We start from the raw sequence: 288,358 nt of genomic DNA, 5'->3' as shown, positions 1-288,358 counted from the left end.
CCCCCTTCAGGCTATGTTCACGCAGCCAACCCCAGTCCTCTCCCTGGGATCTGACCTCCGAAGCCTGAGCCTCAGCTCCCAGCCCCCACCCGCCCTGGCGGGTGAGCAGACAAGCCTCTCAGGCTGGTGAGTGCTGGTCGGCACCGATCCTCTGTGTGGGAATCTCTCCGCTTTGCCCTCTGCACCCCTGTTGCTGCTCTCTCCTCCGTGGCTCTGAAGCTTCCCCCCCGCCCACCCCCTGTCTCCACCAGTGAAGGGGTTTCCTAGTGTGTGGAAACTTTTCCTCCTTCACAGCTCCCTCCCGAGGTGCAGGTCCTGTCCCTATCCTTTTGTCTCCGTTTTTTCTTTTTTCTTTTGCCCTACCCGGGTACATGGGTAGTTTCTTGCCTTTTGGGAAGTCTGAGGTCTTCTGCCAGCATTCAGCAGGTGTTCTGTATGAGTTGTTCCACATGTAGATGTATTTCTGATGTATTTCTGGGGAGGAAGGTGATCTCCACATCTTATTCCTCCGCCATCTTTAAGGTCCCCCCTCTCCAGGTACTTCTTGACACAAGAAAGATAGAAAGATCATTCTTGCCTTAGAACCCTAAACATTCATTTTTAGGATAGGCATCCATTCTGGTCAGTGTGTACCTTCTGAGTGGTCTGTGCTCATTCTGTATGGGTTGTTAAATTGTATATATCCTCTTCTTTTATTCATGTTACCACAGTGTGCTCTGTGTTTTCCATTTCATGATCATATATCTCTTGAAAGTTCCTCCTGCATAGTGGCCATTTAATATTAAATTTTCTATCCCAACTCCTAAATAAAGTGCTTAAAACATACGAAGTGTTTAATAAAAGTTTGATAGATTATTTTCTAAGTTATAAACACTGTGCAAGAAAGAAAAGCAGGTAATATGTTTTGCTTTCTCTGAATGACTTTCCATGTAAGGAACTAGAATGGTAAGGAGATATTAGATAGGATATTTAAAATTTATCTTCATATGCATATATAACTTTTTCCTTAAAGGTTACCTTTTCAATCACACTATATGGGCATTAACTGTGGTTCAGTTTCTATTATAGAAGGAAAAGAGCTGTGACAATGGGGTGACTCAATTTCTAGCTGGGAAACAACTTCTTGGATTAGAAATCTAACCTGCTCTTTCCATCTTCACCTGGATTTCCTCCTGGAGTCTGAAGCTCCGCTAACATGTACTCCAGCTTCTCCTTAATTGCCCATTGGCTTGCTAGACATGCTTCCTATTAAGGAAAAAATGATTTAGTGTCAACAAAGAATACTTTAAGCCCTTTAATGTGTACAGAGGTTTTTAGTATACACAGAATTTGTACTTTAAAAAATACAGATGGTCCCTGATTTAATGATGGTCTGACTTAACAGTTTTTTGACTTTTTGATGGTGTGAAAGTGATATGCATTCAGTAGAAACCATACTTCGAAACTTGAATAGTGACCTTTGACCCAAGCTAGTGATATGTGGTTCAATACTCTCTCTTGATTCTGGACCACAGCAATGAGCCCCAGCTCTCAATCAGCCACATGATCAACAGAGTAAACACCCCATACACTGACAGCCGTTCTGTACCCACACAACCATTCTTTTTTTCACTTTCAGTTCAGTATTCAACAAATTACGAGGTATTCAACACTTTATTATAAAGTAGGCTATGTGTTAGATGATTTTGCCCAGATCAGGCTAAGTGTTCTGAGCATGTTTGTTTGTTTGTTTGTTTGTTTTTTTGCGGTACGCGGGCCTCTCACTGTTGAGGCCTCTCCCGCTGTGGAGCACAGGCTCCGGACGCGCAGGCTCAGCGGCCATGGCTCACGGGCCCAGCCGTTCCGCGGCATGTGGGATCCTCCCGGACCAGGGCACGAACCCGTGTCCCCTGCATCGGCAGGCGGACTCTCAACCACTGCGCCACCAGAGAAGCCCCTGAGCATGTTTAAGGCAGGTGAAGCTAAGCTATGATGTTAGGTCGGTTAGTTGCTTTGAATGCATTTTCAGCTTACGCTATTTTCAACTTATGATGGGTTTATTAGGACGTAACCCTTTTGTGAGTCAAGGAAGATCTGTATAGCCAGGTTTAAAAAATAGTGTGATACATATTCACCTACTTACACCCCAGAAAGTATGATTGTTACCATTTTTTCAAATTTACTACAAACCTATATGTATGTATATGTGTGTGTACATGTCAACCATTCCAACAAAGTTAAAGTCCCCTTTATCTTCCATCTGCAGGTCTATATATCTTTCTCTGTTACTTCCCCCGTCACCTTGGGCTAAAAACATTCTGTATCACAAATTTAGATCCAATTAATTTTTATGTCACTTTCCATAGTACAGAGATGTATATTTCATAGACACATAATAATCATAAACATGATCATATCAGCTGCTACCATTTATTGAGGTTTATTTTTACATCCAGATTCTCTACCCTCATACAGTTCTGTAAAGTCAGTGATGGTATTGCCATGTTACAGACGAGGAAACAGAGCTTTGAATATTTGAAATAATTTGACCAAGACCATGCAGAGAGTAAGTAGAAAGACGATGACTGAAACACTGCATTTTGTACTCTAAAATCTCTGTTCTTTCCTCTGCACCTTGCTGCCTCTTCTAAAATGACTGAATAAAATATGTGGCAATGCTACTGAACTTGGAAATACATATATTTTAAATGTGTTCCAGACTCTATGAGGTGTCTTTAGGAGCAGGATAGATGTGAATAAGACCTGCCCCTTGCCCTTTAGTTGCATATAGTCTAGAGTTTGGAGAGGAAGTAGTGGAAGATACAGAAGCATAAACAAATATCTATAAGGATTTTCAGAGTGAGATTGTGGTATGAACTACTTAGGAGAATCTAGCAAAAAAAGAAACACTTTTGATTGGAGATATCTGAGGCAATGTCAGAAAAGAAGCAGCATTTGGACTATCTTGTGTGGTAAACATCTCAAGCGAAACGATCAAGGCATGACAATATAGGAAGCCAGTTAACAGGTGGTTTCATTAGCCTGGGGACCTGAATGGGAACCTGCAGACCTGCAGTGTCACATTTGTATATGACCAGGAAAAAGAGACCACTGCATCTTCTTTAGGGCTTTTTTTTTTTTTTCCTGAAAGGATTACAGAAGTTTAGAAAAAGTCTATTCTCTTGGTGCTTTACAGCTTAACCATTTAATAATTGCTAGTGGGGTTAGCCACCCTTTGGGACATTCAGAAAATTTCTCAGTTGCCTCGGGAATAACTTGCAGTTTTAACACTTTACAGGATATGGGGTGATGAGCAGGAACGCTCTAGTGCCTTGGGGTCAATGCCTTTTGGGGAGTTGTCCATGTAAGGAACGGCACCAAGAAACGGAGGAGAGCTTAAACAAGCTTTATTTGGGAACGCTCCCGGGCGAGGTTCACTGGTCCGAGAGAAAGGGGCCAGAGAAGTCGCGTCCGGGTGTGGGCGCGAACAAAATCTATAGGGGTGGACGCAGGAGAGGTGCTTGCTGTGTGAAGCAGCCCTTTTTTGGTAATCTCTCGGGTGTTGTGGCAATGTCAGGTGTCGGTTGCATCAGCCTCAGAGCCGTTGGTTCCGCCCCTCGGGGAGCGGGAAGACCGGGGCCGAGTGGTGTGGCAATGTCAGGTGTCGGTTGCATCAGCCACTTTGGCGGGCGTTCCGTCTGGCTCCCTGGGCTCTTCCCCGGACCTGCTGGCGTTACAGTCCAGTCTTGTGTGCTGAGGCTGGCTGATACAGGAATCATGTGATGTCCATAGAAACACCAGATACTACTGAGAAAATGACAAAATCATAGAGTACTGGCAATGGTGAGCTCATGAGGATACTGTTGCCCAGGTAATTCAAGTCAGTCTCCTAAGGGCTCACAGCCAGCCAGTGATAATCTGGAGTGACTTCCCAGGTGCTTCTCCACAGCCACAGCAAAACTCTTTCCATCACTCCACGGTAAAAACATTCCTAATTGCTTCTCTGATTTTCCTGTGCAAAGCATGCTGCAGTTTGACTTGAGCTAAGCAATAGTACACTAGCAAGATCCTGAGAGTGAAGATTACTTCCTAGGTTATTTGATGAGGGCAACCTGCCCTCACTGCTCAAGTCTTATGTGGTAAAGAGACAAGTCTGTTCTTCCCCAAACCTCCCTAGTGTTGGTAACCGCACCTGGGCCTCAGGGGAAAGGACCTCTCCCAGTTATCTGATGAAATTAGCTTGTGCCGCCACGCCCATATACTGCTGTTCCTAGAAGATTTTTATTGCAGAGAAGATGACACACAGGAAGGTGACCACTGTGGGCCCAATTGGAAAGACAGTCCCATCAGAGCTAGATAATACCTGCATTCTTCAAAGGCCTTTAAGTATTCATGCTGCTTCAGTGCAGCCAAAGTCTGCCTTGAAAAGAGACCCAGAAAGCTTTTCTGCAGCAAAGTTAATCCTGGTGAAAGCTTCTTCAACTAAAGCAAGCTCTAGGGGTTGAGAAATAGACAAGTGAATTAAGCCATAATGACTCAGCTCCTCTTTCCTCCCTGCCCTGGTCTACCAGCCAGGAATGTGGGGAGGAAATGAGTTAGGTCAAATTTAGGCTTGAGCTCTACGAAGCAAAGATCTATCCACGCCTAAGGTGATTTTGCTAAAAAGTGCTATTTCTTTACAGAAAGTCTTCCCTAGCCCCTGGCTCCAGTAAGCAGGAATTTCACATGTATGAGTCTGGGAAGAATGTGAATGGAGAGGAAGGCATGGGTGCCTATCAAAAGGCAATTGAGGTGTGGCTACAGTAGCGGCTTTTGCACTAAAAGAAGCTGGGTGATTCACTATGTTAGGTTAGACTCTCTACCATCAGACCCAGAAACAAAAATTCATAATGTACAAGTGATTTATTGACAAAGTGTTCCAACAGAAAATAGTAAGAGAGTCCAGGAAATAGGACAAGGATGAAGAGAATGCCAACCAGGCAAGGGTACCGTGTCAAGCAAAGTCCTGGACTGAGCAACTTCAGCTTGAACTTGAAGTTGAACTCTCGAATATCAAGTTGCCTCAAAGAGGTCCCAAACTGAGGCCAGAGAGCTTGAGTTTCATAATCCTGCACCTATCATCATTGGTAAAGGGCTCTCCAAGGAGTATATAAACTCCAGGCCTCCAGCTATCTGTGTTTTCCAATAAAGGGCTCTTGGAATGCAAGAGCAGTCCTCCAAACACAGCCACAATTTCAAGCTGTTGGAACTGAAATATACCAAAAGCCAGGACATATATTTAAGAAAAAAAAATTTTTTTAATCTGCAAACAAAGGAAAAAAAAAACACAACACATTAGCCTGAAGGTATCTATGCCTTAGCGCAATAGTATCCTACCAGCTACATTTCCCCGAAGTTTTCTTTTGACTTGGAGATCTGTGTTCAAGAGAGTTACCTTCATTTACTAATTTATAGGCACTGTGCTAATGGATTTTATGGTACCATGTTTGTTACCACATATATTATATAATATAGCAAGACCATTGGAGCTTAGCAGTTCCAGGTTTAAATCTTGATTTGTTCATTTATTAGCTGAGTAAATTTATGAAAGTTACTTTACCTCTGTGTGACTCAAGGAAGTGGTTGTGAAGAATAAATGAAATAACCAAGTACGCCTTTTTTTTTTTTTTTGCGGTACGCGGGCCTCTCACTGTTGTGGCCTCTCCCGTTGCGGAGCACAGGCTCCGGACGCGCAGGCTCAGCGGCCATGGCTCACGGGCCCAGCTGCTCCGCGGCATGTGGGATCTTCCCGGACCGGGGCACGAACCCGTGTCCCCTGCATCGGCAGGCGGACTCTCAACCACTGCGCCACCAGGAAAGCGCCCAAGTACGACTTTTAATAACCTGGTGATGGCACATGGGTAAAGTCTCAATGAATATTGGTTATTAACAAAAATGATAATAGCAATAATAATATTGTTCTTTATTTATTCATTTACACAACAAATATTTATCAAGCACCTATGAGGTATCAGAGTCACCTCTAGGCCAAGAATTACAAAGGTGTTAGACAAAGATTATGCCCTCACAGAGCTTACATTCTGGTAAGAGAAACAAATAATCACACAGATAAGTAACTAATGCAAGATCAGTTACTGATAAATGCAATAAAGAAAACTGCAGCAGGGCATAAAGTAAAGAAGAGTAGTGGAGTGGGAGATGGAGATTATCACTACATGTGATGGTCAAGGAACACCCTCTGGGAAGAACAGCTGAGCAGAGACCTGAATGTGTTAAAGGGGTGAGCCACGGAAAGGAGCAGTGTTCTGGGAAGAGATCATAGTAAGAGCACAGGAGGAGAATATACTTAGCGTGTTAAAGAAATAAGAAGAATCCAATGTGGCTGCAGTAGAATGAAGCAGGCCAAGAGCACTAGGAAATAAAGCCAGAGACAGTGGCAAGGACCAGACCAGATCACGTAGAGCCAAGTAACCCATGGTCAGGAGGGTGACTTTTATTTAATCTGACTGTGATAGGAAATCACAGGGTCACCGTGACATAGACGGTGACAAACCTGAATTATGTGTGTAAAAGACTTCTCTTTTCCCCATATGCCCCTGAAGGGCACAAGAGCGTCTATGCAAATCACTTCCTAGCAACAGCACTGGATCTCACACAATCCCCAAGCTCAGTGGGCAAACTAATCTCTAATAGCAAACACGAGCTACCCATTTATTCATGTCCCTATGTTGTCTTTTGGAAAATAATAGTAATGCTGTCCAACATTGACAAAGAAATGCTCCATAAGTAATCTCTAATATAAAGCTATGGCTGCCGATGCACCATCAGAATATCTTTAACATTTAGTTCCTCCTATTTTGCTTGTTTCCAGTTTGTATCTTTAGCTTTTCTGCCTTTTTGGAGTATAGTCTCTCACATCAAAATAACTCCTTTAGGTTGATCTTAGGGAACAAGCCTGCCTGACTTGCTAGAAACAAAATTATACACCGTTAGAAATTAATTTTTTGATATATTCTGTTTCACAGGACGTTATTCCATTCACATACCTCTGATGGCTCCTCACTGACTACGGATTGAAGTTCAGTCCTTAGCTGAGTGTTCCACTCCTTCTCTTCCTGAACCGGGCAGACTTCTCCAACGTGCCTCAGCTAACCACGTTCTTACACAAGGAATCACCTGCCATCATACAATTCTTCTCCACTGTCTCTCAAAGATAACATGCACAGTTTTACTGCCTCATCATTGTTTATTTCTTTTATTTGTCTAAGTATAAAGCTTCTCTCAATGCCAAATTTTAGTCCCACCTCTGTGTGGGTCTTCCATGACAATCCTTCACTGATCATTCCCTCATTCTGAACTACTTCTACAGTTGTTAAACTTTGCATATGATCCCTTGGATTATTACCGATCTTTTGAAGAACACATTTATCTCTACAGGCCATCTGTGAACTTATTCAAGGTTGGGATCACATCTCTGTACTCCAGGCACTCTGCCTATTACACCTGACTTTCCCATCAGACTCATCACTGTTAAATCCTGCTGAGTTCACACCTCTGTTTACCCCCAGCACACCTACTTTTGTACTTTTTTTTGTTTTTACTGAATTGTGCAAGAAATTGATCTATCTTTATTTTTATGAAACCTTAACCTAATCTCTATTCCAAGCTCCCCTTTTGCATTATGGAAGCAGTCTCAGTCTATTCAGGCTTTTTCCTTTCTTTGCCTGATGTTTAGTTTAAGTTGTGTTTGGGGAACCTCAAGTATATTCAGTCATCTGTCCCTTCAGATATCCACAAAGAATTACATGACATGACCCTATTTGGTCCTTAGATGTGGTGTCATTTCTGAAAGCTTGCTTTCTCCTATGCCAATGCCCATCCCAGGCCTGAGTTCTCTCCTTGCTAGTTTCAGAAGCATGGTAATTTCTCTGATGCTATTCAGGGCTCCACCTGCCTAGACTCACACGTAATGTCCATTCTGAAGTCTCGCTACTTTCTCAGGGACCCGTTCTTACAGCAGGAAACACAGCTCTTCTCTGCAGTGCCCACCAACACCTATCTTCTCATCATTAGATATGATGGTCAAGGAAAGCCTCTCAGGGAAGAACAATTGAACAGAGACTTGAATGAGTTGAAAGAGTGAACCATGAAAAGATCTGAGAAGTAATGTTCTGGGAAGAGGCCACAGTAAGAGCAAAGGCCCTGGATGAGAATACACTCTTCATCTCTGAGTGAGGAAATCTTTGGTCTGGAGGAAGCCAAGTCACATCTTCTTTCCAATATTTTGTCTCTTCCCCAATTCTCTAAGTTGCCTTTAGAGATGTATAACCAAAATCCAGGAAAACATTAGCAAATCACTTTCTAATTCTGCCTTGAAACTTCTCTATCTTAAGGCAATAAGGCTAGAACAACTTTTGTTTTGATTAGGCAGTTGTGTGGACATATAGATAAATTGCCAGGAAAAATAATGATCATGGGTATAAAATAATATCCTATCGTAATTATTTTAGTAACTAGCATAAACTTCTTCTTTTCCACCTGATTCATCAACTTGGGAGACAATTTAGACTCTTTCCTCTTACCCATCTCCATTGGTCTTACTGTACATGAAACCAAAGCCAAAGATAACTTTATGGCCTAAAATTAGGTCCAGTAATAACCAGGCCCAGAAGATTCTGCTTGAAAAAAATAGAATGCATAAACAAATGAAAAAATTCAAAGTAGATGGGGATAAACTATACACAAGGAAGAGATAATGTGTCCTTGATGTTCAGATAAAGAAGAAATCAATTCCACCTTATGGTCTCTTGTCTTCCCTAAGCTTCACCCAACTGACTACATATACTAGATAGATATCATGATAATGACAATGATCATAGTATCCATTTGAATATCAACTATAATTTTCTTTGTTTTCTTAAAACAGGAATTTGGGGCTTCCCTGGTGGCGCAGTGGTTGAGAGTCCGCCTGCCGATGTAGGAGACATGGGTTCGTGCCCTGGTCCGGGAAGATCCCACATGCCGCGGAGCGGCTGGGCCCGTGAGCCATGGCCGCTGAGCCTGCGAGTCCAGAGCCTGTGCTCCGCAACGGGAGAGGCCACAATGGTGAGAGGCCCGCATACCGCAAAAAAAAAAAAAAAAAAACCCAGGAGTTTGATGTTGTTTGGAATAAACAGAATTTCTTCTTTCCCAAAGCCCACTGCATGTAGTTATGCAGTGAACGTGGGCACAATTTCCAAAGTTGTGACCTTTACTCTAGATATCATATACTTGTATGTTTGTGACAACAACTGTAGCGAGCTGGGGAAAAAAAGTGTTTTGTTGTAACAAAACCAGCATATGATGACAATTTCCCAACAGAAAGAAGTAAAGTGTCTTGGGTAAAGGACAACATTTTATAATTTACACAGTTGCCATAAAGGCTAGGGGCTCTCTAATTTGCTCCTCAAAGTTTTGCTTTTAAAAACCACCTGAGCTCTTGATTTCATTCATATCAGTAGGCTTTAGGAATACACCAAGAGCCATCATTTAGTTGAAAGAAAAAAAAGGCAACAGACAGCCAAGACCCCTAGACCTTTTCTCTCCTTCCACAATCATACATTAATGTATGCAAAACATGATAGTAGGGACCCACCTAGAAGGAGCCAAAGTATGATTACAGAAGTGTTTTAGACTTAGCCATCAGCCTCAGAAAATTCACAATCGAATTTATGAAATAACACAAAGACCAATAGAGTACGATGTGATGAGAGACATAACTAGTACAAAGTGTTGAGGAAGCGCACCAAGAAGGAAATAACTAACTCTGCCTTAGGGGATAGGAGAGAGCTTCAGTAAGGAAGCCACATTTTACCTGAATACTACAGAATTAGTGGGGACTTCCCAGGCAGAAAAGGGAGGGAATACTTCCCAGAAAAAGAAAATTGCACATACCTATTTCAGGAAAGTGAATGACTCTGTTACAAAATATTAACTGAGGCTGGACCTTGGGGTGCAAGGGGTGTGGAGGAGAGTAATGAAAGACAAATCGGGCAAGGCTGGTTGAGGACTGGGAAAATCATGGAGGGCCCCGTCTGCTAGGACTTTGAATTTTATATGAACATGGAGCAGAGACTTGCAACCATGTAAAGGAGAAACTTCAGAAGCTGCTGAGAAGAGTGGGGCACTTTAGAAGCTGAGTTTTAGAAATTTCTGACAGCACTGTGGACATGGACTGGAGGGAATCAAAGGACTAGTGGAATTGCTAGTCCAGGTAGCAAAAAGACAAACCTAATTTCAGGAACCACTTAGGAACCTCTGGCCATGCAGGACATGATGGAAAAGCCCTAACTGTCTTAAGAACAAGAATCTGATTCTGACTCTTGTTCTGTCCATGGCACCAAACAGCTCATGCTACTAGTTCCCGGTATGCCACCTACTCCTAAAGCCCACCAAGAGCACAGGTATTCATTTACAATCCCTTTATGATTGGCTCTCATAGAATTTTGCTTCTTTTTTTCAGGGCATTTTTCTCATATTTGGAATTAGTCTTTCATATGTGTGATTATTTGACAACTGTTGGATGATCCTCACGAGACTCTAATCTCTGAATGATCAAGAATTGTGTCTGCATTTTGTTCATCACTATCTCTGGAGGCTAGTAGAGAAACTGACATAGAGTAGATGCTCAGTAAATGTTTGTTGAAAGAATGTTGACTGAAATATTGAGAAACAGTTGAGGTGATGGCATTATGCTTGGGAAATGTTTAGCTTTTCCTGCTTTTCAAAATGACAAACAAAATATTCAATCTGCGATTTAATTACTATATAATTAAATTTTTTGACCCTTTATATCAAATTTCCTCTCCAACACTACATGTGAACACTAATTCTGTAAGTTAAAGTCCAGATCTGAAATTCACTTGAAATGGGAACCAAATTTGATCACATTTTTTTATTTTATGGACTTTAAATTCCCAAAATAAAATAATACTGACTGCTTAGCCTGGATTTAATGATTAGTATTTCTCTTTCTTTCTCTTTCTTTCTTTCTTCTTTCTTTCTTTCTTTCTTTTTCTTTCTTTCTTTTTTTCCTTCCTTCCTTTCTCTCTTTTTTAAAAAATTTTCTTCTATAACTAAAGAGGACTTTTTTAACCTAAGGTAAACCAATTTTTCCGTCATGACTTTAAATTTGATGAGGTTCCATTAAGAAACTCCATGCATGTCCTACTTCTTACAGGCATACACATAAAGAGACAGTCAAAGCACTTCATCAAAAGCAGAAAGATTAAGGCAAAAGATTACACAACAAAACCACCCACATTCAGTTTTGCAAGTCTAACAGTCAGCCTGAATCATCACCCTAGAGCGCCTGCATTCCGTTCCAACCCAAGTCTTTAGCTTACCATTCAAGACCTGAGAAAACAAAATATTAGTATTGGTGACCAAAAAGGCAGGTGTGTTTCTCTTTCCTTGGTTACTCTTAGCCCTGGAGGCAGCAACTCTTTCTTGTTTTTTTACTTGGTAAACGCATCTCTTGTGAGATAATTAAAGAACCAGCAGAAATCTTAAGATCACCAAAGAATAACAACTAGTTCTAGCGACAGAATCTCTGGCTTAAGAATCTCAGAATATAGTTTTTGAATCAGTCTTACGCATCCGTGGCTCACTCCCATAGCAATATCCCTCATGTTATTCATCCCATCCTTTATCCCATTTTTCTCTTCTTACATTTTTATTTATTACTTAGCCTGAAGTAATGACCCTCTCCTGTTAATCCTAGTCCCACTTCAAGTGTGCACTCAAATGTCACCCTCATGTTCTCCCTTGTCATTTTAGGAAAACTATATTATTCTTCTGTCTGCATTCCTGCAGTACGTGGCTTATACATCTTTGCATACTATTTCTACTCTCTACTATACCAGTCACATGGTTGTCTGTTATTTTCCTGTTATTAGATTGCAAGCCCCTTTAAGTCAGTAAATGTGGAATTCATACCCATAGGCCTACTTAGAGCCCAATTTGTGCCCTAAGCAGTGTAGACAGGTGATAATAAATCATGAGTGAATGGATTATAAAAAGTATTTGAGAATCTTTACAATAATAGATATAGATACAATAAGACAATTAAGTTACAAATAAAATAAATATTTTTATGGGAACAAGAAATGAAAATATAAAGCAAGGTCAATAGAGTTATTGTAGTGGAGTATTAAAAGTAACATTAACTTCCTGGCAACTGATGAAAAAAGAGAGCTAAAGAACAAGATTACTCATATGAATTGGATAGGAGTAAGTGGAAACTGAAACTAGACCAGTTCTCACAAAGACTGAAATTGAGTCTCAAATTATCACAATCCCTTATAGAATTGAGATGATCAACCTTTTTTTCTGTGAGCTAAAAGAAAATAAAATACCCTTCGGAGGAAGAAAAAAATACAGAGATGCAATAACTTTTATATACAAGGCCAAGCATTCAATCAAAAATTACCAGTTAGGCCAAGAATAAGATAAAATGGTGAAGACAAAAACAAACAAAGAAAACATAGCCCAACAGGTGAAAAAACACACAGAAAAAAAAAAAAGAAGTATTTTTCCAAACTGACAAAGGGAATTAATCCACAGATTCAAAAAGTTCTATATAAAACCACCCTTAGACACATCAGGGAAAAAATACGAAAAAGAAAACAAAAGCAGAAAGAAAATTTTAAAAGCATCCAGAAAAAACAGACACGTTTCTTTCAAGGAAGTAAAAGAAGTTAAAGTAAGTTAACTCTTCAAAGGAAATTATGGGACATCTGAGAGCTGCTGCCAGCGCCACAGACGCAGATGCCACAAACAGCGTAGGGGAGGCTTGCACCAACATGAAGCATGAGTACAATTAGTTCTTCAATCACTTGTTTGCACAGGTTCTTCAAGGGGGATGGCTCTGGGGACCGGGGCACCTACCTCTTCAAGCGCTACCAGCAGTGTGTTCAGAAAGCAATAAAGGAGAAGGAGATTCCTATTGAAGGACTGGAGTTCATGGGCCATGGCAAAGAAAAGCCTGAAAGCTCTTCTTGACCTTGACAGTCACCTTGAAAATGGACTCCTCAAATCAGGAAGTTGAGAACTCTGTATCGTGTCAATTAAAGCTGTGAAGATAACATCGATTTGATGCATTTGGGTGGGTGGGGGGGTTACCTTTCTTCCTTCTTGATATTTTTGTCTCACTTGTAAAAGATGATGAACCATCACTCTTTGCTTTGAGATTTCTGGCTTTGGCATCTCAGCAGGAACGTAGTGTGCTAAATAATGGGATTATGGTTGCAATAGTTGGTCTGGGATCAATTTTAAATATATCTTGTGTGTAAATGCTGATAAGCTTGTCAGGACGACCACAGTTGCCTGAGTTATGCTTTGAAGGACATTATGTATACCATACTGGGGTTATTATTCATGGAAGCAACTGGTTAGGATCTCTGTTTTCTCTCAGGGAGCTAATGCTCTGGAAAGGATTCCCAGCACAACAGTTTTGATCAGTGCTTGAGAGCACAGTTTCATTTTTATATAGTAACTTAACTGTTAAGATTGCTGGTGGACTGGGTTAGCTAAGAGGAAGACAGCTTTTAACCGTTCCCTACCTTAACTAGAGGTGTCAGATCTCATATTAAGATATGAAAGCTTCAAGAACACTGCAGTGAACACCATTTCAGAACTCATGGTGTAGTTTAGGAATTAAGATCCTTGGAGTGGCTATGGAAGAAGATCTTAAATTTAAAAGATTTGCTCTTGCTAGCTTTCAACTTAAGTCAATGAATTAAGTCAACCTGTATATCATAGAAGTGCCAAAATGCTGCATCTGGTTAAGGGGTGGCAGGGAGGAAGAGTTTGCTTCATTTGCCTGTTTACCCACCCTGCCTGTAGTCATGAAGACTGAAAAAAATTGTAACATTTAGTTTCCATTATATGCCCCTGGAACTCAGTGCACTTTATGGAACAACTATCGCCCTGTAATCCCATACATCCCATATATACACTGGGGGAAGTTTTATATGTTTTATAATTTAAAAATGAAGATTTATCTAAGCTAGGTAGTATGGTATAACAAATGGAAACCTCACTGATTTCTAAACTTTCTACAGTAAGTTACACAAATATCTTCTTTTTTTTTAATGCCTTAGTTCAGACTCTTTCATTTCTCCCCTGGGCTATTACAATGCCTTTTCTTTTCTTTTCTTTTCTTTTTTTCCAAATCTATTTATTCATTTATTTTTATTCATCTATTTTTTTGGCTGCGTTGGGTCTTCACCATTGCACGCGGGCTTTCTCTAGCTGCGAGGAGCGGGCGCCACTCTTCGTTGTGGTGCGCAGGCTTCTCATTGCGGTGGTTTCTCGTTGCAGAGCACAGGCTCTAGGCGTGCGGGCCTCAGCAGTTGTGGCACGTGGGCTCAGCAGCTTTGGCTCATGGGCTCCAGAGCACAGGCTCAGTAGTTGTGGTGCACGGGCTTAGTTGCTCCACAGCATGTGGGATCCTCCCAGACCAGGGCTCGAACCCGTGTCCCCTGCAATGGCAGGAGGACTCCCAACCACCGCGCCACCAGGGAAATCCCGAAATATCTTCTTAAATTGTTTATATAATGGCACCCAAAAAATGTCAGGGTCAGGTGGGCCCTTACACACTTTAGAATGTCAGGTAGCCTCCATAATTGCATATCTTGAGTAATGTGGTTCAATTTTTTATGTGTCCATATAGTATGAAATTTGATTTACAGAAGGCCTAGATTCTATTACCTCTTCTCCACTTTACCAATTAGTAACTTCATATTTAACATGACCAGTCCTTACTGTCATTGCAATACATTTTGCATTTATATTTTGACAGGTTAAGGTCCATGATACAAAAGTTATTTGGAACCCAGCTGAGGGAGGCCAGGCAGCAAGCTGGTCAAAAAGCTTGCACCGTTTTGGATCTTACCACAAAACTGTTCGGTTGAGCTTTGAGAATAAAACAAATTTTATTGTAATTGCTACTGAGGGAATATTTTTTCTGAATGTTCCTCATGCTATTTTGACTTTATCCTGCCCATAAAATGATTCCAACTATCTCAGCTATTTCAAGGGCTTTACGTTTTGAAGAGGAAATCTTATCGCTCTTTAAGGGTGATTTTGTAAGTATTGCTGTTGTTTCTCCTAATTCTTATGGCTACAGGAAGGTTTTAATTCCAGAAACAAATAAAGCCAGCACTATATGCAAAAACAAACAAGAGAAATTATGAAAGCCATAAGAAAATAAAATGATACTGAAAAACAATGAAGAATAAAGCTTACAATCTAAAATTATATACCAAGGGAAAATATCTTTCAAAAGTAAACATAAAATAGAGACATTTTCAAATAAATAGTGAGAAGATTCACTGGCATCAGACAGGAACTAAATGATATACTAAAAGGTATCCTTTCAGTAGAAGGAAAATGACCCTAATTTTCAGAAATGCAAGAAGGAAATTATCTTACAGAAATGTAAATAAGAAAAAGTAATCACTGGAAAGTAAGTAAATAAAAATGGATATTGATGATATAAGCAATACTGGTAATATAATGTGGGGTTTAAAATATATGTATAATTAAAACACTCAACAATAATAACAAAAAGGGCTGAATGGGGAAAATAGAATTTAATTGTCCCTAATTCCTCACATTTTTCTGAGAGATGGACAAAGTGCTAGTATAGAGTAGGCGCTGATAATTCCAGGATTTATGCTATAACCCTTAAAACAAGAGAAAAATAATTTATAACTAATAAGCTAATAGGTGGGAAAATGGAATAATAAATTAAAAAATGATTAATAAAAAGAAGACAACAAAATAAAAAAGAGGAACAGATTGGGCAAACAAAAAACAAATAGAAAGATAGGTTTAAACTTAAAAATATCAGTGATAAATTATCTGCAAACAGACTACATATTTCAGATTTGATAAAAATAAAAATGCACATTCAATTTATGGGTCACACCATAAACATAAATCTGTAGAGAAGTTAAAAATAAAGGAGTTGAAAAAGATATTAACCAAAATTTACCAAGTGTTATTCTATTAACCTCAGGCAAATTAGGCATTAAGGCAAAAAGCATTATTAGAAATAATAAGAAATAAAAATTGTAACAATTATAATTCTGCCTGTACCTAATAACACAGTCTCAATATATAGAGTAAAATGTGATATAACTACAGTCAAGGTGAGAGATTTAAAACTTTCTCTAAATACCTGATAGGAAAAGCAGACAAAAGTCAGTACACAGAAGATTTGAACTATATAATTAACAAACTTGATCTTAATATTCCAAAGTATTAAAATAATAGAGTATGCTTACTAGAAAAATATAATATAGCATACTTACAAAAATAATGTAAAAATCTCAAATGTTTGCATATTAACCAGTATACTTTTAAAATAATCCATGGGTCAATGAATAAATTACAATGTAAACTACAAAATATTTTCAATGGCATACAGAAAAATGTGGCATATGAAAACTTGTATTATACAGCTAAAACTGAGGTAAAAGAAAAACTTTTGACTGTACAGGCATGTATTGATACTAGAAAAGAAAAGTTGTATATTATATACATTTGTATAAATATACAAATGAAAATTTAAATCATAATATGAAAATAAGATTATTGAATATAACATTAAAGTAAACCTGTGAAAATAACATTAAAGTAAACAGAAAGAGAACAGAAAGAAGATAAGTTCAGAGTACAAATTAACAAATAAAACCCAAAAGTACAATAGAGAATATTAAAAAGCTGAAAAAAATTAATAAAATGATAAACATTATAGCAAGATTGATCAAGAAAACAAAAAAGGACAAATGACCAGAATTAGGGAGAAAAATGAGACACCATTATTGATACAGATATTAGATAATAAGAGAGTGTTAAGAAAAAATTTTGACCAATAAATTTGCAAATTAAATAAAATGAACAAACTCATGAGATCATAATTTACCAAAACAAACACAGAAAGAAAGAAAAAATCTAAATAGTCCAATATCTGATTTTTAAAAAAGAGTTTGTAATTTTAAAACATCTCACAAAAAATACTTGTCAGGCACAGATGGCTTCAGAAGTAAAAGTTCTCAAACATTTGTAAAAGGAGGAACATCGCAGAAAGAACAAACGAAGGCAAAATAAAACATTTTTCTTTTTCTTAATTGATCTAAAAGATAACCATTTGCTGAACATATAAGAAAAACAATGTATTGGGTGGTTATAGCATATAGATAAGTGAAATGGATGACAACAATGCCATCAGAAATAGAAGGGAGGAACTAAGAATCTTCTGTTATAAAATATCTGCATTACATGTAAGTGGTATAGTGTTGTTTAGACAGTGGACTTTGATTAACTTGAAATGGATATTGCAAACAATAGGGTGATCATTAAATAATTTGGAATAAGTATAATAGATTTGCTCAGAGAGGAGATAAATGCCGTCATATATAATAATCAGGAAAAGTTTTAATTAAATTAAGTCAGAAAAGAGGGAAAAAAGAAACAAATATCAATCCAACTATGTCAATAATCACTTTAAATGTGAATGGTCTAAACACGTTGAAGAGAATAAAATGTCAGAGTGAATAAAAACAAACAGGACGCAAGAGTACATTGTTTTTACAAGAAACTCATTTTAAATATAATGACTCAAATAGGTTATTAAGTAAAGACATACCATGCTAACTATAATCAAAAGAAAGCTAGAGTAATTTTATTAACTTCAGACAAAGCAGACTTCAGAACAAGGAAGAAGAACAGAGTAGGAAGACTAAAATCAATAGAAGAGAATAGAGGCCAGAAATAGACCCATACAAATATAGTCAACTGACAAATGTACAAAACCAATTCCATAGTGAAAGGATAATTTTCAATAAATGGTACTGGATGTCCATATGCAAAAAAAATAAAAAAAATAAAAAACAGTAAGGAAAATAAAAATTAACCTAGATAGAACTTACACCTTTCACAAAAATTAAGTCAAAATGAATCATAGACCAAAATGTAAAATGCAGAACTATAAAACCTTTAGAAAAAGAACAGGAGAAAATCCATGTGATGGGTTTTTAGATACAACACCACATGTATAATCCATGAAATAAAATTTAAAAAATCATCAATTGGTCAATCCCAACCTCCCAATTCATCCCACCACCACCCCATCCCCCTTGGTATCCATACATTTGTTCTCTACATCTTTGTCTCCATTTCTGCTTTGTAAATAAGATTGACTATACCAATTTTTTCAGATTCCACATATATGCATTAATATACAATATTTGCTTTTCTCTTTCTGACTCACTTCACTCTGTGTGACACTCTCTAGTCCATCCACATCTCTACAAATGACCCAATTTCATTCCTTTTTATGGTTGAGTAATATTCCATTGTATATATGTACCACACCTTCTTTATCCATTCCTCTGTTGTTGGACATTTAGGTTGCTTCCATGTCCTGGCTATTGTAAATAGTACTTCAATGAACATTGGGGGTGCATGTGTCTTTTTGAATTATGGTTTTCTCTGGGTATATGCCAGATTGCTGGGTCATGTTGGGGTTGATATATATATACTATTGATACTACGTATAAAACACACAACTAATGAGAACCTACTGTCTAGCACATGGAACTCCACTCAATGCTCTGTGGTGACCTAAATGAGAAGGAAATCCAAAAAGGGGGGATATACATATAAGTATAGCTGATTCACTTTGCAGTGCAGTATAAACTAACACAATATTGTAAAGCAACTATACTTCAATAAAAAAATCATTTGGGCTTTATTAAAATTAAAAGCTTCTCTTTTGAAGATAATGTTAAGAGAATGAAATACAAGCCACAGATTTAGATAAAATTCTTGTAAAACACATAACTGATAAAGGGCTTATATCCAAAATGTACAGAGATCTCTTAAAAATCAACAATAAGAAAACAGACAAGCCAATAGAAATGAGCAAAGGATCTGAGCAGACACCTCATGGCAAATAATCATGAAAAGATGCTCAACATAATTTGTCATTAGAGACTTTCAAATTAAAACAATGAGATACTACTATGTATCTACTAGAATGGCTGAAAATTTAAAAACTGAAAACAAAACCTGACAATACTGATCACTGCTGCAAATGCAAAGAAATAGGGAGGCCTAGATTCTATTTAGTGCTGGTGGAAATGCAAAATAGTATTTAAAGGTTGGAAGACAGTTTGTTAGGTTCTTACAAGGCTAAACTTATTCTTATAACATGATCCAGCAATTGCACTCCTAGGTTAATACTCAATTCATATGAAGAGTTATACCTACTCCAAAATCTGCACAGAAACATTTATAGCAGCTTTATTCATTTTCACCCATCCTGGAAGCAGCCAAGATGTTCTTCAATAGGTGAGGGGATAAACAAATTGTGATACATCCATGCAATTGATACTATGCAATGATAAAAATAAGTAGCCTATTGAGTCATGAAAAAACATCTAAGAACCTTAATTGTTTGTTGCTATGTGAAAGAAGACAGTCTGAAAAGGCTACATAGTGTATCATTCCAATTATATGATATTCTGAAAAAGGCAAAACTATAGAAAGAATTAAAATATCAGTGGTTGTCAGGGGCTCAGGGAGAGGAGGAGATGGTTGAATAATTGACACATGGATGATTTTTAGGTCAGTGAAACTATCCTGTATGATATTGTGTATATACATAACAGCATGTGTTCATCAAAACCCATAGAACTTTATAGTGCATAACATAACCCTTAAGGTATGTCAATTTTAAGCAATCACTTAGGAAATCGGAGGATCCCAGGAAGGAGGGTAGACTGTGACGAGGAAATTTAACTGTATTACAAATATATAAAATAACCTCCCAGAAGGGCTTAAGGGAAAAGGTGTTGGATGAAATTTGGAAATTAGTTGAGTGCGTAAAACTAAAAGCAAAAGGAATTGCACATAAGCATTGTACTCTAGTTAATAACGTTGTTTCCAATGGGAGTAAGGGTATTAATTCCTAAACTGCTATATGTATACTTAAACTGAACAATTAAGTAAGTGAATGGTAGGAGCTGGATTTCTTACTGTTGGCATGAGGTTTACAGATAAGCAGATTAAGGAGACTAGAGTTATCAACGTTTTGGGTTTTTTTTTAATTGTTTAATTTAATTTTATTTATTTTTTTATACAGCAGGTTCTTATTAGTCATCAATTTTATACACATCAGTGTATACATGTCAATCCCAATCACCCAATTCATCACACCACCACCACCACCACCCTGCCACTTTCCCTGCTTTGTGTCCATACGTTTCTTCTCTACATCTGTGTCTCATTTTCTGCCCTGCAAATAGGTTCATCTGTACCATTTTTCTAGGTTCCACATATATGCGTTAATATATGATATTTGTTTTTCTCTTTATGACTTACTTCACTCTGTATGACAATCTCTAGATCCATCCATGACTCAACAAATGACCCACTTTCGTTCTTTTTTATGGCGGAGTAATATTCCATTGTGTACATGTACCACTTCTTCTTTACCCATTCATCTGTCAATGGGCATTTAGGTTGCTTCCATGACCTGGCTATTGTAAATAATGCTGCAATGAATATTGGGGTGAATGTGTCTTTTTGAATTATGGTTTTCTCTGGGTATATGCCCTGTAGTAGGATTGCTGGATCATATGGTAGGTCTATTTTTAGTTTTTTAAGTAACCTCCATACTGTTCTCCATAGTGACTGTATCAATTTGCATTCCCACCAACAGTGCAAGAGGGTTCCCTTTTCTCCACACTCTCTCCAGCATTTGTTGTTTGTAGATTTTCTGATGATGCCCATTCTAACTGGTGTGAGGTGATACCTCACTGTAGTTTTGATTTGCATTTCTCTAATAATTAGTGACGTTGAGCAGCTTTTCATGTGCTTCTTGGCCATCTGTATGTCTTTGGAGAAATGTCTATTTAGGTCTTCTGCCCGTTTTTGGGTTAGGTTGCTTGTTTTTCAATATTGAGCTGCATGAGCTGTTTATATATATTGGAGATTAATCCTTTGTCCACTGATTCATTTGCAAATATTTTCTCCCATTCTGAGGGTTGTCTTTTCATCTTGTTTATGGTTTCCTTTGCTGTGCAAAAGCTTTGAATTTTCATTAGGTCCCATTGTTTAGTTTTGTTTTTATTTCCATTACTCTAAGAAGTGGATCAAAAAAGATCTTGCTGTGATTTATGTCAAAGAGTGTTCCTCCTATGTTTTCCTCTAAGAGTTTTATAGTGGCCAGTCGTACATTTAGGTCTCAAATCCATTTTGAGTTTATTTTTCTGTATGGTGTTAGGGAGTGTTCTAATTTCATTCTTTTACATGTAGCTGCCCAGTTTTCCCAGCACCACTTATTGAAGAGATTGTTTTTTCTCCATTGTATATCCTTGCCTCCTTTGTCATAGATTAGTTGACCATATGTGTGTGGGTTTATCTCTGGGCTTTCTATCTTGTTCCATTGATCTATGTTTCTGTTTTTGTGCCAGTACCAGACTGTCCTGATTATTGTAGTTTTGTAGTATAGTCTGAAGTCAGGGAGTCTGATTCCTCCAGCTCTGTTTTTTTCCCTAAAGACTGCTTTGGCTATTCGGGGTCTTTGGTGTCTCCATACAAATTTTAAGGTTTTTTTGTTCTAGTTCTGTAAAAAATGGGTCATTTGATAGGGATTACATTGAATCTGTAGACTGTTTTGGGTAGTACAGTCATTTTCACAATATTGATTCTTCTAATCCAAGAACATGGTATATCTCTCCATCTGTTGGTACCATCTTTAATTTCTTTCATCAGTGTCTGATAGTTTTCTGCATACAGGTGTTTTTTTCTCCCGAGGTAGGTTTATTCCTAGGTATTTTATTCTTTTGGTTGCAATGGTAAATGGTAGTGTTTCCTTAATTTCTCTTTCAGATTTTTCATCATTAGCGTATAGGAATGCAAGAGATTTCTGTGCATTAATTTTGTATCTTGCAACTTTACCAAATTCATTGATGAGCTCTAGGAGTTTTCTGGTGGCATCTTTAGGATTCTCTATGTATAGTATCATGTCATCTGCAAACAGTGACAGATTTACTTCTTCTTTTCCAATTTGTATTCCTTTTAATTCTTTTTCTTCTCTGATTGCTGTGGCTAGGACTTCCAAAACTATGTTGAATAATAGTGGTGAGAGTGGACATCCTTGTCTTTTTCCTGATCTTCGAGGAAATGCTTTCAGTTTTTCACCATTGAGAATGATGTTTGCTGTGGGTTTGTCATATATGGCCTTTATTTTGTTGAGGTAGGTTCCCTTTATGCCCATTTTCTGGAGAGTTTTTATCATAAATGGGTGTTGAATTTTGTCAAAAGCTTTTTCTGCATCTATTGAGATGATCATATGGTTCTTATTCTTCAACTTGTTAATATAGTGTATCACATTGATTGATTTGCGTATATTGAAGAATCTTTGCATCCCTGGGATAAATCCCACTTGATCATGGTGTATCATCCTTTTAATGTGTTGTTGGCTTCTGTTTGCTAGTATTTTGTTGAGGATTTTTGCATCTATATTCATGAGTGGTATTGGTCTGTAATTCTTTTGTGTATAATATCTTTGTCTGGTTTTGGTATCAGGGTGATGGTGGCCTCATAGAATGAGTTTGGGAGTGTTCCTTCCTCTGCAATTTTTTGGAAGAGTTTGAGAAAGATGGGTGTTAGCTCTTCTCTAAATGTTTGATAGAATTCACCTGTGAAGCCATCTCACCCTGGACTTTTGTTTGTTGGAAAATTTTTGATCACAATTTCATTACTTGTGATTGGTCTGTTCATATTTTCTATTTCTTCCTGGTTCAGTCTTGGAAGGTTATGCTTTTCTAAGAATTTGTCCTTTTCTTCCAGGTTGTCCATTTTAATGGCATAGAGTTGCTTGTAGTAGTATCTTAGGATGCTTTGTATTTCTGCAGTGTCTGTTGTAACTTCTCCTTTTTCATTTCTAATTTTATTGATTTGAGTCCTCTCCCTCTTTTTCTTGATGAGTCTGGCTAATGGTTTATCAATTTTGTTTATCTTCTCAAAGAACCAGCTTTTAGTTTTATTGATCTTTGCTATTGTTTTTTGTTTGTTTGTTTCTATTTCATTTATTTCTGCTCTGATCTTTATGATTTCTTTCCTTCTGCTAACTTTAGGTTTTGTTTATTCTTTCTCTAGTTCCTTTAGGTGTAAGTTTAGATTGTTTATTTGAGATTTTTGTTGTTTCTTGAGGTAGACTTGTATAGCTATAAACTTCCTTCTTAGAACTGCTTTTGCTGCATCCCATAGGTTTTGGATCATCGTGTTTTCATTGTCATTTGTCTCTGCATATTTTTTGATTTCCTCTTTGATATCTTCAGTGATCTTTGGTTATTTAGTAACATACTGTTTAGCATCCATGTGTTTGTGTTTTTTACGTTTTTTTCCCTGTAATTAATTTCTAATGTCATAGTGTTGTGGTCAGAAAAGATGCTTGATATGATTTCAGTTTTCTTAAATTTACTGAGGCTTGATATGTGACCCAAGATGTGATCTATCCTGGAGAGTGCTCCATGTGCACTTGAGAATAAAATGTAATCTGCTGTTTTTGGATGGAATGTCGTATAAATATCAATTAAATCTATCTGGTCTATTGTGTCATTTAAAGCTTCTGGTTCCCTATTTATTTTCATTTTGGATGATCTGTCCATTGGTATAAGTGAGGTGTTAAATCCCCCACTATTACTGTGTTACTGTCAATTTCCTCTTTTATAGCTGTTAGCAGTTGCCCTATGTATTGAGATGCTCCTATGTTGGGTGAATATATATTTATAATTTTTATATCTTCTTCTTGGATTGATCCCTTGATCATTATGTAGTGTCCTTCCTTATCTCTTGTAACATTCTTTATTTTAATGTCTATTTTATTTGATACGAGTACTGCTACTACAGCTTTCTTTTGATTTCCATTTGCATGGAATATCTTTTTCCTTTCCCTCACTTTCAGTCTGTATGTGTCCCTGTTTCTGAAGTGGGACTCTGGTAGACAGCATATATATGGGTCTTGATTTTGTATCCATTCAGCAAGCCTGTGTATTTTGGTTGGAGCATTTAATCCATTCACATTTAAGGTAATTATCAATAGGTATGTTTCTATGACCATTTTATTAATTGTTTTGGGTTTGTTTTTGTAGGTCCTTTTCTTCTCTTGTATTTCCCACTTAGAGAAGTTCCTTTAGCATTTGTTGTAGAGCTGGTTTGGTGGTGCTGTATTCTCTTAGGTTTTGCTTGTCTGTAAAGCTCTTGATTTCTCCATCAAATCTGAATTAGATCCTTGCCGGGTAGAGTAATCTTGGTTGTAGGTTCTTCTCTTTCATCACTTTAAGTATATCATGCCACTCCCTTCTGACTTGTAGAGTTTCTGCTGAGAAATCAGCTGTTAACCTCATGGGAGTTCCCTTGCATGTTATTTGTCATTTTTCCCTTGCTGCTTTCAATAATTTTTCTTTGTCTTTAATTTTTGCCAATTTAATTACTATGTGTCACAGAGTGTTTCTCCTTGGGCATATCCTGTATGGGACTCGCTGCCGTTCCTGGACTTGAGTGGCTATTTCCTTTCCCATGTTAGGGAAGCTTTTGCCTATAATCTCTTCAAATTTTTTCTCGAGTCCTTTCTCTTTCTCTTCTCTTTCTGAGACCTCTATAATGCGAATGTTGTTGCCTTTAATGTTGTTCCAGAGGCCTCTTGGGCTGTCTTCATTTCTTTTCATTCCTTTTTCTTTATTCTGTTCTGCAGCAGTGAATTCCACCATTCTATCTTCCAGGTCACTTATCCATTCTTCTGCCTCAGTTATTCTGTTATTGATTCCTTCTAGTGTCATTTTCATTTCAGTTATTGTATTGTTCATCTCTGTTTGTTTGTTCTTTAATTCTTCTAGGACTTCGTTAAACATTTCTTGCATGTTCTTCATCTTTGCCTCTATTCTTTTTCCGAGGTCCTGGATCATCTTCACTATCATTATTATGAATTCTTTTACTGGAAGGTTGCCTATCTCCACTTCATTTAGTTGTTTTCCTGGGGTTTTATCTTGTTCCTTCATCTGGTTCATAGCCCTCTGCCTTTTCATCTTGTCTGTCTTTCTGTGAATGTGGTTTTTCTTCCACAGGCTGCAGGATTGTAGTTCTTGCTTCTGCTGTCTGCCTTCTGGTGGAGGAGGCTATCTAAGAGGCTTGTGCAATTTTCCTGATAGGAGGGACTGGTGGTGGGTAAAACTGACTGTTGCCCTGGTGGGCAGAGCTCAGTAAAACTTTAATCCGCTTGACTGCTGATGGGTGGGGCTGGGTTCCCTCCCTGTTGGTTGTTTAGCCTGAGGCAACCCAACACTGGAGGCTACCTGGGCTCTTTGGTGGGGCTAATGGCAGACTCTGGGGGTGCTCAAGATAAGGAGTACTTCCCAGAACTTCTGCCAGTGTCCTTGTCCCCACGGTGAGCCACAGCCACCCCCCGTCTCTTCAGGATACCCTCCAACACTAGCAGGTAGGTCTGGTTCAGTCTCCCATGGTGTCACTGCTCTTTCCCCTGGGTCCCGATGTGCACACTACTTTGTGTGTGCCCTCCAAGAGTGGAGTTTCTGTTTCCCCCAGTCCTGTCAAAGTCCTGCAATCAAATCCCACTAGACTTCAAAGTCTGATTCTCTAGGAATTCCTCCTCATGTTGCTGGACCCCCAGGTTAGGAGGCCTGACGTGGGGCTCAGAATCTTCACTCCAGTGGGTGGAATTCTGTGGTATCAGTGTTCTCCAGTCTGTGAGTCACCCACCCAGCAGTTATGGGATTTGATTTCACTGTGATTGCGCCCCTCCTACCATCTCATTGTGGCTTCTCCTTTGTCTTCGGATGCGGGGTATCTTTTTGGTGAGTTCCAGTGTCTTCCTGTTGATGATTGTCCAGCAGCTAGTTGTGATTCTTGTGTTCTCACAAGAAGGAGTGGAAGCACGTCCTTCTACTCCGCCATCTTGGTTCAGGGATCCTCATATGCTTTCTGTTATCTATGTTTTAACTGATTATATTTGGAGACATCAGTATGAACTCAAGTTTAGCTTAAATTATACATATAGTTGTTTACAAATAGAAATACTTATACATATTATATATTCACTGGTTAGTATATTCCCTTGTTCTGTCAGTTGATGACATGTACAACTTTTTAGAATAATACAAATTATTGAAACCAACACAAAAGAAAGAGAAAATATGAATAGCCTTATATCTATTAGAGAAATTGAAATAGTAATTTGAAAGTTTCATCCATGTAAAACCCTAGTCCTTATGGCTTCACTATTTTTAAAAGTCCTACACAAATTTTTTTCATAAAAAGGAGGAAATATTTGCCTACTCATTTTATGAAGTCAACATTACACTAATACCAAAACCAGACTAAAACACTATCAAAAAAAAAGGAAAAAAAAAAAGAAGAAGAATCTGGAAGACCAGTCTTCTTCAGAAATACAGATGCAAAAATTCTTAGCAAAATATTAGCAACTTGAACCAAGCAATATGTAAAAACTACATCAAATGGGGTTTTTCCCAGGGATGCAAAATTGAAGATTACACATTTAATCAATCAAATTCATAATATAAAAAGAATAAATGAGAAAATATTATCATTAAATAGATACAGATATAACATTGACAATACCCATTCATTATAAAAACTCTCCTCAAATTAGAAATAGAAGACACTTTCTTTAACTTGATGAAGGGCAATTTCCAATGGAAATAGAAAGTAATTTCATACTTAATGGTAAAAAGAGAAATTGACAAAACTGCACTGGTTGTAAAAAAGGGTTTGAAAAAAACAAGAAAACTTTTTTTTTTCTTTTTTTGATTCCTGCTTATGAATTGACACAGTTAACTTCTGTTACAGGTAAGGTCAAATGAGCACTTTATTCACTTCGATGGGAATATGAATTGGTGTAATCTTTTAGGAAAACAACTCCACAACATGTTCAAGGAGCTTTAAAATGATCATACCCTATGACCTAGAATTTTCAATTCCTAGAATCTTCTAGAGAATCTTATCAAATATACAGGTAAATATCTAAGTATAAGAAAGGTTACTGAATAATTTTTTTTTCATGGAACCATATATCGAACTTGAATTGAAAATTATGGTAATTAAGATTCCTTCGCTTTCCTTTTAGTGCACACACTTTACCTCCTAATCTATTTAGGAACTCAATTGTTTGCTCCTCCTACAACAAAGGGAGGACAAAAGAAAGGAAAGACATTCAACTATTCTGTGACCTGTCTTTAAACTGACAAAGAAAGGAGTTCCCTGTGGGTGACAAGACTGGTCTAGGGAGGCTTACAGCTCATAGGCAGCTGAACAGAAACAAACAAACAAACAAAAGCTATGCTCCTCAAAGAGTTTCAAGGAGGATAATCTATGAAACTGCCCCATTTTGGAGTAGTTTGGTCAAAGTTTTTATCCATTCAGTTCAGTAGAGCATTGATGTGACAAGTGCTAACAAGACACTAAGCTCTAGGTTTTACCAGGTGGACTTTCTCTGTTAGAGATTAGGGTTCTATTCTCTCTGTAGGTTCTTGAGATCATTCCACCCCTCTTCACATTTCACCCCTCTAGGCACAATCTCAACAGAGTGGCTTACGTTTTAAACTAATGCTCTTCTTTCCATCATCTCAGGCTGTTTATAGAGATGCTTACTCTATTAACTAAAAATAACTTTATAATTTTCGAATACCAAGCAATAGATCATATTTTTTTCACAGACACACTCATTTTGCAGCATTACTTATTGCTTATTGTGAGGTATAGGCTCAGAGGACCCAGAGAAGATCCTCTGGGGAGTGAGGATTTTTGTTGAGATCTCACCCTAAAGTAACAACAATAAACGCTAGCAATCAAAACAGCCGTTAAGGAGAGACTGGTCAAGGAAATTGTGGTATGACTATATAATATTTTTCATCCAAAAGTTATATTTATGAGCCAAGACTGAGAAAATTTCACCATTGTTTATAGTAAGTGCTCAAAAACACTTGTCGAATTAATTTGTTTTTCGTGTATCTTATAGTATGGACATAATATTATATATACAATTTACATGCTGCCTTTTTCCCATTTATCACCATGAACATGCCTATAAACATTCTTTGAAAACATGACTTTTAAGTGACTGTATAATATTTCATTATACATTAGTAAACAAATTGTGACTAACTATAATAAAATATATCAGGCTTGTCCCAGGATAAAAATATAAATGTTATTTTCCTCAGACTTATTTCATTGTACCATTATATCCTATGATAAATGTTATCAGAAGAATTTTCTCTCAAGATTTACACATGTATCTCTATCAAAAAAAGAAAGAAAAGAGAAAGTGGCTCGCTCAGAAGCAACTCTATAACTCTCCAAGGTCACCAAAGGAAACTCTGTTGGGTCTACTATGAAATGATTATATGCACATAGAATTAATTAGTTACAATAACCTTTCATACTGAGTATATCATTTGAAATTTATAATAACCTTGTAATGTTGACATGACATGCATTAATGCCATTTTAGACATGAAAATACTGAGATCAGAGAAGTGGCTTACCCAAAGTCACATGGATAATTAATGATGGAACAATGGCTCAGTTTCTCCCATAACATAAATTCAATCAGTGCTCTTTTCACTACATCTTGTAGTCTTTTATAATATTGCTCTGTAAAAAGTAGAAAGCACCAAGAGTGGTTTTACATAAGAAGTACAGGGTATCTCTTGACTATATATAACCAGTACCTGTATATAAATATAAAATCTTATGTTGTTTTTTGCCTCCATTTTAGTTTTTACCAGGCTTGCCTCTCTGATGCTCAGACGTACTGAAATTCTAGGAGGAATGTTTCTTCTAATGCCTCAACTACCAGATTTTGAGCAATATTCTAAGTTCTTGCTTTGCAACAGAATTTGTAGAAAGTTTAGCAGATTCCTAAATCTTATTCTAAAATCCCAGTGCAAGGAGATTGACAGTGGGGCAATGGGTATCACTGTTTGAAATTTACACTGTTTAATGGTTCTCTAATTTCAGTGGACATATGAATCACCTTAGAGAGGTTTAAAACATAGAATTCATATGATCTCTGACTGACCATATCAGATTCTCTTAGATTTGGGTTTAGAATCTGCATTTTAATAAGATATCTAGGTGGATTTAAGCAGATACTCATTAGAAATAATTCTCTATGGCTCTATAGATTTTTTTTTAGTAAGGAATGTTTGAAAAAGCAGTGAAAGGTCTTTGGAGTCCATGTGTTCCTCCACAAGGATTAACTTTCATATAATCATGTCTTTTTAAGCAAGAACACCTCTGCCTAACTTTTGTTCCTCATTTACCCTGAAGAGAGTATTAGCTATCAAATAGAAGAAGGTGTCAACTTAGAATCAGGTCATTGGTTGCTGACTAGCTGTGTGACCCTGAAACCTTCAATAAAGTAAAGAGAATAATCCACCTGGACAAATGCATACAGTGGTATGGCAATGAAATTGAGTGATAGAAGTGAGAAAACTTTGACAACCAATTCCCACAATAAAAGAGTATTTATTAGATTAGTTCTCCTACTCTGCTTCATAGTAGAACCTGAGGAATGTCTTAAAATTTCTGATGACCAGGCATTAGTAATTTTTTTAAAACTTCCCAGGGAATTTCAAAGTGCAGCCAAGTTCAAGAACAGTGGGATTAGACCAATCTTTGCATTTTTACCTTCCGGAATGGTTCAATCTCATTAGAAGTTAATAAGCATTGATAAATCACTGCTGTAAAGTCCATTCATTGGATTCTCTGGGATCAACACCACTCTCACCATAAATCAGCAATGTTTTATGATGGACAAGAGCACAGCTGCCAAGCCGGCCATTTTCATATTGTCCTTCAGTGTAGCCTTAGGTACTGATTGGCTTGGATTAAAGAAATTGGCAACCAAGTCAGAAGACTCTCAGGAAAACAGCTGCCATGCTGTACATTGCCACAGGCAAAAGATCAGCCCTTCATTTTTGGGAATGCTAGTCATGAACCACATGTCATCAGTCTTACCAACAGCTGAGCTCCATTTTCCTTCAGTTGAGGCCGAGTCACTTTTCTAGAATGATGACAGCAATAGAAGGGGGTAGAAATAAGAGATGTGTTACTAACACAAGGATAAAGATAGCTTATCTCACTTAATTTATTCAACGTACATGCCTCTGGGTACAATCGGTTCAGAAAATCATTAAATTATTCAGGCATCAGTCTAGATAAGGTCCTTTACCTCATAAAAGATTCATCTAGGCTTAAAGGAGGCAATGGTTTGTTTCCGACAGAGATCGACACGTAATCCCCAATTCTGTCTTGGAATTAAGAAGAAGCACCATGTGACTGAAGAAACGTGACCTGACAGGAGAATTTATTTATCACTCTCAGCCTTCTGATAGTTTCAAAGACACTTGGACCTATAGCATTGTTCCAAGTTCCTTCGTATATACCTGCATCAGAGCACCAATCTTACAATTCACTCCCTTCACCATGGGGGCAGCATGGAATCACCTCCAACACCCCTCTAGCACTTACATTAATCCTCATTGCGACATCACAAAATGGCAGCTTTCTTTTCCTACTCTCTTAAAATTTAATTCCATACCAGGAATGTGAAGAGCTGTATTTGAGTGTAGCCTTAATTTAACTAAATAACTGTTAGTAGTTCACATATTGTTTCTGAGTCTTAATTCTCTCACCTGTAAAATAGAGTTAGTAATTCTGATTCAGTAAGTTTTGGGGAGTTTTTAATTTTTTTAACATCTTTATTAGAGTATAATTGCTTCACAATGGTGTGTTAGTTTCTGCTTTATAACAAAGTGAATCAGCTACACATATGCATACATCCCCATATCCCTTCCCTCTTGCGTCTCCCTCCCACCCTCCCTATCCCACCCCTCTAAGTGGTCACAAAGCACCGAGCTGATCTCCCTGTGCTATGTGGCTACTTCCCACTAGCTATCTATTTTACATTTGATAGTGTATATATGTCCATGTCACTCTCTCACTTCATCCCAGCTTACCCATCCTCTTCCCCGTGTCTTCAAGGCCATTTGAAGACACTTTCTGAACTATAAAACTTTTACAAGTAAAATCATTATTACCATTATCTGGAAACCCAGGACGCCTAAAGAGTTTCTCTCTTCATTTAGAATATTATCTTCCAACCTTGCTATAATTTCCCATTAGTTCCAGGAGAGCTTTCGTTGTGTTATTGTTGATTCTTTGGGGTTTTCTACATAGACAATCATGTCATCATGAAAAAAGATAGTTTATTTCTTCCTTCCCAATATGTATACCTTTTATTTCCTTATCTTGTTTTATTAGCTAGCATTAGCTAGAATTTACAGTACAATGTTAAGAGTAGTACAAGCAGACATCGTTGTCTTATTCCTGATCTTAGCAGGAAAACACCTATTTTCTCACCATTAAGTGTAATGTTATTTCCAGGTTTCTGGTAGATGTTCTTTACAAAGTTGAGGAACTTCCCTTCTATCCTTAGTTTGCTGAGAGTTTTCATCATGAATGGATATTGGATTTTGTCTGATGTTTTTACTATATCTATTGATAAAATCATAAAATTTTTCTTCTTTAGCCTGTTGAGGTGATAGATTACGCTAATTAATGTTTTGAATGTTGAACCAGACTTGCATACCTAGAATAAATCCCACTTCATCATGGTGTATACTTTTCATTAAACATTGTTGGATTTAATTTGTTAATATTTTCTCGAGGATTTTGCATTTTTGTTCTTGAATGGTAACTATATTTTGATACATGAGTTGGAAAGTGCAGTTGTAACAATAGTGTGAAATTGTTTCAAGTAATTTGCAAATCGTTATGGATATATTTATCCACTAGCCTGTGAACAACTCAGGAGCACTAATTGTCACATTTATTTTTGTATTATCCTAGAATGCAGCAAAGCGTATTGCATAAAGTAATACATTAATAAATATTCATTCATTCAACTGATCAAGTGAATGATTAATGATGTTAAAGTTAAGTAGGAACATTTAGACCCCACTCTGTGCCTGGGACTGGGTTACGGGGACACAGAGGTGAATAAATCTCGACTCCGTCCTTATGAATATCACTGATGAGTCACAAAACTTAGAATTGTTATAAATATGATAACTACTCTAAATTTGGGTCACCATTCAATGTAAAAATGGACCAAACAGCAATATCCTGTATTTGAAAGTAAATTCTCTATAGCTAAAAGCAAATTTTCCAGTAGATTTTCAGGGTATTGAAATAGTGCAAATTATAAGTGAAATACTTATCTACTATGCAAAGAAAGGGGTTAGAAAATATAGTTTGTAGGGGCAGTGGATGTGGGATTTTCCCTTTTTCTTTATTACTTTAATCACTTGATTTAATTTAATTTTTTTCTTCCCAGTCACCCCACCACAACCACTAACACTTATCTGAACTCCAGAGTAAACAATGAAATGGATACTTAGAGTACACGTAAAGTACTGGTAAAAGTGTTTGCAGTAACAAAGGTAGGACACATGTCTGCTATTGGCTTTTCTATTCAAGGGCAACACTGAACTTTGTCACAGGAATCTGAAGCATAGAGGCAGAAAGAAAGTAGTTATTTAAGAATTAAATAGAATACTGTGTGGAGTTAGTTGTCTATAAAGATATTCTTTCATTCATGATGTAATTTACTGAACAAATATTTACCAAATTCTCATTACATGCTGGGCCCTATGCTGAGTACATCAGAGATGAATAAACTATGGTTTTCATGATTTCAAAGGAACACACAGTCAATGGAGAAAGATAAGGGATACACGTGGATAATTCTAGCTCAGTGTCTAACATAATGCAGGTGCTCTTTCAACAATTATTGAGATCCATCACTTCCCAGACACCATTCTCGGCCCTTGGGATACAGCGCTGAACCAAACAGACAAAAGTCCCTGCCTCCAGGTTACTTATAACAGGGTAAGAATTTAATGGTATTGAGAGAGAGAGAAACTCCAAGTACCCTAACAAGAAATACAGGTAAAAAGTTAGTAGCGTCCTGTGGAATTAGAGGGTGGTTACATTGGATTGGGGAGAGTCAAGGAAAGTGAGCCATAAATTATAGTCTCATCTTGTTTCATTTTCTTTTCTTTTTTTGAGATTCGAAAGAAATGCAACTGAAGCAGAAAAGAACAGGTGAGTCACAGTCTACAGTGAGGCAGGCAGGTGTGTGTGTACTGGATCCTCAAGCACTTTATTGTGGCTGGGTGGGTAGGATGTGTGGTTGGGATGCTAAGACATAAAGTTGGAGAGTTAGATGAGAGTCTAGGAACTTTAAGTGCATGGCTCTGTAGCATGGATTTTGTCTTTAAGGCAGAAGAGAGCTGGTGACAATTTTAAAGCAGAGGATGATGTTAGAGTGATGTCTTCAGAAAGGTGGATGTGTATCACTGAGGACTAGAGAAAGGAATTGGAAGCAAAGGCACATCTATGTTAACTATGTTAATTTAAAACAGTGAATAAATGTGCATGTGAACCAGTTCTAGTCTAAGAACAGAAGCTGAAGGTTGTCTCCATGAACTACGCATCAAAGTGTATGATCTCGGACAAGGGCATCAAGATACTGGAGAAGAATATTCTAGAAAGTCATAGCTGGTCTCTCAATGTCTACCCTGAGATTTATAAAGCTTTGGAGGAGATTCTACTTCATCTATGAGAAAAATAGCAGAGTCATTAAGGAGTATGATCTCAGTGTCCCCACCACCTGCTGAGTCGTGGGTGACAATGTCAACTCTACCTCTTTTTGCCCATATCCACCTCCAGGAAAAGGAAGGGCATTCGGATCTCCCTAATATCTAGGGCCTTTTTTGTCAAAGCAGTGTTCCCGTGCCTTACTTCTTATCACTTTAAGCTGAAAAAATAAAAAAGAAGCAGGGGGAATGAGAAGACACCACAGCTTTGCACATGACAGTTATTCAAAGGAAAGGGAGAGAAGTGAGGAACATCAATGGAATGGAGATGATACAGACAAGGCAGTGACAGGCACATAACTGTCTCCCAAAGATGCCAAACAGTAAAGTTTACATCTCCTTATACATGCAAGGCCATGGTATGTTGGGAAATAAGAAGACAAAACAAGGTAAAAGATAAAACATGAGGAAAGACAACATGAAAAAATACATATACACACTGATGGCTGGTGGATGGTTCCCATCTATTGTAGTATAAAACTATATCAAATAACTAAGTTAGCAAGTGGAATGTAAGATCACCCAGAGCCAGCCTTGCCTGGGCCTCTGAGTGCTTCTAAGACAAAGTGTCATGGAGCCTTGAGTGAAAGGACATGGGCTATTCTTTGAGTCTTAAATTTCTCAGCTCCTACTTTTCCCCTCTTTTCTCTCTCTCTCTTTCACTAAACTGTGGATTTTAGGTACACGGTGCAAATTTCATGGCAACTTTAGAGAATGACATGGCTATGGTGAGCTATGGAATATTTAGGAAATGAAATTAACATTCAAAAGCTGGATCATTTACTTTGTCTTAATTGTTCCTATTTACTTACTTAGGTCCATTTGTCCTTCTAACTGGCACGCTTCTCCGTGTGTGGCAAACTCCTAGTCACTTTTCAAGACCCAGCTCAGATTTAACTCCCATGTGAAGCTTTTACTTTCCCTCTCAGCCTAAAGCTACTCTGGACTTTTAATTCCATGTTTTTCTTTTTTCTTTTGTATACATTTCATTTATAGAAATTATAAGGCATCTAATATTTTATGATCTATCTTTCACTCCAACTAGACCTAGGCCAGGGCTATCTGATTCATCTGTTTTCCCCATAGCAAATAACACAGCCCTTGCTACATTAGGGGCAGACAATACACACTGATAAAATAAACAAATGAGTAAATGAGTCGGTTGGCCACTTCCTGTCTCTTCCTGACACTATAGGTGTAACTAGTACTTTTTCAAGTACTTTGAGGACCTGCCACTCCCATGCACCATCCTCTGGCTGGCCCAGTGGGAATGTGCCTAGACTTTGCCATGTAGTTCATCCCTTTTGGGGCTGGAGAGTCATCAGACTGGGTGTTAGAAATCAGCTCTACTACCACTGAGTCACGGTGCCTCTGGGCACCATGGTTCTACTCCATGTGAAAGGTCTCTCTGCAGCATTCTTGAAAGATGAGTTTTCTAATTAGTGTGCCCTTATAAGGTGCCAAGGGAATGGCTGGTCAGCATGGCGGCCCATGGATGGGGAAATTGTGGCCAAGAGACTTTGCCTAAGGCTTTTGGGTGGCTGAAACCTTCCAGTTAACATCTGGTGAGAACATAATGACTCAGTGCTCTACTCCTCTCTGCAGGTTCCCTCACCCATCAGCTATCTTCATTCTGCCAGACCTGGACCTCAAGTGCATGAAATGGTGATGTGATTCTATGACTGAGCTCTTGACTACATTCTGCACTGAAGCCAGACAGCACAGGCTTAAGGGACTTTGTCTTTAAATAGCTACAAAAGGACATGATGCTTCACTGAGTACCCTTTGAATCTAGGGCCTTCGATTGGGGCTACTCCCCAGGAAAAGGGTATTACAATGCCTAAGAATTTACAGAATGTCGAGAGACTGATAATACCTGAATAGCAATAACACTCGCATGTATTATGCCTTATGACTGCTTAAAAGATTTGTATACTGCTGTATATAGCCTTATGAAGTATGTTTTTTTCAAAATATGTCTTTTTAAGATAAATTAATAAACTGTTCTGTGTTAAAAATTTGAAAATATTGAAAAAACAAAACATAAGTTTTCTTATAATCCCACTATTGTTAGTTTTAGGTATTTCTCCTCTCTCTCTCTGTCTATATACATATTTTTTAACATGGTTCCTGACACTGTAAGAAAGGGATGATATGATCTTCATTTAATGGGTGAGGAACTGAGATTGTAAGTTAGCTGGAAGAGTTTTAGGAATGGAAAGATTGGCTACTCTCATCATTTACTATGCAATCTTGGCTACATCTTAAAATTTCTCCTGATCCTTACTTTTCTCTCCAAAGAAATTAAAGGAATTCAGAGCCAGTGTCACTACAAGCTCAGAGCCTTGAGATGAAAGATGATCTTTAAATTCCAAGTATTAATGTAATGGCAAGTTCATGTATCTGTAATGGGCAAAGACACCAGCTAAATTAACCTTTAACTTCAGACTTGCTGCCAGGATTCCCATGAATTAAAAGACTGTCTTATGAGTTAATTATTTACCTGACCTATATTCTTTTTCACTCTGTCCATTTTTTGGGTTGCTGAAGTCTAAAAGGGAAGGGGATGAGGTAACCCAAAAGATAATGAGACGAGGGGATCAGGTATTATTTTGATCCAGGAAATTACCAGCAAATGAACCATAACATTAGCCAGCCCTACACTAGTAATTAGCTGAAGTCTAAAAGACTGATTTCTGCATTCAAATGATCTCATGTCTTATGAGTTAAATGTATCTTTTTTGTGGGGTTCATACCCTCTCCTCTGATGCCCGGACATCATGACAAGGGAACTCTACCTAAAATAGGCAAAGATTAAAGGAAATGGGGAAGTACCCACCCTTGGTCAGAAGAACGGCAACCAGCTTCAATACATATATCTCCTGACCAGGAAAGCTGCTGGGGCAGGAAAGGAAAAGGATTCTGGGTTTTCATATTTGCATTGCTGGTCTGTGATCTCTTGAGACTTTTTTTTTTTTTTTTTTTTTTAACTATGTCTTTATTTTGATTAGAAGTTGCCTTCTATTTAGGAGGAAACTTTGATTCTAGGGGCAGAGAGACCAGGGTAGGATGTAGAAGAAAAAGGCCAGAGCTGGAAACATTGGCTTGGTCCTGAGCTCTGAAATCTGGGTTCAGGGAGAGAGAGGATCCTTCTATCTACTACTTGCTGTAACACCAAATTTGGGGTGGAAAACAAGAGGCGCTCAGAGCAGAAGATCCTTTTTTTTTTTTTTTTTTTTTGCGTTACGTGGGCCTCTCACTGTTGTGGCCTCTCCCGTCGTGGGGCACAGGCTCCGGACGCACAGGCTCAGCGACCATGGCTCACGGGCCCAGCCGCTCCGCGGCATGTGGGATCTTCCCGGACCGGGGCACGAACCCGTGTCCCCTGCATCGGCAGGCGGACTCTCAACCACTGCGCCACCAGGGAAGCCCAGAAGCTCCTTTTCAGAATAAAGACAAGGCATTAGCTGGAGCATTCCTCGTATTGTATCATATAGTGGATTGGCAGCAAAAGGCAGAGAACATCTCAGGTATATAATTTACAGAAATACCCAAACATTGTTATTTAAACTAAAGCGAGTAATGGCGATGACGATGATGGGGTTGATCATAATTACTGCTGTCGGGTATGTTCTGTGTGCCGCTTGACGTGCATGATTCTCTCTACAACCTTGTAAGTTAGGTATTTTTTATTCCATTGCACAGATGAGGAAGATAATGTTCAGAGAGAAAGTACACAACTCTTTCAAGATCACCCAGCTAGTTAGGAACCAGGCCAGAAAGTGGGGCTTTCACAGCCAGTGAATTACTTTCACTACCTGCCAGCCCCAGTTTTGTGCCAGAGCCTTGGGTTTGGTCCACTATCAGTGCTGCAGCCCCTCAGCAGAGAATGCAGGAAGCCGAGGCTGGGTTCTCTGGGGACTCCTGCACCTAAAGTGTCAGGGCTACTGATCTAAAAAGCCCTCACCAGCAGATCCAACTTCACTGGGTGGTAGGGTATGACGGCATTATGCAGCGAAGACTGCAGCCTGAAGGGGAAGACAATCCCTCATGAATTTCAAATTATTTCCTAAGGTAGGAAAAGAATTTTTTCCTAAAGGAAGGAAGACAGAGGGGTGGGGCCTGAAAATTATGGGGAGAAGAATTGCAGGAGGCTTAGGGTGATTTCCTGTATCTGTCAGAGAAGATCACACATTCACATCTTCCTTCAGACCCAAACAAGTACTTATTATTATTATTATTTTTTAATTTAGAGAAGAGATTATCTTCAGACAAAAGTGGTACCAATATCCTGCCACCCTGATTAAAAGCAGGAAGAAGATAAAATGATTTCTCTATCCTTCGTGGCCTGGGAAGACAACACCTCCGGGGGAAATGGCCCTTTCCCAGTGGCAGGCCCGCTGTTCACTTTTGAAGCTGCCCCTAAACCTGTTTGTTTGGGAGCTCCGGTAAGAACTGTGCTCTGCCCGCAGGCTGGCCCCGCACGGCTGCTCCTGCAGAGACCGTGGCTGGCTTCGCAGATGAACAACCACGACAGTCAATTACATCAAGCCAATTAGCAGCAGCGCCCACTTAGTGCCAGCAAGGCTCCCCTGTGGTCTTACCCACGTCTGGAAAAGGGCCCCGGGGCCTTGGGGGGAAGTTGGTGAGTTGAGAGGCTAAATGTTTAGCAGTGATCTCCTCTCAGAACCTCTTGTCTTAGAGATAAGTGAGGTAACCGAGAAAAGACCAATGTCTTACACCATTGTCTGCTGAACAGCCTGCAAAGAATATGGTTTTCAGCATCTTCCACTGGCTGGGAACACAGGCTTCCCTCAGCACCTAGCGAACGATCAGAGGTGGAGCTTTATCAGATATGGCCTTTGGTAATGAGGCTGTGTTTGCCCTGCCTCTCACAGAACCCGGACTAAGGATGGGCCCTTTCTGTGGAAGGAGGGCGGGAGGCCAGGGAATGGGACAAGCATTTTCCTAGGCTCCATGCTCTCTGTTCCCACCTTTACAGAGAATCAGAAGTCTGGGTTCAATGGCAAAGTCTAATCACCTATTAGGCCCTTACCTTGAACAAGTTGCTTAAATTCTCTGAGTTTTGGTTTTTTATTTACTAAAATATGATTGTACAGGATATAGGGATGCAGAAGAAACCAGGGATTTACAGGGAGCTGGGGTGGGGAGGGAATGACTACAAAGGGCAGCACGAGGGTGATGGGACAGTTCTGTGTCATGATTGTCATGACTTTACACATTGGTCAAAACTCATAGCCTGAAAAGGGTGTCTCAATCTAAAAATAAATAAAAATTTTAAGTGTGATTACAATAACTTTTCAAAGGTCAGTTATAAGGATAAAGATGATAAAAGGTTTGAAATGACCTAGCACAATGAATGGCCCATACAGGTCTTAAACATATACGAGGGTTCTTTTGTTTTTCTTTTCTTTTTGAGCTTGCTGTTTTCATCCATAAAATGGGTATGAAAATATTACTTCTTATAAAAAGTTTTATCTTCTTCCTAAGCACGGTGCAATGATAATATGAGATTGTAAATGTAAATACTTCTTTGGCAGTCAAGATGTAGCAATTCACACATCCATTCACATTTTTGAATGTTTTTGTTGTGTCTGGTCCTGTGTAGGCCCTGCTGGATACGTACAACAGAGCTGTGCCTTCCCTACTGTAGGGAAGCTAGGGAGGGAGACAGAGGTGGAAACACCAGAGTAGCGAATGTTGCATGTGTGAAGTTCCGGTGGCCAAAAGACGTTTCTAAAGGACATCTCAGGCAGCCTCTTATCTAAGTATTTTCTGAAGTGAGACCTGGAAGGCAAGTAGGAGATGGGCCCAAGATGCAGCAAGGAAAGAGGCAGGGTACTGCAGGCTGAGGAAGCTCTACGTAGAAAGATCTGGAAGTGGGGAAGACAGAGGCTCGTTTACGAGCAGAGGACCTTTCTGTCTGGTTGCTGTCAGGGATGGTCCATTTTGAAGATTCAAGCCTTTGACAGGGGGCTGGACTAAGTGAGCATCACGGAGTCTTGTAATCTCTTGAGTATATGATTCTACAGCTATCCTTGTCTCCCTCTTTGTACGCAATTGAAGGCAACTTTGACCTTGCTCCTTTTCTTCTCATTGAGCATCTGGAGTGGAACCTAGGGAAAAGCCTTTCCCTTAGGAATGTGACCTCTAGGTTTCCTTGCGTTTGCTTTTGAATAATCACTCAGCTCCCAACCTGAGGTTTTCACCACCAGATAGGAGGAGGCAGGAGTCGTAGAAAGGTTTCAGATCCTCTAAGGCTGCTCAGTGGTGTCAACCCAATTACCAGAAACAGTGCTGTCTGCCCGGCAATGCCCCTCAGGTATCTGCACTTGTGTGGCTCTGGGTGGAATTCTTTGATGTGACACTTGGCTGACAGATATCCTGCCCCTCTCTGCCTCTTTTTTTCTCCTCCTGAAAAGGAAGCAGAATCAGCAATGAGGCAAAGCCCCAGTTGCCTTAAAAGAGCTTCAGCAGTTACAAGGAAACCCTGCAACTTTGCGTATTCTGAGAAATAAATATTTAAAGGCCAGGCCTGATATTGCACTATGATGGAATGGCTCTACCAGTTATTAAATAATTCCAGACTTTTATAAATGGCGACTTCCCCCGGCCCAGCCCCTGGACCAGTCCAACCCCTGCTGCCCCCTCCTCTAAAACCCCTGGGACATCCTCACGATCCAGCAACTGACAGGGTAAACCCTGCATGGAGGGCTTCCCCTGGACTCTCCCCCGCCCCCCAGTGCTTTATTTGTTCTGATTGGTTAGAATATATTGGTTGTTATATATTGTAAATATCACCTCTCTGGAAGAAAGACAACTGACCAACTGACTTCCCTGAGCAAATCATTTCTTCTCCCTGGGTTTCTATCAGTCGATAAAAGCTAAAATTAGTATCATTTTATTAGATATGTGGGGTTTTGGGATTCGTTGATTTCTCAGGTCTCTTTCACCTTTAACATTCCATGATTCTATAAACTGTGAAGTTCAAATTCCTGTATCTGTGGTCTGGTTAGTTCGAGTACTTGTCCAGAGGAAGTATGCGTCTGATAGGAGTAGGAACTTCTCAAAATCATGGATTTAAAGTACGTTAGAGCTGGGAGTGGCTTAGAGTTCAGTTCACCCAGCAGGCTTTTTGGAATGTGTTCCACTGAGCTCTAGGGAGAGCACAGAGGATGACGAAGAGTGGAGACTGGACAGGGCTCCAAAGTCCTGGCTCCTGCTTCAGCCCAAGCAGCCACAACTTTTCCTGTTTTATACAGTGGGATTCTTCCCAAGATTTTATGTGTCTGGATGGCAAGATGCTAAAATCCTTCAATCCTGGCTTGCTTGGCAACTGGCTCTCACTAGGGCCATGAGTAAGTTACTTAACTCCTTTGGGCTTTGGTTTCCTTATCTGTAAAAACTGATGGCACTATTTCACAAGGTTTAGAGCACACCAAAGCGTTCAATACAACGTCTGGCAAGAACTAGGGGTTTGATATCTATTAGTTGGATCTAAATTCAATCCATGGTTACTTCCTTGCAGTGGAATCTAAGTTCCCAGAGCCACTTTGAAAAGATGGTAAACGCACACGCACACACACACACAAACACACACACGCACACACCCCAGGAACTGCCAAGAGGACATTTCAACAGCAACAATTACACTTGCAACACTTTCTATTGCTGTGTTACCAAACAAGGTGACAACAGCAAAATTCTATTCAACCACAACTGCAGAGGGAGATCGCCCTGATAATCCCGCAACACCAGGGATTTGGTTACTGTTGAGTAACTCACTGACCTTACTGGGCTTAAGTCCGTATCCATACAGTAGCTCTACAGGAGAAGTTGAATAACCGGTCTGGTCCCTCACAATCAGGGTGTGGCAGCTATAGCACTCGAAGCACCTTAAATTGACTAATCCATCCCCTTCCACCCTCTCTCCAAGAACCCTCTCTAAGACGGTGGCCAATAGGTTTCTCCCCTCAAGACAGGTGGGCAATAGACAGAGAGCTGTGTGCATCTTGAATTACTTCCTTTGCTGAAGGGAGGAGACTTTTCCAAATGGAACCATCTAGAGCAGCCTCTCTTCTGTTAAACTGTCCGTTCTCATATGACTAATTTGAGAATCCACCCACTCTGGGGGCCATGAGGCAGGTGTGCAGAAGGATTTCCAAGCAGTGTTCTAACCACAAATCGTATCAGTGCAGGGCTTTATAATCAGGTGGAGATTGGCCCACTTTTGGTGTCATTTTCCAGACTGCTAGGATAATTTATCCCCGGGCTGAGGTTCAATCTTAGCCCGATAATGAATTGGATGTGTTATCTTGGATCAGCCGTCTGTCTCCTTTGCATCTCCTCACATACGGAATTCCCAGGTCTCTTATACATCTATCTTTTTGTCTCGGTTGGAACTTCCACAGTGCTCCTCTTTCCCTTGTTAATGTTTTCTTCCTTCGGAGCCCTCTTTAATAACAAGATTGGATTCTGGCTCTTATGTATCATTGACTGCTAGACTTTGAGAATACCACTGCTTGGAGCACCCTTAAAGATCCCTGAGTCCAAGGCCTTCATTGTAAAGATGGAGAAAATAAGAACAAGAGGGAGAAAGGAATTTTCTCAATCTCACCCAAATCCTGTGTGGCTGAACTAAAACTCGTGACTCTCAGTTAATTGTCCCTTGATTGTGTGTCCACTCCTTCCTATAATCATGTATACATGAATTCAATCAATATTTCTGAATTTCTACTCTGTGCCATGTACTATTTTAAACCCTGGAAGTGTAGTAATGAATAAAATTCCTGCCCTAGAAACTATATTCTGCATGGTGGGAGACAGGCAGCAAACAGAATTTATTAGGTAAAATGTTAGATGGTGATAAGGGTATGAAAAATAAAGCAGAGAGGGGGAGTGGGAATGGCAGCTGCAAGAGTTCAAGTGTAGAAAGAAGTCATGGGCGATCCCCTAAGAAAGTATGCTTTGAGCTTGACTCCATGGGCATGAATGATGAGCCATGTGAACACCTGAGGGAAGAATGGTTCGGACATCAGCAACAGTAAATGCAAAGGCCCTGAGGCAGGAGCATGCTGGATGGGTTCTAGGAACAATAATGAGGGCAGTGCCACTGGAGCTAAGTAAGGAGGGAGTATATAGAGGGAAGAGCAGAGGGTAACTGGCTTAGCCAGTGAAATGGAAAATGAGCGAAAGATTTTGAGCAGAGGGGTAAACATGATCTGACTTATGTTTCAGAAGGATGACTCTAGCTTTTGTGTGGAGAATACACTCAAAGGAGACAAGGACGGAAAGCAGGACAGAAGTTAGGAGGCTTCTGCGATAATTCAGCAGAGAGACAACAGGTGCTTGAACCAGGATGTTGAGAGTGCAGGTACTACAAAGACATCTACTGTGGATAGCAGGGGAGATGGACCTCATCTCAGTAGTTAGGAGAGTGAGAAGGGTGGCAGCAGGATGGGGGTGGACTACGTACTCAGTGGGGAGATGGAAATTATAGCCTGGGGCAGTAGCGGGCCAGGAAAGGCTTCCAAGAGGAAGAAGAATGCAAGACAAAAGCTGACTCACGTGTAAGGTGACCAGCTGTCCAGGTTTGCCTGGGACTGTCCTGGTTTGAACACTCTTCAGTCCCAGAGAAACGGGGACGGTTGGCCATCCTCCTGTGAGAGTTTCCTGATGAAGCTGGAGAGGTTTGGAGAAGATGAGCGTGTTCTGGGGAGAGAAGACAGAATGTAAACATCTAAGAGGCAACAGCAGGCAGTGTAAGGTAGGGAGTCAAGGAGAGAAGAAGGTACACAGGGCTCCAATGTGCACAGTTCTGTCACCGTAAGAATAGTGACACTGGTTTTGATGTCAGTGGAAGGATGTTAAGCGATGAATGGTAACACTAATAGCTTGGCAGTTTTATCCCTCATTTCAGTTCCTTCTTGTAAAAGAGATATATGCAACCCCCATCATTTATAAGTATCAGATGAAAAGTGGAAAGCAAGAAATCAATAAACAGAATAGGAAATAACTTTGTACCAAAGCATTCCAGCTGAGGGTTGACTTGCCACTTGGAAGTCCTCCTGTCCTGTAAGGTCACGTTCCCTCTGAAACCAGTTTATTTTTTTCTTCACTTCCCTATTTGCATTATTGACATCATTATTTTCCTAGGCTCAAAATCTCAGAATCATGATTTTTATCTTCTCTCCTTGGTGATTCCATCAGCTACCAAGTCCTTATTTCTTTTTTCTTCAAAATAGCTTTTCTCACAGCCTGATTCAGGCTGTCTTTACGTTGTGCCTTGACAGTGGTAGACCAGAGGGTGTATGGGGCTAGGGTAGGAGGATGGTGGGATTTGACCCCCCTGGGTTGCGGCAATAAGGGAGTGTGTTTTCTGTAAGGAATTTAAAACCAGTCAATTTAAGGTCCATTTGCTTTGTAGCACTATTTACAATAGCCCAGACATGGAAGCAACTTTAATGTCCATCAACAGATGAATGGATAAAAAAGATGTGGTACATGTATACAATGGAATATTAATCAGCCATAAAAAAAGAATGAAATAACGCCATTTGTAGCAACATGGATGGACCTAGAGATTATCATACTAAGTGAAGTAAGTCAGAAAGAGAAAGACAAATACCATATGATATCACTTATATGTGGAATCTAAAATATGACATAAATGAACTATCCACGAAGCAGAAACAGACTCACAGACATAGGGAACAGACTTGTGGTTGTTAAGGGGGTGGGGGGGTGGGGAAGGAGAGGATTGGGAGTTTGGGGTTAGCATATGCAAACTATTATGTATAGGATGGATAAACAACAAGGTCCCTGCATAGCACAGGGAACTATATTCAGTATCCTGTGATAAAACATAATGTAAGAGAATAGGAAAAATAATATATATATATACACATATATATGTATATATAGTTAAATGAGTCACTTTGCTGTACAGCAGAAACTAACACAACATTGTAGATCAACAATATCAACAAATAAATTAAAAAAATTTTTGTTTTTGTTTTTGTTTTTTTGGTTGTGGCCTCTCCGGTTGCAGCGCACAGGCTCCGGACACGCAGGCTCAGCGGCCATGACTCACGGGCCCAGCCGCTCCGCGGCATGTGGGATCTTCCCGGACTGGGGCACGAACCTGTGTCCCCTGCATCGGCAGGCGGACTCTCAACCACTGCACCACCAGGGAAGCCCTAAAAATGTTTTTAAAGGTCAATCTTCTTTGTATTATTTCTATGTGTCAGCAGTTAATGGCAATCATAAAATCTCCTCCCATCTGGAGCAGACCGCTCCCACTTACTGCCACCACAGCCTCAAATCCTGTAATATTTTCTTTATTGGTATCCTGATTTCTCTCCTTTTCTTCCATTCCCTCGTGTGCCAGATTTGCTATGCAACTGCAGCAAAGAACCACCCATCACTAGTTTCCCTAAACCTCAGAAACCTTCCTGAGGTTTACGGGATCAAGCCCCAATACCGCAGTCTAACTCTTGGTCAAGCTCTTGGTAACCTGAAGCCAGCCTAACAGCTGAAGCTTATCCTATTACTCTGCATCCCAAACTCTCTTTGCTTTGAGAGTCTGCGTCACAAGAGCCATGGTTTCCTGCTGCATTAGCTGGGAGAAAAACTAGTTTGGGGATCCTAGCCCTAACAGAGACTGCTTGTGTGACCTTAAGCGCATCACTTTCCCTCTAAGGGTCTCAGCGTTCTTACTGGTCAAATTAGAATAATACCTGTAGAGCTGAAGTCGCAGGATTTCAGCAAGGGCCAAATGAGGTCACGGTTGTGAAAGCCTCCATCCACGTGAGCCGTGATGACTGTTATAAGACATAGAGGTAATACTTGTTGCAGTAGTGGTTGCCACGGTTACAGTGCCGATGTTGATGGCAACGCAAGACTCTTTGGTTTTGCTGTCTATTTTACCTTTTGCCTCATCTTTGCCATTCCATGTCCAGCTCATCATTTAACTCTAGACCAACTCCCTCAAAAACTCTTCCTGTGGGCTTCCCTGGTGGCGCAGTGGTTGAGAGTCCGCCTGCCAATGCAGGGGACACGGGTTCGTGCCCCGGTCTGGGAAGATCCCACATGCCGCGGAGCGGCTGGGCCCGTGAGCCATGGCCGCTGAGTCTGCGCGTCCGGGGCCTGTGCTCCGCAATGGGACAGGACACAACAGTGAGAGGCCAGGTACCGCAAAAAAAAAAAAAAAAAATTCTTCCTGAGCTATTTAAGCCTACTCTAAACTCTGCTCTCTTCAAAAATCTCCAAAACACACTTCCTTTGTGTTTGCATAGGTACCATGCTTATCTTTTATTGTGCAGCCTTCCCAACCTGGACTCTCAGTCCACCTCTTGTGTTACTTTAGCACCCCTCCTAATACCGAACACACAACAGATATTAAGCCACGACTTGTCAACATGAATGAATGAACGAATGAATGCGCAGAGGCATCTCTTTTTTTAACCCCTTAAGGCAAAATATGCCGACAGTGCCCTCTGCTGCTAAACAATGATTCTGTGTTTCCTACACAGTGGAAAAGCAAGTGAGAGAATGTTTAGTGAAAGGAATAGATGAAAATTGTTGTGCTTCTCAACATGCTGAGACAGGGAGGACCAGGAAAAGCCATTGAATTGTCCTGGTCTCGGGGAGGCTAGGAAGTCAGAAGGGCCAGATAAGGTGGCTGCAGGAAAGGCGGGCATCTCCTTTCTAGACTGATGATTGACAGTCAGTTTGGAATTGAAATACCCTCTCGATTTTGTACAACAAATTTCTCTTCTCCTGTGCCCCTGTCCCAGAAATAAGTGTGTTATTTGGGGCCAGAGATAAATCTTAAATCTAATAGTGTGAAAATTAACTTTGAAGATTCCAAAATGCTTCATGGGAAAATGCATTTAAAAAAAAATGTCATGAGAGCTGGAAAACATTGCTAGAGAGATCATAGTTCGTTTTCCTTCTGTTGAGGCATTCTGATATGGAAAAATTAACAATTGCCTTTTAATGATGGCCTGCTAAGTGCTTTGTGTTTTCTTTCTATTATCTCAATTAAATCTCATGACAACTCATCAGATAGCTATCACTAGCCCTTTACAGATGAAGACATTGAAAATGAGAGGATAAGAAATTTGGCCATTATCAGAGAGCTAGTACAATCAGCAAGGGTTTCCAAGTCTAGGAGGCATAAAATCTGAGCCTTCCCTGCTATTGTATAGTGACTCCAGGAATGGGGCTACCTGGGACTTAAGCTCAGATTCTACCAGTAACTTTCATAGTAAAATCAAGTGAATAACCTCTTCTCTGGGCCTCAGTTTCCCCAGCTCTAAAATAAGGGGTGTAAGACCAGATGCTCCCTAAGGCCCCTTCCAACTTGCAGTCTGTTATTTGCAGCGATCTTCATTTGCTGAACTATACATACGAAGCCTTATTGTGACCATGATTCTCCCTTGTGTTTCCACCACAGGCTTGATCTCCCCAGTCTAACCAGATTTGAACAGTTCAGCGTGGACTGAACACCACAAGCACTCTATGCTCAGCTTTGAGGACTGAGATATTTTTCTACTTAATTTGTAAATCCGTCTGCATGTAAACGATGCATTTCGTTTCCCCATAGAGTTCAAAGCATGATGGGTATTCTAGGCTGGTTCCGAAGGTAGAGCAGTTTGAAGTTGCAGCATGCCAATCTGTCACGTTTGACACATCTGACCCCCGGTCTTTAAGTGTTTTGGTGGGCAGTGTGTCCCGGGTTGGTGGGCACACCTCGGTAGAGCGGGGTCCCCAGGAACAGCATCTCCCTGTCCGAGTGGTGCTCAGCCTTTGAAGTGGATCAATGGTGCTTCAAAGCAAAGTTCATGGTACAGGGAGCAGCATCAGATGTACTTTTATTACCCTTAGAGACAAAAAAAACATTCCTCAGAAGCCAAACGACTGGGAGAAAAATCTGTACCCTGTGCTCAGCCCTGCAGCTTGGAAGTTCAGAGAAGATTCAGAGCGTTCCTCATGAGGAAACCGGAGTGTGCTGGAACAGAGCTGGAATCAGACCTGGTACCCTCAGAGCAGTGGGAGCAACCATCTTGCTGAAGACAGGAGCCTCCTTCTGGATTTCCAGAAGGTATGGAGGAGTGGGGAGACCTAGAATCAGATCAGCTCATGGTAATTCCTCCTGCCTCCTAGCTTTTCATAAAAAATGGTCAGAACTGCAAAACAACCTTAGAGAGTACAACCGCTTGTTTTTTTTATTTGGGAAACTGACATCTATCTATGTCAGTACTATGACTTTAAGTCAATTTATTGACTTAACAAGTCAATAAATTGACTTAAATAAGTCAATTTATCAATACTATGACTTTAAGTCAATTTATTCATCTACTCTGGGTTTCTTTTTCCCTCTGTGTGAATAACGGTCCCGTCTCCTGGGATGTTGTGAAACACTTAGTGACCACAATGCTAAACAGCGAAGGCAAATGGAACGTTCTCCAGGAATCTTGACTCTGTGTAGTCAGTGGAGGTCCCACGATGCCTTCGTGCCTGTTCTTTACTTGAAGTAGCTAAAGGTAGAATAAATTGCATATTAAGACTTCTCAGAATCCAACTGTGCTAAAAAAATGTTGTTATAACTTGGATACTGAATAGTATCCAAGTAAAAAAAGTAAAAATAAAAAGTATCCAAGTAAAAAAAACTGAATAGCATTTATTTAATTACCACTAATAACTCCAAATAAGTATAATTCTGATTCATATTATCTTGTGAGGAAAGAGTATTAATTATGCCCCATTAATGCCTGTTGGAGACGGTTTGCTTCCAAGGAACCCCAAAGCTTCTGAAACTCTGCTCCCTGTTTGACATTGAAAGAGATGTCCTTACTAAAACATTCCACAGTTCTCTGGTTTCACCATAAGCTTGACTGATTTACCAGATGCTTTAGGCTTTGCAGAAAGCATTCCTGAATATCATCAGATGGGCTGGAATATTGTCATTATTCCTCTTTCTAAGATGAAAGTGTAAGAATTTGAGAGAGTGGACTGGCCCCGGGGCATATGGGATAAAAGTTTTCTTGGACCCACGGGCAGAGGGCAGTGCCACTGCGTGAGCTCATCGCCCAGCACCTGAATGATAGGGTTCCCCTCAGCTTTTTCTGATGCCAGCTGGGGCTCTGCTTTTCAGCAGGAAACCTGGTCCTCAGCGGCCTCACTCCACCCACTTACAAAAACCTCCTCACAAGGGAATAAAATAAAACTTTTAAATTGGTATTCATGTGGATTTTCACAGCATTCATTAACATGCTTTCCCAGAAAAATTTGTAGTAAAGATCCTACCCCACCCCACCTTCAAAACAACAACTGTAAAATAACCTCTCCAACTTTTCTGAAAATTTAATATTTTAGAACCCAAGAAACTACTGAGTTCGAATTCAAACACTTTTTCAGCTGAGGACATTGTGGCTCATTTCTGCTTATTGGTGACAGACAGTCACTCAAGACCCAGCTTAACTGCCACCTTCTCTGCAAAGCCTTCCCTCTCTCCAGCCACTCCTTCTCTGAACTCACATGGTCTTTTTTTTTGTACCTGCCTCTATCGTAACCCTTCTGTCACCGCACTTACCTCATTTTATATTTTTCATCAGTTTACATCTACTTTTTCCACTGTACTTAGAATTTCTTAAAGGAAGGGATGAAATCATACTCGTTTTGGAACCCCTCTCTAAACCCACTACTAAGTAACAAACTGTCTAAGGAATGAATGTATGAATGACCAGAGCTTTCCTATACCTCCTTCGCTGTGCCTGTTCCTTTCTCTGCTTACAAAATGAAGATTGCACTGATGTGTCTCTTAAGATAATTATGTACTTACATATGACTGCCAAGTGCTTCAAGGTCATAAAAAAACTTTATGAATGCCAACCATGATTACAACCCTTTGAAACAATGGGATATATGATTTACAGACGGAAAAAGATGAGACATAACAGGTAATCCTTCTTGTCTGATCCCCACTTTTATCCCCACCCACCATCAGATAGTAATTCAGAGGTAACAATGTCAGCTTGGGAAGAAGGAGGAGGGTTTAACTGGGGTCTAGATAGGATTTCCAGGGCCTTTTTAGGTACCTCTGTCTTGAGGGAAGTTACCTGAATCTGACAAGACGGGCCAAGGGCAAGAGTTCCCAGAAAGATGGGTGACACCCAATTCCCAGTTTCAAGAGAGGACTCGGATAGAGAAGGCAGCTGGTTGGCCCTTGCAAAGCAGAAGATGGCTTAGAAAAGGACTATTAAGGTGGAAATGTTGTCAAACTCTGCTCTATCCTCAATCTCCGGTAACCTAACAGGGAAAGAAAGGGCAAGACTTACCATGTTCACCCTCTCTCCAGGTGTATCATAGCAAGTGACCAGAAAAGGTGGGTTGTATATTGAATTAACAGAGCATGCAGAATTTCCTCCCTAGCGATGTGTGTCAGGAGAAGAGGGGGCTGGAACATTTTGTTTGGCTATTTTTCTGGTGGGCTCTTCATAAGATCTTTCAAGAAACTATTGAGTTCAAATTCCATAGTTTCAGAGGTGAGTCACTCAAAAGCCAGCTTTTCACAGAGCTGATGCCATCCATTGTAGAGCGAGGCAGGATCAGTGATCAGATTGTTCCAGACTTGATGCTGTCTGGCCTCCGAGGTCAGAAGCAGGCACAGAAAACACCGTGATTTACCCGGGGATGTGGGAATGAGGAGACTCTGACAGCAAGAGCCTGCAGCTGCTACCCAGCAGTGAGCTCAAACGGTGGTGGACATTATGTGTCTCAGTGTGCCTGAGGAAATCGCCCAGGTCCAAAACGGAACGGGCCCTTGTGTCTCGTGTTGGAAACATCAAATTATCTGGGGATAGGGCTTCCCTGGTGGCGCAGTGGTTGGGAGTCCGCCTGCCGATGCAGGGGACACGGGTTCGTGCCCTGGCCCGGGAAGATCCCACATGCCGCGGAGTGGCTGGGCCCGTGAGCCATGGCCGCTGAGCCTGCGTGTCCGGAGCATGTGCTCCGCAACGGGAGAGGCCACAACAGTGAGAGGCCCGCGTACCGCCAAAAAAAAAAAAATTATCTGGGGGTAGAAGATTTGCGGGTGGGATGAGGGGCTGTGTGGGGAGGTCACTTCACATCACAGGCTTCTTGGCAGGATGTAGCCAGGGATCATAACCATGGACTCAATCAAACTTGCAGTTTGGGAGTTTCTGCAAGTGGCTCCTGTCTCCCGGAAGAGTTTTGGATGTGGGAACAGTTCAACTTTTTCTCACTTCTCAGCCATACCATTGTCAGTCACCTTGGGATGTTTCATTCTTTGGCAGCAAGAACTAGTGAGGTGGCCCTCATTACCTCCTTTCTTGACGTCAGTGAGCGAGTTGTTCCCCATGGCTGTCTTCTGTGAAATAATTCAGCATTTGTACTGCAATTAAAACTCGTAGGTATATGTTATTAAATGGTACTGACTCATTCCACGGTTTCTCCTCAGCTGAAGAAGTACCAGAAAATGCTATGCACAAAGCAGTGATGAAGACTGTGTGCCTCACACACCCAAAGAGATCACTCTGTCCTGTGTCGGGGTTTTCTCAAGAAGAAATTGAAGTTCCAGATTCTTTCTGCCTTGGAGGGAGAGGAAAATGGCCCCTGACTAGAACCTTCTTCCCTTCTTCCCTTTTGTGAATTTCATAAAAGCAGGGCCAGGCACCAGGTATTTGCTTCATTGAATTAGGCAACCACGATCAAAATCCCTCAGAGGAGATATACACAGGAGATACGCCTTCACACATCAGCAGGAAAATAGAGGAGGAGAAAAAGTTTAGGTTTTATAAAAACCTAACTCTGTTCTTTACATGAATGTGCGATTTTAGATTAAATATGCCTGGGGGCAAACAAGCTGGTACTTTATTTCTTCCCTCCTGTTCAAAAGACTGTGCTTCTGCCTCAGACATGGACACTCCAAGCCCAGGGACCACAGGCTCTGACTTCTCTTCACTGCTCTCCGTTTCCTCATCTATAAAATGGGCATCATAATCTGGGCCTGGAACAGTTCTTGGGGTTCCTAGTGTGAGAACCTGTTCTGCGTCATAAACATTCAATACAACAATACGGGTGAAAAAATAAACTCTGTAAAACCGCAGGCTTTGGGCTTCCCTGGTGGCACAGTGGTTGAGAATCTGCCTGCCAATTCAGGGGACACGGGTTCGAGCCCTGGTCTGGGAGGATCCCACATGCCGCAGAGCAACTGGGCCCGTGAGCCACAACTACTGAGCCTGCGCGTCTGGAGCCTGTGCTCCACAACAAGAGAGGCCGCGATAGTGAGAGGCCCGGGCACCGCGATGAAGAGTGGCCCCCCGCTCGCCGCAACTAGAGAAAGCCCTCGCACAGAAACGAAGACGCAACATAGCCATAAATAAATAAATAAATAGATAGATAAATAAATAAACTGCAGGCTTTTTACGCAAGGGATAGTCATCAAGACAAGTGGCTGTTCTCCAAGTGATATCGATGAAGAGTCCTAGACTTGGAGTCATAAAAAATTGGGCTTCTTAGCCTAGGCTGCCTCAAGCACATACAGTACTTTTAAGTGAATTAGAAAAAGGCACCCCTTCCTCTAGTGGACGCTGCCCTGTGCCTGGATTCTCGTGTAACTCAATTCAGCAGCCCTGGCTCTTCCTGCTGAAATTCTGGAAGCACACAATCATTTTTATTACCTCTGAGCCTCCCTTTCCTTCCAGACAGAAAGATAGAATTGAATTGTGATTTCTATGACCTCCTTGAGCTCTAAAAGCTACAGAAATTCTAATGAGCTTTCCCATCCTTCTACACAGGGGACTAGACATCACATAGATTGAAATTCCTCAGCTTGATCTTTTAAAAATCGTCTGATGACACTCCCTAATATTTGAATGAAATTGTGTATGGTTTGATGTGGGGCAGATTAAAACATAAATGCTTGAGAGTATACGTGATGTCCCAGGTAGAACCGGACATGGGTAGCCTGACAAACAAGAATAACGACTCTGCGCTGTCAGCAAGGAAACAAGATGGGGATCTACCCCAATGCCCATCTATTGAGGTCTCTGCTCACTGTCTGTGGGGCTGAATGGCAGTCAGTGCCGGAGTCCTAGCCTCTCCCAGAGCGCCCAGAGCATCCAGGAAGCGTGGGCTGCAAGGAGCCAAAGACTGTTTTCTTTGTTGACGCCTTGTTGCCAGAAAACAGAAATTAGATCCGTGGCCAGAACCTCCTATCAGCAAATCTGAGTGCCAGCAAATGCTTCTCAGTAAGAGAGCAGACAAATAGCGACCTCCCTTTCCAAAGCTCAGGGATTTTCAGCCCTAAAATTAGGTTTCAAGTTTTAAAATCACACATACACATAATGGACCCATTCACAATTCTGAAAAAGTTGGTAGAAGTAAATTTGGTTGTATTTGTGAATATTTCTAAAATCAGTTTTATGGTTTGTTTCATTTTAGCTTTGTTTTGTATTTAGAGCAAGAGGGAGGGCTTTTGGAAACAATTACAGCCAATGATGTCATTTTCAGAGAAGGAAACTGAAGCCCAGAAAGGGAAGGAGAGTAGCTCCAGGTCACACAGCAGAGCATATTTGATCAGGCTGGGATTATAATCTGATGCTCTTTTCACTCTCCCATGATGAAAATGCAACCAGAAGGTTGGGTGAAAAACGGATGGCACATAAATCATTGTGACTCAATTTTTCAGTCTCAAAGGATGAATGTTCTTACCACTACCCAAGATCATAAATGGCAGAAAGTAACTGTGATTTTAAGAAAATGCTTTTATCTGTTGGTTTTCTTAAGGGCTACAACCTCTACCACTGCCCATCACAGAGGCAGATGATCTCCCATGGGTTAGTGGAGCAGACTCCCTCAGCTAGAACAACCTCAGTCCCCACCCCCCAAAACATTGCCTCTGCAGTGTCTTCCTTAGAATTCACACCAAGGACCAGATGTTCTCTGGATTAACACCTGTTTGCTAACCATCTGTTTCTTCACAAGTAATGCTCCCACCTTCTTGCGGCCCCAAAGCACCTGCCAGCAAAGCTAGCCATGGCCCAGTGTTGCCCCGGGTGGTCCCCAAAGCTCCTGGGGGATCACAAAACCATTACCTGGAGACAAACGAAACATTTGGGGGAAGAAAAATAAATGCCAAATATTAAAAGAAGGCTCCCTTTATTTAAAAAATCAGATACAAGAACTAAAATCCGTGAGCTGGAGAGCACCAAAGAGAAGGGGCCCCCAAAATATATGCAGGTGGAGAGTGGAATCAATCAGAAATCCATTTTATTCTTCCTGAAGAACAAAACACACCTTCTCAACAGTGGAGCCCACTCTCAGGCAACGTGGCCATGGTGCCCTGATGCAGGTGGGATTAAAGATTTCCTTCCAAAGTCACTGGGATGAAGAGCCATGCCACTTCAACCCCTGTACAACCTTTTTAAAGACACAACTCCTCGGGCAGTCCTTTCTGGCACCCGGTTGCAGGGCGAATTGAAGTTTCCAGTGTAAGGGTGCTCTCTGCTGAAAACACCAGAGTCACAAACTCCACCCAGGCCCTGGGAAGGCTGAGCTCGCCCGTCTCACGCCGTCCTCATCAGAGTTGTTCCTTTGCAGAGCTTGGGGGCCCTCAAGCCAGCAATACCTGAAGCAGATCTGACCTCACCAGAGACTCCTCAGACTCAAACTCATGGCCATCAGCCCTGGGAGAGATGGTGGCTGAAAGGCACAGAGCCAGGAAGGCCTTCTGAGTTCAAATCACATGCTGACTTTAGACGTGGGCATGTCTGGGAGCTGTTGTCTCGCCAAGAATGGACTTACTCTTTCTGCTTGAGTTTTAGGATCTACAGCAAATGAATTGTGTGTGTGTGTGTGTGTGTGTGCGTGTGCGTGTGTGGTGGGGAGGGCGTGACTGGGCTTTGAGAGATGACCTGCTGAAAAACCAAGACACAAAGACGGAGAGGGGCAAAGCAAAGCAAGCACCCTTAGGCACAGAAGGGAGATCTGGTGACTCATAGTAACCTGTTAGTATATACCATGGCTCTGTACAAAAATAAAAAGGTTCTCATAAGATTAACAATTTATATAAATATCTGATAGAACACTCTTTCTCTCGTTTTCATAGCTCATCTCTGGGGTTGACCTTTGGTTTGTGCTTCCCTTGCTGTGCTTGATCCAGGATCGCAATCACTTCATCAGCCTGTGTTCGCTCCTGCAAAAAAAGACAATTTCCACACTGCTGTTACAAGCATACTAATCAGTGGCAGAAGCTTCCTCAACACTTCCAGGCATCCATCTGTACATGGATGGGTGCTAAATCTGGCTAAGAATGAAACCTCATCTCCATCCCTACCCGGGTACCTTCTCTTAACTTCCCTATGTCCTGAGCAATTACTTTCCAAGATTGCTCTCTTGCCAAGCAATCTTGTATATTCAACTGCTGGCTTCCCTTGCTACTTTGTGGTCCCACAGAGATCTCCAGTTCAGTTCTCCAGGTCAGTGTTCAAGCTGAATTCACCATTTTCTCCCCCACAGGCCTACTCTGTCCTCTTCACATATTTCTTCTCTCCGTAGAGACCACCACTGCTCCCCCATTTGCCCCCAAAGCCTGACCAGGGTTTCTTGGATCTGATAAGTCACCAGTCCTCTCTGTTCTGCCCCCTCTGTTTTTCAGTGCACATACTGTCGCCTTACTTCAGGCCACTGTTTTCTCAGCCTTGACGGCTGACGTGTTGGAGCAGATAACTCTGTTGGGTGGGTTGTCCTGTGCATTGTAGGATGTCTAGCAGCATCGCTGGCTTCTGCCTACTACAGGTAACCAGTGGCACATGCCTGGCCCCAAGTCGTGACAACCAAACGTGTCTCTAAATGTTGCCAAATGTGCCGTACAGGACGCAAAATCACTCCTGCTTGAGGACCATGGGTTTACGCTCTCATCATCTCTTAACTCAGTTACTGCGGCAGCTTCCAAACTGATCTGTTTCACACCCTCCCCCCCCCCCCCACGTGCTTCTGATGGACTCTCTGCGCTTGAATCATGATCCCCACCCTTTCCTGCTCACTGCTCACAACCCTCACGTGGGTTCCCATTGCTTCACGCTCCAGGTCGGATCTTCTTTTTTTTTTTTTTTTTGCGGTACGCGGGCCTCTCACTGTTGGGGCCTCTCCCGTTGCGGAGCACAGGCTCCGGACGCGCAGCCTCAGCGGCCATCGCTCACGGGCCCAGCCGCTTTGCTGCATGTGGGATCTTCCCGGACCGGGGCTCGAACCCACATCCCCTGTATCGGCAGGAGGACTCTCAACCACTGCGCCACCAGGGACGCCTTTTTTTTTTTTTTTTTTTAAGAAGATGTTGGGGGTAGGAGTTTATTATTTTATTTATTTTTGCTGTGTTGGGTCTTTGTTTCTGTGCGAGGGCTTTCTCTAGTTGCGGCGAGCGGGGGCCACTCTTCATCGCGGTGCGTGGGCCTCTCACTATCGCGGCCTCTTTTCTTGCGGAGCACAGGCTCCAGACGCCCAGGCTCAGTAGTTGTGGCTCATGGGCCCAGTTGCTCCGCGGCATGTGGGATCCTCCCAGCCCAGGGCTCGAACCCGTGTCCCCTGCATTGGCAGGCGGATTCTCAACCACTGCACCACCAGGGAAGACTCCAGGTCCCACCTCCTTGATGTGCTTATAAGGACTCTGACTTTTCTCTCTTCTTCAGCTCACCTTGTCTTCCCCTCTCGCCTCACCTTACATTCCACCTTCCTGACTTACCACAAGGTCTCTGAACACAGCACTCTGAGAAGGACTTCCTCATCCTAGTCCAGGTTAAGTGCCCCTAGGATTTAAAGGATGCTTCCACTGTATCCTATGCTTTCTCTTATCCCCACACCAATCCTTCAACAGGCCCAGCTGGTCTACCTCCAAATGGCATCTCCAATTGCCCACATCCTTTCACCGTCTTTATCATGACTCTAGTCTACAACGCGTTAGCTACAGTAATCTTTCCTCTCCTGTAACTCCTGGGGCTGGAGGAGGTGAGGAAGGAATATGGCGTCCCCTGTACAGTTAGAGCAGAATTCATATTTCTTGAGCAGCTTGTCCATCCGATCGCCGCCTCCTCTGTGCCCTCTTTTCAGCCCGCTCTCCGCCTTGCATGCCCTGTTCTGGCCACCCTGGATTTCTTTGCTTCTTGACTCTTCTGTGCTCCTTCTTGTCTCTGGGCCTTTACAACCTCTTCTCCCCCTAGAATACTCCTCCGAAGACCTTTACCACGGTTAGCTTCTTCTTGTCACTTGTCTGGAGGCCCCTCACACTTCACCCCCGGCTCTTTTTACTCTCAGATCAGTTGCCTTGTTCTCTTTCCCACACATCATTTCTCACTATCTGAAAATCCCTCAGTTATTTATTCTTTTACTTATTTGTTGTCTTTTTTCACTAGAAGGTAAGCTCCATGAAAGCAGAGAGTCTTGTCATGTTTGGTCACTGTTGTTTTTCCTGTGTCCAGAAAAGCTCAACACATTTGGCAAGGGAGTATTATAGTTGATGAATAAATACAGAAGTGGATGAAGGGCTGTCCCTGTCTAAAATATCTCTCCCTAAGGAAATCATGCTCATCTTTTAAGGCTCATGTCAAATGCCATCTCCTCAATGAAGCCTTTCCTGGTTTCCTCTTTCTATTCCCTAAACACCATGCATTTTTTTAATTAATTAATTTTATTTTTAGCTGTGTCTCGTCTTAGTTGCTGCATGTGGGATCTTTCGTTGTAGTGTGCCGGCTCTTCATTGCGGCACATGGGCTTCTCTAGTTGTGGCCTGCGGGCTCTCTAGTTGTGACCTGTGTGCTCCGTAGTTGTGGCGTATGGGCCGCGGCATGTGAGATCTTAGTTCCCCAGCCAGGGATTGAACCAGTGTCCCCTGCATTGCAGGACGGATTCTTAACCACTGGACCATGAGGGAAGTCCCCACCATGCATTTTTGCCTCTAATAATTCCTACTGAACTTTGCTATGCTTTTATTACTCAGGCCCCTGTATTATCTCTTCACTTTGACTTTAAGCTCCCTGAAAATAAAAGTTATGTCTTATCTAGTTTGTATCTCCTATAGGTAGTCCCTAGCACAATATCCAGCATAGTAAGTTATATAAAGAACATTTTATGACTTGGAAACAAAGCCTCTTGTATTCATGAGCTTGTAATTGAGCATAATGTTGACCAAAAGGCACCTACAAGGACCAAATATACTGAATAACAGAAAACTAAACTGTCTTGATGTCCAAATAAAATGGGTGAGTATTACTTTTATGAATATGGGGAGAACATCTTGCTGATTAGCAAACTGATGTAGATACAAAATGTTGCAATCTGAATGCACAGGAGACTGTTGTCACGTACGTCCTGAGAGGAAAGATGTTTAAGAGCTGCAAGTCTCTATACAAGCAACTGAAGCTTCTAATATTGGGCATCCTTACCGGTGTATGTTGCTAAATACTCTTTGAGAATTCAGTGCCTTTAAAGTAATCTATGAGCATGGAAGTCTGCCAGTTCTCATGATGTATTGATAGGCAGGCTTTCTTTCCCCAGGGATTCAACCTGAGAGCAGACGCCTAACTCAGGGACTCTGAAGATTTTTTGCACATTGAAATCACCTGGGGAGCTTTTAAAACTTCCGACACTCAGGTTACAGCCCAAATCAATTAACCCAGAATTTCCAAGGGTGGTAGACAAAATGTCAATAGTTTGTAAAGATCGCCAATTGATTCCCAAAGTCTGGGAATCACGTCATAGGCAAAATTTTCTAGCAGTTGCCTCAGAGGCTCTGGTCATTTTCGTCTGTGACCACTAGATGTCGCCACAGCCTGGAGATTGAAGAACTTTCTTAACTCTGTACTTGCCAGGTTAGCAAGGCTCAAAGAGAACTTTGTGTTAGCTTATTTAGATATAAAAAATATCTTGGGAGAGAGGGCTGAGGTAATGAATAATAAAACAGGTTAAATGTTTATTGAATTAAACACTAAAGAGAAAAAAGGGCGAGGCAATTTTTCAACAATGTGATAGCTGCACTGCGTACTCAGGTACCTACGTTCCTTAGTCCAGAAGGAGTAATGTGGAGGAACGCTGACATTGTGGATGTGGAGACAAAGGAGGAGAGAGGAATTACAGGTGAAGGAAGTGAAGTTTTCAGATCTCTCCCTGCTCTGCTCCCTCTGTCAGGACCATTCTTTTCTCTTTCTGTGGCTGGCTATCATTCTCTGCCCTCTTAGGATTGCGCTTATATACGTAAGTCTTCCTTGCTATCCCCCTGCAAACGCAGACTGCTGTTTTCTCCCCGTCATTTGCTTTTCAGCCTTTCCAAGCTCCTCGTGGCCAAAGCTATGCTTTGTTCAACTGTGTACCCCCAGGGCCTACCTAGTGAGTTTTCCAGGCACAGAGTAGATCTTCCATAAACATTTGTGAAATATATGAAAGAATGCTTAGGGGATATGGCTTAAAAACTGAGTCAGGTTTGATGGCAAAAAGTATATGAGAAAGAGAAACTCATTTTAAAGTTTCTGATGAAATTGGATTCAATTTAGGGATGTAAAGAGGAAATTTGGTTAGAATGCCATTTTCAACACTAGAATTTCATAGCTTCATTAAGACTCAAGGCTGGAGGAGACTTTGAAGTCATCCGGTTTAGCCCTTGCCATGAAGTTTCAGGTTCAGGTTCAGGTTCAGTGTTCCATGCCAAGCAGTTGCTGAGGCTTTGACTGGAGCCGTCCAGTGACAAGAAACTCAATACTTCCAAAGAAGACGAGTCCACCAAATAGTGCTGACGATTAGAAAGTTATTCCTTATGTTGAGCCTAGATTTTCCTCCCAGGGGCTTGTATCCAGAGGTCTTAATTTATCCCTCTGCAGCCTCACAGACAGACACCATAATCTCTGCCCACAGCATCCAGAAGGATGTGATCACGGTCTATTACCCGGGCTAAGTATCCTTAGCTACTTCCAATAGGATAATAACAACATTTTAATATTTAATTTAATAGTAGTAAATGATAAACTTTCAGGTGTCCTCACCCTCTTCTACATATGTTTCATAAATTATTCAGTAAACTTTTAAAGGATTTGTTGAGAAAACAAATCAGTCTTCCCAGTGACCAGTAAAAAATGATTCCTCTCTCTCGATGCGACAATTTATTAATAAACTCAAGACTAATTAGAGACTGCCAAATATGGCTGTGATGCCTATTTCTGCAAAGCTTCACTTCTAAGAACTCATCTGATTGAGAACTGCATTCATAGCCCTTCTTTTCCTCAAACTCATCCTACAAACATCAAATGTGTAATTGCTAGGTTACGGATCTGATTAACAAAATTTGTTCTTGCTTAGAAAACAGAGCCAGTGTTGGAAACCAGACAGAAAGGATTCTGTAAAAGTTTTTGTTTTGTTTTGGTTTGGTTTGGGTTTGATTTTTTCCCCATGATCTCTAAGATCCCTGAAGGGTTATGGATCAAACGGGCTTTTCCGATAAATCAGTTCATGAAGCAGGTCTGTAGGATGTCTCAGTGGCTTTCTGGGTGGGTCAGAAACTCACCAATTCTCTGTAGAGCGGGTCCAAGGTAAACCACAGAGCCACAGCACACCTCTGGCCCTTGGTGACTGCCTTCACCCCATGCGGGTTCTCTCCTCCAGATGAGAAGCTGATCATACGCCCACACTTTGGTTTTATAGAGGCCTGAGAAAGAGAGTGAAAGTTTGACTCTCAATTCCTATACTGTTACCATTTCTACAATCCCTCTTCTCTATCCTTCTAATGGAATCCTGGGGTTGAAAGTTGCTTCAATTTCCTCGACTGTAAAACAAAGATAAGGTCAAAACAATACCTAATTCAGAAAATAAAGTTGTCAGGTAAAACGGTTGGCACAGTCCATGGCAAATGGTAATCGCTCAATACATGCTATGTTGGTGGCTGGTAAACTCCATGAAGGCAAAGGCTCTCTCTTTTAATTCACGTCTCTAATTTTAGCACTAGCACAACATCTGGCCTAAGTAGATGTACATTTAATATTTGTGGAATGGCAAAAACAAATCAAGGGGACATGTAGAGTGCTGGTAAATTCTTATAATTGACCTAGGTAGTGGTTCCTTGGATGCACCCTTTCTAATTCCTTATTGTGCATTTATGGTTTGTGAACTTCTCATAATACAAAATTTTTTAAAAGTCAAGTCTAATCCCATGTGATACTTTAATTCCTGTTACAATATTCCCGCCCAGTAGTCCTCAGCCAATGTTTTCATACCTCCAGGAATCAGAACACACCACCCCTTCAGGTGACCAATTCCATGGCCTCCAGGGCTCTGGAATGATGGGCACAGTCCTTCCAAGCTTGGCTCAGATGGAGCTGTCCACTAATGATTAGGCAGGACAGGGTAGAAGGGAAAGAGGCACTGCTGGGGGCCCTGAGCCAGAGCATTAGATCAAACAAGCAGGCTCTCCAAACTGAGTAAGCTGAAGCAATGGAATATTAGGGGTCTTGCTTCCGTGAATAAAGTGTCTGCTCTAAGCAGAGTTCATTTTTCTTTCTTGGGAAACACAGAAACCTGACTTATTCCATAGTACAGCTTAGAAATAAAAGCAAGAAAGTGGCACCAATCGTTGTACTATTTGATAAGATGGACCAGTTCTAACTAGCTATTTTCTGAATTGACTTGAGTTGATACATGACCATTAGAAGAACCTTTGGTCCCCTTCACCATAAAATGGGATCGGCTAAGTTTTTCCACTGCCAGCTTCAGGAGGAATATTTGGAAGATTTCCTGAAGTCCTTGGACGCTACTTAACGTAGGTACTCCCAGACTGTGTGACGAACTTGTGGAAGGTCAAAGGTAAGCGGAGTAGTCAAAGATCCTGAGGAGTGTGTGTGTGTGTGTGTGTGTGTGTGTGTGTGTGCGCGGGGTGTGTGTGTGTGTGTGTGTGTGTGTGTGTGTGTGTGTGTGTGTGTGCGCGGGGTGTGTGTGTGTGTGTGTGTGTGTGTGTGTGTTAAAAGGAAGAGCAGAGAAAAGCAGTCACTTTCTGGGTTACTCTTCTGTTCACGATAATTGAGGAGTTGATTTGTCTTTGCTAGAGAGAGTTGCTTTTCTCAAGCAGCTTCATCAAAGTGACTTTCTGATGTGAATCTAGGTTCCTAGTTACTGGTGCCTCCAGCATCAATCCAATTTTGTGTTTCTGGAGCAGGAATTTGTTGTGCATTTTCACACAGAAACAGCAAGTTAACTAATACTAGAAGACATATGAAGCAGGACAGGAAAGCCTTCCTATATGCATGGCTTTAGGATCTAATTTCAAATTTTCTGAGCTGCTCATTCCCTGGTGCTGGTCAAGGGCTTACTTATCCACACGTGCTTGCCATTGCTTCTACGTGATTAGAGTCTTGGCATCAACATCTTACAATACTAAAGAGAGGCTGTGGGAACAATTTAATGCTTTGTCTCTGATGGAAGAATTGAAAATATGTTTACACATGAAGAACTTTGGGAAAAGAAGCTATCCATTGCCTGAAGCAGTTGGGATTGGTTGCAGGTACGTGGAGTCACAAAGGACTAATCTTATCAAATGGAGAGCATCACCTCTCATAGATCAGGTATGCGGAGGAATAAACAAGCTCCACTAATGACATTGCTTCTAAGGGAAAATGTATTCTGAAGTTTAAATGATTGTAAACATACGTTTGGAACACAGCCCCACTGAGTTTAGTTTTTCATGAAGCAAATGGAACTCATTGGATTTTATCTTTTTCAAACTTGCACAGAGAAACCAAAATAACGAAATACCCAAGTTTCACAAATATGCTGCTGTCGAAAATAATCCATGGCTCTTCCAAGTATGATGAAAGAAAATTCCTTTTGATTTGCATCTAACTGATGATTAAAGTCAGAGAAGGCTTTGTGCTGTACTTGCCTTGAATAAATGTAAATCTTCAGCCACCGTTCAGTAATTATACAATTTCCAGATTTTTCCAAAGTAAAGAACTTAGGAGACTATTCCTTGCATAGCACAAAGCTGGGGCATTTCCCTGCTCCCATTTTCCCTCCAGAATCAAGGGAGGGAAAACTGAAAAGGAAAACTGTCCATTTCTCTTTGTTATTGGCACTGGTTAACTAAGAATTTTAATTATCTACAAAATGCTCCCAAAACGCTACCATATGCATTAATCTGAAGTAGAACTAATTTTTGAAAATAGATCTCTCAACTTGGAGCTTTTTCGTTAAAACATTGTTTAAATTAGTTTTACTTTTTTAGGGGATGGTGGTGGTTAGATTCAGTACTTTTAAAAATAGCTGCATCTTTATCTTAAAAGTATAAATCTTTTAAAGAGAAGTAGTATCTGCTTTCACATCTTTAAAAAGCAGAATTACAGTTAATTTTAATTCAAAAATTGGTGAATTCACACATATTTAATGATTCATTTATGATTCATACATATCAATAATATTCCTGCCTTACTTATTTTCAAACATTGAACATTTCCAAATATGGCCACTAGATGGCGCAGAAGCAAAGAAATCTTTTCAACCACCTGCCTGATTTTCTTTCCAATTGTGTGAGATTCAAGCAGTTTTGAACCGGTTAGCAGAGCTCAGAAATCAAATGCTTTCTGCACAGAGGCTTTTCAAAAGTTGATATTTTTGTATTGGCATTTAAACTGAGCCTGGATCATCAGTCTTGATTTAATTTCCCAAATCATGAAGCATCAAAATACTCCCATGATAATATTTAAGCTTTTTACAAAAAAGAGTGTGAGGCATCACGACCTTTTAAATATACAGTACATTAAAGTGTATGAAATATTGTTCTTAATTAGATCAATGTTTCTGGACAATTTTAACCAGAATTCCCATAGGTTTTCCCTTTAAATCCAGTAATACATCGTTTTTATATCATTTGCTTACACCCTGGTAGTACACCATGAATGAGACCAAGAAAAGGGTACAAAATAAGAGGGGAAAGAAATAAAACGCAGAAAAAAGTTGTGGAAATAGCTTACATAATGCAAAATCCTTGAAATCTATCACATACATGTCTCAACTATTTTGATTTTGTATAGAGGAAAGAGATATCTCATAATCTACTTATAATTCAATTATCTCCTCAATCGGAAAACCTCTTTTTTCTACCATGGCATATGCTGTTCGGCTTAAAAACCAAAGATTCTGGCTATACAGTTTATATGTGTTCAGTAGGCTGGTTGTCCAAAGGCATTAGTTTGCTTAGGAAGATGGTGGTTGAGTTTAACTTTTGATTTTTGATCTACGAAGGTGTGTTTAGAATCTCATCCAAAGTATGAATATATAACACATGTGTGTCTGTGTGAATGTGTATATATCAATTTTCAAGTATAGGTTTACTTACCATCAGAATTATATATATATATATATGTATACATATATATATACACACACATATCATAATTTGGATAATGAGGGGTATGGAAGCCAATGCTCACCTAACATACAGAGCACCAGGGTACTTGAAAGCCATTCTGTAGAGTCATTTGACTTGTCATAGTCGTGGGTGATTTAAGAATAGGTGTTTTTAGGTTCCCATCAGATTACTTGGCAAAGAATCAGAAGACCTAGGTTCTAATTCTAAGTCTAACAAAAACTAACTATATGATCCTTAATATATATTCTTTAAATTACCCATCTGTAGAAAGGAAAAGAAGATTTTTATTGATGATTCCATTTCTAACATTTTATAATGTATACATTTACTGGATCTCTCTCCACCTCATGAATTCTCAAGCTCAGAAATATTTGAAATCCAGCAGTCTTTGGAAAATGGCAAAATTGAGACTAAAAATGCTAGATAAATTTGCAAGAATAGGCTTGCTTACGGTCACAGTTTTGGCATCCATCTCAGTGAATATGAATTCGCCTCCTTCAAAGTCATCATTCATATATAGGAGAGCACTGTAAGAAGAAAGGGAAGCAATTTGTACTCTTATATGACTACACAACATCACCGCAGAACACTGCAGACTGGGCATGAACTGACCAGCCTGATTAGTAAGTTTCCTCTGAACTAAACGTTAAAATGATTGACCCTCCTAACCTTCAAGAGTAAGATCAGATGTAGGGTCATAACCCTGAAGTATTTATTTATTCCACTCAGGTTAAAGTTTTAATTATATGTCAAACTTCATCTATCATTTCACCTCCTCCAAATAAAATCTAGCTAGGTTTAATCTAGCCCTTTGATCTCGCCCACAGAATCTAAAACTCTGTTCTTTCCTTTTATACTAGTAACTCAAAAGGATGTATTTTTTCCGTAAGTAGCTGGAGAGATCTAAGGGGTGTATCCAAGTCTTGCAGATAGGGGGCGCTCAATAAACATGTTTGTATAGAGCACAGTGTAGTAATAATAGACACGTTATATACATGATGACTACAACTGACTCTTTACACAGTAAAATATCATTCAATAAGACAAAACTTTTTTGTCCTGAGTTTTCAGTTTCTTACTTACAAAATGCAGACATAGATAAATGATGTGTTGTGATCCCTTATGCCTGCTGAGATGCACACCCTGTGTTCTCAGACTGAGATATTAATACATATACCACAAGGAATATGTTTAAATAAAAGCCAAGTGAGAAAAAAACCCATAAAATTTACTTTTTATATTAAAACAAAATGGGCATTCTGTGGAATAAGATGCAACAAATCGTGCAGGGATTTTTAAGATAAAAATATGATATGCTGAAATCACTTCTCAGTTGTGGCAGCCGCTTCAGAAGATTATTTGAGCATTTCTGCTTCATTGAGATGAATGTGATGACAAGCAAAACAGATCAGCTTTCTAGTTTCCATGGGGTTTTGATAACTGTTGGGCAAAAGCTTGGTTCTGAATCAGATGCTGGCGGTACCTGTAGTCCCGGAATGTGTAAGCAGGAGGCTCCTTCCAGCATTCATTGGCCTCTGGATCCAACAGGCAGTTGTCAGCATGGATGGGATGACTCAGGTCATTTCTTCTATCCTGTTGACCTGCCAGAAAAGGGAACAGGGAAGCATGAGAAATTGAATGCCGTAACCTCCAAGAGCAAAGCTGGCAATCTGTCTTCTCCTGTGGCTGGTGCCCCTTGCAAATCTGAGGATCAGAACTCAGAGCAGGCTAAAGAACGCTGGGCAAGCACCGTGAAGAGACTCTGGTCCTGCTTCGATATGAACTTGATGTAAAAAACTGTAGGCAAGTCACACCTGTCTCTTCAGCTATAAAAGTTCTCCGATATAAATATACATGCAGAAATTCCCTGCATTTCATGGGCTGTACTTTGTGTGGGGCAGTCAAAGGATGAGGATAAAATGCAAACGTCAAAAAGAAAAGATTTGGGCTTCCCTGGTGGTGCAGTGGTTGAGAGTCCACCTGCCGATGCAGGGGACGCGGGTTCATGCCCCGGTCCGGGAAGATCCCACATGCCGTGGAGCGGCTGGGCCCGTGACCCACGGCCGCTGGGCCTGCGCGTCCGGAGCCTGTGCTCCGCAACGGGGGAGGCCACGGCAGTGAGAGGCCCGCGTACCACAAAAAAAAAAAAAAAAAAAAAAAAGAAAAGAAAAGATTTGATGCAGCTGAAGGTTCACAAGTGGAAAAGTCTACTTCTGTGACATTCTCTCCCCCCCTCCTCCTCAGGAGGGTATAGAAGAGAAGATGTAGAGAAAAAAACAGTGACGCCAGGGAGTGAGGAGGTCTCTGCCTTTTGAAAACATTTCTTTCAACAATCCTTTTTATCTTCTATGCTTCCCCTCAATGCTGGTGGGCATAATGGTGACTGTAATTTCCAGGTTCTTGAACCCTGAAAAGTGAAACCTAGAGCAGAAAGTATTTTTCTGTGTGATTGTAGCAAGCAGAAGAAATGGATTTGAAAGGGAAAATAGGCAGCGTGATGGTCTTCTAATACTTTAGGGAACCAGCAAAGTAGAAAAAGAGGGAAGGGAAAAATGAGAGTGAGTGAGCTTCTTTTGTTTTAGAAATGTAGGACTCTTCTGAACCGTTAGTCTGACATGTTCATAGAGCTTTGTTCTGCATTGTTTTCTTTCTCATTTCACTGTGGGTAAAAGGGAACATGTTCAGATTCTGGAATCTCACCAGACAGGGCTGTGCGGCAGACCATGTGTGTATAGGAAAAATACAGGGTTGAGTTCAGCATGAAATAGGATTCGACAATCTTTCGAGCCTTCTCGCTGATGTCATAAAACAGACGGGCACTCTTCAGGGAGACTCGGCCTTCATAACCAAACTGAAGAAAAAGAAGAATATTAGAAACCACTGGGTTGATTGGAAGGCTGGAGGAAAACAGATGCTAGGTTTTATTAAGCCAATATAGGATGCTCATCTCTCTGTTGGCTCGTGGGAATACTACTACAGACTTGCGGATTTGGTTTAGGAAAATGAGGGAAAGTTGAGAGCTAATTATCCCTCTCCTCTCCTCTCAGAACACTCTCCTCACTCTTCTACAAAAACACCTCTCGCAGTACAGACTGATAACTTTTTTGAGTACGTTTTCACCATTGGACCTTGAGCTACTTGAGGACAAGGGGGTTGTGTATTATTTGTCAGATGCCAATCTAGGAAATAGAGTTTGATCAATTGATGACCGAATGGAGGAATGAAGGAGTGATTAAAAACAATGAAGCTGCCATTTCCTACTTGCTCCCTTCAGTGAGCTGATAGGTCTATATCTTAAACCCTTCTCTTCCCTGTATCTGCCATTCCCAGAAGATCCTGGGTTGACCCTTAGGAATTCAAATCCAAAAGAAGGTAAGTTTTACTTTGAGTGCTTTCAGGACGGTTGCACCTTCAAACTTTTCATTGGGTGTATGGGGTGAAGTTTTTCCTCTGTATCCATCACCAACAAGCATGATTCCCTAGAAGCAAAATACAAGGTGCTTTATTAATGAGGATAACGAATTCATCCCATCTCCCTTTCTGCCTTGACCGCCAGAAAGCTGAGAACAAAAGTCAATACTCAGAACCGTCTCCATTTTATTCTAGGATTCCGGTATCATTAATTCTTCCAACCAAAAGAGGCATCTTTATTTAACTTTCACCCCGCATTTTCATTATAAAATGGCGCCACTGCTTTCTGTAGAAATAGGTAGAACATAAATAATTAATATATTGATTAATTATTGATAAAAATAAAGAGACTTTTCCCAGCGACTTTATATGATAGGCAGGGCACATGCTGGATACAGTTGTCCTAGGAATGAAGCCTCTAGCTCTTCCAGACCCAAGAGCTATGTCCAGAGCTGGACAAAACTACAATCACCCCAACCCAAAGGCTATGAAAGTGCTTCCACAATCAATGTCCTTCTCCTAAAGAAAGTAACGTTTCAGGCCTGGTTTCCTGGCTCCAAGTAAGTCCAGGACCAAAGCTCTTTCATGCTCAGGCCAGATCAGCACAGCAGGGTTTCCGGTCCTCACACTAGCCACGCTGTGCAGCTCCCGGCACTGTTCTTCTGACAGGACGTTATCCAGGAGGACGCGCTGAGTCCCGTTCAGCTGCTCGGAGTTGTAGACGAATGTGATGTTCTCATAGAGCAGAGGGCCACCTGCAGGGACAAAACACATGGTTGTCCTTGTTACCTCTGTCCCCAAGGCGGGAAGCACAGAACACCCAACAGCTTTCAATGTGCAGTTCAGGAGTCAGTTTCCTCACGAATATTTAGGAACGCAAAGACAAATTACAAATCTGGAAGCCTGAGAAATGCAATATGGATTCAAGAAAAAAGCAGATGTCTGGCTACCAGGTTTCCCCATGATGTTGTAATTAATATATTACATTTGTATAGGATTTGGGGATTGATAAGCTATTTTTTTTCCCACTTGATTCCAGGGATGATCCTGCAAAACAGACTGGGCATCTCATAGGATTCTTCTCGCTGAAGACTTTCCAGAATTTTCTCAGCAGTGGGCCCCTCCCTTCTCCACAGCCCTGGGTTCCTACCTCTGCCACAACATCTTATGCAATTACTGGATGACATGACCTCAGGGTAGGTAAAGACTTTTTAAAGAGATAGCAGGACAACCAAACAATCGAAAAAAGAGAAAGAAACAAAGAGAGAAATAAATTATTTGACGACATGTTTGTGTCCTCAGTTCCACCGGTATCTAGAGCAAAACCTTCACCAAGTAACTCAGGGAATAAATGCCCATCAGGACAGTCATAACCAAGTCACCTGACTCCTTTCCAGTCTTCTTTCCACCGCCTACTGACTCTGGATGGTCTGACTTTTGGAATATCTCTTTTTCTCTGCTCTCTCCCCCACAGGAGAGTTTCCTGTAGGCACCTTCTCCCTCACTGGACAGAGCTTACAACTTTCTAAAATTAGCTCCATATTGGCTCTTCAAAGCATGATGCTTTGGGGCTATGTTTTGGTGGCGAAATTACAAAATCTAGACCTGACATGGTTCTTTCCTCATAGAGAATAGGACGGACGGACAAAGCCTCTGATGGTGAGGAAATCTTCCAATGTAGCAAAGTACAAACACCTTGAAGCAGAAAACTGAATAGAAAAGTAAAACTTGTTTTTCTCCTCTTTATAATATTCCTCCTAAGGGACCTGATGCCTGTCAACAAGGGCAGCTCACCATGGAGGGCACGGGGGTGAGGAGGGCTCCTCCCATCCCCCCCCAGTTGGGCAATGGTCACCAGCACACTGGTCTAAAACACATCATTGAAGGAGAAGGAGACAACTGAAATTGATGTCTACTCTTTGGCTTTAAAACAGATTAGTCAAACTAGGGAATGGCACTGAATGTTATTAGTCCGGTTGGGATAAAAGACTTAGTACAGCCCACGATTAATGGAATATTAAAATAATGGGACAGTGTTTCTCAATCTTGAGTAATGTATGGTTATTTGTTAAAGCAAAAGTTCCCTAAGAAGCTTCAGTGAATTATTTGTACTGCAGTTTTACTTCCATGTTTGCAATCATAAAACTGTAGGTACAGTATTTATTTTTATAGCTTCATACAACTATTATACCCAAACCAATTTACAAGATTAAATAAAAGCAAGACCATAAAACCAGCTAAATTCAAATTAACAATATTAATAAAATGGTTAATGTTATTTTGTGGAAACTAAAAAGCAATGTTCCACATGAATATTCTAATGAGTGATCTGGCCCTGGTTCTTCTGAGCCAGCATTCCTCAGAGTGCTTTTGGTGTGTGATGACTCATTCTACTACAAGTTTTCTCTGTTGAAACTACTGTGGAATCTTAGTGGACCATAATGAATTTTAGCCTTCATCTGGTCTTAATACATTATTCATAAGTTTGTCCTACTTCAATTCTTATTAGTCTTTGATCATTGAAGTGTTATTAACCGATGCCAATGTGATGGTAACTGCATCCATACCCACTGAGGTATGAAATCTCATGGCAGTCCTTGGCTATAAGGGGTTATTCAGACGACCCACTAGTTGCCCCTCTTATTATTTTTTTTTCCTCTTAATTTTTTAAATGGCCATCAACATTTATAAATACAGAATTTCTTGGATTCCAGGAATATATCCACAAGCTCCCAGTTTTAGTATCAATCTTTTGGATGAACAGAAAATACATACATAAATATCTATATCTATCTATATCTATATAGCTCCTACAATTCAATGTTTTTCAAACTGTGTTCTACAGAAAAGTTGTTAATGAAAAAAGAGTTTATAGATCAAATATGTTTGGGAAGTACTGGAGTAAACAAAATTTAAGAGGACTTCTTGGAACTTTTAATATGTGAACAGGCATTATGAATTTCCTAAATATCAATATAATATGCAGCCGTTCTCACCCTTAAATTAACACAATACCCACCCTTTCTTCCTTCCCTGTTTCCTCCCTCCCTTCCTCCCTCCCTGTTTCCTCCCTCCTTCCCTCATTTCCTTCCTTCCCCTCTTCCCCTTCTTTCCTCCTTCCCTCCCTCCCTCCCTCCCTCCCTCCCTCCCTCCCTCCCACCCTCCCTCCCTCCCTCCCACCCTCCCATCCTCCCTCCCTTCCTCTCTCCCTGTTTCCTCCCTCCTTCCCTCATTTCCTTCCTTCCCCTCTTCCCCTTCTTTCCTCCCTCCCTCCCTCCCTCCCTCCCACCCTCCCATCCTCCCTCCTTCCTCCCTCCTTCCTTCCTATGGCAGAGAGACTCTAGGTTGGCCCCTAATGGTCACAGCCTCCTGGTACTCATAGGTTTGTGTACTTTGCTTCCCTCAAGTGTGGGTGGGGCCCGCAGCTTGCCTCTAACTAATAGAATATGGCAAAGGTGATGGGATATCACGTCTTTGATTGGTTACATAACATTGCAACTTCTATGTTGCTGGTTGACTCAGTCTGTTGCTTTCTCAGCTTATAGTCTGATGAAACAAGTGGCTGTATTGGACAGGCTCACACGGCAAGGAATTGAGGGCATCCTCCAGCCAACAGTCAACAAGAAACTGAGAACAGCTTTCAGGAATCGAATTCTGTCATCTGAGCTTGGAAGAAGATAGCTTCCCAGCTTTAGAAGAGACGTCAGCCCTGATCATCACCTGATGGAGCCTTGTGACAGACCCTGAAGCAATGCACCCAGCTAAGCTACCCCCATAGTCCTGACCCACAGAAACTGTGAGATAGTAAGTGTATGTTATTGTAAGCTGCTACCTTTGTGCTAAATTTTTTCACAGCGTGGAATGGACCTCTTAACAAAAAACAGTTTGTCTGGGAAAGGCTGCTCTAATCTATATAGTTTACATTGAGACCGTCCCTCAAATATTCCAAAGTGAATGGCATATTCCATTTCCATTCAGAAACACAGAGAGAGACGTTCCTTCAACAAGAAAGACAAGATACTTGCACGTTCACTGGAAAGAATTTTCTAGTATAAAATTCGAATAGAAACGGAAGACAGATCAAGGGTTAGTGGACTAGGTTGGTTTGTACTCCGCCATGTTTTTCTCATTTTCTGTATTGAGAGTGTATCCCTTTAAATATATTCGTTTATTTTCAAAACATGACTTCAGAAGTTATTTTAGAACATTCAGAAAAATGCCTACCATGCTTAAGCTCTGTATAAGCATTTTCCATTATTATGATGATCATTTCTGAATTGTTAAAATGTGCCTGGTATATTGTGTTAAGTTCGAATGAGACATCTTAATAAGCATATGGCATAATGGATTATATTTAAAAGAGAGCTACTGGGATATTGACAATTTCCCCAACCATGGCATAAGCAATATACAAAGATCAGGTGAAGGGACAGAGTTCAACACAGAGTCTAAAATACCTAAATTCTAACAGGTTTGGGCAGAATCTGTAGAGACATCTGCCTTTCATGCAGCTCGCACAACCACCACTAAGCACAGAGTTTCATACAGAGGTTTCCCACACATCCATTTAACAAAAAACAGGCAACTACCTACCCACTAACCAAAAGGAAAACAAAAATGTAGAAGGAAAAATAAATCCTGCTATTCAAAAATGCAAGTCTACCAGCCTATAAATGACTAGTAGCACAACAGACAGAGAAAAACATTAAAATAAAAATAAAAATGTAGTCCAATAAGTTGTGGTTCCTGGGATCTGATTTGACAGCTTCAGCCAACTCTTAACCACAGCCTAAGGAGATTTAGTTAAACGACTTAATTCTTCTCTCATTCATAAAGTATGTGCCTGGCTCTGACTCTCCATTTGCAATAAAGAGGAATCTTACAGGAAAATGCTCTTTTGTGTTCACTGCCTATGGCTCATGGCAAGAAGATATATTTTACCATAAATACGACAAGGTCATATAAGTTACGACGGGAGTGTGCTAACAAGCCCTTATATGAGCACCGCCCTTTACAGTTTACAAAAGACTTTCATATTCGTCCTCTCCAAAGAGTTGCTATCCTTCTGTTACAGGTAAAGGACCACAAGGGTCAGAGAGAGTGAGTCTCTAGTTACCCATCACTCTGGAGAACATCAGACTAAGATAGGCTTCCTGACTCCAAGTTCAAAGTTATTTCTACTCTACCCCCGCTGACTCTGGGATTATTCTCGAGCAGGGCTTTTGGAAAACTGGTGGTTGAAAGAAGAATGGATAAGTGACAGATGTTTTTCATAAGATGACATGCATATTCCAAGGGCTGGAGTCGCTCTGGGGTGCAGTAGCCCTGAGTCACTCCCATCTTAATGCTCGGGAGACATCCAGTATGAATACTACTAAATACTGTTAGGTAACCAGAGTAGATGACAATCTCTTTGTGGAAAATGAGAAAAGCTGAAATATATTCTATCTGGAAGCACGCATCCTTTCTTGCCTCCCTGACATCTGCTTTCAGTCAAACTAAGATGTTGAAAGTGTTTTCTCATTGGGAACTTTGCCTCTTGTCTACCACTGTTCTTTATTTAGACCATATTTTGATCTCTAGTGACTGCACAGAAGGCTTTCCAGTAGGTTCCCAGGGAACATCCTATGATTCATTAGCCCATTCAATGGCAGAAATGATAGAATTTGGCCACCCAGTCAATCATGACCTTTCTCCGTCTTGCGTAGTTTTCTGTTCTACTCTTCCCATTAGCCTTCTTTGTCAGTTGCTGGACATCAGATCCCCTGGTAGCCAGGAAAAAAATGCTTTGAAATTTGGCAACTGTCCTGGGGCTTCCCAAACGTTTACAGCAAAGTGCAGCTTACTGGCATGTACTTCCTGGGTGATTTCTCAGCTTAAAAAGCAACGTGAACTCTGGCTGACCATGAAGCTCTCTGGCACTCGTAAAATAGCTTGGGCTTGGTGACTACAAACTGAGGTCCAGGTCAGATTAGATGAGCATATTATCCTGTTTACTGCCTCAAACTGACTTGGAAGCTGAGGAAGGAAAGGGCTGGGAAATGTGAGAGCTGCAGACAGCCAGAAGTTTTCAAATCAACTAGAGGAATGTGCTGACATCTCTCCTGTTGGGGAAAGGGGGACTGTACTTATTCTCAATGCAGGTTTTTGAAAAACGTCTTCTTATCTTGCAATTATTTAATCAATAGGGGATACATTTCAGATATCTAGACACTTCTATGTTCCATCATCAGGTGAAGAACAGAAAACGGGATTTGGATTCAAAAGCCTGCTTAACCTATTACAAGCTCTGAGGCTTTGGATAGGTCACTACATCTCTGTGAGCCTCAGTTTTCTTACCTGTGAAGTGGGGGACACTTGTCTCACAGGAGATGCTGCCAGTATTAAAATGAACTGTGTATAAATATGCTGGGAAAATTGTAAAACATATAGAAGTAATAATAATTGTTAAGGATTACTACTGTTGTTAGTACTACACTTTAAATATATTCTGCTAATCTAAATATTAGCAGATTAAATATAATCTGCTAATAAGTTATGATTACAACAATGTTTGGCTCTATTTAAAACCTACGTTTGGCAACACTCTACCTGTGGCTCCAGTCATTCTGAGGTTATGTAAACAGGCATCTAATATCCTGCTGTCTCCATCTCTGAGCCTTTTGTGTCCTTTGTTTCATCCACTTGAATGGCTCCCTCCACACTTCTGTCAATCTAATCTATATTCTACTGATTTCTCAAAGCCTTGATCAGATATGTGCCTCAAGGATCTTAAGTTAACTAATATCCCATGTGACCTGTCTCTTCAAGTTCCCCCGATACACAGTCTATTCCATGCTCTCTAGCACTCCCCTCCAATGTGAGAGAAGTAAGCCAGGTAACCTCTCCAAGCCTCAGGTACTCAGCTGAGGACGGCAATGATCATATAGTCCCTGCCTAGCTCATAGGACTCCCGTGAGTGAATTTGGTAGCGCTTTTGTTGAAAACCAAAAGTAGTGATATACACAACTGAGACATTCTTGTTTTTGAGACTTGCTTTCAGAATTTTATGAACTGGAGTAGTTTAGTCCTGTTCTTTATTTTTCAATGAAAATGGGTTCTGCCCTGATCCGGGTAAGAACTGGCCAAGTCCCAGCCTCCCCTTCCCCTCCTTCTAAGAGTGAAAGTGCAACAATACTTACCCTCTCTTAGGTCTCGGTCTATCTTGGGTGATGACTTTTTCTGCGCTGGTAATCCATGAACTTCTGCCCCCTCCGCATTCACTCCTGAAGGGACCCTGTCCATTCAAAAAAAAAAAGTTGAAATAGCAATATCTCATCGAATAAAGATGTTCAAAGGCAAAGGATACCTTACTCAGGTAGTCTATGACTTCATATTGTATAGTTTTGTGGTTCACAAGTCCACATCTTTCAAGATCAAATTAGATGTCATTGCCTCCATGAAGCTCTTCTCTATTTTCCCAATGAGTGTGCTCTATTTCACTTCTCTAAATCTTCTTAGCAACCTTTATTACAGTTCATTGTATCCATAATGTAAACCCCTTGAGATTAGACTTTGAGTACCAACAGAGCATGAAACAATGATCACGTGCATGTTTACAATGCTCAGAGTGTTGTATTATATGTCTTGAATACAGAGCGCATCACTGAAAGATGGTTGAATTGAAATAAATCATGTCCGAGTGTAGCGGTTCTCGACTATTCCAAGATAGAAGACATGAGTTTGTGTCAAACCTTGTGAACACACACAATAGCATGATGCCCTTTCAATATATACAAATTGAGCAAATCCAAATATGCATATACATTCTTGGATCTCTTGCAATAATTTGAGGTCACCCAGGGGTTGAGCCCTTGAAGCTCAGTGAAAGACCACAAGATTTTGAATAAGAAGGTCTGGATCTGCCAGTCCTTCATGGTGAGACACTGAGTCCTTTGCCTTGTCAGGGCCTCAGTTTCTGATTTTGATAATAACCTGGACCTCAAGATCTTGTGGACTAAGAATGCTGCCTGCCATATCAGTAAATGAAGGATGTTGCGACCGTCAAGCCATCAGCCACTACAGCCTCCCCTGATGGTGAGCCCTGAAGGAACTGAGGATGGAAACGGGATACACACCATCAAGCAGTCAGGCACTGCAGCCTCCCCGCAACGGTGCACCCTGAGGGGACTTAGGATGGGAAAACACAGGACACTGGCCCCAGAGAGCTGAGGTGCATATCAAAGGAATGATTTCAATGAGCCCAGGCTCTTGAAATCTTCCCATACATAGAAAAGCGTAAACCCTAAATTAACTAGGGATGTCTTGTTTTCTTTAATTAACAGTAATCTTTTGCTATTCTGACTGTCCGCTTTTGTTACAAAACTCGTATACATCCTGGCTCCTCCCTTAACTCTTGGGAGCAGTCCCTCAGAGCCATCTGAGAGGCTGTCTCCCGGGCTTGAAGTCCTCAGAAAATCCACTGAATAAAGCATAACTCCCGGGCTTCCCTGGTGGCGCAGTGGTTGAGAGTCCGCCTGCCGATGCAGGGGACACGGGTTTGTGACCCGGTCCGCGAAGATCCCACATGCAGCGGAGCGGCTAAGCCCGTGAGCCATGGCCGCTGAGCCTGTGCGTCTCGAGCCTGTGCTCCGCAACGGGAGAGACCACAACAGTGAGAGGCCCGCGTACCACAAAAACAAAAACAAAAACAAAAACCATAACTCTCAATTTTAGAGTGCATATTTTTTTCAGTGGACAATCTCAAACGTGTAACTCCAAAATTCTATGACTCCTTGAAATGCTCAGAACATGTAAACTGACTTTTGACATCTATCATTTTAAAAACTGCATTTTCTTCATTTCTGATTGAGTTCATGACACTTAATATTTTAGCTTGCTGTAAAACTTTCCGAGCTTGATGCTTTCAAATAAATGCAGTAAGAAAATTTAGCATGAAAAAGATAATTTAATTGTTTTTTTCCTATTAAAAAATCAAAAACAGCATCCAACTTTCTCTGATTTAGAGTCACAGAACATTTAGCCATTAGAGATCACCTGATTCAACCCCTTGATGTGAGGAAAAGCATGAGACCCAGAGAGGAAGATAAATTATTTAAGGTGCCTTGGAAATAACAGGAAGAGTTGGGACCAGACTGCAGAACTCCTAATTCCCAGTTCAGAGCTCTTCTAATTATATTCCTTTGCCTATTTCATAGAGCCCAAGTTCTTTACAATAAATATGATTCTAAGTATTTCTTCTCATTACAAATAAACATTCTAAATGGAGAACTTACTGATTCTCATCCTGTCGTCCTCCATATTGAATCCAATAATTCTGTTTTAAATTAAAAAAAAAAAAAACTCAGTAGTTTTGTCACTAAAATTCCATGTACAGAAGTAAGATAAAACACCCAAAAGACCTAAAATATTAGAAAACTTGCATATTATATAAATCTATAACATAGTATTTATTTTTAAATTTTAATAAAAAGGAAGGCTAAGGTTGGTGCAATTTGGGCTAAGACAAAATGGATTAAAAAAATAGCATGGAATTAGCCTGGGCATCCATCCTTTTGTCCAAGAAAGTGATTTAGAATTTGGTAGCAAGAAGACACTTAGAAGATAATTAAGTATGACTCCTTTCACTTTTATAAATAAAACAAATAAACAAAAAGTCCAGTCTGGTTAATCATCTGTATAGGATCATAAAGTAAGTGATTGTTTTTCCTAGGGTCATTTGGGATAACATAACTTTCAAAAATAGTAAGACCGGATATAAACATATTAGAAATGTTACACTAGAAACGTACATTAAAATTATCCTAATTTTAAAAATTGTCAATAAAAACATAACTAAGAAAGAGACGAAAACTGTGTTACAAATAGGATATATTATAAACAGTGCTTTTTATATTAACTATTAACATGTACAGTATATAAAGAACTTATATAGCAATGAACAGATAAATGAATAAAATACATGTCCAGGTAAATCAAATGAGAGGACAAATAATAATAATTTGTGAAAAGTTGATTTTTGCTGGTAATCAAAGGAATACAAATTTAAACAACAGTGGTGCACCATTTTGTACATAATATATTAGGCGTATGGAAGAGTTTAAGATGTTATTTCTCATTGCTGAGAAGTTCATGGTAAAACCAGAAACTTTCATGAACTGTTAGGAATAATGAAGGTACCAGAAAACTCTCCTAGAAAAAAAATTTCAAAAATTTTAAACCTTCTCATATCCTTTGATGGCAGAGTTAACCCACTTCTGGAAATATATCCTATGGATATAGTTCAGTAGAAAGAAAAATGCTTAATGCATTCATTAGGGCACCAAAAAACAAAAAATAAATAAACAAATGTTCAACATCAGGAAGAGGATTAACTTATTTATTGTACATCAACTACAGATGTAGCTAAAAATAATTTGGAAAGCTGTAAAGATAAAGAAATTGCTTATGCTATTCCAAATAAAAATCAATAAGTAAAAATAGAAATCTATATATATAGAGGTACTACGTCTACAAAAGGGATGTCTTCATATGAAGAATGTTTAAAAGACAACATGGGGGACTTCCCTGGTGACACAGTGGTTAAGAATCCACCTGCCAACTAAAATCTGGTTCTTTGAGAAGATAAACAAAATTGATAAACCATTAGCCAGACTCATCAAGAAAAAAAGGGAGAAGACTCAAATCAACAGAATTAGAAATGAAAAAGGAGAAGTAACAACTGACACTGAACAAATACAAAGGATCATGAGAGATTACTACAAGCAACTATATACCAATAAAATGGACAACCTGGAAGAAATGTACATATTCTTAGAAAAGCACAATGTTCTGAGCCTGAACCAGGAAGAAATAGAAAAGATAAACAGACCAATCACAAGCACTGAAATTGAAATTAAAAATCTTCTAACAAACAAAACCCCAGGACCAGATGGTTTCAAAGGAAAATTCTATCAAACGTTTAGAGAAGAGCTAACACCTATCCTTCTCAAACTCTTCCAAAATACAGCAGAGGGAGGAACACTCCCAAACTCATTCTACGAGGCCACCATCACCCTGATACCAAAACCAGACAAAGATGTCACAAAAAAAGAAAAACTACAGGCCGATATCACTGATGAACATAGATGCAAAAATCCTCAACAAAATACTAGCAAACAGAATCCAACAGCACATTAAAAGGATCACACACCATGATCAAGTGGGGTTTATTCCAGGAATGCAAGGATTCTTCAATATACGCAAATCTGTCAATGTGATAAACCATATTAACAAATTGAAAGATAAAAACCGTATGATAATCACAATAGATGCAGAGAAAGCTTTCGACAAAATTCAACACCCATTTATGATAAAAACCTTCCAGAAAGTAGGCATAGTGGGAACTTACCTCAACATAATAAAGGCCATATATGACAAACTCACAGCCAACGTTGCTCTCAATGGTGAAAAATGAAACCATTTCCACTAAGATCAGGAAAAAGAAAAGGTTGCCCACTCTCACCACTATTATTCAACATAGTTTTGGAAGTTTCAGCCACAGCAATCAGAGAAGAAAAAGAAATAAAAGGAATCCAAATAGGAAAAGCAGAAGTAAAACTGTGACTGTTTGCAGATGACATGATACTATACACAGAGAATCCTAAAGATGCTACCAGAAAACTACTAGAGCTAAACAATGAATTTGGTAAAGTAGCAGGATACAAAATTAATGCACAGAGATCTCTTGCATTCTTCTACACTAATGATGAAAAATCTGAAAGAGAAATTAAGGAAATACCCCAACTTACCATTGCAACAAAAAGAACAAAATACCTAGGAATAAACCTACCTTAGGAGATAAAAGACCTGTATGCAGAAAGCTACAAGACACTGATGAAAGAAATTAAAGATGATACAAACAGATGGAGAGATATACCATGTTCTTGGATTGGAAGAATCAACATTGTGAAAATGACTCTACTACCCAAAGCAATCTACAGATTCAATGCAATCCCTATCAAACTACCACTGGCATTTTTCACAGAACTAGAACAAAAAATTTCACAATTTGTATGGAAACACAAAAGACCCCGAATAGCCAAAGCAAACTTGAGAAAGAAAAATGGAGCTGGAGGAATCAGGCTTCCTGACTTCAGACTATATATACTATAAAGCTACAGTAATCAAGACAGTATGGTACTGGCACAAAAACAGATATATAGATGAATTGAACAGGATAGAAAGCCCAGAGATAAACCCACACACATATGGTCACCTTATCTTTGATAAAGGAGGCAAGAATATACAATGGAAAAAGACAGCCTCTTCAATAAGTGGTGCTGGGAAAACTGGACAGCTACCTGTAAAAGAATGAAATTAGAACACTCCCTAACACCATACATGATAATAAACTCAAAATGGATTAAAGACCTAAATGTAAGGCCAGACACTATCAAACTCTTAGAGGAAAACATAGGCAGAACACTCTATGATATCAATCACAGCAAGATCCTTTTTGACCCACCTCCTAGAGAAATGGAAATAAAAACAAAAATAAACAAATGGGACCTAATGAAACTTAAAAGCTTTTGCACAGCAAAGGAAACCGTAAACAAGATGAAAACACAACCCTCAGAATGGGAGAAAATATTTGCAAATGAAGCAACTGACAAATGATTAATCTCCAATTATACAAGCCGCTCAAGCAGCTCAATATCATAAAAACAAAGAACCCAATCCAAAAATGGGCAGAAGACCTAAATAGACATTTCTCCAAAGAAGATATAGATTGCCAACAAACACATGAAAGGGTGCTAAACATCACTAATCATTAGAGAAATGCAAATCAAAACTCCAATGAGGTATCACCTCACACCAGTCAGAATGGCCATCATCAAAAGTCTACAAGCAATAAATGCTGGACAGAGTGTGGAGAAAAGGGAACCCTCTTGCACTGTTGGTTTGAATTAAATTGATAGAGCCACTATGGGGAACAGTATGGAGGTTCCTTAAAAAACTAAAAATAGTACTACCATATGACCCAGCAATCTCATTACTGGGCATATACCCTGAGAAAACCATAATTCAAAAAGAGTCATGTACCACAATGTTCATTGCAGCACTATTTACAATAGCCAGGACATGGAAGCAACCTAAGTGTCCATTGACAGATGAATGGATAAAGAAGATGTGGCGCAAATATACAGTGGAATATTACTCAGCCATAAAAAGAAACAAAACTGAGTTATTTGTAGTGAGGTGGATGGACTTAGAGCTTGTGTGTCCTACAGAGTGAAGTAAGTCAGAAAGAGAAAAACAAATACCATATGCTAACACATATATATGGAATCTAAAAAAAAAAAAAATTGGTTCTGAAGAACCTAGGGGCAGGAGAAGAATAAAGACACAGATGTAGAGAGTGGACTTGAGGACATGAGGAGGGGGAAGGGTAAGCTGGGACGAAGTGAGAGAGTGGCATGGACATATATACACTACCAAATGTAAAATGGATAGCTCGTGGGAAGCAGCCACATAGAACAGGGAGATCAGTTCGGTGCTTTGTGTCCACCTAGAGGGGTGGGATAGGGAGGGTAGGAGGGAGGCGATATGGGGACATATGTATATGTATAGCTGATTCACTTTGTTATACAGCAGAAACTAACACCATTGTAAAGCAATTATACTCCAATAAAGATGTTAAAAAAAAAAAAAAGAATCCACCTGCCAGTGCAGGGGACATGGGTTTGATCCTCGGGCCAGGAAGATCCCACATGCTGCAGAGCACCTAAGCCCATGTGCCACAACTACTGATACTGCACTCTAGAGCCCATGAGTCACAACTACTGAGCCCACATGCCACAGCTACTGAGCTCATGCTCTGCAGCTACTGAAACCCACATGCTCTAGGGCTCGTGTGTCGCAACAACTGAGCCTGTGTGCTGTAACTACTGAAGCCTGCGTGCCTAAAGCCCATGTTCCACAACAAGAGAAGCCACCTCAATAGAAGCACATGCACCGCAACGAAGAATAGCCCCCGCTCGCCACAACTAGAGAAAGCCAGAAAGCCTGTGCAGAGCAAGATCCAACGCAGCCCCCCAAAATAAGAAAAAACAAGACAACATGGACACGTGGAAAAAAGTAGTCAGCATGATAGGTAGTATGATTGTGACTGATTCTGTTCTTTTGAAGTCTTTTTATTGTTTAAAATGTTTAAGAGAAATGTTTAAAAAGAAAATACAAAATGTTGTATACAGAAATTAGGAAATAAGACAATCCTGAGGCAAACATATCATATTCAAAACATTTCTTTCCTATCCAAGTATATTTGCTTCTGACTTTAGCTCTCAGTGACATGGAAATCTGTTAAAGTCTTTTACAGTTCATCACATATACAGGGTAAACACCTGCTCCCTCCAGTGTTTGTTTACAAAAGGCAGGGGATTATAATCTTCAACAAAAGGGGCTGGGGAATACAATCATAAATAACAAGTCCACCGAATAGTTCCTTTAAAGACCTTTTCCTCTCTCCTCTTTGTTCTTACCGGCTCAGTGTATGAAAATCCCAGACCCTCTGCAGCTGATTTTATTAGTTCTGATTCCAGTTTATGATGCTTCACAAACATCGCCAAATCCTACAGAAAAAAAAAAAAAAAAAGAAAATGTATATTTAAATAACAGTTAAAAGGTATGATTAATGTTTAAGTGGAAATAATTTTCTTTAGGCAGTAACAAATGAGCTAAAAAAATATTCACAGCTGCAGAAAATGTCTCTATCTCTGTAGATTTTCACAAGCTAGCACATAGGCGAAAAACACGCTTTTAGCATTACTAATTAAAGTTGCAAAGAACTGAGTCCTAGAACCTTTACTAAATTGTTAGCTATCTTTAAGAGAAGTGTTATATTTTTACCAACTCTCCCCAGAGCACTGAGCAGAATAATGAGTTTCTTCTCAGAACATGGGTCTCACCTCTCTGGCCTGGATAGATGCTGGGTCAATGCTGTCATCCAACAGACTCTCATAGTAATCCACATTGTCTCTGACATCCTCGTCATCCGGATGGAGTAGAAGATAGGCCTTGGCACACTCCAAGGCTTTCACATATTCGCCAACTGAAAAATCCAGGAGTTGCGGCATTAGAGTCAGCCTAGGTTGGTCTACAAAATTTTTTAAAGATATGTCAACATGTCCATGAGAGTCAGCATGAAATGATCAGTAAGAGGGAAGATGCTACCTACTGTATAGCACAGGGAACCCTACTCAATACTCTGTAATAACCAATATGGGGAAAGAACCTGAAAAAGAATGGATATATGTATATGTATAACTGAATCACTTTGCTTTACACCTGAAACTAACACAATATTGTCAATCAACTGTACTAGAATATAAAATAAAAATTAAAAGAAAAGAGGGAAGATGCCGTGAGGCTGAGCAGAAGCAGCAGAAATAGTTGCAGATGAAAGGAAGGACAGGATTTCAGGTATTCCAAAGGTACTAACTTCGGTCTGCTATGCTGCTAGATGTCTTCAACAAATTATCAAAAGCTCCACCTGAAGATATTTGCTGCCAACTTACATTATTTAATACAGAGTAGAATTTTTGAAGTTAATTCAGATTTTTGTACTGAATTTGAAAACATGATATCTAAGACCAATTTCAGCAATACAAATTCTATTAATTGCTTTTAAACATAAGATGCTCACTCTTTCTTTCTCAATGAGATAAATGGAAATTAAAACTTTATTGAGATATCAATTTTCACGTAATGATTTGGGAATATTTAAAATTTGATAATATATTCTGTTGCTGTGCAATGAAAAGTATACTCATGTGGAGAATAAATTGGCAACATCTGTCAAAATTACAAACAAATAAACCATTGATGCAGCAACTGTACTTCTAGAAATTTATCCTATAGATATTTACATGCAAATGTAAATGACATGCAGGAAATATTCATTTGATCATTGATTGTAATAGTAAAATATTACAAACAACACAATGCTCATCAGTAAGGAGACACATTAAATAAACTATAGTATGGTGATATCTAGATATAAAGAAAAATGAATGAGGAAGATCTGTATGTACTGAAACAACTAGATTGAGCCCTATAAAACTTCCCAAATGTGACCATTTTTGACCAAGCAAAAGGGAATTTCATAGGTCCAACATACTAAAAAAATCTGATATGTATCGTTAAGTGAAGAAAACAATGTGAGGAAGAGTGTAAATAATGTGCTATCTTCTATGTGTAGGAGGGTAAAATAATTCAGAGACAGTGTGTGTGTGTGTGTTGTTTCTGTATAAAATTTTGGAAGGGTAAATAAGAAACTGTGGATTTTAGGGTGTGAAATTGGGTTGTGGGGAAAAGAAAGAGAGAGAGGTTTTTAAATATTTAGTCTTTAAACCTGTGAGTATATTATCTTTTCAAATTAAGTCGAAAAATTAAATTTAAAAATCACATAAAATATCAATCTAGTATAACTTTCAGGGCATTGTCACAACATTTGCCCACTTGTGGTTTCACCGTCTGCTCTTGTTCTGAGCTGTAGTGATGTGAGGTGAGACAGAAAATGCATACACACCCATAGCTTGATTACAACTGAGGAAGGTGGAGGACTAACCCACAAAAATTCGATGTGTCTTGTGATGAGCCACACCCCTTCCCCCCAAAGTTTTTCACAGATAATCCACGCTTTACCTCGATAGTAGGCAAACTGCAGGTAGTCATAATGTAGGGGAAGAAAGTTCTCGATTGGTGAGAGGCGGCCAGGGCGGGTGGCAAGTTCCCTCACGCATTCATGCTGACAAACCAGCACCTGCACATAGTGATCTGAAAAACAAGAGCCAAGAAGTGGGTTCCTCTCATCTGCTCAACGTCCAGACTTCAAAGTGAGAACCACGGTTACGCAGGGCATCTCACCTCACCATACACTCTTAGAGAGATATCATTATCATCCTCATTCATGACCAGAAATCCTTTTCACAAAGAAAGTAAGTGACTCGCCAAGGCTTCCTAACCAGTGATCACTAGACTAATTACCAGTAGATTCTAAATGTATAGCACTCTTTCCTTCCGTGTATTCTTTTTCTACATCTCCTTAAGGTGACATAGGCCATCTCATCCCACCCATGCCCAGCTGAGTAGATTACTTTCTTATTTAAAAACTTGGGGGTCTCTTTTTGGACTTTAGATGGCCTGAAGTGTCCTGGAGTCAGGATGGGAAGTTCAGATCCCAGTTATGTTAAGGACCGGTTGAGAGAAAGGAACTGCCACGTACGTGGGGAGTTCACACAGAGAAGTGAAGCCACAATGCTCTTTTTCCTTGTTAATATTTTCAAGCCACTTTTACTAAAGGGGAAATAAAAGCAACATTCCTTTACATCCATTGATCAGGAACCTGTTCTACCCAGTTACAAATTAGTCTATCACCTGGACATTATAAATCCTAATACTGTAGGGACTGGTAAAATAGGAGAAGGATGAAAGCTAAAGAATTTGAAGAAGCATTTTGCCTCTTTTTCTTTGTTCCCATTCTTCTCACTTGCAAACAGGCGAGGATCCTGAAGTGCAGGGGTTTTCATGCTCCTTTTAGCTCTGGGTTCTATCTCATACAAGCATGAGCAGAGGAAACACAAGTGGCTAATGTCCCAGAAAGAAAACGCTTCTTACATTTTGCCCCGACTCTGATTTCTACAATGAAGATAGAGGCAGTCTTTTCCATTAAGAGAATAGTCCATTCATGCTTGTGCAGAGCAAGTTCTCCTGAGAATAATGATAAAACCACCCGACTTCATGACTGTACAGTCTAATCCACAACTGCCTCCATTCAAAAGGCTTTCTATTATGCAGAGTCTGGCTTGTATCTAGATGACCTTGAAGAGGGACCCCCAAAACACAACAGAAAGGAAATATCTGTTTCCTGGTGTGTAGGGAAATGTGCTAATTCTCTTAAAACCTGGCTAACTCAATCTAATATAGTACAGCTAATAAGATCACTATCATCCATTGGTTCTTAATTTCAGTTGGAAGACATGAGGAGAAGAATGGGTTATGTTTATTTGATTAGCATGTTATAAATAAATAGCTAGGTATTTTATTTCTTAAGAAAACAACAAAACAACTCTCAAGCATTTCTCCTAGTTTCGCTGGCCATTTGCTTTCCTCTTTACCTTTTAATATTCACTCCTAATTCCAAATGACAAGCAAAAGGAAAAGGTGGGAAACACACCCAACAGGAATCCACAATCTGAATGAAAGTATTTTTCAAAGTAAGATATTAATAGCAGCAAAATAAGAGTGACAAAATGATATCCTTTAGGGCTTCAGTGAGCATGGCTGGTAATAAATAACTGCATTCAGAAGCCATTTGTAGTTTTCTCCAATTGGTAATGTTCTTCCAAGTCTAAAAGTCAAAAACTCTGGCTTTCTAAATACATTCTGTATTTTAAAAGCCAGTTTTACTCCTAATCGAGAATAGTTTTGAACCAGGCAGGAATTTACATAGTTAGAGTAATGATATCCCTTTTTATTAGTTGTATTCCTTGCCTCCTTTCTATATCAAATGTTACTGTGAAATGATTATGTTTTAATAGGTTTGAGATTCAAGACACTCGCATGGGAATACTTTTAAAGATTTCCATCTCATTATGAATTGGATATGCTTCAAATTCCTGAGAAGACTTACCATATTCCTGCAACATATAATATTTGATTAAACTTGAGGGACTATGAATTTTTTATCACTTTTCTTTATTGGAAGTGGGGTGATGGTGGTGGTAACTGTGTTAGTAGCCTGAGTTAGGAGACTTCTATTCTTTTCCAGCAACCAACAGGCTGTGGTGACCTCAGAAAATTGCAAAATGTTAATTTGTGGGAATTTGTCAGTCAATTCTCTTAAACCAGATCTAGGACATTTGCCAAAGCTGTTCAGTGGCCATTGGTAGAGGTAGGTGTAGAGATGAATGTGGGAATGAAAGCAGGGAACCTATCCTTAAAAAAACTACAAGATAGTAAACTGTAATAAAGGAAAAGCCTGCCCATTCTCAAATAAAAGATTAAGTTAAAGAAATATTCAGCAGTTGAAATGTGAAGCACACATAAAAGTGACATTCAAATGAGCAGTGTTTACAAAAATGCAAGTAAATGGCTCTCTGGTAGAGGCCCAACAAAATAAAACCTTATGGGAAAAAAATCCCCAATAATGCTGTATTGATTTTAAGTGAATTGAGTTGAACTTGGGTAATTGAATGTGTAGCAAATAAGTCACTTGACAAATAATATATTTACAATAGCCAAGGTATGGAAACAGCCTAAGTGCCCATCAATAGATGAATGTATAAAGAAGATGTGATATATGTACACACACAATGGAACAGTACTCAGCCCTCAGCCATAAAAAAGAATGAAATCTTGTTACTTGTGACAACATGGATAGACCTAGAAGGTATTATGCTAATAAGTCAGAAAGAGGAAGAAAAATACTATATGGTTTCACTTATATGTGCAATCTAAAGACAAAACAAAACAGAACAGAACAAATGAACAAACATAACAAAACAGAGACAGAGTTATAGATACAGAGAACAAATGGGCCAGAGGGGTAGGTGGTGGGGGAGGAAAAAAATAGGTGAGGGATCTTAAGACATACAAACTTCCAGTTGCAAAATAAATAAGTCATGGTTATGAAATGTACAGTGTGGGGAATACAGTCAATAACTATGTAATATCTTTGTATGGTGACATATTTTAACTAGACTTATTGTGGTGATCAGTTTGAAATGTATATATATATATATATTTCTAAAATGTAAAAAAAAAAGGCTAAAAGAAGGCACATTGATTTTCAGTTTACTTCTTAGTCTAAATTTTGATAGATATTTCCTAATTACCCCTCTAAAAAACCTCAACACAAACTTGCACAAGGCTCTTAGATAACCTCATCCACCAGAGGGCAGACAGCAGAAGCAAGAACTACAATCCTGCAGCCTGTGGAAGAAAAACCACATTCACAGAAAGATAGACAAGATGAAAAGGCAGAGGGCTATGTACCAGATGAAGGGACAAGATAAAACCCCATAAAGACAACTAAATGAAGTGGAGATAGGCAATCTTCCAGAAAAACAATTCAGAATAATGATAGTGAAGATGATCCAGGGCCTCAGTAAAACAATGGAGGCAAAGATCGAATAGATGCAAGAAATGTTTAACAAAGACCTAGAAGAATTAAAGAACAAACAAACAGAGGTGAACAATACAACAATACAATAACTAAAATGAAAAATACACTAGAAGGAATCAATAGCAGAATAACTGAGACAGAAGAACGGATAAGTGACCTGGAAGACAGAATGGTGGAATTCACTGCTGCGGAACAGAATAAAGAAAAAAGAATGAAATGAAATGAAGACAGCCTAAGAGACCTCTGGGACAACATTAAATGCAACAACATTTGCATTATAGGGGTCCCAGAAGCAGAAGAGAGAGAGAAAGGACCTGAGAAAATATTAGAAGAGATTATAGTCGAAAACTTCCCTAACATGGGAAAGGAAATAGCCACCCAAGTCCAGGAAGCGCAGAGAGTCCCATACAGGTTAAACCCAAGGAGAAACATGCGGAGACACATAGTAATCAAACTGGTAAAAATTAAAGACAAAGAAAAATTATTGAAAGCAGCAAGGGAACAATGACAAATAACATACAAGGAAACTCCCATAAGGCTAACAGCTGATTTCTCAGCAGAAACTCTACAAGCCAGAAGGGAGTGACATGACATATTTAAAATGATGAAAGGGAAGGACCTACAACCAAGATTACTCTACCCAGCAAGGATCTCATTCATTTTCAATGGAGAAATCAGAAGCTTTACAGACAAGCAAAATCTAAGAGAATTCAGCATCACCAAACCAGCTCTACAACAAATGCTAAAGGAACTTCTCTAAGTGGGAAACACAAGAGAAGAAAAGGACCTACAAAAACAAACCCAAAACAATTAAGAAAATAGTCATAGGAACATACATATCGATAATTACCTTAAACATGAATGGATTAAATGCTCCAACCAAAAGACACAGGCTCACTGAATGGATATAAAAAGAAGACCCATATATATGTTGTCTACAAGAGATCCACTTCAGACCTAGGGACACATACAGACTGAAAGTGAGGGGATGGAAAAAGATATTCCATGCAAATGGAAATTAAAAGAAAGCTGGAGTAGCAATACTCATATAAGATAAAATAGACTTTAAAATAAAGAATGTTACAAGAGACAAGGAAGGACACTGCATAATGATCAAGGGATCAATCCAAGAAGAAGATAAAACAATTATAAATATATAAGCACCCACCATAGGAGCACCTCAATACATAAGGCAACTGCTAACAGCTATAAAAGAGGAAATTGACAGTAACACAATAATAGTGGGGGACTTTAAAACCTCACTTACACCAATGGACAGATCATCCAGACAGAAAAGTAAAAAGGAAACACAAGCTTTAAAAGACAAAATAGACCAGATAGATTTAATTGATATTTATAGGACATTCCATCCAAAAACAGCAGATTCTTCTCAAGTGTGCACGGGACATTCTACAGGATAGATCACATCTTGGGTCACAAATCAAACCTCAGTAAATTTAAGAAAATTGAAATCATATCAAACATCTTTTCTGACCACAATGCTATGATATTAGAAATTAATTAAAGGGGAAAAAATGTAAAAAACACAAACACATGGAGGATAAACAATATGTTACTTAATAACCAAGAGATCACTGAAGAAATCAAAGAGGAAATCAAAAAATACCTAGAGACAAATGACAATGGAAACACGATGATCCAAAACCTACAGGCCGCAGCAAAAGCAGTTCTAAGAGGGAAGTTTATCACAATACAATCCTACCTCAAGAAACAACAAACATCTCAAATAACCAATCTAACCTTACACCTAAGGAAACTAGAGAAAGAAGAACAAACAAAACCCAAAGTTAGTAGAAGGAAAGAAATCATAAAGATCAGAGCAGAAATAAATGAAATAGAAACAAAGAAAACAGTAGAAAAGATCAATAAAACTAAAAGCTGGATCTTTGAGAAGATAAACAAAATTGATAAGCCACTAGCCAGGCTCATCAAGAAAAGTAGGGAGAGAACTCAAATCAATAAAATTAGAAATGAAAGAGGAGAAGTTACAACAGACACCGCAGAAATACAAAGCATCCTAAGAGACTACTACAAGCAACTCTATGCCAATAAAATGGACAACCTGGAAGAAATGGAAAAATTCTTAGAAAGGTATAACCTTCCAAGACTGAACCAGGAAGAAATAGAAAATATGAACTGAACAATCACAAGTTATGAAAATGAAACTGTGATCAAAAATCTTCCAACAAACAAAAGTCCAGGACCAGAATTCTATCAAACATTAAGAGAAGAGCTAACACCCATCCTTCTCAAACTCTTCCAAAAAATTGCAGAGGAAGGAGCACTCTCAATCACATTCTATGAGGCCACCATCACCCTGATACCAAAACCAGGCAAAGATACTATAAAAAAAGAAAATTACAGACCAATATCACTGATAAATACAGATGCAAAAATCCTCAACAAAATACTATCAAACAGAATCCAACAGCACATTAAAAGCATCATACACCATGACCAAGTGGGATTTATCCCAGGGATGCAAGGATTCTTTAGTATATGCAAATCAATCAATGTGATACACCATATTAACAAATTGAAAAAGAAAAACCGTACGATCATCTCAATAGATGCAGAAAAAGCTTCTGACAAAATTCAACACCCATTTATGATAAAAACTCTCCAGAAAGTGGACATACAGGGAACCTACCTGAACATAATAAAGGCCATATATGACAAACCCACAGCAAACATCATTCTCAATGGTGAAAAATTAAAAGCATTTCCTCTAAGATCAGGAACTAGGCAAGGATCTCCACTCTCACCACTCTTATTCAATATAGTTTTGGAAGTCTTAGCCATGGCAATCAGAGAAGAAAAAGAAACAAACAACACAAATTGGAAAAGAAGAAGTAAAACTGTCACTGCCTGCAGACGACATGATACTATACATAGAGAATCCTAAAGATGCCACCAGAAAACTACTAGAGCTAATCAATGAATTTGGTAACATTGCAGGATACAAAATTAATGCACAGAAATCTCTTGCATTCCTATACACTAATGATGAAAAATCTGAAAGAGAAGTTAAGGAAACACTCCCATTTACCACTGCAACCAAAAGAATAAAATACCTAGGAATAAACCTACCTAGGGAGACAAAAGACCTGTAGGCAGGAAACTGTAAGACACTGATGAAAGAAATTAAAGATGATACAAACAGATGGAGAGATATATCATGTTCTTGGATTGGAGAATCAATATTGTGAAAATGACTATACTACCCAAAGCAATCTACAGAGTCAATGTAATCCCTATCAAATTACCAATGGCATTTTTTACAGAACTAGAACAAAAAATCTTAAAATTTGTATGGAGACACAAAAGACCCCAAATAGCCAAAGTGGTCTTGAGGGAAAAAAAAATGAGCTGGAGGAATCAGACTCCCTGACTTCAGACAACACTACAAAGCTACAGTAATCAAGACAATATGGTACTGGCACAAAAACAGAAATATAGACCAATGGAAGAGGATAGAAAGCCCAGAGATAAACCCATGCACCCATGGTCAACTAATCTATGACAAAGGAGGGAAGGATGTACAATGGACAAAAGACAGTCTCTTCAATAAGTGGTGCTGGGAAAACTGGACAGCTACATGTAAAAGAATGAAATTAGAACACTCCCTAACACCATTCACAAAAATAAACTCAAAATGGATTAGAGACCTAAATGTAAGACTGGACACTATAAAACTCTTAGAGGAAAACATAGGAAGAACACTCTTTGACATAAATCACAGCAAGATCTTTTTTGATCCACTTCTTAGAGTAATGGAAATAAAAACAAAAATAAACAAATGGGACCTAATGAAACTTCAAAGCTTTTGCTCAACAAAGGAAACTACAAACACGATGAAAAGACAACCCTCAGAATGGGAGAAAATATTTGCAAACAAATCAACGGATAAAGGATTAATCTCCAAAATATATAAACAGCTCATGCAGCTCAATATTAAAAAAACACACAACCCAATCCAAAAATTGGCAGAAGACCTAAATAAACATTTCTCCAAAGAAGACATACAGATGGCCAAGAGGCACAGGAAAAGTTGCTCAACATCACTAATTACTAGAGAAGTGCAAATCAAAACTACAATGAGGTATCACCTCACACCAGTTAGAATGGGCATCACCAGAAAATCTAAAAACAACAGATGCTGGAGAGGGTGTGGAGAAAAGGGAACCCTCTTGCACTGTTGGTGGGAATATAAATTGATACAGCCACTTTGGAGAACAGTATGGAGGTTCCTTAAAAAACTATAAATAGAATTACCATATGACCCAGCAATCTCACAACTGGGCATATACCAAGAGAAAACCATAATTCAAAAAGACACATGCATCCCAATGTTCATTGCAGCACTGTTTACAATAGCCAGGACATGGAAGCAGCCTAAATGCCCATCAATAGACAAATGGATAAAGAAGATGTGGTACATATATACAATGGAACATTACACAGCCATAAAAAGGAATGAAATTAGTTTATTTGTAGAGACGTGGATGGATCTAGAGACTGTCATTCAGAGTGAAGTAAGTCAGAAAGAGAAAAACAAATATTGTATATTAACGCATATATGTGGAACCTAGAAAAATGGTACAGGTGAACCGGTTTGCAGGGCAGAAATTGAGACACAGATGTAGAGAACAAATGTATGGGCACCAAGGGGGGAACATGGCAGAAGGGGGTGGTGGTGTGTTGAATTGGGAGACTGAGATTTACATATATACACTAATATGTATAAAATGGATAACTAATAAGAACCTGCTGTATAAAAAAAATAAATAAAATAAAATTCAAAAAAAACCCTCAACAATTTAAGACCTATATTTTCACAAATGTACAGTATTATTAACCTTTTAATCTCTGCAATGTGATTGATGGATAGGTTGTCTCCTTCCTTCCTTCCTTCCCTCATCCTTTCTTCCTTCCACCCATTCATTTAACAGATATTCACTAAGCACCTGCTATTTGCCAGTCACCATAAGTAGGCACTGAGGATTAAGCACTTAACAAGATAGGGCAATAGCCAAGTGAGAGAAGACAACATTTTCAAGTCTGTAAGTGGAAATGAGCCTGGCGTACCTTAGGAATTAAAATAAGTACAGATGAACACTAGTACGCAGTCATGAAAGTCCTTGTTAAAGGTTTTGGGTTTTATTTCAAGTGCAATGGAAGCCAGTGGCGTGGCAGGGGGTGATTCAGCATATCTGTGAGCAGACTTTCTGTTTTTTGGAAAACTGTTCTGTCTGCCTACAGAGTAAAACCTGATCAGAACGTGAAGACCAGCAAGGAAACTATCACAGTGAATTAGTTAAAATATAGTGTTGATTTGAACCAGGGTGGTAGCAAAAGGAGTGGAGGGAACCAGGAAATCTCAAATGCTATTAGGAAGTAGCATCTTTCAAAGTTTGGTAACAAGTCGGAGGGGAATAAGAATTGAAGGAAATGTTGGATTGAAAGATAACTTCTAGGGATTTGGTTTGAGCTACTAGGTGAGTGATGCTTTTTATGAAGACAGAAAACATTGGAAGTTGGGGAAAGAAAACTGACTTTATTAATCTGCATTTCTATGAGTATATGAGAAGTTGAACATTGTTTTTCATGTTTTATAACTTGGAATACAATATGCACTCAACAAATATGTGTTAAACATTTATTATTGAATAAATAACCTTTGCCCATTTTTCAACTGTGTAGATCTTCAAAGTATGGGCTCTAGAGTGAGAAAAACCTAGGTTTGATTCCCAGTTTCACCTTAATCCCATTACTTAATCTTTCTGAGGTCTAAATTCCTCATTTAAAAGCGGAGAAGAGGGTGAATAACAATACCTACAAGGAGTTGTTTATAGGATTAAAAGAGATATAGCTATATAAAATGCTCTGTATATTTTAACTGTTAAATAAATTTTGCTTATTTTTATTACTACCAATAAATAAGAAATGAATTACCAGTACTACTAATAATTCACAGTCTGTGTTTAAGTATTAATGATATTAACTGTTTTCCTGTAAACATTTTGCAACCTTTTCCACTTGCTATTATAAATCAATTTGATTAAAGTAGCTTTTATATTTATAAATCTTATGTAAAATCTATCTTTTTCTTAAAATTTCTTGTCTTTCATCATGCTAAGAAGAGCTTTCCTACTGTTATACAAATATTCCCTTGCATTTTCTTCTAACAGTTCTATTTTTACTCATATTATTAATATAATAGAATTTATTTCGTGTATTTTTTCATATGCAGCAGAGAACTCAGTCCCCACCATACCTGGTTAACTAGTCAACCTCCCCAATTAATGTATAATGAACTTTACCTACTATTTTAAATAGCGGTATATTAAATTCCCGTATGTAACAAAATATTCATTTAAGTAATAGAAGAAGACTATACAAAGATATTCACTACTACATTATTAATCATAATAAAAAACTGCAACTTGCTTAGTATTCATCAGTAAAGGACTGGTCAAATAAATTACATTTTCCCCATATAATGCAATAAGGTAGATCTACATGTACTTACATGAGAAGTCCACAATATATTGTTAAGCATAAAATGAAACAAAAACAAAACATATACTGAAAATCAATATTTACAGTGTTGTCTTATTTTTATAAAATGAAATAATAATTATAAATAAGTACCTAAATATTTGTGTGTGTATCTGAAAAAGCTTGGAAGCATAGTCACCAAAATTTAAGCTAGGGAAAGTAATCCACGGGAGAGAGGATGGGATACGTATAGGAGAATTTTTTTACAATTATACTTTTTACAATATATACGTCTACATTATTGGAATAGTTTTACAGATGGCATGTAGTATTTCTATAATCAGGAAATCAAGGGAAAAAATAAACTTTACCTGCAATGGCTTCATAGAGACCAGCTTTATACCCTAAGTACTCATATTCCTCAAATCTCTGAGGCCCCTCACACAGGGCTCTGCACTCTGTATCTTCATTGAAATATTCTCTTAAAGCTTGTTCAAAGTACTTGATAGCTAGTTCAAAGTCATCTGCCTCATAATGTTTAACTCCTTCACTGTAACTCTCCTGTAAAGAAACACAGAAAAATTTTTTTCAAAGAGCACCCAAGGGGCACTTGAATGGCAAAATGCAGGCTGACTCTGGATCACTTAGGTAGGTGGGTGTGGGACTCTTGCGCTGTGGAAGATAAAGAAGGATCGCACTGGGAGATAAAGGGAAACTTCCCTGGCTTTAACTAATTGTAAATGAGAAGGGACTGACTGAGCAAGCCTACTGCTGTGGCATCAATCAATTTCATTTTCTTCCTGAGCTCACTCAAGACTATATTTTCTAACCCTTTTAAATGCAGGTAGGGCCATGCAACAAAGTGCAGGAAGATGGATGTGGGTGGACGTGACACTCAATTCCAGGCCTGGTTCAATTTTTTTTTTGTGTGTGTGTGTGTGTATACTGCAATTTTATTGCAATTCATAAGCAAAGTTAGTGTGTAAGAAATTTAAATGAAACAGTATGGTAAAATTATCAGAGAACCAAAAAATCTAAAAAGGAAGTACACCTAAAACATGAGAATTCAGCATTCATTAATGTTTCATCTTCAGTTTTGATTGACACTTGATGCTTGCAAATTTTGAAACAAACTTTGAGATCATGATGACTATTTTGAATAGATTTCAGCACCAGCACTAAGATGTGTGCATTCAGTTGGTTTGCAGTTGACTTGTTAGCCATTTACATAATGTATAGTACAGATTTGTCACAGGTCAGATCACAGCGTTGAAGGAAAGAAGTACCTTCCTGTAATTAGAAAGGATCCCCTAAACTGCACTCAGCTTAAGACATCCAATGTACAAGAGCACGGAAACCATCATAATAATGTGGCTCCAGGGAACATAGTTCATTCTTTTAAAAAATAAAAGGAAAAAAGACTTTCATCTAAAATCTTCCTCTCTTAGCCTTTTCTTCAGTCCTCTTGGAGGCCACACATTGAGAATGGTGATGTATCCAATTGAAAAAGATGCCCTTTCAACACACTGTGAATTTCAAGTAAGATTTCATTTAAAGGAATAATTATGTAGCTTAAAAAAATCAAAATTTGAAAAGGACGGGTACCGTGGAAAAAGCCACTGGACTAGTTGCTGGGAAACCACGGTGTGACCCTGAGCAATTCACATGGGCTTCAACTCCAGTGGGTAAAATTGAAGCGCTGGAGTGGGTGCTGAGGCTCAGAGAGGGTTACAGACATTTACGTCACATCTTACTTTTCACCATATCATACTGATTTTCTAAGTTAATTTTCTTTTTCTTTCAATTTTTCAACCCTGAATTACAATACTTCATCTTGGGAACTCTGAAAGTGTAAAAATGATACTGTATTGGACGTTGGAAATCAATGTGAGATATCCATTCATAGGAATTTGCTTTGAGTCCATTGAAAGTTAGGAGCACTAAGTTCCTCATGGTTAGGACAGGGTCCCCAAAGCTCACCAGGTGTGGTTTGGCATCCCGATCTACCAGCTGGAGGTCTTCAACACCCGCCATCGTTCTGTAATTCTTGATGTTCTGCTGCATTTCCATGTGCTCAGGGTTGGCCATGAAAAATGTGTGTGCTGCTTCCACTGCCTTTTCCAGCTGGTTAAGCTATAAAGAGAAAAAAAGAGGATCAAATGAAGGCAAATATTTCTAAACTGGGTTCAGTCCAAGGTCTCACAGACAGAAAGTGTCAGGGCTGAGTTCTAGTTCACATTCACTCTACCCAGCCTCCACACTAAAGGGCAAGAGGTTAATAAACAGTGCTCCTAAAATGATATGTGGGTATTTTGGCATTGGTGAAAATGGATGAATGTGCTTTGTTCCAAGTTCGTTTTCTTCTCCCTCTTTTCTAAGCCATATGTGTTTTCTGGGAAATTGACTCTACATGCTTCTGTTTGTCTTACGATTGATCAAAATTAAAATCTGCCAATGCTGTGCCACCTCTAATTCACATTTTCAATATTTTTGTCTTTTATTTTCTCTTCTTTTCTTTTTGTTCCTTTTGCCTTTAATCCTGACAATGGAAGAATAAACTGTGACTTTCTGAAGGATGAGATTAGGGATACCTCCCACTCCTCCAAATCTGTTTTCAGGCTTTAGAATGTGAAGAACACCAGGTTAAAAGGAATAAATTTTTCCAATCCAGAAGAGATGCTAAATACAGCACACAAAATGTTATACCACATTTCTTTGATTGAGAAATTGATTCCAAACTTACAAGTTGGATTCTCATTAATATAAAAGGAAGGATTTTTAATAAACTACAAAGACACTATAAATCTCTTAAACCACTTAATAAGCTGCTCTCCATGTAACGTGCAATGATGCATTTTTTGTTAAAAAAATGTAATTAAATTTACTTGATTTAATACATTTTGCCCTATGCTTTATTCATGGAGAATGTCTATAGACAGAACCCTTTGCCTCATTTCCAAAAAGTGAATATTCACACTAGTACTAGTCATTTTCATGGTGAAATCCAAATTATGCTTGGTCTATTTTGAAGTATAAAGAAATGAAACTCACTGTTACTGAACAAATAAATATAAAATCATGGAAGGCATATAAGATTCACCTGAGTAGGCTTTTGATTGTCTGGCCACTCAAGTATTAGTAAGAAATAGAAAGTAGTAGTAAGTTCCTGAGTTCCCAGTCACTGCCTTCTCATGATATATAAAGAATCGTATCCCTTACTACAGAAAACATAAACTGCCCTATTTTAAGATCTGATATCCTTAACTTTGTCTAACTTTACTATTGTAAAGCCTTCTCCTTTTCTTTTTAATTTGCATATTCTTCGCTACTGGCCTTCCTTCCATCAAATCTTGCCTGAAATCAGCTTTCCTTGCCACTTTCACCTTTGTTCTCGATTCTGTGGTTTCAGAATTATTTTTGCTGTCAAAATCATTCATTTTGAATTCCTGGTTTCTTTCTTAAATTTCCTCAATTTCTCATACACCAACACAGACAAATATGAGCTGTATGGATGACTACATAGTGACAAGCATATAGCTATAGAGGAAAATGAATAGGTCCTAAATCGGGTATGTGTCTACACTTACTGACCAAGTGAACCTGGAAAAAGTCATTTAAACGCTTGTGTCTTGGTTCTCCACTAAGAAACTATCATACCACCACCTACTACATAGGATTTTGGAATGATTTAATTGTGTATTATATATAAATGTGCTTCAGAAATCACTAAAACCCTAAAAAGAAACAACAACTGGATATAATTTATATAAGATCTATTCATTTCAAGGATGTGAATATACTCTCATTAATGCTGGGTATGTATAGTCTACAACTCCCATAGACACATAATTTATGAGGATATAGTGAGGTACTTGTGGTTGGTGGAAACTGCCTTCAGTTAAGGGCCAAACTATAAGTTCTGAACACAACAGGTTAGTACTGACACGCTCTAGTTTTATAACACCAGCCATTAACATTGAATGAAAATAGATAAATTTTGCACTTTCCTACCTTCATGTTTTGCTCAGACTGTTCCACTGACCTAGAGATCCTCTGACACTTGGATTTTCTTGTTGAAATCTAACATATCCTATAAGGCCAAGCTTAAATCCTGCCTTCTCTAAGAAATGTTTTCTCAACCCTAAAGCTACAGTCAAGCATTGCAATATCATCGTATCCCTGTTCTTCTACTGGCACTTATCATACTCTGCCATATGTGGCACCTACCTAAGTACATTTGTTTCTCCTAGTAGAACTTTCCGAGGATAGGGACCACATGACTTATTTATTATTTTGTTTTCCATCTACTTTACATATAGATGATGTCTATGATATGTCTAGGAAAAGAGAAAAAATAAACTCTAAGAAGCAAAACATTTTCACACAAATCAAAAGGTATATTACATGTGAGTGTGCTTCATAAGCTATAATGGACTAGAAGGATGTAAGTTTAATAACAACTTCTCTGAAGTCATCATTCACACTGAGAGCTTCCAATACTGATTATCACTGATGAATGTGATTCAGTAGCTCTTGAAAACTGTTAGCCAACACTGATAAACTGGTTCCTTCTCTTAAATTTGACCACATTGGTTTTTTACTTATTTGGTGCTTTCCCCATTTATAACCCAGTATTAAACATAATACCATGTTCCCCAATATAAATATAAAGAAGATTCCATGACTTAAGGTTAATCCATAAAACTTATTCATGAACTGGCTTTTAAATTATTGTGAACCAGTTCAGGAAACTAGAATTGGCTGCCGGAGATTATATATAAAACAGGCCATCATGTTAACTGGAAGCCTGATATCTTTGTAGTTCATTTTTGAAATTAGATACACACATCTGAAGTGGTAGGAAAAGTCCAGGTGAACATGTGTGTGCCACATACAAGCCTGTACTATTAGCTGGAGATTATTATAAGGCCGTATAAGTACTAGGCTTCAGCTAAGGAAGGAGCTACCTGCTACTCCATTGCAACAAACAAGAAGCTAACTGCCTTTAAAGGCTTCAAACTGGATTTCCTTTAAGACCAGACCAAATTAAAACATACCACAGGAGAAGGTAACTCTAATGTGACGGTAACTCTATGCATTAGAAAAGTAAATTGTGAAATACAGAACAACTGAGGAAAGGGGAATGATTCAACAAGATGGTATCATGCTTTGGGGGAGCCTGCTGCTCTACTAAGATATGAGAAACAACTGGTAAGAAATGCCTTCAACAAGCACTGGTTCACTTCATCTCAGGCTGTGAAGAACTAAGGCAAAAATTTTCTCCTGCCAGCCATGCTGCATGAAAAAAGGCTGATTAAATCAACACCCTGCTGATGTTTGGAAGTTACTCAGTCAACTGGTGAGTGAACCAGACTCTACTGACACACAAATGGTTTTCCATAATGAATAATAAAGGAGCATTTCAAAAATGCTTAAAAACTGTCAATAGCTATCCATTGACCACGGAGGTGATTCCAGAAACTATGTACCACGACATTCAGGAAACTGTAGGATTTGGCCCCTGGCCTATCTTTCTAGCATAACTTCCTATTTACCACTATGCAAACTTTTCCCAGGAAAGTTCTAGAAAAACTTTTAGAAGTTTTATAATTTACCAACCCTCATTCAAGAAAACACAGGCTCAGTACTCCAGCCATACCAAATTCTTTATTTCACTCATTCATTTATTCAACAAATATTTATTTTGCATTAAATCCATGCCAGGCACTGTGAAAGTCTGAAAGTCGATGAGAATAACCACATGGCCAAAACAGACAAAAACCCTGCTTTCCAGATGTTTACAGTCTCATCCAAGGGGACAAACCTCAAATAAACCAATCATTAATGAAAATAAGTTTAGATTGCACTAAGTGCTATGAAGAAATAAACGAACAAACAATTCAGTAAGAGCTGGCTGGGCTGGGTGAAAGCAGGACTCCTTTAATAAATTAGTCAAGTAAGGTCTCTGCAATGTGATTTTTGAGCTGAGACTTAAACGTTGAAAAGCCAGTCATGAACAGAAGAGGAGGAAGAGTGTTCCAGGCAAAAGAAAGTCAAGCAAAAAGGCCCTGAAATGGAAAAAGCTTGACATGTTTTAAAAGCAGAGTAGAAACTAAGAAGAGAGATTTGAGAAGTTGGATAACAGATCACTTGTACGCTACAGTAAAGAGTTTGAACATTATTCTAAGTGCAAGAGGAAACGATTAAAGAATTTTAAATACCTGATACATATTTTCAAATGATAATCAGACTGCTATGTGGAGAACAGATCTTTGGTAGCAGGCAGGAGAACACTGCAGTAATCCAGGTCAGAGGTAATGCTTTCACATCACAAAATAAAAATGGGACAGCATAGGTTTGCCCCCTCTTTTTCACCCCTCCCTCTTCCATTACTTTCTCTTCCTTTCCATTTTTGCCCATCCTTGCCATAGCAAAGTTTCTCAATTCCGAAGGCAGACGCATAGCCCAAAAGGAAACAATTCTAAAATTTCCAAACTTATTTTAGATATACAAGTTCCCTCTCTTGTGAATTAGCATAAATATGAAGCTCAAATATTTTGAGTATGAGTTTAGAACAGCTTGTAAGACATGTGCAAGAAAGGAAAGGGACTAATTCTAAAACACATTAAAACATGTAAAGAACACTGCGTCCATATGGGAACATATGTATACGTATAACTGATTCACTTTGTTATAAAGCAGAAACTAACACACCATTGTAAAGCAATTATACTCCAATAAAGATGTTAAAAAAAGAGAACACTGCGTCCTTTTGTAAGAGAATATTTAAGATCACATTCCGTTTTCTGAAGCCTTTTATACAACCAGTGTAAAACATCAAGCCTGAAATAAGTAATTTCCATTCTTGTACTCAAACGACTTTTTCAATAAGGAAAGGAATTCTTTCTCTACTTTTCCCACCCTAACTTTGGGAATTCATCCAATATCATGCATTTTAGTTTGATGCAGTGCTATATTTTTGCCTTGGCTCTTAACTTAAATTTCACAATATAGCAACTTTAGAGAATTTTTAACCCCATATGTAGTTTCTTACCAACTGCCAAACATGTAAATAGACAGTGAAGACATCCTGTTTCTAAGCCACAGCAGAATTTTTAAGCTCTGATTAGTAGCATAATCACACTAGATGCAGGGGGAAGGAAGTCATCAGATTACAGCATGTACATCATCCTGAACACTAAAAATTCATGGGCTAAAAACTTTCTTTTATGAAGCGGGAGGATTTTGTTTTATTAATGGTGATACCCAACATTTTTGTAGATACTTCAGCTCTTGCTAATGTCTCCAAATTTACCTCAAATTTTTGTCAACCTAAAGTTAATTTTCCTTCACAGAACCACATCGTTAAATAAATAAATAAACTTCAAATAACTGAGCAACGTATTAAAAGAATACTGTTGGGAATTTCCTGGCAGTCCAGTGGTTAGGACTCCGTGCTTTCACTGCCAAGGGCCCAGGTTCAAGCTCTGTTTGGGGAATTAAGAGCCCGCAAGCCATGGCACGGCCAAAAAAAAAAAAAAGAGAATACTGTTAAAATAAAGACCCATCCAATTTTGAAACAAAATTTGGAAGCAGTTTGTTTGAACTACTGAATTAAACTAAATCCTACAAATTACAGTGTTCCAAATGTAATGACCAGGCTTTTTCATGAGAATTCAATCTTAGGAAATTCCTAAACATTTCCATATAATGGAGTCAGATTTTTAGAGTCCAAAAATAGCTATATGAAAAATAACTTTTCCTTCTTATGCCATAATTTCTGGCGATGTTACCATCCTTTATTTTAATATAATTTGCAAAAAGCCCCATATATTGAGCCCTTTTCATAATTCAGTTATAGTAAATAATTGGTTGATTTTCCTGAATAATGTATCAAATTAATTTCACCAGACATTGAGGACTACATGATAGACTATGTTGTCCTTTTTGTCTTGACTACAAGGAAACTCAGAACTAAACTGTATTTTCATTTACTGAACTGTATCATGCTGGTTTATAGTATATCAAAGTGAAGCTAGTATATTTCCATTTTTTTCTTTGAGTTATTTTTGTTTTTGCTCCCATTTCAAAAATCTAATTATACAAATAATTGCTTTCACAAGGTAACTCAAAGTTCTTTTGGATACAGAAAAGGTGCAATTTACTCAAAAGATAAACTTCCGTAGTAAAGGAAATTTCTACTAATTAAGTTCTTTCCTGCATGGCAAGGGAGAAAATTTAGAATTTTTTAGCTTTAAAGAACACATAGGGCTTCCCTGGTGGCGCAGTGGTTGAGAGTCCGCCTGCCGATGCAGGGGACGCGGGTTCGTCCCCGGTCCGGGAAGATCCCACATGCCGCGGAGCGGCTGGGCCCGTGAGCCATGGCCGCTGAGCCTGCGCGTCCAGAGCCTGTGCTTCGCAACGGGAGAGGCCACAACAGTGAGAGGCCTGCGTACCGCAAAAAAAAAAAAAAAGAACACATAGTAATTCACACATTAGGTGTTCATGCTAAATGAAGAAAATTAACTTATCTTTGCATTTACAGAATGTTAGTCTAAAGTGTAGTCATGGTTATAAGTAAATATTTGTAGCTTTCAAAATGCTATTTGGTAAGGATTAGATGACAAATGATATATTTAAAGAGTAACATTTTCTCTGTGGAGTAAGCTGGAAAGGAAACATATGTCTTTTTAAAGCACTCTCTTTTGCCAGCTGCTTGTATCCTTTCCTTCAATTACTTACTGTCCTGAGCCTGAATAATAGACTCCCGTTTTTTCTAAACGCTCTAAGTTTTAATCTGATGTTTACAACTGAACGTTAAACACTGATGGTGCCTTGCCACCGTCAAATGAGGTCACCCGTATGAACTCAGTGGAACGACAGATTCTATCAGTTAAGCTTTCAGGAAGATTTCTTATCTAAAGAAAAACCATCTCTCAGGGTGACAAAAACACTAGAGTGAAGGAGCAAAACTTTTCAACGAGCTACTTCATATTAGAGACTATTTAAAACAAAAAGTCCTTGAGTTTTTGAGAAGAAAAAAAACAGGGAACTCAAAGTATTTACCAAAAAATATGTGTGTGCTTAATTGCACAAAGTCCCTCAGGCTGTCTGTGTATTGTTGTATTGTCTAAGTCCTAACAAGAGAACACAAAAGACTTGGATGGCTGCTGGGTAAGGAGAGAGTACTATCTCAGTGATGGAACGTAAGCAAGTCATATCTGCCACGGATCAAGTGAAATTAATGTGTGGTTTATTGGTATGTTACTGTTATTTTTAGTTTTAAACATTAGGACAGGGTAATAATAAATAATAATAATAAAAATGATCATTTATCAAGTGTATACACAATCCTGATTACGAAATTCTTCAAGAAGCTGGAAGATGAACGCCTGTACATCACCCCGGGCCCAGTGCAAAAGTAGTTGATCATTATTTACAAGAGCACAGTCATAATACAAACAATGAGCTACAGCACCATGGGGAAGCTAGTGCTGGCACAGACTGAGTGGCCCTCAATGAACCTGATGGTATGAAAACAAAGTTTGTTGTTCTAGCTGTTCACGCATGCTTAGCTTCTGCCTGGCTTTCATTGTGACAAATGGAGATGAATGCTGTCTATCCCTAGTGACCCATTAAAAAGTTCTAGCTGGCCATCACTTTGCTAGAGCCAACAGCCTAACTGCTCACTACCAGAGTTGTATCTCCTCAGCGATCAGCAGCCAGATCACATTCTTTACACCAAACTGTACAAAGGTGCAATCATTTGAATTTATTTGTCAGATACGATTGCAGAACAGCAAATAAACTGGATTTGGGCTTTCTGCTTCTAAGATATCCTTTAAAAATCAGCACAGAAATAGCTTAATATAGATCTGGCACTGATTTTTCTGCTCTTGAGAATATAAAAAACTTTTCAAAACTTTTTTTGTATATCAGCCACATCGTTTTGTGAAAGAACAAAGTGATGGGTATAAAATGCTCGTCATAGGTGAGAAGGAGCGGGAGAACCGAGGACTGAGAATCAAAGTTTGGGTTTAGTTCCTGTTTCTTTCATAAGCACCCACGTTTCCTGAGCGGATGACAGATGAAGGAATATGTGTCAGGGAAAAGAAGTAACACACTGGGCTTTGCCTTCTTAAAAATTGTAACAGTGCTAGGATAACGCTGGAGATAGCTTGCCAAAGTTGATGATTTGGGGAGGGGCTATAGGGTTTAGTGAGCGTATAGAAAAATGCTATCATTACCATTTCTACCATCTTCTTTTCATTTCGGTCTCCCTTCCATTTTGTGTTTATGAAACAAATTTAACATTCCACCCAAACCACTCCACTGTGAGAAATATAAGAATAGCAAACAAGCAAATCAAACGCTTTCTCACTTGTACCTTTTTGGTATAAATATGCCACATTCCTCTATGAAATATAAACTTTCTCTTGCTCTTAGAAGGGTGGGGAGATCTACTTCAAAAAGTATTTCAAAACCTTCACTTCAGCTCATGTAAAAGAAAGCACCATGGCTGCAAGTCAAAGGGAGTTTCACTCCAAAGACCCCTCTTGGAGGGGACTTCAAGAAGAGACTAAGGTCCTTTCAGGTATTTAACCCATCAGGATGACTAATTGGTACTCTTAACCTGACAGGCTGCAGGGTCTTATTAAAGAGGTGTTTTTTGTTTTGTTTTGTTTTGTTTGCGGTATGCGGGCCTCTCACTGCTGTGGCCTCTCCCGTTGCGGAGCACAGGCTCCGGACGCGCAGGCTCAGCGGCCATGGCTCATGGGCCCAGCCGCTCCGCGGCATGTGGGATCTTCCCGGACCGGGGCATGAACCCGCGTCCCCTGCATCGGCAGGCGGACTCTCAACCACTACACCACCAGGGAAGCCCAAAGAGGTGGTTTTGATGATAGAGTTCTTTCAATGTTTCATAAGCTCCTCTGGCATCACACCTGTACTTTGTGAAACATTCAGCCACAGCAATAATCTTAGGCTGTATTGTAAATTAAATATCCCTGCCGTATACACAGGTTAAATATAAACCCAAACATTTCCTCCATACCTCAGTCAATAGACTGTATTGGAAAGAAGTTCCAGTCCACCTGAATTTCTGAGGAGGTTAAAGCTTGGAGAAAATCTGCTTACTTACTGAACATTTTTCTGTTACTTTGGTGGAACTTGCATTGGTCTTCTGAAAATTAACTTCCATTAACCAACATAACCAGGGCTAGAAAGGCCCTTTAAATCACATAGTACTAGTGCTTCACTTTACAGGTGGATAAAACATCTGCATAGAAAATCAGTGGCAAGACGATGGTTAGAATCTACATCTTTTCTTAAAACATTCACAAACATGTATTTGGGATTTTAATCCCTGTGATTTCAAAGTAGAGGTGAGTTCATGTAACAAGCATTTCCTGCTCACCTCTGCCACAGAAAGAACTGTGATAGATGTTCTCTGAGGATATAAAATATTTACAATATAGTCCTTGACCTTTTATTAAATACAGTCCAATGGGGCAAGGAGACTTACATGACTATTAATATCAAGAACTAAGTCTGTACAGGATTAGAGGGCAGAGTGAGTTACAGTCAACACGGTGCTATTGAAATTGAAATTTGAAACCACAGTAACCTGGAAGGTACAGGAAAGGCCTCACCGAGAACTGAGGACTGAGACTGGGTCTTGAAGAATAGAAAACGTGTGAATGTCTCAGATGCAGAAGAAGGTGAGCAGGAAGAAATAGGAATGACTCAGATGTTTTTATAGAATAGTAATTCGGCTGAACTGGCTCATGTGGAAGGACTAGATTGCGAAGTAACGGAAAACAAGGTTGAATGCAGCTGGAATTTGGGGACCTTTGCACACGAAACTGAGGTGTTTTGACTTTTATTTTTGGAAAAAGAGACTCAGATATATCTATGTGTGCATGTATGTGAGTGTAGTTATGAAAATAACTTCTGTCTCATTTCAAAAATAATTCAAAAAATAAAAACTATAATATTTGAGGTAACTATAAAAGGGTTTTTCTTAAGACTTTTTTTTTTTTTGGAGCAATTTTAGGTTCAGAGCAAGATTGAGAGGAAAAACAGATATTTCCAATATCTCCCCATGTTGCCAAACAGACATAGCCTCTCCCATTATCAACATCCCTAACCACAGTGGTACGTTTGTTACAACTGAGGAACCTACATCAACACACCATAATCACCCAAAGACCATAGCAATCACTACTGGTAGTATACATTCTATGGGCTTAGAGAAATGTATAATGACAAGTATATATCATTATAGTATCATACAGAGCATTTTCATGCCCTAAAAATCCTCTGTTCTCCATCTATTCATCACCCCCACCCCAACCCCTAGCAACCACTGATCTTTTTACTGTCTCATAGCTTTGCCTTTCCAGACAGTTATATAGTTATAATCACAGTATTGTGACTTTTCAGATTGGTTTCTTTCACTTAGTGATGTGCATTTGAGGTTTCTCTGTCTTTTTCACTTGACAGCTCATTTCTTTTTAGCATTGAGTAATATTCCACTGTCTGATGTACCACAGTTTATTTATTTATTCACCTACAGTATGAATAAATACTGTAGGTATGTCAGTATTTGTGAGCAGTATGTCATGGCTGTTTCCAAGTTTTGCAAATTATGAATAAAGCTTCTATAAACATCTGGGTGCAGATTACTGTGCTAACATAAGTTTTCAACTCCTTTAGAGAAATACCAAGGAATGATATTGCTGGATGGTGTAGTAAGAGCAGTTTAGTTTTGTAAGAAACTGCTGTTCTGTCTTCTGGAGTGGGCTCACCATTTTGCATTCCCATCAGCAATGAATGAGAGTTCTTATTGCTCCACATCCTTGCCAGCATTTGATGTTGTCAGTGTTCTGGATATTGGTCTCATAGTTGTGTGGTAGTATTTCATTTTTGCTTTAATTTGCATTTCCCTGATGAAATATGATGTAAAGGATTTTTTCATATGCTTATTTACAATCTGTATATCTTCATTGGTGAGGTGTCTGTTAAGGTCTTTACTCATTTTTAAATTGGGTTGTTGGTTTTCTTATTTTTGAGTTTTAAGAGTTTTTTGTATATTTTGGGTAACAATTCTTTATCTCAAATGTGCCTTTTGCCAATATATTTTCCCTAGTCTGTTGCTTGTCTTCTAATTCTCTTCACATTGTCTTTTGTAGAACAGAAGCCTTTAATTTTAATGGAGCCCATCTTATCAGTTATTCCATTTATGGATGGTGCCTTTGGTGTTGTATCCAAAAAGCTACTGCCATATCCAAAGTCATCTATGTTATCTTCTAGAATTTTTATATTTGTGCAGTTTAATCAATTTTGAGTTAATTTTTGTGAAGGACATAATTTTTTATGTAGATTCCTTTTTTTGTTGTTTTTTTTGCATGTGACTATCCAGTTGTTCCAGCACCATTTTGAAAAGACTGTCTTTGCTCTACCGTATTGCCTTCACTCCTTTGACAAAGATCAGTGAATATATTTATATGGGTCTATTTCTGGGCTCTTTACTCTGTTCCATTGATCTATATGTCTGTTTTTGTGCCAGTACCATACTGTTTTGATTGCTTTAGATTTGTAGTATAATTTCAAGCTCGGAAACATTGGTTTTGTTTTGTTTGGTTTGGTACCTTTCTCAAGATTTCTTTGGCTTTTTGGGGTCTTTTGTGGTTCCATACAAATTTTAGGAGTATTTGCTCTAGTTCTGTAAAAATTGTCCTTGAGATTTTGATAGGGAGTGTATAAAACCAGAGATCAACTACAAGAACAAAACTGAAAAAAAAAAAAAAAACATGGAAACTAAATAACACGCTACTAAACACAAAACAGGATGATGAAGAATTCAAAGAGGAATCAAAAAATACTTTTAGACAAATGAAAATGGAATCACAACTGTCCAAAACCTATAGGATGCAGCAAACGCAGTTCAAAGAGGGAAGTTTGTAGTGATACAGGCCTCTCTCAAGAAACAAGAAAAATCCCAGATAAACAATCTAAATGTACATTTAAAGGAATTAGAAAAAGAAGGATGAGCAAAGACCAAATTTAGTAGACAGAAGGATATTATGAAGATCAGAGCAGAAATAAATAAAATCGATTAAAAAAAACAGAAAAGATCAGTGAAACTAAGATTTGGCCCTTTGAAAACATAAACAAAATTGACAAATCTTTAGCCACACTCATCAAGGGAAAAAAAAAAGAGAGAGAGAGAGAGAGAGAGAGAGAGAGAGAGAGAGAGAGAGAGAAATAGCCCAAAGAAATAAAATTAGAAATAAAAGAGGAGAAATTACAATGAATGCCAAAGATATACAAAGGATCATAAGAGAATACTACAAATAATCATATGTCCACAAATTATAAAACTTAGAAGAAATGGGTAACTTCCATTGTATGTAGAAACATACAATCATCCCAAACTGAATTATGAATAAATAAAAAATGTGAATAGACTGATTTGCTAGTAATGAAATTAAACAGTAATTTAAAAAACTCCTCCCCAGAAGAAGTCCAGGTCCAGAGGGCTTCACAGGTGAATTCTACCAAACATTTAAAAAGGAGTTAATACCTATCCTTCTCAAAGGATTCCAAAAAACTGAAGAGGAAGAAACACTTCCAAACTCATTTTATGAGGGCAGCATTACCCAAAGACCAAAACCAGACAAAGACACCACAAAAAAGAAAATTACAGGCCACTATCCCTGGTGAACATAGATGTAAAAATCTACAACAAAATATTAGTAAACCAAATTTAGCAGACATTAAAAGAATTATACACTATGGATCAAGTGGGATTTATTCTAGAGATGTAAGGGTGGTTTAACATCCATAAATCAATCAATGTGATACACCACGTTAATAAAATGAAGAATAAAAATCATATGATTATCTCAACAGATGCAGGAAAAGCATGTGACAAAATTCAACATCTATTTATGATAAAAGTTCTCAACAAAGCAGGCATAGAGGGAACGTACCTCAACATAATAAAGGGCATTTATGACAAACTCACAGCTAACATCATACTCAACCCTGAAAAGCTGAAAGTTTTCCTCTAAGATCAGGAATAAGACAAGCATTTCCACTCACCACTCTTATTCAACACAGTATTGGAAGTCCTCACCATAGCAATTAGAAATAAAGAAATAAAAGGCATCCAGGGCTTCCCTGGTGGTGCAGTGGTTGAGAGTCCGCCTGCCGATGCAGATGCAGGGGACACGGGTTCGTGCCCCGCTCCGGGAAGATCCCACATGCCGCGGAGCGGCTGGGCCCATGAGCCATGGCCGCTGAGCCTGCGCGTCTGGAGCCTGTGCTCCGCAACGGGAGAGGCCATCCAAATTGTAAAGGAAGAAGTAAAACTGTCACTATTCGCAGATGACATGATACTATATATAGGAAACCCAAAAGACTCCACCAAAAAAAAATTAGAACTATTAAATAAATTCATAAAGTTGCAGATCCCTTCCTCCAGGTCAGTTAGTCTCTGATGGTACTAGAGCAAGTTAGGTTCTGGTTAGCTAGTTTCTCCTGAGGGCAGGCCTTGTTAAGAAGAACAAAGTTTCTCTGGTGTCCTTCAAAATGGTTCCTTTTCCCCCTCCTTGCAGGAAGCACGAGGGGATTTTCCTCTAATATTTACTGTGAGAACCTGGTCGAGTTTCTAGAGGTAAATTTCACACTATTGAGTGTGCCCCTCTATGATTGGGTCCTCCACTGGAGTTTTTAACTCTCAGAATTGTCCATACTGAACCTAAAGCAAGTTGTCAATTACAGTTTAGGTTTTCCTACCCCTGCACTGGTCTCCTCAGTGGTTTCTGCTAATTAGTCTCTGCTTCATAAGCCAAGATAACCTGTATTCATCTGTCTATCTCTCCAATCTTGGGAGCAGTGGTTTGCCCTACAGTCTCAACCTCTTTTATGGATCCTAGAATAGTTGTTGATTTTTCAGTCTGTTTAGCTCTTTACTTGTTGCTAGGATGGTATGGCAACATCCAAGTTCCTTATATGCAGAACCAGAAACCAGAAGTCTGAAATACATTTCATTTCTCAGCAGGGGGAAGAGTATAAGAATGGCACTATATAACCAACTTGATATTCTTTCTCTTGTGGAAAAGTTAGCCTGGTGTTTGTAGGATAAACTGGGAGTAAAGGGAGACTGGAGAAGAGGCAAAATTCCTGGAAAACATTGTAATTTTTTTCTCACATAAAGAAGAAGTATGTTGACTGTCTTAGTCACCTTAGGCTGCCATAATGAAATACATTGAATGGGTGGCTTAAACAAGAGATATTTATTTTCTCACAGTTCTGGAGTCTGGATATCTGAGATCAGGGTGCCAACATGGCTGGGCTTTGGTGAAAGTCCTCTTCCTGGTTTGCAGATGGTCACTTTCTCCTTCTATCCTCATATTTAGTGGGCCGCTTTCTGGTATCTACTCTTATAAGGGCATTAATCTTATCATGAGTGCCCCACTCTCATGACCTCATTTAAACCTAATAACCTCCCAAAGCCCTTACCTCCAAATGCCATCACATTGGTAGTTAAAGATTCAACATATTAATTTTGGGGGAACACAATTCTGTCTGCTGCATTAGTCAAAGGAAATGTAAAAATTAAGGACATCCTTAAAATTTCAAAACCAGTCAGTTATGGAATATGATTGAAACAGCAATGGAAATCAGTATTTTTAGGTGATTCCAAAATTTTGTCGTGGGTTGAAGAAAATAATCATTTCATTTTGAACTTGGTTGTGTTTGGCATAATGGGAGGAATGCAAAAGAATACATCTCCTTAGCAGTGAAGAATCTTGACTGGAGAACTGATCAGTTGAGAGTTGGGCAAGGTCTTCACCTAAGGCACACTTGGGATATTTGGTCCAGAGAAAGAGAAGACTTTCAAGGATGAAGCCATGATCAATTAGTATAAGTAACTCAGAGCAACCCAGAAGGGCAGGGAAAATGCCTTTGGGTCTGTGGTTAACCCTTATCTTGCTAAGAAGTGTATTCCCCTGGATGGTCATGAGAGTTATTATTTTTTAATGTTTTTATAGTTAATTAAGGATAAGATAAACTGTATTCAAAATTAAATTTATATAGGGTAAGATTTTTAGAATCTTTAATATGCTACTATGATAGTTCATTTCTATAAATGGAATTTTTTTTCTACATTTTTCAAACTTTTTTGACCAAAGAACCATCCTTCCTGCTTCAGAGTGACTCAAGGAACTAATCAGCCTTCTGAGACTCTAATATGTTGGTATGTATATAGCGACCCACACTGTGGGTAAACTTCATTAACTGATGAAAGAATGGTTTAATTGTAAAATCATTACATAAGTGATCCCAGAATCCCAAAATGCAAATACTGAAATGGTCCTTATACATCATTTGGTGTAAGACTCCCTCCTCGAATACTTATGTGAATAAGATAACTAAAATATAAGGTGAAAAACTGTTCTCAGGGTCACATAAATCCTGATAGAAATGCTAGATCCCACAACCTGGTCTTCTAATTCCAAAGTTAATGGTGTTTCACTACTTCATTGCATCTAAGACTAAGTGGCCAATCCTTTTTATTTAGCAGGAAAATAAAGAATGTACCATTTTGGCTAAGTACATATAAAAAAGTTACACCCAAAATACATCCCTCCAAAAGACATAAAAGAATACTTTTCTCCATGCCACCCAGAGTAAGCAAAATTAAAGTTAAAAAGTGGTTGCTAATGAGTACAGAAGAGAACTATAGGATTGGGTTCAAATGAAGAGACTGGTTTGAATTGAACCACAGCCTAGAAAAATCATATCAATAGACTATAAAATTATATTCAGTGGTGAAAAAATAACTCCGGGTTTCTGATTTTAACTTTGCACATACTGTGGGTTTACATTGGCTTCCTTCCCCTTAAAATGTTATGTTGTGGCAGAGTTTAGCAGCTGCATGTTTGGTTTATACTAAGAAAAGATTGCCATTATGATCTTCCACATACGGAGTTCAATCCTCCCACTTTGTCTGCATAACGTAATATAAGGTTTGTATTTCTAGGGAAACTGAGGTTCAGGCCACTCCACTTTGTCTTTCAGTTCAACCTGACCAACATTTAATGAGGGTCTTATGCTGGGTATTGGGTGGGTGGGGATGATAGGGAGGAATGTGAGTTAGTTCCTGCTTTGTATTAGTAATCTGTGGGACGGGGTGGGAAATCAGACAAATACCTATAATTCAGGATTGAGTATGATTAAGAGAAGAGAAGTAAAAACAAATACTGTAAGGATTCAAAGTAGGAAAAAGCACTTCTAAATAGGTGGATTTGGGTCTAGAAAGTCTTCATGGAAATCTTATTATGAATATGGCATTTGTAATGGAACCTGAAAGATGGATGGAATTTCAACAGACAGAGTCACCAGGAAGGGCATCTCACAATTGGTAAGACACCAATAAAAAGCGTTATCCATATGTAAGGATTAGTTTGTTGGAAGTACAAGTGTTGAGAGTGGCTTAAAGTATGCAAGAACACTTAAAAAGTAGGCTGGGGACAAAGTGGTATGGGTTTGAAGCTAAGCACATATTGTATCACATTTGGGGGAACACTTGAAACTTTCAGAGCAAATGGAGTGACTTGAATCTTTTGAAACTCGCTTCCAGAAACATCTCAGTCTCATTGGAAAGGAGTAAGTCTAGGTTACTAGGTTATACTAGGTCAGTCTGTAGTGAGGCAGCTTAGATCAATCCCACTGAGCTCCAGGGGCCAGTACACCCTACTCCATCCAGTCAGGTCTCAACCTGGCCTTTCATCCCTAGTGTTATGGAACCAAGCCACATAATCACACTCTGAAAGTTACAGCTGGTCAGGCATGCCAACAGAGTGCTAAATTGCCACATTTCCCATTGCTGTAGGACCCGCTTTCTGTTAGTCTAAAGCCTCTTTAAGGCTTTCAAAGACTGAAAGCCTTTTAAAGACTCCACTGCAAGTCCAATTTTCAATCAGAAAGAAATCCCAGCCAAGTTATTAAAATGAACATAGCCTTCCATCTGGGAGTTGCCATCTCTGCTCTCTTTACCCAGAACATTGTGGTCCTGCTACAAAATAATATAAGCAGGGTTCATTCTTTTCATTTGAAAACACCCCCATGAGGCACTAAAGGAATTCACACTTGCTTCTCCTCAGAGACAGTTAGGCAGAGAGATTCTGTTACGCTTTTATTAATCTTTGCCTCATGCCCCATGTGAGCAGACGGAAGTCTTATAGGAAAGGCTATATGAATTGCAATTATTAACTTTGTGCTTTCCTGTTCAGGAAGTGAGGATGTTGAAACCTATAAGAGGAAAAGAGAGATGAATGGGAGCCTAAATCCTCCTTTTCCTACTCCAAGCTCTAGTGAAAAAGAAGCTCAGAGCAAATGTTCATATTCTTAAAGGGAAAGTAAGTATGCGTGTGAGTACTTAAGATAAACAACAGTCTCCTACCACTTATTTTATGAAGAAATTTAACATAGCTAATCTCAAGTCATTATCATATGTAGGCTGGGCAGATATTAATGTCCCAATTTCACAGTGACAAAAATGAAGCTCAGAGAAGCTAAATAATAATAGTTGTTACTATTATTGAGGCCAGAGACATAAGACATAAATGTCTTATATGTATGACCACATGTTTATGAGCTGAACTGTATCCCCTAAGTCTCATAGGTCAATTTAGGTGAACTCTTACCCCAGGACCTAAGGATGTGACTGTATTTGGAGACAGGGCCTTTAAAGAGGTAATTAAGTTAAAATGAGGCCTTTAGGATTAGGCCTATCTGGCCCTAATCCAATCTGACTGGTGTTTTTATAAGAAAAAAAGATGAGGACACAGAGAGAGACATCACTGACACTAGTGCATAGAGGAAAGGCCATGTGAAGACACAGGGAGAAGGTGACCACCTGCAAGCCAAGGAGAGAGGCCTCAGAAGAAACCATTCCTGCAGACACCTTGATCTTGAACTCGTAGTCTCCAGAACTGTGAGAAAATGAATGTCTGCTGTTTAAGCCCCCCAGTCTGTGGTATTCTCTTATGGAAGCCTTAGTAAAGTAATATACAACATTTTTAAAATGAAAATAACAGCGAGGTGGGAATCAATAACTTCATTTGCAACTGAGAAAACTAAAAAGCCTAAGTAACTGAATCTGACTTTAAACCCAGCGATGTCTTACACCAGAACTCGGGCCCTTCATCTCACTGCTGTATTCCCCCAAGTGATAAGCTGATCAATGACAACGCTAACAACTAAATTAGGGCATTGTAACTTTTAACTCAGTGTTCTTGCCATCAGAGTATCATGATATTACCTTGGTAGGCCAGTTTTGACATTAAAACAGGGTGGGAAACAGGGTTAAGAAAAAAATAGAGTTCCAAATGAAAATTAAAATACCTGGTTTCCCTTATAATTTCTCAGGATAAGACCAGAAAATTCAAGACAAATGAATCTTCTCTTCTAGGCATTCTGGAATGGTACATCTGTTTTTATTTATGGTACTTAAACTTCCCATTCTGCAAAGGAGTTTGATCAAAACTCTTCCTCTAAGCATCCTCTTTCACTTTATTGTAACCAAAAAGTTTTCCTAATGTAGAAAGCTCCCAAAGGGAAGATACTTTCCTGGTATTATTTTAATTAGCCGGTAAAGTTCCTGAGAAATGCTGAAAACTCATAATACCAGAGAACCAGACAGAGAAGTCTGCCTGGGAAATGTCATGGCAGTTTTGTCAAGCAGAGTTTCTAAGACTCCATACTAACTCTGATCTGATCAAATTAAAAGTGAAGTTTTTAACAATAGGTATGGACTAAATCACAGCATAATTATTTGGTAGAGTATTATACGCCCACTGAGACTAACGAGCCATGCGAAGAGGCTCATGATAGGTTTGAAAGAAAAAAGCAGACTGGACGAAACTATGCACCCATTTATGTAATATAAACTCATTAAAAAATTTTATACACCAGATGTTAATAGCAGCTGTGTTCAGATGGAGTCAGGGAACTTAACTTAGGACTTAATAATTAATCTCTATTTTTCATCTCGTTTTCTAATTTTCAAAAACAAATATATGGTATGAAGAAACAGAAACAGAAATGGAGGTCAAATGGGAAAGTAAGCAAAAGTCAAGGTTTATTATGATTTCCTGAAAAAAGAAATATACTGGCCAAGGAAGAACTTAATCTTGGAAGAAGCTCTTTTAATACCATCAGTGAATTTGATTTCTAGAACTTAAGTAAGGCAAGTGAAATTCTGAGAAGCTGTGTGTGTGTGTGTGCAAGAGCATTCCTGTGTGCATAAGGGCATCATATTTAAATGCACAAAGGCAAACAGCTGTGGGGAACTTTCTTGTGAACTCCTGTTCCCCTTAATCTATTGAACACACTGAAGCCAGAATAATCTTTCTAAAATGCAAGTCTGATCTTATCCCTCCCTGATTGAAACTTTCAAAGGCTCCCCCCTGGTCTGAGGATAAATTCATAGTCCTTAAGTGACTCCCGAGCTCCTGCCTAACTGGTCCTGGTTTACTGGCCCAGACTGTCTTTTCACTATTCTCTGTTGCTTTCTCAGCTATGGTCCTGTTGGATCTTGTCTCAGTTCCATTTACTCTCTCCTCTCTGAATTTCTATGTTCTTTTTTTCGAAAAAATATCCTTCCAAATCTTTGCCTAATTATTTCTTACTCATCTTTAGTTGTTTGCTTAGACATCGTTCCCTCATAGTGCCTCCCTCAAGGCATTACAATCATCCACTGACGTGCCTGAGTTCTCCATTGGTTCTCTTGGGGCAGAGTTATGAAGATGTTGTTTACCAGTATACAGAAAGTTATGAGATTTTGCAAGTTAAAGAAATTGATGCAGGGCTTCTCTGCTGGTGCAGTGGTTGAGAGTCCGCCTGCCGATGCAGGGGACACGGGTTCGTGCCCCGGTCCGGGAAGATCCCACATGCCGCGGAGCGGCTGGGCCCACGAGCCATGGCCGCTGAGTCTGCGCGTCCGGAGCCTGTGCTTCGCAACGGGAGAGGGCACAACAGTGAGAGGCCCGCGTACCGCAAAGAAAAAAAAAAAAAAAAAAAGAACACACAGTAATTCACACATTAGGTGTTCATGCTAAATGAAGAAAATTAACTTATCTTTGCATTTACAGAATGTTAGTCTAAAGTGTAGTCATGGTTATAAGTAAATATTTGTAGCTTTCAAAATGCTATTTGGTAAGGATCAGATGACAAATGACATATTTAAAGAGTAACATTTTCTCTGTGGAGTAAGCTGGAAAGGAAACATATGTCTTTTTTTTTTTTTTTTAACATCTTTATTGGAGTATAATTGCTTTACAATGGTATGTTAGTTTCAGCTTCACAACAAAATGAATCAGTTATATACATATACATATATCCCCATATCTCTTCTCGCTTGCGTCTCCCTCCCTCCCACCCTCCCTATCCCACCCCTCCAGGCGGTCACAAAGCACCGAGCTGATCTCCCTGTGCTATGCGGCTGCTCTTTTGCCAACTGCTTGTATCCTTTCCTTCAATTACTTACTGTCCTGAGCCTGAATAATAGACTCCCGTTTTTTCTAAACGCTCTAAGTTTTAATCTGATGTTTACAACTGAACGTTAAACACTGATGGTGCCTTGCCACCGTCAAATGAGGTCACCCGTATGAACTCAGTGGAACGACAGATTCTATCAGTTAAGCTTTCAGGAAGATTTCTTATCTAAAGAAAAACCATCTCTCAGGGTGACAAAAACACTAGAGTGAAGGAGCAAAACTTTTCAACGAGCTACTTCATATTAGAGACTATTTAAAACAAAAAGTCCTTGAGTTTTTGAGAAGAAAAAAAACAGGGAACTCAAAGTATTTACCAAAAAATATGTGTGTGCTTAATTGCACAAAGTCCCTCAGGCTGTCTGTGTATTGTTGTATTGTCTAAGTCCTAACAAGAGAACACAAAAGACTTGGATGGCTGCTGGGTAAGGAGAGAGTACTATCTCAGTGATGGAACGTAAGCAAGTCATATCTGCCACGGATCAAGTGAAATTAATGTGTGGTTTATTGGTATGTTACTGTTATTTTTAGTTTTAAACATTAGGACAGGGTAAGACTGAACAACTGGGAAGGCATCGTAACCTCTGTGGTATTGTCCAGAAGTCTCCCTTGAGGTGTCAGAGAATGACTAACGTTACCGAAAAGAAAGTTTAGGCTAAGACCTCTCTGAGCCTGCACGTCCGGAGCCTGTGCTCCGCAACGGGAGAGGCCACAACGGTGAGAGGCCCGCGTACAGCCAAAAAAAAAAAAAAAAAAGGATGCATTTGTAGAAAAAATAGAACAATATTCTCTCTTAATTTGAAGGTATACTCAACTCACAAAGAGCTCTGTCTCTATGTGGCCCTGATTGGCTATTACATTGCTGGTGATTAACCCTCCTTGGCACATCTTGGGTTTTCAGTAACTGGATGAAAGGCTGTTCATGTAGTTGTCCACTCAAACACTGGAGAGTTTTGCTTAATGTGTCAGTGTAGGCTAGCCACCAATTATACGTGATAGGCACACAGGACATGAGTGTGTCCATCACAATGTATCAATATCAACATAGTAAGAGATGACAGCATTGTGAGAGCTACAAAAAGTAGATAAACAATAATCGGGTGGTGAATTAAGTACAAAAGAGAGTGATGTGGGTATGCAGAACACTTAACTCAAAACTGGTGGCATTTATTCTATCCCCAAGTTTTTCAAATTATGGAAGATGATTAAAAACTATAGCACTCTCCCGATAGCTGTTTTCTGAAAGGAGTTTGGTTAAACTGGAAGTACTAAGTCATTCTTGAGCAATTTTTGAAGATAAAAATAAACTAATGATAATGATAAGAATCTCTTAGCAAACTGACTAACTGAAAGACATTTACTTAAATAGGCATAGACTTCAGCCAGCTACCTGATGACAGATTCATTGGTGGAAAGACAAGCAGGTCTGTCTTCTTGCCACATGGGACGGGGCAAGGGTGAAACATGTAAGAAGAGAAAAATATACAAATAAAACCTGTAAATTCCAAAGAGAAGACAAATTTTCCTTGTAAATATTTTCCCTTAGGACTTCTGACATCCTTTAGGGAAATGATGATTTTAACAACCCTGGCTTTGCATGCGGCTAGGTTTTCAAATATATTTTCCAGAACTGGAGGGTAAATGGAATGGTCCTGGCTGCCAAATGCTGATGGCTTCAAAAATCCTCTATGAGAAAAGAAAATTGAGTCAATTAAATCATAACTTCATCATTTTCGCATATGAAATACTGCACTGAGACCAAGAATTTGGTGTGGGTAAGATATCAGTAAATCTGATTTGATCCCAGTTTTTAAAAATAGGAGAAATTATTTATCTTTTCCTTTGTATTTGTCCTCAAGAAAAATACTTCTTTGGGAATTTAGGAAGAAAAAATCTTCTTTGGGAATTTAGGGAGAAAAAAACTTTCGGTGGCAAAATATAGACAATAGATAGCTGATTTATGAGGAGCACTTATTACTTACAGGTGAGGAATTAGAAAGAGATAATGTGAAGAATATAATACGTGCTGGTCTTTGAGGAAAAGTATGATTTGGCTATGAGGAGTGGGCGCTCGGCAAAGCTTTGTTAAACTAAAAGAATGAATGGGTGAATGAAGAAATACTTATTTCAGGTCTACATGAAATTGGAGAATTTTTGGAATTTTCTTTTCATTGAAATTCCATTCTCCAGTTGTACCCAAATAATTTTTATTCTTTCTGAGAGAAAAGTAGACAGGGGACCAAGAGGTACGGTTATGTGAGAAAGCATATCACTGGGGAAAGAGAGGTAAAACTACATAAAGGAAGGGATACTTGAGATCAACCTTGACAGATGGATAGGGTTTGACAGCTGAAAATGGAGAGAAAAATGTATTCTGGGAGAAGTAACTATAACTGAGAAAAGCAGGCTATGTATTGACAAAGAAGTTCTAATTGGCTGCAGGTGAGGTTGATGCTGGGGAGAGTGTGAATGTACTCAAATGAATGAATGTAGACAACAGCCCTAAGCCCACAACATCCCCTGTGGCTTAAGTGAAAATGAGGGGCTCACTGTTTTCTATGCCATTCATGGGGGTCTTGTGGCTTCTCCAATGCCTTGGTCTTAGCATGAGAGCCTTCTTTATCTATCATTCTGATCTATATCACTCTTCCCCATAGCCAGCAACATGCTCTCACGCTGATACCTTCAGAACTGCAGAAAATTCTTTACTAGACTTGTGAGGAAGGAGACACTCAGGTAATGAAGAAAGTATGGGACCAGGACACAGGAGACATGGATTCTAGTTCTGGCAACTTGCTGAGTAAACTTAAGTAAGCCAATCGATATTTCTGAATCTGTCACTTCTGTAAAATGAAGGGGTTGGGCCAGGTGATCTTTAAGATGACTTCTAGCTTGCTGTGTTTACATATTTAGATTATATAAATTTTAAGAATGAAAGGCAAAAATAGTATAATCAACTTAATCCCTTTTAGAAACTTAATTGTGAAAAACTTTGAAGAATGTTTCAGTATATAACAAGCTTTACCCAGAGACCCTCCGGCTCACCCTCCCTTCACTCACTGAAGAATAATTCATTCCCATCCCATAAGAGACTGTATTCCACAGTAGAAATAGCACTTATCTAGTTCGGAGCTCGCGATGAACTCTCCTCGTCTGTCTTACTCATCCCCTTTTGACCAGCCTAGACCTACTCCTCAAGATGAAAGATCTACTTGAGAATGGCTCCCACATTTCTGATCTTTCCTAAACTGGCACCTTTAGGATCAGGTTTAGTTCAGCATCATTGCACTCACTGGGCCCATGATACAGAGGGTAGATTGAGGCCCTCACTACTTTAGCCTTTTGGGTATTCCCGGAATGAGCCAGTACCTCTGGAGAACCACTTCGGACAAATCATAATGGCTATATTCTTGCCTGGTCTTAAATTCTGCCCGAAGGATAGGACCGGAGATGAATGGTCCACTGGAAGTAAGCAGTTAGAAAAGTCTGGATAGAGAAGTTTGTGTGTATGTGTGTGGTGGGAGGGAGCAAGGAGGGGAATTTGCATTCGCTTTTTGAATGAGTGTTTTCCCTTGGAATTCAGGCATGCTGGTAGGTCTCTAGTAAATACACTTGCTCTTTAGTTTGTTGTTCTCTCTCTCAATCCTCTTAGTCAATCATCAGTCACTCTATCTCTGGCTCATTTATCCTAAGGGAAAGAAATCCACAACAGAGTTCACTGGTGGGATTTCCTGTTCTGCTGATTTCAGTGTGTGGTAAATCCTAATCTGTCTTAGTTTAGTTGCCTGGTGTGTTTAATGGGAAGAACAGTAATGCTTAATTTTTATTCAGTGTATCTTATTTTTTCATCTGGAATATGATTTGTGGAAAGAATGACAAGTTCATAAGTTACAAATCTAACATAAATTTACTATATTCCCACTGCTTTTTCCATTGAATCTCTGCAATGGAAAAGACCATAAGAGTCACTTGGCCAAACCTCCACCCTCTCTTCTGGTGCTTAAATCCTCTGCAAAGTTCTGTCAGTGGTCATGTGACTTCTTCTTGAATACCCCCAGTGACAGGAAATTCACAGTCTTCCAAAGCAGCCCATTCCAGCTTTGGACAGCTCTGGCCATTCCAGTGTCCTTTCTTATGCTGACTAGAATCTCTCTTAAAATTTCTACCAACTCAATCCACTAGCCACAGCCATTCCAAATAGGTCTAAGGTAGCCCTTCAAATGTGTGTACAAAATCAATGAGTTCTTTCAGTAAAAAATCTGGTTCCTTTAAGAATATTTTTAGCAGTGGCTACCGATACCTTAGATCTGAAGCCAGATAGGTGGCAGCACACTCTATCATGGGACCTGCCCCATCCTCTCTCTGTGTGTTCCCTTGAATTTGTTCTTTAGCGCCTTTCCAGCTGTCCTGTCAGTCAGAAGTAGTCTTCTGTATCCTAAAGAATTTTGTTCAAGGAAGCAGTATATCATACGGCAATGTCATTTATTTTTCCTTCATAAATCAGGCAGCCATGGCTTGAGCAGTGCAGTGAAATTCTACTTACAAGTATACATTTAAGCCACCTCAGCTGCTCTCTCAGGAAAGAAAGAAAAAAAAAAAAACTATTTTACTGTTGGTTCTCCAGTTACCAAAGTTTGGGAATCATCCCAAAAAATATTTCAAAAGGAGATATTATTTCCAGAGGCTACATAGCACACACATGGGATGCAAAAGGTTTGTTGATTCTATGGAGCCAGTAACAGCGTGGTAAATATATCTGACTCCTGACAATAACCAAAACAAGTCCCAGAGACAGCTTGGTTAATGGGAAATGGATTGAAAAAGGAATTCTCCTCTGGCTTTCTCCTTAGCACATTTACTGCCAGCAGTACACAGTTATGTTTTTGCCATGGAGTTACACCCCGAAGCCACAATGCATTATACATGTGTTATGAGCTGTTGAGTGCTGTTGATGCCGCAGCCCCTGCTAGTCTTGGAACAGGAGGCAAGCTTTGTTTGTGGATACACAAGCAAACAGATGAACATTATAACTCTCCACAGTCTATCTCCTGAAAGGTTTCTCTCTTTCACTTGGATGATCTTGTCTCTGTGATTAAAGCCAAATTATTCGGGACATTGGAATGGTGAAAATGGGTCCCAAGCGGGCAGAAAGTGCTTTAATGCCACAGAAAACTCTGTAATGCCACAGACACATATTCCCCCATATATACATATACATACATATTAACCTAAGTATAACCGATTCAAACAAGTCAGTGAAAAGGAAGGCGTTCAGCTTATCTTTCCCATGAGTTACCAGGTGAGTGAAGACACAGCGGTCAATTCCATAGCCTTTTATGAATTTATCCTTTCATTATGAAAGCTGTTACATGCAGCTGCTCAGAGTTATATGAAACTTTATAAGGAAGCGTTATTTTACTCAGCAAAAATAATTCCTAATAAGAGGACATCTACTTTAAATTACTTTCTTAGCCATTGTGGTTAGTTTTGCTAAACTAATTATTCACATTTTCTCACCAGTTCAATCTCACTTGTACACAGATGCACATTTCTGCAAAATGATAATGGTAATAATAATAATAGTAATAGCTACCACGCATTGTACTGCTGTGCTAAACACTTTAAATATATTATCACATTGTCTTCTTAACATCATTATAAGGTGAGTGGTAATCTCATTTTTACACATGAGAAAACAAGGCTTAAATGTTAAATATTTCAGGTATTTCTAGCTCTACTACTTCACACTGGTAGTTTACCTTCACACTATAGGCCTAAGGAGAAAATGAATTATAAGTGGTTGTGGATGTATTTCCACATGTTATCACTTGGACTGTTACACTCCTCTCTTTAAACAGTTCACTATTCTAGGACAGACTAAATATTTCTGTCTTTCCCTCTAATACAGATGTCTGTAAGCTCCTTGTGTGGTAATGGGCCAGATTACTATGGAAATAGATGCAGAAACCTTAATGCCACTGTGACTAATGTAGGAAGAAACCACTGGATTCTATACCACTTGTTCCTATCCAAAATACACACAGGAGACTTAGAACACCCAAGGAAATTTAGACTTAGCTTGACCAAGACCTCCCTTCAAAAAGTCAAGAGAATTGCCATTCATTCAGTAACTGGGAAGATTCAATACAGTCACTTCTTTGACCTGACATTTAAGGAAAGTTTAGTCAGACAAACAGAAGAGAAAAATCCCCACGAGGAACTGGCCCTCCCAGAGTCTGTGAACACAGACTCCTCTCAGGCAATGGAGGTTAATGACACTGATATTACTTCAACCATGTTTTTCCCTAGAATAGACACCTATTTTTATGCCAAAATACAAGGTATTTCTTTCTAATCCAGAAGTACAATGTGAGAATCTCATATTCAGAATGGCTGGAGAGGTTAAGCTTAGTTTCCAGAACTGAGAAATGGTTAAAATACTCAGCGGCATTGGTTCAATGATTTAATGATTTAGTCTTACATGAGAATGTCCCTCTATCCTTACATCCGTAAATGGCAGGATGCTTACAGTCATTCCCAATTCAGTTGACCCTTGAACAACGCAGGGGTTGGGGACCCATCCTCCACGCAGTCAAAAATCCCATATAACTTTAGAGTCAGCCCTCCATGCAGTTCCCCCATACCTGTGGTTCAGCATCCTGGGATTCAACTATTAAAAACAATGTGCGTATAAGTGGACCCATGCAGTTCAAAGTTCTATGGTCAATTGTATTGTTAATTTGACACTCTGTAATTGTAAGAAGACAGATGAGCTGGGTCTGTCTTCCATTTCGAGAACCTCAAACAAGTCACCACACTGCCCTCCTAGTTTCAATAAACTCATTAATGAAATAGCAGTGATGATTCCTGCATGGTCTACCTCGAGGGGTTGCTGTAAGGAACAAATAGAAAAATCTATGTGACACTACTTAAAATTCACCTACACAAATACATAGATCAGCAAACCCACAATTGAGGTTGCTGCAATTATTTCTATTTAAGTATGTCTCCTCTCCATCGTGACGACAAGAACTTGCCATATTTTCTTGTTATCTTGAGTATTTAGGACAGATAGGCATTTAGTGAATGTTAACGATAATGATGAGAATGAAATTAAACATGCCTTGCCCAGTGGACACAATTCTGCCAGTAGTCATGATTGCTGGCAGCAACAGGCGGCACAAGCCTGAGGACTTTGATTAGAAAGGTTCACAGTTGGTCCTACTTCTGTAATAAAGTAGGAAGCTATGACATTAGTTCAAAGTTTCTTCCATTAACTGTGGTGACCACCACCTCCAGAAAGGCTAAGCCTTCAACATCAGGTTTCTGGTGCAAACAAAGGGAGTGATTCAAGAAACCTGTATCACGTGTCTCCACCGCACCAGATGAAGTCAGCATGCAAGTGGGTCATCTGGATAATGTAAAAGTCAAAGAGATTTGGGAGAAAGTAAAATCAATTAAAAGTAAAATCAATCCCCAAAATATGCCTTTTGGGGAACACTGGGAAAACTTTCCTAAGAGCCAAGTTTGCCTCTTCTTTTCCATCTTAATCCAACCATCTTATCCGTTCTTTTTTTATTTAAGCAGCTTACTGGATCCCCAAATATAGTATCAGCAGTAACTTCAAAGAAGCCATGATGAGTTCTTCAAGGACTTACCCTCATAAGCATCTTTTTTATGGTTGAACAGACCTGACCTCCAGGTCTCATCTTAAAAGTCAAAGCTTTCCCCTTTCATGAAAGCCTCCTATGTCTGATCAGTCCCAGCTACACAGCAAAGTTAAATAGGGTCACAGTTAAGTGTGGGTCTCTAGTGTGAAGCCCATCCAGGGGTGGGGTGATTTTTCCTGTGCGTGGTCTGGCTGGGCAGCTGCCACAGACAGACGTTGATTATTTTAAGCCCGCTGAAGTGCCTGAAGACTAACTGGCCTTTCAGAAAGGCTTCCTGAGGAGTCATTTTTCCAAGGAGGAGTGAACTCAGTCAAAAATGTAAAACAAAAGAAAGCAATGTCTACAAAATCCTAGTTAAAATGCTGGAGTGAAAACTGGCTGGTTCTGCAGTTGCAAGGAGCTTTTAGGCATACTTTAGTCCAAATCCCACAATTTTGTAAAAGAAGAAACTGAGAACCATAAAACAGAAATGATTTTCCCAAAGTCACTTGGGAAAACTCCATCCCCAAGGCCCTAACTAACCATCTTTGACTTACACTATGCTAGTCTTCCAGATGTTTAGTCTAAATAATGCCTAACTACAGACTTCTGGAAACCCATGCTTACAGAACACCCAACATGAAAAGTTTCCAAATAATCAAAACTTTGGATTGAAAAATTAATATAACCACAAAAAACATTTGAGCAGTTTCAGAGATTTCACACCTTTTATGTAAACGTTTTAATCTGATGGAGAAGTAAACACATCAGAAAGTACAAAAGTGTTTCCCTTTCTTATGCATCATTGTAGCTCATTAAAGTAATAATAACCTGCCTCTGCCTCTGCTTGTTTTTTAGCATTTCTTGAGCCTGGAAAGTGAAATTCAATTGGCCTGGTTCACTTTGTTTTTAAAGTCTTCCTTTTTTGATTTTTTGGGATTTTCAACACTGCTATAATGCATAAATCCAAAACAAACACATTTTTTCTCACTTATAATTTCCTTTTTCAAAAAAGTAGCTTCCTCTTCTCTGCAAATATTTTATTCCTAGATTATGTAAACCCTTTCTCAACCAGTTTTTAAAAATAAAGTCCACACTTAAAGCTGAAATTGTACAAATTTGTAATATTCATACTGTCAGATGCCTATCTACCTGGCTACGCATCAGCCAGCCCGTCCATCCATCCATCCATCCATCCATCCATCCATCCATCCATCCAACCATCCACCCATCCGTCCATCCGTCCATCCGTCCATCCGTCCATCCATCCATCCATCCATCCAACCATCCACCCATCCACCCATCCGTCCATCCGTCCATCCGTCCATCCATCCATCCATCCATCCATCCATCCATTGACTTCCTTTCTGTTAGCCTATTTACTTAAAAATGAGATTCTTGAGAATACTCATAATGCCTTCCTCATAGTATTGTTATAACAATTAAACTGAAATGAGGAGAGCTTTGTAAACTGAACATATCATACAGATACTACTTGTTCTAATATTGCAGCCTGGTTCTTCAATCAGTGAAAGGCATGGTCCTTATTAGGAGCTCTGTGAAAATTTACTGGGTGTATAAAGCTATAAAATTAAAAGTTTAGGCAGGGGTGAAAATCTCTAAATTTTATTTAAAACATTTGGCTTTCTACAAGCCAAGCACTGTTTTAGGTGATTTACAAACATTAACTCATTTAATCCACATAACACTCTTATAAAGTAGGTACTATTGTCATTCTCATTTATATATGGGGAAACTGAGGCACTGAAAGTAGAAGGAACTTGCCCAAGTTCATAGAGTTGGAAATAAGAGAGAACATAATTCCAACCCAGGCAGTTTGGCTCTGAGGCATGTGATTTTAAGCTATGATGTCTAATTCCTTGCCATTTAGCTCTGGAGAGAGAAAACCCCAAATAGATAATACCGTACTCTGAAGTACGGATGATATAAATTTACCTCTGTGTTCTATCCATAAGGACAACCAGAAAAGGGTATCACAGCCAGCTAATTCCACCCCTATGTAAAATAACTAATGAGAGGAAGAATGGCTGGGTACCTGAAAAGTCTAAAATAGAAGAATTCACTGTAAGAAATTATGTCCATATAACGAAACATAAGATTATAAAGAAGGAAGTCATTACTTAACCTATATTGTAAATATCTGTTGTATTTTCAGTAACATAAAATTAAGTAGCTCTCTAAATAAAGTAGATGCTGTTAATATTACTGACCCTTAAATGAGTAATGGACTCAAACTACTAATTTCCAATCATTCCCTGCTCAGGATTTCATGTAGCCGTCTTCCCACTGGTTGCTGGTCCATGTGTTTTGCACACAGGAGGTCCTCTGTTCTGGGTCTGAGCATACACCCTCCTCCCTGTTATCACAGAATACAGTTCTAAGACCAGGCTTCTGCTCCCTGCTTTGTCTATATTGCTGACTGAGCCCTCTGTACTCCATTCCTTGGCTTTTCGTTTGAAGTGTCTCTCCTACTCCTAGCAACAAGTTCCCTCCATTTCCACACATTTCCAGAAGAGTGACTGATAATCCCCATATCGTCCACGATTTGAAACCCAAATTTACAGTACCATGCCCAATAAGAGACAAATAATAAATGTTAGCCCTTTCCTTAAAGGGATAATTACCATATTTAGCAAAAGAATAGGAAAGCCACTCTCACCCAGAATACCCGGTAGTAATCCGTTTGTGTCCTACTTTAACAGAGCGCAAAGTCAGGGTTAGGGGTTTCATGTAAAGTCAGGATTGGAAGGAACAGGGATACATGTTTAAAGAGCTATCCCAGCCAAGCCCTGGAGTCCAGAAATCCTCCACCTCTTCTTTTAAGTTGACACACTTGAAGGGGATGTTCCTTGTTAGATGTTTCCATGCTGAGCGGCTCTCATGGTGATGCACCCAGATCAGCAGCCATAGCTCAAACCAAGGGTCTTTTTTTTTTTTTTTTTTTTGTGGTACGCGGGCCTCTCACTGTTGTGGCCCCTCCCATTGCGGAGCACAGGCTCCGGACGCGCAGGCTCAGCGGCCATGGCTCACGGGCCCAGCCGCTCCGCGGCATGTGGGATCTTCCTGGACCGGGGCACGAACCCGCGTCCCCTGCATCGGCAGGCGGACTCTCAACCACTGCGCCACCAGGGAAGCCCCCAAGGGTCTTTTTGACCATAGGTGTCTTGGCTTAATCTTTGTAGTGCCCTGCATAGGGTGTGATATGCAGTGAATGTTCCTAGAATTAACTAAAATTCTAGGATTCTTAGAATGGAGACCCTGTGTTCTATTATGACGTTATTATTATTTGGGGTTTTGTTTGGGTTTTCTCTTAGTTTCCTTACAAAGTCCATTCTTTAAAAGCCCAAAGATGTCTCTGAGGATATAAAAGAAGAAAATGATAATGTGTCAGGACTTGGGCTAAGTGAGTCTAGGGAGAGGAGAGTGAGGAAAGCAAGAAGCAATTTCCAGGAACCAAGATGGAGGTAGAAAGCAGGAAGTTGCCACTAACTCACAATGTCCCTTACAGGCCTCTTTGATTTCTATTAGGTTCTTGCCAACTCCTAGAAAGCCGGCCTGTGTTTCTTAAGTAAATATTTTATTACCTCTTAAGGACAGGGTGAGGGTGGTTAATATTTACTGAGTATCTATTGTGAATTTGGCATCTTGCTGACATCTCACATATGTTATCTGATTTAATGGAGCTCTCAATAACTGAGTACCAGAAGCTGGTGATCCCAGCAGCTGAGACTATTGATTCAATTAACCATGAAGCCCTTGTATCAGAGATAAACCTCTTGTTTAATCTCTTGCTGATAATTATTAACAAGAAAGTTTTAGGGGAGCAAAAATATCCAGGGATTTTTAAAAACTGCAGACTGTTACCCATATTTATTCTTAAATAGCCCCCAACTTGACAATTTCATTTGGTGAGAACTGTATGTTTACATGTCAAATTGTGGTCATTCCTTCACAACTGATAATCCTTTAGAAATGCCAATAGGCAATAGGAAATTGGTGACTTTCTTTTTTTTTTCTCTTTTTTCATTAAAGTATCTGATCTGTGTCTTGCATTCAACATAATTTTGGACTCAGAATCATATTTAATGACAAAATATTAGAGAATCATTATCCACAGTGCTATTTAACCCTGTTCTGGAATTTTGATCAATAAATCAAGATATGACAAAAAATTATAAAAAAGACAAAATTTATCATTACTTGAGGAACAAAAACAATTTGCTAAACTGTTAGATTTAATCAATTCAATCAAGTAGCTATATAATAGATAATACAAAAAATGTTTAGTTTTCCTGTATTCCTTTAGTAAAAAATTTAAATATATAAAGATAAAAGATAACATCTACAGATTGAATATGCAAACCTTTAAAACAATGACTTTTGTAAGTTATGTATTACAGCCATTTGAAGAACACTAAAATTTCACTAAAAGATAGAAAATATCTAAATAATCAGAAAAACAGTGAGTTTCTCTTAAACTTGACCAAATGATTCTGATGTTCCCTTGAAAAACTGAAAAGACCAAAGAGATAACGTTTTGAAAATCAAAAGCAACGAGGGCAAATTTGCTATAATAAAGCCACAGTAATGAAAATACTCTATTAGTGAGAGAAAATTGGACAGAAAATCAGTGGAACAAACTAAATAGCCCATAAACAGATCTTAGAATATAAAGGAACTTAATATAGTAAGAATGAGGCAATACCAATCAATGAGAATAGTATGTGAATTCAGTTAATGATATTCGAAAAACTGTTGATTATTTAGAAAACATCACTTTGACCTTAGCCTGAGATCAAACTAAATAATAAACTGCAGATGGAGTAAAGAGTTATAGGCACTAAAATGCATTTCAAATTATATATTTAAAAAATCTAGAATAAAATGGATGCAAATCAATAAAATTAGAAATGAAAAAGGAGAAATCATAAGTGACACCTCAGAAATACAAAGGATTATAAGAGACTACTACAAATAACTATATACCAATAAAATGGACAACCATGAAGAAATGGACAAATTCTTGGAAACGTACAATTTTCCAAGACTGAACTAGGAAGAATTAGAAAATATAAACAGACCTATCACAAGTAATTAAATTGAAACTGTAATTTAAAATCTTCCAACAAACAAAAGTCCAGGACCAGATGGCTTCACAGATGAATTCAACCAAACATTTAGAGAAGAGCTAACACTAATCCTTCTCAAACTCTTCCAAAAAATTGCAGAGGGAGGAACACTCCCAAATTCATTCTACAAAGAAGCCACCATCACCCTGATACCAAAACCAAAAAAGATATCACTAAAAAAGAAAATTATAGACCAGTATCACTGATGAACATAGATGCAAAAATCCTCAACAAAATACTAGCAAACAGAATCCAATAACATATTAAAAGGATCATACACCATGATCAGGTGGGATTTATCCCAGAAATGCAAGGATTCTTCAATATATGCATCAATCAATGTGATACACCATAATAACAAATTAAGGAATAAAACCCATATGATCATCTCAACAGATGCAGAAAAAGCTTTTGACAAAATTCAACACCCACTTATGATAAAAACTCTCCAGAAAATGGGCATAGAGGGAACCTACCTCAAAATAACAAAGGCCACATATGACAAACCCACAGCAAACATCATACTCAATGGTGAAAAACTGAAAGCATTTCCACTAAGATCAGGAACAAGACAAGGATGTTCACTCTCACCACTCTTATTCAACATAGTTTTGGAAGTCCTAGCTACAGCAATCAGAGAAGAAAAAGAAATAAAGGGAATACAAATTGGAAAGGAAGAAGTAAAACTGTTACTGTCTGCAGATGACATGATAATATACATAAAAAATCCTAAAAATGCCACCAGAAGACCACTAGAACTAATCAATGAATTTGGTAAGGTTGCAGGATACAAAATTAATGCACAGAAATCTCTGGCATTCCTATACACTAAAAATGAAAAATCAGAAAGAGAAATAAAGGAAACAATCTCATTTACCATTGCAAGAGAAAGAATAAAATACCTAGGAATAAACCTACCTAAGGAGGCAAAGGACTTGTACCCAGAAAACTATAAAACACTGATGAAAGAAATCAAAGATGACATAAAGAGATAGAGAAATGTACCATGTTCTTGGATTGGAATAATCAATATTGTGAAAATGACTCTACTACCCAAAGTAATCTACAGATTCAGTGCAATCCCTATCAAGCTACCAATGGCATTCTTCACAGAATTAGAACAAAAAATTTTACAATTTGTATGGAAACACAAAAGACCCTGAATAGTCAAATCATTCTTGAGAAAGAAAAACGGAGCTGGAGGAATCAGGCCCCCAGACTTCAAACTGTACTACAAAGCTACAGTAATCAAGACAGTATGGTACTCGCACAAAAACAGAAATATAGATCAGTGGTACAGGATAGAAAGCCCAGAGATAAACCTACGCACATATGGTCACCTAATTTACGACAAAGGAGACAAGAACATACAGCGGAGAAAAGACAGACTCTTCAATAACTGGTGCTGAGAAAACTGGACAGCTACATGTAAAAGAATGAAATTAGAACACTAATGAACACCATACACAAAAATAAACTCCAAGTAGATAAAAGACCTAAATGTAAGACCAGACAGTATAAAACTCTTAAAGGAAAATATAGGAAAAACACTCTTTGACATAAACCACAGCAAGATCTTTTTTGACCCACTCCCTAGAGTAATGAAAATAAAAACAAAAATTAAAAAATGGGACCTAATGAAACTTAAAGTCTTTTGCACAGCAAAGGAAACCATAAACAAGACAAATAGACAACCCTCAGAATGGGAGAAAATACTTGCAAATGAAACAACAGACAAAGGATAAATCTCCAAAATATACAAACAGCTCATACAGCTCAATATCAAAAAAAAAAAAAAAAGTCCAATTAAAAAAATGGGTGGAAGACCTAAATAAACGTTTTTCCAAAGAATACATACTGATGGCCAAGAGGCACATAAAAAAGATGCTCAACATCACTAATTATTAGAGAAATACAAATAAAAAGTACAATGAGGTATCACCTCACACCAGTCAGAATGGCCATTATCAAAAAATCTAGAAACAATAAATGCTGGAAAGGGTGTGGTAAAAAGGGAATCCTCCTACACTGTTGGTGGGAATATAAATTGATATAACCCCTATGGAGAACAGTATGGAGGTTCCTAAAAAACTAAAAATAGAACTACCATATGATCCAGCAATCCCACTACTGGGCATATACCCTGAGAAAACCATAATTCAAAAAGACATGTACCACAGTGTTCACTGCAGCACTATTTACAATAGCCAGGACGTGGAAGCAACCTAAATGTCCATCGACAGATGAACGGATAAAGAAGATGTGGCACGTATATACAATGGAATATTACTCAGCCATAAAAAGAAACAAAATTGAGTTATTTGTAGTGAGGTGGGTGGACCTAGAATCTGTCATACAGAGTGAAGTTAAGTCAGAAAGAGAAAAACAAATACCGTATGCTAACACATATATATGGAATCTAAAAAAATAAATAAATAAATAAAAAGGTACTGATGAACCTAGTGGCAGGGTAGGAATAAAGACGTAGACATAGAGAATGGACTTGAGGACATGGTCGGGAGGGGGAAGCTGGGGTGAAGTGAGAGTAGCAGCGACATATATACACTACCAAATGTAAAGTGGTTAGCTAGTGGGAAGCAGCAGCATAGCACAGGGAGATCAGCTCAGTGCTTTTCGAAGAGCTAGAGGGGTGGGATACAGAGGGTGGGAGAGAGGCTCATGAGGCAGGGGATATGGGGATATATGTATGCATATGGCTGATTCACTTTGTTGTACAATAGAAAGTACCACAGTATTGTGAAGCAATTATACTCCAGTAAAGATTTATAAAAAAAAAAACAGATTTTGAAAAAATAAAATAAAATACATGTGAATATTTCTTATACCTACATAAGGATAATTTTATTATGCTTAGAAGTGATGGAAGACACAAGTAAACTGCAAATCAATTAAAATACTAAATACCCTAAAATAAACTATAAAACAACTAGAATAAAATATTTGTAGACATTTCTGATTTCTATAACGGAAGACATCAGTAGGAAAAGCTTGTCAATGTGAACATAGACAAACTAGAAAAAATAAAACCAAAATAAACCCTTATGTATACCTAATAACATAATCATGTGGGAGACATATTTTTAAACAAATGTTATCATCTTAATATACAGGGGGTTTCTGTAACTTTTAAGCAAAAATCACTAAAACTCTAATAAATATCCTACAACTCACAAAGAAACAAATGCAGGTTGGTAATGAACATTTAAAATTTCAGCTAAGATTTGTAACAAGCATTTTAAAAGTTCGACTAGAGATAGCTGACCAATACTCACTAAAAGTGCCAAGATCATGAAAGACAAATACTGACTGAGAAACTATCAAAGTGGAGGAGACTAAAGGGACATACCAACTAATACAGTGTGTGATCTTGGACTGGATCTTGGAGCAGAAAAATGACATTACTGGAAAAATTGATGAAATTGGAATAAGTCTGTAGTTAATAGTATGGCATCACATGTTAATTTCCTGGTTTTGACAATTGAATGTACCATGGTTATATAAGTTGATAAAATAAGGAGAAATGGGTAAAGAATATCTTATTTTTGCAAGATGTCTGTCCTATTTTTGCAAGCTTTCTATAATTCTAATATTTTACTCAAAATAAGAAGTTAAAAAGAATTAAGTCACCATGTGACTAAAGGGGAAGAAAGAAAGCATAATAAAATGTGTTGTATGCTATCAATAAAAATAAACTGCAAAGTTTTTCTTGGGGAAAAAATAGCTCAATTACATAAGAAACAAAGAATTACAAACAAGAATTAACAAACCGTATGGTTTAAGCAGTTTACAAAAGAGTGCAGAAGCCCATCTAGCCTGAAATCCCATGTTTATGTTTCTTTTCCCAAGCAGAAAGGAGTAACATTCATATTCTATCACTCAAGATAAAGAGGTTTTCCCCCTTTCAACAGTTTTGTTCTTTTACAGTCAAACATTCAATAAACAGAAATTTGCAAACAACAGTTCCCTTGGCAACCAGGGAAGCTCCTGTTTTCTGCTTTTGGGTATATATTTGATTTCCTAACATAGTTCTCCCTACAATTTCAAGCACATATTATGAAATACTTTTTAACGCAATATTCAACCGAACAAAATGTTCTAAAAAGATTTAATGTTTTTCCCCATCAAGTGGCAACATAAGACTTGCATGATGTAAAAGCATGTAAAGGAATTTACATAGACTTCTAAGTAACAGTGCTGTGCAGAGGGCTGATTTAAAGAGGTAGCTGATATACCTAATCACATATCAATAATTATTCCTCATAATCTCAGTCAAAAGTCTGATGTAGTAATGATGGTGACACTCAAAAACCCTGACAGCCAGACTTGCATTTTCTGTGTTGGTATTCCCTCTAGGTATATTAGGTACAGCCATTAGTGGTATAATATGAACAATGATTTGCCTCAGAATTTGGACATCATCTTTTACAATAAACATGGGAATTCATTGGTTTCTACAGGATTGCACAGTTTCGGATATAAACAAAAATATAGGGAAATATTCACATATTTTCCAGGTGATTCCAAGCACTCATATAAAAAATTTGAAAACAAAGAGAAGCTAGACTCAAAGCTCCATACTGTTTGATTTCATTTATAGACATTCTTGAATTGGCAAAACTTGAGGAACAAAGAGATCAATGGTTGTTAGGGACTGGGGGCAAGGGAGGGGATGAATATAAAAGGGCAGCGTGAGGAAATTTTGGGGGGTGATGGAACTGCTCTGTATCTTTTTTTTTTTTTTTTTTGCGGTACGCGGGCCTCTCACTGTCGTGGCCGCTCCCGTTGCAGAGCACAGGCTCCAGACGCGCAGGCTCAGTGGCCATGGCTCACGGGCCCAGCCGCTCCGCGGCATGTGGGATCTTCCCGGACCGGGGCACGAACCCGCATCCCCTGCATCGGCAGACGGACTGTCAACCACTGCGCCACCAGGGAAGCCCTGTACCTTAATTTTGATGACAGTGATTACTTGACTCTATGCATTTGTCAAAAGTAATAGAACTGTACACCAAGTGAATTTCACTGTATGAAAATTCAAAATAAATACATTTTAAATATTTGAAAACATCTGACTGAATTATATTTCTTTCTCTTCTCTTTCTCCTTCTTGTTTTGTTTCTAATTTGCTTCTTTAGCCGTTAGGAATAGTTGTCAAAACAAAGGACTTGGCAACAGAAGACCAGCATTTGACCTTTGACTCCTGCATTATTTGTTGCATGACTTTAGGAGAACATTTTAACTTCTCTGGTTCATTATATATAAAATGGTTATGAGAAGAATTGACACCCCACCCATCCCACTGTATTTAGGAACTGAGTGAGTTAATCAATATAACATCCTATAAACATTATCACATTTTATCTGAACATAAAGCTTATTACATAGGTAAAGTTTTAACTCACTAAAAATTACAGGGTCTTAAACAGTTAAATAATTTATTCTCTATCTTGAAATTGTGATTCCATTTTGGGGGACATCCTTTTTGTCATTCCGTTTTGATCCACCAGCTATGATCTATTTACCAATTCTCTGTCACCCATCAAGGAACCTATGGGTTTCCCTTTTACTTCTATTTTGTTGATATGGTTAACATGCCCTTTGCCTTAATTTTCACTAAAAGGCAGCAGGGTTGGGGTGTTGCACTATTGATACCTCAAAGTTATTCTTCTTTAAACAAAAGCAAGAACCATCTGTTGAGCTTGAGGGCATTTGGGAGATTTGAAGCAAACCCAGATCTCATGTAGGAATGTCTCACCAGGCTTTCTTCCCCTAACATGTGCTGTTAATTAGCACTGAGATTTGGAGTAGGGGAAGGGAACAAAAGGTATAAGCAGAATATGTGCTCAATTGTTAAGGAAGTTTAGTTTGTCATAGATGGGAAACTGCAGTGAAGAGTCCCTGGAAACTACCTACTAATAATTTTATTCTATTACAATCACTGTCTCTGCTACTGTTATACTTCTACATCATTTGGCTTCCCATTTTTCCACTTTCAGAACAAAATTTACCTCTGAAAGTCCTAGCGGTCACTACCACCTCCTTCCTACCTCTGTTCTTCTCTAATATGAAGTGGCAGTTTCTGTCTTTTTTACCACATGACTCTCCCTTTTCTTCCAAATTCTTTCTCACTGGTTTTTATGTCTTTGATTCTCATTTGAGAAGTTTGCTGTCAACTAATGATGCAGCCTACTTATCACACGTGTCCCCAGACAAATAGCAAATAATGAGTACACGCAGACTACATATATATGTGTGTGTGTATATATATGTATATATTCAAATATATATATTTAAATAAATAAAATACTAGTGAAATCCTATCAGAACAAACGCCAAGGGAGTGATCTAATCATCTTGCACTTTGGAACTGTCTTGAAATGATTATTCCTTAATGACTAACAACATTTAAAGTAGTATATCACTTTATAGTTGACAAGCTGCAACCTACAGATATAATTGCGTCAGGCTTACTATAATCTAGTGAGATCATTCTTTTTTATCTCCGTTTTAAAAATAGTAACATTGAGTCTCAGAAAGAATATGAGAACTTACGATTGCATGGAGACAAGGCAGGGAATTCAACTCATAATCTAATGTCAAAACACATTCATCTCTATTCTTTCTATTTCTTCCTCAACCTCATTCACTCAACCTACTATTGACCTTTATTCAAATGAAACAAAAGTAGTTCTCCCAAGTTTCCTTTGTAGAATCTGACAGAGGCCAGGGATATCCCCGGCTCTGCACTAGCACAGTGGTCACCCTGCTCCTGCCCTTACTATGATATAGACTAGGCAGTTGTCATGGTGTATTAGATACTTACATTGATTCATTTAAAAACAAAGGCTTCCAAAAACATGGAAAATCTATGAACTGGGTAATCATTCTTTGAAAAACTAAGTTGACAACATTGGCAAGGTAGGAAGGATATATTTACTTGGTAATATAATAAAATTTTTAACTAACAAATAAAAGTATCATGGATTGGCAGATGCAAAAGCCCAAATAACCTAAGATAATAGTAATAATCTCTATGTGGTATATTTTTTATTGTTTATTTTAGCCAGTCACATAACCCATTTTATTTGACTCTCAGGTGAAAACGGAGTATCTGCCCATTTTAAAGATAAAGACACCGTAGTTGAGTAATTTCTCTGAAGTCACACAGGTGGAAAGGAAAGAATTAAGGACTATAATTTATGCCTTTCCATCTTTTTTTTTTATGTATAACTGATTTACTTTGTTATAAAACAGAAACTAACACACCATTGTAAAGCAAATATACTCCAACAAAGATGCCAAAAAAATAAAAAACAATAAAATAAAATAAAATGTTGCCATTTCCTCCAAACTCTCAGTATTCACGTCTCATTATTAATTCACCACTCTGTTATTAGGGGTTACCACTGAATCAGTGATGACTCCAGAACTTCTGTAGAAGGGGTTTGGGGCAGGTGAGCAATTCATTCTGGGAAAGAGAGTCTAAAACCAAGTGAATGGCCCTTTACATTAGCATGGGCAAACTTCCCACATCCCACCTTGTCTCAACAGAGCCATTAATCTAGAAAAAACTACAGTGTCACTTTTCAGAGGTCTACCCTGTGTGCACACATGGAGAAGACACTTAGAATGTTAAAGTTAGCATGTTAAGTAATTTTCTTGAAATACTGTAACTAGCACCCTATTTACTTTCTTCACAGCCCTTTTCATAATCTATTTAATTTTAGTCCTTTTTAATTGGTACACCTTTAACACCTAAACTCCAAGAGAGAAGGAGCTTCATCTTATTTCCAGTGCCTAGCACATAATGGTTTCTAAATGGAACTGATTCCAAGATTGGCCTCATTTAGGAATGGATCTGTTGTTATAATCAGGCTTCCGAAATCTTTAGTATCAATATGGAATCCTTTCCTCTCACGTTTCACAGGAAGCTAGACTTCTTAAAGCCCAAACATGGATACGTATGAAGTTTCCTTGACTGATTTAAATTGAATTAAAATAATTATATTGTACAGGAAAAACTTTCAAAATTTTTACATTTTTCAGAACATAACCACCTTTTCTTTCTCTACTTTCTTCCCTTCAAAACAAACTTTGCAACATTGGGGTGAGTTAAATAATCAGAAATCTAGCCCCAAATTAAGCTGTCAATGACATGAAACACACTTTTTGCTCCTTTTTAATAAAAATCCTATATGCAGTACATTAATGTTTTCTTTTAGAAATTACGTTGACAACTTAATCCCTAATTTGAGGCATCCATATAATTGGTTTACAGAAAGGTTCTTCGGCAAAATATTTAACACAAGATATATATGAGATGCTGAGATCTGGGTAATATACCTTACTTGAAAGGCATGAATAGTTTTTAAACACTGTAGCATAATCACACTTAAGGCCATAGTTACTTTCTTCCCAAATCCCTGCAATTCTATTAGAGGGGAGTTCTAAAAGGCCTGTGTCTTCTCCTGGATCCACAACTGTAGACGTACACTGATGGCCCTCGATCCTGCTCTCCAAACTTCAAATAAGGGGCCAGAGACAAGGCTCGGGACTTGGAAAAGTCCTAGAAATTCCCTGCCTCAAAAGCAGTTTCAGAGTTTCACCTTTTCCTAAGGATGACAGAGCTGAGTAGACATGCCAAAGTCTTCCAAATCCTGCTGGTTGTTTTGAATTATGGCTACACTGGCTGTGTACCCCTTGAGCTTTTATCTCCACATACTTGAATTAAATCCTGCAGTTCCTCTTCGGTTCTAGCATCTGTGACCTCTTCACACGGTCTACATGCCACAGCTGTTTCACCACTTTCTAAAACCACAATCAGCTGTTTCTGGAATGCATCTCTCATAGCCTTCTGAATAGCAACCTTCTGGGTTACCTTCCTTTTCATAAGGAATGATAACGACCCTTCCTCCAAGTTATTCAAAGGCTCCTCAGCCATGCCAACTTCGGGACTCCTGCACTCATGGGAGGGCAATACCGCCTCTAAAGCACAAAAGAACTTCAGGCTTTGCTTCTGAAGTGGTGTCACGATATCTTCCTTTTCCCTTTCTTCAAGGTTAGAAAGATCCTGAAGCTTGATGATCCTTTTTGACCATCCATTGAAACCAAAGTAGTAATTTGCCAATTCTTGGTATCTGGAGCTGTTTAGGGCAGGCGTATTATGTTGAACCGCCTTATGTCTGGTGCCGAGACGAACCTTCACTGGAGATGTCTGAAAAAGCTGCTTCTGGTCGCATGCCTTTTGGGCTCTGTGGGCATCCCTTGCTAAATAAAACTTGATGATGGCATAGAACCCAGAACCGGCCACTGCTGCATTTGGGAAGACTCGGACCGAATACAGAAGGCCAAACTGGGAGAAGATTGCAAGGCCTCGGCCGTGGGTCCAGAGCTCAGCTCCCACACCAGCAAGGTTTTGTCACCCGTGATGGGAACCGCAAAAGGTACCAACTCCACCATCCTATTGTCACTGCACGTGCCTATGCCTTTCCATCTTAATTCTAGGATCTTTCCACCAAACACACTGTCTTCCCTAAAAGGAGAAGTAAATTATAAGTCAAATATGCATTAGTGATTTTTAATATTACTGGATTATTACTTTTAGAAATTAGCGTAAACTTTAGATTTCTCCCCAGAAGGATGCCCATGTGCACACAGTCGTGCATACAATATTATGGATTTCATAGATCCCCAAGCCTCAACAAAAATATGGACTCTGAGGAACAATCACTGCTCTGGATAAAATCTTCAGAAAATAATAAGATACCGTGATCTGAGATTTTAGCAAATGGATTTTTAATATCAATCCTTTTCCCTCAGTCTCAATACCTCAATCTCCCGTACCTATGAATCCTATGCATTTGCATAGTATTGCTGTCTTCATATAGTTATTAATCAGCATGCTTTTTAAGGTTATTTTAAATGACTGATGCACATTAGTCGTTTGAAGTATGAATGTTGATGAATCTACGGCAAGGCATTTTGATAAAATCAAATCGTAAGCAATTTAACTGTGGATGCTGTATCTAATTCTTTTTTTTTTTTTTTGCCTTTTGCTTTTCTTCTGATGACATATATTGCAGACATTCAATGTTTGTTACATGAAATCATGATTTAAAAAAAAGTAAGACAATGGATTATTCCCATTGCAGTGAATAAATAGAGGCCCTGAGCTTCTACACAGGTGGCATAAGGCTGGCCCTTGCCAGAAGTACCCTTTCCTCCCTGCCCCGACTGTGATTTAGTGACCTTCAAACACACCCAGAAAATCTTCTTGTGCCTTTTGCTTATGTACTCCACCTTGACCCCCAATAAAGGCACTTGCCCATGGGTCCTCTTTCTCTCTCGGCACCCCCAGCTGCTTGGTTAAGCTGGCCCCATTGATGTTCCCACTACATGACTCCCTCATGGCATGCAGTGTCTCTCTTTAGAAGCTGTGAATATAATAAACTTTGTTTTCCTGAACCTTGTCCCCTCTTGTGGCCACACCTGACTAACCATCTCATGAAAGAATGCAAAATACACTCAAATGGTTTCACAAAATGCTTATCTACTGCACCTAACGACATAGCAAGTGAAGACCTGGCACTAACATGGAATCCTGATTGGTCCCAAGCCTCATAGAGGCCATGAGTGAATAACAAGGTAAGACACACAGAACCTTTTGGCACTTGAGCTGCTGAGGCCTCTCGCAGCCTCCTGAGCAACAGCTCTACCTCCAAACCTTAGGCACAGCCCGGCATTATCTCTATCACCTCCCGTGTCCTCCTAGATAACAACCTAGATATGCACAAGAAAAACTAACTCCAGAATGGAAAAAAAAAAAATGTAAAAGACACAAGCAGGAGTCAAAGAAAAAAGTTATCTAAAATAAAAGCTAAATATTTTTCAGTTCACATTCCCTGTAAAACTCAAGGGATGAAATAAGGATAGCAACTGGCATTGCAGCCTAAAGGAAGTTGTTCCTCTAGGATGCATTAATCATTGAAACCAGAGATGGAAGTGACTGCATAGGCCATTTATTTCTTCCTCAAGGCAAGCCAGAAACATACCTTATAGTTTTCTCCCGAAGTACATACAGCATTTATCATACCCTGAATAGAGCCATATACCACAATAATTCATATTTTATGGTCAAGACAGAGGTTAAGAGTTTGACGAATAAGCTATACTTAATATGCTTCATTAGAACCTACTTTAAATTTTTTTTTTTTTAACAATTGAGCATTATAAGGAAGGAAAATTTTATGGGATGCATGATGGTTGAGTTTTCCACTAATAGTAAGGCCCCTGAGATCCCTTCAAACATCATTGCCAGGTGTAGTTAAATGGCAACTGAGAGTTAAATGAAAGCATATATTCCATTTTAATAAGAGTGATTCTTTTCATTGGTATAGTGTTTCACAGACTGCAAAATTTAATGCATCTAATTTTGATATCATAACTTTATAAGATGTAGCATGCATTATCCTCACTTCCTCACTTACAGATGAGGAAACAGGCCCCAGAGATACTAGATTACTAGTTAGAAGTCTTATAGATTGTTAGTGGCAAAATCATCAGATCATTCATTCATTTTTAAAACGTGTAAGTTCATAATATACACTAGGAATAATAGTGGGAACCAGGGATACAAAGATGAGGAAGACACAGTCTTTGCTTCCAGGAGTTCCAAGTCCACCAAGAAGCATGCAAGGAACACACATAAGATTCTAAAGATAGACTACACTATATCCCCAAGAAGGCCTCCAAAATAGCATGGGGACTCACAGGAGGGAGGGATCAATATGAGAGATTATTTGAGTTGATTTTCTACTTATAGTGAACTTGCTAAGGGTAGAAAATAGGACTTATTCATTCTTTTTTATTTATGTATTTTTGTATTTATTTATTTTTGGCTGCATTGGGTCTTCGATGCTGCACGCGGGCTTTCCCTAGCTGCAGCACACAGGGGCTACTCTTTGTTATGGTGTGCGGGCTTCTCACTGTGGTGGCTTCTCTTGTTGCGGAGCACAGCCTCTAGGCACCCGGGCTTCAGTAGTTGTGGCATGTGGGCTCAGTAGTTATGGCTCGTGGGTTCTAGAGCGCGGGCTCAGTAGTTGTGGTGCACAGGCTTAGTTGCTCCATGGCATGTGGGATCTTCCTGGACCAGGGCTTGAACCCGTGTCCCCTGCTCTGGCAGGCGGATTCTTAACCACTGTGCCACCAGGGAAGTCCCAGGACTTATTCATTCTTGTTTCTCCTCAGAGTCTAGAACATCCTGTAGGTGTTGGATGGATGAAATAAATAAAATGAACGCATTAAGCTGTCTGTTCCCTGTATTTCCTCTATGTGATATAGCTAAAATGACTACTGTACACTCTAGGATTAAGGAACAGAACAAAAACTCACTGGACAAAAAAAAAAAAAAACTCACTGGACTGTGGAGAAATGTAACTATGGTTGCATTAGACATTTCTTAAAGGTATATTCAGCCTTTTAATCCTTTTCCATGCAATGACTCAGCATTTGTGTATCGATGCCCATAGTAACTGGCACCACAGAAATTTGCCTTACAGTTTATCACTGTAAGGCATTATGTATTATGGGGATGTCTCCAAGGCACTGACAGAATATTTAAATAGTTTTTATTGGGTCTGTAGCATGATTGCGTCTACAAATGATTACGTAGCTCATTTAATCCACAAACCTGAGTTCAAAATAGGGTGATTTCGGGGCTTCCCTGGTGGCGCAGTGGTTGAGAGTCCTCCTGCCAATGCAGGGGACATGGGTTTGTGCCCTGGTCCGGGAGGATCCCACATGCCTCAGAGTGGCTGGGCCTGTGAGCCATGGCAGCTGGGCCTGCATGTCCAGAGCCTGTGCTCCGCAACGGGAGAGGCCACAACGGTGAGAGGCCCGCGTACCGCAAAAAAAAAAAAAAAAAAAAAAAAGGGTGATTTCAGGCTTGTAAGAGAGAATGCCAACTAATGGTTACTGAATCTGTCACTTGCAGAATAACTGGAACATCAACCTGTTCCATCAGAGTCAAGACCTACAACTGGATCATCTTTTTGTAAGACATGAATCTGATCTGAATGGTCATCCAAGGACAACTGATGTATGAACCAAAGGAAAAAAAATCATATCCATCATATCCATTCTCCATGAAGGCAATGCTTTCATCTTCATGATCGTGAACATGGAAAGTAGCATTTTTTGAGGTGTGGTGATGATTTTGACTTAAGACATGTGCATCTTTTAGTTTGTTGGCCTTATACAAAGTAGCCTCAACTCAGAGCAAACTGAATTCTTGTCTGGAAAGCTACTGGCCTTGCAGATAGACTGGATATATTTCTATCATACTATATGCACAAAGTGAGTTAACCAATATGTGATCCATTCAACAAATATTTACTGAGTATCTACACACAGCTTGTATGTAATAGTCATAAATTAAGTTCCATTTGATGGCTTGTGTGACCTTTAGGGAAGCACTAAAATCTGTGTTCAACACAAGTTCTTCATTTGTTTTTCATACCCCGTTTCCTTTCAGCTTATTAAGAGTGCATTTTCACCAAGAGGGTGGGAATAAAGAGAAGAAAACTTTACTGCCTACTCAGCAAAATGTTTAAAATCTCAGTCCAATGAAGGGTCCTGAGAGGCTCACAGCTGGCTTCTACGTAGTGCAATTACAGAATGAAAACCAGCCTGCTTAAAAGTTTCCATGCCTGACTTGCAAATGCTTAAAGGAAGTAACAGCTATTCTGCAACCTGAAAGGCCCCAAAGACCTAGGTCAATAGCTCAGCATCCGGTTTGGTCACTGTTTACCCTCCATTAACATTTTAAAACTTAAATTAAGTAATTTCTCCCAATTGCTTTTATGTGGCTTTATATGTCCCCAAGGACAGAGAGAGACAATCTGCCTTTATTGGCCATAAGGACAATTCTGAACTGTTGAGTGGAAAGTAATACCATAAACAGAACTTAAAAATTCATGGTCATGGGAAGTTCAACTTTTTAAGATTTCTCAACATATCAGAAGGTAATTACTTCATTTTGGTTACCTAGTTTTTTACAGTTTAGAATCACATATACACCCAAAACACATTCCTCTAAGGGAAATACATTAATGATTAAAGTCTACAATTGCCTGGATGTCATCTGGCAATTAGGTGCTTTAAAGACAGTAAACCGGCCCCTATTTTCCCAGTGCAATGGTGGAGCAGTGGAGCGCGAGGGAGGAAGAAAGTTATTTATTTTGTTGAAGACCCATCTGGAGTAGAGTCCTCTGATGCGTAACTAACCTAGTAGACATAAATAGGAATCTCAGATTATGTACTGTGTTGGGGGCTGGGGATCACTGGGTATTTGATGCTTTTTAAAAAAACTGGTCCAGTCCATAAAGTTTATTGCACGTGTCCACGAAATTTCAGTGTAGGCAGCAGAAAGAGTACAGTATTAGGAATCAGATGATATGGTTCCGAAATTTTTTTTCACTTGTTTACTTTGTCTCCTTGTCAGGACATCCTATGAATGTCATTTTGTGTGTGTGTGTGTGTGTGTGTGTGTGTGTGTGTGTGTGTGTGTGTGTGTGTATGTCTCCTGGCCATCTGTCTCACAGGAGTATTGTGGGATATATCAAAATATATCAAAGTAGGTTACAAACTCTAAAGCTATATAGCAATGTAAGAGATTATTGTATTTAAGCAATGATTTTAAAGATTAATATGGCAACTTCCTTCAGAACAACCTACGAATAAAAATACCATATTTTCTATTTCACATCATCTCCAGTCCCAGTTTTAGTGTACTAAAACTTTTGGCCTGGATTCAATGGAATGGTGGTTCCTATTTCACATTGGCATAGTTACTGATACCTTTTAAGGGTATGTGGGATTCCAGCATGTTGACTGTTATTAGTAACAAGAGGCAGTGAAAATTTGTCCCCAGAGCACCACATTCTGGAGAAAACTGGTGAACGCTTATGTTTGCTTTTCACAGAAATAAAAGAACACTTTGGTAGAAAGCTTGAGTAGGAAAAAAGGCTGATCGATTCTAATGCTAAAAATGAAGGCAGGTGGAGATTTTCATTTGAAATTTAACCATTAGAGATAGTCATTATATATTTTTCCCCTAAAATAATCTCTAGTAACAGAACAGAACCAGATACATGGCCTATTAGTGAAGGGCTGTGAAAGAAGAAATATAAGAAAGTGCTTGGAAATATATGGAATGAAACAATTCCAAAATCACTTTTACAATATCACTATTATAAACGAATAGAGGGGTGTGTATGTGTGTGTGTGTGTGTGTGTGTGTTTGAAGGTGGAGTCTTACATTTATCACATTTCTAGTTAACTATAGTAAGGTCTCATCTGAGACTTATTACATGCCTTCATGAAATGCAGGCAGTTCTCACCCACTAAGAACCAGAGCAACAAATCAAAATTAAGGAACTAGTGTCTCTAACATCCAGAAAGCCATGAGGATCCCACAGACAAATGGAGACGATGAGGCCACAGAGTGATGAGTGGAAAGAGTGCTGATTTGCTATGGGTAATTCACAGCTTTCAGCAACTTTTCATTCTTCTGGAACTAGTACCTTATGCTGGTGGAAGGGAGAATGGCAGCCTGTAAGATCTTTATTGGGAAAATATTATACCTCTTTCAAACCCTTATCCTGTTCTTGATATCAACCGAGTGTTTATGTCATGATTAGAAATGAGAATGAGAATAATGATAATCAACCTCCAGCCGACAGGCTCCACAAGTCCTCAGCAATGTTTCCCAGGGTTAGGTGGAGGAGGCTGAAGTCAAAGAGTGACACGGTGTCGGGGCTGAAAGGAAGCACAGAGGCCACCCTCTCTGATCTTCTCAAGGGGACACTGCAGCTCAGGGATAAATGGGGTGAGGATGGAAGGTTTGTTCAAGGTCCTAAGGGTCAATAGCAGAATCAGAGCTAAAATTCAGGTTTCTCACTAAAATATTCTTTCCACTGTACTCACAGTCTCCCTTTTAGTTTTCTAGCAATTGCAGGAAGAGATACGGAAATATAAGTAATTTGACTGCTAAGTCAGCAAGTTCATTTCTGATGGAAAAGGGAAAAAAAATAAAACAAACAAAAAAGCTTTGAAGCCAATAAGGCTTTGAATCTCAGTGTTATCAACTACTGGGCAAAGTACTAAGCCTCTATGATTCTTACTTGCTTGTCTACAGTTTAACTAGGATATAATTTATGCTTATTTTCTCTTCCTAGTTTCTAGGACAATATTTTTCATTTAGCAAATACTCAGTAACTGGCAGTGCCTGAGGGAGGCATGATGCCTTAAAACAAATCTGGGGTTTTATAAAAACTCCAATCAATTTCCTCCTCTATGTCTGCATCTACACCACCACTGGACTGTCCAGGCTCTATGTGATCTCCTTCAGGGTTAAGGAGCTCACTGGATTAGATTTGACTGTGCTGCACTGTGACTTTATAAAATCCTCCCATTCCTGAGTGGTTCTGACTTCTCCAGGCATTTCTAAGAAGTCCCACCTTATTTCTTCCTTACACTCATTCCAAAACTTGAACACAGCTCTCAAATTCCCATGTTATCTTCCCCCCCAGTTAAATTTTCCCATTTCTTAGAGCTAAGTGAATTTCCTGTCTGTCTTTCATCAGCAACTATTATGACTTGTGTTTCATGTACAGTGTAGGACAGGACATGCTACTGATGACATGAAGCAGCCCATCTAACCATGAGGTGGTTAATCATTTGATGACAGTTTTTTTATCCTGTCCAAAGGTGGTCCAAAAATTTGTATAAATAACATGCTGCTAGCTGGACCTCCATGTGAAACATTCCTCTCATTTACTATTTTAGGTTTATAATTACTACCCAACTTCAGCTGGAGAAGACATTCCTTTTGTAATTTATGAACATTAGCAAAGCTACTGACTGTGGGTCAAGGTTAGTCACCTAAATAGTTAGCATATGTAAATAGGGTAACCTGCCTTTATCTATGATGGTAAAGTTTTCTGGGAAGAAAAAAATCCAGGCAACAGAGTTATTTCATAATTCAAATAATACTGACAATGTAGGTGGTCTTAGTGCATTGAGGTACAAACAGAAAATTGCATTCTTGCACAAGGGACTTCATAAAAGCAAATGACATTTGGGGAAACTTTCTCCTTCTGAAACTAGAACACTCACATCTGCAGAAGAACAATCATAAACCACAAATATTATTTTCTGATAATCATGAAAATTATAATTTTCTCTTCTGAGTTCTATTTTTGTTGGTATATATTATCTATCCTATTATACACCCTTTTATGACTATCAGAGTAGGAACTGGTGAAATTCTATGTGGCACATTTCCAATTAAGAAATTCTTAGAGTGGCATAATCATTAATCCGTTACCAAAAACTGCCCTAATGATACCCTGATAATCTACATAAATTCACATGCCTCCTACCAGAGAACAATATAGGCAATAGAGAAAATAAAGTACAACATATTTCATAAAATATCTGCTAACTATGATATTCAAACTTTGAAATTATAATCTGCCCATAAAATGATGCTATTTTTTGAACACACACGGTGAAGTAAAAAATTTTTCTTTTCTAGAAAATCTGCCTTAAAATCAGATCTTTGTTACTAAAATTGGAATTTTGGAATGTTATCTGGATGAATTCCAGGGAGAAATCAAATCAAAACAACAGAAATATCTTGCTTTACAGGCTTTCCCAGGGAATAATAAATTCTTTGCAAATAAGTATAACATTACAAAGAAAATTGTTTACATATTATTTTACTTTTAGCATATTGCACATCTGTTAAAGTATATGCAGGGTCAAAAAAATGTCTTTAAAATAAAAGCACAAACAAGGGAATGAATAGGTGTCCAACTCCTTTTTCGAGATATTTGGAAAGTCATCAGCCAATCCTTCCTCAACACTAGTTAGAGGTAGAAGTTATTCCCTAGATACTCACCACCTTCTCACCACACTTCATAATCACGACACATTACATATTAGTTTCGGCTGAACCAGATGCCAAATGGGAGAAATTTTACTGTACAGAGGAGTCAGCGTGGTGGAATGATACAGAAAATTTCAGCCAAGGCACATTCCCTCGGCTCCCTATTCCCTTGCAGCTGCCATGAGGCTTCCTAGAATGCATCACACACAGCATACTGTTCTGACATCTGCCTCCCTGTGGTCCCAGTGAGAATTCTAAGAGGTTGATATATTATATTCCACTCAGGAGTGGAGAATGAGGACACTCACCAGGACACTTGATTACCTCTGCAAAGGCACACATTTATCAACAGAGTGTATACACATAAAACTTCCAAAAATAATATTTATCGTAAGGCAGCTTAAAATAAAAACGTATATAAAAGGAAAAGACAGTATTAGAAGGAAAGACCAAAAAAATACAGAAAGGAGTGATGAATTGTACCTGGAAAGTAAATTGGGAATCATTTATTCATTCCATAAGTATGGAGTAAAGCTCTACTAAATGTCAGGTAAGGCTCTTGTCACTATGATTTAGTGGAAAACAAAAAGTCTCTGTTCTCCAAAAGATGCAGATAAAGTGGAGATATATAATAACTAAGAAAACTGTTAAATCACTAAGATTATTATAGATATAACTTTTCAATATAAAAATTAAAATTGGATAGCGGGATAAAGTAATTTGGGGATGAGGGGACTCCTTTAGCTAGGGTGGCCAGGAAGCCCTCTCTGAGGGGGTAATATTTGAGCTAAGATGCCAGTAGCAAGGCCAGGAAAGAGAAGACTTGGAGAATGTGTTCAAGGCAAGAGAAAAGAGCAAAGATTCTTGGGAGAAGCACTTTGGCATTTTGAGGAAAAAAAAAAAAAAATGTTGGTTTGTCTGGAACTTAATAAGCTGGATAAGCAAAAAAGGCCCAGATCATCTAATGCATTGCAGGCCAAGGAGCTTGGATTTATTGCTAAATGATGGGAAAATTAATGCAATTAAAATTAATGCAATTTACACTTAGATCTGAGCTTCCAAGCAGCTAAGATCTTTATACTTGTTTTTCCTTCAGCAAGGAAAAATAGGGCTGTCATTGTAAGAAAAGGCATCTGAAAAAAACAATCAACAAAAATATTCTTTTTTCCATTAACTTGGCTTCCTGTTTAATAGATTTTATTCTTGCCCATCCCCCTGCCCCAAAATTCTTTCATAAATCTTAGTTCCAATTATAGCAGAGAGAAAGAGAGAGACAGAGGGATAGAGAGACAGACACACAGAGAGAGAATGAAAACTAACTGCAGAAGTGTAATGGCCAGTTTCATGTGTCAACTTAGCTAGGCTACAGTCCCCAACCAAACATTAACCTAGATATTGCTGTGAAGGTATTTTGTAGATGTGATTAATGTCCATAATCAGTTTACTTAAGTAAAGGAGATTATCCCAGATAGTCTGAGTGGTCCTGATTCAATCAGTTGAAAGGCCTTAAAAAGAGAATTTCTTCTTCTTCCCTAAAGAAAAATAAGTTTCTTCTGTAGGTGGCAGCTTCAGCTCATGACCAAAAGTTCACATCTGCTCTTCATGATGGCCTGTCCTATGGATTTCATACTTACTAGCCAGCCCCCCAATCATGTAAGCCATTTCCTTACAATAAAGCTCTTAATATATATCTGGTTCTATTTTTCTCGCTGAACCTCACTGGTCCTATGTCACACTTACTTTGAAGTAATGTCTTAAAGATGATCTGTGCCAAACATCAAAGGGGTAAAGATAAGCATAATTCCTTCACTCTATGACCACACTAAATGGATTTATTTATGTGGAAGACGAGGAAAAGAGTAACAGTCAACTTGTATAATGGGGCCAAATTCAAAATTCAATTGTTCTGAACAAATGAAATCATGGTAGATGATGATGAAGACAGGATCAGGGCTCTCACCCATTTTGGGTGTGAGGGCCACTCTAGTCCCTGATACCTTATCACAGTGACCAGTGATGGCAAAGAATTAAGAGTAAACGTTTCAACACAGAAACCTCACAGATGAGAATTTACGTTAGAATTTACTGTAAATCTCATTGACAGATGAGAAACAATAAGATATGAATGAAAAAATTGATATAAAGGGATTTTCCTCAGTAAAATTTGCAATTAAACAAAAAGAGGATTAAACTAACTAAATGCCTATCATTAGTGTGAATTAAAGAAATTTGGGGTAATTTATATCATGAAACACTCTTCAGCCATTCTAATTAGTGTTATAGAAGAAGATTTAAGAATATCAAAAAACTTTATGATATATTGGGGTTAGAAAACATAGGTTACAAAAAGTATCAGTAAGGTGATACCAGTTTTGAAACAAATGCTCGTAAGTTGGAAACAAAAAGGACTTGGAAAAATACCTCATCGTGTTACCAACGACTATCCTTGGGCATTGAGATTTAATAATAAATTTAATAATTTTCAGTTACTTCTTTTTACTCATCTCCATCCTTTATTTTTTCTTTGACAGTGAACACATATTATTAAAAGAGTAAAAACTATTCAAGTTATTTTAATAACTGAATAGCCAAGAAGTGTCCTTCACTTTAAAATAAATATACTTTGCTTGAAGTTAAAAATCATTGCGGCTAACAGTAAGTATGATGTCCCTATCACATCATCCAGCCATCTTTTGACCCATCAGAACTATCAGGTTGAGCCCGTGCCTACCATACACTTTCTCACACCCACAGCATCTTCAGTCTTCTCAACCTACCCCAGTTTCACCAGCTCAATGTCAATTAAGTATCCTCATCCCAACTGCATCTATTCTTTATATCCCTGGATTCCTTCAACATTAATACAAACCTTCTTTCTATCATGTCTAACATGGCCATATCCCATTCATTTTCCTGGGGTATCAGTTTGTTCTCCCAAATGTTCACCACCTCCATAATGGTGCTTCTGCCTGAGACCTTCAAAAAGAACCCAAACTTGACTACAGTCACTCTTAAGGACCTTCTCTGCTCTTCTCTGACAAAGAGCTACATCAGCCTACTCATCACCTCCTAACAAGCTACAAACTTCCATCCATACTCATTAGGTTTTCTATGCTTTAAACCCCTTTTTGAACCCATCCCCTTTGACACAGCACAGAATTCTATTCATAATCCAAGGAAGAACTCAATGATCACTTATTTCATATCCTTCTAATGCTTCCAATCACAGTCAGTTCCACTGAGCTCTCACAGAATTGTGTTTTCCCTCCACTCTGGTACTTAAGACAACCCGCTTCTTATTCTAGATAGTTGAATCCATTTTCCTCTTTAGAGCACACTTTTGCCTTATTATTTTTTTTAATCTCATATAGTAGACATTCAAAAAAGTAGCGGACAGAATTGAAATGATCTAGAATGTGAAAGAAAGAAATCATAGACCTTAAGAATAAAAGGATAGATTAGACCTTCCATCTTTGATCTCTAGTATCAGCATCATGCTGGCAATCAAAAGTACTGACTGCATTGGACTGAAAATCCAATGACTTTACGATTCTATCCTTTTGTGGGGAGCAGTAGTAGTTCCTAAACCTGGGGGCACAAAAGACTCACCTAGGTAGGTTTTATTAATTTATTTATTTTAATATTTTGGATGCAAATGCCAAAGCCTAACATAAGATCTACCGATTCAGACCTTCTGGGTCTGTGAGCCCAAAACCTGTGTTTTAAAAAGCTTGAGATGACCCTGAGGCATAGCATTGCTTGGGACATCTGACCTAAGAATATATCTTTATGTTTCCCTGGTTTGGAATGCAATGACACTAAGAAAAACAAAATATAAGCTAGGCCATGTTATTAAAATGCAAGAGGTAATTTTTTTGGCTATTGATCTAGACTTGCCTTACACTGAATCACAGAGAGATTATTTCATCCTTCCTGATTCATATGGGTCTTATGATTTCCTATATTCTAGAGTAGTGGTTGTCACACCAAGTTCCTGGAGGTACCTCAAGGACTGTAGGCCACAGAAGAGACACAGTTTTACCAATAAAACTCTTCATTTATTGTTATATTTTTTTTCTTTTTTAAAATCAAAATCATTCAAGACTTTTCATTTGAAAAATGGCTTCTGCTAATTTTAAGAAAAACGGTTTGGAAATAATGACTCCAGATTTTGCTTCATTTTATTAGAGATCCTTTTACTTAGGTTATTGATGGACTGTGACATTAATAACTAAATACTTTAAAAAGAGAAGGAGAGTGAGAGACAGAAAAAGGATATTTTTTGATATTGCATCAAAATTATATTGATATTGATATTGTATCAATATATTGATATTATATCTTTGGCCTATTTCAAAGTTATTATTTTCCATTTCTTTGGCTAAATGTATGTTATGTAATATTTACATAAAGTACTCATACACATGTACTCCTGCAGCAGTTTACCCTATTTGAAGACTTACTATCTGATTGGACTATAGGGACAACAGCTGGATATCAGCTGCAACATATTTGGGGAACACTGTTTCTTCTTGATCAGTATTAAATCACTCACGAGTTTAAATAAAAGTCCTGTAAGAGACAGGAAAGGGATTCTCTTTACTGTTTTCTACCTATATGTCCTCCCAGTCCTAGAACCTTCCAGATGAACCAAAAAAAAAAAATAGCTTTGCAGGTGTGTGCATATATGTGTGATTAGCATTTCAAGAGCTAAACAGCAGTATTGGAATTTGCTTCAGATTTTGGCTTCAAATTACAGAAGACGCGAGTAAAGGCATGTCCATGACTCAGTCCTCAACCCTTGCCAAAGTAGTAGTTTTCTAGAAAGAAAACTACGGGGGGAAAAAAGCCCAGAAAGTCAGAAAAGAGACAAAGAAACTGCTATGCACATTCATAACTTGTGCTCATAACTAAATCTTGACAGTGCCATAAGGAGCATAGGATCGGTGTTTAGGAAAGAGAAATATACATACATAAGGCCTACCCAACATTCCTGTAGACACACGGTTATTTTCAGTCACATTAATTAAGCTCTGTGCATGGTGCTTGCACATAAATAAAACCAGATGTTTAAGTTGTGGTTCAACCCTGTATCCTCTCACATCTACTCCTGCCCTCCCTCACCACGCTCAATAAATTGGCTTTTTGCCTAAACTGCTAAGGAGGGAAGGGGCAAATTAAAAAAAAAAAAATAGTTCTGGAGATGCAGGCTTACTTCTCTCTTGATGAACAGTTGATAATGTGTGGTGACTATAACAGGCTTTCATGATCTCTCTGAGGGAAAGTGGAGAATTGTAGTCTTTTTGAGGCAGTTGGGATCCTAAAATGATTATTTATTCATCATGCTATCAATTTATCAACCATCGAGACAACTATGTTTCAATTTGGTCAGTTATATATGAGCATGCCTTCAAACTCACTCTCTGAGGGCATGATGCCAAGTGAAATAAATCAGACAGAGAAATACTGCAGGACATCACTTATATGTGGAATCTAAAAAATACAACAACTAGTGAATATAACAAGAAAGAAGCAGACTCACAGATATAGAGAACAAACTAGTGGTTAGCCGTGGGGAGAGGGGGGAGGGGCAATATAGGTGTAGGGGACTAAGAGGTACAAACTATTAGGTATAAAATAAGCTACAAAGGTATATTGTACAACATGGGGAATACTGCCAATATTTTACGTGGAGGATAACCTTTAAAAATTGTGAATCACTATATTGTATACCTGGTACTTTTATATTATTATACAGCAAATATTATATTTCAATAAAAATGAATTAAACCAAAGTCTAACAAATTATATTAAAAAACTCACTCTCTGATACACAAGCACAGGAAACACACCCACACAAATACAAGTGTTAGTTAACATGTGAATGTGTTAATACATATGGAGAGAATGGTTTCATGGAATCAAAGTCATTAGGTCTCCCTCCTCCAATGCATTTTTCCATATGTGTTCTGAAGCATATTTGTTCCACAAAATGTGACACATTTTTAGGATTTAAATTAATTTGAGAAACGATGGGTTACACAAAGTTAAACAGGTTTCTTTAATGTAGGACTTTCAGAGCATCTAATATGCTGATGCACACTGTGAATATTCAAGAAGCAATATCCTATATAGTCTCTCTCAAAGCTAAGTTGACTCAGAGTCTTGGGGACTATCTTGTGAGGGTAGTGATCTTCAGGGCATGCTGTGAGAAATGCTAATCTAAATTAACCCAAGATATTTGTCCAGGCTCTGGTTGAATTTTTCCTGAGTGAAGAAAACCACTACTTTCCCAAAAAAAGTCCATTCTGTCTTACAAAACATCTAAGTCAAACATAATTTCTTTAACATTGAACCGTAATCTACTTCCCTATAACTTCCACACTGCTCTTGGTTTTGTATTTCGGAAGAACAAAAACAGGCATAATGCAATCCCTTTTTCTTATGATAGATCTTCAGGCATTTGAAGGCAACAATTATATTCCTACACAGCTTTCTATTGTGCAGAAAAAAAATTCAGTTCTTAAATGAATGTGTTAAATTACATGCTCTAATCCTCTCTATTTGAATATCTTCTTTAAGAGAAGGCACCAGAAATGAATACAAATTCAGATATGCTTCAATAGATGAAGTCCTAGATCTTATTAGTTTTTGTCTAGAAGACATATCTTATTGACGCCTATTAATTTACTAAAGCTTTTGAGTCCTTCTCATAAATTTTGTGGCAGCGCATGAATGTATGTACGAGTTTTTTGAGGAATGTTGGGAGAACACAAGTCTGCTAGATTTCATTTGCCCTCCATCACAGAAACTCTTCTGTATAATAAATTGGTTCTCCTTTCTCAGTTATCTTACCTCAGTCTTACGCACATTTTATCATTTTAAGAGAATGGGGTGTAGTATCCTGGCACTTACTATCAAAGTCCTCTTTCCAGTTTAATACTAATTCATTATTTGACACCACGTAAATCCTTCCGAGCTATTACAAAGCCACATGATACCAATCAGAAAAAACTTCTTTAGCTGGTTATGAATATTAGAATATAATAAAAGACACTGTCAAATGTCTTCTGAAATTAAGATATTAATCTGTAGCAATTTCCTGGTCTGCAAACCCAAGTAGCCAATCTCATAGCTGTAGATAACGTAGTTCTTATTAATTCACCATCTATGTCATCAATAACAGTACCATCATATAATTTGATATGTTATGAATGTTGTGGGAATAAGACAATGTTGATTGCAGCTGGTGTAATTGCAGGTTAGGATCTGAAGGAAGTAGGCTGTCAATAGCTGACAGGTCACTTTAAATGACAGGAAAGTGAGGAAACAAATGAAGAAAAAAATCACCATAGTCATGATGATAAGCAACCAGTACACAGGAAGGCTTTCCTTTTCGTTTTTGTTTTTTCTTTATAAAAAATGGGAATGGGAAAAGAGGTGACATAGAATTTTATAGCGTTAAAATAAACAATGTCATTTCACTCTGCTCAAACAATGCAGTTTAGTATGAAAGGGTTAAATAATTTGCTCAATCTTCTGTACCACTAGACTCCTCTGTTAAAAACAAAAACAAAAAAAACACCCAAATAAAAAAAAAAACAACAAAAAAAAACCACCCAAATAGATACAAATCCTGGGTATTTAGTAGCTGCAATAATAAGATTTTACCTAAAGAAGAGTTGATTTTGAAAAGTTATATAGCTTAGTCTACTTTTTCTTAAAAAATTAAAAGAAACAAAGGAAAACTGTCACTGGCAAATTCAAGTGTCTTATTGAATTGTCTTAGGCCATACAAAGTCGCTCATCTGTAAAATCCCCAATGATTTAATTGCAACATAGAAAATAATATCTGCAATACATATTTGTCATTTTAAGAACAAATATTACTTTCAAATCGCTTTTTCTCCCCGGGATTTAATCTGCCAGGTTTCAGCCCACAGTGAATTCTCGCAGCTGGGTTAGGATCCCCCAAGAAAGGGCGTTCAAAACAGAAATGCTGAGGAAGGCATTTCAGCCATGGAAGGCATTTCAGCTGTGGAGGAGGATGGAAAGTTTCTGAACGCAAGGATTTCCCCTCTCAGGCCCGGGAATGCCATCTCACAAGACTTCTTCACAATTTTTTCTGCTTATGCTTCTACAAGAGTCAGATCTTACAAAAAAAACCCAAACCAAACAAAAAACCCTCTAGAAAATAGTTCTCGAGGGAACACAATTTTGCTCCTGGTAACAGACATTCTCAAAAATAAAAGAAAAACAGACAGGCAGAATAAACAAATCAGTAAGGTTTAAAACGAAGTGAACTATTACCACAGGGTAATAATTTTAGCTAACATTTTTTGAGATCTTGCTCTGTGCCCAGCATTGTTGTTCTCCTTGAGGGAAATAACATTATATCACCGTTTTAGACAAATATAAACTGAAGGCAGAGCGGTTATTAATTTGACTAAGAACACGTGACTGTGTGCATGGAAGTGTAATGAAAGTGTATATATGTGAGTATGCATATATGTGTGTATGTATATGAGTACATGTGTGCATATACATGCATATATATAATCTTTACTGACATTTATTTGGTGACCAATAGATTACACATATTAAAGAACACAATTTGATGAATTTTAACATATGTATTCACCCACAAATGCCTATCATAATCAAGATAAGGAATATATCCATCACCCCTAAAAGTTTCTTTGCAGCTCTTTGTAATCCCTCTCTTTCCCTTTGTACATTTGAGACTACTGATCTGCTTTCTAACCTATAGGTTAGTTTGCATTTTTAAAGAATTTTATAAAGAATTTTATAAAGAATTTTATAAAAGGAATTATACAGCATATACTTTTTTATCTGGCTTCTTGCACTTAGCCAACACAGAGATTCAGCTATGTTGTTGAACATATCATTAATTTATTCCTTTTTATTGCTAAGCAGTATTTCATTGTATGGCAATACCACAATTTGTTTTGTCATATACTTGTTGATGGACATTTGTTTCCAATTGTTAACAATACACATAAAGCTGCTAAAAATATTCAGGTACAAGTTTTTAATTTCTCTAATGATGTTGAGTATCTTTTCAAGTCCCTGTTTGCCATCTATATATCATCTTTGGTGAAGTATCTGTTCAAATTTTTTCCTGCTTTGTATTTTTAATTGGTTTATCTTATTATTATTGAGTTGTGTTCTTTATATATTCTAGATACATGTCTTTGTCAGATACATATTTTGCAAATAATTTCCCCTGGGCCATAGCTGTCTTTCCAGCTACCTTTTTATTACAGTGTCTGTCTTTCCAGCTACTTTTTTATTACTTTTTTTATTGCTCTTTTGAAGAGCAATCCTTTTAAATTTCAATGGGGTCCAAGTTCTTCATATTTGCTTTCATAGTTTATGCATTCCATTCCCTATTTAAGAAATAATCACCAAATTCAAAGTTGCCAGGATTTTTCACCTATGTTTTCTTATATAAATTTTATATTTGTAATTCTTATACTTAGGTCTATAATCCATTAGAGTCAATTTTTGTATATGGTGTGAGATAAGGATTGAGCTTAATTTTTTTGCACATGGCTATCCAATTTTTCCATCACCCTTTGCTAAAAAGATTATTCTTTCTCCATTGAATTACCACGGTACCTTAGTTAAAAATCAATTGACTATATATGTAGGGGGTTATAACTGGACTCTCTTCTCTTATGCTCTTAATCACTACACAGCATTACACTCAGAGGCCACTAGCTAAACACTGGTCACTGAAACAATACCTAATCAGAGGCCCCAACTCCCACCTATACTTTAGTTTCCAAATGCCTAATTTACTATCAATGAAGTGATGTAGGCAATGACAGTAACTGGCTTATGTAATTATGGTGTTCAAAAGAACACCATAATCTGAGGAACCTACATTTTGAATAATCTGCAGGTGAACTGAACTGGTCTCTGAGGATCTAGTAAAGTCATCACCTGCTATTCAGACTGACCTGAGAGCTCATACCAGAAAGGATATTCAGCTTTGTCTTATCTTTGGGGTCTTGAGGGAGGTGCAGGGAGAAGAACATAGAATCTCAGAACTGAGACAGACAGTACTGGGCTAGCAGGTCAGCTGTTTGACATCAGGATTATCTTTATCATGTATGATATCTTTACTCAGTTATCAAGGTTTGACTGGACTCCTACAGAGAGGCCAACATCCCTCCCTCCCCCTACACAGAGCAGCCCATTCGTTGAAGGATCGTCCTCTTTCTCACACTGTACAATTCCTATGATCCTGAAACTCTCACCTATGAATCCAAGTTTTGTAGCCCCACATGGATTCTACCTGCCTGGCCATCAGTTGTATGAAGACACAATCAGGTACTGCCCTAATCTCCCCACCACACCCAGTGTTATGGGTGGGAATAAAGGAAACTAATCTTAATATTCCCCCTTCTTCACATTATAGAGTTGTATGCCCCTTACCATCTTGTTCTCCACTTTGAGAACAATAGCTGTCCTTTTACAATATTCTTCTTAAATGGTTAGCCCAAAACTGAACACAATTCTTCTACATGGGCATCCCATGGTAATGAGAATGCTGACCTCTGTGCCCATAAACAAGCTTTAATGGGGCATTTTAAAGTTAGGAATAATAACAAGGTGTGCATAACAAACAGTCTTATGTTCAGTAGTCTCCTTCTTACTTATCCAAATTTGTTTTAGTTTGGATAAAAACTAAATATTCTCAAGTTGATTTTTGAGTGACATTATATTTAATTTTTGTAAATCTGAGTTTGAAAAATTGAAATTCACATTAATGTGTTTTTAATCACACCCCTTTTACTTGAATAACAACCATGATAACAAACAATTTTTCAAATCTTATAACAAGGACCTTTAGATGCTAAATCAAATGTAAGCAAAATTCTGGGATAGAAAGTCTTGCCAGATACAAAGTGTTATTTTTCTCTTTCTCTAGTTTCACTAAATATCAAAAGGCCCAGTACTTAGATGTGTAAGGTATCCACTAATTACATTTCAAGAGTCAGGCAATGGTCATAGTTATATTTCACAAAACTATCACATTCTCTTGAAGGAAGTCAAAGATTATTATGTGGGCATTGAAGCAAGTATGAATAAAATAGACTCTGCTTTCCAAAAAGGGAATACAGAATACAATATCATTCTCAATTTTATCCTCCTGGCTTTACTGATTGATACTTTTGATAGATAATAAAAGTAATCTTTATAAAGCAATTCCAGGTAATACAGCTCTAAAAAGAGCCTATATCTTTCTTCTTCTTAGCATGTATCATACTTTGTAATTAGGTATTATTTGTATGTTTAGTTGTGTTGTAGACAGAATGTTTGTGTTCCCCTCCCTACTCCCCAATTCATATGTTGAAGCCCTAACCCCAGTGTGGCTATATTTGGAGATAGGGGCTTTAAGAAAAAAAAATTAAGGTTGAATGAGGTCATTAGGGTGGGGCCCTGATTTGTAGGATTGGTGTCCTATGGATCAGGCTATAGAACAGAGGGTCTTACAACCCCCTCCTCGGATTTGAGTAATTTGCTAGAGCAGCTCACAGAACTCAGGAAACCCATTTATTCACTAGAGTACTGATTTATTTTAAAAGGATACAACCCAGGAGCAGCCAGATGGAAGAGCGGTCCCAGGCAAGGTAGATGGGAAGAGGAACAGAGCTTCCGTGCCCTCTCCAGTCACACCACTCTGTCTTCATCTCCATGTGCTCACCCAGAAGCTCTCAGATCTCTGTCCTTTGGTTTTTGTAAGGAGACTTCAGTGCATAAGCATGATTAACTAAATCATTGGCCATTGGCAGTTGAGCTCAGTCTGCAACCCCTCTCTCCACCCTGGAGGAGAGGTGGGAGCAGGGACTGAAAATTCCAACCCTCTAATAACCTAGTTGGTTCTTCTGGCAGCTAGCTCCCATCCTTAGGTTACCTTAGGGCTTTCCAGGAATTGCCTCATTAACATAATAAAAGACATCTTCCCTGGGAAATTCCAAGGGTTTTTGGAGCTGTGAATCAGGACCCTGGAAAAACACTAACTCTATATGTGAAATATATTCTGGTCATCATGACCAAATACATATTTCTTATAAATCATAATATCACACTCTGAAAAGCCATATCAATAGGAAACACTATTTCACCGGGTGTGGGTAATAATCTGGATTAATTCATCCGTCTTTAAAGAGTCTTACCCATAATCAAGCTTCTAAGCACTAACAGAAACGTCAGAGACTTTTTCCTAGCTCCAGGCCACTGGATGCCTTAAATGTGCCAGCACAGAGTCTATTTCCATGAGTCCAGGAAACTGGATTAGAAAAACACATGCAGCTGCTCAGGCTTCCCCACTTCCTCTGCCTGGGGAACGTCCTCAAATCCATGCCCTGCCCAGACCCTGCTTTGTCTTACACAGACTACACTTCCCAGGCCTTAACAGCCCAGACAGACTCTTTGCCTTCACCGCAGCCTAGAAACCCATCTTTGGAAAATGTGATCTCATCCCAGGGTAACCTGGGTTCATTTATACTGGAGAGAACCCATGAAGCTGCTGCCAACCTTCAGACAAAGGAGGAGGGATGCAGGGGAACAGAAAGTGATGTAGAACAGAAAGAGACAGAACTACCTACAAATCAATTTTGAAACATTTGGAAGACCTGACTTTAAATCTCCTCTTATCCTGCTGCCTTTTACATAGTGATGGGTAGCTTAGAGTCTTGCAACCCAGGGTGTGATCCCCAGACCAGAAGCAAAGACATCAGCTAGTTGGGAACTTGTTAGAAATGCTAACCTCAGGCTTCACCCCAAACCTACTGAATAGAAACCACATTTTAACAAAATAGCCTAAGTGATTTGTATGCACATGAAAGTCTGAGAAGCACTGATTTTCACAGTTTGGAGTAAGAGCTAGAGAAGGTTAAGTCCCCAGGGAAATGTTTGAAACCTACTAGTTCTGATCCCTAGTCAGGCCCTGGACAAACTCTTTGCTCCCTCACAGCTCTCTTTTGAGGCCTCCTTCCATCAGCGCCAGCCCTTGTCTTGTCCCCTGGGAACAGAATCCTGCAACACTCTTCCATCTGAAGCAGGCACTTGGTCCTTTGGGGATTTCCCATAGGTGTCTATCTAAGTTAACGATGTGGATGCAGAGAAGGAAGAAAGAGGCTGCCATGATTTTGTACCTCACAGATCCTCCTGTAGGAGACAAAATTCAACCAAAGTTGCTAAAGGGTGGGGCAAATAGAGATGGTGTGGGGTGAGGTCTTGGTTTTAGGCAGAATTTAAATTCCTCTACATTTCAGAAAACAAACAGAAAAAAACCCTTTGTCTATCAAGAGCATCGTTCCATAAAAACATGGGAGTGAAGAGAGAGATGAAAGGAGAGGCACAAAACTACTTTCAGAGCATAAGGAAGACATGGGGGTGGGGGATCACCATTAGAGGCTCCTCTCCCCTCTTCCCTTCTCTTTCTCAGTCACTCACAGCACTAATGCATAGCTGACCTTCAACCTGAAATAGTCAGAAATGAGAAAAGAATCTGAGATCTGGTTATGGAAGATGCGGGTAGTTGAGATACAGAAGCAGCTGGGGCAGATCAAAAATGGGATGACAGGCTATCCTGTCAGCGGCACCTCCCCCAGAATAAAAGAGTACAAGGGAGGGCATGGAAATTCCCAAGATCCCCTCAGCAGCTCTTGACTGAACAGAACTTAGGAGAGTGCATATTCTTCTACACGTATACCTAGGGAGCCAGCACAATGCCTTGTACACAGAAGATTTTAGTCCACGTCTCTGATAATTGACTTTTTGAAGACCTAATCCTTTTCCAATAAGATGGGGATATGCCATACTCTCCTGTGTACAGGTAAGCAGCCCTTATCAAATATTTTATGAGTCAATTTTTTAATTTCACAGTGAAGATAATGGGTCCTGATGGCCCTCCAGGAAGTAAAAGTGCGCCTGAACCAAGGCGAAATCTGCTGGGATCCACAGGAACTACAAGAGACAAACTCCTGTTGTTTCAACCAGGGTCAAAGTCCTGAGACGGAATGGGGAGTCAATGATCCCAAGAGTGCTGGAAAAACTTGGTAACAGAGTGGGAGTGAGGGCAAGAAGGGGAATGACCAGAAATGGAAAGGATGACATGTTTATATCAACTTAAAAGAGCAAAAGAGACTTATTGCCTTGACATGTTCAACAACATGCTGGAAGCTGGGGAGAGAAGGGGCCCTGTACTTTGCTGATATAAACAACAAGTTACAGGGACTATGTGAAAAGGTCAGCAAATGTCAACCTTCATTTGAGCTACTGCTGTTATTTTAACCCTGTTGCAAAGGGTCACAGTGTTCCATCCCAGATAATGAATGGATGTGGGGAAAAGAGCAGAGAAAATGGAAATTCACCAAACAAAGGCCAGATTTTGTTCAGGGAGAAATCAACTGGCTTCTGCTGGAGAGTTTTTGTAGTGATACACTGTGACATCCTTTCTCCCTTGCTGTCCTACTAGCTTAATGGATTGAGGAAGGAGGACGTTATTATTAGCTACCAAGAAGGCACATCCAGTTGTGGAAGTTCCATTCTGATAACCACATTCCTGGATTGCCTCCTGGTACCCAGGACTGTCCTCAGACAAGGCTGGGCCAGAGAGGAAGCAGGCCCAGACAGGCGGCACCTGCTTCGTGGCAGCTGGCGAGGCTGCAGTGGCTTCCTACCCTGAGCTTCTGTAGCCCTGTGGGCATGCTTCATTATGTCCCAACCTGTGCCACAGAACATAATGATCTGTCTTCACATCTGTCTGCCCCACCGATTGTATGTTCTGTTTTCTTTCCACTTTTATAAAGCTGATGTACATCGCAGGTGCTCAGGATGTGTTTGGCAAATGTATCACAGAAAGATGGAGTAAGGGACTCAGAGCACAGCTGCAATGGACAATGGCACTCTCAGCACAGCTGCACGAGGCAGTGTCAAAAGCACATAATTGTCATCCAACACTGGAGAATGGAAAATTGAAAAGGTCACTGGTTTCCATCATGCAGCCCCTTACTTCCTCTGCATCTCCAGCCATAGTGGCATCTTGAAAGAAGCAAAGACCAAGGGAAGGAGAAAGCTGTGAACTGTCAGTACTGGAAAAAATGACATTTTCCTATTCATCCTCATATCCTCATTTCCCTGCTCTACTCAGCTCCCAGAACCATTCACCTCCACTGTATCTGCCACAGACACCTTCCAACAGCTCTGGCCACCGCCCACTAATGCAGGCCTCCTGGTTCTGGGAGGTCTTTAGGATATGGAAAACAAACAAACAAACAAAACGGAACCACAACTAAGAAGTCCGCATGCCGCAACTAAAAGATCCCATATGCCGCTACTAAGACCCAGCACAGACTAAATAAATAAATAAAAGTAAATCTTAAAAAAAAAAAGAAAAAACTGAATGCCAACTAAGGGACCAGAACAAATATATTCTTGAACTTTCTTCTGCATCCTGCAAGAAGCCTATCCATGCTCTCTTCACAGCACGTATTTGTTTATAAGTCTGACTTCTTATTTCTCACACTGTGAAAGTGAGGGTGTTTCCTCATAACCTGAGATTTTGTAAGGCCAAGGAGTACCATCATGATTCTAATTAAGTTACACTGGGAAAACCTAACTATGCGAAACCATATTTAACCCTGAGTTGTGGTTCCATTTTTAAAAGAAAAGATAAGAAATTTTTACCAATTGACAAGTTAATAAAGAAATTCAAAGTAATAATCTTGGATTGCTGAGATATTAAGGTTTTGGCCAAAATCAAGAATTTTTTAAAATAGGCTTTATATGTCACTTTAGCCTTTCGAACGTTTTGATGAGAACATTTTGCTTCAATCTAATACAATGCCTGAGAAATACCTGAGTATTTTAAGAAATAGCTGGAAATGTTTGTCTTCAAGCAGCCTTTGGAAGGAGGCACCGAATTTACTGAAATTCACTGCTTTAGAAATTCCTAAAATGCGTGGAGGTTAAGGGAAAGAGGTAGCCATTAGAAAAATACAATACCTGCCACTACAAATAAAGCATATGGCTAAATCCTAATCTAGGTATCTATTTTTAAATTACACTTACGATTTGTAAGGAAGTTCATATCTAAATTGTAACTCATTCAACAGCCAAAGCTACCAAGTTTCTGAAAGTTACAAATCTATTCAAGCTCATGTACTAATTTTGTGGGAATTAGAGGGACCATCAATGCCGAATAAGAAAAAAATTCTGGATATTTTTAACAGTCAGTGACTCATGGAAGTATTTCCCTCTTACTTGCTCGATTTCCAACTCCTTTTTTTTTTTTTTTAGTCGATGTTCGTCTTTTGGTCAAGTCATTATTTCTCTGCTCTTAAGTAACTGAATGATATACTGTATCTTATTCACAATAGCCTAATTTAGACTATGATCTCTACTTCCTGAGATGAAGCATATCCCCAAGGGACAAAGCAAAGATTTCACATCAAAGTATAATGTGGTGCTATTTTGTTCCACTATCTCATAAATGGGAGAATCTGATTATAAAAACTTCAGAGAAATAAGAGTGCACTGTAAACTAAAATCCACCCATTAGAACGCTAGAAATGTAGAGAAGCGGAGGTTGGGATGGCAGGAATGACTACATGGTTTGCTTTATTTTACGTAACACCAAAAGCCTGCTTTATTCCTGTTGGTGGGGCTCTCGGCACAGCCAATGCTGTTGTTTCTGACCATGGAGCCTTTACAAAGTGAGACTGAGCTGGAATCAAAAACAAAACTGAAACATCTTCTTTCCCTACTTCCCCTCTTCTTTCTTCCCCCGTAATTGCCAGAGAATCCCTGCTCCAGTTTATTTTCCCTGGGCCTCACGACAGCATTCACAAAGTATGCTGTGTTTGGGAATTTACTGTGTACTAATCTCAACTGAGGGAGAACTGATGTCCCATAAGGCTGCACATTCCATTGTAAGGTTGATGTCACGAGCTTATGGGTAGACTTTATTTACGGCTAGATGGTTCGATGTTTTTAATGAAAAGCTCTGATGATAAGGTAGAAGTGAGAACAAAGGCTCAAGGAAAGGTCGGGCATTACAAAGATCTGGAGCAGGGTGATGGGAATGTGGGTTTAACCACAGAACTCAGAGACAGAAATAATTCACCCAGTTAGTGTTTACCAACCCCCTCCTACTGTATCCAAATAATAGTAAGCCTTGCAGATTTCAATTCCACAATGTCCTACAGACCGTTTCTTATTCTCTATTCTTCTACCAATACCCTGCTTGAGGCCACCGGTACCTCTTAGTCTTGCCTCCTTCCTACTCAGTAAGCAAACTGATGCCTAAGAAGTAAATATACTCATGTATTCTTCTCTTAAGAAATTTTTAAGAGCTCCTCATTGCCTTCAGAAGAAACAGGGTATGATGGAGTGAAAAGAACATATGTTAGGATCCATGCAAGCCTGGATTCCAATCCTAGTATATTTCCAGTTCACCTTGGGCAAGTTCCTTAGTCTGTCTAGGCTTCAGTTTTTCCCTTGGTAAAACAGAGAAAACAACAACTATTTGTGGTTCTGAGAATTACATGAGAAAAAGAATGTAAAATGCCTGGCACATATTAGGTACTCAATAAATGATAGATGAACTTTCTCTCTTATCAAGTCCTCTGTGATATACCATAATACACTTTACTAATCTCGTCAATGTGCAACAAACAGAAGGATATTCTTTCCCCAGCTTCCTGGACTGTGGTTTATCCTTCATCACAGTCACCCTACATCAATTGTATTCAAATGCTACCCATCCTTCAAAATTCAACTGGAATACCATCTCTTTGTTCTCAAATACAAAGGGAGTGGGGACTCCCTTCAACCTTCGTATTTTCCTGTGAATCTCATAGCTCTTTACGTTTACCTGTCTTTTGGCCCTTCCTAAATCCTGTGCCCTGTACCATAAAGAGATGTATATGACATATCATATCCCCTTCTACTGCAGAACTTGATGCAAACATCATTTTATTTAACTCTCTAGTCTCAGAGTGCCTTGCAAGAATAGCCCCATTTAACAAATTCAAATTGAATAAATGAATAAAATAATTTCTTATTCTCAAGAGCAAGCTCTGATAACTGAAACCCCATGGGCGATGCATTACCCATTGCTCTATCACTGAACGTTGGAAAACTATACTTGTATACTGTAGGCTTAATAGATGTCCAGTGAATACTTACCAGTTAATAATAACCCTGGCACTATTATCATGTGTGAACATTGCATTTTCAAAGCAAAGCTACACTGCCTATGTTGAAATCCCAGCTCTTCTACTTACTAGCTTAGGTGAGTATCTTAAGCTCTCTGTGGCCTGGATTTATCATTTGTAAAATGGGGCTAATGATATCTTGCTTCAAAGTGAGTGATTTTTCCATCATAAATATAAATATCTCTTATATCTGCAAACCCCATTCTCTACTCCAACTATCACCAAGGACTTCAATAGGGAGCAAGTTCCTGAGACAATGAACTGATGAGGAGAGAAGGCTAAAGTGGATTAAAACCAGCATTGGGAGCAAGGATGAGAGTGTGGAGGCAGGGAGTAGTTGGGAGCCACATAAAAATCCTATGGGACAATTTTGTTTATGTGGAGTTCTAAGCTTCCATTACTTTATGTTTTTTTTTGCGGTACGCGGGCCTTTCACTATTGTGGCCTCTCCCGTTGCGGAGCACAGGCTCCAGACACGCAGGTTCAGCGGCCACGGCTCACGGGCCTAACCGATCCGCGGCATGTGGGATCTTCCCGGACCGGGGCACGAACCCGTGTCCCCTGCATCAGCTGGCGGACTCTCAACCACTGTGCCACCAGGGAAGCCCTAGTTTATGTATTTAAAGAAGTTATATCAAGTTATTTTTCTATTAAGCCCATATACAGGGTCCAAACCCAATTCTCCAATAAATGGCTTCTGAGATGTTTTACTTCAAAGTTAAGAGTTCTACCTTTACAAGTTGCTTCAGAATCTATGAAAAATGTGCCATGTGTGGAATGCAGCTACTGGCAAAGGACAGGTTGCTTCTAGTTAGTCAGTGACGAATAGCCTGCAGATAGCATGAGCTGTGGGTTATCAAAACGTAAACAGTAATTCTGCCCTGGAGAGACTCAGAATTCATCATTTTCAAGCCCGAGCACAGAATCCTACTTCCCAGGATGCCAAAGCCAAAAGGAAATGTTCTTGGGATAAAGATATTTTGCTAAACTCTCACACAGGTCAATGAATTTGGCTATTAGGGACAGACGGCAGTACTAATGGTTCTCTTTAAATAGGACAACTCCACCAGACACTGCTTGGTAAAAAAAATTATTTTTAAAAATCATAACTGCAGTTGCCTCCAAGACTTCTGTTTTGCATCTTTTCGTTTGAAAGGCTCTGTCTGAATTTTTTATGTTCTATTAAATACCAGGTATGTGCTTTGTCAGAGATTCAGATGATAGTGCTTCAATAAAGTTTCCACCCCTGGTGTTCAGTGACATGTAAATGTGTCCAGTCTCCTCCTCTTCATTGTCATTGTTGTTGTGATTACAGTGAATATTATTCTTGGAGTGAGTGAAGCCTGTGGTGAACCAGCAGAGACCCTCTGAGCTGCCTCTGGAACTTAAGCTGTCACTCCAGATCTGCAGGGAAAGGACTGGGAAGAGAGAGGCAGCGACCTTAAAGGGAACAGCTAATTTTTTTTTTGGCGGTACGCGGGCCTCTCACCGCTGCGGCCTCTCCCGTTGCGAAGCACAGGCTCCGGACGCGCAGGCTCAGCGACCATGACTCACCGGCCCAGCCGCTCCGCGGCATGTGGGATCTTGCCGGACCGGTGCACGAATCCGTGTCCCCTGCATCGGCAGGCGGACTCACAACCACTGCGCCACCAGGGAAGCCCCAGAAGCAGCTAATTTCTTAACTATTTTTTGCAAGGAAAGAAATTGAGGAGCCTCCATTCTCTCTTCCCTGATGAGTTAGATGTGAGATTGTTTATATTTAACTATGTATCTATGGAAACAGTTCAATTTAAATCAACCCTAATAAAAAAGTGAAACAAAATAATTTTAGCATAAAAATTCTCAATAACAAAATTCTAGGACAAAATTAGGTCATTTTATCTCTGATCCTTTCTGAGGAGTGAGTCAGGAGACAGGGCAAGGCTGAACGGACAAATGAATCATATTCCGACATGAATATTGAGAGACTAGAGCTGACAGGTTCAAGCTGGGGCTTATTTTGTAACTTGATATAAATACCATTAACATCTCACATTTCCAGTCTTTGTGAATTCACATATGTATTTATTGTTTTAACCTATTTTTATTGAGAGTCAGGGTGTGCAAGGCACTTTGGTAGGCACCAAGAATAGGTGCAGAGCAAATAATGGCATAGCTCCAGGCTTTACTGAAGTGATCCGATGGTTCAAATGTGCATATGTTAAAAATCAAAGATGCCCACATTTTAACAAGATGAAATTTGAGTCATTCTGTATAATTTTGTAAATCTCCTTTAAATTAACAGAGCATCTTGAGCATGTTCCTGGAAGGGGAGCTAGCAGGATGACCTACTGGAGAACCATAAAGTAAGCCTTCCTGTTTTGTGCCGGGCAAGATTCAGGCACAGAACAAAGCCTTCAGATACAGAACAAATTCAAAATGTAACGCAGGCATATTAGGTACAAACAGGAGACTGAAGGGGCGTTCAGCTAATTTCATCTTCAAGGTCAAGCCTGCTTTTGCACAGAGAGTCTGGGCTGTTGGTTTCTGATAGGTTGGCTCACCGGGCTTGGAGGACTCCCTGCCTAAAATCTCCTTGCCCCGGAATGCAAGATGTCCAAGGTCTCCAGGAGAGCACGGTCTCCATGGAAGAATCCAGTGTCTCCTAAGATCAGTGCAGACAATGCCAGTATTTCAAAGTCTGTCTGGTTGTTCACTAAACCTGCTTTCCTTTCACCTTGAGCACGAAGCTAGAGCATATTTTCCAGCCCCTTTGCGTTAACTGTCACAGTACTGAATTAGACAATGAAGTATGGATACAAGAGATACGTCATTTCCAGGTTTACCCAAAAGAATCACCCGTGTAATGCTGCACTTTCTCTTCCCTTGCCTACCAGCTGGTTGACCAATGTCAATATCCAGGATTACTTTGGAAGCCATTTATTGAAGATGGTAGAGGAGCAGTACTTGCCACCACTCCCCACCACCACGTGGACTTTTTACAAGAAATAAACTCTCTATCCCTCTCTCCAGCCAAATGCTTGGTCAACTTTGGATTCAAAAAGAAATATTGTTTGGTTTATTTTACCCTTCCCTTAGTTTTATATATAACACCCCAGAAATATTTGGTCATCATATCTGCCTTTGTCACCATATGAGAAAGCCTTTCTGGACTACTGCAATAGCCTCCTATTCAGTCTCCCATGAGGCTGTCCTCTTACAATCTATTGTCTGATTAATGAAACAAATCTGATAGTGAATTTCCTCTACTTAAATCATTTAAGACTCGCCATGTACATTACAAATTTCTTAATGCGCCATTCAGGCTCATGCCCAATCTGGCTGCAACCTATATCTCCAGCCTTGTCTATTCAGAACTCACACAAAAAAATAAAAAACTCACACAAACAAACAAAAAAGCGCCAGAGACCCCTCATCTGGCCTTTTGCTTATGTTGTTCCTCCCACTTAGAATGTCTTCTGAATGCCTTCCCCTCCTACCTTTCAAGATCCAGTTCAAATGTCACTTTCTGGGTAAAGCTTTCTCTGAAAGTCACTAGCTGAACAGTAATTCTCTCCACTATATCCACAGTAGTTTATCTTGACACTTAGCTTTAATTATCAGTTTCTTAGCTCTTTGTAGACATAATTTGAGTCTGACTCATCTTTTTACCTAGTAAAATGCCTGACACATGTCTTTCAAGAAATATTTATTGAATAAATAGTAAACGAAGAGAAAGGGGAAGGAAGAAGGAAGGAGGAATATGAATAACTGTGAGGTCCTTTTCTACGGTCTAGAAACTTGAGTTCCATGTTTCTGTCACAGAAGAAACGAGACAAATCCTTGTATGATTCTCATATTCCTTTCAGTCATTATTTCCCTCACACACACACAAAACAAAAGAAAGAGAAATAATTAGCGACAAAAACTCCCAGTGACAAATTTTCAGTGCCCTTTCCACTATTCTATGTCAGCTCAATTTCTCTACGGTTTCTCTTTGGAGACATAGTGGTTCTGTGTTACTCTCTGGTATTTAATATTAATTTACCTATGGTGCTGGCCCACTCACCTACTAACCATATACTTATTCTTCCCACCCATAAGTGTCTGACAAAAAGTTTTTTTTTAAGTATTTACAAAAGCTGTTTAAGATAAATTTTAGAAATCACTTAAAGCATCCTTTCTCAGAACTTTAAAGAGAATGTATTGTCAGCAAACATTTCAAAAAGGACCTTAAGAAGGAAAGTAACCTGCTGAATTTCAACAGACGATTAAAACTAAAAGTGAAACCTAAATAACAAGAACTAGAAAGTGGGCAAGTTAGCCTTGTCCCAGCCTCTGATATTGACAAGACCCCAGAGACCTCAACCCCAATGTTCACTGTAGGTCCCCCCCCTGGTCTGGCCACACGAGGGGATGCTCAGCCTGTTGAACAAATATAGATGTTTGTGGGACGTCATCCCCCTCTCTTTTTCTCTCACAGAAGTTGCTGGGTATTAAAAATGCCAGATTTAGTAAACTGGGCTCACTCTAAACCTTAACTGATATCAAAACTGAACAGTTTCCTATCTTTTTTCCAACGTTTCTAAGAACCTGGCAAAGACACATAGAGTAGTGCTATGTAGGAGATTAGTTTCTTTGGAAAACTACCATTTCATCAATTTACCAATGCAATATTCCTGGAGGATGAAACAGGAGCAGAGAGGGCAGTTTCACAAAAGCCAAAGTTGCAATTTCCTGAGTGAGAAGGCTTATCACTCAAAAGGGTCTCCTGTTTTGCTCAGTGGAAAGACTGATATTTGCTGATCTACATAATGTATAATTTTCTTCTTTGGCAATAATTTTCAGTTCTCCTATATATTGATTTCTTTTTTTTTTTTTTTTTTTTTAGCCGTACGCGGGCCTCTCACTGTTGTGGCCTCTCCCGTTGCAGAGCACAGGCTCCGGACGCGCAGGCTCAGCGGCCATGGCTCACGGGCCCAGCCGCTCCGCAGCATGTGGGATCTTCCCGGACCGGGGCACGAACCCGTGTTCCCTGCATCAGCAGGCGGACTCTCAACCACTGCGCCACCAGGGAAGCCCAATATATTGATTCTTTTACATCCAAAAAATGAAATTAAAGTATAATTTCTAAGACTTCTATTTTTAAAAAAGAAGTTGCAATTTGTTTTCAAAGACCAGATGTAATCTCCTAGTATGACTCTCTAAATTCTTGCTACACATACCATTCCATGCGCAGTGGTATCCTGAGAAACCATGAAAAAATGCTTCATATTAATGAGGTCAGTATTTTCATAAGTGACACTTAAATTAGTTTCAACAAAAATTCTATTCTCTGATATATTTGTCCAAAACAGCCTCACGCATCAGTGCCTTCCACACAGTAGAAACTCAATAACTATTCGGGTAATTAAGGAATGAATGTCGGCCCCTATGTGGTTTAGCCCCAGGCCCTGGAGTTGTATCCTTTGGAGAGAGTATACCAAGAAAAACAAGAAAGTCTATGGTGACACACTGTTTGTTTCTCTTCTGGAGCATTGCTAAGACTTTGGTTTCCATGGTTGCCAATAAAAGGAAATTGCTACTTTCAATGTGTGGCTTAATTAGCTCACCAATCTCACTGGGTGTGAGCATCCTTTGACTTTTCACTGACCTTCAGGGTTAAAAACAACTGAGGGTTCAGAGTCCCTAGAAATCTTTTCCTTGTCTCAAAGTAGATACAACATACTTGACGGGACATTTTAAACCCCTTCTATAAATAAATCTCCTCTTCACCTACCCTAAGTTCCAGCCAAAGAAAACTTTCCTATAAAATTTAAACACGTTCACTTTTCCTCCTTTCCCAGTCCTCCCTATGTGTTAAAATTCTGCCTATCTCTTCAGTGACTGAAATGTCCAAGCACTCCAACATTCAGAGGTAAAGTAAAACTGAAGATCCAGCAAAGGAGATAGAAAACAGCCAGTTAAACAGAAGGAAGTCTAGCAAGAGTGAAGGAAAGAATGGCTAGAGAAGGGAGGGTTTCAAGATACAGTGTGTGAAATACTACTGAGAGGTCAAGAAGTTGAAGTCAGATAACTGATCATCGGTTCTAGCAAGGTGTAGACCACTGGGGACATTTATGAGTGCCATTTCAGTGCATGGTATAGATGGAAATCTAACATGAGTACTGAGGAAAGTGAGAGAGAGGAAGTAGAGACAGAAAGTCCAGACAAGTTTTTAAAGTTATAATAATGTAGGAAAAGTAAGGTCAAAGGTGGTTTATTTGTTTTAAGATGGGTGCATTCAGGTAGGTTTGTGAGCTGATGGCAATCGTCCAGTGACTACAGAGAAACTGATGATGTAGAAGAGAAAAAAAGGATAATTGTAAGCATGAAATCCTTTGGAAGGCTAGAGGAAATGAGCTAGATCCAGGGTACTAGTAAAAAATCTTGATCTAATGTTGATTTTGTATAGAGATTTATTTTATTTCCTTTCATATTATTATTATCATTATCATTAGTATTGAGATAGGGGGGAAAGAAGCAGTGTCTATCTACCTACAGAAGCTGGTGGTGGATTGATGGACTTGATTGTGACAAGATGGGATTGTACTCATCTCATGACCTCTCTCTCATTCTCTTAGAAGTCATAGTACATTAGCAGATGTAGAAGGGGTTCTAAAAAGAATCTGGTTCAACTTTCTTGTCTTGCATTTAGGGTAACTGAGTTCTAGGAATGTCCAGTGAGTTTCTAGTTACAAAAAGCCATGTGTCCTCTGAAAGAGTATTGGGGATTTCTCGTAGTCATGCTGCCTCTCCTTTTTCTCTCCAGCATTGTCAAGAGAACCCCATCCAAGGAGGGAGTACAGCAAGGAGGCAAGAGTTTATGGGACAATAAATCTTGACTATCTACATAGTCATTTCTCCTTCCCACATTAAACATTCTTATTTTTAACAGGACATATTCACAGCCAGGCTTCTCAAAAACTTATCTTTAGTAAAAACACATTGTCTGCCTGAAGCAGGAATTTCCATTACCTCAAACCTGCCTCAAATTCCAGGCTCCTGCTACAGCTTCATCTTTCACGTTTATGTGTTGCCCTCACTTCATTAATTTCTCTTAGTTAAGCCCAAAATGTTGGTCTTTAAGCTGACCAGAGCAGAACATATTAAACATAGACGGCACAGGATCTTTTTCAATGATTTAAAAGCAGAATAAATTAAATCAAGGAAAATAATTTATTAGAGAAATTTTTAGAAAGATAACTTGGCTCTAATTCTGGATTCTGGAACATTTTTTTCCCACTAGCCTCCAAGAGATACATCAAATCTATGTACCTAATTTCTTCAATAAATACCAACGTGTTCCAGGATGACATCTTTGCACTGAAATTGATGAACTAAGCAAAGTTCCATGACCTTGGCTTTAGCTGTCATGATTTGTTTTAGATAGTAACCAAACTTTTGATTAGAAAAGTTAAAACTAAGATAATTACTATTCAAATTATTCCAAGGAGGATTTTAAAAGCACTCTTGGACTATTTCACTACTTTCCGTTCCAGAAAAGATCATACTCACTATCTTCTTGTACTATCCATGGGTCTTTCTAGGCACACACATGTTGAAACCAAAAAGAAAAAGTTGCAAATGTGAAAGAGTCCTCTGAGAGTGATTAAAAAGGGGATTTATTTTTCTAGTATTTAGGATTTATTTCAAATTAGCTCTGGGTAAATCTTCTGATCTCAGGTCTAAGTTTGGGTGATAAACAATTCAAGAAACAATGACGAACTAAGAAAAATATGTGCAGGATTAATATCCTTAGTCATAAAGTACATCCTATATAGCAACAAGAAAAATAATCGATACCTCAATAAAATGGACAAAAGGCATAAGCAATGATCAATAAACATTTTTAAAGATGTTTTATATTTCATAATCAGCAATGCATATTAAAACAAGATGTACTTTTTATCCATCAAATTGTCATAGTTTCCTTTATTTAGGTATAATTTACAAAGCTGGCAGTGGTTCTAGGAAACAGATACTCAGCCTCTTATATTTAGAGTATTAAGTGATACCAACTTTCTCAAGGGCAATTTGGCATTATATATCAAATGTCTTAAAGCATGCATACTATTTGATCTAGCAAGTCTACTCTTAGGAATGTATTTTTAAAAAATGATGACAAATGAATATTTAAATTAAATAATGAGCATCGTGCAGTATTTATGAGAGTGTAAAACTGTACACAGCCCAAATAACTAACAGGTATTTATTAAATAGATTATAATATATTCATATAATAGTTACATTACAGCCACTTAAAAATTTAAGAGGTCTATTTTTTTTTTTTTTTTTTTTTTTTTTGCGGTACGCGGGCCTCTCACTGTTGTGGCCTCTCCCGTTGCAGAGCACAGGCTCCGGACGCGCAGGCTCAGCGGCCATGGCTCACGGGCCTAGCCGCTCCGCGGCATGTGGGATCTTCCCAGACCGGGGCACGAACCCGTGTCCCCTGCATTGGCAGGCGGATTCTCAACCACTGCGCCACCAGGGAAGCCCCCTTAAGAGGTCTATTTTATATTTTTTAATTAATAAAAGTTACAGAACAACATGCACAATATGATTCAAATTTTAAGTATACGTGAACATGCAGTGTGTGCATACCTGAAATGGTATACATTAAAGTGTTACAAATGGTTAGGCTTAGGGGATGAAGCTGACTAAGTATTGATTACTTAGATTTAGATTTCCTATTTGTACTTTGCTTCTCTGTATTTTGCAAATTACCTGCAATGAGCATATATTTTTCCAGAAAAATAAATATTGCTCTTAAACCACTTAAGAATAAGTATTATTCTTAAACTCCTATTGTAACAGCTTCATGTCATAGTTACTACCTTCCTGTACTGTTCTTAAACTGCATTTACATGACTGCAAATAGCAAAAACAAAATCACATGATTATATAAAAAGATGATATAAACAGTAGCATGTAATCAACCCTGTGAAAATGTTGATTATCAGAATTTGGCACTAGTGAAACACAGGTATCTAAATTGGAATTCTGAATGGACTGCAGATCTTGGTAAACAGTCTTTGTTAAATAGATGTGCAGTTTGTGACTTACAACCTGTGCAATTTTTTGTGCGTATGTGAGAAAGATTAAAAGTGAATCCAGCCATTGACCCCTGACTTGCTCCTACAGACTCACAGCAGAGCTAGAAGGAAATATGAAAGGTCACTGAGGCTAACCTCTCACCCCAACTCCTGAGTGCTACAGATAAGAAATGCTGCAATGGCTTGGGTGTCATTCCAGTTTGAACAGCTCTGAGAAGACCTTATTCCTCACGATGAACCACAAACCATCTGCCTCTTTTCAACTTCCAGGCAAGTGTGAGCTAATCAGCTACAGGCATGCTTGAATGTAGACAGTAAAAAGATCATCAACCACTAAGGCCTAGAATGCACCCTGTCATGTGGCTTGGGAACTGTGGCTGCCACCGCAACTCTGGTGGGCACGACTGAAGGAAAATGACAGCTGTGTGCCCAGAAACTACAGTGTGGTCAACGAAAGTAGGACAAGTGCAAACAGCAGGGCCAGAATTTCTAAGGCTTGGCTGATGGCAACTAAATTTATTTTTTCAAAGCCAGTGGTGCAGTGGGGTATGGATGTTTTCATAATCATGAGCTAAAGGAAGAGATGTTTGTGATAATGGAAACAGACAGTCCAAGTGCAGCCAAAGACTTTTGTTCTTTTTGAACTAAAGCCATGCCTCAAATGAGCTACAAATAAGACTGTTTGGTGAATCAGGACTTTGCCTAAATTTTTAAAATGATAAAGAGGACTTACAAAGAATGCTTTTCAGGGCAGTTTGCTTTTTTTGTGTAAGGATCAGCTATTGAAGCAGATCATTCAGTGAATGATTTGTCATTAGATTAAAAAATATCTCCACACCAAAAAAAACCAGGATACTTAACCTACAAGTCAGGACACTTGGATTTTACTCTGCAGTCTTTATAGAAAATCTATGTGACTCTAACTAAATTACTTAATCTTGTACAGTGAACCACTTAAGATCTCATTTATCCCATGGAGTCTGAATCTAAACCTAGAACACTAGGATTCTAAATTTATAATCTCACAGCAAAGATTTCTCTATAAAGAGAAAGCAACCCCCTAATTTTATAAAACACAATATAATTCCCATGTTTACAAAAGCTGTACTTGTATGAATATCAGAGAACCAACCCCATCTCATTACAGCCACAGGGGAAAAGATAAAGAGAGAGGGGATGTGTGCACATGTAAACACAAGCCTATTGTCTCTGTACCCAACACTCTTGATTGTTAACTATTTGTTTCATGTCTTTTTCTCTCACTTGCTCATGCATCCTCTTAGTTCCCTCTAATACGTTTTAGAGGGTTTTTAGCTCTGGTTGATTCTGACTCAGCCCCACTGGCATGTGTGATTCAATGGTTTGTGTCAAACATGAGTTCCAGCCCAGTGCCCTCCATCCGACGTGTTCTCATTCCTGAGCCTGATGGCAGAACTGGTCTCCTAGCAACATTGCACATTTTCTCTGCCTAGTCATCTGTAGCAACTGGCTCTTTTTCAACGTTCTCCTTCGCTCCTTCCCTGTCCAGACAAACCAAAAACCTTTATGCCATTAAATGGATCTGAGGTCTGGATTCAGATCTGGAAAATCAGTTGAAATTACATTTTTTCTCTCCCATGCTAGGTCTCCTTCTCCCCTTTTCGCTAATCTCTCTTCTGTCTCTCACTCAAATACACACACACATCAGCAAACAATGGTCTTGATATCTATTCTGAGTAATGGCAATATTGTCTAGTACAAACACATGGAATGCTCCTTACTAGTGGTAAACTTAGGCATCCTCATCACCTCTTTAATTACGTCATCACGTAAAAGGGGGATGATAAATACCCACCTCACAGAGTTTGGGTGAGAATCCAAAGATACAATGAATAATAAAGGGTTTTGAAATAATAAAGGCTGCATAAACATTCATTATTACATTAACTGAATTAATTTTAACAATAAGCAGAGGAAATGACCTTTACATACAGATTTAGGAAGAGAAACATAGGAACAACGTTGTGAAAACTAGTCATTATTCACTTACTATCAAAGTTCTGATCATGACATGACCGGAATTTGCCCTCTCTTTATCATTCAAATTCCAAGTTTAATCAGAGCCTCCCAGAGAGGACTGATTGCAGCTGATGGGAATATGAGACGAGGAAAAGGGAAACGTCATTAAATATAGCAATTTTCAGATGGTTCAAAATGCTCCTGTTGGCCCAAGGCAAATCTACAGAGGGCCCTTCTACCTGCTTCCAACATAGCTCAGACTAAAATGGAGGCACAGGAGCTACTCTGTACCCTTTCCATCCCCTTCCTCAAGAGACAATAAAGTAGAACTAGAGTTTGGAGGTAGGTAGGGTGGAAAAATACTTAAGGGGGAGAGGAACTTGGTCAGCCTTCAAAATCCCTAAATTGTAAACTTCATAAATCCAGAGACCAAAGGTTGTTTGTTTTATTCTTAAATTATCATTGTGTCTTCATTGCTCAGAATAGGGCCCAATGTTTCGTAACCTTTTGATAAACATTTGTTGAAAGATGGAAGAATTCAGTAGTCAGGGATATGAAGCGGTTTATTTTAGCAGTTTTGCTTCCATTTATGATGAATTTGATTGAAACTAATATGATTACTACTATTGAACAAGAAAATATGTGTCAATCGTTTGGCATTTAATAGGATCTCAATAAATGGGAGCTGCTGTTGCTTCATCTTCTACTACTATATAATTCAACCATCATTTATTACCACCTGCTAAAGGTAAGTGATTAGAGGAAATTATGTACAAGGAGCTTTATAATTTAGCAAAGGAGAAGTACAAGCAGTAACAGCCCCACGAGACAGAAGAGCATATATTATACGAAGACCAATTGGCATACATGTCCACAGACTGGAAAGGGCTAGAGGTAGCAATGTCAAGTATTACCACCCTCACTCAATTTCATAGAGAAGAAACAACAGGCTCAGTTCCCTAGGCTCTGACTGTACATCTAGACTTGTCCTTTGTTTGTTTTTTATTTATTCTTTATAAGATTATCATTTACTTCCTGCAAATGAAGACTTTGCACTTTCAGGGAAGCAGCAAAGAAAGCAGTGTGTATGCCTGCATATTCTTAGTCAAAGGATGCAAGAATCGTCAGACAGCTCCCTTGGACCCTCCATTAGAAGGTACAGGATGGCGAGAGGACTGTTTGCGCGGAGGCTGTATGCACAGTGGTTGAAGGTGTGGGCTCTGGAGCCCAAACGCCCACCATGCCCCAGTCTGAGCTCGGTCACTCACTAGCTACGTGACCATGGACATCAACTTAACCACGCTGTACCTCAGCAGCCCACTTTGTAAAGTGGGGACATAACAGCACCTACCATAAATGATAATTGTAAGAATCAAGTTAATACATGTAAGCACAAGGGAGCAATAAATAAATTTTATTTTTATTAGGATATGATCTGGCAGCATCCCTTTATTTATTTATTTATTGCAGTATGCGGGCCTCTCACTGTTGTGGCCTCTCCCGTTGCGGAGCACAGGCTCCGGACGCGCAGGCTCAGCGGCCATGGCTCACGGGCCCAGCCGCTCCGCGGCATGTGGGATCTTCCCGGACCGGGGCACGAACCCGTGTCCCCTGCATCGGCAGGCGGACTCTCAACCACTGCGCCACCAGGGAAGCCCAGCATCCCGTTAGATATATGCCCACAGGTCATAACATCTTATTTCCTTAACAACAAGTTTTCCTGGGATTGAGAGCCCACTAACGTCCCAAAGACATAGAAAGACACTGCCAAGTGTGCATCTCTCTTTCCACCTTAACTGAGTATCCACCAACACCATGCACAGGGCTTGGAACTGGTATACAGAAATAAATAAGACATTGAACTTCCTCTTTCTTAATTCATAGACTTGAGGTAGTATGTTTACTGGTCAAAAGTCTGGGCTCTAAAGCAGATTGATCTGAATTTAAAATGCTGTCTGTCATTTACTAACTGTGTGCCCAGTTTTCTCATCTGTAGTGGGGAGGGAAAGTGTTAATAGCAATGTCAGATATTTATGATAGGCCATTTACATAGTGTATGAAAAGTGATTAGGACAGTGCTCAGATTACAAAACAATTCAATAGATAACTTCACTGTTATTATATAGTAGAGAAAGACAGGTTATACATTATAGTAAAGGCAGAAAAAACAAATAGAGAATCTACAGGCATGGACTAGTTAGGTAATTTGCTATACAGTCTTGAAAATCTGTTCAGAGGGTGGAATTAAGGCTTGAAAGGCAAAAAAAGAAGAGTATGGATAAAACCACAGATATGGGGGGGGGCGGATAAATTGGGAGATTGGGATGGACATATACCCACTACTATATATAAAATAGATAACAAATGAGAACCTACTGTGTAGCACAGAGAACTCTAGTCAATACTCTGTAATGACTTATATGGGGAAAGAATCTGAAAAAGAGTGGATATATGTACAACTGATTCACTTTGCTGTACAGCAGAAACTAACACAACATTGTAAATCAACTACACTCCAATAAAAATTAATTTAAAAGACACAGATATACAACTGAGCATGATGAATTCAAGAAGCTGTAGGCATAAATAGTGGGCAATGAGGCTGAAAAGAAAGAAACGTTACATCGTGTAAAGGACCTTGGGTGTTGTGTTAAGAGTTTTAGTCTTTATCTCATTGTCTCCACATGATCTTGATGACAAACCTGGAAGAGAATGAAATTTGAGCAATTTTTATAACCTCCACTATAGGTGGGGCTAAAAGTTGAGGGAAAAATCATGTAAAAACCCATTAATCCAGGCAATGTCTGTGATGAAGTAAGGGAGAACAAAATTAAAATAATGGCCTTACCATCTGCTAGATTCGCAGACACCTTCTAGAACCTCTTAATTAAAGAAAAAGAAACATTCTAATGTTTCATTCCTAAACAGGCAATAATTTATTTCAAAAGCAGTGCAAGGTTTAGATTACCATGCTCATGTGAGCAGCTCCGGCTGACATTCACACCCAGTTAAACTATCTAATACTTACAGTGACGCCAAGCAAACAAATGGTACTTCTGTGCCTCAGTGTCTGAGTTTCCTACATAATAGGCAAAGCCTATATATCTTTTTCATAGGGCTATAGAAATTATCAAAGACTAGATTATAATAAGTATTACACATTTAAATAAAAGTCTTTACGATTTTCTTATCTGATTTATTTTTTTTTACTTTGGTATATAATTAATATATAAAAATATAGCTTCATGTTACCATTGACCCCAAATAGAAGGGCTTCCTACATTGAGTTGTATATATGTTTACAAAACTGAAATTGAATATAAGTTGAAAGAAAAAGAGTGATTTGAAAAGGGAAAATGGCCTTCAAGTTTTTTCAGGGAAACGAGTCTGATTCCTAAAGTGAACTACCATCCAGTTTGACCGTCTTCTCTTCTTCAGGCCTAAGAGCACAAGAAACGCTTTCTAAGCCCATCATTCTAGTCTGAAGGAGAAGCACAGTGATACATCTGCCAGCACTGTGTCTATGCCTACCCTAGGTATTATCATTTTTCATTGCATTATTCTCCTCAAAATTTTAAAATGATCAATTTACTTTAAACCAACTCTACCTTAGAACAAAAACTAAGTTATAATATGAAATGCAGAAAAACTGAAGGGATTCAAAAAGTCAGTGATAGGACTGGAGCGGTAGGAAGAACATGAAAATACCCAGCCATTCATTCTAACAAAATTACAATTCACGGAGCTAAAAAATGTTCTGAATTTCTGAGGCACTCTGAGACATGAGACTCAAGGCACTCAGCTGAAGAGGCTAAACAAATCAATGGCTAAAACACTGGCCTTGTTGTGAGATGAACCTCAGATGTCAGTCCTGAATTTGTCTTCTTCTAGTTGTATGAATGTGCAGAAGGCAGTCTTGATTTCCATGTAGAAAAATGTCTACCTCAAGATTCTTATGAGGAATGAATGAGTATATTAAGGCATGTACTTGGCAGAGTGCTTTGCATAGAGGAAATGCTCAGAAAGGATTAACTACAAATCCTAATGTCTATAATAAGGGAAAATGGAGAATTACTTACAGGAAGAGACTATACACACACATATTTTTTGACAAAAATTGAAATTTTATTGTAATCATGTTTTGATTAAAGCACATAGTACTCCAAGTTTAAGTGGGTGAATATGTATACGTAACTAGAATTTCACAATGCAGAGAATCACGAAACTTACCTGCATCCACCCAAGGTCATCAAAACTGAGCAGTTAATAAGGGTGTCTAGCACTTTCTCTTAAGACAAAATTGATTTTCTGAAGTCTTGAAAACCCACTTATGAAAATACTTTGCAGTCTTCCTTCTTCAGTATAATTTACCCAAGATCACATTTGGCCTGAGAAATGCAAAACATTTTACATATTTTAAGGGAAAGACAGGGAGAAGAGATGGGATGCTCACGGCCAAGTCTGAACAGCATGAAACACTAAAGTCATCAGAAGTGTCAGGGAGGAGGCATGCCTCATTCATCTACATCAAAGGAAGAAAGCCCACACCCTTTCTATTTTGGATAAGGAAAAGGAATTAACTCCCTGGTGTGTTCTTTTCCAATAAAAACTACAGCCTGCATAAATATCCTCAAGACTCAAAAAAAATTCACATTTGCAAAAAGGACCAAACCATTTTCAAAGGGTTTTTAAATGTTAATCTTTTAACTGGGGAAAAATGAGGGGGTAGAAATTACATCTGTCATCAAAGCATCCTCCCTTCTAAAAATGTGTAATTGTGGTGTGGCCTGCCCCATCACTGGCATAAAAGCAGCTCTAAATAAAAGTTCTTTCTAAAATCAACTGTGTATAAAAATTACCTAGGCACCCATAGAGACCTAATCCATCCTCAAATCGTGTACAGCCTTTCAGGAACATTTCAGATTAACATCAAACATTTGTTTCCCCTTTGCCAATCGCACTCAAGAGCAACCCTGGGCTCCATACAAGAGAATCCTGCCTTGTGGCCCCCACTGGGCTTGTATTTGTGTTCAGACAAAATAATTAGCTTGTTTAAAAATGAACAAATAAACAATAACCACAAACTTGACTGGAATTTAAAAATGGGAATTGGATGTTTTCGTTATAGTAACAATTGATACGTTAAAAGCCTTTTAATGTGCTCCATGCCCATTATTTTGAAAAAATATTACCTCGAAGGCAAAAGATATCTGTCAAAGCAACTTGAGCTGTTAGTGAGATGATTTGAGGAGCAGTGTGATTCCTCAGTAACTTAGCTCGAGTCAAACAGCTATTAAAGGGCAGAGTCAGGATTTGAATCAATTCATGAGAAGCTTAGGACTCAAATGAGCTGATTGTGTATACTGTGCCTACTGTGTGTGCAGCTAGAATTCCTGAATCATTCCTCACTATTCAGTTCCTTGATCCTGCAGTAAAATGTCCTCAATGTATTTGCAGCTAATGAGCTTCAGGATGGGAAGATTTCATAAATAAGAGGTCTCTACTAGCCCTTTGAATGTGGATGACAGAGGATTTTTTTTAAACCAACCTTTGCCACGACCTAAAACAGCATTTAAACAGCATTTTTCATCATCTAAAACGTAAATAACATTATTTTGTGTCTAAATTATTCAGAAAGTTGTCCTAATTTTCTCCATCTCTTGGCCAGAAGGTGTACCTTTAGTCTTAGGTCATGTTATTTACTTACAAGTCCTAAAAGCATATTTGAAAAGGAGGGAAACTCAACTGTGAAGACTCTTTAAGAGTCAAACACCAATTGAATAAATGAATAATTATGGATGCTAAAAGTAAAGCTGTTATTCTAGCCAAAGGCCTTGCAGTTGTAAAATCGTATTAAATGTTAAAAAAAAATAATATATTAAAATATGCCAACTCTATGAAATGCCTTTATTCCATTTCTTTATTTTTCCTTTAATGAGACAATATGAACTAACACGAAACACACAAGCTTTGGAGTCAAACAGACCCCATCTCCAATCTTTTCTCAACTGGACTTTTTGAGCCACAGTCTCCTCAGTCCTAGAGCAGACTTAATATCTATCTCACAGTTTTTTATTCAGGTTAAAAAAACACTATACAGATTTTGGAGGAAAAAACAATAGAATTATGTTCAACGCAAATGCTGAATTAGAGAGCATATGCAGCATTGGCTTAAAGAACTTAGATATGAATTATTCTTATGTTGCTCCTGGTGAAACTCTCTCATTTCACAGATATAACAAATGAGGCTCAGAAAAGAATCATGGCTTTTTCAGGGTCATAGTAAATGGGGGGACGAAAAGGAGCTAGAACCTAGTGATCCGTCTGCTGCACAGCATTGTCTAATGATGCAGCCATTTGTGACGTCTGCTGTTTTTACTGGGGGATTTAGTATAACCAAGAGGGCCAAAATGTTGACATACTTATATCTGTAGATGTAGACATACTTAAATCTTGCTAACCCCCTGAGATGCTACAAGTCTCTGGATATATGCGGTTAAATATATAAGCTTGTAAATGGAGAACAGAAGTGTTGCCATAGCAGGAAAGTGACTGATTTCCCAATTGCCAGACAAATGCCTGCACAGGTTAATTATCTAATCATGTGTAGCTCTGCACAATCTAATAGATTAAACACGTTTCTTGTAAATGAATGCCTCTTCAGAATTGTTACTCTTATTGGAGCTGACTACCTATTTTCCTGTTCATTGTTCAGTAACAATTACTTTTAACCCTTTATTTGAAACAGATTAGAAAATCCAGAGGGAGAAAATACTAACTTCTACACATAGAACTGACTTTTGAATTAATGACATATTTAGTATGTTTGTGAACGTCCCCCGCCACAAACATGGATTGTAAAAATGTGGCATAGTTTCACTTTGTTGAAAACTTTGTCCTTACCTTGCTTAGATCTCAAATTTAAAAATCCACACTTCTATATGTTCCCAGTAAGTTTACAAAATTTATAACATGTAATGGTTTGATTTTTAAATTTTCCCTGGACAGGCAAAGAGAGATGAGAATATTCTATTGAGTATAGCAAAGCATATTAAAAAGACTTCAATAAAGTTCCTTCTCTATTAGTGCAGAAGACTGCATGTTTGTGTTCCCTCCCAAGGTTCATATGTTGAAACTCAATCCCCAATATTATGGTTTTTGGAGGTGGGGACTTTGGGAAGTGATTAGGTCATGAGGATGGAGCCCTCATGAATGGGATGAGTGCCCTTTGAAAAGAGACCCCAGAGAGCAACCTTGCTCCTTCTACCATGTGAGGCAAGAAGACAAACATCAAAGAACCAAATTCAGTATCTGCCAGTGCCTTGATGCTGGACCTGACAGCCTCCGGAACTGTGAGAAATAAATTTTTGTTGTTTCATAGGCCACTCAATCTATGGTATTCTGTTACAGCAGCCCAAAGGGATTAAGAAAATTACCAAAACTAGCCTTACTAAATTTACTTCCAAACTCATTATACTGTTTATTTTGACTGATGGCATCACTAACTACATCATCACCCAAGCAACAAATGCTGACATCATCTTCAACTACTCATCCACCAAATTCAAACTAAATCCGTATGACTCTAATCTTCCTAGTATATCTTGACCCCATTGTCTCCTCTTATTCTTCACCGAGTCTTCTAATTAGTGTCACTGGATAGTCTCTTCCTGGATGAGCAAAGAGGATGGACAGTGCAGAGATGAACCCCTGGAGAAAGAATCAGACTTTTATGAAAGCACCTAAGTACCATAGCATGAGGTGTCAGCTTCCCTGGGTGTCACCTAGAGGTACTGCTGGCCCCCAGATGCCCAGCTCTTCCTTCTACCTCTCAACCAGCAGCGGCCTTCCTGGTTTCCTCAGCCTGCATATAGCCTGAAGGGGATCCAGTCCTCCAGCTTGCACAGGAGGAACTTTAGAATTGATACAATCATGGTTGTGCAGAGCCCTGAGGCCATCATGCAATGAGAGTGCAGTGTGTAAAGATTTCAGTTTCATAAATGGTTAGGACTAAGGAAATCATAAATCTGAACTCTTCTGCCTAAAAGGTCAAGTGGGACCAACTATACCTCAGTGAATGTCAGTCCAGGGGCCAGAGCCAAAGGACTCCATAAGGATCTGGACAAATCTTCTCTCCTGATACCAAGAAGTTACATTAAATCCTTTCGAATACTTAGAAACAATTTCTATTATGTTGCAAAGGAGCATGGGGAAGTAACAAAAAATCTGAAAGGCTGAGCATTTTCCCAAAAAGATTGAGTTATTTAAAACAGACAAGATGGACTTCCCTGGTGGTGCAGTGGTTAAGAGTCCGCCTGCCAGGGCAAGGGACATGGGTTCGAGCCCTGGTCCGGGAAGATCCCACATGCTGTGGAGCAACTAAGCCCATGTGCCACAACTACTGAGCCTGCGCTCTGGAGCCCACGAGCCACAACTACTGAAGCTCGTGCACCTAGAGCCTGTGCTCCGCAACAGGAGAAGCCACCGCAATGAGAAGCCCATGCACCGCAACGAAGAGTAGCCCCCACTCGCCGCAACTAGAGAAAGCCCACGCACAGCAACGAAAACCCAACATGGCCAAAAATAAATAAATAACTAAATTTATTTTTAAAAATTAAAAATAAAACAGACAAGACCATAAGGGGATGAGATGTCATTAACTGGCAAGTTAAAGTCCCTCTCCATAGCCCAACCCCTGGCTCACTCTCTACTCAGTAGGATAGAAGCTTATGAGAAAGGTTACATCTGTTATGGAACATAAGCTTTAACTTATTTGCACATGTGAGTAGTAAGTAAATTTGCAACCCCTATGTGATTATCCATGCTATTGACTCTTACTTGAACTCTGCAAACTCTTACCCATCTACCCAGACCCAGTTAAGGTCACCTCCTCTTATAATGTCGCAGCCTGACAAATGCCACCAGGTAGAACAAATTCCTTTCTATGCATATTCCACAACACTCTGCATGTACCTCTCTATAAAAGTATTTTTCAAATTCTGTCACTACTCTTTCAACATCTGTATCACCTGCTTTAAGATTCTTTAGGAAAAGGTCAATGTCTTATCAATCTACACTGCTCTACAATATAAATTAAAGATCTTAGTGCACCTCAGGAACTCAATATTTGCTGAAGAATTGATTAGTAATTCCAAATTCCTATCTATAAAATTCCATAATGCTCCTAATTCCTGTGCGGTTTTGTTAGTTTTGTTTCTGATGAGTATTCTTGGGTACAAAGTGAGTGGGAAGAAAGAAGAGAAAGACAAAAATTGTCTGGATTACTGTAAATTAAAGGGAGCGTTGACTACCCTACAGTGTCATAGATAACTAAGCAGAAGGATGCCTTATTATATTTCATTGACAAATAAATATTAGAAATAAAGGCATTGGCCCAAGTTTTTAATAAATTCTTGAAGCGATTGCCTTCTGACTCCTCAACACATGAATTACACTATTAAAGTTTTTCTTATCAAAATTACATGCTAGATTTTCAACTTGACTTTAGTCAAGGTAAGTTTAACAGAGACCAAATAAAAAATTCCATCTGGAACACATGGAAACAATCTTCATTTCAATAGATCTAAAGTCTCAGTTGTTGATAAACATAAAAGTTATAGCCTTTTTTAAAGGAGCTCTTTCTTAGGTCCTTAAAATGAATACCCCCTTTAAACATTTTTGGAATCATTAAAACGTTATTTCCTCAGAATATTAATATACCTAATACTGCATCTGTATAATCATGCTGTGGGGTAAAATCCCTTGGCAATACTGAGTGACATAACTGTATTGGACTACATTAGAAGCTTCTGAGATGTCTTGGGTGGAAGGGAGAGAAGGCAGATTATTCATTAAGCCCAAAACTTCCATGTTTCTTTGTTGATCTGAAAACTAAATCTGTGCTTCTTTCTACACTGCTGATGGTAAAGAAAACATGTGGGTCCCTCTTGTGGCTGGACTGTCAGCAAAATGAGTCAGACTTGGGGACAGAAGGATAAGAATTGTGTCTAATATCATACCCTTCTCTTGGCTTATACTTGATAACTGCAATATTGGGGTGAACACTAACACAACCTATGAGACCAGATCAGAAGAAGGGTAAAGGGAAATTGTTTTTTCTCCCCTGACTAACAGCTATGGACTTGTGAGAATGTCAAGGACTGATCTAAAGGAAGATCCTTGTGCTTGGATCTCTTCTCACTTTTAAAAAAAAGGAAACTAATTTTTTTTTAATTAATGAGATTCATTTTTATTAAAATGAAAAATTTTGCATAGCATTTTTACATATATGACTGCCAAGGAAACAGTCCCTGTAATACTTGGGGATATTCAGGAGTGAACTTCCTTTCACCCATGGAACGTGCAATATTTGACTCACCTCTAACCACCCTCCAGCTCCCCTGCACATACACCATCCTGAGCACCCAGAGTGTATGAGAGCCAGAGGGAATAAGAACTAGATCTAGTTCTGTTAGAAGTCTTCCCTGCAGCCCCTGGTGTCCTCAGGCAGATGCTGGGGGTTCCACAATCACACCGCACGCTCTAGTCCTTTATCTCTTAGGACCCCTGCCCGCACCATCCACAGACAATGACCAGGGAAATTTCCAACGGAGTGAATCAGGGGTTGAAATTAATTAAAAATCCCAAAGTAGTCATATGAAAGAAACACAATGCAGAATGGGCCCCCATGTCCTGAGGCCAGATTATTAAGAACTGCTTAATCTCCCCTTCCCTGTGATCTTCTCCCCCTGCCCTCCTAACCAGAGGCAGGACTGGGTGGATGCTCTCTACTGACTCTAGAGGGTAGTCACAAATGCTTACCATATACCCCATCCTCTACCTCCCCTCTTTTTGTATCTTGTCAGTGTGCGGATGTACCTTTTATAGGAATAAGCCAGGGAGGCCTTTGAGACATTTGAAGGGAAACATGTCAGAAACTGGGAGACAAGTGTTTGGTTGTCATGCTGGGGCTTTCCAGCCCCATGGAGTCATAACAATCTGGGCAGGGCAAGATGGGTGTCCAATTTGTGAGGTCTGTTAAAAAAGACTTGGAAACCACAACGCTACCACCCTAGTGCAATTTGGGTTTTCGATCCCATATTTAGCTCTAGTATTGCTTGCTTCCACATCATATTTCAGTCACAGAGTGAAGAAATGATGAATGGAGGCCTTTGTGGGGAAAGCTTTCTGGGCCTGGCACAGTCTCAGTGGTTGATGAGGTAAAGGACTTGTGGTCTGGTGTCTGTACCATAAAGTGAAAGGAATGTGAAGTCAGTGAGTCTCTCTGTAGGGAGATCATCGAAGACCTGGTGGGTAAGTCTTCACAACTGCTCCCTCCTTTCTGCTCCAACATCATCTTTTCATTTCTCATTATGCATCAGGTCACACATGTTTCTTACCTAAATAAACATGGCTATGTCCTCAAATAATTGGTTATTTCTTTAGAGGACAGTATTTGTTTCCTTTTCATTTCCTTTTCTTTCTGGGGTCTTCCAGATCATAGGCGCTAAATATGTTGAGTTAAATGCTTACTGAAAACAAAATGTTAATCTGGCAAGCAGGCAAACATTTGAAAGATCTCATTTTGCAGTTCTCACTGTGCAGATGAGAGATGTGAAAAATCTTTACCAACTATTACCTTAGAAAATGGACTGTATATCTAGTAGAATTCCTCATTGAGCACTTAGACATCTCCAAGGCTTTATACAGCATACTCCTCTTATTTGGATCCTGTTTCCTCTGTGTGAGAGCCTCTCACTCATTTGAAAGGCATAACTTCAATGTCAACTTCCCAGAGAAGTTTTGCTTGACTCACCCAGAGTTATACATCACTGCTGAGTCCTTTCATAGTCCTTTCACACACTATTTTTAATCCTGAGTTATGTGTCTGTGTACCCCCTCCCAGAACTATAAAACTCTAAGACAGGTTCTGTCTTAGACTTTCTGCTATGTTTACTATATGATGTTTGTTCTCTAAATGAATTAAATACTGAAGCTAATTTCTTATTGTACAAATGAAGAGGAATGACAACCACAAATAAATCAAAAAGCAGGTAATCCTAAAATTATGTGTGTTGATTTTCATATTAAGTCTATTTGAAGAGGCAAATTTACCTTCTATGTAACGTTTGCCAAGGGATAATATCAAGCTTAAGTTTGCTGAATGCCTTGTGGTCTGAGCTAAAGCATCCGGATTAATGCAAGTGGTTCTAAGAGTCACATTTGCCACAAGTGGACACATTTGTTACCTTGATTTTTTTTTTTTTTTGGTGGTACGTGGGCCTCTCACTGTTGTGGCCCCTCCCGCCGCGGAGCACAGGCTCCGGACGCGCAGGCCCAGCGGCCATGGCCCACGAGCCCAGCCGCTCCGCGGCATGTGGGATCCTCCCGGACCGGGGCACGAACCCGCGTCCCCCGCATCGGCAGGCGGACTCCCAACCACTGCGCCACCAGGGAAGCCCTGTTACCTTGATTTAATGGTAACTTAATTTAATGAATATAAACTCTCAATCATGCTTCTCCCTAATTCACAGTGAATGAAATAATATTATAGGCTATCCCAGGCTGTTTCCCAGTTCAAGAAAAGAAACAAGAGTGCTATTACAACAAGTGTGCAGCACCACTGACAACTTAGAAAGAGATGCACCTTGATGTCTGTAAATGGATATTTGGCACTATTATATATATATATATTTACGTTAGATAATTTTCTTAATGCCGATATATAAAAGTTTAAAGAAATATGGCAGAAGCCAGACCTCCAACAAATAGACAACTTGTATGACTGTGAAAAGAATGAAGTTTTTTAGAATATGTAGACTGGCAGAGGAAAAAGGCATCTGACGTTACTAGAGGAAAAGGATGCTGGAAACTCAGTATCTGTTTCTTGTGTCTTGACATTCTCTATGAAGTGGGGAAGGTGGGATACAAAGAGACACACTGTAGAAAAGGAAGAGAAGCTGACCTGAGCTTTATGTGTCATCAAGGATGTGCAGTCACATTTCCCGGTAGGTCGTTGCCAGACTATATTTCTATCAAAGAGGAAATGTGTCAGCTGAAGTAATACACAAGGGCCATGTAGGTAGATATTCGGGGCAACTTGCTACTAAAACAACTCCCGTGTCAGGTGTCCCTTGGCACCAACACTGTCAATCTCTGACTTGCTAAAAAGAAAAACCCTCTGAGGAGAGAGTTGGCTCAGCAAAATAGCTGGTGCTTAAGAAAGACATAAAAATCTAGAAAATATTCCCATTAAGAGCTGCATCTCACTTACATAGCTATTTTTAAAAATAAGAGGAAGGGCAAAGGACTTAGGGCATTTTTCCAAAGACAGGATGCTGTTCCAGTTGTCTGACATTACAGAGCTTAAACTTGATTTATTAAAAAGATTATTCTTTCTGGAAGCCAGGACCTGAAATCTTTTTCGTCTTTCTGGTATGTGCTGTTTTATTTTGGAAGCTGATTTATTTGAAGCAATAAATTGTTCTATTTTATCTAAGGTAATTAAGCACAAATAATTAGATTTTTAAAAAGGGCAATGAGGAACAAAGTGGCAAGGGAAAGTCACTTCCTCTCTCCCTATCCTACTTTCTTTCTTATATTTGCTTCTGTTCATGGAATCAATCCATCAGTTCCCCAGGCTCCAAATCTCTGGGTCAATTCTGCTGATCTCCCTCTTTTACCTTTCCCTTCCTATTGACAAAAACAATATAAATGCTTATTAATTTCACTTTCTTAATGTCTCATACATGTGCCCTCTCTTCTCCTTTCCCAACACACCACCCTAAATTCCGTCCATTATCAAAGCTTGCCTTAGTAATGTGGGAGATAAAGTTATTCCTAGAATGAAGGATTACAGATTTGGGGACTATAAATGATTCTGGACATCAACTCACAGAAGAAATACTGAGCAACACCTGCAGAAAACTGCTCAACGACACTAACACCCCAGCTGTGAGCACACAGTGACAGTAAGTGGTAGACCTCAAAGACATGGCTGTGTGACATTAGTCTGCAGTGTTCCGCAAACAGGGGTTGAGCCTTGCAAAGCTTGACAAGATGGAAAGCTATGCAAGAGAGTGACTGCAGTCCTTACCGCATGACAAATGCCCAGGCCCCTATATAAGTGAATAGTTAAAGAAGCTGCCCATGGGCTTGGTTTGGACAGAAAGGTAAACAGAGGAGGAGCGGACATCAAGGTAAGTTCTGAAATACTAGATAGCTAGGAAGGGAAACATCAAGTAGAGAAATTTGAGAAGTTTAAAGGAAAACTCTCAAAGCAATGTCCTCATGATGGCTGAATTCACAGAGGCTGGTAGTTGACAAAAGCAAGGACAGTGATGAAACCACAAACCAGAAGCTGAAGCCATCCAGAAAGGTATCCAGGAGGGCAGGAGGGGGATCGGCAGACAGCACTGGTGAGAATGCGACAGGATGTGGGGATCAAAATAAGTGACTGTGCAAAGACTGTTTGTTTCCTTTTGTTTTGGTTTGGTTTAATATCATTGTCACCAGGATTAGCAGTAGATACATTAGAAATAATTGAAAAATTGGTGGCTTTTTTTATAAGTTTTGCAAAACTCACCATATGAATCTTTAATGAAAATGCCATGAAAATGGAAGATTAAATGCTGTAAGTTTATACTGTTCACTGAAAGATTCTACTGAAGTTATTTAGGTGTCCTTTCACAAGATGAAAAATTCACAACCTTTCCGTTATCACCTCTGCTTCCAAGAAGAAAAATGGTGCCGTGTAGCATAAACCAAAGTAATTTAGAATAATTCTGAGACTTTCACAAACACTTGTACAGAGCAATGGCTAACAGTCTGATATACTGTTTCACCAAAATTGAGAATGTGCTGATCTGGCAAATGGATCTCGATTCTATTCCCTGCACCTCTGGGGCTACATACATTGCAAAAACCACTAAACGGCAATCTAATACTGATACTATTCCTTCCACCCAGGAAAGCAAACTCTTGGACCACATCCTCCCATCTACATCCACAACTGTTTTGAGTTACAAGCAGGAAATCCCAAGCCTCGAGCTACGTTTCTTATTTTGCTTTCTTCAACACTGCAGTCCTAGCCTTGGGATTCTTGCAGAAGGCATTACTTTGGGAAGTTATTTTCCATTTCTCTTGTATATCTGGTATCCTTCAATTCTATGACCCTGGTTGCTGGTAGCAACGAGAGCCATTCTAGATACGTCTGTCCTAATATATGAAACAGTGAACGAAATTTAGCAGCCAAGTCAAACAGCCTACTGATTCACGTTTTCCCTGCAATTTCCACAGAACCTAGGCACAGCGCCATAAGAATTGGGACAATGGTGGCCTTGGAAAGGCTGACTCAAGGTCAACAGCCCTGATGTAACAGTTTGGTTGTGCTTGAGCACATATACCAACAACAGTAGAGTACTAGGTTCCTTTGACATTCTGCCCAGTCCAAAATAGAAACTGATAAAGCTGGGATAAGAAGCCACATGTACGTAGTATTTTGCAATATACAAAATACTTATACAGCCAATACAAAGAAATGTCTCCCCAATAATCTTACAAAAGTAAGGAGACCAAGTATAAGTATGCTCCTTTTCTTCACCGTAAGAGAAATCTCATATTAAAGATGTAAAAATATTTGTCCAGAGTCATGCAACTAGAAAGGGAATGACCAGGACAATATCCAGAGTTCCTGACTGGTCATCCACAATTGTTTGGTTATAGCAAGATAATTCTGCCATAGCCAGGCCAAACCTAATCAATACCACAAGTCTGAAAACTTACTAAAACAATAGAATCAGTATTTCCCAAAGTGTGATCCATTAGATTTAACAGAAAAGCTAACATATGTTTCATGCTAATGATTTGTTAGGCATATCTAAGCACTTTATATGAATTAGCTCATTTAATTGTCATAATACTTCTGGGAGTTGCTCATCTGACAGACAGGAAAACAGACTTATTATCATGCTCATTTTCCAGACGACGAAAGTGAGTCCTAGAGACATTAAATAACTTGCCCAAAGTTACAAAGCTATACACACACAGGAGCTTGAAGTTGATTTGTACCTTAAGTCCAAAATCTATAAAATATAAAGAAATACTCCTGAGAAAGACACAGTGTTCAACATTTTGCTTATAATTCCCAATAGGAAAGAACAACAAATTCCATCCTACGCTTTAAGAACAGGGATTTAAGTGGAAATTTCTCTTGGCCACATAGTGAATAAGAACAAGAGAGGGCTAAGTCCATGAAGATATATCAGCTTAGGGGAAAACTCAAAAACGAGTTGCTATTCTAACTTATTACAACTCAAGGGAAAGACATGTACATATATCATGAAAGGCAAAATCGAAACCAAAACAACAAAACCACATGTAATTGTAAACCATCTCTTTCAATGTACTATTTTAGATTCTGAAAATCATGTAGTCTTCAGCTGATCAAAGAATGGAATCCACACTGTACATCAGTGTTTACACTGAGCACAAGTAGAATATTTACAAACTAAATCCAGACATAAACCAAGAACTAGACAAATATAATTGAGGAGCATACAACTGTTATTTCTTTTATGTGAAATGGACAGTTGGGACTATTACCCAGATGGCTCAAGGAAGACAAGTGGGATGTAGATTCCATCTCAGATGGAAAAAGCTTTGGAGTAATCCCACATTCAGCTGTGCCACTGTGCTAGCTGTTGGCTGGAAACAGTATTCTCATACCCAGCCCCTCCTATGCTGTCATAGATCAATGAGCACAGACACCCAACAGGGCCAAAAGCGCCCATATATTAAAGAGAGGGCCAAATGACTGAATTAGAATCTCTTTAGCTCAGAAATACCACATATCAGAAAAGATAAAGATACAAAAGAGCAGCATCATGAGGGCCTTGAAATGGAAACTTATTAGAATATATAGTTTCGTGGCTACAAAGAACTCTCCAAATCTTAACAGAGAACAGCTGTGACATGTCGGCAAGAACGTTGGCCTTGGTCCACAAAAAGCTCCCCTGAGTCACAGTGGACATTCTCTCAGCGTCTGACTGGACAGATCATGAAACTTCAGCTTTCCTTCTCACAGGGCTCTCCTGAGGAAGTGAGGACGTGTGTATAAATGTCCTTCACAGATTTCCAAGCATGATGCAAACACAAGCAGTGATTACCTTCATTTCCATTGTAATCGTCACCACTCAAAAACAAAGAGAACCCAGTTCAGGAAGCTGAGTGCTGGGATATATTAGGCATGTCCTGACTCTGTCACTGATACACTGCATGACCTGAAGGAAGGAATTGCTCTGATTTTTCCAACACTGATTCTTTCCATGCATTTGAATATCGGAAATAATGATACTGGTTTCTCATGCACAGTTCGATAATGCAGTCAATAAGAGACTGACTCATAAACAAGCTACTAATAAGAAACAAAAGTTTTTAAACCCTAAGAAGGCATAGCACTGACATAACTTCAGCCCTATGGTCATGCCAGTTGTGATTTGAAAAGTAATGAGACCCCCCACTTACTACACTATGGGGCCAACTCTGACTTCCCTCACATGTTCACATTCCTTAGCTTCTTTCTAACCTCCTGCATCACATCTAGAAAGTCTTACTTGAAGGCCCAATTTTGACTGCTCCTAGACTCCCCACAAATTGCTAGATCATCTTTGGGAGCTGATGTTGTCACAGGAATTCAAAACAAGAAGCTGCAAATATTCTAACCATTGGCCTTATTAAACAATTCCTGCGCCAAGTGTTGTTTCAAGCAACAGCTTCCACTCCCTACTCCCCAACCCCCAGGGACAAAAGCATGCATGGGTCTGGAATGTATGAAAGGAAGTCAGAGATCTTAAAAATGTCAAGGACAAAAGAAACCTCTACATATGCTCTCTTACATCTTCACGGCCCATATTTGATTTATGTAAGCTCAAAAGCGTTCTGAAAAATACTTTTAGGTCATATTATTAAACCTTATGGCCAGCATGGATGTTGTTATTGTGCAAGTAAAATGAGCAGCTTACCAATCCAAAAATGGGAGGAAGACCTAAACAGACATTTCTCCAAAGAAGACATACAGATGGCCAACAAATACATGAAAGGATGCTCAACATCACTAATCATTAGAGAAATGCAAATAAAAGCCACAATGAGGTATCACCTCTCACCAGTCGGAATGGCCATCATCAAAAAATCTACAAACGATAAATGCTGGAGAGGGTGTGGTGAAAAGGAAACCCTGCTGCACTGTTGGTGGGAATGTAAATTGATACATTATGAGATACCTTATACATTATGAGAATGTAAATTCTCCATTATGGAGAACAGTATGGAGGTTACTTAAAAAACTAAAAATAGAACTACCATATGACACAGCAATCCCACTACTGGGCATATACCCTGAGAAAACCATAATTCAAAAAGATACACGTACCACAATGTTCACTGCAGCTCTATTTACAATAGCCAGGACACTGAACCAACCTAAATGTCTATCGACAGATGAATGGGTAAAGAAGATGTGGCACATATATACAATGGAATATTACTCAGCCATAAAAAGGAACAAAATCGAGTTATTTGTACTGTGGTGGATGGACCTAGAATCTGTCATACAGAGTGAAATAAGTCAGAAAAACAAATACCATATGCTAAAGCATATATATGGAATCTAAAAAAACACGGTACTGATGCAACTAGTGGAGAGGGTGTGGAGAAAAGGGAACACTCTTGCACAGCTGGTGGGAATGTGAATTGGTACAGCCACTATGGAGAACAGTATGGAGGTTCCTGAAAAAACTACAAATAGAACTACCATAGCAATCCCACTACTGGGCATATACCCTGAGAAAACCATAATTCAAAAAGAGTCATGTACCAAAATGTTCATTGCAGCTCTATTTACAATAGCCCGGAGATGGAAACAACCTGAGTGTCCATCATCGGATGAATGGATAAAGAAGATGTGGCACATATATACAATGGAATATTACTCAGCCATAAAAAGAAACAAAATTGAGCTATTTGTAATGAGGTGGATAGACCTAGAGTCTGTCATACAGAGTGAAGTAAGTCAGAAAGTGAAAGACAAATACCGCATACTAACATATATATATGGAATTTAAGAAAAAAAATATCATGAAGAACCTAGGGGTAAGACAGGAATAAAGACACAGAACTACCAGAGAATGGACTTGAGGATACGGGGAGAGGGAAGGGTAAGCTGTGACAAAGTGAGAGAGTGGCATGGACATATATACACTACCAAACGTAAGGTAGATAGCTAGTGGGAAGCAGCCGCATAGCACAGGGAGATCAGCTCGGTGCTTTGTGACCGCCTGGAGGGGTGGGATAGGGAGGGTGAGAGGGAGGGAGACGCAAGAGGGAAGAGATATGGGAACATATGTATATGTATAACTGATTCACTTTGTTATAAAGCAGAAACTAACACACCATTGTAAAGCAATTATACTCCAATAAAGATGTAAAAAAATAAAAATAAAATAAAATACTTACAAAAAAGAAAAGAAACTAGTGGCATGGCAGGAATAAAGACACAGACGTAGAGAATAGCCTTAAGGACACGGGGGGCCGGCAGGGGGGAAGTGGGACGAAGTGAGAGAGTAGCACTGACATATATACACTACCAAATGCAAAAAGGATGGCTAGTGGGAAGCAGCCACATAGCACAGGGAGATCAGCTCGGTGCTTTGTGACCACCTAGAGGGGTGGGATAGGGAGGGTGGGAGGGAGACTTAAGAGGGAGCGGATATATGTATATGTATAGCTGATTCACTCTGTTGTACAGCAGCAACTAACACATCATTGTAAAGCATTTATACTCCAATAAAGATATAAAAAAATAAAATAAAATTATCTATGAAAAAAATAAGCAGCTTAGTGTGGTAAAAAATGTAAGAGAAATTTTTATTACTATAGTAATAGTAATTTTTTTAACATCTTTATTGGAGTATAATTGCTTTACAATGGTATGTTAGTTTCTGTTGTATAACAAAGTGAATCAGCTACACATAAACAAGTAATAGTAATTTTATGACATAAAACAATTTAACAAATTATACATATTCTTATATGAATAAGAAATTACTTGCTTTTTCATTACATTTGTATGAACTTGAACATTTTTTAAATTCCTTCCTGGGTCCTTATAGTAAACTTGTTGTATAAATAGAGTAAATATTTGTAGCATATCCCCCATTTCAGAGAAAGGGAAATCGTTTCAAAGAAATTAAAGACTTTTTCAGGGATCTGTGGAATCAGTCTATTGTTTTGTAATCAGACTGTATACCATTTAGGATTTAAACAACACTAGGGTAGAGTTAATCTCATGCTACAAAACTAAAAATTAAGAAGGTGAGGTCTGAAAATTAGAATTGTCACAATTCTTCTTAAGTTATATAAGCAAGATGTAAGACAGAATAATAGATGATAGGCAGCCCATTAGAAAAATAATACTGATAATAATATAACATCAGCAACAATTATTATTTACTGAGTGCTTATACTATGAGCCAGGTGCTGTTCTAGCTGCCTGACAGGTATTTGCTCATGAAATCCTCACAACACCCCTATGGACTTAACCCTGTTTTAAAGACAGAGGCTTTAAGTAACTTGTGGAAGGTCATAAAACACCATTTACTTTCTAGAACAGTATTTCTTAAAATATATCCATCGTCCATGGCTTATTACAAGGACCGCCAACAGTTTCAGACTTAAAAGTGATTTCGTTAAGGTATACTGCACTAATTGAAAATGTAGGTTCAATTAAACTACATTTAATTGAAAATGCAGATTTCAATTTTCATATAAATCCCATGATGGTCTTAATAATCATGACATTTTTAAGGTCATACAAGTTCTTTGCTGCACTACTCTGGGTGTTTTCTGTCAGCTACCATTCAGTTATCAAGGTGCATTTAATCTTTCTTACTTTATAACATTTACAGGTTGTTTATTATTATTAAATTTTCAATTGTATTATCATTGCTATGTTTTGATATAGTACCATTTTACAAAAATAAAAAAATGAAAAAGATACATGGTTCCTTAGTGATTCACCAAAGGCTGATAGTAGAGATAAAAACAGTAACAAACACCAGAACTAAAAATAATATAACTGATTAAAAAAAGACATTTTGCAAAGTTACACTCCTTATAGCAAAAATAATTACACTGAATACTACTGCCTAGAAGCTTATAAAAAAGAGTCTAAAATTAATAACATATTATGACTAGAAAGAAAGAAGAATGAGCTTCTGGAAAAATTCCATCTTTAAATGACTGCAAAATGTCACATAATACAATACACACAATGAGGAAGGACAATTACTATCATATGTTTTGATATAACTATATTTTACTGTATAGTTGGATAATCCACTAGAGAAGAATCACATCTGGTCAACTGGTACATATGTAAGGGAAAAGTCAGGAATAACTTGTTCATTTATCACTAAAAGCCCATGCATCATGAAAAAGACTTCAATGTTCCAGTTCAACTCATAATATTATGTGAATCAGAACATGCGTGTGTTGGAACAAGATATGTTGAAATCCAAATGGATGATAGAGCACTGATTTTTTTATGCAGCAAACAAAAAGTACATTTCAAATAAGAGGTCTTGCCTGAATGTCGATACTTAAAAACTGCTTTATTTGGGCTTCCCTGGTGGCGCAGTGGTTGAGAGTCCGCCTGCTGATGCAAGGGATGCGGGTTCGTGCCCTGGTCCGGGAAGATCCCACATGCCACGGAGCAGCTGGGCCCGTGAGCCATGGCCGCTAAGCCTGTGCGTCCGGAGCCTGTGCTCTGCAATGGAAGAGGCCACAACTGTGAGAGGCCCGCATACTGCAAAAAAAACCTGCTTTATTCATAGAGAACAGTTGGTATTGACATTTTATATCCTGATCTTGACATTGTCATTGTCCTTGTCCTTGTCATTACAGGAAATAACAAAAATGTTGAATAAAATTGAATCTTAATTATTAGCTTACAAATTTTCAGAAGGGAGTCTGTAGAACTGTGTAGTAAATACAACACTTTTTCTAACACTGAATTTAGAAAAGAGAGATACAGTTTTTGAATTGAGTGATGAGATCAAAATATTTCTTCAGGACACTGACACTGCTGAAAAAGACTATTTCTATGATTGCAAAAAGCTTGCCTATTTGGCTTTCCTCTTCAATATATTCAGTATTTTATATTGCCTAAGCTTAGTGTCTAAATATCAAAATTTTTAATGTTGAGCATAAGATACGAGTATTTACTGAGGCCATATTGAAGTGCAAACAGTTTAATTGCTGAGAGTTTCACAGTTTACTAACATTTAATGACCTTGTTTTATTAAGGAAATATTCTGCCAAATATTAAAACATATTAAAGTTAATAGAGACTTTCAAGATTATACATTCCAATCACCTCATTTTATAAGTGAAGGAACTGAAGCCCAGAAAGGAGAAATTCATCATCTTATCACCATAGAGAGTTAGTGCCAGAGTTACAGTTAGAGCCACGGTCTCCAAACTCATTACTCTAGCACTGTTTCTAGTGCATCCACCCAGCTTCACATTAATAATCGTAAATTGACCTATGAACTTGGCACCCTCACGAAAGAGCCCTCTTTAAAAATGATGACCAAGTGCACAGAGTGGCATTTTTAAATGCCTAACTATATGGAGTATATTAAAGGGATAAATTCATGCCTTAGGAGAATTGACAGTTCAATTTCAACAAACAAGTATCAAGTTCCTACCAAGTGTAAAAAATCAGTGATGTTAGCCATGTGTGCATGTTGAGGTCAAAGACTTGCACATAATAATCTGGAACATAGGAAGTATTGATTATGGGACTGTCATATGGATTTTGGGACAGTGAGAAAGAGAAAAGAGAATTGTTACTTAGCGTTTTTTTTATTCTAAACCCTAAATTAAATTGGTTTCCCATATGTAACATGGTAGGTAAATCTTTATTAAATATCCTATTGGGAAAATGAACCAGAATGATCACATACTTACTTATTTATGAAGAGTTAAATCACAGTATTCCAGAGGGGTCTCCTCTATGGACCTATAAATAGGACCTATGGACCTATAAATAAGTGAAAGGGCGGGCGGGTGGCAACTCAGCTATAAAGGGCTGGGACTTTTTACACCTCTAAGGAAAGACTTAACAACCTTATATGAACCATAGCACAGTCCAGTTGATCTACTTAGGTTTGATTTAGTGGTGGTGAGATTTTTTTTGTTTAACTCACTAGATCACTGGCTTACTATAAAAGGATATAACTCAGGAACAACAAAATGGATGAGAGACAGAGGGCAAGGTATGGGGAAGGGGCTCGGAACTTCCAAGCCCTCTTCAAATGCCCTACTCTCCCAGCACCTCCACAGGCTCACCAATCCAGAAGCCCTCCAAATCCCATTCATTTGAGGTTTTATGGAGGCTTCATTATGCAAGCATGATTGATTAGCTCATTGACCACTGGTGACTGATTCAACCTCTAGCCCCTCTCCCCTTCCTGGAAATCAGAGGGTGGGACTGAAATTTCCAACCCCCCAATCAACGTTGGTTTCCCCAGCAACCAGCCCCCTCCTTAGGTGCTTTCCAAAGGTCACCTCATTAACATAAACCCAGCTGTGGTGGAAGTGGTGATGAGATTTGACTAGAGATTTTTCTTAGAGATCAGAAAGGCTTCTCTGTAGCTTTCTGCAGTACAGCATTGGTAACAAAGATTACCTCGAGTTTTTTTAAATAAAGTCCACTCAAATTGTCTTCATCATCATCATCATCACTATAATTTAAAGATCACTTAAAAAATCTGCATGAAGACTTCTGATTCTGAACAAGATGGAGTAAATTCATTTCTCCCTAGACCTTCTCTTGAGCACACCTAAAAACTCCGTACAGACACAGGAAGATTCTGAACGGTGGCATGAAGAGGCAGACGGGCTAAGGACCTGCCCCTTGAACACAGAGGTGAATTTCCTGGGTTTTCTTTTTGTCTCCCTTATATCCCTGATTGGACTCTGCCTGCAACCTGGACATACCAATGGGAGCAGACACAAAAAAGGCCCCCCCAAAGCATGCTCCCTTTAGTTAAAGAACCGAAATAGTGAGGCATAGCAAAATAGAAACATCTGTGATCATACTTGCCCAACTCCAGCCAAACACCAGGGGAAAAAAATCTTGCTGCCCCCTGCCCTTGGTTAGCTCCTAGGGCAGGGAGCCTGGACTTCTACTCCCCTCCTCCCCAAGGGTAGCAGGCACTCCTCCCCCTCCCAATTAGAGAGTAAGAAAATAATTTCAGAGGAGACGGAGCCAGATAAAGGGATTTTTTAAACATTCTTTAGGAACATTTAATATCCTTTAAATGTTCTTAAATATGATGATCTGGGCAGACCCCCTAGCAACTCATATGTGAAACTGACCGGAATGGACATTAGCAAAAGGTGTGATAACTGAACTACAGTGTGGAATACGGCAAGGTTTTCAGTTTAACCTCTGGATAGCACACAAACGAAGCAAACTAGCAGCGCCAAGGCTCTGTGAATGAAATTGGGTTTTCTGAGTATACCATAATACACTCGCTAAGAGAGGTGCACCCACTTTCAATTCCTAAGCGTGTTTGTTCTGATCAGTTGTTACCCATTTAACCTAAAACTCTCACTGGTACTATGCAATTAAATCCTTTTCAGATGTTATCTCAGAGATACTTGAGCCAGAAATCAAAGGACTGATGCAGATCATACATATGGATATTGTTACTGCTAAATATTCCGTGTGTGTGTGTGTGTGTGTGTGTGTGTGTGTGTGTGTGTGTGTGTGTTTCCGTGTGTGTTTTAAGGCCTTGGCACTTTTTTTTTTTTCTTTCCTTTTTTGCCTTATGTAAGTTATTTATAGGGAGTGTGCTGGTGACCATGGTCTAAGGTTACATTAGCCAGAATTAAGAAGCAGGATAGAGAAAAAGCTGTAAGATTTTTTCCAATGAAAAAGTCTTTAATGATACACCATCTGTGGGTATAAGACATTTTCATTTCATAAGATCATGGAGCCTTATTAACTCTGGATTGGAGAACATGTTAAATCTTATCTATCTCAACATTGCTTTAATGTTTAAACCTTAAAGGCAACTTCCCTGTTTAGGCATTTGCCTGACTTATGTTTGAACACCTTCTTTCTGGGCTGTGTATTATATCTGACAGCTGTCAGTGTTAGGAAAGTCTTCCATATCTGAGCCAAGGTCCTGTTTTCTGTAACTTATGTTACTTGGGCCTACGTGTTCAATTCCTAGGTGCCATAAAGATCAAGAACAATTGTCTCAGATAACGATCTTTTTAAAACGTCTTTTTTTATTTAGTCTACTCATCCCTATTTCAACTGTTTCTCATAAAACATAGTTTTGAGTCTTTTATCTATATGTTTTTTCCTTCCTGAATGTGCCCTAGTTTATCTTGTACCTCTTAAAGCTACCACCAAATTAAACATTAGTGTGTCCTTCTTCAACCTTTACTTTAAAATGACTGATTGTCCAAAGGCGAGGACTAGAGCATCAGACACACAGAAAGCACCTCCTTTCTTTTGACCTTTTAAACTTCCTTTATCTCCATTATACTGCTTTGTATTCCATTACCTTATCTCATCATTTTTCTTTTCCATAGGTAGATGATTGACTCACAGTGTACCAGTCCACTAAAGTATTTTAGAATCTCAGGCAGAGGTAGCAGAGTTCTTATAAACCATCTGGTCCAACTGTGCCCTTGTCCAAATGGAGACCTCACGGCATTAGTGCCACCATTGGAGACAGGGCCTAAATTGCTTGATTCCTGGACTCATAACTCACTATATTTTTATTTGAGCTACTCTTCCACTTGCCTGACTGTTATACAAGAAGCAGTCTTATTTTTGGTATCTGTGATGAGATGTTTGTTGATTCCCACACCTAGGCCATCTCCCAGGAGTACCTGAGATCAGGGTAGTGAAGAGGTTTAAAGGGGTTTAAAATTCCCAAGATGTGTTGGTCTGTGGGAAGAGATTTTATCTGTTAATAGGAAACAGTGAAGGTTTGGAATGTGTTTGAACAGAGTCTATTTTTTGAAAAATACAAAGAAGAGGCCACAATCTCAGGAAATTGTGAAATCAGAGGGTTAGAGAACGTAATGGGGAGAGAGCAAAAGGACTTTTCTCAAAACAGCAAACAGCAATCCCAAGTTTTCATTAAGAAGATGACTTGTTTTAGTCTGATGGTGAAAGGAGACTGCTAAGCATATGCTCCAATGTCTAGAGAATCAAACTTGAAGTCAGTAGCTCCAACTGAGCAGGTAAAGTTCCTGTTTTGTGTGTCCCCAAGTTTTCTCTACCTACTGTACATGTAATTATCGTCTCAGTTTATCATGATATATTTGCCTATCTATTCTTTGCCTTTCATATTCCCTTACAAATTTTCTCTCTCCATAGCAGCTATGAGGCAAGGAATAAGTACAGTTGACCCTTGAACAACATGGGGGGATAGAAGCACCAACATCTGCGTGGTTGAAAATCACATATGATTTACAGTTGGTCCTCCTTATTCACGGTTCTGAATCTGTGGATTCGACAACTGGGGATCATATAGTGCTGTAGTATTTACTACCGAAAACATCATGGGCCCCCATAGCACAAACCCATGTCATTCAAGGGTCAACTGTACTTCTGTGTCAATGCTGACCTAAGTAAGCCCACAACACTTTTTTTTAAATTAACTTCTCACAAGAAGCCAGTGAAGTGGTGTGATTATCCCCATTTTCCAGATAAGAAACTCAGGTTCATACATGTGAAATTTTCCAGTGTCACATAACTAATAAAAGGCAGGACTCTTTTGAATATAAGCCTGTTCCATGTCAAAACCCAAAGTGTGAGAAGTAAAAAAGAACTCCAGTTTTGTCATCAGAAAAACCTGGATTCAGATTCTGACTCTATTACCGACTAGCTGTGTGATCTCAGACATACCATGTAACCATTTAACCAGTTTCCCCTATTGCAAAATGAAGAAATGGGGAACATTTGGCTACACCTAGGATTTCAAAGAAACCTGAAATGGCAAAGTGGCATTTCCCTTAACAGTTGGTAAATATTCACTATTGTGCATGTGGAATCTGCCCCAAAGCCATTCCTTCCTTCTCTGTTTCACCAGGAAACTGAGCAGCTCTGCTACCCTGGGCTGTATCAAGGCAGAAACATCTCAGCCAAGTATGGGGCCTTTGGCATTACAGGAGTGAAGAAAGACCAACATCTGCTTCCGGATGATTGGTTTTATTACAGAGACATGGATTTCAGAGGATGCAACATCCATGTTTGTTTTTTTGTTTGCTTTTTAACACCTTTATTGGAGTATAATTGCTTTACAATGGTGTGTTCGTTTCTGCTGTATAACAAAGTGAATCAGCCCTACATATACATATATCCCCATATCTCCTCCCCCATGTTTGTTTTGTGTAAACTCCCTTCACATGTGGAGTCCTGCTTGGACTTTTTGATTTATTGTTCTTGCCTTCCTTTACCTAATTTTTGCTATCATCTCTTCATCTTCCTCCATCTATTTCTGCATCTCCCTCCGCTATGGTATGAATGTTTGTGTTCCCCCAACATTCATATGTTGAAACCTAGTCCCCAAGGTATTAGAAAGCAGGCATGTGGGAGCTGATTAGGTCATGAAGGCAGAGCCCTCATGAATGGAGTTCATGCCCTTATAAAAGAGGCTCCAGAAACCTTCCTGCAGTGTGAGGTCAGAGCAAAGCAAGACTCTCACCAGACACCATATCTGCAGGCACCATGATCTTTGCCTCCCAGCTTCCAGAACTCTGAGAATTAAATGTTTGTTGTTCATAAGCCACCAGCGTATGGTCTTCTGTTATACCAGCCCAAAAGGACTGAGACACCCTCTGACTCTCTCTCTCTCAATCTCACAATCATTTCTTCTTTCCTCTGACCCCCTCCCATTTTCCCCACTTTCCAGCCTTCTATAAGATGGCATTTGGGGTTTGAGTCAAGCTGCTTTCTAAGAGTATATGTGATACAGAACTAACCCCAAGAAAACCAAGAGTTGCAGTGGATTACTTTTACATGACTGAGTTCGGGTACTTTCCAAGTTGAATGAAAAACACATTAATTCTGGAGTTTGGAGTTCGCAATTGAAAGGTGTTAGTTTGTATTGCTAAAGTAACCTGTCCTGTCATGTTCAGATAATAAGTAGAGAGAAGTCAGATACTCTGGCTGAATCAGCGCAGCCACGGGCAGGACCAGCGAAGGGATATAAGCCCAGTGATTTGCATCTTGCAGAAAGAGGCTCTATTTCCAGTGGAATTCCCCTCATAAAAGATATGAAGCTATAGCCAAACTTCTTCATAAATATCATGATTCATCAGTGGGTATACTGCCATCTAGCATATGAGTTGTCCAAAACTTGATTTGTACTTGTCTAATGTCCATGCCCAGTTATCTTAAACATGGCTACATGTTTAAATCAGTGGTTCTCAATGTGGGGTGATTTTGACCCCAAGAGACATTTTGCAATGTATAGAGACATGTTTGGTTGTCACAGCTTAGAAGCAAGGTGAAGTGTGTTGCTACTGCTGTTGAGTAGGTAAAGGCCAGGGATGCTGCTAACCGTCCTAAAATGCACAGGACAGCCCATCACAACAAAGAATTATCCATCCCAAATAGCAATAAGTCAAAGTTGAGAAACTCCAGTTTAAATGCCTACTGACCTGAATACCCGCAGATTCCACTGTGTAATTGAGCCCTTGATCATCCTATTGAAACAATAATTGTCTGTGAAAAGTCTCTGTCCCTAGTGGCATTTCTAAATGCCTTGTACTACAATCAAATGCTGATTGTTGATCCTGGATTCAATCTGAAAAATATTACTAAGAAATAATTCTTACTTCAGTGGGGAAATAATTTTTTTATGGTCTTCTGGATTAATCTTTGATACTATAATTTGAGATCATTTTTGAAAACAGCCAAATCTGGCTTTAAGGTAATTCACTATGTCTGGTGTCCTAATTATGTGTTGATTTTTTTGTGCAAGCTTATTAATCTTGACGAAGTGAAAACTAAAAATTTAGCATTCAAGCAGAAAGAATAAATCAAAATTGGCTGAATTAACTTTCCTGTGATGCAGGGTTTGTTAACAATTTCTGTTTTGTTTTAGATTTATTTATTTTATTATACCTTTTGCTTTTCTCCATTCCTTTTCCAGAGTTCCAGTATAATTACACTGTAATCTTCAGCAGTGTCTCATTACTTGCACAAAAACTCAACCCATTATTTGTAGATAATGAACTCCAGCAGGATCATTCTGATAGCCCTGAACTTCTGGAAAATCTGACTTCTTGGATCTCCCTCCTTCTGGCTCTTATATCTTCATTTCCCTTCCAAAGAAGATTCTTTGCCTCATTCATTTTCATTAGATTTATTGGGGGAATAGCGTTAATCCAGGGGCCTGTTTATGAATTTTTCCCAGAAATGGGCAGAATAGTAGTGCAAGGAATAACATTGCACAAGGTAGCTTTTATTTTCAGGGTCTATCCCATTTGGCAAATAATGTAACTGGCATGCTATGTGTGTCAAATTAATTTTGTTACGTTTGTGTTTTCAGTGTGTGTCTTACAAATAGTGGTCATCAGCAATGTCACAGAGGTGGGAATTGGGGTTCTTAGATTCTAATCCTGACTCTTCCATTAAATTGCTGGATAAATTTGGACAACTTGATTCTTTTTCAGATTTTATTTTCCCATATTTAAAATGGGAGGATGGGGACACAAATGTTCCATGATCGTGGCAGGGAGCAGTTGCAGAAAGATGGGGAGCCGAGAGGAGAGGGAAATGAATATCTTTCCCAACATACGCTCAACTCATGCACAAATCATATGGGGAAAAGGGACATAAAAAGAATTTCATAGTAGATGCCTATGTCTGTGGAGCAAATTAAATAAGAAGCTGTATGGCCTTCATTTTATTAGAACCAAAGCCCTAACATTACCTCTACCACTACCTACTTCTCTCCTCCCTTGATTGATCCCAACAACCCTCTCCTTTGCAGATGTAATTTCACTGTGTAGATCATCAGTAAGACACGGAATGTGAAAGGAGAGAAAGAGAGAAATAAGTATAGAAAACAAAGTAAAGCAGAGAGGGGTGTGGTCAAGTGAAATCAGCTTCTTCTGACTATAGCCTGCAGCTCTCCTCAGTACTAAACCCCAAAAATCACACACACGGCACTGAAACATACCGTGCAGAAGGCTGACTACAAATCATTTTTTTTTAAAGATGTGTTTGGGCCATTTGGCAACTGAGGGCCAGCTCTCATGGAAATTACATAGCTAGGAAGTCAGACAGCAGGAAAGGAGGGATGCATAAAAGGACAGAAAAAGAATTATAGGAGAAAAGCTGAATGGAAAAAAAGACAGGAGAAATTATTTTTCCTAATGAGAAATGCAAAATTTTCCACCAGACAAGTGACTCTTGGCTAAGTGGCCAACATATCACGTGAATGAAAATGCAGGGTGCGTGGGGTAGTGCAGGAAACAGGGCCTTGTATCTGCACTGTCGCTGGAGGTACCAGGTCCACCGCAGGTCTCAGTGGCATCACTGATTCACCAGACTGCCCCTCAGGAGGTAGCAATACCCACTGCACAGAGTCCGGAAAAAGCACTGGACTATAAATTAAAATACTTACATTCCAACCCAGTTCTGCTTGCTCACCCTCCTTGATTTGTCATGGAACCTCTGAGGCCAGTGTCATCAGCTGTTAAGTGACAGGGATAGACTTCTTCATGATTTCTGAGGTTCCTTCACGCTGTAGCATTTTTACCGTTTTAATAATTATCACTCCTCACCCTTGCAAGACTGCATTTCTTAAGGAAAATACTCATCCCTCCCTCTCTCACCCCTGCTTCACTGCCCCAAACCAATTATTTAACTTGGAGAGAGAGGGTTGAACAAGATGCTCTCTTGGAGAGCTCCTTCCAGCTCTCTAAGATCTGGGATTCTAAGACACCCAAGTTTACTCAATTCCTTAGTAATACAAAAGAACCATTATTACACCAAATCCAATCAGTTTTCATTTTACGTGAACCCATGCACTTTTCAGAATTTTCAAACTCCATCCACGAAGCAAACTGACATTTTATCAAACATTCCCAAAAGAATACCACACACCTATCCCTTTGGAGTTTATCACTGAGCAAATGATATTCGTGACAGAATACATTTGGTTCTCAGAGATGGGATCTGTGGAGACAAGCAGTTTATTACTTTCTTTTATTAAAACTTGTAAAGGAATACCTGTTTCGCCAGACCGAGATAGGAGAAAACCTGTAAGCAAGTGCTTCCCTCATCTAATTGAATTTTAAGCTGCTGTAGCACTGACTGTTTGTAATCACAATGCATGACTGATAAAGAGCTGACTGGGCTTTCAAATGGTCAGCCTCCTGGAAGGAAACAATAGAAATTCTATCTCCTTAGCACACAGGAACTAAATGCTGGCTACACAAAGAAGCTCCCAGGTTTCCTTCCTAAGGCATGGGACAGAAAGATGATGACTAGTGGATTTTGATGATTCAAGCTCAAAAAAAAAAAAAAAAGAAAAATTCCAAATGTAAGAAGAAAAAAAAAGTCTCATCCCTTGAAGAAATAACCGCTAGGAAACTTCAAAACAACTATTTCATGAAGACATAAAATCCACTTCCTATTTGAAATAATTTGGGGACAAAATGTACATAGTCTACATATAGGTAAAAAGAGATTTAAATATGGGATTTGGGAAATGTTTTTATTCTGAACTAATAGAATATGTATCATGTCATGTGGCCTATGTTTCAAACTTCTTTAAAGGCCTTCATCTAGAAAGAGAAAGAAGTTGATAAAGCAGAATAAGAGCGAGGAAAATCCTTGAACTTACTTTTTCTCTTTTCTAGAAACCACTAATAAAATAAATTATGGTCAAGAAAAAGGACGTTTGGGGAGCTGACTCTAGGAAGGAGATAGAATCGCCTAACTTAATTGCATTTCCTCCCCCCCCCCACCAATCTTAAGAAGAAAAACAAAGGTCACAGAGCACAAAGCACCAACTCAGAAACAAAACATGGAGGCGCAAGCTTGTTTTAAGTAAAAAACATAAATAAGCAGCACTGGTTGTCTTTTTTTTTTTAATTTTTTTTCTTTAACTAAATGGTTGGGAACACTGAAAGAAAAACAGATACTGTCAAAGTATTCCTGATTATAAAGTACACAGATAAAAAAAAAGAAAAGAATCTCACTTACGTTTGTTTAAATTCCACAAATGTACATAAAACAGGCACAGCGTGTCAAGAATTTTCCGAAGCATAGTTTTAGGAAATAAGGATTAAATTAGAAAAAAAAATGGAGGGGGAGGGAAAGGAGGTTTGCAACATTAGCCGGAACTTGCAAGTAGAAGAGAGTGAAAAGTCAAGCAATCTACAGTCCTTCTATAACTTTCTCCCCCAACTGACCAGTCAGGAAACCAAATAACTAATTTGAGAAAACCTCCTGCCGCCACACAGAAATCTTTTTCAACAATATTTCATACACGAGCAACCAAACTATCATTCATTCAACAAACATACACTGAGCATTTACTGCTACTGCCCCCTGTTTTAGGTATTTGAGGGGAATATAAATGCTGAGACCCAACTCAGACCTACTGAACCTAAATCTCCAATTTGAAATCCCATTTTTAATGCCCAGGGGATTCATACTAATAATCATCCATCTGCTGATCTTCCAGATCTGGAAACTCCTACTTTAGGAGGTGCAAAAATGCCTGTGACCGTTCTTGATCTCAAGGAGCTCACATTAAGTGATGAACAAATATATGAATTTCTCCAAAACAAGGTTAAAAGTGAAACATGATATGAGAGGAACATATTCTTTACTGTGGACATTCAGAGGAGCGAGAAATGATGGATTGTTGGGAGCTGCAGAGAGAGTGAAAGAGGATCTCACAGAAATAGGTATATTTGTGCTAGTACACTTACCATTTGAACACATAGAGAAGAAGGTGGGAAAATCTACTGTTATAACTAATAATAATAAGAGATACATCTCCAGTGTTTCTGGAAACAGAAATGGGCCCTGTCCCCGGTGCTTTATATAAATCCTCTCTTAAACCTAAACCAATCAGGTAGGTCCCGTTATCTCCCCATTTTGCAGATGGGGAAACTAAAGCTTAGAAAGTTTATGTGATTTGCTCGCAGTCACAGAGCTAGAGATTGAAGAGCTAAAGTTCAATCCCAGATCGACCCCATGCCAGAGCCTACATGTCTCCCAAAGAAGAATAAATAAACCCAGATGTGCAGAAGTGTCAGACACATAAGATTAAGCATCCATTGTTCCCTCTAGCTGAAGGATGGCAGAGTGGGAGGAGACTGGGCCTGTAAAGTTAAGGGGCAGCCAGGCTGAGGGGTGCTGTATTCAACACTGTGGGCTCTACACAGAAGCAAGGGGAAACCAGCGAAGGTTTCCGAGGAGAGACCACTCTGATAAAAGCTTTATCTTAGGTTTTAGGCTGTGAATCATGAGTTATATCTTACAATTTGAAATAATAAAATTTGAAAGTTTGAAGAGTCTCACCCTGCCTTTAAACAAAAAAAGTGTGGATAGGATCTAAGTGGAACTACCACCTCGTAGCTGTCCAGAGGATTTCCCAGCATGCCAGGGCTTAAGGAAGAGTCTACAGAATAGCCCTTAAGATAAATGCAGTGAGTGTCTGTTACCCCACAGGACAAGGACTGACTCATTCCTGGAGCTGTCCAAATCTGGCAAAAGGACAGCCCTGGGGACACAGCATTCCCTGGGACCTGAGGTGACTCCACGGGACAGTGGATGTGCACATGCACGACCAATTACTGGCAGAGCCCAGACCCCGGACTCCCAGTCCTGTGCTCAATTCATCAAATCAAATCATATGTGACACTGGGTGAGCCCCTTGCCTTGTCTGGATTTCCCTTTCCTCATCTGTGAAATGAGAAATTGATCTCAACAGGCCTTAGATTTCACAATTCTCAATCTTTCCCTTCCAACACTCTAGCATAAAGAATCCGCTTCCATCAGTAGCTCACTAACTGGGATTTGGGGGAGGAAGAGCATCTCCCAAGAGCTTCTACAGTTTGCAAACCCCTAGCTGAGAATAAATGTGTTTCCTTATCTCTAGGAAGTCTGCTAGTTCTGACCATATTACAGGATTCACAATTCTCAAACCTTGGCTACAAAGTCCTCACTGAATTCAATGTGGCCCAGGATTATTCTTTTCAAATACAGACTGGATCACTGATGTCCAAAGTAAGCAACACAAGGTACCATGATCATATGCAGGTATATGCAGGGAACCCCTCTATCTTCAGGGAATGGACACTTTAGGATTCAAACCTGTCAGAGCCCAAAGATACTGTTATTTTGCGAGTTTTGTTTTGCTCTCAGAAGATTGTGTGTGTGTGTGTGTGTGTGTGTGTGTGTGTATTTATGAGTGAAATTCCCAAGAAGCCAAGCAAAGGCTAAAATTGTGGCGTTCTTGCGGGGAGGGAACACCTTATTCGATGTTCATAAAGATGCTCCTGTAAACTCCAACCCATCAAAAATGAATTTCCAAAGGGGTAAGAAGATTTCCTCCTTAAGAGATGATCAATTATGTAGAAATTGTACCTATCGGAGCGGAGGTGAACAGGAAGCAGATGCAAGATTTGTTCTGCTCTCAGAAACATTGCCAGTAAAACAGAAATTGGCACATGAACTCACATAATTTTGAAAGGACTTCTTAAACTTCATTGGTTCATCAGACCACAGACAGTAGTTCACCCACAGAGCTACCTGTGAGTGACTCTCTCCTATAATCAATTCACTGAAAAAAACTGAGGCATGTTAAACCTATGGCTTCATCTTCTTTGACCTCCAACCAGGAGATGGGAGCAGGAGAATGATCAATGTTAACATTAGCAGTGAAGCAAGTGTAATGACAGAACCAAAGACACTCACATTTTGAGAGTTACCTCGTGGTTATTTATTTTTATAGGAGTGAAAATAAATATGCATTCCTTTTCCAGACCTGAGAAAGGAAAATGTGCCCAAGATGTGTGACAGAACAATCAACAGGACTACCAACCTCACATCTGAGACTCCTGGGAAGACAGTATTACCGGGGGACCAAACCCGACCACCCACATTCTGCTCTGGGAACTAGCTTAGTATATATATCTTCAGCTGTCGGGTACTCACAAGCCCCTCTCTGCCTGCTACTGACTGATTTCTCTAAAGACCACCAAAACCTGTGCCACTCGTTTAAAAGAAAGCAGATTTATACTTAATACATGCCTCAGCAAATGCTCCAGGAGGCACAAGCAAATAGAAGACAAATCCTGGAAAGGATTCAGGCTTTCTCCTTATTTCTTGCCCAAGATACTAAATCTAGCAACTTAGCCAGAGCACTGGGAGTTAAAGAGTTAGTTACAGTTGTGATTTCCTGAACTCTACCCAAAACTGCAAATCTGCAGAGAGCCCTACCAACTGTGAGCTCAGAGACCTTGTGGGATGAGCTGCAAAAGACATTAGAATATCAGCACCTGGTGTGTATTTTCACCACTCCAGAAATGCAGCCTGGTCCATTGGCTGGCATGACCAACCAACCAACCCCCAAAGCTGCCACTTCTCCAACAGCTGGAGAACAGACATTGATATACTGACATAGAAAGGCAGAAGGGGGAGAAAGTGTAAATTCAGAGCAACATGGATGAGTGAGAGTGGGAGATTAAGGAACACGGGCTAAATTCTCTCTGCCATCATCTAAGTGAAGCGTTCACTTAGATCTTTAAAACTGTGAATGTAGGGAAGATGTCAATATACACTGTCTGCCTCCTGGCACTAACTTCAGGCAAGTTGAATACACAAAAGTAAAACCAGAAAGAGGGAGCATCTGGTGGTGAATAACTCAGTCCGATGCTCACCTCCAGAAACTGGAAGCCTTCTATCAAAGGAGAAAGAGTCAGCACTTTGGGTACTTTTAGTGAGACTGCCTCACACAGATTCACCTCTTCCATGCATACCTCCTCTTTAACCTTTGATCTTCCCTTTTTGTGCTAAGTGCAGGGGAAAAGACAGAGGGATGGGTTTCGGAGCAAGTCTTCTTTTAACTCTGCTGTTTTGAGACCGCTCTCTTTTAAACTTCAAAGAAAAGGTGCAGACTAGCTTGTAGGAGGGATGAGGGAGCGGAGATGGAAGAGAAACTGGGTGAAGACCAGGGAATGAAGCGAGAGGAGACCTTATACTAGACCCGGCTCTACCAACGTTCAGACATTAGTGCTGAATGGGTACTTTAAACGTCTTATCAGTACAGTCCTCTTTTTGAGAGAGAAGTGGATGCCGAAAGAGCTAATGGCTTGCCCAAATTCACTGAGTGTTGGTTACAGAGCTCGGGCCACCAGCTATGTAGATCCACACATGAGACAGAACCGTTAAAGGAGACCCAGTCAGACTCGCTAAGGAGCAGCGCGCCGGCCAAGAGACAGGAGCCGCGGGGAGGGCTGGAGCGCATCCCAGGGCAGCGAGGGGCGTGAGGTGTGCGCTCTGGGTACCTTGATGTAGGCCCGCTGCAGGTAGTTGTAGGGCACTCGGCGCTGGAAGTCGCTGCGCACATCCTCGCTGGCGCGGTGGCGGGACGCGGGGCCCCCGAGGCGCTGGCTCTGGCAACTGCAGTAGCAGCGCGCCCGCTCAAGCAGGGCGCGGAAGAAGGGCAGCTCGGCCCCTGGGCCAACGCCGGGGGGCACGAGCGGGCAGCGCGCGGCGCAGTGGCGGGCGCAGCGGGCGCGGATCTCCCGCAGGCGCCGGTGGCTGCGCAGCGCCGCTTCTAGGTCGCGCACGGCCACCTCGTAGTCCCCGCTGTAGTAGGCGGCCACGCCGCTGGCGTAGAGCAGGTCGAAGGGCTGCAGAGGCCCGGGCTCGGGCTCGCGCTCCGAGCACCGGCCGTCCGGGGGGCCGCCCCACAGCGGCGGCGGCAGCAGTAGCCAGGGCAGCAGCATAGGCAGCTGCGCCCAGATACGCTCCCGCATCCTCCGCCGCGGACGGGCGCCGGCCGGCCACGCTCGCAGTCGGCTCTGGGCACTTGGCGTCCAGGCCCCGTCTCTCGGCTCCGCGGGCGAGATCGCCGGCCCCGCCGCCTGCCGGTTGACCCGAGAGCCTCAGGTGACCGGCGGCGCTCGGCGGACTGAGAGGCGGAGGCCGGCTCGGACGGCCGCTCTTAAAGGGACGCCCACAGCTCACACGCTCCTCCTGCTGCCCGAACCTCTGCTCGCCGCTCGCCGCCGGCGCTCAGCGCGCGCCCTGCAGGCTCCCGGCTGCAGCCGCCAGGAGGCCAGGGCCCTCACACCCCAGTGCCAGCCAGAGAGCCAGCCCCGCTGGCGGCCAGCCCGGGGGGGCCAGAGCCTGACGCGTGGGGTCCATTCGAGGTTGCAGAATGGACATGATTACTCCCTTTTTAGAGAGGAAGAAAAGCCGGCTTAGCGAGGATAGGGCTTTCATCATTTTCTGAAATTTGTCCGTGACCTCGCAGTTTGCAGCGTCCTTCACCTTCACATGGAAGCTCCCTCTCCGGCTGTGAGGAAAGCCCTAGAGGGCCCGTTGGCTCCGTTGGGAGGCCTGAGGAGAAAAGTGATTAGTCCACGTTTATAGAACTGTGAAAAAGCGAAGGAAGGACTCAACCCTGGGCCTTTCGAATCAAAGCTTGCTTACTGCTCCTTCTCTTAGAGAAGGTCCCACCCTTGTTTCTCATCCCACTTTGTATGGGTGTGTGTCTGTGCATTGGGGCAGGGAGTAGGGACACGGGAACAGTGAATAGCCCACCTTTCTGTGCCGGGGAGATCGTTACAGGACCCAGAGAATTGTTGGAATGGCTGTACTTACATTCTGCCTCGGTCAGTTTACCAACGCTGTAAACTTGCACAACTGAGCCTTAGGTTCCTCATCTACTATGGCAGACAAATATCCCAACACGTCAAACGGTTTTCAGCTCTAAGGTTTTTTTTGCAAGAGTTGAACAAAGAGGCAATTTAATAAATCCAGTACTCCCAGGACTTAAGCAATGAGCGTCAGTCTAGGAATGGGAAAGCTGACAGAAGTGGGTGCCAGGCTCCAAAGGACTAGCTGGAGGCTTTCCTGTTCCTCTGTTTCTCCTCCCGCTTAAATACCTTCTGAGCCAAGGTGTTCCCTTCTTTCCTGTTCCTTGGCTTCACACTCTCACAAGGATTCCTGAGAGCTTATGCACTGGATCCTTGACTCCAGCCTGCCTCTGGAAACATTCCTGTGGTCTCCTAGTGCTTGTAGCAATCTCACCCAGGTCTCCCTGGCCACTGCGATGGTGAGCAAGAGGGAAAGGCAACAGGAAAGAACACTTATCGTGCAGCTGATATGAATTCCCCAAGAAGGTTTTTCTGTGGAATCACCACTAGGCCCAGGAGGATGCCAGAGTTTCGTGCTCATTCCTTCACTCATTTTGTTGGGTTTGACCACTCTGGCCATAAACAGCCTTGGCTCTGGAACTCCAAGGGACCCCAAAGAATCATGCTCTTATTACTTTTCTCCACCAAACCTCACTTATTTGGCTTATTCCACTGATGGAAAAGCTTCACCTTGGAGCTATGTCCTCAATACTTTGGATGTTCAGTATTCCAGAATGTGCGCTTAGGTCATCCGCCCAGACTTTTGCTGTAAGGATTTGTCTCTCTTGTCAAATAAAGACTTTGGAGTCTGGAGTTATTAATCCATCTGTGGAAGATTTTGAAGCATATTGGCTAGGAAGTCCTGCTATGAGACTGAGGGCAAAGTGCCAGGATGCTTTGCTGTGGATTACCTCTACATTCCATGACATTTCCACATCATTTAATATATGTCAATTAAATTTATATCTTTGGATACCTACTCCCAAAGTAGGTATTGTGGGGGAAAGGGCTATAATACAAGGGCTAGTCTAACATCTACCATATAATAGAAATGGCAGATGTTAGATTAGATTCAAAGTGCTATAGAAATGCGGAGCCTGCAAAGATGGCTTCTGGTTGAAGGATCTAAGAAAACTTAGGGGACGAATTGGCACTGGCACAGAATCAAAAGCTTACAGGTTGTAGCCGTACCAAACTTTATGCTGATTACCAAACTGGCATTTGCTTTCAAACCTTCTGCATGTCCCATTACCTTTTCTCCCTCTGTACAAACCCTATCTGACTTTATAGAAAGTGTTCAATTGGCATCTCAAATGTGCTCGAAGTTTGGAATCATTTGAGAAGGCAAAAATACTGATATCTGGTTCTCACTCTGAGAGATTCTGATTTAATTGGTCTGGGGTTTGGCCTGAGCATTGAGATTTTTAAATGTTCCCTAAGTGATTCTAATAGGAAGCCAAGATTGAGAACCACTGGTCTAGAGTCAATGCCATAGCCCAAAGAGTAAGTCTATGAGTCAGGGCCCAGGTGCACAGAGGATTCAGGAGTCTGAGGTGTACCATCCCTCAGATCTCCCCTCCCCAAGAAGGAAAATCTGATCTGCCTTTTAAGGCTGAGCCAGAACAAAATCCATGACCATATGGTGATAGAAGTCACACAGGGTGGAGCAATTGATTCCAGGCAATGCTCTACCTAATGGTATCAATGCTGTGTTGAGAAAGTCCTCTCTCGCATTTCTGAATGTCTTTCTGGGTTTACTAAGAATGCACTTCTTCTTTACCTGGGCCATTTCTTAGACAACTGGGTCCCATCTCAGAGATTATGATTCACCAAGCCTGGGGTGGAGCCCAAAAATGTGCATTTCTAACAAATTCCTCGGTGATGCTGAGGCTTTTGGTGCAAGAATCATATTTTGAGAACCGTTTCATCAACACAATTCCTCATGAACAGTGGTACTCAAACTTCGTTGTATATTTAAAAGCTAATTAAAAAACAAACAAACAAAAAAGCCCAGAGGCCCTGGCTTTGTAATTGAATCCAGTCTGGGCCTTTATGTTTTTACCAAGTTCCCCAGGGATTTTGACACCCACCAAAGTTTGAGAACCATTGTTTTAATTAGTGACGTTTTCAGCCCAGGAGTCATTTGGCAATTGTTGATTTTCACAACCAGGGGAGAGAGTATAGTCGTACTGCAGGCATCTAATGGGTAGAGGCCAGGGGTGTTGCTAACCATCCCTTGATGAACAGGACAGCCTCCCACTACAAAGAATTATCCAGCTTAAATTATCAACAGTGTACAAATTGAGGAACCCTGGGATAGAACATAGTTTGAGCACTGCAAGTCTTACTCAATTCCCTTATTTTACAAATGAGGAAACTTAGGCCCACAGGTCACATAGATAGGCAGTGGCAGGAGTAGTATGCTTAATTTTATACACCAAAATATAAAACATGTGTGCTGAATGTCATGGAGCACTGGATCATAGTAGCTTTGCAGAATTTTTTTAAAAGAGAAAGAAAACAAAAATGCATGAAATTAAGAAAGAAACAAATGATGATTTGAGAAAAGGAGCCATTGGAAGCATAAGATATTGAAATTGCTGCTGGGAGCCTGCAATTTCACTTTTGTTCTCCATTCCTTACAAATTCAGAGAACAGCCAAAGCACCAGTGAATCCATCCAAAAGCTCTAAAAGGGAATCCATCATTTCCTTTTTTTATTGTCTTTGGAATGAATCTTGACAGAAGCTTGAATTTCCTTTTGACTTCTGTGTACAATCAACAGCAACATCATTGCACCCCTTGCTTTAGGGAACCTCCAGCAGGAATGAATTCAGAAAAGGGAAGATCTTCAAATGCTTCTTGTTTTTCCCCAAATCAACTTAGTTTTTTTTTTTTCCATAGGTGACTTCTCTCTTTCCTGCAAAATCTTTAGGGAACAATAAAAAGTGTACTCAGACTTTAGCAGTAGACTCAACTGACACTTTCCATAAGCAAATCTAACGCTCGTTTATTTTGATCATGTGTAACCAGGGCTCTTGCTTACTCCAAACATCTTTGATTCCCTTGAAATGAAAGGAATAATTCTCACTATGCAGCAACCCAGGCTGTTCAGCTGCTGTTGATGTGGCGGCAAGGGAGCTGTTTGGAACTTTTTTTCTTATTCAAATAAGATCACCTGAAGACTTTTTTCCTCCAAATAAGTTAGTGTGAAGGGCAAGCCACCAACAATCTGTCAACATAAGAGAGAGAGAGAGAAAAGGGCCTCCCTGGAAGGAAGAGGGATATTTTTTTTAGAAAAATTAATATTTAACTTACATTTAAAATCAAACAGGAGCTGCCACATTCCAGGACTGTCTGTCCCTTTCCAACTGCCTTAATAGCTCTGTCCCTGTGCTTACCTTAATTCCTGATTGAGCTCTAAAATTCCAAATCAAATAAAACATTTGCAAACACTCTGTCCCCACACTCTTCTCATGGAGGCATTCCAACTTCATTCCTCAGGAGACTCACATTCTAGCTGAACAAGAAAAAAAAAGTGAAATAAAGAATGATAATTATTCCCCAAATAATTTAAGTTAAAAACACAATTTAGATTGAAATTCGGAGAATCCAGTGGGCCTACCCTTATCCAGTGGACTTGGTATCATGCCAGTTATTCTCACAAACATGTAGTCATTTGACTTGCAAGGAAGGGTCCCTCTGAGTAAGGTATTCGTACTGTAATTTTACCAGTGAGAAAGCTGACGTTTATAAATGAGGGATGACTTACCAAAGGTTAGTTTGCACGTTACAGGGCCAGGACTGAAGCCTATTTAGTGTTTCTCCCACTGCACTCCACTGCCTCTTTCTAGGCCTTAAATATCTTCATAGCCCCTGTCAAAATTCTGCTTGGGTTAAACTTGTACAGACCACATTTTTTCTTTAGTTACCAACTTTGTTTTATGTTCCTCATTCAGCTAGAACAGGGGTCCCCAACCCCCAGGCCAAGGACTGGTACTGGTTGGTGGCCTGTTAGGAACCAGGCCGCACAGCAGGAGGTGAGCGGTAGGCAAGTGAGCGAAACTTTTTCTGTATTTACAGCCGCTCCCCATCACTACCTGAGCTCTGTCTCCTGTCAGATCAGCCACCGCATTAGATTCTCATAGGAGCGTGAACCCTACTATGAACTGCACATGCGAGGGACGTAGGTTGCGCGCTCCTTATGAGAATCTAATGTTTGATGACCTGAGGTGGAGCTGAAGCAGTGATGCTAGCACTGGGGAGTGGCTGCAAATACAGATTATCATTAGCAGAGAGGTTTGACTGCACAGAGACCATAATAAATCAATTGCTTGCAGACTCATATCAAAACCCGATCAGTGGGCTTCCCTGGTGGTGCAGTGGTTGAGAGTCCGCCTGTTGATGCAGGGGACACGGGTTCGTGCCCTGGTCCGGGAAGATCCCACATGCCGCGGAGCGGCTGGGCCCGTGAGCCATGGCTGCTGAGCCTGCGCGTCCAGAGCCTGTGCTTCACGGCGGGAGAGGCCACAGCAGTGAGAGGCCCGCGTACCGCAAAAAAAAAAAAAAAAAAACCCTACCAGTGAGTGGCAAGTGAAAATAAGCTCAGGGCTTCCACTGATTCTGCATTATGGTGAGTTGTATAATTATTTCATTATATATTACAATGTAATAATAATAGAAATAAAGTGCACAATAAGTGTACTGTGCTTGAATCATCCCCAAACCATCCTCCCACCCCCACAGGTCTGTGGAAAAGTTGTCTTCCACTAAAACGGTCCCTGGTGCCAAAAAGTTTGGGGACCACTGAGCTAGAGTCACAGGCTCATAAAATTTTTCTGCAGAATAAATGTGGACAAGGTGTGTGTATGTGTGTGTAAAATCATATGTATTGGACAGAGGCTGAATATGACTGTGAACTCAACTTGATAGGTGATCTAATGCCTGTAGAAACAGTCATGACCACAAGAGTAAATAGGTTTAATTCATTCCTACATTAGAGATGTCAGGTCACTGTTCGTGGATGCAAAGAAAAACCTTACCCATCAGAAATTCTGGGAGAGATGAGACTGTATGCATGAGTGATACATCATTCTGAGGTTACCCTCATGCCTTTCCTATCTTTGAGACCCACCTTCCCATCTCCATCCTTGAATTCTTCATGTGAAACCCCACATTTCACGCTCAACCCTGCTGTAGTAGTTGGAGGAGGCTTTCTCCCATGGGAAAGACAGCTTCACTGTTCCTCAACTGGCCTGCTCTGCCCTTGAAATCTGATTTAGAAACTGAAACCCATGTCTTCTCCTGTTTGAAGATATTTGGGTTGATAATCACTTCTCTTTTTCCAACTTCAATTTTGAAACCATTTGAAAAGACTCAGAAATGGAAGCAATAAATACCCAAATATCACTTTGTTGCTGAAAAGCAGGTTTGAAGAATATGGGTTTTAATATGCAGTAAATGACATTTCTGTTCCTTCTGCCACCCACACCCTGAAATCAAACTACCTGCCTATGCTCAGGCCAAGCTGGTCAACTTCTGAAATATTAATCTAGAAGTTTTCTCATCATGACAAATAAGGAGAATAGGGGCTCCCCTCCAACACTCTACTTATCTAAATAGGATAATTATCACCCCGTTTCTTCTGAAATGGGGCCCCGCTTGTTCCTGCTTGTTCTAACTGAGGCTATTTTCAAACCAGTCCCCTATTCCCAGCTTTCGGACATCACCAACGCCAGTAAGCTGCCTGGACCTGTGCCTAGTTCTTGTTGACAGTATCCTCAGGTCTGCCGTGGTACCCGCCTTCTCTCTCTTACAGTCACCCCTGATGTGGACTGCTTTGCTATTGGACACCTGGCTGAATTTCATCCTGTTGCTTACTGATTCTGTATTTCTAAGCCTGGCCTACTAAAGTGTTTCCGTTCTGTTGTCAGACCTTCCCTCTGTATCTGTTTTACCCTGCTTATGACTGGTTCCCAAGCTGACACTGGGGCCTTTCCTGGCTACAGCAGAACTGTAGGTATTCTCATCTCTCCGGCCTCAGCTTCATAGTGAAAGGATGGAGGAGACCACTTCAAAATGAAACTATCAATTTCCAGCAAAAACAGACTGTTGCAGTTTCCACATTTTGTTGGGGACCTAGAGGGAGAGCTAAATGTAGAAAGCACAGGAAGGAATATAAAGGTACCATTTGTTTGGCAAAGAATTTACATTAAATTCCCTGGTAGCATTAAACTTTTATCTTTGTTCAGGTTCAGCTAATGCTAATTGAGGATTCTGAGCTGGAAATATTTTGTGATTTTATTTGATCCTTGGAGTTGGGAGTTGGGGAGGAGTTATGGATATGTGGTTATACAAACTTTACAAATAAAGAAATTTGGGTAGAAAAAGTTAAAAGTTCACAGACCAAATAAGTTAGGGAGTCACGACTTGAGTGAGTCCAGAGCCCACTTTCCTGAAGCTCTCTTCCTTCTCCTGTTAGGGTCTCTAGACAGGAATTTCTTTTAGTACCTTCTGACAGAGGTTTTGTTCTAGACAACTTCTCCAGCCTTCTGGTAGCCACCAGATTCAGCATCTGGTGGGATCACAGGGAAATAAAAAAGAGCCAAATATTTGGGCAATAAAGCCTCAGCTACTAAGACACCCTGAATTCTAGAGCTGTGTGCCTGCCTCTCTCACACTGTCTGCTTTGCCCATTGTTATCACCATTTCCTTCTTTTTGGACCATTTCCAACAATGTCCACGTCATGAATGGTCCAGCCTATGGTACTCTGCGTGCTGGTGTCCCTGTCCCTCTGGAGGGCATTTAGATGTGCCTCTGCCAGGACTGCTGAGCCTTCTCCCCGGTTCTGTTCTCCAGGGTCTGATAGGTATTAGCAGCCCTCCCAAACTGCTGGAGGATGAGCTCTCTCCAAGTCTCAAGGAGATGTATAGTCCTTCTCCGCCAGCCCCAGAAATTTCAACATCTCATTAATAGCTTTGTCTGTGGCAAAACTAGGATAAATTGCTTTCGAAGTAATAAAATGATACATAATTTTAATTTTAAATATATATAAAACATAATTGCCCCATCTTTTATGAAAATTTGATTTGTAGACACAAAGATTAACAACCTATATGATTTGCTACCAACTACAGAATAAAAGGAAATTAAGTAAAGAGGCAACATTTACCATATATATATGGGAAACTTGAGAGGAAAGAGAAACAATTTTGTTTTCCTTTTGAATAAAGAAAAGTATCCTCTGCAGAATTTTTCAAACTGTTCAATAAAACTTTGTGATCAAAATAAAATTATCAAAGCTAAAATACCAAATTCCATGTTTTTAAAATAGATTATTTTGCTTACCACATTGATTTTAAAGAATTCATTCGAACAAAAACATTGGCAGAACTCACCATAAAACGCACCAATGTGGCTCTGCTGGAAACCTTGTCATGCACTGTAATTGACTATTTTAGGTTCTGACTTCACTACTCATTTTGGCTCCCCTGAAAATAGACTACAGCTTCCTGATTACCTGACCACCTGTTCCTCCTCCCCAGCCTGGCTGGGTGCCTGCCTGTGGTTTCTTTAACCATGCTGCCTCATACACCAGCCCACTCCTGCTGGTTCTCTCCCAAATTACCTTTCATTAGCAGGACCTGACCATGTGCAGATTACCCAAATGGAAACTTATTTTTAAAATACCTAATGAGGGCTTCCCTGGTGGCGCAGTGGTTGACAGTCCGCCTGCCGATGCAGGGGACGCGGGTTCGTGCCCCGGTCCAGGAAGATCCCACATGCCGCGGAGCGGCTGGGCCCGTGAGCCATGGCCGCTGAGCCTGCGCGTCCGGAGCCTGTGCTCCGCAACGGGAGAGGCCACAACAGTGAGAGGCCCGCGTAAAGCAAAAAAAAACAAAACAACAACAAAAAAAACAAAACAAAAACTTAATGAACATCATCCTCTTAGCCTTTTGGGAAGAAAGAGATTTACTACATCTTAACACTGTCTGTGTTCTAGAAAATAGTATTTGAATGAGTGAATGAAATAAATGTATTTCAAAAGAGCCAGGCACATAATATAACCCCGGACAGGAAATCAGAATGCCCTGGCTCTTCTTCTGGCTCCGTCGTGATACCCTAGGCAAGACATTCCTTCCTGGGCCTCCTTTACCCCCAGTCAGGAAAGGAAGTTGTGGAACTGGACTTCTGAGATCCATTCCAGCTTTAAGTAATTTTTGATCCTTTCATTTTAAAAGTGTAATGTTATCACATTCTTAGTGGTTTTCCAAAGAATTACTCCCCCTCTTCCTACATTTATCTCTGGGATAAAGCTAAACTTAGATTCCCAAGCAAATTTCAAAGCTCCCTCTGGGGTCGTTAAAAGTCTCATCTTACTTCAGAGCTTGTTGGTTTTGCCTTGAACTATCAGCCAGCCTTAGCCAGTAGAACAGGAGACGAGTTATTGTTTTGAGGTAACCCGAGGCGTAGTAACAATTCCAGGCACTGAAGAGTTGATCCATATGCCTGCACTCCCTGGGGAACCTCCAACTTCAGCATATCCAGCGTATGTATTCTCCTTCTCTCTCTCTGCCTTTACCGGCAGGAAAGAATCATGAAGGGAATCTAGGATTTAGGGAAAATAATGAGTAGAGGTACTGCTACCCTTTTCTCCCGTCCTAGTTGATAAATGGAGAAGGTAAGACCCAAATGCAGCGATGAAGTGGCTCAACTGAAAAAAACTTAAGAAATAATTGGCCAAACCAATATCTTAACTCCTCTCTTCCATTGAATCTGACACCCTTATCACCTTACCCTTGGAAGAGGTCAGAAGGTAAGTAGTATACTGACTTGTGTCAATTTACTTTTGGAGAAGGGACAATTTGTATTTACAATTTAACTTATCTCCAAACCACTTTCAGATTTTTAATCAGCACTTTTAAGGTACTGTAGAATATATTCATATACATATGATGTATATATATGCTTAAAAACTTTTTAGATAACTTTTTCCTCTTAGTTCCAACGAGGTAAATTAAATAAATAAAATCTCCTTTTTCTCCCACTTCAGTCCTAATACACCTACAAAAAAACATGGGACACTAACTTGAACTGCTGCATCTCAAAGACTGCCAGACCTTTGATTCTACCATGCAAAATGTAACCATATGTCTGTTTGTTAAAATAAACATAGAATAAATTGTATGGTTGGTTGCCTTCAAAGTAGACACCCTGGATGCCATATACTAATTCCATTTATGATACCAATGCTTTGGGAAGGATTTGTAGAGAAATTTTGCATATTATTTTATAATCAAAACTGAATTTTTACAAAAAAAGGTCTTCCTTAACTTATTTTCCAGAATCAACTTCAAGTGACATTTAGATGTTTCCGGGAATCAAATGTACTTTGAAAAGATAAAGAATTACTATCATTAAAAATATTGCAATCGGGGCTTCCCTAGTGGTGCAGTGGTTGAGAGTCCGCCTGCCAATTCAGGGGACACAGGTTCGTGCCCCGGTCCGGGAAGATCCCACATGCCGTGGAGCGGCTGGGACCATGAGCCATGGCCACTGAGCCTGCGCATCCGGAGCCTGTGCTCCGCAACGGGAGAGGCCACGACAGTGAGAGGCCCGCGTACTGCACAAAAAACAAAAAATTGCAATGACTGAAGCCAAACTTCTAATGAGTCAGAGGCTTTCCTTTTGATTCATGAATAATCATTTAATATATAATAATATTACTTTTAGTAAATGGCATCATCTTAATTTTTGTAGTACTTGATCATTTTCAAAGCCCTTCTACACATGCAAAATGATAGATTCTCTCTCCCCCGCCTGGTCTGGTCTCCTAGGCATTCCTTGTACAAAGCCTTTGGGTTATATTGCAAAGCAAGGGAAAAGCAAAATCTCACTCAGCCGCTAAGACTGCTTTTAGCACACACTCATCCATATCCAGGAACTGAATACTCCAAAGCAATCCATTCCTCCTCTTTTTCCAAAACCCCATTCAATTTCCCTCACTGAAAACTTTAGCCAGGAGGGAAACAATTTTATTAAAGCAATATACTTAACTTTCTGAAGGTGTTGCTGCATTTTGAGAGATAAACTTGACCAAAATGATTCCCAAAATTTAGGATATATGAAAGAGTTACTATTGAATGTTCTATTCCTCTATTTTTTCCTCTACTTCATTCCTGATATAGCCACAAGAAAACAAGACTGACTTCTACACTCTGCATCTGAAAGACTGCCAGATCTCAGATTCTATCACTCCATATTGGAAATTCTCTAGGAATCTGCTTCTGTATTATTGCAGGATAACAGGAAAGAACAGATGAAAATAGGAGCTTATCCTCACTGCCTCATTTTAATCAGCAAAACTTATAACCCTTTTCTTGGAAGATTATGCCATAATTGTCAAAGGCTTTCTGACAACCCTGAAGGACATTAAAAGCCAGAGATAAATTTTTTTCATTTATTCATCTTTTTTCCGCGGTGACATTCCTTTTAAGAGGGTCTCTCATCTAACATTTTAAGAACAGATCAATGAAGCCAAATTATGTATTTATTCATAATCTCTGTTCTTTTTCCACGAGTATAAATCAAAACTTCTCAAATTGTCCTGAAAAGGAAACAGATCAAGACCTGGGGATTTCTCTCATCCTCAGTCCCACAGTGAGTCTGGAACTAAGTCAGCGAATGAAGTTTGGTAACTAGCTTTCTGATGGTGGTAGGCCAAATCACCAGCCTCCTACTGCCATGCTTGTCCAAGTTTCCCACTACCTTCCCTTCCCCCCACAATCACACACTGACCTACCCTTCAGAGAGCAAGTTGAAGAGGTTATCATGAGCATCAGTCTCAACAGAGACAAGCTTGAATAGTTAAGCTCATAGGATGTTCTGGGATGAGAAAAGCTTTTAAGATCATCTAGTGCTTTTAAGATTCAGCTGAAGACCTCCAGGCCTAGATTGGAAAGTTAACACACAAGCATACAATGATTTCGTGGCTAAGCTAGCATGAAAAAATACTTTGGTAGACAAAGCTTTTTCTTGGGAGAAAGAATTTATCAAGATTGAGGTTTGAACTCTTCCTAGCTAATTTGCTTAAATTATCATTAGACTGCAATCAGTGAGATGCTTTAGAGGTACTTAGAGTCCTTGAGACCTTTTCGAACCCTTGCTTCCACTTCACCCAGAGCTCTTGGATTTTATTTGCATATAATGCATTAGAAAAGAAAGGTGCTGTGGTTTTGAAACTTGGAAAAACCCTCATTTCAGATAGGCCAAACTTTCAACCAGCGTACCCTCATACAAGTCCGGGCAGGATCCGGGGAGGAGAACTTCCTAAGGACAAAGGAAACATATACATAATTTCTCAAGTTCTCAATACCGATGTTCAAAGTTGAAAACATCAATATTGTTCAATTGCACGAGACTTTATAAATTGCTTTTGCTTTTATTTTACATTACATTTGTGATATGCTCAGATTTCTGTGGAAGAGAATATTATTTACTTCTAGGCTACAGGTCAAAATGTCCAAGGAAACAAAAAAAGCATGCTGTAGTCAGCAGTTCTGAATCTGAATCCACCAGATCTACAATCTGAAGACAGATCCAAACACAATGGAAATTCAATGAAGGGTCGGGGGTGAACTCTGAAAAATAATTTTACTTCCGAAAGGCAAGCTGGAGAAACTCGGGAAAACAAAGACAGAGCCACTGGGTAAATCCAACCAATTTTCTCTGGGAATACCAGACAAGAGAAAATATTTCTTGGGACTTCCCTGGTGGCGCAGTTGTTAAGAATCCACCTGCCAATGCAGGGGACACGGGTTCAAGCCCTGGTCGGGGAAGATCCCACATGCCACGGAGCAACTAAACCCATGCACCACAACTACTGAGCCTGTGCTCTAGAGCCTGCGAGCCACAACTACTGGTTTGTGCTGCAACTACTGAAGCCCGCACACCTAGATCCTGTGCTCCTTAGCATGAGAAGCCACTGCAATGAGAAGCTCACGCACCAAGATGAAGAGTAGCCCCTGCTCGCCACAGCTAGAGAAAGCCCACGTGCAGCAACGAAGACCCAACACAGCCAAAAAAAAAAAACAAAAAAAAAAAGAGAAGATATTTCTTTATCAAGTCTCTTCCCTCGATTTCATTTTTTCTTTCCTAGTCTTCCCCATATCATTAAATTCACCAATATCCACCTAGTTGCTCAAACCAAAAAATCGAAAATTATTCTTGAGATCTAGTTTTCCTCATACTCAATAGCTAATCACTCAAATTTAAAAATATATTTGTCCATTTGGATAAAGAAGATGTGGCACATATATACAATGGAATATTACTCAGCCATAAAAAGAAATGAAATTGAGCTATTTGTAATGAGGTGGATAGACCTAGAGTCTGTCATACAGAGTGAAGTAAGTCAGAAAGAGAAAGACAAATACCATATGCTAACACATATATATGGAATTTAAGAAAAAAAAATGTCATGAGGAACCTAGGGGTAAGACAGGAATAAAGACACAGACCTACTAGAGAATGGACTTGAGGATATGGGGAGGGGGAAGGGTAAGCTGTGACAAAGTGAGAGAGAGGCATGGACATATATACACTACCAAATGTAAGGTAGATAGCTAGTGGGAAGCAGCCGCATAGCACAGGGAGATCAGCTCGGTGCTTTGTGACCACCTAGAGGGCTGGGATAAGGAGGGTGGGAGGGAGGGAGACACAAGAGGGAAGAGATATGGGAACATATGTATATGTATAACCGATTCACTTTGTTATAAAGTAGAAACAAACAAGAAAAAAGTATTTGGTATTAAAAAAAATAAAATATTTGGCATTTGACTCAAAAAATATATATATATATATTTGTCCATTCAAATTTTAAAATACAACTCTAACTCATTCCCTTTGTCTCCAATCCAGTCTACCACTCTAGAGCAAATCACCATAATCTGTCACTTGGTAAACCGAAATAGCCCTTTTTCTGGTCTCCCACTTTTCATGATTATCCTTCTCCAATTTATTCTCCATACAACAGCAAAAGGATCTATTAAATTCGTGTAAATATGATTGTGTCATTCCCCATCTTGATATTCTTCAATGATTTCCTATTGCAGTTGAGATAAAATGCAAAATCCTTAATTTTTCTACAAGGTAATGCATGATCTAGCCAATGCCAAACTCAGTCTTACTTCTTGTAAATTTCTTACTTCTTGTAAATTTCTTCCTACTTCCTACCTCTATTTTTACTGGACACCTTTCATTTTCATAAACGTGCCCCAATATTTCACACCTCAGATCCTTTCCACATGTTACTCTCTCTTTTTAGAATTCTCCCCGTTTTTTAGTTATCAACCTAAATATTACTTTCTCAGAGGGATTTTTGTTACCCCTACAATACTAAATCCCTCTCATAATCTATTGCACAGTACACCCTCATTTTTCTTCATGGCACTGAGCACAATGTATATATTTGTGTTTCATTTTTGTCATTCTCCTTTAATAAATCACAAGCTCTATGAAGGCAGGAATCAGATATTTTGTTCACCATCGTGTACCCAGCAACTAAAACAGTACCTGACGTTTACCAACACTGTCAATTGACTAGTCAACTGAAAGAACCAATGAATGAATAAGTGAAGTAATTAGAAAGATAACAAATATTCAGCTGATATACACCATGAAAAACTCAGGGAAAGCTTCCTTTTTCAATCTCCATGGTCTCTGCAGCTTCCATCAATTTGTTTTCATCATCCCCCGTGATGAACAGTAGAAAACAGTTAAGTGAATTCACTTGGCATCTCTTTAGATATTTGAAACAACTCATGTTTCTGAATTCTTTTAAATTCTTTCATCTTTCATAAGATACATAATAATTGCATGAATTTAATATGTATCTTTTATGTTTCTGTTATGTTCAAGGGACTTGCCTGATTTAATGGAGAATGCAAGAGTAGATAATAGACCTGTCCTCAAAAAGGACAATCTAGGGGACGTAGAAACAAACACAACTCAAAGTATTAATACAAGGTGACTTTTGTTTTAAGAAACTTCAAAAGACTTTAATACTTCTAGCTTCTGAGAACTTTATGGAAGAGCTAGTAGTTGAGCTGAACTTTATAGGACAGGTAGGATTTCAATAGAGCAACATGGGGAAGATATAATGGCATTCCAGGGAGAGAAAAAATATGCACATCTTTAGAAAACATAGAGCATGTTTTGGAAAGAGAAAGGAGCCCAGTTTTCTTGGAGCATATGTTATAAGAAGCAGCTACCTTATGACCCCACAATTCCACTCATGTGTATATATTTTTAAAAAATAAAAATATTAATTCAAAAAGATACATGACCCCAATGTTTATAGCAGCATTATTTACAATTCCCAAGATACAGAAGCAACCTAAGTGTCCATAAACAGATGAATGGATAAACAAGATGTGGTATATATAAACAATGGAATACTATTCACCCATAAAAAAGATCAAAATTTTGCCATTTGCAGAAACCTGGATGGACGTGGAGGGCATTATGCTAAGTGAAATAAGCCAGACAGAGAAAGAGAAATACTGTATGATATCACTTATATGTGGAATCTAAAGAAATACAATAAACTAGTGAATAAAACAAAAATAGAAACACAGACATAGAGAACAAACTAGTGGTTACTAGTGGGGAGGGGGAAGGGAGAGGGGCAATATAGGGGTAGGGGGGAAAAAAGGTTAATATGGGACTACATGAAACCATGTGTATGAAACTTTTGAAAATTTTAAAGCACTATAGAATTTAAAGAATTTTTCATTCAATTAAAGAAGCAGCAGCAAAATATAACTGGTAAGAAGGGAAGACAACATTTTTGGAGGCCATTTATTCCCTGGATTTAGTTCTACTTATAGAGAATTACAATCTATTAAAACTCTTTTGCACATGACAAAAGATTAGACTGGAGCATGAGAAACAATTGTATTATGTAAGGGGACCCTGCACCCCTAGTTGAGGGGATATTAGTGAGATGATTACTACAATTGCTTAGGAAAGAGCACTACAGACGACAAGTAGGATGTGGTGGAGGGAATGGAAAGAAGAGTAACGTTAGCCATTGGTTGTGATAAACTCAGGTATGTTGTATATTCTGTGAGATTTCTCCAGCGGAATTGAGCCTCAATCGCTCACAGCAGTACTATGCCCCCTAACACACCTTCACTGGCTTTCTTCCCTTTTCTGTTTCACTTTCTCACTTCCTTTCCAGTTCTTCCTGGAATCACCTCCCAAATATGCTCCTCGCACTCACATCCGTGATTCAGAGTCTGTTTCTGGGAAAACTCAACCTAAGTCAGATGATATTAATAATAATACAAAATACAAAATTAGGACAAGTTGCGGGTAGGGGTTGGAAGGAAAGGATCAACATTGATTTTGACATTTTCAGTGAAGCTGGAATTTGTATTATTAGCTGAATCAAATCCATGCAAAACATAAAGTATAACTTGAATTGATAAAATAAGCAAATATTTGTAAATGATGCCAAATTGTGAGAATTTACATCTGCAAATATTTTACATCTGCATCTTCAAGTTTCGTTATTAAACCATCTTTTTCCAGCAAACTGATTAAAAATCAAAGCACCTGAGGGCTGTGGTTTACACACACACCAAACAGCCCAAGGCTGAATTCCAAAAATCCTCTGAAAAGGCTCCATTAAAAAAATATTTTTTTTTGGCTGCATGGGGTCTTCGTTGCTGCGCGCGGGCTTTCTCTAGTTGCGGCGAGTGGGGGCTACTCTTCGTTGCGGTGTGCGGGCTTCTCATCGCGGTGGCTTCTCTTGTTGCAGAGCACGGGCCCTAGGCGCACAGGCTTCAGTAGTTGTGGATCGCGGGCTCTAGAGTCCAGGCTCAGTAGTTGTGGCACACGGGCTTAGTTGCTCCGCGGCATGTGGGATCCTCCCGGACCAGGGCTCGAACCCGTATCCCCTGAATCGGTAGGCGGATTCTTAACCACTGTGCCACCAGGGAAGTCCCAAAAGTCTCCATTTTTAATAGAGAAAACAGGAAAATAAAATCCCTCCTTTTTATTCAACATATACCAAATAAAATTCCAACAATCTAAGTTAAATATAAAATCTGTAGTCATGAGGGAATAGGAAAAAATAAGTCAATATTTGATCTATAAGTGATGGAGGAATTTCTGAAACATAGAAACAAACAACTCAGTTACAAAGTAAGAGATTAATAGATTTAACTACATATTTTTAAATATTAAAATTAAATTATTAACTGTGAAAAAATTTTAAGTATATTGTATACAAAGGGTTATTATCTTTAGTATAAAGAATTATTGTAAATAATAAGCTGAATACTTCAAATGTTAAAGAGCAAATGACATCCTAGGGATACCAAGAGAAAGAAAATACAAATAAATAGCATACGAAGAAGTGTTAAACTTTTTGACATATTTCAGTTTCACTTATCAAGTTGGTAAAATTTTAAAATAATAGTTGCTGACAATTCTATGAGTTGCTCTTCTCATCTGCTCTGGGAAGGAATATAAATTGGTCTGGATCTGCAATCTCTTATCCACACTTCCAAAGTTCAAAGGCTTTTCATAGCTTATTTGGTGGCAAAACCAGACTTGAACTGATATGAGGCTACTGAAAATTTTTATTTATTCTACTTAGTGAGAATATTAATACATTTTGCTAAAGAAATATTAATGTATTTGATTGAAGGTGTTTCTCTATACCTAAAGAAGGATGTTACCTTATGTAAGGTGAATGCAACATACTATCTTTCTAAAATCCTAAAATTTCTAAATTCCAAAACATATATGACTCTAAGGATAAGGGGTTATGGACCTAGACTTTAATTTTTGGGAGAGGAGCAATTTTTCAGCAGTTTGGCTAGTGTCTTAGAGAAGTTCTACATTTGGCCTAAAAATAATAATATACTTAGGTACTTATTCTAAGAAGTCCTCAATAACATGCAGAAATATTTATAAGTAAGGATATTCACAGGAGTGTTATATCTAATATTAAGAAATTGAAAATAACCTTTATGTTCATCAAAAGGAGAATGTAAGATAAACAGTGGTGTCAACAGATGCTGAATACCATAGTAAAATCATACATTCAAGGAAATTGGATGACAGGTACCAGAGTTGAGGTAAGAACAAGACATGAAATAAATAATACCAACTGTATATTTATAGAAAAAAAATACTTGAAGGAAATTATTAACTCTGGAAAGTGGAATTATGGGTTGTTTTATTTTTTTTTAATTTCACTCTTATAAATAAATCCTCCACAAATTATGTGTGACATTTACAAGCAGAAAAAAGTATGAGTAATTTAATTTTAAAATTTGAGATTCTTTCAATTATTTAATCTCAGAAAGAGCTTTCAAAAATAGAGGCCCACCTTAGACATCTGGAGTAATATTTACATGGCCCAGACTCCCTGATGTGATTAAATCACAGATCACATATTAGCTTTTGTAACTAAAAGAAAATACTTTTCATCCAGCAATTATTGACTCACTCAAGTGTATATTTCAGGGTATTTGTTATTATTTGTCATTTAGTATAATAGAATGTAAAAAAGGGTTAGACACGCTTTAAACCTCAAAATTAAATGTTACAATAGGTTAGAAACATCACCTTACGTTTCTATAGCATCTTACAGTTTGTCGAGGATTTTCAGGTATGTTTTCTAATTTGCTCTTTATGTGTATTTCTGTGATTCTGCATTTTATAAAAATAAGGTTGCAAAAATGCAAAAAAGCAGAAAGAATAACAAATTTCGGAGTTTTCACAATCTGGTATTAGTAACCATTAATATTTCCATTTTTATAAATAAGAATGAACATTCTCTAGATAAAACTGAAGTCCCCATCCACATTCTCACAGGTATCTCAAATGTATGTTCATATATGTATATACACATATCTCTCCATGAACAATTTGTAGTATTTTTTTGTTTTGTGTGTAGGGGTTATTTTAAATTTTATACAATTTTATACTGTACATATTGTTCTGCCCCTTATCTTTATTTTAGTATTATAAGTTCTATCCATATTATACACACACACACACACACATACACGCCATTTGTGTAAACTACCAAATTTTATTGTCATTTGCTCTTCAAAATAACACTATAAGGTAGACAAGGCAGGGATTTTCATCCTACTTTACAGATGAGTTGTTAAGTGAATTACCAAGATGTATAAGAGGCTTAATTGGAATTGTTCTAACCTTAGTCCGGTGTTCAGTATTTCTTCCCTGATAAAAAGCAACTTTAGACAGAAAAGCCAGACTTACAGAAACATGGAAATTTACTGCTAGTTACAATTGACGTTACCCCAGAGAACATCCGGAGATTTGTCTCTTTTTCACCGACTAAAACAGTTGGAAACAATGACTTCAAGTTTTACTAGTATAACTCGTATGTTGAATTCATGACATAAATGATACATAACTGGATGTGATTCTTTAACTGTCCTTTAAATTTTAATCAATGGGAGTAAGTCTTCCCAGGCCCTGGATAACAGATCCATAGGTCTCATTGCTTCAGTTCTTAGGTTATAGTCTTATGGTTACTTTAAACATAAATAGAGTCTGAATTTAGATGTTATAATGTTCTGTCCAAGATACTAGCCAAATTTGTGAACCAAATTTCTGCTTCTTGACAAAGCAGCTAATTGTTCCCTGGCCAAGTTTGGGTCTATTTCAGGCTGAAGGCCTGCAGTGGGGAAGGCGGGAGACTCAGCATGGCAAGGTCCTTCTGCTTTCTGCTCCCTCCCTGCTTGCTTTTCTGCCCACTCACCAGCTATCTTCAGATTTCCTTCTACCAGAGTGGCAGCAGGAAAAGAAGGGAAGATAAAGGGTAGTACATTTCTAACTGCACGGGGTGGCTATCATTCATGGGGTGAATGGTAAGAGTCAAATCTTTCTCTTGGTGAAGTTTTTATGAGTTCTGCAGACGTTCTGTGCTGGATTGTTCATTTAAATTTTCTGGATAACTCTATTCCAGGTAGCTACTGCATTTGTCATTCTTTCTTCAGCACCTGGTTCTCCAGGCTACACATACAAACTCTTCCTTGAGGTCCTCTTGCCTCTCCAGGCAACCCTTTTGGAGAGGATCAAGAAGACCTTAACTAGGGGCTTCCCTGGTGGCACAGTGGTTGAGAGTCCGCCTGTCGATGCAGGGGACATGGGTTCGTGCCCCGGTCCGGTCCGGGAGGATCCCACATGCTGCGGAGTGGCTGGGCCCGTGGGCCATGGCCGCTGGGCCTGTGTGTCCGGAGCCTGTGCTCCGCAACAGGAGAGGCCACAGTGGTGAGAGGCCCGCGTACCGCAAAAAAAAAACAAAAACAAAAACAACAAAAAAGAAGACCTTAACTGACATTCTCTCATAGGACCTTTACTTGAACCTTAGAAAATATGCAAGCAACCCTTAGCCACTGGTGGTGGATCCCAATGCAGAAGCCCTTTCCAGGCCCTCCCCCACAAACCCGGACTGTTTTTGTCCTTTAGAATTCCTTGTTTGCAGCCTGATAAATCTTTCTGGCGAAAAAGGCAGGCATAGTGCTTTATACTGCCCAATTTTGGGGAACACATTTCAAAGCTCTTTTACGGGTTGGCTTGAAACCCTTCTCCCTATGTTTGGGACAAAACATTAACTGTGTGCCTCCCCCCAAATGGGTGAGGTGAAGATTTAGAGCATAACAACATGTTTCGAAAGAAAAGTCTTTGCAAATCCTCTGATCACATCTTCTCTTCTAGTCTTTGCTTTTATTCTTCATCTGCCTGAGAGATTCCATATCCCCAGTATCATTTCATGTAAAAAAAAAAAAAATGTGTTGATAAGAAGGGGTTTGTTTTACACTGTGGTAACCAATATTTACACTATTGGCCCCTCAGTCAAAATGAAGAGGGAAAATCTCATTCTGATTTCCTGTGTTACCTGACCAAGTGACACAGGGCTAATTATTTAACCACTGCAATTTCCCCCTCATTTAAAATGAAGAATAAATGAGGTAATGGGATAATAGTAGTATTTAATTCATAGGATTGTTGTGATGATTAAATGAGTTAATACATGTAGAGTCTTAAAACATGTCTGACTTGTCATAAGAACTCTGTAAATGCTATTATTTATCTTTCAAACTTCCAGGTATAAAATAAATGTCATAGAGATATAATGTACAGCATGGTGACGATAGCCAATAATACCTTTTGCATGTTTGAAAGTTGCTAAGAGAGTAGATCTTAAAAGTTCTCATAACAAGAAAAAAATTGTAACTGTATATCATGGTGGATATTAACTAGATCTATTGTGGTGATCATTTCAAAATATATACAAATATCAAATCATTATGTTGTATGCCTGAAACTAATATAATGTTATATGTCAGTTTTACCTCAAAAGATAAAAAACAAAGCAAAACAAAAAATTTTAACTCAATTGGCATTTCCCTAACAAGCTTTACTTAATTTATTCTGTCAGTATTACATGCCTTCCTCAGTGTTCCCAGAAAAACTTAGGTGAGTTCTGTCTCTTTGTGTTTTCAAATTCATGTATCACATTCCAATAAATAGGTGTTTATATGCATGTTTTCCCCCATAACCATTTAAGTCAGGGATTTTGATTTATTTATTTTTGTTTCCTAAGCATGTTTGATGGATATACAAGTGAACACGAAATATATGATGGTGAGACTCAAGAGGGAGGGGATATGGGGACATATGTATGCATATGGCTGATTCACTTTGTTGTACAACAGAAACTAATGCAGTATTGTAATGCAATTATACTCCAATAAAGATCTATTTAAAAATAAATAAATAAACAGATTGAATTGCTTAATAGTGTCAGTAATCAACTGCTGAGGTAGACAAATGAATGAATAAAGCCTGAAGAGCAAACAAGTCTCTGAAAGCTCTAAAAAATCACAGAAACATACACAGTTTACACATGATGGTGCCAATATTTTCCTATTAAAGCCATAAGAATTTGTAACAAAAACAGACTAAGGAAGCATTGGATCTTACCAGATGTTTAACGATACCAGGCTGTGTTCAGAAAGGAAAGCATGTATTTTACAATTATCCCATGTGGTAATTTGTTGAAAGAAATATAAGTCTAAAAAATAGAGATAGCCATTGTTCCCTGTTGCTATTGGGTAATTCTAGCTGATCATTATGCTTTAAGCCTCAAGGAGAGAAAATGAAACTCACAACTGATCAGAGTAGCTAGGTGATGAAACTATTGATTATTAACACTGAAAAGTCTGATAAAATTAGAAACAATATTTAATTATAATTACCTTGTACTTATAATGACTATGGATAAGAGACTACAATAAATACAGAGTTAAATGTAGCACAATTACATTCTTTTTCTTTTGATTCATAAATAATTTTTAGTATTAAATTAATTCTTTAAAAATATTATAAGGTTAACTAAGACTGAAAGGCACCCAAACAGAAATAAAATTGATTTCCTTGATGTTCAAAAATAATTTAATTATTTTTCAATATTTTTCATTTTTTCAAATGGATACTTTCTTCAATGGTAGAAGGCAGATGCTAAAAACATTAGCAATCATTAAGAGAAAATAATAGTGAAGAAAAGTCTTGCTCTTTTATGTGTTATTCCTCTTTAAGCCAAAATATTCCACTTATTTATTTCCATCAGATCTGAAACTTGGGAATGTTTTGAGCCATAAAAAATAAAGTTATATTAACCCTTATAATGGTCCATGAATTCCTCTCCGTAGCATGGAGAACTACTCTGGAAGCTATGTTGAAACTTTGGATATGTCCTCTTGTGGAATTGTTATCCTGCCTACTTCAGTCAGAGTAAGTCCTGGTAAGTCCCTGGAAAGGTTTGGATGCTAATATGGGAAATGGGGAATGAGTTAGACTCACTCTGCCTTTGCTTTGCTATTTCACTTTGGGCAAGTTATTCAAGCTCAGCTCTAGCTGTAAAATGGGACATTCGTTTAACTATTGGTAAAGTGGAGATGAGTACATTTATTTCCCAGGGTTATTTAAAAGCCTAAGGTCAATCTTTATTCAGTGCCTTAGAAATTCCTACATACCCTATAACAACAAGGTTATTATGTTAGTAATAGATTTTGATTCCAAGGAACAGAAACTAGTTCAAATAGAGGAGGAATGGGTGGGCAATACTTTTCATGGCGGGAGTGGAGTGGGTCCACTTTCCTCTGTTCTCAACTTGGGATGTACTCGTATATTCAGTCCTGCTCAGGGGGGTTCACCCCTTGTCTCAGCAGGTGTAAGCACACTTATTTGGTGTGTGAAAACTGGAAGCTCAGGGAGGGTATTTAATGCACTCACAGTTTTGACTGATATTTAAATCAGAAGGACAGGCAGGATCATGTTCCTCTTTGTACTAGGACAGCTCTTCCTAAGAGATCATCAGCTGGCCAAGGCGCAGAGTCAGTTCTGTGGAAAACAGCTCTGAACACTTGGATCATCTTTCTCCAGGTCCTCAGGTCCTGCTGGATTATAAGCCACAGACCACCTATGAACCACTCCAAAGGTTGGAGCCCACGAAGCACCCTTGTCCCCTTGTCCCATTTCTGCTTTCATAACCCCTCCCCTTTAGACTTTCTCTTTCAGAAGTTCTCCTTCAGTTTCTTATCCTGCACGGGCTTAATAACTAATCAGAAAGCGTTTAATGGCCAATCAGATGGAGCCTTAGGACCTAGCGACACAAAATACACTTTATACCCTCATTGAATACATGGGGTCAGATCATTAGAAATACAACTGCTGCTCTTTGTCATCTGTGAGGAAAAAAGCGTGATTCATTTCCTTCTTGATACATCAAGGACTGACAACTGGGGCTTCTTGATAAAGCAACAAAAATAAGTAAATACATAACAGTCCAAAGCACAAGCAGTTTCCCAGCCTTGCCACAACATCATAGGTACTCAAACAGATTTTCAAGTGAGGAAATAAAGTATTGTACTCAGGCCTCACAGGAAGTAGTATTCCAGGTACTGAGAAGACTACCTCTCAGAGGCCACACCAGTTTTCCTACTGCTCTTTCTCTCTGCACATTTTGGCTCCATTCTCCCCTTTATTATCCAGCTTCCTTGATATATTCATCTTGCACATAATCATTATGATTATGATCATTATAGTATGATCATTATTCTCCGATATACATTATGACTTCTTAGGTCTGGCATCTACCTTCAGCTGGCAATGGTCTCTGTGTCTCTTAGGTCAGAGAGACAATTAGATTAGCCCAGATTAGTATCAACTCTCTGAAAATACCAGCAAGATAACCTGATGACCACCAAAGTAACCTGTTGATAAAGGAGAGTTTATTGCTCATTAGCATCTCAAAACAAAGGAATAGAAAGGGTGGGATATATATGAGGATTTGGAGGTCTAGTTCAAAGTCTTTCAATGCTGGAGCCAACTTGAGATTGAACAAGTTTGTGACTTAACAGTTTAGGGTTGATGGACACAGAGAAGAAAGGGTTTCTAAGGGTGTTGAAAAAACAGTCTTCTGATGCACATACTGAAGTTACCTATCGTCCTAAGAAGGAGTAAGAGTAGTTGAGTAGTCAGTTGTTCAGATAAATGGATTCAGAGGGTAGTTATTGAAACAAACACTAAAGTCACTTGGAACTTCATCTTCTTGGGCTAGAGTTTCCCAAAGTCATGTTAATTTAGACAGTAACCTGTGTGTTTTAGATAGTTTCCTGTTCTCAAGTCTCAATGCTGACTGTGATTAGAATCATTTGGAAGGGAGGGCATTAAAAAAATACACATCATCCCACACTGGGACGTTTAAATGTTTATCTTCAGGGGAGGTGCTTGGGCATTGGTAAATTTTTTAAAAATTTCCCAGGTGATTCTAATGTTCAGGTGTGTGGTAAACCAATGACTTAGATAATCTTTTGAAGCCAGGCCATAAAAGTCATATATATATGGCCACTCAGTGGTTTTGCCATGTTTGACCAGCTATCTATCAGGGGTGGTGAGGGAGGAGGGAAGAAAGCTGGGACAGGAGAAGTATAAGATTGCTCCTTCTAGGGACAGTGGGTGTGGCAGCTAACTGGAAACATGTCTACCAGAGGTATTTATTATCCCTAAGGAGTGCCTGATCTGAGATGAACCATGGTATGTGCACTCCACCCACATTTTTTATCCAGGTGTTAAAAGACCAACACCCCTGGAAGTCATAAGGGTTTGAACTGCCAGGACATGAGTATGTCAGGAGCCTGTGTAGGCTGGATACACAAGGTGCCATGATTGCTACTGATGACTAGAAATGGGTGGAGACAGCAGAGGGAATCTTGTTTCGTTCCTAGGCTGTGGTCCAGAGGTTCCAAAGAACAGACACTGAAAAGATGATGAATCAGCTAATCAGTGTGGGAGTGCCAGATTATGGTCAGAAAAAGGCTGTGGGAAACAGAGGAATGGAGAAGTGGGGAAATGGCTAGAGGTCTATTAGGGCAGAGAAGGGGTTTGACGGGGATTTAAACTAGTGTCCCATCGTATTCTTGGTGGAGGAGGGTAACGAAAGCAGGAACTAGAGGTGAGGCACTAGGGACAGCAGCGGAAAGAATCTGGCCACACAGTAGCAGAGAAGAAAAAGGATTCAGTCTGGGGATAGTTGCTGTTGGTGTTTTGATCTCAGGCTACTTGACAAAAGTAGAATTGTAAAGATTATCTACAATGACCTACCACAGCAAGCAGGGAATAGAGGGTTAGTAGCAGGAAATGCGAAGGGACAATCTTTCAGTGTTTTCCCCAGTGAGACAAAAAACAGATGAATAAAGAATACCTCAGAGAATCATTGTTCTCAGGGAGGATGGCATCAGATCCATAAGTTACTTACTAATGGACCAGAAAAATTGGAAGGGAAGAAAAGCAGCCATAATACTGAATAATAAGAATAATAAGGCAAAAACTAGTTTGGCAAGATTATGGCAACACAACTATGTCATATACTACTAGTTTATGAAGTCCCTTTGAAGAGCAAGTTGTTCTCAGAAAATGATTTAACAATGCCATTTCTAAGTATAACTCTTAGAGAAATTCTTACAGAAGAAGATATTCACAAGGATGCTCAAAAAGTGTTGACTGTAAAGACCCATAATTAGAAATAGTCCCAATGGTTGAAGAGGGACTAAATTAATTATGATACTTTAATATCAGGGAATACAGTATGTAAATTAAAATAAATAACTTTGACTCTAAGAATTGACATTTATAGATAATAAGTGAAAAAGCAAGTTGAAAAGGAACACATGTGGTGTAGTAGTACTTATATTTATATATATTTAAATATATAGACAAGTAATATATTTCATTTATTGATACATAGACATATTTAGGAAAGATATAAAAATATAGATTGCATATGCACCAAAGCCACGAGAACAGTTGCCTCTGGAGGAGGAAATGAGGTTTGGAATTGTAGCACTACTTGCTGTATAATAATTTATTTTTAAAAGTCTGAAGCATATATGATATATTATTATCAGATTGGTAGGCTCATGGGTGTTGTCTACATTTTCTTTTGTCTTTACTGATCTTAAAACAAACTAACCAAAAATAAGTATACAAACAACAAAAAGCTCAATCACTAGGTGCTTTTCACAATATTTGGTGAATTTTATTAGTTCAATTTATCAAATACCGTATAGGGAATTGAAAATGTAAGGACAATAAGATTTAGTCCATGCTCCCAAGACTCTCACAACATCTGAAGACACACACAAAATTATTCAATATAAAGAAAACACACACACAATTATAAAGGTAAGTATAAACTTTTACGGAAAGACATATAAAGAAGATATTAATTTTTGTTAAGAAATGGGAATTTAAAAAACTACAATGTGGATAGAACATTTTAGATTGGCCACTAGGAAAAGTAATTTTTACAGCAGGGCAAGGAAGAAATGGTGTTCAGAAAGGTGGAAGAGCACAAATAAAAAGGCAAAGAGATACAACTTGAAGATATTTTTAATAACAATACTTAGTATTGTGTGATTGGATCATATGGATTGTGGAGGTAAATGGCAGAAAATGGACCTAGAAATTGGGGCTAGTTAGTAAAGAGCCTAGAATGCCATATTAAGAAGTTTGGGGTCCAAGGTGCATTGCAGTAAAACAATGCTGCTGGCGATATGGAAGATGGATTGAATTGATGTTAATCTGGAGGCAGGAATATAAGAATACTAGTAATAGCTACCCATCATGCATTACTAGATGATGAACAATGTTCAGATGGAGTCTCTTCCATGTCAGTCACTACAAATAGAGCCTCATGTCTTTAGAGGTGAGCTGATGGTCAGAGCTGGAAGGATTATCTTGCTCGTGGCAACCCCAGAGAGAAGCCCATATTGAGGCTCAAAATAACCAGAAAAGTAGAGCACAAAGTTGCTCTTCACCCAGTGGAGAAAGCTTTCTGTTGACTATTTTTCATTATAAAGAATAAATAAATATGTTTTGCAAAGCAAAACTGGCTTTCTTGAATGGTTCCACTGTAAACAGGAGCCCTTTGTAACTGTACCCTTAAGATTCTGTTCAACCTGCCAAAGGGTGGGTCCCCTTGGCTGGAGTAGTAACACAGATTGGCTCCTTCACAGGAAAATTGAGAATTTGCAATAAACCATCAAGGACCCTGAAAGCACTTGTTTGAGTGATATTGGTGCTTGTTGTTAGAGTGACATTCTAGCTGAGACAGAATTTTTTCTTTGACTCCCACCCTACTCTCCCCATACCTTAGAAAGAATACTGTTTTTTATGTCAGAGGACTTTGAGCTTACCTCAGTGAAACCCTTTCATCCTGTGAGTTATTTATAAAGTTGCTTTACTCTCTGGGTTCCAGATCCCTCATCCGAAAGTAAATTTTATTTCTCTCAACTAATTCCATCTTTGTCTGGGTGTATGGAATACAATAACCATATTACTCAGTAGCTGAGCTTGACTTCCTCATTCGGTGTCCTTCAAATTCCTTCCACTAATAAAAGTGAAGGGAGTGGAATGTTTTTGACATGTCTCAAAAACATTCCTGTGTGTCATCTAGACTTTGAGGGGAATGATGATCCAAATGTGGTTCCTGATCCACAGAGGATTTGGCACAGAGCAGTGAGTATCAGTAGTTCAAGGCCAAGCAGATGAAGATGGGTGTAATTCAGCTGATCCCAAAGGATCTCAGAACTTGGCACCAGGTGACTCTCCCGTAAGTGTGTGTGGACTGTGGCCTTTTCAGGCTTCCTGGAGAATTCCTCTGGGGACAAGTTATGTGCTTGGCTCTACCTCAGACTATTTTTATGGTTCTTATTTTTGTCGCTAACATTTGGCCCAGTCAGAGAGTCTTTCTCTCTCTTATGATGAGGTTGAAGTCCTTACCCATCTTACACTTCAGAGTTTTGTTAGTGAATTCAAAGTAATGTCTGTGCCTTTCTTCTAAAGAAGGAATTTGAAACTGGTAATCTAAAGGCCATTTCAAAAGCAATATTCTTAGTCTTGCCCAGGTTCAGAACTGGGCTTAGGGTATGCAAGGCAGTGTAGAAAAAGCTTTGATAAAGTTCTTTTACTTGCTGTGAAACGTTGGGCAAATTATTTACCACCCAGGATCTTCAATTTATTTGTAATTAAAATCAGGGACACAATGCCCACGTATAAAAATTTTTACAATGGTCACTTGAAGGAGAAGATTCACTTAAGAAATCTTGGAGCCAAGGAGGTGTTCAGCACAGATTAGTTCAAGTTACTACTCTATTCAGCGTAATCAATCAAAAAAAAAAAAGAAAAGAAAATGCTGTTGCTTTCTAATAGCAACCTTGAATTTCAAAATTGCACTTTCGTAGGTTATTTTTTTCAGTTTCATTTTAAGATTAAAATAATGTTATTAATAAATAGGTTACAGCAGTGAGAATGTGATAGAAGTGGGAGGTAGGATGGTGATTTAACTTTCTGATATACTCATCTTCTCAACTGGCTCCACCACTGCTGACTGTTGTCATGCCTTACAAACTAATGTATTTCTCTGGGACTTTTTTATACCTCTCTTTCTATTGATCTTTCTGGGTAAAAGCCAAGTTTCTGATTACTCTGTGTTGACACCTGAGTAGTCAAACGTAGCTGGAGTAAAACAGATAAGTATGCTGTGATTTACAGCTCACTTTATTTATTTATTTATGTGTTTGTTTTAAAATTGTTATTGGAGTATAGTTGATTTACAATGTTGTGTTAGTTTCAGGTATACAGCAAAGTGAATCAGTTATACATTTACATATCTCCACTTTTTTTTTTTTTTTTAGATTCTTTTCCCATATAGGACATTACAGAGCATTGAGTAGAGTTCCCTGTGCTATATAGCAGGTTATTCATTATCTATTTTATATACAGTAGTGTGTATATATCAATCCCAATCTCCCAATTTATCCCTCCCTCCCTTATCCCCTGGTAACCATAAGTTTGTTTTCTACCTCCATGACTCTTTTTCAGTTTTGGAAATAAGTTCATTTGTACCCTTTTTTTTGATTCCACATGTAAGCGATATCATATTTGTCTTTGTGTGTCTGACTTACTTCATTCAGTATGACAATCTCTAGGTCCATGAATGTTGCTGCAAATGGCATTATTTTGTTCTTTTTTATTGCCAAGTAATATCCCATTGTATATATGTACCACATCTTCTTTATTCATTCCTCTGTTGGTGGACATTTAGGCTGCTTCCATGTCCTGGCTATTGTAAATAGTGCTGCAATGAATATTGGGGTACATGTATCATTTCGAATTATGGTTTTCTCCGGATATATGCCCACAAGTGGGATTGCTGGGTCATACGGTAGTTCTGTTTTCAGTTTTTTAAGGAACCTCCATACTGTTCTTTAGATTTACAACACAAACCTCAGATGTGACCTCAGGGCTACTGAGCAATCCAACTACACTGCCTGAGTCAATATACCCTTCTCCTCTCTTTGTACACCTAGTTTATGCCTTTTCCCATATCTGAAAACCTCTCTTACATCCTTACTGATGCAAATAAATTAGCTTTTTATATTCACCTGAAAAATGAAAAACAAAAGCCATCAAAATAGAGATTCAACATTCTCCCTCCAACAAACTAAACCTGAGCTGCATTAGATCTGTATTTTGTGCTATCCTTTCTGTTAAAATGATGAACTATCCCTGTTCCTATTTGAAGTCAGGATTTTCACTTGTGTACTGAACCCTATTTCCTCTTAACTTCTCAAGGACATTACTCCTACATCATAAATCTTACACTTTCTGCCAAAGTATTCTGACATCGCAAACCTGCTATAATATATTTTATCTTAAGACAACAACAACAAACCTTTACAGATCCCATGCTTTTGGCTCCTTAGAAATTAGTCTGTACATGCTGCCCTCATCTCTTCCCTTCCATTTGTTCCTCAACACATTCTAATCAGGAACCCATTCCTCTGCTCCACTGAAACTACTTGTCAGGGACACCAACAAACCTCGTTAACCAAATTCAATCATCAGTTCTGTTTTATATTATTTAACTTAGAAGCAGCATTACCAGAGTTATTGCCCCTTTTTGAATGCTTCTACTTTTGGTTTTCAGTACCTTCTCGGTTAGACAAAGGCATTTTACATTTGTGAAGGGCACTGTCCCACAGCAGCTTCACATGTAGATAAGAATAGAGAGAGACTTTTCTCAAATAATTTGTGGATGTGGCATTTTGGGTAGGCGGTGATATCCATTCAGTTTCATGGGAAATATATAAAGTTTAAGAGGGATATGCTGAGAAAAACACCACCAACTTTGATTAAAGGAGACTAAGAGAGTCCAAAAGGCAAAACAAATGCCTTTGGACTCAAATTTCTATAGGCAGGCAGTAGGCTGAGAAAAATTCTCAGCTGCAAACACAGGCCACTTTTTGATGAAAAGGAAAGACGTGTTAGAGGCAGAGCTGAGAAAGAGAAAAATATTGGATTGAATATGACAAAGAGAAAAAGAAAAAGTTATATGTATATATATACATATATATATATACATATATATATATATATATATATATATATATATATAGCTGAATCACTTTGCTGTACACCAGAAACTAACACAATATTGTAAATCAACTATGCTTCAATAAAAAGAATCTGAAAAACATTGGATTAAAGAACAACTCTAATTGGTTGGACTGGAAACATTGGATTAAGGAATTTAATTTAAAAACTATTCCCTGCTCCTAGAATAGGGGGTTCTGACATCACATGCTAGCTATATTTCAGAATTGCTTACAGACAGTGATTGCTATGTCACTCCCCGCCCATCCCTATTTTGACTGAGAGTGTCTATAGCTGTTTTCCTGGCTTTGTAACTTTATTGTTGGATAACTTCCTTTTTTAAAAATAGCTCCCTGGACTGGCGCTTCATCCGCTACTGACAAGCTTCATCTATATCCCAAACTGATGCAGATCACAAGATTTAGCACTCTGGGTCTAATATGATTGGATGATATTTGGGAATCTTGGTATGGTTGAGTGTAATCTGCATGTGGGAGGGACAGAAATTTTACAGGGATTGTTACAGTAATAGGCTCCCATGAATTTTGCCTCCACGTATCTGTGTCCTTGGGTTGTTCTCTGCCATATTAACTCTGGCGCAGAGACTTTGAAAAGGGCTCATGCACTGGGGCTCACTTGTAATCCTTTACCACGCTGTAAAGAAACCCTGGTGGGAATGACCATGTGGAGGGAGAGGCCAAGCATCGTCGCTATCACAGCTAAGTATATCCCCCAACCATCCCGCCAACTGCATATAGCTACATAAGTGAGCCCAGATGAGATGGACAGAATAAACACCCATTCAAACTATAGAATCATGAAAAATAATAAGTCATCATTGTTTTAAGCCACTGTGTTTGAAGGTAATTTGTTAGGCATCAATAGATAACTGATACAATATATTCTTGGTTTCTAGAGAGCAAAGTAGCAGTTATATCTTTATTAACTGGGACTAAATGTCCAATATCCCATGTAGTCAAATACTTGACAGAAGAATCTTTATGTGTTCATTGTCCTTGGCCAGAATATCAGGTGATGGAGAATGGCAAAATAGTCTTAAGAGAGCTGAAAGCAGTTAAGAAAAAGGTATTAACAAATGCTAATATAATACTTGATTTTATTACTATTTATGGTTTAATTAGCTGTCTTTTCAACACATCCTTATCTATACACCTCAGGCAACATATGTGTATTTGGGAAAACATAGCATGCTTAGAAGTTAATAATGTAAGGCTGGTCACTTACTAGCTGGGTGATATCTGAAACGTTAATTTAAACCTCATTGTATGTGTCACCTCACAGGTAAAGAGAGAAATAATAATGGTGTGTCTACCTCATGGGGTTATTGTGAAGATTCACAAAATTAATACAAGTAAAAACCTTAAAAATCTGCTCAGTGTAGTAAACACTACATGTACATTAGTTCTGATTACTAGTGGAGAGAGCACAAGTCTTCTGATAGTAGCTGTGCTGAGTATGTGACTACCTACTGTTCTCTGATTACGTATGATGTTGAGCAATACATTTTAATCTCTTGAAGCAGCCTCCATTTTCTGTTCTGTATAATGTGAATATTTCTTTATGATGCTTTAGCAAGATAATGAATATAAAAGCATGCTTTAAAATGACAAAATTTTACATCATTTATTTTTAAAGTATTTATGGCATAAGGTAAGAATAATGGGTGAAAATTATGAAGAAAACAAAACAAACAAAAAAAGAATCCCCTAACACTCAATGAACAGTCCAAACCCAAAGATGGTACAGTCTGGTTTGAGATTGTTTTATTCCATTCTGGTAATCCTTCCTTCCTTCTTGGTGTATTCAGTCATTTATCACACATTTGCTGAATATCTACTCTCTAACAGGCCAGTGATATTTAGAAAAGCATTCTCTATCAGAGGAGGTATTCAAGCGGAGGTAAAGGTCCACTTCATACTGAACATCCATTGGTGAATGGGTCACATAAGGAATTCAGTCTTCAGATGGGTGGTTGAACTAGATTAGAGATTCCACAAACTAGGTAGCCTTTTTTTCCTTCCTTTTTTTAAAATTGAAATATAGTTGATTTACAATGTTTCATGTGTATAGCAAAATGATTCAGTTATATATATATATATATATTTCACATTATTTTTTATTATTGGTTATTACAAGATATTGAAAATAGTTTCCTATCTTATACAGTAGGCCATTGTTGTTTATCTATTTTATATACAGTAGTGTATATCTGTTTATCCCAAATTCCCAATTTATTCCTCCCCCACCCATTTCCCCTTTGGTAACCATAAGTTTGTTGTCTATGTCTGTGAGTCTATTTCTGTTTTGTATATAAATTCATTTGTATCATTTTTTTAGATTCCACATATAATTGATATCATATGATATTTGTCTTTCCCTTTCTGACTTACTTCACTTAGTATGATAATCTCTAGGTCCATCCATGTTGCTGCAAATGGCATTATTTCATTCTTTTTTTAATAGCTGAGTAATATTCCATTGTATATATATATATCACATTTTCTTTATCCATTCATCTGTCAGTGGACTTTTAGGTTGCTGCATGGATAAAGAAAATGTGGTATAGGTAACTTTTTAAAAATACAGATTTCTAGAACCTAGTTCTTGGTTCTACTGAATAAGAATCTAGAAAATGAGAAAGGGACATTACAAAGAGAAGGAATCTAAAAATTTCACCAAAAATTCTAATGTAGACAGTCCACAGACATTGACCAATTTAAAAATGGATTAAAAGTCCTCTTAGTTCTTTCCAATCTAAAAATACAATAAATCATTTAAAAGAACAATCATATAAAACAAATGAATGTTATTGCTTTCTTAATTTTGACATTTGAGGATTGCGATACAGGTCCCCTTCAGAATTTTCTAAAGAGAATGTTATCATTCAGAGAGTGATAATACTAATCAGGATGGTAGAAAAAAATACACTCCAACACCTCTTATACCAAGATCCAGAGTGTTTGTCCAGTGGTATTAAGTTAAGTATCTTGCTTAACAGATCTAGGTTAGGGGCAAATCCTCTTTTTGAGCTTAGGTAGTTTTGCTCCATTTTTACTCCATGTTCGAGTCACTCCAAAATGTTGATAACAAAAAGGAAAGAGGTTATAACAAAGAGGAAACATAACTGGATCAGCCTGAACCCATTTCTACTATGAGAAAGAGCATGTTATCTGTGAGCAATAGTTACTACCATCATCGTCACTCACAATAAAGGACTAATTGTAAGTTTTTTTATTTCAGGCTTCAAAGTTTAGAAAGAAATAGTAAGAAAATATTGGACATTTTATTGTTATATTAAACGGTTTCTGGTTTTCTAATGGCTTATAGGTCAATCTCTTGTTAATGCCTAATAAAAAATGAGAATACAATGTTCGCTTTTAGAAGCAGAAAATAACATCATTTTGGAACACACATCATTAAAAATGGAGGTATTTTAGATTTATCTGTTTAATTTTCTCATTTAACATGTGTTTTCCCTATGTCCTGGAGAGGTAAGTGATCATGTATCATTGGCAGAAATGGGAGCTAGAATTTGTCTTCAAATTCCACTCTGGTGGGACGTCCCTGGTGGTGCAGTGGTTAAGAATCTGCCTGCCAATGCAGAGGGCATTGGTTCAATCCCTGGTCTGGGAAGATCCCACATATCGTGGAGCAACGAAGCCCGTGTGCCACAACTACTGAGCCTGTGCTCTAGAGCCCACGAGCCACAACTGCTGAGCCCGTGGGCCACAACTGTTGAAGCCCGCGCACCCTAGAGCCCGTGTGCTGCAACTACTGAGTCCACACACCTCAACTACTCAAGCCCGCATGCTCTAGGTCCTGCGTGATGCAACTACTGAGCCCACGAGCCACAACTACCGAAGCCCATGCACCTAGAGCCCATGCTCAGAAACAAGAGAAGCCACCGTAGTGAGAAGCCTGCGCACAGCAATGAAGACCAACGCAGCCAATAAAAAAAAAAAAAAAAAAAAAAAAATTCCAGTCTGGTGATTTTGTTGTTGCTGTTAAGTAATACCTATGCCAATTAGAAGTCTACACACTATTTCTAGTCATAAGATTACTTTATATGGATTTCAGAGCAGGCACCATAAATGTATAAATACCTATGTATTTATTTTAAATTTCTTGAATACTAAAGCATGTGAGCATTCGTGGTCTCACATTTAGTCAAGAATATCTTTCCACTATTTGTACATTGAACACTAACAAGTAGATTCCTTTGGAAATTTGGCATTGCTTCCTGAACTAGAATTAAAGAAAGTTTTCTCCTGAAACAACTGGAAACATAGTACATGTTCTATTCGTTGCTTCATACCAAAGCCAGCCTTATAATTCCTTTTCTGATTTTGTCTGGACAAGCCCAAATTAGCTACTACATGACTAGCCCAGATACCCTTTCATAATCAAAATTAGTTGGCAAATAGTAAGAACTTTGGCAAAAGCTGTGTTTTCCTGTGCTCTTATAAACTGCTTAGAGGGAAGTGAAAGTTAGACAATTGCTGTTTTCCTAATGAACCATCTTAGAATCACACAGTGGTAGTCTTTATTAGAACAAAAAGGCACTTTGGGGATCATTTGGTTCTGTTTCTGTGAAAAGGACCAGGTGTTTGCTTCTTTCACTCCACCACCCATCTGTCAAATATTGATACTTTTAGAAAAACAAAATTAAAATTAATTAGTAGAAAAAAGATAAGCAAAATATAGGCCTTATGTTTTATCAGGTTTCCAAAAGAAGTAAAGTGACCCTGTCAGAATGTGATGGAATATTTCTAAATATTTGCTCTCAATTTCTGTACTCATCTCAGACCAGTAACAAAAATTTTAAGAACTGACACTAGTCTGAGGGTCCTGCACCAATACAATTACCTTCTTCATTTTATACATAACATCTCTGAGACTCCTGGACTGACTTTCTCAAGATCACAGAACCAGTCATCATCAGAGATAGGATCTGATCCCATGACCTTCGATGTGTAAGTCAATGCCCTTGGTAACAGAGGGCTGCCTGCACTAGTAACTTTTAATGGGGACATAAGGAAATCTTAGAAGATGTCTGTGCAATTCAGGTATCTGTGCAAGTCACCACCAGAGTTCAAATTGATTTAAAATATGTCACTTTTATATAAATTCTAAAATACTTAGGAGTTGGGTTCTTTAACATTTCTCTCATAGATGAGAAAGGCTAAGAAACTTGTAATGTAGTTTTTATATTTTTATTTTAAAACATAAGAGTATTAGCTTTGTTAAATAATTAAATTGAATATAATAATTTTAATATTTGACTTTACCCAAGAGTTCAAATCATAACAAGTCCATGTGATTTACGCATTTCATTTTTCTTATTTTTTCTGGATGTAGAATGATATTCAAACAGATGACACTTATTTTTGCCTTCGTAATTAAATTCTCCCTAGGGAATAGACTACCTAACTGACCTTGATAGTTTTTATAAGTGTCACAAAGGACTCATAGAAGAAGATAAAATACCAGAAAAAACAAAAAAAAATTTCACAGATAAGTTTGCATGTTGAAAATGTGGTCCCTCTTAGATACCCAGTAAAACTTCCTAGTTCTTAAGTTTTATTTTGGTTTACATGTTACTGATTGATAGACGAGAACAGTTAAGTTAATAATATTGTAGACATTTTATTATGTGTTCATAAAATTATGTACAGTATAAATAGTCAGTTTCTAACTTATCAATTGGTTGGTACATTAATGATCCAAATGTTAATTTCTAGATAAGAATTTTCTAACTTATTTTTTTAATTTCCCAGAGGAAAAATATGTATAAATTCTTTCAAAGTACTCCAGTTATTATATAGATTTACTTTGTAATACGATTCCTGGATTATAATATAATACTTTCCTAGCAGAATGATAGAACCTTAAAGTTATGTTTAGATATGTGTTAATTTTTTAAATGTGTACAGAATTCCAAGGAAGCAAGAATGAACCTGAGTCATCCTTGATTAAACAAGGCACCACATCACTCTAACAGCCAATACCTTCCCGTTAAAGAATAATGGATTCTCCTCTAGTTCCATAACAAAGGCAGTACCTATCACCTTGAAGGCTCTAGAGGGCAAAGAGATGGACATCTTAGCCAGGCACTCTAGGCCTTGAACTACTTACTTCCAATTAGCTGTAGTTCTTCAATTGTTCAAAGGCTTATTTGATCCCAAATATTGTGCTCAGAAATGTAAAAGCATATTTTTACATAATGGGGTTGAAATGAAATAATTTCAAGTCATATATCTTCTCTTAGTAATTTTGAACACACAAGAGTCAATAAAACACTGGAATGAAAAGTGACCCATTGGGAAAATTCAAGATGGTGGACTGTAAAAAGATGTTGAAGAGTTTAAAGAAATTCACAAATGTTGAATAAAAAACTTTCATAAAATCCCAATTAATTTACCTAGTTTAGTTGGTTCTGCAAGAGCTTCTTGTTATTGACAGCCTCCTCCCCCATAATAAGGGATGAAATCAACTCTTCAGTAGACTAAAGCAGATTTACCATGGAGCTAATGAATGTAAACTTTCTATAGACCCTTCCTGAGGTCTGGTAGGAGCCCTTGCATTGTATCCCTATGGTCTTATACTGTTATAAAGTTTACTATTTTTCTTTTCACTCAACTTCCTTCTGTCACACTTCCATTCATGAAGTGTGGCCTTGGAGTGACCACAGGGAGGTTACATTTAGTTTGAGTTCAATGGACTATCTATATAGATATAGCATACAAATATTTAAGCTAAAGTATTTAAGTTCTACATAGCAGTTGCAATGAGCACACTTAGTACATAAATCTTGGTCTCTAGTACCATATCCACTGACAGGAATTGCGGGTCCTAAAGTTATGAATGGTACCAGTGTTGGGGCAGGTCAAAGTGAGCCTTGTTAGTCCAGAAAGTAAAAGAACTTGTTAGTCCAGAAAGTAAAAGTGTTCAAAAAAGTATAAGGGACATAGAAACTAGCTTGAAGGAGCTTCCAGTGACCACATATGGTACAATATGATGACCAAAATAAACACAGTAATTAATTATAAACCATTGAATAAATATGAATTCATGAGTCCACTAATAAATAAGCAAGTAAGTAATCAGAGGAAAAAAGAGAAAGCAAGCAAAAATACAGTAAATGGAGTAAAATATTAGCAATAGGGGAATACTGGTGAAGGGTATATACAGTTGTTCTTTTACCACCCGAAGGGATTAGTACTGTTATTACAGTACTTGGAGCTCACAGAAGGCCAAGAAGAGTGCCTCTTCCCACACAGCCACACAAAGAAAAACCCCTAATTTATGGAGATTTTGTGTAGAGTGCTCAGAATAAGGGCATTGTCTCAGTGGCAGGGTAAAATGAGCCCTAGAATAAATGCTACACTACACAATCTTAGAAGAGCTTAAAAGCAAGACTCAAAAGGAACAAACTGTTCCCAAGTAATTTATCATCATACCAGAACAAAGATCAAGAATTTTTATAAGAATACAAAAATATCCAGCAGTATGTTAATTCCCTAGCTGCCATATAAAGTATGAAAAACTGTGTGGCTTCAAACAACAGAAATTCATTGTTCTGGAGCCCAGAAGTCTGAAATCAAGGTGTCATCAGGGTCATGCTCCCTCTGAAGGTACTAGAGAAGATGCTATTCCATGTCTCTTTCTTCACCTCTGGTAGCCTCAGGCATTCCTTGTTTTGTAGATGCATCACTCTGTAGATGCATCTTCTGTCTTCATATAGTGTTCTCCCTGTGTGTCTTCACATTGTCTTCCCTCTGTGTGTTTCTCTTCCTGTGTTCAAATTTCCTTTTTTAATAAGGACACTAGTCACATTGCATTAAAGCCCACTTTAATGACCTCACTTTAACTTGATTACCTCTGTAAAGACTCTTTTTCCAAATAAGGTTACATTCTGAGGTAATGGGGGTTAGACTTTAACATATCTTTTTGGGAGGAACATGATTCAGGTCATAACAAACACTCAACAATGTAAAATTCACAATGTCTGACATCTAGTTAAAATTACTTGGCATACAAATAAACAAGAAATATGATATATAATAAAGAAAAAATCCATCAATCATAAAGAAAACCCAGAACTATCACAGATTTTAGAATTTCTAGAAAGGACATTAAAATACTTACCATAATTATATTTGTATGTTCAAAAAGATAGAGGATATGTTGGTTATATTAGGTAGAGACATTGAAGATATTTTTAAAAGACCCAATCAAATTTCTACAAATGAAAATTACATTGTCTGAGATGAAAAATACATCCTCTGGTTTAATGAGAGATTAGATACAGCAGAAGGAGATTAGTGAATTGAAGTCATAAGAATAGAGAAACTATCAAAATGAAATGAAAAGATTAAAAAGAAAATACTCAGAATCAGTGAGCTGTAGGAGAATAGCAAGCTCTTTGCATATACTCAAGTCCCTGAAAGAGAGGAAAGGCAGGACAAAAAAGCATATTTGCAGAAATAATAATCAAATTTTTTTCAAATTTGATAGAAACTATAAGCTTACAGATTCTGTACGCCCAGTAAACTTCAAACATAAGAACCATGAAGGGAGCTACACCAAGACACATAACAACTGAATTGCTCAAAACCTATAATAAAAAAGAAAAAAAATTTAAACCCAGGAAATAAAACAGATTACATCCAGAGGAACAAAGATGGATAACAGACAATTTCTTGTAGGAAACAATGCAAAGAGGAAGACAGTGGTGTAGCTTCTTGAAAGTGTTCAGAAAAAAATGTTGTCAACCTAAAATCCTATACCCAGTGAAAATATCATTCAAAATGATGGCAAACTAGAGGCTTTTTCAGATATACAGAAGCCTACAGAATTCACCAGAAAACCAACACAAAAAAACTTAAAGGAAATCCTTTAGGAGGAAAGAAAAAATAATACCAGATGGAAAGAAAGGAATTAAGAAGTCTAGAAATGGTAACTATATGTATTAAATATATATGATATATATGTATTAAATATATACAATTTTGTAAAATTATCTCTTAAATCTATTTAAAAGATAATTAGCTATTTAAACCAAAACAGTACCAATGTAGTTGGTGTTTATAATATATGTGTAAGTGATGTGTATGACAACAATAACATAAAGGCCAACAGAAGAGAAATGGAGGTATATTCTTATAAAATTCTTATATATAAAGTAGTATAATATCACTGGAAAATATAAATTGTAATAAGGTAAAGAGACTTCTGGAATAAAAAAACAAAGAATTGTAGCTAATAGGCCAACAAAGGAGATAAAATGGAATCATAACAAGTGCCAAAAGAAAACAGAAAATAGGGAGAAGGGAACAAAGAACAGATGAGACAAATAGGGAACAAAAAACTAGATGGAAAATTTAAACCTAAACATATCAATAATCACAGTAAATGTGAATCATCTAAACTCACCAATTAAAAGTTAGAGACTATCAAATTGGATAAAAAGCAAGCACCAACTATATGCTGCCTAAAAGAAACCCCACTTAAATATAAAAACACAGAAAGAATTTAAATATTCCTTTCAATAACTGATAGAAAAAGTAGATAGAAAATCAGTAAATATGCAGAAAACTTGAACAACACTATCAACCAACTTGATCTAATTAACATTTATAGAACACTCTACCTAACAAGCACAGAATATACATTATTTTTAAGTGTACACAGGAAATTAACCAAAATACACTATATTCTGGGTCATATCAATAAAAACCAATATCGATAAATTTAAAAGGATTCAAGCCTTACACTGTAGGTTCTTTATCAATAACGGAATTAAATTAGATGTTAATCAGTGAACCTCATACTTGGAAATTAATCAATATACTTCTAAATATATGAGTCAAAGAAGATTTCAAAAAGGAAATTAAAAATTATTTTGAATTGGATAAAAATGAAGGTATCCTCAAAATTTGAGAGATGCTACTAAAACAATATTTAAAGGGAATTTTATAGCACTAAACATCTATATCAGAAGGAAATATAGACATATGAGCTGGTGACACTAGAAAGCCTTGGATATGTTACTAACAAAGATCTTCCACCTTTATACCCTACAACATGGTAATAAAACCATATAAAATTGATCCAGGTGGACACTGATACTTCTTAGTAAATGTTTAAAAACATGACTGTATCAGAACTTTCCACGTACTTTCATATACACTTTCTCCCTAAATGCTGTAAAATATTATTGTTTCTTTTAACATATGAGGAAATTAACTCAGAGAGTTAAAGCGAATTTGAGGTCACATACCCTGTGAGTAGCAACCAACATCTAAGACTTTGGAATTATAACCTAGTCTTTTTCTTATCTGAGATACAAGAAACTCTATATGACTGTGAAGCATATATAACATCAAGGCATTGCACAGATGGACAACTGTAAATAGTAGGAAGCTGGCCAATTTCCCTTTGGGAATTCTAGTACTGCCCAGAATACACATTCTGAGACCAATACAAAGCATTTATTGGGGGCTTTATTGGAGACATGACCAGGAACATTCACAACAGAGATATTTTACAAGGTTTAGTCAGGAGATTCTGGTGCCTTTTTCCATGTGATACATTTTTTAACTGAGGATGTGGTTTGAGGATTTAATCTCTCTCAGCAGTTACTGCTTGCTAAACCACTTTACTTTCATCTTTTGAAAGGCTTATGGAATTAAGCGGTGGTAACTTGTAGTGAAATACAGAATAGAGAAAAACAAACCACTCGAAGTGGGCTATATATTGAAGAAAAACACATTTTATTATCTTAGTCAAGAATGCCATTGACTGGAAGAAGATGACTTAAACGGGTTGCTGTCTGCCAGGCCACAGCATTTGGCAGAAAAACAGAGGACAGTGAAGTCATAGAAGTAGCTCATTATCCCTAACACAATATCGACTTTAACAGAAGCCTGATTGGGGCTTGGTGTCATGTTGAAAAGCACTGGATGGGAAGTCAAGACATGCGGGTTCTAGTTCTAGTTTGACTAGTAACCAGTTGTATGATTTTAGTCAATTCCTCTTTCTTGGCCTCAGTTTCACTATTTGTAAACAAATAATGAAGGGGTAAGTTTAGATGATACGTAGGACCTTTTCCAGCTTGGCAATCAATCAATATATGTTTATTTAACACCAATATGTGCCAGTAACTTTATTATGTGCTGGGAATGCACTAAAAAACAAAATAGACTTGATGTTTCTCTTTATTTGAACATGAAGAAAGAGCCAACAAATTGATGTAGAAAAACTTTACAGGGCCTTAAATATTCCTGAGAATTAAGAAAGCCCCAGGAGTTCTACTGCTGTGCCGGAAGGGGACTATATATTTGTATTAAAATTTTACTGCAACTCCCTACTTTATCCTCTCATTACTTTTTGCTGGAATCATTGCAACCACCTCCTCACTAGTGTCTTTGTCTCCATTCTCAGTCCCTCCATACAACCATACAAACTGCTATCAGAAGTTGCTATCAGTGTTCCAAGAAACGATTCATATCATTCCCTTTTAAAAATATTTTGCTTTCCCGTGGCCAACAAAAGCATGCACAAATTCCTTAAGATGAGATTTAAAGCCCTCATGCTCTGGTCTGAAATTTTCTTTCCTATTTTTACCCAGCACATACGTTAGTCTGTGCTCTAGAGGAGCTGAACCACTTATGTGGACAGCCATAGTATGTACTATCTCTCTTACCAATGTTAATTTCTGCCACTACACCGGGGGCTCTAAGAGAACAGAGATAGTGTCATATTAATATCTGAATCCCGGTGTATAGGCCGGCACTTGGTGGCACTGTAGGTACTCAATAAATATTTGTGGAATTGATCAGATACCCTTTTGGCAGGATATTTCCCTACCTGTTGTGTCTTTCACGCTGCAAGCTCTCAATAAATAACTGTTGATTGTTGCTCCACTAGTGTTAGGCCGTGGTCTGTGAACTGCCAGCATCAGCTACAGCTGGGAACTTATAAGAAATGCAAATTCTTGAGACATGTCCCAAGTGTCTTTGAAGGTGGGAACTACAGAAACACCAGGCCTCTCCAGAATTCTTATGCATGATAAGTTTGAAAAGCAGCCCACTAAACCATTACCAGAGACTAATTTATAGACTGACTCATTTTTCATTTGATAAAACTGTCGTATTTAACCAGTGCCAAAATACTTTGGCTAGGAGTTCCAGTAGTTGTTATACATCTAAAGACAAAGCCAGAATAAGGCTTGATCATTGGCAAAGTTGAGACAAATGTCAAGAGTTTTCAAGTTACTTTGCTTATCACAGCTCCATTGTAATCTTTAGCTCTACTCCCAATAAGAAAATAGCAAAAATAAACACTTGCCAAAGTTGTATAATGTGATCAAACTCCCCTAAGTGTCCATCAACAGATGAATGGATAAAGAAGATGTGGCACATATATAAAATGGAATATTACTCAGCCATAAAAAGAAACGAAATTGAGTTATTTGTAGTGAGGTGGATGGACCTAGAGTCTGTCGTACAGAGTGAAGTAAGTCAGAAAGAGAAAAACAAGTACCGTATGCTAACACATATATATGGAATCTAAGAAAAAAAAAAAAGGTCATGAAGAACCTAGGGGCAAGACAGGAATAAAGACACAGACCTACTAGAGAATAGACTTGAGGATATGGGGAGGGGGAAGGGTAAGCTGTGACAAAGCGAGAGAGTGGCATGGACATATATACACTACCAAACATAAAATAGATAGCTAGTGGGAAGCAGCCACCTAGCACAGGGAGATCAGCTTGGTGCTTTGTGACCACCTAGAGGGGTGGGATAGGGAGGGTGGGAGGGAGGGAGACGCAAGGGTGAAGAGACATGGAAACATATGTATATGTATAACTGATTCACTTTGTTATACAGCAGAAACTAACACACTATTGTAAAGCAATTATACTCCAAAGAAGATGTTAAAAAAAAAAAAAGTGATGTGTGTTAGGTAAGGACTAGGGAGGTGTTAATATGCTAATCCTCCTGGATAACACAACTTGAATTTACAAAGACCTCCATGATATCAATCCTCTATTCACTAATGAGATCCTTTATTCTTTCAACTAACATTTATTGAAGGCCTACTATGTGTAATTATTATGCCAACTATTGTAGAGTTGCACAAAGGCACAGTCTTTGCACTCGAATTGCTGACTATAATAGAGGAAATACCTAATAAATGTGCAGTTTTAAAATGATGCCACTTGTGTTAATTAGGAGTAAACACCAGGTGTCAACCAGCCCAGCATGTGAGCCCTAACTCAGCTCCCAGGGCTTGGGAGGCTTCCTGAAGGGACTGGAATATCCGCTGAGGTCAGAAGCACAAGTGTGAGCCATGCAGGCTGAGTGTGAAAGGAGAAGCGATAAAGTGGAGGATAGGGTGAAAAGATGCTCCAGCTGGAGGAAGTCACATGTACCTCGGCCACAGAACAGGGTGGAAGAGTAGCAAGGTGCCTTCATGGGACTGTAAGTGGCTCAGTTTGGATGGAGCATAGAATACAAAAAAAGGGTAAGGAGAGATGAGGGTGGTAAGACACTGACAAATCATGAAAGCCTCCCAAGCCATATTAAAGAGTTTGAAACTTAATCCTTAAGAAGGAGTGAAAGGAATGAGGGCAAAGAGGTGAGGAGAGGAGCCAAAGGTCAGCCAAAAAGAGCAGAAAGGGTTTAAAGCACTGAAAAAGCCACAGTCTAATTTCTGTTTTGGAAGAAGAGTCTGGCTGGACTGTGTGTAACACAGGATTGGAATGGGCAAGACTGGATGGAGGGAGGTCTAATAGATGTATTATGACCTGACCTGACCCAAGTCACAGTGAGGAAGGGAGAAAGGATGGCTGCAAGAGGCAGAGCGCCAAGAAGCAACAGGCTTGATGTAATGTTTGATGTGGGATGGGAAAACTAGTCTAAGACAGTACCTAAGTTGGCAACTGGTGGGTATGGTTTCACTGAGAAAGAGAATTTAAGAGGAGGGAGTCAGGGAGTGGACAGAAGTAGTCGTGAGAATAATGAGGGAGCTTTAACCTCAAAGTAAGGATGCTTTTTGAAAGCTGGAAATCTGTTGTTCTTCAAAGGCACACTGTGAGACCACCAGCTCTGCTCTGGACATTCCACAGATACCTCTGAATAAATACATTCCATTGCACAGAGCAAGGGTCTGCTGAGCAGTCTGGATTGAAGAGGAGGTGTAGCCATAAAACAGCTCTTTGTCTCATTATTCAGTTCAGTGACCTAAGGAAAGGTCTGAAGATCGAAGACTCTGCCCCTAAATTGCTTATAACCTCCATATTTTACTTTTATCATTTGAGAAGTGGGAAAAATATCCTATCAACCTACTTTGCACAGCTGCCCTAAGGAATTTCCACTTAAAATACACATAAAGTATTCTATAAATTGAACACGATCATAAACACGTAACAACTGACTTGCGCAACTTAAAAAAAATGTTTCCTAATCTGTGAAACTTTTCACCAGTCTGGAACTTCTTTGAAGTCGCAAGTCCTGAGTTTTTTAAACTGAGTGTTTACTAACCCACCCCTTAGCATAAGCTCAGGGAGAATATAATATTTCCTCTGATCTAATTAAAAGCAAGAAAAATTTTAATCTTAAAACTTTTGCTCTGGGATTAGAAACTCAGAACTCTTCTTGCACTGCTGCTAAGCTTTGGGTCACTGGTTCTTTACGACTATCGTGTTTAAGTATTCTATTACTTCATTTTGATTAGAAGATGATATTTTGAAGGGAAAACTATCTCATGATTAGTTTCAAAGAATTTGAACTTGAGTCCCAGATTTGGTATTGCCTCGCTTGGTGACCTTGGACAGTCCTCTTTGTCTCTTACACTTCAATCACTTCCTCTGTTCTATGGAATGAAGGTGATAGCTTTTGTTTTGCTTTCCTCACTGGCATCACTAAATTTTTATTTAGGAAGAGTTTACTTAGCACTTACTATATGCAGGGAAGTTTGCTAGGTTTGGTGAAACAGAGGAAATCCATAGTACGGCTGTGGAGACACATATTTATCCAGAAACATTACAAAACAACATGGTACTTACTATTCATTTCTTCAAACAACTATAGGAAGACAAAGAACAGAACTAACAGCCTGGGCAAATCAGGAAGGCTTCATAAAGGAGGTAGTATTCAAGCTATAATCTTGAAGGATCTGGTTGAGTAAATAGGTGGTTGAAGGCCGTTGCATTCTGAATAGCATGTAATGAAAACATAGGGTCATGCTCGGGAACTATGACAGATAATTATTACTATTAAGAGTATTTATATGTCCAAGTACTACTGAAGAAGAGATGCAAAGCTCAGATAATCTTTTCCATCTACAAGGCCCCTACATTTACCCATCATTACCTCTTTTACTCAGACTTGCAGCATCCCAGTGTACATGCTGCACACAAACTTTGTGCTCTGAAATAAGGGAAAGGTTATGGCCCAAAGGATATTACCCAAGGGATCCAAGAGCAATGCATTGGAACGGTGAGTATGAGTTAAAGTCTTCAGCATTCAACAAAGTTCAAAGCCAAGGAGTCCAAGTACCCATGCCAAGTCCAAAGGGCCGAAGGGAGGCCACCAGATGGAAATGAAATCAAGGGTTAAGCCCAGGATGCAAAGTGGCATGGCATCAGCTCCTGAAAAGAGGAAAGTTCCTGGAATCTAGCACTGAGATATGGTAACTTTCTTTTACTGGTCATTGGGCGCATGGAATGAGTTGTATATGGTCAGTTTTCTTTATTTTTTCCTAATTCTACTTTTGCATTTCCTTAATTCCACTTCTTGCATTATTATATGATCTGTATCTTGGTTTAAAAAGAGTTCTGGCTTTTAAATCCCACTTGAACTTCCCATCTATCTTTATCTTCACCCTGTCTTCCCCAGACGTTAATTCATTCTGCAGATAGCCTGATTCTCACCCTTTTTATTTATTGTAAGTTAATTTAGAAAGGTTTATCCAAATTTTATTCAAATACCTACTAATGAAAAGAAGTAAACTATTTTTTTTTCTTTTAAGTTTCTCTTTTTAAGATTTGAGGTGAGGGTTGGAAAATATAATACTTAGGATTCAGGAAAACAGACACGTTCACATCATTTGCAAGGGGGTGAGAATATGTGTAAATATCTTATAAATGAAGAATGTGAAAGTCCACTGATCAAATAATTTTATTTAGATCATTGAGTAAAATTCTTAGGACCAAAATTTCAGTTATCTATGTTCAAAGAAATATAAAATATGATAGTAAGATACAGTTTATACTCTAGTAGATTTTTAAACTCTAAAGAAAGTTTTTGAATATCACATGTTGGCAAGTACCCAGGTTTCCCCAAGGCAGTGGGAAAATGGACATTTTTTAGGAGTGCTAATGAGCATTAAAAATAGTGAAACCTCTCTAGTGAGCAGTTTGACAATGTATGCAAAAATTTAATAAATGTCTCACTCTATTTGTCTCAGAAGATCCGCTTCCAGACATTTAGCTTCTAGACGGAAAGCATTATGTCTCCATGTTCTGACTGTCCCAGAAACTCATTTCACAATGAAGAAGGTACAGCAGTGAATGTCTGTCCCTGGAATAGAAAGGCTTCTAATGTTAATTTTAAATATGTTTTGAACTCTAGGCTCTTCCCTTGTCTCATCAGGAAGAGAATCCTAAATACTGTCTCAATTTGTGCAAGAACTATACATTGGGCATTTCTAACCCTGTGTTTGGTTCAATCTCTTGTGCGATGCCATCGATTCATGTCCTCTTTTCTTCTTTTCTTAATTATTAAATGATGTCTTTAGTTGAGATTTATCTTGCTTTTCAAATAAGAATTTTCTTTTAATTTTATTGGAAAGGGACTATAGGAGTTCAAGATAAAATCTGGGTACCTTAGAGCCTAGAAAACCAATGTGCTCCAAACCCCACAAACATATATATAGTTAAAAAATTAAAACAAAATTAAAACAAAATTTCCAGTTTTTAATAGTTTTTTTTATTGACTTCTCTGGTCTGCCACTTATATTTTATGTATTACATTTTGTATAATACCTTAAATTCCATAGAAGTCTTTTAAGATGCAATATTATTTCTTTCTCACAACAACCTTATGAATAAGTCTCTAACTTTATTCCATTTTTCAGATGATGAAAATGAGTCTCAGGGTGGTAAAGTATCTTGTAGAAGATTCAACTAATAGTTACTAGCTGGACCTCAGAGCCAAGTATTCTGTTTCCTGGACCCAGGCTCTTTATATAACACTAGATGCCTTTCTGGTTTCCTCAAGAAGACCTCTCAGAACTGCCTCAGAATCTTGGCAATGTCTCCCTCTGAACTGTACATTTTTTCCAAAGGTCTTCTCAGCGGGATTCTCTGGCTGCGTCTGAGACCAGAACACTCAATAGCACAGTTGCTTTCTCAAGGTCATCACTGCGTTCACCTCAGTCCTGTGTCACTCAGCACAACTTTGCCAAGGTCACGTGCTTGGTCCCCGAGACCCTGTTGTTGTGACTGTCTCACTTTCCCACCCCTTGCATACACAAGCTGCATGGCTGGACTGCTACATCTCATAGTCCTGAAAATTTTAAGATCGTTCTAAATTTAGCCTAACATTTATATTTCTTTTTGTATACCTTAAAAATGTTACTGCATCTGTTAAACAGCTTTCTGGAGCCCAACTTCAAATCAGGAATACTTGGAAACTGAAGAAATATTTACACTGCTCCCGAATCAGTTGTGAAAACAGCAGCATATAATCAGTTGTTATTTATAGAAGCTTTATAAATATTACCAGATGCTATAGAGTTCCCCAGAGAATACTGGCTCTTGCTCTGGTGTCGTTAGTAAAGACTCATAACCTATATAGGGAGACCTGTCTATTAAGTTCAGTAAGCTCTTACCTCTAGTATTTAAGACCCACAACCATGCTGCTTAAATGTAGTTTTCGGTCTCCTCTTGCATCAGATTTCAAGGCTCCAGCTAATACGGATTATTTGCTTTCTTGATCATGCCTTTTGTGTTCACATTTCATGACTTTTACTCGTGCTGATCCTTTGACCTGGCAGAATAATACTCCAGTTATTATGGAAAGCCTACATCTGCACAAGCATCTCCATATAGATTATGTTTTATGGTCTTTACAATAGCCCATTGCCATTTTACAAGTGAAGAAAATGAAAATTTGGGAGGGAAATGCTTTGTTGAATGTCTTACTCTTGAAATCTAGGCTTCAAAGCTTCACCATGCCAGACTGCCTTTCCTGGTACAATTTAATTAAAATTCAGAGAAAGGTACTTTCAAAAAATATAACCACATATTTATGATGTGGTTTAATAAAATTATATATTAACAAACTGATATAAATGACATTGGGATAACAGAGTAAAGAAAATAAAAGAATTTAGACTTAAAAACAGCAAAAAATTGAGAGAAGCATCCTTCACACATAGTATTCCCTCAGAGTAGAACATTCTTTCCCCTTGTCTTTTTCTAATTCTTACTCATCAGTGAGATCTTAGCTTAAGTGTCACTTCCTGTAGGGAGCTTTTTCTGACCTGCCCTTTGGAGACTGGGATAAATGGTCTTGCCATGGGACCCTGTGGCCCTGTGATTTCTCGATCATAGCCATTAACACATTGTTATTCCTTGTTTAATTTTCTATTTTGCTGTTAGATTGAAAGCTCCATAAGGGACAAAGTCTGTACTATCTCTTCTTTACTCTAATGTATAGCAGCACCATACATATCTCCTGGAACATGGTAGCCACTTATATTTGATGAATGAAAGAAAGAAGAGAGAGACAGAGAGAGAGAAAGGGGTAATAGAAAGCCCTTAGACTCTAGAGTGTAACCAAACTTATCCATTTAAGAGTTTTTTACTTTGAACAGTTACTCAACTTCTCTCAGTGTACAGTTTCTCACCAGTAAAAGGGTCATACTAGCTAGAATAACAGCTATTTATAAGAGGTCTTATGAGATGCTTGGAACATAATTAAAAAAATGAAAAGAATTTCTTTTTGATATCCAATTACATGATACTCTCTCAGTTATAGTGTGACTCTGGAGAACCTCTGTTTCTAGTCTTTTGGTAGCAGTTCCTCTGATAACACCCCGTGTTCTAATCATGCAGAGAGCCCTTGGATATTTCAAAATCAACACTGAAAACTTGAATTCATTGTCTTCCTCTCAAGACTTTTCTCCCCCTTTATTTCCGGTTCCTGTTAAATGTACCACAATCCACACAAAAGATGAAATCAGAGCCGGAAACCTTGTCTCCTACCCTCGCCACTCTCATTGTCTCCCTTAGTCCATAGCGTTGCTTCTCAGTTAGACATAATTTTGCCTTCGAGGGGATGGTGATGTCTGGAGACATTTGCCTTCGAGTTTGGTGATGTCTGGAGACATTTATGGTTGTCACGATAGGGAAGATGTGGTAGCACCTCGTGGGTAGAGGCCAAAGACGCTGTGAAAACTCCTACAATGCATAAGACAGCCCACTATGGCAAAGTATTCCACTCAAGGTATCAGGAGTGCTGAGGTTGAGAAAACTTAGTTTAGAGTGGGAGGTTAGTAAATTTCAAAACTGGCATTCTAATCATTGGTCTTTGAAACTACTGGCAGTACTGCATAATTTACTGGTGGAAAAAAAGGGATGACTTCCTCCAGGAAGTGCTGTAATTACCCCAAATGTCAGTAGAATTGGTGAGATCCGAGGCTGACTGTTTTGGAAGGAATTATATAGATTCTCTAGATTTTCTCTAGAACAGCAGTCTCAAAGTGTGGTCCTGAGACCTCTGGAGGCCCCTAAGACATTTTCAGGGAGTATTCAAAATTAGAATTATTTTTACAATAATATTAAGATATTATTTGCCTTTTTCACCCTTCATCTTACGAGAGTAGAGAGGAATTTTCCAGAGTCTATATGACATACAATATTGCCACATGTTAAATTCAGAAAGAAGTGAGTATCCACCTGTGTTATATTAAACCAGACATTAAAGAGACTTGGAGGGCTTCCCTGGTGGCGCCAGTGGTTGAGAGTCCACCTGCTGATGCAGGGGACACGGGTTCGTGCCCTGGTCCGGGAAGATCCCACATGCCACGGAGAGGCTGGGCCCGTGAGCCATGGCCGCTGAGCCTGCGCATCCGGAGCCTGTGCTCCGCAACAGGAGAGGCCACAACAGTGAGAGGCCCGCGTAATGCAAAAAAAGAGATTTGGAAAATTGTATAATAATGTTATCGTCATAACTTTTTGTCTTCAAAATATATGGTTATTTTTCATGAAAATGTTATTTATGTTAACGTATAATGGGTTTATTATTGTTATTTAAACTAATTAATAAATATTTTGAAAGGTTTCATTTCTAATACAGGAAATATTGATAGATATAGCCTATACAAACAGAAATACTTTGGGATGCTCAATAATTTTTAAGAATGTGAAAAGGGTCAATAGAACCAAAAATTTTGAGAATTGTTATTGCAGTGCAGTGTTTCTCATACTCTGTGTATTACATGCATACATATGTATATATAATATATTAAAACACATATTCTGATTCAGTAGATATGATGCTTAATTTTTTGTGTCAACTTAAATGGGTCATGTATCCAGGCATTCAGTCAAATATTATTCTGGGAATGTCAGGGTGTTTCCGGATGTGACTAACACTTGAATCTGTAGACTGAGTAAAGCAGATTGCCCTCCCTAATGTGGGTGGACCCCATCCAATCATGTGAAGAATAGAACAAAAAGACTGATCTGCCTAGAGTTAGAGGGAACTCCTCCAACTTTGACTGCCTTGAGCTGGAACACTGGCTTTTCCCCTACCTTCTGACTCAAACTGAAACATCAGCTTTCATTGAGTCTCAAGCTTGCTGTCGTTTAGACTAGAAGTATGCAATATGCAATCCTGCTTCTCAGGCCCTGAGAGTCAGATTGGAACTATACTGTCAGCTCTCCTAGGTCTCCAGCTTGCCTACTGCATGGGACTTGTCACTCTCCATAATCACATGAGCCAATGCCTTATAATTAACTCCATTATATGTATTCATCTCCGATTGGATCTGTTTCTCTCCAGAACCCTAATATAGTAGGTCTGGGGTGGGGCCTGAGATTCTGCATTCTAACATTCTCCCAGAAGATGCTAATGTTGCTGACCCATGGATCACACTTCTAGTGGCAAGGGTCAACGCATCAACATCACTTGGGAGGTTAGGGAGTTTATTAGAAATATAAAATCTCAGACCCTGCCTAAGAACTATGGAATCAGAATCTGCATTTGGACAAGATCCCCAGGTGATTCATGTGCACATTAAAATTTAAGAGACGCTGCTCTAGTCAACCCTGGCTACTTAGTAGAATCACTTGGATAGCTTTAAAAAAGAGATGCCCGGACTCCACCTTGTTCAAGTCAGACCAATTAAATCAGAATCTCAGAGAATGGGGCCTAGACATCCTCACATTTTAAAAGCTGCACAGGTGACATTAATGTGCAGTCATGAATGAAAACCACTGGTCTAAAGAAAAGGCTGAAGATCAACAGTTGCAATCTTTGAGGCTTTTAAAAACATAAAATTAATTACCCAGGGTATGGGATGAGAGTAAAAGATGGCAACAAACCACTTGGTGTTTTTGGATATGTAGCTCTCAAATAAGATATCTACAGAAATTATGGCATTACCGTCTGTAAGAAGAGATCATGCAATTTCTTGCGTGTTTGATGTTATTTTTTTCTGGAGTGGGGACTTAACTTTGTTTACAGAAAATTCTTTCTAAGTCTAGAGTTTCTTAAATTGTTATGTGCTGTACTATATAGAAGTAAACTCACAGAGCTGGAAGGTGTCTCAGGGATTATCTAATCTAACTGCTTCATTTATAGGTGGGGAAACTGAGGCTCAGAGATGCCAATTCACTCATCATAAGGACAGCATTGTATCGTGGAGGCAACAGACCTGAGTTCAACTTGAAGCTCTTATAGCTCCTCCGGAGTCATTCTCTTGTTCCAAGTTACACACTATGGCTAGCACCACCGGAAGTCTAGAAATACCACGATCAGATCAGTGCAGTGATGCCTTCATTGAAATTTTGCTTATTACCGAGTGTTTTACACTCACTTCTTACAATTCAACAACTGTTTAGTGAGCTTGTGCCAAGTGGTGCTAGAAATTTAGTAGCTATCATTAAAAGAGTTATTTTGTCATACTACAATTATCTGTAGAATTATTTAATAGAACCCAAATCTCTTGATTTCCACTTCAGTATTTATTTAACTTCATGTCATTCTGTTCTCCTTGGCAGATGAAGAGGGCTGAAAAATTGGACTATTCACCCAGCTGAAAAAGTGGGATTGGGATCTTGATTCTGGACTGATTGAACTGCTCTGTCTGCAAATGGACTGGGGTCTGAAGAGCAGAAACTGATGCTGGAAATCCTTGGTAACTAAAAGCTCCTCCCAGCTGTTCCTCCTTTCTCTGAAAATAGAACTACTTAAAGAGAGAGAGAGAGGGGAATAAAGGAAAGAAAAGAAAAGGCACACTGTTTGATGTACTGTATGTTGGAGGGTTCTGGAAAAATTTATAATGTGTTCTGTACTCAGAGACAAAATTTTCCAAGAGGACATTTATACTATTTCCTTCCAAGAATCTGCATCCTGTTATACTCTGGAAGAAGTGACCTCATGGTGTTTGTATTTGTCTCTCTCACAAAACCTCTTTTATAGTATTAATGCATGTGCAGCTCTTAAGATATGTAATACATGAGGCTCTGACTTTGGCAGGTCATTCAAAGAACATGCTGCTCCTTTCATGCTGGCGTCCTCTTGTTTTACAGTGGCAGAGGGTCTGGGAGAAGGAGATCTGGATAGGAGGAAGGTCTACGCCAAGTTACTCGGAAAATATATGCCACAGCAATCTAAGGAACCTAATAAAAGTGAAAGAATATTAACTAGTGATACTTGTTATTAGTCTCAGAGGAACTGACGGTAATCACTATAATCCCTTGCAGCCTATTAGAATCATAAGGTGATTGCTTGCACATTACCTCATTTGTACAGTACTTTACAGTTTATAAAGTACTTCCTCATAGGTCATCTCGGTTTTTTCCAACATCCATGTGAGTTACTCAGGACCACTATTTCCCAAATTTATAGGTACAACAACTGAGGCTTTGAAATAAATACAAATATGTAAATTCTTTGATGTAGAATTTAACAACATCAAAAACCCTTTGTATACACATGAATTCATTTGGTTTCCACAACAAGTATCTGTAGTACATCATTTGCTTATAAGGAAGCCAAGAAACAGAGTAAATGACTTAACTGAGATTTCACGGCAAATTAAGTGGCAGAATGAGACGTTAGATCCAGACTCCTTAAAAAGTGCTCCTTCCACTACGTAAAATTGCTCTTTACAGAGCATGGGCTTGGAGTCAGCCAGACCCATGTATAAATCCTGGCTCTTGAACAGGTGGACTGTAGGGTGAAGTCTGAGAAACTACTTAACCTCACTAAACACAGCTTTCTACACGGTAAAGTAGGAAAAGTAATCCCTACCTCATGGGATTACTGTGAGGAAAAAATGAGCTAATGTTTCTAAAACGATTAGCATAGTGCTTGACACGCAGAAAGGGCCCAATGACTGTTATTGTAATAAATTGTTTCGCTGGGCTACTACACAAGCCCATCAGATCCCAACTTTAGTCCCACCAGTGCTTAACAATAGTGTTGGAAAATGTCGCTTTTTTTTTCCAACTGAAGCTGTGGACTCCTCTCTGAGCAGTGCGGGAAGATCTCTGAACAGAAGTCAAGATTCAAAGTGCCAATGCTTTCATCTCCCTCCTTTTCTGTCTCCTAGAACTCAGGCAAACCCTCTTGTTTCCAGCCTCTGTTCCCAGCTGTAGGTCAGAGTGAACAGGATAAAGTGAGAACCAGGCTCAGAAGGAAAATAAACGGAGGCTGTGTCCAAACATCTGGTTAAAATTCCAGAGCCCAGGACCCCACACTAAGAGGATTCTGCTACTTTGCGGGACATCTCGTCAACCTCAGCTGTCTCCACTGCGCCTCTAAGAAATCAAACATCTGATACTTAAGGGGTTTGAGGCAAAGCAGCCCTTATGGCCAGGGAATGATGAAGGTGTGTAAAGATCAGCCCTGAACACTTATTTGTTAAACATGCTGCTCATCCTCATGGGAGATAGATCCTTCCCAAGGCTTTTCCGCTCGCGGACTCAGCATCTCACCGCGGCAGTGATCTTCATGACGTTGCCCCACTGGCTTTGAGCCTCAGTCTCTGACACTCACGGACATACACCTTGCTTTCCATTTGTTCTGAACTGTTTTGAGTTCTCCAAATGCGCCTTGCCTCTCACATTGTAGCGCTTTTTCACAAGTCATTCTTTTTACCAGGAATTCTCACTCATTTGCTGAACGGTTGTTGGCAAGGTGAGTTCCTCTTCATCTTGAAGATGTAGCTCAAGTAGCTCTTCTTTGAAGGAAGGTCTCCTGGTGGCCTCTCTCCCTGAGGAGCTGTTTGGGGTAAAGTTGGTGATTTTATCTTTTTTCTCTCGCCACCTTTCTTGTGGTCTTTAAATGCTATATATATATATATATATATATATATATATATATTCACATGTCAATTTCCTTTGCAATTCTCTGAACTCCCTAAGGGTAATTTTTTTCTGTTGATTTATGAAAGCCGGTGCTAGGCACATGGTAGGAATGACTTCTGTGAGATGAAGTATGGAAGTTTTTGAATCTTAACCTTTTCAATATGCTGACTACCTTTGTCTGTCTTGGGCCTCCAATGCTACTGTGATTTTTCTTTTTTTTTTTTGTCACTACTCATTGTTAAAGAAAATGCTAAATTTCAGTTAAAAACTAGTAGGAAAATGACTTTCTATTTGGTTCCAGATTAATGAGCCCCTTGAATTCTATTCTCATATTCCTGGTTAAGAAGCCCTAGTACAGGATTTACAATCGGACTGAGATTCAATTATCAGCATCTCTTAACACCAAATAAATATTCCTTTCCTGATTTTTATAATACTTACCTGTGTGTGAAGTAATGTGAAAAAAAAAGTCAGACACTATCTATAATGATGTCTAACATGTGGCCACTGCTAAGTAAGTGCTATTTAGCAGCGTTATTATGAATAAGTGTTATTAGTTTATTGAGATTTCATGAGACAATGAGAGAAGCCCAAATACCCTGGATTTCAATCCCAGATTTACCTTTTATTCATTATGTGACATGGGCCCCTTTAAATGTCAGTTAATTCATGTGGAATATGGGGCTAACAATATCTACTATAGAGCCTTTTTATAACAAGTAATACAGTAAGAAATGTGCTAGCAAAGGCTTGGAAAATAGGAAATGCTCAATAAACAATCAACTGAATGAATGGGTGACTGATATTTTAAAACATAATTAATTCTACTTCTTTCGGTCCGACAAATTTCACTTCTCAATTAAATTAAACATTCTCTCTCTTTTTTTTTTGCTTCATTTTTTTTCTGTTTATAATTCTTTTATTTAGGTAAACTTTACATACAATATAATGCACAAATCTTAAGTGTACAACTTGCAGAGTTGTGACAAATGCATGTAACCAGGTAACTCATGCTCCACCAAGATATAGAACATTTCCATCATCCCAGAAAATTCCTAATTGCTTTTTTCTCAGTGAACACTTCTCAGAGGCAATCATTTAAAATTGTTTTCATTAGTTTAGTTTCACTGTTCTTGAACTTTATATAAATGAAATCCATATACAGTGATTCTTTTGTGTCCATTTTCTTTCTCAGGATAATGTCTGTGAGATTAATGCACAGGCATACCTCATTTTATTGTTTCACTTTATTGCACTTCACAGATACTGTATTTTTTTTTTTACAAATTGAAGGTTTGTGGCAACCCTGCATGGAGCTAGTCTATTGGCGCCATTTTTCCAACAGCACTTTCTTACTTAGTGTCTGTGTCACATTTTTTTTTTGAATTTTTGAATTTTATTTTATTTATTTTTTATACAGCAGGTTCTTGTTAGTCATCAGTTTTATACACATCAGTGTATACATGTCAATCCCAATCTCCCAATTCATCACACCACCATCCCCGCCGCGCCCTCCCCCCACCCCCCACCGGCCACCGCCGCTTTCCCCGCTTGGTGTCCATACATTTGTTCTCTACATCTGTGTCTCTATTTATGCCCTGCAAACCGGTTCATCTGTACCATTTTCTAGGTTCCACATTGACAAATTTCACTTCAAAATTAAACATTCTCAGAAAGATAATACTGATTGTATCTACTCATTCTAAATCAGTTAAAGTTATGAAAAACTATTGATTATTTTAAAATTGAAAAGTTAAAATTTAATGATGAGATCAACTCTACTTGTCTCTTTTTTTTTACAAACACATTTTTACCAGATGCCAAGATTTTTCTGCAATCTGAAGAAAAAATCTGTAGAGGGGAGCTGCTTAAATAAACAAAACATATTTCAGTTAAAAGATTAATAGAATTATAAGAAAATAAAATTTTACATGAAGTTTACTTATTAGTAAACTATTTTTATGTATAAAACTGTTTAATATGTTACTTAGGGACACATATTATAAATAATGGAGATAAATACAAGTAAATATGAAATACTTTGAAAAAACAGTTAATAAGATATGTAAATACTTAATGAACACAAAGGCTAAATATTTATTGAACACAGATACCGGTGACATACAGAGACATGGAGCCAGTTAGATTCCACAATCTGATTGCTCAGAAGAGATGCCCAGATCCTGAACCACACCGCGGATTTGCCCTTCGATTAACTACTGACTCTTGCATTTTCCCCAGCTGCCCATCTGTGCTCCAGTATCTCAAAGGCCAGAGTGGATGGCCAGTGTTGCCTGTGAGCTGCACAAGTCCAGCCGCCCCAGAAGGCTTGTCCTAAGTCTCTAGCTGATATTTAACATGAGAAGAAAACATTAACAGATGCCGTGTCTTAACTGCCTGCTGTCTGACTGTCTTCTCCAGTGGGTCCCTCTCGGCCAATGACTGTAACTTTGGAAAGCTGCTTTGTAGAGTAAAAGGAGGGAGAGACAGAGAGAGGAAGAGGGGGAGGCAAAGAAAAATAGTTGTGTTGTGCTGAGAAACTAAGAAATCTGGAATGTAGCTCCACTGCAGCCATGAACTTGTGGGAACTTGGTAAAGATACTCTCCCTTTCCGTGCCTCAGTTTCCTCATCTATAAAATGAAGCAATAGGATAAGATGGTCTGAAATCCTTTCTAGAGCTAGCAATAATATTTACTGCTTAAATTACCATTTTAAATTACCACCTATCCTATACAGCAATAGCCCTACCAAAACAATAAAATCTCTATAATAGAATAACCTGAGCATTTGGATAAATCAGTTTTATTATTGCAACAATAAAAGGGAGGAGGAAACCAATACACAGCATGCTTACTATCTGTCATACACTTTCATAAATTCCTCATTTTACATGATCACAAAAATGTAAGTAGACTTTCCATATTTTAGAGAAGAGTAAAATTAAGTTCTAGGGCTTCCCTGGTGGCGCAGTGGTTGAGAGTCCACCCGCCGATGCAGGGGACATGGGTTCGTGCCCCGGTCCGGGAAGATTCCACATGCCGCGGAGCGGCTGGGCCCGTGAGCCATGGACGCTGAGCCTGCGTGTCTGGAGCCTGTGCTCCGCAATGGGAGAGGCCACAACAGTGAGAGGCCCGCTTACCGAAAAAAAAAAAAAAAAAAGAATTAGGTTCTAGAGGTAAATAACTTGACTAAGGTCAGGATGTTAATTAGCAAAGTCAGGATTTGATTCCTTGTATTCGTTTATTCATTCCTTCAATAAATATTATTGAGCACCACGCCAGGCACTGAATTAGGTATAGGGTTAGAACAGGGAACAGTGTCTCCAAAGGTCATATTTCTTTGTCTGCGACAGTGAAGGTATACTCTTGCCAGAAAATGTTGAGAATGTCAACCTTTGGTGTTCTGAGACTCAATTTCCAATACGTGCAATAGGACAGGGGGAAAGACGAGGACCACCACACCTCAAAAAGCAATTCTTAGAACACTTGATGGGTGTCCCAGAAGTCAACTCAATTCTGACACTATCTACCCAGAGATAGCATCAGATTCCACAGTTTGAGGGCTCAGCCCTACAAGACTGCCTGCCCACCCCCCTCACTTCAAAGGCCAGTCAAAAGTCCAGGCTGTTATCTGTGCTTCTGACCCACTGGCTTATAAATCAGAGATTCCCATGACCCCCTTTCCTTGCATCCGAATAATTTGCTGCAGTGGCTTACGGAACTCCGAGAAATGTGTTACTTACTAGATCACCATTTTATTTTAAGAGGACGTAACTGAGGATCAGCCAGCTGGAGGAGATGCATAGGGCAAGGTATGGGGAAAGAGCGTGGAGCTTCCACGCCCTCTCAGTACACACCGTTCTCTCCATATCTTGATGGTTCACAAACCCGGAAGCTCTCCAAATCCTACCCTCTTGGGTTTTTATGAAGCCTTCATTAATAGTCATGATTGATTAAATCATTGGACATTGTGGATTGATTCAACCTCTAGTCCATCTCCCTTTCCAGGAGATGAAAGGTACTATCTCGAGTTCCAACCCTGGATTCCAAAAGTCACCTCATTCACATAACAAAGACACCTTTATTACTCCCAACACTTAGAAAATGCCAAGTTTTGAGAGCTGTGAGTCAAGAACTGTGGACAAAGACCACATATATATATGATAAATATACTCTGGTCATCTACATGAGCAAATATATATTCCTTATAAATCACAATATCACAGTCAAGGAACCAGGTAATTTAAAATTTCCAAAGTACATCAAATATTTGAGAAAAGAGATCCTCAAGCCACTGTTGAGTAGTTTTCCAACATTTAGGCTCTGACTCTTCCTGTTTTACATTTAAAACATGGAATTCATAATGAGGAAAACCAGATTTTATTAATCTCATCTCTATAAATGCAAAGCATACATGTATTTCTCTTTTTTAAAAAAGGAACACGGGACTTCCCTGGTGGCTCAGTGGTTAAGAATCCGCCTGTCAATGCAGGGAACACAGGTTAGATCCCTGGTTCGGGAAGATCCTACATGCCGTGGAGCAACGAAGCCCGTGCACCACAATTACTGAGCCTGTGCTCTAGAGTCCGTGAGCCACAACTACTGAGCCCACATGCCACAACTACCGAGGCCCGCGAACCTAGAGCCTGTGCTCCACAACAAGAGAAGCCACTGCAATGAGAAGCCCACACGGGTCACAACTAGAGAAAGCCCACGTGCAACAATGAAGACCCAATGCAGCCAATAAATAAATAAATTTATTTTAAAAAAAGGAACAGCACTAATATCTCATAATTTTCACTACAAAGTTGTAGAGCATAAGAAACATTTTTAGAAAAAAAGAGATTCTCTAATATAGAATACAAATATAAGCACTTAAGGAAAATAATATTAAAAGATTAGTTACATAACTAAAAATAATAATTAGAGAATACTAAGATAAAATGTTTATCCCAGGCACACCCTATTATGGAGTGCATTCCATGTACTTCACATTAAGCTATGTACTATGGAGGTGAAAAACTCAAGGGAATCCAGATCATACCAAAGGCTTGACGAGTTCTGCTGATTTCTTTCAGGATTGTTGCTGCCGCTGCTACTACTATTAAAAACAATAATCTACATTTTTGTGTTCTTACTATTTGTCAGACACTGTGTTAAGTGCTTTGAAAGCATCATACTATTAACCTTCTTAGTGACTCTTTAACATAGGTATTATCATTATTTCCATTTTATAGATGAGGAAGTCTGAGAATTGGAAATGCTAAGTAACTTGCATAAAGACACACAGAGACAAAGTTGTTAAGCTGATATTCAAAGCCATATTCTCCTGAGTTAAAGCTTTTATCATCTAACCTAATATTCTTTTTTTTTGGTACGCAGGCCTCTCACTGTTGTGGCCTCTCCCATTGTGGAGCACAGGCTCCGGACGTGCAGGCTCAGTGGCCATGGCTCACGGGCCCAGCCGCTCCGCGGCATGTGTGATCTTCCCGGACCGGGGCACGGACCCGTGTCCCCTGCATTGGCAGGTGGACCCCCAACCACTGCGCCACCAGGGAAGCCCTAACCTAATATTCATTTTAAGATCTCAAGCCTAAGTAATTAACAGATAGATAAAATTGTGAATACCATACAAATTAAGATATAAGCTGATTTGAAACAGAAGATGAGTTAAGTTTCAAATGTGTTCACCTTTAAATGACAGTGCGACTTATATGTAGACTTCCTATGGAATTTCAGCATGAATAGGGTTTAGACCCGCTCTTCCAAAAAAGTCAGGCAAGGATAGAGTATACAGTAAGGCTTAGAGGACAGCAAGCTGGAACTCCGAAGCTAATTATGGTAGGAGAGATGGGAGAGCTCATACACCTAAACACCTATGGAAAGGCTAGGACTTCTGTGACTTTAAAGAGACATCTAGGTAGATTTCACAGTCTGATGCACCTAGAAGCATAGAGTAGGATATTTGTACAAATATATTCAATATTTGTGCAAAGACCGAGGGTTAGCATATAAAGTGATATGGTATATTTTGGAAAGTGGAACCTAAGGTCCTCCATTATATTAGGTAAGATGAAGTCTGAGAGATTCCATTAGGGCATTTTTTTTTTCTTTTTCTTTTTCAAGCTTTTTTGACTGTGATCCACAGTAAAAAATACATTTTTATCACAATCCAGTACACATATTCATATACATGCATATATTTAGCTGACACAAGTATCTCGCAGAATGAATATTTGCCCTTACTATGGGCATTTCTCTCTGACATTTTTCTACTGCATTATTTTTTATATTATTGGATGCAAATAACTTAATTGCTTTCACAGCCTACTAATGGGATGCAATTTGTTGCTTGAAACGAATCAGACAAGAGGTCCCTGGAGGAGGCAGATGTTAGCAACCTATATGTCCTAGAGGAAGAGAAGGACTCAGGTAGCCTATGGGACATGTCGGTCCATTATTAAAAATAAGATATTTGAGGATGAATTTGAGTTCAAAGTCATGAATGCAGTTCAGGAGTTCTGGGCACAGAGATGATGCTGGCTGAAACCTTGCAGTAGATAAGTTATTTAGATGGAGTAAAGCAAAAGGAACAGAGCAAAGCAGATCAAAGCAAAGAAGATCAAAAATTGAATTCTACAGAATACCCACAGTTCTGCAGTGGAATAAGGAAGAATTCGAGGAAGAATAAACGTATGTTTACATAAAGAATTTAATAAAGTACAATTTATGGCAATTGTTTTGAAGTAGGGATCATTGATCTATTTAATATTGACTTTTTTTAGGTCAATATTATTGCCAGTGTATGCTGGTGTGTTGTGGACTATAATTTATTCTTCTCAGCAGCGTTTTTTCTTTTCTAAAAAAGCGTACACCAGTCCAGAAAAGATGGTTTCTTCTGCCATCTAGTGGTCTATTTTTATTACATTATCGTCTATAAATTGACAAGTACTGAGCTGGGAAAAACAAAACCAAAATTAACCCGAAGACATATTTTAATTATGGTGTATGCTAGGTGAATATTGGAGGCCAGTCAATAGAGCTAGAAATATTAAAATCTGAGGTAGGCGTCCTCTTGGGCACACTTTCAATATACTCTTCCTCACAAAATTCTAGGAAAACCCATAAATTAACTAGGAATAAGCCTAACATGAAGAAAATTGTAGAACCCTACCAAGGCATACAGAAGAAGGAAAAGGTATACTGCACTTTTTAAAAGAAGTGCAGTATATTATTATTATAAATATGCATACTGTTCCCAAATTTAGCTACAAATCCAACAAAATCCCAAAAGATTTTTGTTTGTTGTATACTGGAACACTTATAAATATGTTCTAATATTTAAATTTAAAAAAATGTGAAACAGTACCCCCCTAATAAAATAAAGGACCTGCTTAAGATATATAAAAATCATAAAATAATAGTCATTAAAAGATGTCAAATTATGCAGAAATAAATGAGTAAGCTCATTGAGTAGCACAGATTCCAGAAACAGAATGATGAAAAAATGTTGAAGTTCAACTGTTAATTAAAGTGACAGTTCAACTCAGTGGGAAGAAAGAGAGCAAGTCAGTATTCAATGAACGGCGTTGCCAAAATGTGTTATGCATTTGGAAAAAAATAGTTATTTTCAGCTTCGAGCCATCTACCAGTATAAATTCCTTATGGCTTAGAGAGGTAAATGTAAAAAGTAAACTATAAAAGTGTTAAGGAGAAAATGCACGATAATTTTTACAACCATATGGTGGGGAAAATCTAAGCAAAACACAACCCCAGAACCATAATGTTTGAAACACTTGACTACATAAAAAATTTTCAAATTCTCTGTGATGAAAGACACCATAAACAAAGTTAAACAACAAGTGGCAGACTGGAAATTACATTCTGAACATAAAAATGCTTCTACATCTACACATCATTGAGAAAACAGGTCAATAGAAAAATGGGGAAATGATTTGTATCAGGATTCACTTAGGATTTATAAATGGCCAATAAACTGATGAAAAGATGCTCAAACTTAACATTAAGAAAAATGCAAGTTAAAATCAAAATAAGATATTTGTATGTATTTTTTAAATTTAGTATTATCAAGAGTGTGTAATAATATGGGGAAACAGGCACTGTCAAACACTCTTGAAGGGTGATTAAATTGGTGAAGCAGTTTTGGAAGGCAATTTGGCAGAATCTATAAAAGTTTTAAATGTGCACATCTTTAGCATAGCAACTCTACTTCTGGAATCAATCCTTAGGAAATATTCACATATGTGCACAAAGATATACGTCCATTGCCTAAATTTTTTTTTTTTTTTTTTTTTTTTTGTGGTACGCGGGCCTCTCTCACTGTTGTGGCCTCTCCCGTTGCGGAGCACAGGCTCCGGACACGCAGGCTCAGCGGCCATGGCTCATGGGCCCAGCTGCTCCGCGGCATGTGGGATCTTCCCGGACCGGGGCACGAACCCGTGTCCCCTGCATCGGCAGGCGGACTCTCAACCACTGCGTCACCAGGGAAGCCCCATTGCCTAATTTTTAAAAAAATACTGAAAATGCGGAACATGTTAAAGTGAAATCACTTTCCTCTCTTGCTTTCCAAAATGTCACGCTCTCCTGGCTTTCTCTCCTCCTCAATGGCCTCTGAGACCGAGTCTCTTTTCTTGGTTCCTCCTCATGTGCCTCACCTCCTCCTGTTGGAGTTCCCCAGGACTTGGTCCTAAGATCTCTTCTCTATCTATACTCACTTTCTTGGTGCCCTCCTCTGGTGTCCTGATTCTCTGATTCAACATCCACTACTCTTCACTTGACAATTTCTATTTCTAGCTCAAATTTCCCCTCTGACCTCCAGACTCATGCATCCACCTGCCTACTGACACCTTCTCTTCCATATCTAATATACACCTCACACATAACTTGAAAAACAAACCCTTGATCTTGTCTTCCAAACCTGTTCTCATCTTGGTCTTCTAGAGCACGATAAATAGAAACTTAGAATCATTCCAGTAGCTTAATAGAATCATTCCAGTAACTTAAGCCAAAATCCTAGAAGTCATTATTTGAAACCACTTTCTCTCATATCCTCCATCCCATTTGTCAGTAATTTGTACGGTTCTATTATGGCTATACTTTAGAGATATATGAAGAATCAAACCATCTCTCACCTCCTCTATTCTTACTTTGCTCTGAGCCATCATCATTTCTTATCTGAATGCCTAAAACAGCCTCCTAATCTGGTCTCTCAACTTTCAGTCTTATCCGCCTGTGGTCTATTTTCAATAGAGCCAGTAGAATGATGAATCCTGTCTCTCTCCTGCTTAGAATTCTCCACTGGATTCCCATCTCACTCAGAGTAAAAGCCAGGATTTTCACAATAACTTGTAAGGCTTAACATAATTTTAGCCCTCACTTCTTTCCTCCCAGTACTCTCTCCTCTTATCTTTCTCACCTCACCTACCAACACTCTCCTGGTTCACTCTTCTCAAGACTCTCTACCCTCCTTTTTAAATTTTTTTTTATTTTTTGCGGTACGCGGGCCTCTCACTGTTGTGGCCTCTCCCGTTGCGGAACACAGGCTCCGGACGCGCAGGCTCAGCGGCCATGGCTCATGGGCCCAGCCGCTCCGCGGCACGTGGGATCTTCCCGGACCGGGGCACGAACCCGTGTCCCCTGCATCGGCAGGCGGACTCTCAACCACTGCGCCACCAGGGAATTCCTCTACCATCCTTTTAAATCTTCAAAACGCCCAGACATAACCTTGGCATAGGGGCCCGTGCACGTTAACTGTTCCCTCTGCCTGAACTTCCTCATATATCCCCTGAGCTATTTCAAGCCTTTACTCAAATGTCACCTCATTGAGCCTTTCCTGAGCACCCTATTTAAAAGTGTACACTTTGTCATCACCATCTGACATAGTGTATATTTTATGCTTTTATGAAGTTGTGTTTTTTATTTTCTATCTCCTTCAACTGGATTGTTTTTTGACTGTGTTTTGGTTTGGTTACTTGGATGATTTTGTTTATTATGATCCACTGGGGCACCTCCACATCTTAAAATAGTTACTTGGTACACAGTAAGTGCTCAGAAGCATCAGCTGAGTGAGGAATGATGAAAGTCCATCAATAGGAGAGTATCAGAAGACTATTGTCTTTAAAATTTTTGTTCATTTATTCCTCAAAAGAATTTTGAGAAACTATGATATTGACGTTATTTTAATCATAATGTTTATTGCAAAAGATGTGATTTCTGATGTTCTTAAATTGTGCATATGCTTTAAATATATTTTCATCCAAGTCTAAGTGCTATAAATTCATTCATTCAATTTATGGAGAAAGTCTGCCATATAATCTAAAGAGCAAAGACAGCTCTCATATTTATGTCAAAAATATTTGACTTCATTTTCAATTCAAATAGACATATAAATACCTGTTCCAGGGACAACCATCTCGCTTTCGAATTCCAGTGCTAAGCTATTCCAGTTGCCTGAGTGAAATCAATGTTACATTGCCAATGTTTAAACTTTCTGTGTCTTATTTTTCCTGGCCCTTTCCCCCAGAAGCTATGCATTTTCTAAGGGTCCTTTGATTTGCACCCCAAAGTGCTTTATATCTTGAGGCAATTACATCATAGCAAATAAGGGGGATTGGTGAGAGACATGTTTTTCTGCTGTTAAATAGGAGAGTGGTGATTGATTGATTGATTGTGAAAGTTGAGAGAGGAAACAAGACCGACCTGATCACAGGAGCATTCTCAGGCAAGTCAATTTTGGGGCAAAGTACAATGGAAAGTTGAGGAATCTGGAAATCAATTTCTTTCTTCATTCCCATATGTTCCTGGAAAGTCTATGAGCAACCCTGGGTACTCAGGCACTGAAACTTTATTCTAAAGAGAAATTATACTGTAGAATTTTAGGCAACAGTAATTAAAAAAGAAGTGCATCTGTATGAAATGATGCAGAATTTTTTACGAAATAATTTTAATTGAAAAGACAAATTGCACGACAATGTTTCCCATTTGTTTTTGAAATATGTAATTATCTGTGTATGAATGTCAATTCATAGGAGGGGACTGCAAGAATACAGACATATGTATTAGTGGCAGGTGCCTCTGAGGAAGGATGGAGGAGTGGTGAAGGGGACATGGAATAAGAAATTCACATTTTGCTCAGCTAATGTTGTGTACTTAAATTATTTTTTCTTAATTTTACATGTTTGTTAAGAAAAGTTAAGATTAATTAAAAATTAATTAAGAAAAATACTAACAGGTTCTGATTAATAGTGCTGAGGTAATCTTAGACATGTTTTGCCTTAGAGCAGTTTGTAAATACTAAAGAATATTATCAATAGCTTTCCAAAAGTATAAGTCAGTTCCAAGAGTTCCTACTTCACTCTTCCCTTCTTACACTGATATTTTCCTATCCCATACCCTTGATATTCACGTTGAGTTTCCATCATGTCATGTCTTCTGCTATAGCTCTTTGTGTCTATAACTATTGTGTCTATAACTAGAACTATAAATATCAGTTATATTCCTTTTTAAGTTCAAGGTGGCCCATGAGAAATATGATAAAATACCTCCTTTCTACACAAAACCCATTAAAATGATATATACATATTTTTTTAATGAACAAATTTTTAGCCACACTCAAAAACAAGTAAGAGAAAGTTTCATGGACCAGAATTGAAGAAGTATTTCTAAAAGAGTAAAACAAACTCAAGACCACCAGAGTCTGCTGTTTTACTATCATGAAGCTGGAACCAGAGCTGTGTTGCTTGGAAAATAATTCTGATATGTCTCTGCCCAGCAGACAAATCTAAAGCTAGGCCATCTTCAAGGTTAGTATCTACACAATTGTGAAGCCACTACACTAGGAGAAATTCTCCCCACAGAATGTGGAAAGAATTCCTGTACAAACAGCTAAGAATGACAAAACCGCTAAGTAACACCAACATCTTTACATAAACACAGATAAACTCAACCACCAAAAGAACATATAACCAAGGAAGTAAAGGTCATAATGCAGCCTAAAAGGGATTTTAAAGTAATATTTAATAAGCTCAAAGAGCCAAAGGAGGTAACTTCTTCCAAAAACTATCTTCGAAGAGTTAGACCCAAACATTATGATAAAGAACAGGTGCTTATGAAGAAGCACAAAATAAAAATTCTAGTAAATAAAAAACAGTATTTTAATTTAAAAAAACAAAGGGATTAAAAATGTGCTAGAAAGCAGAGCTGAGAAACTTCCCTGAACATGTCCCAAAATACTAAATATTAAAGAAAAGTCAAAGATAAAAATAGGTCCAGAATCTAAATATTCAGTTAAAAGAGGTTTCAGAAGGAAAAAAGCGAGAGAATAGAGGGGAGATAATATTAAAGAAACATGACCAAGAATTTTCCAAAAGTGAAAAAAACATGACTCCTAAGATTAAAGGTTTCTCTAGTTGCCAAGCAAGATTAAAAAACAAACAGAACAAACACCCATAGCTAGAAACAACAAAATGAAACTTAAGAAAATAATGGAAAGAAATTCACTTCTGAGGAGAAACTTTATATAGAAAAAAAAATAAACTACAAAGGAATGAGAAATAGAGTAACATTAGTAATACTGTTTTTGAGAAGACAAAGTAGCAATATCTTCATATAATTAAGATGAAATAAACTTGAGGGCTTCCCTGGTGGCACAGTGGTTGGGAGTCCGCCTGCAGATGCAGGGGACGTGGGTTCGTGCCCCGGTCCGGGAGGATCCCACGTGCCGCAGAGCGGCTGGGCCCGTGAGCCATGGCCGCTGAGCCTGCGCGTCCGGAGCCTGTGCTCTGCAACGGGAGAGACCACAACAGTGAGAGGCCCGCGTACCGCAAAAAAGTAAATAAAATAAAATAAAATAAACTTGAATGTAGAATTCTATACTCAGCTAACCTATTTTAGCTGGGCAAAGAATTTTAGACATAGAGGATTCATAAAGTTTATAACCCACAGATTCTCTTTGAAAGGGCAAGTAACAAATATAGTCTACAAAGAATAAAAATTAAGTTAATAGTATATACTAAGATGCAAGAAGGAATCACAACCAAAGAAATCAGTAAATGAGATTAGTAAATTTAAGTATTGTTTGATTAAAAATTAGCTTTAAACGACTAGGGAGAAGTAAACTTTTAGATATTATCAACATGGAGTTTGGATAAAGCTAGTGATAAGATTTTGTTAAAATAATTTTAAATGTGTGTGTCAGATATTTAAGACATCACTAGGTGATAGAAAAGAAAACTTTTATCTTTCAAAATTTAACAAAAAATGAAAAGGAGCACTAATCAACTAGAAAGCTACAGAGAAAAATATATAAGCTAGGAGAGAAAACATGGCAATTCATAGTTTTCTTTCTATATCCAAGTTTTAAATTTTGATGTAAATTTATCAATCTTTAAAGCATTTATTTTTGTGTCTATTTAGGAAGATTTTATACCCCAAGGCTATGATAAATTTCACTATAATTTGGAATTTTTTTTGTTATCGCCATTTGAGTGTTAGTCCCATCTGTAATTTTTTTTTTTTTTGCGGTACGCGGGCCTCTCACTGTTGTGGCCTCTCCCGTTGCGGAGCACAGGCTCCGGACGTGCAGGCTCAGCGGCCATGGCTCACGGGCCCAGCCGCTCCGCGGCACGTGGGATATTCCTGGACCGGGTCACGAACCCGCTTCCCCTGCATCGGCGGGCGGACTCTCAACCACTGCGCCATCAGGGAAGCCCTGGAATTTGTTTTTGAGAATAAAATTAAGTGTGAATCTATTTTTCTACATAGATAATCAGTATTTTTGAGTAGTCCACACTTTCTTCACTGATTTAAAAATGTTAATACATGAGTCTTTTTTTCTGATCTCGCTGGTGCATTTCATTGATCTATTTGTTTTCTCTTGTAAAAAATATTACACATTTCTAATAAGTTGGAGATGGACAAACTGAAAGTTGGGAGACTAACTAGGGGAACATGTCCAGGCATAAGATGGTGGTAGTCTGGACTAAGATGATGGTAGTAGAAATCGAAGCAGGTGGTTTTGGAGATAAGAACTAGCACGGCCTGATTATTAATCAGAAAAAGAGGAAGAGAGGCTCTATAGATTTTAGGATTGAGAAACTGAGTCTGGGGTGGTGTGATTTACTTTGATAGGAAAAAATAGAGGAGAAACAAGTTAAGGGTATGGGAAATCAAGAGTTCGATTTGGGACCTATTAATATGTAGATATTTATTAGACACTAAGAGGCTATATATATATATATATATATATATATATATATATTTTTTTTTGTGTGTGTGTGTGTGTGTGTGTGTATGGTACGCGGGCCTCTCACTGTTGTGGCCTCTCCCGTTGCGGAGCACAGGCTCCGGACGCGCAGGCTCAGCGGCCATGGCTCACGGGCCCAGCCGCTCCGTGGCATGTGGGATCTTCCTGGACCGGGGCGCGAACCCGTGTCCCCTGCATCGGCAGGTGGACCCTCAACCACTGCGCCACCAGGGAAGCCCAAGAGGCAATATTTTGATTCTTTATGTTGATCCAAGGCTAAAACGGGCTGCCACCAAACAACTGCCTCACTCAGTGGTAGAGAGTGGAACATTTTAGACTTTATTCTTTAGAATAATTTTGGACTTTCAACAAAATGATGGGGTCATGCTGCATAGTGCTTGAGTGAAAGAATGTGCCTACTGGTCCATATCCTTCAAAACCTGGCTCAAATCGGACCTACACTCTAAATAAACGGACACCTATTCTGTCACACCTTCACATAGTATTCCTTTAGCACTGAGTTCTACTTAGTTTATACAACATTGCTTTATGTTGCCTTGACCTATGTTTCCTTCTAGGAGTCTTAAATTGCTTTGTGCTTGAACTTTGCTGAAACTATTACTTCATGGGTTTATTTATTCACTTATCAGCAGTTATTCATTTATCCAAAACACTTATTTGGGATTTTACCATACTATGCTAGGCACTGTATATTTTTACACATATAGTTAGTTAATTGATTATACCCCTCTTCGTCCCAGTGAAAATTTGGGACAGCAAAGAAATAAGAACAGTGTCTTTTGTCCACGTGGAGATCACAGTATAGATATAAATTAAATCATTATCACATAAATATTAAAAGGCTTATAAAGAGGTACAGGTAAAATGTGACAGGAGTATAGAGTTGTAGATGTTACTTCCTGAGTCTGAAAAAGAGGGAAACATGATGGAAGGGATGCCATTTATTTGTGCCTTGATGTATCATCTTAATTTTCAGAGGCAGAAATCAGAGAAAAACATTCAGTCGTTCTGCAACTCTAAGGAAATTGATTCTTGACCTGCAAATTCTTCAGCTCCGTGTCAATATGATACCTGAATCTCAGTCACTAATTTGCATTCAAATTAGTACATTGGTCTTTTTTTATACCTTAGTTTTGACATTTATGTATTTGGAAGGATGGTGATGTTTTAATTCTGCCCTATTTGAAGGATTAACTAATAAAAAATGGCTTCATAATATCTTCATTCCATAAAAGACATTATTTTGTTGTAAATATTTATGATTATTGGTTATTTTCAGCAAAGCTTAAAATGGACACCAAAGAAATCATAACAAAAATTGTATTTTAATGTGGTCTCTAAATGCGTGGATTTGTTAAATTTTTATTACCATGTCTCAATAATACATGGTCCTTTATGTAGCTCTTAAAAATAAAATCAGTAGTGATTTTAAAGATCTCCAATATTTATAAGCTAAGTAGTTCATCTTATTATTCATGGCAAAGAACACATTTTCCTGTGAGAATATAACCCTCTCAGCTCTGATCCAGAAACCATCTGCCGCTTGAAAAGCCTTCAGTGACTTGAGGATCTGAAAAACAATTTTTCTGCCCATAGGGGGCGTTACATGAACACAAGTTAAATAAATAAATAATTAATAAAACTTTAAACCATCACTCAAAGCTGATACCTTTCTTTTCTTTCTTTTCTCTTCTTTCTTTTTCTTTTCTTTCTTTCTTTCTTCTTTCTTTCCTTCTTTCTTTCTTCCTTCCTTCCTTCCTTCCTTCCTTCCTTTCTTTCTTTCTTTCATCTTTCAGAGGAGCCAAATTTTCTTTACAATTGTTTGGTTATTTCTTCTTCTTTCATTTTTTTCCTTTCTTTGTTTCTTTCTCCATCTGTTCCTTCCTTCTTCTTTCTATCTCCTTTCTTCCTTCTTAAGTAAAAGAGAAATTACAGAACTATATACATTTTTTATATCAAAATGTTAGAGGAGTTTTGTACTTGAAGGGGCCCTTGCTGATGTTCTAGTCTAGTCCCTCTGCCTGGGTTTTCAGGACCACAGTCTTTGGGATTTCAGGGTTCATCAGAAATCTTGCTTTCCCAACTGATTACATATGTAGCAGGAGGCTTGAGAAAGAGAAGTTTTCTTTCTTTCCTTTTAAGAACTATGTCCACTGCTTCCCGCCCCCTCAAGAGGGTGTTTTTCTCTCTATAACCAGCACACAGAATATCCTTTCCTCAAAGAAAAAATTAATTTTTGGCTGAAGCAGTGGCGATGGTAATTCAATTCTTTGCTCAGCGAATACATCTTAAGCACATTCAAGTTGTTAGTATTTTATGTTAGATATTTCTCTCCTTTCTCTGCTAATAGCTATTAATGTAGCTGCAGCATCAGTGGGAGGCAAAAAGAAAGGACTGCAGTAGTGAGAGAGGATCAAAAACAAATACCCACACTTAAAGTAAAAAGAAGGATGAAATCAGAAAATGTTCTTTCTCACCTAAGCTGTCTAGCTATCAGACCCCCCAACATTGCTTATGCCCTGGCCTTAATTATATGAAATTTGTCACTTTGGTCTCCCAGAAAATTCATACAATCTTTCAGATCTTCCAACAGAAAAATATTTTCTAATTCACATGCCCCGAAGGCTCACACTGCAGAAGACATTGCTTTTGATTTTGTGGCAAATTATTAAGGAAGTGGAATTATTCAAAGTTCCTCATCTTTGTTCTTGAGGAACTTAAAATTAAAGTGATGGTGGAACAAACCCCACTGGAAAAACAAAAAACTCAAAGGCTATTACAGAAACATTGGACACATCCTTACACAATTGTGGTTGCACAGAGATAGACTTAATCCATGGGATTCACTTAAAACTCTTTATGGAAGAAACAGTCATTATCAGTGGTCAGGAGAAAAATGACTCTGTTCATTGGACAGGAAATTGGGCAGCAGGCCATGCAAAAGGGAAGGAATATGTGTGAGCTCCAGAGACAAATCAACTGCTTTGTTTACCTAGGAAGGTTAATAATTTTTCTGGTCAGAATAGAGAATACAAGATGGGGCAAAGCAAGCTATCTGAAGATAGATGGTAGGAGGTAAAAGATAAAGAGAAACGATTGTAGTTTTGGAGTCATCCAAGTGGTAATTTGGAAAACTATAAAAGAAAATCTTCCTTTTACATTTTGCAAGGGAAATTTTCAAACCTACATCAAAGTAGAGTGGGATCAGTCTATGGACATTTAGTTGTTTCCATGTCTTAGCTACTGTAAATAGTGTTGCAATGAACATTGGGATGTATGCATCTTTTCAAATTATGGTTTTCTCTGGATATATGCTCAAAAGTGGGATTGCTGGATCATATAGCATCTTTATTTTTACTTTTTTAAGGAAGCTCCATACTGTTCTCCATAGTGACTGTACCAATTTACATTCCCACCAACAGTATAGGAGGATTCCTTTTTCTCCACACCCTTTCCAGCAGTTATTATTCGAATGGATAAAGAAGATGTGGTGTATTTATGCAATGGAGTATTACTCAGCCCTAGAAAAGAATGAAATAATGCCACTTGCAGCAACATGTAGAGATTATCATACCAAGTGAAGTAAGCCAGACAGAGGAAGACAAATATCATATGATATCACTTATATGTGGAATCTAAAAAAAAAGATACAAATGAACTTATTTACAAGACAGAAATAGACCTACAGACATAGAAAACAAACTTATGGTTACCAAAGGGGAAAGGGAGGAGGGATAAATTAGGAGTTTGGGATTAACATATACACACTATTATATATAAAATAGATAACCAACAAGGACCTACATAGCACAGGGAAGTATATTCAATATTTTGTAACAACCTAAAAGGGAAGAGAATCTGAAAAAAATAGATATATATGTGTGTATAACTGAATTACTTTGCTGTACACCTGAAACTAACACAACATTGTAAATCAACTATACTTCTATTAAAAAAATAAACAAATGTAAAAAAAAAAAAGCAAAAAGAAAACCCAAAGTACAGTGGGATCATGTGTGTCTGTTACGTGTCTGTTGATAAATATCAACATTTCGCTAAATATTTGGATAAGTGAACATGTAAATTATTTTGTCTCTTATAGGTGGAAGTGACTGAATACTTACAAAAGTTACCAGAAAAAAAAAATCATGGAATTTCAAGTCAGAAAGCATTTAAACATTCAGAGTAAGTCAAATCGGTTCTGCTTTTAAATTAGCTTCCCACAGGCCAGGCACAGGAACAAAATGGGAAGTCCCTTAGAAGTCAGGTTTTTGATATGACAGTCTTGCCAAAGGAGCTGATGTGAGGTAGAGAGACCTTCATGGGGACAGTGTGTCTCACTGGGCACAAATAGAAATATAGTTTAAGTGTAACTAAAGAAGCCA

The 288,358-nt window shown here is 38.8% G+C and overlaps 1 protein-coding gene and 2 pseudogenes across 3 annotated transcripts; 1 reads left to right on the top strand and 2 right to left on the bottom strand.

Annotated features, from left to right (window-relative positions):
* The first annotated feature begins 12,746 nt into the window (after positions 1–12,746).
* Positions 12,747–13,093, top strand: LOC309961764 (TP53-regulated inhibitor of apoptosis 1-like; annotated as a pseudogene). Its single transcript has one exon. The product of its transcript is annotated as a TP53-regulated inhibitor of apoptosis 1-like (transcript).
* Positions 13,094–54,006: 40,913 nt separating this feature from the next.
* P3H2 (prolyl 3-hydroxylase 2) lies at positions 54,007–214,200 on the bottom strand. Its single transcript, XM_082840146.1, has 15 exons — positions 213,643–214,200; positions 96,323–96,475; positions 94,714–94,903; positions 84,340–84,471; positions 82,602–82,744; positions 82,176–82,265; positions 76,929–76,969; positions 74,835–74,929; positions 68,281–68,408; positions 67,626–67,721; positions 66,943–67,093; positions 65,726–65,843; positions 64,694–64,769; positions 60,394–60,534; positions 54,007–55,044 (listed from the first exon to the last, which is right to left on the bottom strand). Exons 1-15 carry the CDS (start codon positions 214,114–214,116, stop codon positions 54,952–54,954), a joined length of 2,121 nt encoding a protein of 706 aa, XP_082696272.1. The 5' UTR covers positions 214,117–214,200; the 3' UTR covers positions 54,007–54,951.
* Positions 138,364–139,189, bottom strand: LOC309962356 (RAD52 motif-containing protein 1-like; annotated as a pseudogene). Its single transcript has one exon. The product of its transcript is annotated as an RAD52 motif-containing protein 1-like (transcript).
* Positions 214,201–288,358: the final 74,158 nt, after the last annotated feature.

Source organism: Leucopleurus acutus (assembly GCF_964270905.1).
Source record: "Leucopleurus acutus genome assembly, chromosome: 5".
NCBI lineage: Eukaryota > Metazoa > Chordata > Mammalia > Artiodactyla > Delphinidae > Leucopleurus > Leucopleurus acutus.
This window is presented reverse-complemented; position numbering and strand designations above follow the sequence as displayed.

Coding starts and splice junctions, on each gene's coding strand:
- P3H2 (XM_082840146.1), bottom strand. CDS start 214,116: ATGCGGGAGCGTATCTGGGCGCAGCTGCCTATGCTGCTGCCCTGGCTA. Junction 76,970..82,175: donor GATTTTCATACACTGAGCCG/GTAAGAACAAAG, acceptor AATTTAAAACAG/AATTATTGGATTCAATATGG. Junction 64,770..65,725: donor TACACATTCCGGGACTACAG/GTACCGCCAGCA, acceptor TTCTTCTTACAG/TGCTCTCCTATATATGAATG.